The sequence below is a fragment of the Lepeophtheirus salmonis genome, chromosome 3 (genome assembly GCF_016086655.4).
Source record: "Lepeophtheirus salmonis chromosome 3, UVic_Lsal_1.4, whole genome shotgun sequence".
Classification (NCBI taxonomy): Eukaryota; Metazoa; Arthropoda; class Copepoda; order Siphonostomatoida; family Caligidae; genus Lepeophtheirus; species Lepeophtheirus salmonis.
In genome coordinates, this window is record NC_052133.2 from 37,407,964 (window position 1) to 37,696,321 (window position 288,358).

Consider the following 288,358-nt stretch of genomic DNA (forward strand, 5'->3'; position numbering starts at 1 on the left):
CAAAATGGATTTTGGCTATAAGGTTATTGGCAAAGTGTCTGCGTATGGTCATCTTTTTAATGCATGTCGGTAGGTTTATGGAATTAATTTGTAAATGAATTCAGAAAAATGAAAGCAGTATTATCGTGAACGCCATGTTAATTTGAGAAAGAAGTGGTATATGTTGTAACCCTAACAACTTTATAAATAATTAATGACAATCTAGTTAGTTAAAATATCTACATATTTGAACTAATGTTCCCATTTGATACAAGAATATTTGAAATAAGGAGGTTGTAAACAATCAAAAACTGGGATATGAAAGGTTTCATTCTATCAATTGATGTGTCATCGAATAGATAAAACAGGTATGTTCCAAATATATTTTTTGATGAGTACATATACTTGTGTATACATTTTTACCTATGTCCTTCGCATGATATGCATTACATTGTATCCTTAAAAAAATACATTAGATTGATTAATACACACACTATTTATTAAGAAATATAATAGGTTTGACTACTTTTATGACAAAGAGTATCACGTTATATATACTGTAGGTACATATATGTGTATATAAATACCATTTATAACTCAATAACAAACCTGCGACCGTTTGGACATCCAGGTATTGAATGATAGATCACTCTTGATACAAAAACAAAACCAAAAACAACACTAGTAAGTGACCAGTTCCATTAAGACTCTTTTCTCAGTAATTTTCATTTAGGATGTTCCGTCTCTCCATTAGACAGTTACTTCATTTTTATGAACCTCAATCAACTTCCTTCCTCACAGGAGGAAAACGACTAATAGGTTCATGTAGTATAGAAAAACAAAATGGATATTTTCATCTAACAGGGAAAGGTTTTGAATCTGATTTGAGCTATATTTGGCTACGGGATCATTGTAGGTAAGGATTTCAAAAATATATAGTTAAATAATAGTTTTATTATTGGGCAATAATTCAAGTCCACAGAAAATTAAGTCAATTGGTTTATTTGGCTATCAACAATCTATAATGAAAAAATATGTTTATTATTAAAGTTTAAAATTGGGGAATAGTTGTTACGGGCAATGTAGAAAATTGGGCATTTTATAAAATGCCCGTCAGGGCAAGCAATTTGCTGAATGCCCGGGGAATAAAATTACTCACAATCACTTTACATGAAAATATGAATGAAGTTAAAATAACCATTGACCACTCAATTGGAAATTTTATAGATTGTGCGGGCATTCTGCACATGCCCTCTCTAATATTTTCCACATTGCCCGTACCATAATCCCTAAATAATATATAATCATTGAAGTAATAATATAAGTCCATTTTGGTAACACATTTAAGAATTATGCATTAACGAACCTTTATATAAATTGATTTGATTTGGGCCATTTCACGTCAAAACGACCTCAAAAGTTATCGATAAATCATAAAACTATTTATTAAAGGTAGATATAATTGAGGTATGAAAGTTTTACATGAATTGGTTCATTAATTCCAGAGATAGTCATAAGTGTCTAATTGCGCATTATTCAAGCTTAAAGAAAAGTCATATATTTCTAACAAATGACTTAAGTTTTAGTATTTAACTAACTTTATTTGACACTTGATGTATATATATTTAATAACAAAGATAAATAAAAATAAGAATAATAAAGATCTAGAATATGTTTTAATCAACATTGCCAACTTTAAACGTCAATATCTCTAGACTCCAAAACGGATTTTCTTGCTATTCTAAATAACTTTGAAAATTTGTATTGGAAATTACTTTCAAATACTTTTTGTGTAATTACACCGAGTGGTCCATTAAAATCTGAACACTTTAAATTTTAAGCTTCAACAATATATAATTTATTGATTAACAATACAATTTCAACAAAACTACTACTATAGATAGATGTGTGTCTGAGTACTCTTAATCATTAATATAGCCACCATTAGCATCAATGATGGCTTCCAGGCGACGACAGAAGGTCTGGCACCTACTACAGATGTAGTCCTCTGTCATAGTGCCCCATTGCTGGCTGACTGTGGCTTTGATGAACTCTTTATTTGCATGACGGGCACTACACCTTTTGGATACATGTTCAGGAAGTGTCAAAAAAGAGTTTAAAAGAACTCAAAAGACTCTTGCAACAGAGGAGATGGGGTTCTTTCATTACTGGTGTCAAACATGGCCTCTTTCTCCTCACAAGGCTCTTTTCACCAACTTTTTAATAGCCCTCTGGATAGTTTGGTGTGAAACCCCGAGATATCTTGCATGGGCCCTCAGGGTCTTGAGGGGATTTGCCTGGGCTTTTTTCTTTAACGCATCCGTGTCCAATTTGACAGAGCCCTTCTTCCTCATCAACGTTTCAGACTTGCTGACAACGTAGACGGCGGTCCTGGAGACGCCCTAAAGCTTAGAGTGCGCTAATGGAAATATTATTTTAGTTATACATTATCGGAATTAAAATATTTTAATCAGTCTATGTACAAATTTTGAGTATAATTAAACGAAAATAGAGCAATTTATTGATTTTTAAGTGAAAGACAAGTCCAATTTAGGCCCTTATTAAGAAAATGTATTTGATTTTGCTAACTTTAGAAGCCTATATCTATGGAACTAATTGAACAATGGAACTCAAATGTGAATAACTTTTATAAATAAGGAGTATCTACATCCTGTAAAAATCCCTTTTGACGTCCACAACAAAACATTTCAAAAAAAAAAAAAGAGGAATATTAAAAAAACATTACAGGTTACCAACACAGACAAAACTTGTACGCTTAGAAATGCTTAGGATTTACAAACCTAATAAAACCATATATTACGTTTATTGATTTATTTGTTTGTTATATAATACGGATGTGAATATTGGCTAAATTACAGTTAGTGTAAAAACCACACCTGAGAAAATGTCATAAGCAATAACATATTGAGAGACGACATATTACCGGCTAACAGAGATCACAATAAACTATTGTGCTCCTTGCTCCCTGAAACGTTAGAAATTTCAAAATAGTGAAAAATTAGAGCATTTATATTTTTCTCTTATCAAAATATACTTTTCTTTTTAATTTATTATCACCACAATTTAGCCAATATTCATGTCAAGTGTAGAATCGTCATTTTAAAAAAAACATCAACAAACGCTCAACATGGTAACCCTGATAATTTGAAGAATGTTTTGGAGGAGAGAAAGAATAATGCTCATGACGTTTCATTCGATCAGTTACAATCAACTGTGACAAGGAAGGAAGGAGAAAAGGAAATAATCAAGTACATTTGCTAGAATTACTCCGATATCGATCCCTAATTCTACTCTGAGTACTTCAACAAGGACTTACAATTATAACTCCCTAACAAATTCTCAGGGTTACATTCCGTCTTTTATGAGCACACACGAATACTTCATCAGGTTTTGAATATAATTGAATCTATTTATGTGAGGATGCTCACTAATCAGGAATTATTTAATAATAATAACAGAAGAAAATTCATTCTTTAGATTACCAATTTTAAAAAAAAGCAGGCCAGCTAAAAAATACAATGGATTTGCATCACTGTTCATACACTTAAGTATATTAGTAGGACTTGTACATGACAGCACATTCGAAGCTTTATTGATAAGTATATTTATTTTAATTGTCTAATGCTGAAATTATAGGCCCAATAAATGAACCATTATTCTCCCCCCCCCTCCCTTCAAAAAAAAATTATATATATATGGATTTGATTCAAATTTGAGATGTGGTATCATTTGTAGTTGTCCTACTTATAAATGAAATATTGGATCCGTAACTCAATCCAACTCTGAGGTTTGAGGTCTTAAAGATGGAAAAATTAGCATGGGATGATTTTTTTATTAGTGATAGATTGTAAACCAAAGCATTGGTAGACAAGTAAATACATTACATTTACATAGCAATTAAAAAAAAAATTGTTATGAAAAAAAAAGTTAAGCATGACCTTAGTTTTTTCACTTTAAATATTTTTAGTTCGGTTGTCTTTCAATAGTGTAAAACATTTAAATATAGAAGACTTATAAACCCTTTTTTAAAAGTGTAGATTTGCAAAGTTATATAATTAGGAGAAATGAAAGTTTCTCCTGGAATTACACATATATACTATTTATAACAGGAAGCAAATTTTAGCAAGACTTATAAATAATTATAAATATTTATTAATTCATAAGTACCACGTCCAGTTTCACTTACACCTTCTCCTCACATTCTACAAAAGTCCATCAGTACTGATAATTCGATGAATGATTTATAAAGTACTTTTGTATTCAAGTTATAGTCATTCTTTTTTAATAATTACAATTTAGAAAGGCTCACCCGTTAGGACAATAATTTTAATCAATTGATTTGTTTTAATCACTGATTGTACATTTGACTCCACCTTATAAATTAGAATGTATAAAATCATTTATGAAATATTTAATGAGTTAGAAAATTATAAAATATTTTACATAATATTAAAACTTTTATACCCATGATTATATATGCATGATAAACCCATCAAATGTTACAAATTACTCAAATCAATTTATTTATTATGTAGTTTTTATTTTTAGTTGTTAAAAGCTTCTCAAATCAAATTAATTTTAAAATTATGACTTTGCAGAATAAAATGATGAAACTTAGAAGAAATATTATACATCAATGTTCTAAAGTTTTTTGCAAAAGTTATTAGTTTCTAGTTATACCTTTGAGCTCAAATATATATCTGCTCAAATGTATGTAGTATGTTGACTTATCTTTTTAAAAAATATATATGTTGAAACCGTCAAAACTATATATCTCACATAGATCTTAAATATGTATTCATATACTTGTTCAAAAAAAAAAAAATCCATGCTTTTGGGTAGCAGAGGTATAAATATTATTTTTTTATTTTGTGGTAACGGTGGCTCATGACCTATTTTTGAAGTCATTTCATAGTTTTTAAAACAAATCATAGTTACCTGACATATTTATGTCACAAAATAAAGCTAAAATTAAAACCGGAACCCATCTGAGTTTTTCAGGTGAATGCAGACCCTCTTTAACTACATCCTGAACAATAAGCAATGCAAGTAGAGGTTTGTAATTTTATTAACAAGTTCCCATAATACATAAAAAATGTCACCACGTTTTTAAAGCCAAGTTTCCGGCCAATATCATGACCCTTGTGGTCATTGGGAGCAACTACAGTGACATGCCCCCTATCTTCTTTGAGCCAAAAGAGAGGGTGGCTGTGATTTCCTGTCTGACCATGTGATACCTTGGATAAAAACTGAGGCCAAAGGTGTCGATTTCCTATTAAACAAGACGTTGCCCCATTTCACAATGCCTGTAATTATATTAATTAATTATCATTATATAAACACAAGATAGTAGCATGTGGCTCGAACTTTACCCTTGTAGTGCTTAAATAAATTGACCATTTTTAGAATTAACAAGATACTAAATCTTAGAACTTATATCTTATTTTCAAAATATACATATGCACAAAGGTATAAATCATAGAAAAAATTTGAAAATACAAATCAATATCATAAATCAGTTATCTTGTAGTATTGAAAGGCTGTATTTAAGTCATGTATGAGTATTTTTAGGTTTAAAAAAATAAATAGTGAGCATACTCTTTGTATCAATATGAAATACCTATAATTTTTAATAAAAAACCTATCAATATAATATCATAAACCAATATTATAATAAAAAGAATAACTTTGTATTAAGAAATAATAATGCAAAAAAATTGTATGTTGAAGCTTGATCACTCAATAAGCAAGAGTATTCTAGAGCTTCTACTAGTATCATTAGACCGGATGTAACACGTAAATTATAAAATGGGGCAGTATGTTGGGATCGGTTGATTGAATTTGGAATTATTCCGTAAGACATACATACATATATGTATAAATCCTCTGAACATGACATGCCTACTAATACTAGCTTAATTTGTAACTTGTCTTATAGTAGCAGAAGTACCCTGCTTAGCTCAGAGTTATTAGGCGTCCACAAACAGACACATTTTGATTTAATAATGTAGATAGGTACCCCTCATTTCTTTTGGAATATGACGCACTGATCTTTAGCTACACACGATCGTTGCTACAAGATCAAATAGTCACGCAATTCTAAGATATTAAGGACACACTTAAAAATACAAACAAACTTTACCTTATTAATATATATTATATTTCAAAATATCCTGACCAAACCTCACTTTTGTTTTCTAAATTCTAGTAGTATTATCTTAAAAATTATATTTTGAATTGAAACCTTTGAATGGTACATGCATTGACATAACTACGGGAGAGGATAGCACTAGAGGGTCGTTCCCCTCCAAAACTGAAGTGTAAAGATAAACAAAACTTCAATACTAGAACTGTAGAACTATGTCAACCTACCCAATTATTGTCCTTAACCATTATTTATTGTTATATTGGCGCCTTATACTTGTAACGATTTAGGGGTGTAATAACAACATAAGTGTTAAATAAATTTTATTATCTAAATAATAAAAAAAAAATTAAAGTTAGAAAATATATTAAAAAAAGTTAATCAGTAAAAATGTCATCTTAAGCTAGTAAACCTACAAATAAAAATCCCGGTCATAGCCCTGGCAATATTCTTGTAAATACCAAAAAATATACCTACCCACAAAAATTTGCAATTTCTTGAAAACCCCAAGACCTACAAGGTCAAGTTAGTATCATACTTCTGGTTAGCTATTGAGATCTGGATGCAGCTGATTTTGTATTATTAACATTAACAGATATTCAAAATTTAATTGAATACTGTCCATCTGAAAAAATAATAAAAATGAAGGTGTTAACACTCCCTCTGAAAAATAAGTTCCTTAAAACATGAAACAATTTGAGAAACCTCTGGGCAGATATTGAGACAATGGTGATTAGGGTAGGGTGGGATCAACTGCTTGTAATTTTGGGCTTAGAGGTTTGTTCCAAGAAATTGGATGAACATTTCACATGTTTCATGTTGCAATGTTAACATTACATATCTTAGCATTCTATTTCAGTATACAGTATTTGTAATTGAAAAAGAATCTAGAAAATTTCAATCCCAGAAAAAAAAATCAGGTACACCCATTTGACCCACCCCACAGGGTCAAATGGATGGGTTTCAGGAAAGCTCACCTTTGAGAAAATTTACCTAGGGAAAGTTTCCCAGGCGGAAAAATCGCCCTCCTCTATTTAATGTAAATAATAATCTCACTTATGTAATGACCAATGAGTTCGAACCAGAGACAAAATAACAGGTTTTCAGATTCAAGAAATATCTTAGTTATTTGTGTGTCTTTTTCTAAATCGGAGAAAATGTATTTTGCAAGTACAAAGAAATGATAAAAGAAACTTTTTTAAAACCTAATAAATTTCTAATTTTTGATCACAATGACATAAATTTTATTTTTCTTTAATGTGAAGACATACTTTTTCCTTTATACAAAAAGAGGACTTTAAAAATCCAATAGTTAGAAGCTATTTTAGATTCGTTGCTTGAAAAAATATTTTCTATATTTATTGATAATATAAAAAATGTTGCTCTTTTTATGTAATGAAAAAACAGAATTTTTAATATTTTTCATGTGTTTTGTGACAAAAGCAATACGGAACACACTTTTTAATCCTAGGGCATAAAAACTTGTTGACTAGTGTTATCCATAAATAATCATTGAAATTAATCTTGTTTATCAGTATAATTTAAACAAAAGTATGTCCTATTTGATTCGTAATTATAATCATTTAAGGTGCAAGTGCTCTTCTCTACACTCAACAAATTAGGAAAATAAATATTTTCCCATAGGAATACATACATATAGATATATGCAGATTTTTACTTCTCTAATAAAGTATCAAGTTGTTTTTTACTGGCGTGGGTTATCTTGTTCCTCGACTACTTTTCGACTTCAAATACTAAATTATCACTGAATACTTAACCCAGAGCTCTCAAGTTTTGAAATTAATTCTTCGTCAGATTTTTGTGTGACGTCATTCAGCTGGGTTCTTATGTTTGTTAAATGAGTTATGACAATTGAAGAATACAACAGTTTTTTTAAATTTATTGACTTCCGATAAAGCATTAAAACGGCAATTGGGGCTCACTTTAAGACCTATATGACGGAGTTGGTCGGTTCCCATTCAAGGCATTGTGATTCTAAATCAATCTTTTATACTTTCATAATTGAGAGTAGAGTTAAAAAGTGTGATAAATAGCATGTTTGTTGTAACAGAATGACATTAGGCGGAAATGTGCGAGTCACACAATAATTTCGTGTGATTTTAGAGTCCTGTTAACCCATTTACAACATTTAACCCTTAAATTAACCACCAATTGAATTATTTTCATAAAAATTGAAGGGTTTCTGAATTTAATCTAGTACTTGAGTTTCAGAAGAAAATTAATGAACATGAAAAAAAAAATCACAGAGGCTGTAAATTCAAAAAATGAGGGTAGAGTTCAGGATTGGGTGTAGTCGCCAACCTCAAAGAGCCGTAGATAACATGTGGTTACTTATTCGACGAAAGTGCTGAAGCATAACTTATAGAAATTAATAAGACCATATAAATGTTACCAAAAGGATATGCCACAAGGAGACGATAGGGAGGAATGAGTGCTCCAGAAAAGAACCATCATTCATGCGGACGCTTCAAGGACGCCCCTGATCTGGTTATCGGGGGTTATAGACTCACGGCAGTCATGTACATCAACGTTTACAATGTCAACCTACTCCTTGGGCTTAGGCAAATTTCTTCGTTGGCAGCATCCTCTTTCAGCAATATAGGGCCCCGCTCGAGCTGCAAAAATTACTCAGACATTTTTAGCTTACGACATCACTTTCTGGAACAAGTGAATATGGCCACCATACAGTCTGGATATCAATTCCCTCGACTTTCATTTCTGTTCGCACATCTAGAGGAGGGCCTATAGCATCCGTCCTCCGAGCGTTGAAGCCATGAAGACCTTAGTCGATGAGGAGTGGGCTCCCAAGAGCCTGAACTTCATTCACAATACTTGCAACTCTTTTCGCAAGGGCCTTGTCGCCATCTGTGAGGGCAATAGCGGTCAAACAGAATTAATCAATTTTACATTGTCTACTCGTATCTATCAGAAAAAGATTAATAAAGATTTTTGTTAAATGTATAATTAAAGAATGATTGACTATATTCTTTTGTCCTTCAAATTGTGTAAGTTTCAAGTTTCCATACACACAAAAAGTATAGGCTAAATTAGTAAATAATATGCATATATGTAATTGAATGTTTTCAGATCGCCGTTGATGTATAATAGTGCAACCCATCAAAGAAACACAAATATCCTTGATTTAAAATCCGATGTGGAACCCTTGAGTTTTCAAGAAAATGAAGATAATCTAACTATACAATGTGAGTATACATTTTTCTTAGTAATGATAATAAAGAAAAAATAATAGCTATTAGAATTTTTCATCTTAACTCATTAATTCAGTCTAATTTAACATGTGTGTACAACCATTCAATTACAGTAATTTGTTTTGATATATAATGTAGGTATACGTAAATACTAGATTTTTTCTTACTTCCCAAGAAATTTTGCTTTAAGAAGATCCCGGGAGAACAATAGGGAAATTCCACGTAAAGAGTACTCAGAATCAGGAATAGAGTCGTAAAAAATATGAGTAGCGGTATATAACCAAAAATTGGCGTGGTAACTTTCGATAACTTTGCTGTCATGTCACTTTATTAGATTAGCTTGAAGCAGCTATTAGAAGAAGAAGCTAAACACAAATTCCACTCGGTATCGAGCAGACAGAAATTACTTCGATGTCGATCTTCAATTCTACTCCGAGTCCAACAAGAACTTACAATTATAATCCACTCTCCGCCTTTTATAAGTACATGTACTTAATACTTAGATATAAAAAAAATTAAAGAAAGACGATAACAGCATTAAAAATAAAAACACTGCTCAGATTGCCAATTTAGAACAAGAGCTGCAAAAATATAAACCATTAATTTAAAAAAAAAAAAAAAAAAAAACTGAAAATTAATTTGGTGACTCTGAAAATTTCAAGAATATTTTGAAGGAGAGCAGCTTACCTGGCATGACATTTTATTAGATTAGTTGCGTGTAAGCAACTTTGAGAAGATTTAAATATACACAAATCCTTCTCAGTATACTCAATTGCCACTCCAAGTCCAGGAAGGGCATTACACTTATAACAATGGATGGGAATTGTGTATAATTTGTGAAGAGTGTAGGAACCACCGCTGAGAAAATTTCATAAAAAATGTAATAACTATGAGAGACGACACATCTGCTTACAGAGATCACTATAAACTCAATGGAACAAATTGGAATTATACTGCAATTTTAGGGAAATTTTATCACTCAATCTTTTGCAAACATTTCCAACCCTTAAGTTTTATCATGCAAAAGTATAAAAAACATTACAAAAGTGTATAATTTTTGTTGCAAAATGATTGGTTTTTTTTTTTGATTTTTATATGTAATGAAATTTTACATACATTATATCCGTCTTTTAATAGTGGAATTGTCTATTCCCATATTTTGAACACACTTGTGAAACATTCATGGAAATTGAACAAAACATTTTAGCTGTTTAAAGTTGAAAAGCACTGTTGCAAATAGATTGCAACAGTATAAAATGAACCCCAATTTTGATCAAATAAAAATAAAATCTTAAAAGTATTTTTATTTTTTCTTTGCGAAGATTAAACTGGGAGCTAAAATTGATTGACTTATGTGATTGAAGTGTAATATGTTTGCATAACTAAAAATTTAATAAGTACGCGTTCAAGATGGCTAGAACTTTGGTGAGTAACTGTCCACAAATGCTTGATAAATATGACTAGTTTTTTTACGAGTGCTGTCATCTTCACGTTGATGTTGGAAACTTTTCAGACACCTTCGTATTTGCGTCTTTGGTTACACAATATTATTCAATTAATACCAAGTGTATAGTCAATTATTTTTGTTAATGACAAGGCTAGTATTGAGGATACCATTATGTGCTATACTGGTATTTAAAAATAAACTTTTGTTTAATCTAAAAATGTGCAATGTTCATGCTTTCTATTCATTATTGAGTACCGGAACTGAAAAAATTACACAATTAATGGGAGGAGAATTTTGTTGTTCAATTTTTTGCTCCGTTTTTGTTCTTCTCTAAAGAAATCTCATTAAAACCGAGGACCGAATTCAAAAACAAATGGCAAAACAATGATTCCTTGATAAATTATTTCAAAATTTAATTAATTACACGAATGTTTTGAGACAATAGAGACGCTGAAGGTATCATAAATCACATTATAATTAACTACACCTTCTAAATTCTGTGAGGGGTAATTTTTTTGCATACATCATGAGGAGAAATGATAAAATGACGTCACGTACTTCAAAAGTGATATATTGCAGAAAAAACTCAACTCAATTTAGACAAAATTATTCATGTTGTACCAGTTGTGTTCAAAAAAATGAACGAATGAACGAAGAAAGTGTGAACTAGTTACACGTTTATGCCTATTTAAATGTGGCATAACTTTCAATACATAATATTTTTAAAACCTCATTTTGACAAACGTTTTTGTACATTACAGAGTGGGGACCGTACACTTGCAGTAGCATGATTAAATTAGAAAAAGCAGGATTTTTATAGAATCAAGAAAAGACAACCTTACAAACAATAACCACCTCGACACGCCGGAAAACAGATTGTCAACTCTGTTGTGTCCATGGTGACAACAAATTGGAGGAATCCAAATTTGGATGAAAGATGTTGCAGATATTCTTCTTTCAGACGTCCTAAACTACAAAGTCCAGAGGATTGAAGTCAGAGCTGGATGAGGGCCACATAGGAGTAGGGAAGAAGTTCGGTTCTTCGTGGCTGTTATGGACTTTAATGGAGCTATTGATGTTGCAGAAAATACAATTAAAAATAATGTACATAAATTTTTTTAGAACTCTCATCTATAATGACTGTCTTGATAAAAAGACTCAAATACAAAAACTGTTCAAAGAGAAATCAAATCTACTGTAAATTAATGCAATATATTAAATAATTTGACTTGCTGTTTGATACTGACTCATGATGAATCCTTTAACATTTATTAAATTTTGTATTTACTTTTATAGAAACATTTCTGAATCAAACATGCAAGAAATGATACCGAAACAGTAAAGTTATTTTATAAAATAAATTTGATTTTTATTAAGTTCTCATTTATTCAAAATTTAAAATATATAACATGTTAATTAATGATTTTGGAAATCCTATTATGATAATGTCACTAAGTGAAGCAATTTTGTTCGCAAAGATAACTTGTTTTATCAGAAAGGGCAGTCTAGGAAAATGTCATCTGCATGGACTGCTTCTACAAGCTAATAATACATACTTAAATATCAGCATTCCGAAATCTTCATTTTCTCTTCTACTTTTTGATTGTATTTGTATATGCTTGCTTTGTTTTTTTTAATTCAATGTTTTTGTCATATTTTGTATTTTATGTGCATTTAGGCATGAATTACTCATAGTCAGGGTAATTACTTTTTGACTTTTTTATAAAACTACACTTCTCTTTATTAAATGAACAAATTTTTGTCTTCAAGTGACAATGATTACCTTTATTTCACAAAAAAATCACGCATCAATTCATTTTAAAAATCATTAATATGTATACACGTATATTAATAAAATATAAGAGTAATGTAATATTTTAATGCGGATTATTTTATATTTGCGGGTCTCTGACCTATAAGTTTATTTGTTAATTTGGTCGTTTAAAAAAAATAGTTATCTGAACAAATATCTGGAAAGGTATTGATTAATACACACATTTAATCCCTACATCTAACTTTTTATAGATATAGAATACTATTACTCTGCCCAGGAGTTTATAAGATAAATATTTCTCAATAGCTGGCTCGTGACCCAGAAGTGGGTAACGCATCTCTTATAGGTAGGTCGTAGAGAGCCAATAGAAAATTGTAAATACAGCCTATTGCTTAGATTTCTTCTGTATTTGATGACTATATTGAGTATAACGACTAATATGGGTTCTTGAAGAGCCTATAGATTTGTATTTTAATTATATTAATATTTAATTATTCTTAAGTTTGTATTAAAATAACTATAATTTATCTTACATATGTATATTCAAAACTCTTGTGTATATGCTTTGAACATTACTTTGAAATATTTTTATGCGTGACGGTTTTTGCTTACTTAACTTCAAAAATTCAATTTTATTACAATTCTACATAACATTCATCCAAAAATAATTCAGAGACTTGAAGTTGTAAAAAAGTCATTATCCTAATGAAGAAATCTTAGACTATAATCTAATGCATGATTTTGCTCACGTCAAAGTAAGAAATGTATAAGTACAAAAGATCCATTAGGATAATGGAGAAACTATGATTTATCTATGAGTATAATTTATTGAGGTTATTTATGAAGGACATATGTATGTGGATGCTTTTTGATGTCTTTGTTAATCAATTTAATCTATTTCTTATAGGGAATGATGGTCATTGCTCCAAGTACTCCAAGGAATGGTTAATTCAAAATGCCCCAAATCTACAAGAGAAAGACGAATATGAAAAGTAAGACATTTTGAATATGAGTAGCAATTATAGATAAATATAGATTGCTCGAGGGCACTGTGATCGCATAACTTCATGTCAGTTTTTGCACCGAGGAACTTAATGATATAACATGGAATTCTATAAATTTAGAATAATGACACAGAATTTGTATTCCCACGTGAGGGGAATATAAAAGGACTCATGGTTTAAAAAAAGGAAAAGAAAAGAGTCAACGTCTTTTTTTACTTCATTCTTTCATGAAGGGAAAAAAAGAAAGACAATTCTCCATTTAACAATTGAAATCATAAAACAGCATCCCTCTCCAGTAAAACTTTGTTACTTTATAAAATATTTATGGTAGTGTTGAAACTTATCATATTAGTGATCTATTATATAAATTTAATTAGCTAACTATAATACATTGGAAGTTAAGAAGGTAATACCTTAAAAGGACTATTCTAATTTCACATTTAAACTTAACTGTAACTAACCATTGCAATCCTCCCTTTACAGTTGCAACACTTGAGAGATTGCATTCAAAAACAATTTGCCGAAATAAGGCATAAGTAAACTTGTTTTCCAAAAGATCCAAACCCTGAGCTGGCTTGGGGTACTCGAGCTTTTACGAGTCATAAAACAAAAACGGAAGGATTTTCCGGATCTTAAAAAGCTTAAAGTATTGCTTAATACTTAATCCTAGTTATAAAAAATTGATATAATCTAAAACGAATGAAGCATCTTTATACATCTTCATTAGTGCTTGGAGCCACATCTAAATAAACAGTTGTATCCCGTGGTTTTTCCACACGGCCTTACCTCGCTAATCCAAGAACGTATTTGATTGTTAGATATCGATGTTTTTTCTTATTTTCTTCTAATCAGTGTTCTTAACATTGATTGGTTAGATACAAATTAGTTCTAATAAAGTTTTGAACAAAATAAACTAATAACATTTTTATAGTTGGAAAATTGGCTAACTCCCAAGTGATTTCGGGCTTTTTTATGTTTCTTTTAGTATAACAGATTGCGAGATACAATCAAGGTAATGACGTTTCCTATGCTATTATAACAATAATTCAAATAATAGTTCGATTTTTGGTAGAATAAAAGGGCAAAGTAGAACTATGCCTCATTGGTCTATGTATCCTTCACTTTTATCCGTATCGTTGTTTGTGTATTTTGTGGAGTATGATTCCATCGATTTTTTTGCCCGATACTCCACCAAAAATTGGTAGTAATAACATTGAGTCATGCATTTTTTCGGCATGAGTAATCAGTAAAAATTTAACCTTAATCCGGATCTATTTTAATTGGTCCAAACTTTGGGTAACATGTTTATGAAATTCGAGACAAGTATCTGTCTAATTTTGGTTTCGGATCTAGATCCAAAAATTCGGGTACACAAAATTTACTTGAATATTTACGTCTAAAGATCTACACCGACCTGGATCCGAGAAAATGTGGATCCATCCTATCTTTATATTCTTTTAGTTTTTTATATATTTTGGGTGAGTATCAGTACATCAATTAACAGTAGATTAAGAGTTCAAAAACACAAAAATTAAAAATATTATTATTATACAGTATGGAATAAAATACTATGTAGGATTTCAATATTATGAAATATATATATATCAGGTCGTTACCTTTATTGTATGACGCAACCTTTCCTCCAAAAAGAAATAGAAAAAAGGGCCAAGATCATTTTGGTAGTTGGTAAATAAATCAATCACGCCAACTGTCATTTATATTGTATGTACTTCCAGACTATTACTCTTATATTATTTCTTTAGCATTTTTAAAGTAAATAATGGATTTGTGTATGATAGCCAAAATTTATTCTTAGAAATAATAAAATAGGCAAGATATATATTATATAAAGGACGGGGGACAAGAAATTGTATTCCTGTACTTTTAGAAACGGACCATAAGTATAGAATAACTTATTACTTTGTTTATTTGTGAAAAAAATATATTATGAAATAGCCATGACGTATCGAGCGAGATGAAGTAATCGACAGCTGACAACAAAATACAATGGGTATTTTGTTAGCGAGATAATGCCGTTATATATATGTAATGCATTTAAAAAATTGTGAAGTAATAAAATGACAATTATAGTATGCGAGTGGTTAAGAACTAAATAGCAGTTGGTATGATTGACTTACTTGGCTTACTACCAGATAATTTCGGACCTTTTTCTGTTTCTTTTTGGAGTAAAGGCTGCGTAATACAATAAAAGTAACGACGTGCTGAATGTTGATTTGTAAAATATAAATTAGTTGTTATTAGGTAGCTGAGAATAATTTATACTTCATATTATCGACGAATATGTCTATATTTGGAAATAATTGGCCTACTACCAACAAATTTTGACCATTTTTTTTATGGTAAAAGGTTGAAATATACCAGAAAGATAACACCCAGAAGACAATCAAAGAGAAGTAAAAATTAGACAATTTTTAAGCTTATAGCTTCAACAATTGTATCTTCGCACGATTAAAAATGTGCGTATTTCACTTATTTATTCGTTACATATGCTAAAATGAAAAATATTACATCAAATTGCCAGATTAATACTTTTTCAACACAATTTCCTACTAATTTGTAAAATATGTCTACAAAATAATATTATTAATTGTTTTATTTCATAAAATGCATTTAACGAAAATTAATTTTTGATGAATGACACTAACACTATTAAGATAAATAATTTTTTTTCCTTAAATTTAATGGACAGAATAAATGTATATAAAATAATAATAAAAAATATTTTTGAGCTAATGACAAATACAAAAGAATGGCTTTGTTCTACATACAAAGAAATTGACATGTAAGGAAAAATAAATAAATATTTTCTCTTGTTCCCATCCTTATCCAGTGTACACAGGCCACGTTGTGACCTTTATAGTATCTCACAACCTTTCTTACAGAGGGAGCAGATAAATGGCCCAAAATTAGTTTGATAATTGACCAATTCTTCCCAAGTGTGAAATTATTATTCAATAATTGGTGGGAATATTCGCAACTTAACAACAATCAAGAACTAATTCAAATTCAACCAATCAGCATTCAGAACACCGATAAAAGGAAAAGAAGTAGTCATATCGATAGCTGATTACAAAATTAAGGATATTCTTTTTTGTTAATGAGGTAACGTCTAATTAGTAGTGTTGATCCGGTCTAAAAAGACTGCCATCCTATCAGCGCGCTCCTAATTGATTTTTGTCAGTACTTGGACCGGTCCTCATCGGTATTTAATGGCAAATACGTCATTTCAGCTGTAGAAGTTTTATTATAACTAGTTTGATGTCAGTTATTATTTATTCGGTCCAGTCCAGGCCTATGACCGGCCCTATCAGTCCTTTCGACCGGTCCAACTGATTAAAAATAATAATAAATAAAGTTTAGCGACGTCATCGAGGACCGAACTTTATTTGTTTTAGGACAGAACTGGACCGGACCGACACTGAACTGGACGGGACCGACATAACACTAATTAACATCTTTCAATGAGATGAGATACCTGAATTTTAGAGTAGGAGGTTCCATTAGAACTGTTGAATTTCATGGTGAACATAATTGGACCGATAAAAAGAAATACTTAGGGGGGAGTAAAGAATGATAAGGAATCAACTTCTAGGACTGATCCAACACTAATAACTAGACATTGTATAATTCTAACTTTTTCATACATGAAATGCCAGACTCAGACAGTGCATGCAAAAGTATAGCATTGAAATAGGAGAGTCTGTTAGTCAAAGTTGTTCATAGTCATAGTTTACGAGTCCAAATCAAGTTACAAGTCTTTGAGCAGATCCCAAATTCAAGTTTTCAAGTCGAATCTGAAGTTGAATTTTCATAAGATTTCAGTGAGTGTGTTTAGTTGCATAGCTAAAATATAAAGATGCTATATTTTTGCAGGGACTTAAAAAACACTATTCCACAAAATATCATTTTCTTTTGTACTTGGATTAAGATTATTGAGAAAGACAAGTATTCGAACATTTTTTTGCTTTATTAAGATCTCTAATCTTAAGGCTAGTGTTCGAACTAATTGATTAAATTTTTAAAACTCAATTTCATAAAAATAATAATACTTTTCCATGATTTACAAGTATTTTGACAATTAATGAATCTTCAGCAAATAACATGTCAAAACTCGTGATACTTGAGGTTTTTCCAGAAACTTAAAATATTCTAGAAGCTAAAATTTTACATTACTATATATAACATTGTCTTGGGTATCTTTTATATTTAAGTTAAACCCCATAATACCAGAAAAATGAGACGAAAATTATAAAGAGGCCAATATACCATCTCTTTTTTTCTTCCATGACTGTTCATTTATTTACAAACTATGTGTAGTCTTTGATAATTTGACTAATTAGACTAAAAAAATGCATTGGCTCTAATTGAATATAAATTAACAATTAATTCCATCATCAATTCATTTTTAATTATGAGATAATTGTGACTACACTTATTTCCTTTATTTATTTGCTAATTGTAGACTAAAAAACAAAATTCAGCCTTGGAATCAAGACAGCGTCAAAAGAAGAGACGTCTCAGTCAAGTATGAATACTTTATGGAAAGGGATGATGGTATTCGTCAAGTTCTGGATTCTCTTATAATAAATGGATTTGCTATGGTTCATGGAATCAAAGACATGTCCCTTCAAGAAGGAACACTCGCAACTGTTGAGCGTATGGTTCGCATTCAATCTAATCTCTTTGGTCGAGGATTTCAATTTTCTTCAAAGCGGGTGGATGATGTCTCAGATTCATCCTATAGTCAAGACTTTCTTTTACCACATAATGACATGACTTACTTAACCCATGCTTCAGGGTAAATACATCTCAAATAGATTTGTATTAAATTTTAGTCTATCCATTTCAGGTTGCAAGTATTCCATCCATTAAAAGAATCAGAAATGGGAGGTGAGACAATTCTAGTGGATGGATTTGAAATAGCTCGTCAATTCAAAGAATTATGTGCTGAAGGTTATTCATACTTTTCCTACGAGAGGCCTGTTGAATCTGAATACATCCATAAAGGAGAAAAACCTCACGAGCACTCTTATAGCTCTGATTTTATTTTTAAGCACTATCCAAATTCCAGTGTTTTAAGACAAGTTAGATATAACGTTTATGATCGGGCCCCACACAAAGGTTGTATACATATTTTAATTATTATTTTTATTCAGAAATAAAACCGTCTCTCATTCTCCTTATAGGCCTCAGAACTGTTGAAGAACAAATGAAGTTTTACGAATTTTACAAACTACTATCAAGCGTATTTCAAAAACCATCAAACTCCTTCGAACTCAAACTTGTACCAGGAACGCTTATTTTTATAGATAACTTCAGAGTTTTACATGGGAGAAATGCTTTTAGAGGATCACGGATTATGTCAGGTTGTTATGTGGAAAGATCTGACTTTTTGAGTCAAGCCAAGGTTTTTGAATTAATCTAGTTCATTTTTTGTATATATAAACAAATATATTTTATAATTAATGACAATGAATTTTGTAAAAATAAAATCAATGACTTCAGCAAATCTCTTATTCAAAAATATATCAATTGACTTGACAACACAAGTTCCATGTGCTTTAATTGCATAATGCTTTGGTCTCTCTTCTAAATATGCACAACACACGATCCTTCTTTCGAGATGGACAATAATTGCATAACAACAATATACATATATTTTTATTTTTTTTTTGAAACGTAGGCTTTTTCTATAAAAAAATAAAACACATGAATCGAATCAGAGTAAAATGTTTACTACTAATTTTATCAAGATATTAGATTCAAATTAAACCGTCTATTTTGCCTCTTAAGAAACTCGTTTGTGATATGAATAATGTGGCACATGTGGAGGAGAAATTATTGAACGACAATAACTTACATTACAAAAAAGAGCGGGGGGCATTAAAATACTTCAATGGACAATGAGTATATATATAAATTAATTGTGAATTTATCTTTGAAGTTGTAGTATAGAGCTAATTCTGAACTTGAGAGGATTGGTTAATAGTTGATATGATTTTGAAGAGAATTTATTATCCATACATAATATACATTAATAAATATCAATAACTCTCGCCGACCTTTAAACCCCTGTTGATGCAGTCCCAGAAAGTTTATTCAAAACTAGTCTTAAATACATAGATAAATCTGGAGTCCATCTCGTAATTTAAAAAAGGAACAAGAATCCACTCTATTAAGAAGCATTCCCTTCTTTTTAATAAGCATTACATTATACAATATATTAACATATTTTATAAGTAAACAAACAGTATGAATAGATAGACTTATAAATCAAATTCTACTAGTATGGATCTCTTCTCATTTTCTTGTTTTCCTCCTTCTTCGGAGAGCTCACCCATGAGTATTGGCCTTGACATTGGTGAATTAGATTCCTACCTCAATAACACATTTACTTCAACACCTTTGGAGCTACAACATCATCAGAACAACCTACAGCATCATCAACCTCAACACATCTTTCCACCACCTTTCGATTTCCCTGAGTATCAAATACGAAATTATCATTACCAATTAAGCAGTACCGAAGGCCCAATTAACGGTATTGACTATGGCTATAATCTTGTAAACAATAATGAAATTGAGGATTTCACCATTCTAAATGCAGTCCCACTACCGGAAAGTCCTATTCCTTCCTTAATTGAGGTAAAAGAGGAACCCAAGAAAAGAAAACGACGGCCAGAGCCCATGACGGATGTTTGCAGGATATGTGGGGATATTGCGCCCCCTCATAATCACTACGGTGCAATTGCTTGTTTCTCATGTAGAGCTTTCTTCGGAAGAACAGTGCATAAAGGAACCCAGGAAAGATTTCGCTGTGTAAGAGGTAATCCAGATGAATCCGGACAGTGTATGATCACTAAAGCCACAAGAACACATTGTCAGTTTTGTCGTTATCGCGGATGTCTTTCTGCCGGAATGAAACCCTCCTATGTCACAACTGCCGAAGAGCGACTGCAAAAGAAGAAAAATTCGAAACGAGGTAAAAAACTTGTGATTAAGCTTGATATTAAGGAAGAGATAGACTATGGAGACTTCCCCACATTCCGTGTCATAGCAGACATAAATATTCCATTGACCTCATCAGGATCCTATCCAACTATGTGTTTTATGATAGAGCAAAACAGACGGGTTGAGCATAGAATACAATGTAGAAACTTTACATGGCATTCAATCGCTGTAGGAGTAAGTCTGATGATGGAACTCATTCGTGTAGGTTCAAAATGTCTTGCTCCTAGTAACGATATTGAAATCGAGGTGCAATTTAACGAAAATAACAAATCCATTATCAGTGGTGTTACCAACATTCCAAACACTGACCCCGTATTACGAGTTAATGTAAGCTCTGTGTTTTCAGCACGTGTGGGACTCAAAGAGCAGTTGTTGGAAACCATAGGATCAAAGGACTACATTGTGCAAAAGACACCATATCCTAATATGGCACAAGATACAATCCTTTCAATGAAACAAGTTTTTACTAATCCTTGGGGTGATGGAGGTCTGAGTCGAGACTGTGTTAATAAATTTGATAATATCCTAGAAAAAATGGAAAAATTGAATTTAGATCGTAAAATTGAGTGTCTTTTGTCAGTTATACCTTTTTTCGCGGGAACGGATAATCCTTACGAAACGGAACTTCTATCGAAGGTTCAAGAAGAAATTAACATGGTACTATTTCAGCATGTCTATGAATCCGCTGGACCTCGGGACGGGAAGACATTGTTTTCAAAAATTATGAGTATAATTGTTGACTTACAAGAAATAGTGACTCTTTGCAGAAAAAAAGCACTAGACTTTAAAATTGCCTCATGTGGAATTAGTTAAGACTGGATTAGTTTCGTTAATATTTATTTGATTATTTTTTTTTAATGAATAATATGTAACATAATCATCATTATATTAAATTACATTTGAACATTGAAAGAGGTACCTGTTTCTAGAATAGCATAAAGTATATACCTAAAAACTAAATAATTAATGTCACTATTTCGCCTGTCATTAAACAGAAACAAGCGGTGTATTTATAAATTGTTAGGAATACATATCCAAAAGTATGTAGTCACATATAATTATATAATTATTTTTAAATTAGATTAATATCTGCTATTGCAGTTTAATTTTTGTTTGCACGCATTTGACTGGTTCAATAGAACTTTATGAAAGGGTCAGATACAAAGTAGAAAAACACCATAGCAATTTAAAATATAAAAAGAAATAATGTGATGAATATAGATTAGATAAAGAACTGTCACCGTCTATAACGATCATAATCATTATGAGATCTTCTTTCATAACGGCGATCCCTTTTCTCCTTAGAATAGGGATTTCTGGAATAATGATGGTTGCTTCTGCTTGATGTCTCTCCTTGCCAAGGGTGCTCATCATAACTCTTAGGCTGCGCATAATTGTTGTAATTATTTTGGGGTGGATATCGAGGGGGATTGAAGTCATTATTATATCTTTGTCGGTGAGGTTGTTGTTGTTCAATATAGTTGGGCATGGTTTGCTGATTATGATGGTAAACTATTCTCTCCGTAATCATTCCAGGAGCAGAGATGGAGCGAGAGTGGTGCCTTCCTGATGGACGATTATGACTACTACCACCTCCTCCTGTAGCATGCTTCAGTATAAGGTCCTTTCCGAACAAGCGCATACGGTCAAATAAAGATATAGCATAAGGAACACTCTCTTCATGACGATAGGTTATAAATGCAAAGTTTTTATATTGGTTCCGCTCTCTATCAATGGGAATTCGGATGTCTTCAATTGGACCAGCCTAAAAAAGAAAGAAAATAATGAATGACAAATGAATATTAGATTTCATTTCGTTCCCTTACATTGTTGAACATTTCAAAAAGAAGTTCTTCGTCAACCTGTTGATTTATGGCACCCCCAATCCATAGAGTTCGATTTTTTATAGAGTCCCCGTCATTGCCATCACCATCATCGTTATTCTCAGTGGGCTTTCCAGACAAACTATTTCTCCCAAAATTACCCATAGAGAAAATCTAATATCTCGAAAAACTTATCCTTGACTTGAAGCTTAAATTATAAAACAAAATCCTTAATTAAATACATAGTTATGAATAGGAAATAAGAGAACCATGAGATAGTATTTATTTATATAAAATGAGGTCTAGAAAAAATACAAGTTCAAGACGACGGGGACAAAGAGAATGGATTATGTTGGTCTTTGATAGGGATGCACTTGAGAAGCAGCTTTAATGTTAGTTTTAATGGAGCTCGGAGCCTTGTTTTGAGGTAGATGAACAGAAGGGCGAACTTGAGAGAGGTGGTGATGCATAGGTGGAGGCTGAATTTGAGGTTTGAGACCTCTTCCAACTCCAATGGCTGCAACAAGGGAAAGGGTGTCATCGATGGAAACAGTTTTTTCGATTTCTGAGCGTGAGTGTGCCTTGGACTCCATTTCCTCTCTTTCCCTCGCAATGAACTTAAGAGTTCCATTCGTGATCTTTTCGATGACGGCAAGTTGCTTGGCTGCTTGATCCACAGCTATAGAATTAGCGCGTGACTCAAATCCAGAATGTTTGGACTCTACTTCAGGATCCGGTTTCGTCCGCAACAAATCTGGAACAAGATCATGGCTGAAGGAGGGAACGCGATTCTCTGTGAGTTTTAAGAGTTCTTCGTCTTTGTCCGGACTCAGGATGAGGGGCAGTGTGGCGTATTTCCGAAGAGGTGGAGTCCGCTCCTGCTTCACAAATTTCAGGAAGGAGTTGAGTTGTCCCGAAACAAGAGAGTAGGAGTCCAAAAAGCTCTCCCAATTAAGGTTGGGATCCGTTTCCAACTTACGGATCAAGGAACCTACGGAATTCTTAATTTCGTTGAGCTTGATTAAAAGTCCTTCGAGCGAGGCTTGGAGAAGCTTTTGCTCTCGATCTCCCATAGAAGCCGTCGCCATCTCGCTAATGATACTTAAACTAGTAGTAAATAATAATAGTCTTTCGGTACTTACTAGTTATTAATACTTCAATACTTGGAATTTTTCTAAATTAAAACTAAAAACTAATATAAAATATTGTGAAGAAGCTGCTGACAAAAGTAACTGCAGCACCTAGCTACAATGTGTGTTCTAGCTATAACTACTCTCTATCTCTGATTCTTCCTCTTTCTTCCTCTCTTTCCTTACTTCTCCTCAAATTTTTTTCTCCATCTCATTTCATTATATTTTTAAATAATTATTAGTAGAACTTCATCTTTGAATCATTTCATTCAATTAACTATTTGTTCGACTTTGATTTATGCATATTATTAGGGCTTTAAAGTATAAATATTTTTAGTGTTAGAGTTTTTGTTGTTGGTAACATTTAAGGGGTTTTTTGTATTTTCTAAAGCTGTTAAGGTTATTATTTCATTTCTGAGCAGAGAACATTTAAGTACTAAGTAACTACGTGTGAGTGTGCTAATGAAGTACGGAAAGTTATACCGATGATTTGTTGTGTAGTCCTAAGTGTAAGTCCTCGATAAAGCCAGAGTAGAATGAGGATCAATATTGGAGTAATTCCTGCCTATGTTCTTGCTAAATAAGGATTTGGATTGTAGGTTTTTTCCCATCATTTAATAAATGCTAGCTGCTAATTTAATGTAAAGTCATGACATCTAAGCTGATTTTCTCCTAAATATTCTTTAAATTGTTATTGTTAGGGATGTGAAAATTGTCAAAAACCTCGTGAGCATACATTTAAAAAAAGTATATGGTGGTAAGATATTAGTAATCTTATTTAATTATTTCCCACTATATGAAATTGCAAACGTCTTAGCGAGCAAGGAGCACTTGGTAACTCTGTCCGCAGAAACGTCATTCATCAAAGTTGTCAATATATGCTGTCCATTTTTATTTAAACTTACCAGAATTTTGACCATTTTCACATTCCTAGCAATTGTTGCCATACTAATTTTTGGTTTATTTCTTTTAAATACCAAAAATGCTTTCTATTCACTACCCTACACATTATTATTCTTTTGAGAGACGAATTATTTTTCGGATTGATATTTTGACTCGTAATAAGAATTATGCTGACTATCATTAAACTATATGCCCAATTAAATGTTGTAAATAAAAGAATTAAATGAAACTTTAAATAATAAATTTGCCACCCAGCATTAATGGGTTAAGACATGAGTATACACGTATCTTAATAGCGACGGCTTTTATTATAATAATACATTTTTGTTATATTCCAATATAAGAATTCTGAAACCATGATATTAAACTATATATTATAATATTTATTCCACTTTCAAATAAAATAAAAAATTATTCAGAAGGTATTTGTTGAACAATTTTAAGTAAGTATGTATGTATTACGCAAAGAGAACTAATCATAATGTTTTCGTGCAAGCTTTTCCAATGCCTTATTTCGAGATAATCCTCTAAGGATTTGAATTCCACACTCTGGACAATGAGACATTCCCTTATTTTCCTTGCACTCTTGACAAAGAATATCCCCTTCTTCACATTGAAATATCTTTGCAGGTGGAATACAGATTCGAGAACAGCCAACACACGTTATATCCTTTTCAATGCTGGGAGGACTAAAACATTGCGCTCTAAAATAAAGAATGAGTAAGATATTAAATTATCGGTTAAGTTTATTCACATGATAATAAAAACGTGAACAATTTTTAATTAAATAATTAAAATTCTTGATATAGCTTCTCATTTTTGTTACTAAATACTTTAGATGCTCTCTCATATATATGACTAATTTCTTTGTTTTAAAATTAGTAATAATTTACATCGTAAGTAAGTAATATTAGGGTTACCAAACGTCCGGACATGTTTCATTTTTACGTTACGTCGGATACTATTTTATAAGTACAGTAAATTTACGGTGTTTTGTGGAATGAATAGTAGAAGATTGACTTTAAAAAATTATTCATTAGTTTCAAAACATACATTAAAAAACTCTAAAACCGAACATTGATCCGACCAAGTATTCTATATTTTGAATATGACCCTAATATTATAAAGTCAGCTGAATGCTTAAACATACATTGCTACCGCAACTGGGAGGGGGGAGGGTGTAAATGCACCATAATCCCAACATTAATAGAAATATTAACATTACCCAATCCCAAATTACTTAAATTGGAATAAGAAACATTATTCTTATAATAAATCATTGATTAACCCCCATTTGTTTTGTATGGAATGGTGAATATATAGGTTGCGTGAAAAGGAATATTTCCATTCTGAAATTTGTTGCGGCAGACCGTTCGTTGATCGATTAATTGTATAGACTATAAGAGAAGGTGGGAAAAGCCCTTATTCTACAATTAAAGTCTCAAGTCTTTACACACAAGTCCTTATTATTTGCATTCTAGTTCATTTCAATTTTATAATTGTTATGGTTTCCGGTAAAATGATTATTTAAAAGGTTGCAGGCAAAATTGTAGGGGTGATATTGTAAAATTGGTAACATAGTGGCGTACATTATTTGTCATTGTGAGACAAAATTGTTGTTCCTAATAACATTGCGAAGAAAAGTCATTGTATGCAATATGATTGTGATTAATTTTATTACAATTATATTATATTTGGACAATCAAATTATTGAAAAAATTCCATCACAGCCGCTTACATGAGCATCATGGACCTCTCACGTTGTACAGGTGTGAAGTGCTGGGCACAAGGCAGTTTAAACTTCTGCCGCGTTTCTAAACATCAAGGAACCCTTCTAATATCCTAAAGTACAGCTCGGTACACAGGCAAACTGCTGTCAACTTAAATTATTATGTCGCTGCTTTTGTGAGCATAATTTATAGGATACTAAATGTGATTTTCATGGCATGTTTTTTTTTTTTGTATCTAGGTACAACTATATTTTCACTTATTATTTTATAAAAAACATTAGTTTTAATTTTTTAACATATTAAATACAATATTCTTAAATATTATAGTAAAATCCTTAGGCAATAGTGTTCTTGTGCATCTAAATTTATATACCTGAACTTGTACTTTTGCAGTTATTTAATTAATTTCCGCTTGATATGGCCCGGTTATGACATGTTTTTTTATCATTCAATAGTTTTATCCTCCGAATATAATATATATTGCAACGAAATTACAGGCGTTAATATTGTCTTGCAATAAAATTACTCACAGTCAAGATTTTAACCCACAAACTTTTTACCAGAATAATGTTACAGTGACCCGAAAAAAATGATATGAGTATGAAAAAATCTTCCTGTGGGGAATATATTATAACTTATAAATTCTTACAATTTCAATATATAGGGGGCTATGAAGAATACTTATTTTATAACTCTTAGCAAAAATTAAAAACTATTGGAAGAAAATTAGTCTAATCTGAAATCCATTTAAGTCCAAGTCAATTCGCTGGGTTTGGATTGTGAGATATAGTCGAGTCATAAGTATTGAGTCCAACTCCCCACCTCCGGCTATAACTAATTAGTAATTATATTTACCTAGTAAAAGCAGGAGGAATAACAAGATTTTCTAACTTTTCTGAGAGTAGGGATATTTCAAATTCAATCCTGTCTTCCTCTTCTCTGTGTCGACGTTTCGTTCGATCTAGTTCTTCAAACTTCTTGGACAAATCATTTTCTAATTGTCTTCTCTCTTCTTCAATGAGATAGTCTAATTTTTTAAGTAGATCTTCTTTAACTCTTGAAATACGAGCTAGATCTCCAAACCTAGTCTCATATTGAAAAATAGTTTTTGATTATGTACATCTAGGTTATAGATAATTATAGTTTTTTCAACTTATTCTAGTATATTATACTAAAATATATTAGGAGAAAGTGAAATAAAAATGGATTAATCATATAATATAATCATGGATGCGTGATATGTACTACAATGGTTCTATTTTAATAAAGAAGTCACTTACCGGCTTGTCATTGATATAATATCTGCTGCAGATCCTCTAAGATCACGAGAAAATGCTTTATCTTTGGATATATAGCGGAGTTGTTTGTCTATGTCGGGCACACTATCACTTGAATTCTTTCGTCTAACATTCGGAGATGAAGATGATTTCTTCTTTGAGCTCTTTTGAATTGCTCCATTCTCACAAATTGGCTCTAATTCATTGCTTTTGATTTTATTCTTACTACAATGTTGGTCAGGTTTATCATCTTTTACGGAATCCTCTGTTACCCTTTTTCTGCGCCTCTGTTTCGGGGCCTCTGATTGTGCAGTCGATGGAAGAGGGGGTGGTGGTGGAGGTAGAGGCGGAGATGGTGGCGAAGGCAAGAGAGGTTCAATCATATCTAATGGGGGTTCAGGTAGCTTTTCGGTGTCACTTTCTTTCTTATTCACTTTTTCTGGAGACAAAGAATTTTTTATTTGATCAACTATGCTAAGTTCTTTAGTTTTGTTGGCTTTACCATTAGAAGAAGTATTTTCATTTAATGTTTTGGAAGTGGTTGTAAGGAGTGGCGTGTCTTTAGAACTGTCTGTCGTTTGAGTGTGATGCTTGGGATTAGGATGATTAGAGTTGGAGTTTTCCGATAGTTTGTCATTTTTATTGGTACTATTTGATGAGTCAGCAGAGGTATTTGACGCAACATTTGAATTTGTTGGAGTTGAGTAGTGATTTTTATCTTTTTTATCAATATCCTCATTACTGTCCATATTATTTTGCATGGTAAGTTCCTTCATTTGAGGAATATTTGCCTTTGAAAGATCTTTGGGTATAACTGTGGGTAAGGGTAAAACCCAATGACTCATTTCTTCATCATCATCATCGTCTTCTTCATCCTCGCTACTACTGGGTGAGTCCAGAGGAGGTGTTTGCTTATCCTTCCATTTCTTAATAGCCTCAGATATGACCATTGCACATTTGTAGTTCTCCCATTCAAGAGCCCAAGTTTCAGGGGTATCCCCTTGGTTATCCTTAATATTTGGAATGGCTCTGGCCTCATTGACTAAAAATTTCACTAATTCTAAATGGCCTAAAACGTAGCATTTGTGGATGAGTATGGGTAATTGTTGTTACATAGCAAAATGTTGATATATTATGTCAGTGATTCCCAACCTCTTTGGGCTTACTTCGGAGCCCCATAGCATTTCTTAATGCTTTGTAGCATAAAATATACTCAGCATAATCTTTGCAGAGTCCTTGACGAACCACTGCGGATCACAAGGGTTCCAAAAAGCCTCGGTTAGGAAACACTGATATATCTAGATATACATACAAGTAACTCACCTTCGTAAGAAGCAAAATGTAAAGGAGTCCATCCAGGACTCTCATTTCTAATATTCACATCCGCACCACCTTCCACGAGTAGCTTGGCAACAGGGAGAATACCCTTTTCAGCAGCAAGATGCAATGCCGTATTTCCTCCAGAGTCCTTTGTATTTGCATTTTCCGTTTTCAAACAATTTTGAATGCCTTCAATATTATTCAAGCAGACTTGCTTGAGTAGCCCCATATTTTTGTTTGATCTCTTTCTTTAATATATATTATTATTTGTCATGTTGTAAGATGAATAAACTTCTGCTTTCTCATTATTTGACGTATTTTGAACGTAAAAAAAACTTACTGTTTTTTTCTTTTTTTGCTTGATTTGATGCAAAGCGAACTAATAACTGTCTTGCTCAATTTGTAATAACTCCGGGTAAAAAGTAAATAATACCTATATATGAATAGTTATTGCATAAAATATAAATAGAATTCGTAAGGCGTGATGATTAATTTCAGAATATAAATATTTTAAGACTACGAAACTTACCAATGTTTCCTTCTTTTAATTTATGTGTCAAGGGTGATAACTTAGTAATAATAAATAGTAGAATTGTGCCTAATCCACGCTTTCTCCACGAGTATGTTATAAAAAAGGATATTTTTTTAAAGAAAAGTTCTATGTCCTACTAACTTCACATATACTCATAATTTCTTGTGTCAACTGGCCAATTCGATAAATGAATTTATTTTATAGGAAAATGAAAATATGTAAAGGAACGCACATTCAAAATTCTTAGCCATTGATAAAAATAACGAATAGAAATCCGAGGAATACCTATACAAAACACATGAATTACTATGAATCTGTATGTATGTGCCTTTACAGATTATGTCTCTTGCAATATATAAATTCTACTAACCATTTAATCATGCAAAACTAAAATTAGCATCTTCTGCAATGAAATGAATTAATGAATATAATATATATGTTGTGTATAAGTTTTAACTTGTATAAGCAGATTGTCCAAGTCACAATTTTTACTTCTTATAATGTCTTATTTTATGGATGGTTGATTTACTAATGGTGCTATTTTGAGGAAAATTACTAGTTATTTTTAAGTATTGAGGTGGGCATTGGAGCATTATAATGTATTATAGAGTACTTGAAATTAACAAGTCATTTTCATCAAAAATAGCACCATGCATATGTCGACCATCTATAAAATATACAATTATTGCATTATCCTCTCATCACTAGTGTTTAAATTATTTATCTCTTTTTTTGGTTGTATAGTCTATAAGTTATACATTTCTAGATAATCGGAACATTTTGTTCAACGGAACAAAATGGAGTAAGAGGTTGCGTGACTACTACTTCAAATTTGTGTTGCTTCCCTACTTATTTATTAAGTCGAGGATCTTTGGACTGATCCTTAGGACTGTTGGTCCTTGGAATTTTCCATAAAAATGTTGATGGTTTATTAAGCCAAATAAGATATATCAAATATTTATTAAGAGCATTGCACACATCTTTCAAAAAATAGTCATGTTTTCATTATAATGCAACACAATACGAACATATGTATTATATTTTTACATAGTTCTATAATTCATTTAATTATATAATGGAATATTAAAAAAAAAAAAGGAAAAACACACTCAATTACGTCATGAGGGATCGATTTTACCTTTTGTTTGAACAGTGGACCTGACTGGACTAAATAAGAACCGTCACACCACTACTTAAAACGAATCTTCGTTCAATACAAGATATTTTGAATAATTTGAGGGTATTTCCATGACTTATCATGACTTGTGAGTGATAAGATGAGTGGATTTGTTTTCTTCTGTATGTTTTCAAACTGTAATATTTTCCACACTATTAATTATTATTATAGAACTGAGTATGCTGAACTAGTACAAAGTTCTATTTTTAAGTGCCTGACCTAAAAAAAAAATGACCCTTCCTCTCCCCCACCCCCCTCTTCAGTTGAAAAAGTAAGTAATCATTGAAATTGTCAAGCATACATATGCAGATATTAATTAACTTTAATGGGTATTCTTCATAGTCCCAACGGACTTAAAATATGTGTGTAAAGTTAATGATAAGTGTGTGAACCAGCGCCTTAAAATGCTTAATTACTTTCTTTAATGAAATGAAGACATTTTGTAACTAAAAAGGTAACGTTTCTTGTATATTGTAGGGGGGGTGAAGAATACCACAAGCAATCGTCATTGACAATTTATAATTTAAATAAACTATAATTTTGGAGTTCTTCTTGACATTTTCCTTTTCTAAAAAAATGTGTTCACAGAGACTCAGGATCATTTTTGAGGTTTGAAGGAGATCATTTTTTTGGGGGTTCTTGAGCTCTTATCCCTGGACAAATTCCCCCAATCGTTTTAACCCCAAGCAAGTATCCCCATCCTTTTACATCATAGGATTTCACTTTTCCAGCTATCTACTCCCAGTATTTACCGCCTATTACAATAAATAACAACCATGCAACCAAACATTCCATCTTTTAACAAATTAATAAACGTAATTATTAAGTAGCTCCGCAACGAAGTTGAACGAAATATATTTTTGCCTCTGCTTGTTAGTCACCAGGATTACGGCAAAAGTTACAGATTGATTTTCATCCAACTTGATACGAAGATTATATATGGTCACAGTACATGGCCATTAAAGTAACATAAAGGTTAAAAAATGCATAATCGACCATAACTTTGGAACAAATTGGTTTGCAAAATTCAATTTGATTTTAGGGGGAGATTTTGCACTATACCGAGTCCCCATTCTAGTTTAACTTAATGACGTAGGTATTAGTGATATAGCTGACTTCTCTCTACATCATCACTTGTCGAACCAATTTATTTAAACTTAACTATTATTTTATCTAGCAAAGAAACTCAAATAAATCAAACAGGAAAAGAAAAATCCAAAACAATCCGTATTTTCTTTCCTATATTTCTTATATCCCCAAATAATCATCCCAAGTGTATATTTATACTGGAATGAAATCGATGAAGATATCTAATTAATTCGGCAGCATAATTTGGATGTCTCCCAGTCAAATATACTACACTCGTTAGTTGTCTAAATTATTGTATTGTTTAAAAATTTGGTTATAAAAGTCAAAATATAAAATTACTTTCTAAAGAGTAACAAGAATTGCGGGATATTCATATAATTATTTAACGAATATATTTGAAAGCATTAACATAATATATCTTATATTAAATTTAGTCATCTTTAAAAAACTATAAAATTCAAGAAGAAAAACTTTAATTACTCGTTTCTTGAAAAAAGCTGTTTTTTTGTTAGCAGAACCAGTCAAAATAGGATTTTCGTAGTAATAGAATTGAGTGAAATATACTCTGTGTTCCTAATCTTCCATTCCGCACACGCTTCTACAATTTTGCTGCATCTTAATCCGTTTTCATGGTAATTGAAGAAGAGGTCACCTTTTTTAGGAAAAAATGGGAATTTACAAAACTTTGAGGCCGTTGAGCTACCTCTAAATATTTTTCAATTTCGCTGAAACTTTCCCAATTGTATTCTTTTATCAATAGAAACGGATTTTGACCCAACGATCCGGATATTTAAACAAAATGAAAAATAAGAAACACCTCAGGGGTAAAGTGGTGTATCTAGCTTCAGCCGGTATTAGGATAGTCCTTAGATTTCTTCGGTCAATCGCCCTATCTTCTGTGAGCTGTTGAGCAATAAAAATTTACCAATTACTGACAGCCACACTAATTGTTTTTGCCTCATCTGAACTCTGTTTCCTGTTAGAAGGAATACCATATAGCACAGATGTTTCCCAATATATTGACTCAAAATCTAAAAAATACTTGGAATCAAGTAATATAAAATCCTGCATAATTTTCAAAAGTGGACAGGAAAAAAAAAGCGTTTTTACCAGCCTTATATATTCTCCCACAGTATTTACAATATAGAGGAAAACTAATCAACGTAGTCAATACCTGAAATTGTTGAAATTGAATTGTTAGATACCAAGGAGAAAGGGAAAGGGGGTAGTAGAATCTTCCAGTATTTAGAATTGATTTGTGATCCATATCATGAAGTCTAAGAATGTCCTCGTTGATGGCAATCGTTTCCAGGCCTCTCGGTTGTTTTGGAGGTTCTTAAAGAATGCTGATTTTTGAAAATGATTTATAAAATTTAATTTTTGAAAATGAATTGTATGTGAAAAAACCTAATAATATGTACATATAATCTTTGGGACGCCCCAGGTAGTTGTCCAGGGGTGTAGGTGTTCTGTTCCCCTGCTGATAGAGATCACTATAAACTTTAGTGCTATTTTCTTGTCGATACCTTATAATTTTCAAGATAGGAAGGAATAATTAATAAGATCATTCCTATTTTTCTATTATGAACATTTATCTTCTTTTCTTTAAATCTACACTCACAGCAATTTAACAATATTCACATTCCTAGTCATAATATGCAGAGTTCTTAGAAATAAATAGTTCATTCCTGCACCATGTTTTGATACATGAATTGTGTTTTGAGTTAAAAAAACATATTATTTTACTAAATTATGGATAAGCAAGAAATGCACACCCAGAGGCGTACGAGCTGGGATGGAGGGACTGCACCCCCCCCATAACGTTACTAGAATCTTTTTTGGTCAGGATGAAAAAGTTTTACGCAAAAATAGAGGTACAATTTTTTTTTTTTTAAGAAGTATTTTACTAAAAAAATTACATTCAGCCAAATGATGCAGCAGAGAAAAAAATGTACATTTTTTGTGAATAGCTATGGATTTTGATTTTTTTTCCAAAAAATATAATATGTGAAGTTTAATTTTTGAAATTTTTTGCAAAAAATTTAAAATTTTGTGAACAGCTGTAGATTTAAAAAAAAATCGTTCCAAAAACCAAGCCCTCCAAAAAAAAATTCTATATAATCCTGCGGTCACCCCTGATTTTACATATATAATACATAGTCTGTACATGAGATGGGCACTAGGACTTGCAATATAAGGAATTTTTCCCACTAGACAGTGATGTAAATCCCCTGAATTTTTTAGTTGGCTTGGTAATAGAATTGGTAATCTGAAGAATGAACTTTCTTTTCCTTAGCCGTTGTCATTATTATTTTATTCCAGAGTAGTGAACATCCTCTCTTAAATAGATTCAATTATATTCAAAACCTTATTTAACATTCGTGCGTGTTCATAAAAGACGGAGAGTAACCTTGAGGATTAGTTTCGGAGTTATAACTGTAAGTCCTTGTTAGACTCAGAATAAAATTGAGGATCGACGTTGGGGGTAATTCTTACTAATGTTTATTTGCTTCTCTCCGTCCTCTCTTGTCACAGCTGATTTCAAATTAACAGGGTTACATGTTGTTTTTCGGTTACTTTTTTTTTATCATGCCCATTACATATAGAATTTTCATCATTAGTATCCAAGGTAAAACAATATGGAATTTGAATATTGCGCTGTTTTTATAATGGCTAAATGAAAATAATGTTTTATTTACCAAACCTTTCATCTCATTTTTAAAGAGGGAACAATAAGTATAGAATAATCACACAAGACAAAGAGTAACTTTGAGGATTTGCTGTGGTGTTATACATAAGTGTAAGTCCTAGTTAAACAAGTAGTAGAATGGAGGATCAAGATCAATGTAATTTCCACCTATATCATTGCTAGATATAATGAGGGGGCTTGTGTTTATTTCTTTAAGCTAATTTAATGAAACGTCATGACAGACAAGCTGCTCTCCTCCCAAACAATCTTCAAATTGTCAGTGTGACCACGTTAATTTCCGGTTTTCTTTTTTAAACATACCGGCGTTTCATATTATTTGATTCTCTAGAATGTATATACCATAGACGGTTGGACAATAAGAAGACAATAACTTTGAAAACAATCAATATTTGACATGTCGTTACCTTTATTGTATCACGCAACCTTTCGTAGGAAAATACGGTTGGCAGTTATCCAATTCTTCCCAACTATTAAACTATTAGTCTATAATTGTTTACTAGTTAACAAGATCCAAGGGCATTCGCAGGATTATATATATATATTTTTTTTACAAAAAAATCCAAAAATTAAATTAAATTTCCTATATTATATTTTTGTAAAAAATAATCAAGTGTTAAATTTTTTAGTAACAAGCAAATATTCCTTGACTATTGGAAATCAGCTCCAGCCCACCACATACGGGTCCCCCTGAGATCTTATTTTAATTTAATCATGCAACGTGAAGAACACTTATTAGGGAAAAGAAGAAGAAACATCGACAGCCGACAATCAAAGTACATAGTATATATTCTTGGGTTAGTGAGTCGCAAGTATGATGTTAAATTAACCAATCCTACCCAATAATAATAATAGGCAATTGATCATTGCTTAAAAAGAACTCATTCGAATTCAACCAATCAATTTTCAGAACAAGAATGCTAAGTGAAAGAGATTTAGAAAAATAGACGGCTGATAAAAAATAGGATCTTAACTTTTATACTTTGTGGGATAACATTGTGAGATTCATAAAAACTATTACAAATATTGATGTCACTAAAATAAACCCATAAAACTAACTATGTCACATCCTATTGGTACTACACATTTAATTGATATTTATATTGATGCGTATCACATTTTCTTTGTAAATTTCCTTAGTGAAAGAACCAGATGATATTATTGAGATTGATGAATTCCTGATATTATTTAGAGTATCCTTGATTTTCTACTAAATAGTAAATATGGACAGGGTGAAGCCTTGAAAATTTCCCATCTCAATTTTTAAGAAAAATTTACTATACCGGGTTGATCTTATGGAGTGGTACAGATTTTATTACATTCAATCCGGAATGACATTGTTGCAAAATCACGGAGGAGGACAACAGGACATCTTATATCTGAACGGAAGAAGCTGAGACAGTTGAAAAGAGCAAAGAAAATTAAAAACTGTTTAAAGTCCAACAAAAATTCGGCTGAATTTTTTTTCATCTTTGATGACACTGTGAATAAGCAAACCAGTCACTAAATCACAATTAAACTTCCAGACAATGTCTCAGAACAAAAAAATCCAGTGGACATCACAGGCAAAGTCTGCCCTCCCATTTTTGGGAAAAGGAAGGATCAGCTCCATGCAGATGCTTATATAGAAACTTCTGGATAAGATAGTGCTACCTTGGGCCAGAGCAAAGTTTGGGGACGTCTCTCAAGACATCGTGCCGCTAAGACTCAGGCCTTCCTGTGAGACAACTTTTCGGAATTTTGGGACCTCAACATGTGGCCGCCCTCATCTTCAGGCGCGAACCCCTAGAACTACTCTATCCAGACACATCTGGAAGAGAGGGTTTATGCTACTTCTCACAGGAGTGTCCACTGTCCAGTCTCTAGAGGTTTCTATCAAGAAGGAGTGGACCAAGTTCGAGTCTGACTACATATTCAAGGTTTGCAAGGGACTTAGACCTCGTATTGAAGCAATTATTAGAACTGAGGGGTAACATATTCAATTGAAATTGTGCGGAGTACCATGTTCAGACGATTATGTTAAATAAATTTCCTCACAAATTTTTTTTTGTAAATTATTTACTCTTGAAACTAATAAAAAATGCTCCACTAGATAAAATTAACCAAGTAATTAGGATATTTATGTATATATAATTATAATATCGAAAAATTGTATTAATAAAGTATATATGCTGTGTACAAGTTCCAGTTTCTTTGTTTTAAAGACCATTATTTAATTATACATTGATCATTCTAATTACCAATTATATATTGATACTATCAGTTCATTTTTTATCTATTAAAATTACATGGTTATTATGTACTTATTTATGAGCAATATAACTGTGGTCATTTGAACTTTATACTGTGCCATAGAATACTTATATTTTAGTAATTTGTATTAAAAGAGTTCAAAATGACACCATTAATACATCGAGTATTCCTGAAAGATTCAATTATTAAGCTATCCTCATCACAAGTTCGATAAACTCTTCATTCAAAATTATTTATCTCATTTTTTGGTTTCAACCTGTACAACTTGATTATACAAGTTACAACTCGTACAAAATTGCAAGTTGTACACAACATACACATATTATATTAATGAAGAGTAGTTACTCAAATTTTGAGCCTCTGAAAAAGACGCATTTCTTTATCCTGGAGCAGAAGCTCGAACATACCCGACTAATTTCTTCCTGATTACCTAAAGCTCGTCCATATTGGGATTGCAGCTTGACAAACCTTTCTCTAAATTACAAACTAAAAATATTAATCGATGGGATTGAGATCACTTAATGAGGCAATTTTTCAAAATTGTCGAACATAACTTTGGACTATTCTTGAAAGTGTGGGATGTCTTAATTAAAAAACAAAAACAAAACTCTATCATTATAATTTTCTTCGATCTAGTTTAAAACGATATTCTGGAGGATCTTATGTTCAAGTCGGATTTATGGCCCCCAGCGATTATCCCTATTTGCTTTTGCAAAATTGACAAATAGGCGTGGAGTAAGTCAATAATTATTTAATAATGCCGTTCTTACTTCTTCATCTCGTGGTGGAATAAAGAAACCTACATATGTATGAAAACCCCAAAGTTTCAGCTATCAAAAAGTATCATTTTTAGTTACATATGATTATTATAAAGAGTTTTAAAAAAACCAAAACCAAATGGGGAAATTCCAAGGGGATCACTCATTATTTGTATTTGATAATGAAATATTATAATTAATCAAACTTATAGAAATATGATGTATTTTTTTTTTAAAAAATAAATTATATTTTGAATATTCAGGTCTTGAGCTAGTGATATCAGGTAGCCCAATCTGGGCTATTGTCCAAAGCAGGGAAATTTTCTTTGAGCGAAAACTTCATAAAATTGGTTTTTTTGAATTGATTAGCCTCGACTTTGTTCGTCACCTCAAGTTTGAGGTTATTAAATTCAATATACTCTTCAAAAGAAGAGAGCTCTTCCTCTGAAATGGCATCGAAATAATAAAGATCTTTGATATACTCAAGAAGAGGACAGTTCTCTAAAAGAGCAGTAACTCCCTTCATTGATACTTTTTTGCACTTTTGAACGTTTACTCTTCTAAGTTTTTGTAAGCGATTTTTGGCAAGGGTATTAAAGATACAAGTGTCATCAATTTCGGTGTTAAGACCCAGATTAATTTGCTCCACGTTCAGACAGGGCTCTAAAATCCAGGAAATCATATCAGAACGGCAGGCACTAATGATTTTAATTGTTTTAAGCTCTAACAAGGGAGAAAGAAGTTCCTTTCGAAGATCGGCTTTATTGGTGAAGTAGAGGAAGCGGTCTGCTGAGCGAAATGATTCATCATTGTTAATGCCTTCTTCAATAAATTCACAGTTATGGAATCCCAAGGAACGAACTTTGGGACATAAACTCGTAATTAGTGCAACAGCCCTATAGTCCATTTCCTCTGCATGTACTAAACTTAGCTTCACTAATCGATGTCCGACTTCTGAAAGAAGCGTAAGGATATCATCATTATAAAATCGACCTCCCCAGAGATCAATGTTATTTAGATATTGAAATAGGCCTAATACGGACATTGGAGATGATTGGAGGGGTTGAAACATGTACAACATTTTTTCAATTTTTGGAAAGAATTTCACTACATTCATCATTTGTTCCTCAGAATGGAAATAGTACTCCTCTGATGCCCAAAAGTCTTTCACTTGTGATCGGAAACTATCATATTTATCACTTTCTGCAAGTTCGTCAGCAACGTCACCAACAAAATCCCCTCTGTGCAAATGCAGTAAATTGGGTAAGCCTACCAAGACCTCAAGTTGATCTTGAGTAGAGAAATCACATTGAAATATATTAATCTTTTCCAAGTTTCGTAATTTTATAATGTAGGGAATTGAATCCTGGCGGACTTGTCGGGAATGCTCAATATCTAGGATTTTAAGTGTCTTGACACAAGTCTCTGAGAGCACTTGTAGAATATTGACTGTGCAATCGTACTTTAGGGAAAAATGCACCAAGTTTTTAAGATGAGGTATTCCTGAAAAATAAGGATTCATTAGATTAATAATAATAGAACTAAACTAAACAAGTTTTACCTAGGAGAAATTTATCCGCATATGCCTCAGTTACCCAACCTCCAGAGCCGGATCCAAGTATAACAGTTTGACAGCCAGTAAATTCACCTAGACAGGCATACATCTTACTCCTGATCATTTTAGGGAAAAGGTCAAAGTCTATATAAGTTCGCTGAGGAATGGCAAGGAGACTAGACATTGACACAATGGCGTACATTTCTCGCGTAAAACGCGAAAATTTTGTAGTTGGTGTCCAAAGCATTTTTTTGGCATGGATGGCATCTTCTAACCCACCTAAAATAGCACCATATACATCGTCATTTCCTTGGAGCAAATGAAATGGAATGTGACTCAAAAAATGTTCCTTGAATGAAAGAATAGCTCCCTATAACAAATTAGACTATTTCAATTATAATTAGTTCATTAATTATTCATTTGGTTCAAAATGCCTTTAAATATCGTTCCCTTCTCCAATCGGATTTCCTTTCACCCTCGCCCCGAAGAAACTCTTCTTCAAATTCATCCTCAGCCTCAATTTCGTCCACAATGTAAGATTCTACAACATATCTTGCAATTTTAAGGGTTTCTTCTCTAACAAGGATTCGACAGCCATTGATACAGAGATTTAAAAATGAAGGCACTTGAAGGAGAGGAGGCATCTTTCAAAACTAAAAAAAAAAGTAAGTATTACTCAATGTACTATTTATATAAATTTGCAATAAATATTCCCTCAGGTATGAAAAAATGTGTCTGAGAAGGATTTCACTTTCTTATTATATATATATTTTATTTCTCGGCTCTTCATCCCTAAGAAAAGTACCTAAAATATATATATTCATGCTTGACTTTACCTATGAGAGCAAGTATGTACATATATTTTTTATATGCGAATATAATGAAAATATGCGAGTAAGAACATGCTACAACTAAAATGAGAAATGGTGCATGCCGTTACATACATAGGTCGCCATGAATGATGCTATTTTTAACTACCCGCTCATGGATTCTTTTCAACAATGGATTTAAAGTAGTGATGTATTCGAAATTTACTCAAACTCGAAAAAAAAAAACTCACCTGTACACATAAAGTCTACATTTTTTGTCTAATAACTCGAATTATAGTCATAATGAATCGAAAAATTCAAGTAATGATTTGTCATATTTATAGATAGTATCACTCAAAGGAACATGTAATAAACGATCACAGAGTGCAAACCATATTTTCTCATTAAATGAAGAGTTAATAAAAAAAATCACTAGAAATGATATGCAAACTGTCAAAGCTCGAACTCGATTGTACTCAAAAATTGGTATATATTTAATCTAGACTCGTCGCTGATCTCAACCGAACTCAAATTTTGTTAACTCAAATCCAGCACTAATTTAAAGCAATATATATTGCATATATCTAAATATGCAAAGTACATACAGTGTTAGATTTATGTTTGGAAATACTAGATTGGTTTGGTACTGTAATAATTTTCATTAAATTAGTTCAACTATTGTCTATATCGGTCTCTTAGTAAAATTCGGTTTACACAGAAAAAATGGTCTTAATCATTTTTATAAAGAAAAAATTATGAAAAATAATGACGTTTGTGACTTTTTGTTATAAAATAAATTTGGTCCTAGGTTTGCATTTTCGTTCTACGAAATTTTTGTCCGTGGTCTGGACTGAAATCATTTGAGAATGGACATATTTTTTTGGTCTCGAACCGAGTCCCATCACCAGTATGTACATATTAACTTTAAAGCTTAACATAGGTGGAGAATACATAAATTGACGAAATAAAGTGCTGAATACACATTACATACCAATTAATTAATTATAATTTACCTCTTATTTAGTTTTTACGTGATTTTCCTTGATTATAATTGTTATTAATCATGTAGAATGACGAAGTCCTACGTTGAGCACACATGATAATAATTACATAAGGAGTAGAACGCTCATAATAATATTGGGTAAAATCACATAGGTTGTGAAAGTTTTGTTATGATGGGATGGATAGTATGTTGTTATATAGGTACTTAGAGTAAGTCGAGTGCATGTGAAAAGTGTGTACGGTATGGGCAATACTACTGGCCATCATACATAGAAAAACGTGTGCTCTTGCCAAAAATAAAACAATATATATATAGACTTCTTTGCTTAAACGTTGCTAAAAGAAAGGATTTCTATCTACAATAGTACATGCCTCAAATATTACTCTTAAGAGAGTCTTTTATGGGGCCGATTTAATATTTTGTTACTCCGACGTGCGTTCTTACCACCTTACAGGCGTGAAACAGGGGGGGGGCTCCACCTTTTGACAATATACAATCATATGGGTTGTGTGTCTGTATTTTGATTTCCAATAGAAAGGACTTGTGGCCCAAATAGGGTTAGTTTTAGAGGTAAAAAGTAAATATTTTCATATTGCTAAAATTTAAGCATACATTTGGATTCAAATTTATTTTGATTTTTCGTTATTTATACATTCATTTATATTTTTTATTCTAACAGAAAATCCTTACTGTCTGTTATATTTGGGAGCCCAACTGTACTCTCCTGCACAAACATTTAATGAATTCATAAAAAAGTTCTGTGGACCCTATGGACAAGATGGTCAAATGAGCTCGATTGCTTATCCAACATAGGACATCAAAAAAAATTTTTTTTTTTTTTTTTTAATTATAGCTTCACCCCTTCACTTTCAAAAACTTAGCGTGGAACCTGCACTAATCGGTGCCGGCTTTATAGAAAACATTAAGAGGATTTACTTTAGTCGACGCAATTGAATTTTTACTATTATGGATTTTCGTATGAACTTAATATAATTTTCTTTAAATCAAAATTATTTTCTTAAAAAAAAACAAGATTCGAAATTTCTTCGACAAAAAAAGAACAAACTCAAATTTAAAAATAGAAAAAAAAGGAGCCCGCATATTTATCTTCTTTAATGTCCTATGCTCTGCCCCATTCACACTTTTTCTATTCATCCGTTAATTTCTTTACATTCATGCAGTTAATTTTTCTTAAACACAACGTCGAACAGACGATCAGTTTTTGCCCTCTTGAGTTGTTCATTTAGAAGTTCCATTTGACGTATACAATCTCCTCTTCCCTCCGCGGAATTAATCTTGAACAAATTCTTTCAGATTGCGTAGTTAGCTATATAAAAATTCATGCTACCTTAAGTGTCTCAATTTCAGAATTTTATTTATTAGTTTTTTAGGATAGATTTTGAAAGACTTTCTTTTTTAAATACAAAATGGGACATTTTATGCGACAATGGGCGGCCTCCAAGGATCAGAAAGACTTCTGTTTGTGAATAAAGTTATCAACTTATCACTACTCTACTTGCATGTATAATGCATATCAAACAACAACAATTAACGCCCACACACACAAAAAAAAATACTATACATAAAATATATAACTCTATTATTAGAAATGTTAAATTTTAACATTCAAAAATATTTAGATACATACATTTAAGCTTAAGTTGTACTAAAATAACCGAGAGAAGTTTTTTGATTTTTTTTTCTCCCAAAGCATAAATTCTTTGGAAAGGATGATTGTTTTTGAGAGACGAATAATATCTATTTAAAGTACAACAATAACAAGGTTAAATATAGGTATTCTTCTTGCTTCTATCTATTTGAACTCATTAGCTTCCAGGTCTTGATTTGTATCTACTCCACCTTCTATTAGCTGAATAAATATGAACCAAGCTTCAGAAGTTGTTTTATCTAAGCTTAAGTTTAAGATTGAATATATGTAGCTAAATATTATTATATATAATTTTAAAGATATTTTTCAAATCTTTAGGACTCATTTAATATTTTTTTTAATGACACACTCTAATCTGTAGTCTTTTGAATAAACGTCCGAGTCAAAAAGGAAAAAAAAGAACAACGTTGCATTCGATTTCGAGTCCCCAGAACTATTATATTTAGTGATGCTAATCTTAAGCATTTTTTAGCATTCCCATTTTGAGTTCACCAATTGAAGAGTGTTGTACTTAAGCTGTAAACATTAATATTCTATTTGTACACACGTACATCTATACATACTCATTTTGTTTTCCATGAAAGGTATGTCGTCGAAAATATCGATAAAATCAAGTTTCCATGATTTTACCGTCATGTTAACAGTTGTAACATCCCTCCGGAGCTGAACTTCGATCATAAAACCATTTTGAACTATTTGTAGAAGGCTGGACACAAAAAGAAACTGCATTAGGTGAAGAATCGTGTTTCATCAAGACAAGGCCGGGCCGCAGACATATTTAGAGCTAAATTTATAATTATGCTTATAAATGAGTTTAATTTACAACAAAAGTATGTGAGAAGTTATTTCATTTTTCCTCATGAGGGAAATCTCTCCACAACTTCAACAAAAATGAATATAATTTCAAAAAAGAACTGGAAGTAGTACCAAACGGTTTTTTTCTTTTCTAATGTTAAATACAAATTATTTCTCCCATCCACACTCATACCACAGTTTGAGAACCACTGTATCATATACATATAAAGATGTCCCATATATTTTTAATAGATAGTATTTCCATTTACGTGTAGCCTCAACTAGTACCAATATTATTTTTTTGGAACTAATTTTCGTTTGACGTGTCAATTTTCTACGGTAAAAGTTCCACGAAATTAAAATTTTAATATTTTAAAACAATTATAATTAAATATGTACATTTATGTAGTCAAAGAATCTAAGGAGATTTTAAGTTAATAGCAGAAGAATTGATTTTTCCAAAAACAACAACAATAACATTTAATTAATAAAATGTCGGTAAAGGATATAATGCGATACAAAATAATTAGTCAAATATAATCTTGCGAGATGAAGAAAATATTTCTTTAATGAAAAATTATACTCAGGTTTGCTGATGGATATTTTCAAAAAAAAAAAATGGACTCTAGCGATTTAATTTTAATTTGATATTGCAATTGAACATTTTAGCAAAAGTGTTAAAAATATAAAAAAGCTATATAAAATGGAGATATTTTGAAGAAAAAATGTTTTTGTATTGTATTTCGATAAATAATTAAATAATATAATCTGGCGCAAATATTAGTATTTACGTATTTTTTGGTAGTTTTTGAATTAATTTATGATTTAAAAAAAGTATTTGCTTACGTACATACATACATTTTTAATTTTATTGTATCTACCAACCTGTCCAAAAAAAAAACCCAGAATATAGGGCAAAAATCAAACCCAAGAGTGAAAAAACTATCAAAGTGAAGCCTAAACACGTCATGGAGGCCTTTAAGGTCAACCCAGCGATGAAAATGTCAGAGTACGCCAAGAAGAGGAAGGTGTATTTGTCTACTATGGACAAGCCCGTCCAAAAGGCTGGAGGAAGGTCACTTAGAAGAAATGAAAGGCCACTCCTGTGCCGATGTCAAGAAGAACTCCGTCTTCAGAGATGTCCACAACTCTTAAATGATCTGAAGCGCAACAGCAACCGGATAATTTTTTTCTCTGATGAAAAGACCTTTACCGTTGACACCGTCTACAACAAGTAAAATGATCGGGTGTTATACTTTGGCACCAGGGACAGTCACCAAGACCAAACATCCGTCCTCTGTGATGATGTTGGGAGTTGTCGTATCAACTGGAGAAAAAATGCCTCCAATTTGATTTCCTGTTGGATACCGGTTACGGCCGACTACCTGAGGGTGTGGAAGGAAAATGTGATCCTATAGATCACCAAGACCATGAAGAAGTCCAAGAAGGTCACGTACGTATTTTAGCAGGATGGGGCTCCGTTTCGTTCTGATAATATTGTACAAGACAAGGATTGGTAGCAACATGAACTCCTGATCCAAGAACCTTTGGCCCCCTCAGAGCCCAGATCTGAATCCACTGGATTACTCCATTTGGTGGTAACTTGAGGTGAAGGACTTCATTGTCCACAACCGGGATATTGATGACCTGAAGACCTCCGTTAACCAGCACTGGAGGATTATGAAAAAGGACTACGTTACCAATGTGTGTGGAAAGGGTTCCGGAGGCGGTTGGAGGCTGTCATTGAGGCTGATGGTGGGCAGATTCATAATTAATGTTCATTGTTATAGTAAAAAATATTATAAAATAAAATTTTCTATTTAGAAAATCATCCTGATCAACTATGAGTATTTTAATGACTACTTAGAGGCAGGTCTTAGTACTTTTTATACATCCAGTAAGTGGAGAAACTTGGAGAAAAATTATGTTAACTGTTTATATAGCTCTTTAATTGCTGAAATGTGCAATTTTTTATGAATTACTAGAAATTACCACTGCTTTAAATTTAGTTAAAATATAACGTATTATAATATTTTATATTTTTTCTCGATTTACCAAAAAAAATTTCGAAAGAATTATAACACTATATATATGACAGAAATGGAAATTCTCTTTTTTGCAGATTTAAATATCACATTATTTTTAAAATTAATTCATAAAACTCTGTCTACATGAGACTAACTACAACGCGTATGCCACATCTTTATACTTTAAAATAGTTAAGTACCAAATTTCAAGAGATAAGCTCTTTTGGATCCAAAAATATATAAGAAACAGTAGCGTACGATAATAAGACATTAAAGCGACTCAGAATTATGCGTTGAAATTTGGGACACTTGATTTACTCATGACTTTGAGCTTGAGTGCCAAAAATCTTCCAAATCTAAGAGAGTCATGCTTATATGCCCTAATGGATTTGACATGGAATAATTTGTGTGTGCCTTTTTTCATCTTTCTTCATTATTTACTGAGTCCTTGGTGTGCTAACATCTCCCTCTAAAAAAAGAATTATCGCCTATCTTTGGTGTAAATTGATTTAAAAATACATAATAAAACTAATTTATATGAATTTAAATATAATTATACTGTACTAATGATATTTTAAATGTAAAAGGTTCTCTTCTTTATAGTAGTAATTTATTTTATCCTCCCAAAGTCATATATTAGGCAGCTGATCTTAACAAGGCTCTTAATTCAGTAATACCATACGTAACACATTCTTCTTACGCTCTTACACAAATCCCATCTCTAGTAATTTGTCATTATAACATATTTATGCTTTATCCCTTTCCAAAAGGACAGGAGTACAATTTCTTGTCCCTATCACATAGATAAAAATGTACAGCTACACTTATAATAAAATATTACTAAGCAACATTATTATAGTATATCGAATAAAATACTATGTAGTAACTAGGGTATTAATATTATGGAGAAATAATATGAATATGATAGTCTGGGAGTACTTAAAAGATAAATAGCATTTGGTACGAATGACTTATTTGGCTAGTTATCAAATGATTTCTATGCTTTTTTCTGTTTCTATTTGAACACAAAAAAAAAACACATTGATGATTTCTAGATTAGTGTTGTGACTCGGTCCGAGACCATTTTTTTCGCTTCCCTCTTAACTAATTAATTCTTGACTGATTTGTACTGATATTGTGGTTCACACAGAAATATAGTCTATGGATCGAAATTCAAATCATGGATCGAAATTCAAACCATTGACCGAAATGTTAATTGTGGACAAGGAGATTTTTTTTTTTATAAAATTTTTGTAGATAAAAAACAAATTCCTCAAAGTGATTTTCTAAACACAAATACATTTTTAGATTTTAGATGAGACCGGTCTAGAGCCCAGTTAAACCAATTTAGTTAAAAGTTTAAAGGTATCAGACTGGCCTAGGATTTCCAGATCAATATCATTGTGAAAAATCAAGAGTTTTTATTTCTTAGATAAATGAGAGTATCAAAAAATGACGATTTCCTTAATTATGTCCTTTCAATTAAAAGTTTGCCAGTTTTCTCTTTAATCAACATTTAAATTCCTACTTCATTAGTGTTAAGTAAAAAGTGTAATCTTGAATCGAAACTGCAATTTATGATTGTTTTACAATAAGTAACAACATAATCATCTATTTACACAAAAAAATGGCCCTTCAATTAACAGAACCTGACACTTGATTACTTTAGTACATACATAAAATGTTACAAAAGCCTTCTACTTAGTGAAATTATTGTTAGCCTGTTAATTAGTTGGGGTGTGAAACTATAATTATTTATATTTTATTATAAATGGATATTGAATTTAACCAGAGTAATTTATAAATCGATAAACTTAATGGCTTCAATCAAGCAAATTAAAAATATGAAATGGTGCTACAAATTTTTTTCTAAGACTTAAAATGAACTTAATGACATTTTACATATTTAGTGTAAAGAGACTCTTAGAAAAGAGGAGACAAGACGGTTGAAATAATAATTAAACAAAAAAACATATATCAAAATAAGGTTCACTCATTCACAAAGTACCCCAATAAAAATAATTACAGGGATAAGACTTTTGTGAGCGCGAGGATATATAACTGTAATTTTTCTCTACAAAACGCCCATTCCGAATAATGACTTGACTCAAAAGATGAACATGTACATTTTTTAATAAAAAATGACGGGATGGGATTGACCTCTGTTTTCGTCTTGAGACTTCCCCTTTAGAACATCTATTGGAAATTTGCCGAGGGTTAGACAATATCTTGTGTTGGCACATTTGGATTAAACCTATTGTATTCTTTTCATTTTATTGGATAACATTGACAATACATATAATGTTTAACATAATTGAATCATTTTTATTTTCTTTCAATATAGGTTTTAATCCCATAGAGTTAGATATCATCTTTTATTATTATGCCATTGATTTATTCACTGGTTTGGAAAGCGAACATGACAGTTATCGACTACTTGTAAAAGGATTTGAAAGTTTTTCTACTTTTTGATGAATCAAAATAGTCATTGCAAAAACTTCATTCCCCTCTCTCCGATATCATTTACAACAGATAGGTTTTTCACCATTGATTTTATATTAATAAAGCTACTGTTTGATTTCCATTTAGACACATGTGTTTAAAAAAAATCAGAACTGATATTTTATATTCGAAATAACGCCCAACTATCTAGCCTAATGAATTTTGGCAAACTAGTTGTATTCTATTTAGGTACATGTGAAAATTTTGGTTTTCCAAATGTAGATCCATGTCCATTTAAGCGTTTGAAGGGAATTTTGCTCCTAATCCTCATATTCCTACTTTATCCATAGACTTACTTAGCAATGATAATTCTTCTGTAAAACATCACATATGCAACCCCATTACTTTGATAATGATTCTTGACAAAGAAAGTTGTGAATTTTTATTTTCGAGGATAGTATGAATTAGATTCAAATTATTTAGAGTGAGGCTATCATTTTTTTTTTTTGTATTTCAATTTCTCTTGTTATTGTAGGTATTCATAGAAAACCCATTTTTATGCAGTTCACTATTTGGAAACTTTATTAAAATCTTCAAAATAAATAAACTTCAGAACTTATTGATTATTATTATTATTAATTTTTTTGCATCCCTAGCATGTGAAAAATATTTCCCCAAAATAATTACTAGAAACAGGCCAAAGCCTCTTCAATAATTTTGGTATAGATATGCAAACTGCAAATAGTTTCCCAGTGTTCGATGTTATTGTGTCAAAAACCATTCCCCAAACATTTTCTGTTTATTTCCAATCACCCCGTGGGTTAAAAGTAGTTTTTTTTTAAATTTTCTGTACGAATAGATCGATGGCTTTGTGTGATAATGCAATAATTTCACTCTTCTAATTCTCAAAAAAAAAGTATGGGTAGTTTTTTTTCAAGAGTTTCCATTTTTTTTCCATCCCAGTGCACAGCCATAATATATAGAGGTTTCCATCAACATATCATTTGTTTAGCAATACTAGTAGCTGTTTCAAAACGATATTAACTGTGCATAACTTTAAACTAATCTTCTTTTCGTCAGCTTTGCTTTCTTTGATCAATGCTGACGTTATTTCTGTCAAGGCTGTGACTGAAACATTATTCTTAAGATCAGGTGTTGTTAAATGTTGGGATTTTTAAGAATTTCATGGTCTCCAGATTTAACCATTAGACGATTTCAATTATTCTGACTCCCCGTTTAATGTGGTAAATTCCCGTCCCATCGCGTTGTTTTAAATATTATAATAATAAATTATAAAAAACAATAAATATTGAGGTAGAAATAATTTTTGTAGTTGTTGATGACATTGTTCAAGTGTATAATTTTGTATAGGTGGGAGGGGAGAATGTCCTGTTAGTATTTGATTTGATACCTAGATTTAAAACTTTTGGTTGCAGGAAGATGGAGAATTGGGGATTGCTTTTAGTTTACACATACATAGTACACATGTTTCGTAGAAAGGGGGCCTCAGCTAATAATTTATTAGTGAAGGGAGCCTTGGCATATTAAAGTTTGGAAAACCCTTGCTTAAGAAATATAATAGTTATCATTTTTAGGGGCCCGAAAAGCTTAGTAGTGGACATGGATCCATAACCTACCCTACCCCATAACTCTTTTATTTACAGCGTCTGGTCCCTAAAACCGTTTTTCCAGATCCGTAAGAAACCCTTAGCTATTTGAACTAAGACACAACTATATCACACTGGTCAGGTAAAAAAATAATTAGAAAACGTTGAAATTAACACATGAGAAACTCATAAAATTGACTTGTTGATTAAAACTAATTCATTTTTTATAATCTTTGTATATTGTATTTTCTTATATATTCAATACAGGACCGATAAGCAATATATTGCAGTCTTGGTTCGACTTTTTTCGTTCCGGTTCAAGAGGTTCAAGAACCGGAACCGCTAGACCGATAATGACACAACCTTAGACTCATTACTTATTATACGAACTTGTTATTAAAAAGGTTGCTGAATAAATATTGGTTAATTTCAGATTATCTAAATTTTACAATATTGAAATGACCGGATTAAAAATCAAGTAAATACCCGATTATGATTAAATTTGACAAGTATTTTGTCTAACATACTTTTTATTAACAATATTTTTATTGTCCTAACCATTCTAAAAGTAAAAATAAAGGAAAAATTGTAAAAAATGGACTTTGAAAAATAATTTTTCCCATTTTAAGGATTTTAGTACTAAAAAAGTACCTGTTCAACGCAGTTTTCATATAAAGTGGATTATTTTCGTTCCCAAAACCACAATAAGCGGGGACCTTCTGTATCTTGCAAAACATAGTTATGTTTTTATTATAATGCAACATAACACAAATTTTGTACTTATTTTTATATAACAGAATATTTAAAACAAGGAAAAGCACCCTCAAAAATGTCACAAGTAATAGATTTGTGACATTTTTTAAGGACCTACAAGTCGGACTGGACTGGATTGAATAAAGACTGACTCGCCATTACATCAAACGAATCCTTGTTCAATACAGGATATTTAATATGAATAATTTTATAGTCTTTTCATGACTTATGTGTGTGTGACAGGATTAGTGGATTGGTTTTCTCTTGTTTTGTTTTCAAACTGTAATATTTTATTCACTATTAATTGTTATTATAGAACAAAGTAAGCTGAACTAGTGGATAGTTTTATTTTTAAGTGCCTTACCTAAAAGAATTAACCCTTCCTCTCAAAAAGTTAGTAATCATTTAAATTATTAGGCATACATATGCAATTATGAATTCCCTTAAATGGGTCTTTGTCATAGTCTCAGCAGACTGAAAATATATGCGTAAGGGTAATGATAAATAAAATGTTTTTATTATCTTAGCCATAGAAAAAACAACGGACAAATAGTAAAAAGTGGATTTAGAAAATAATTTGTTGAATTTTACGGGTTTTAATAGTAAAAAAGTCCCCGTACAATTTAACATATCCTGGATTTTTTGCTCCCAAAAATTGTTATAAGTGTATTTGAAATTTTCAAATTATTAAACAAAAATACTGATATTTTCTAAAAGAGAGTTAATTGAAAGAGATAGATGGAGGAGTAGAGGACAACAGCCCCTTCCGCAAATGAAGAAATTTGTGAAAAATCACCGTTTTGATAGATTTTTTTTTGAGGATTCCTTTTTTCTAAAAAAAATTGTAAAATAACTAGAAACATTGACAGCAAAATATATTATACGTTTGTGGGAATTCACCGTAATATACATATGTAGATATGATTAAATATTTAAATGAAAAAGTTTATTCTTTGGTATATTAATTGAGTAAAGAATAACATTTCGATTTGAAATTAGGCTCTGATTTAATAGATTCATAGACACTGTGAGGACTGCAAAGCCAGGGGTCGAAAGTCATCTTCTGCCATTGAACAAGTTTCTTTTTCAATTTCAAAAACTTTTCCTAGAATGAAGAAGATTACTCTAATTACTTTTCCAACGTAATAATGTTCCAAATGCACCTCACCTTGTAGTTTAATGTCGAAGCTTTATTTTCCAGTTCAAAGGGATCGTGTTTAAGATCATATAATTCCCATTCTGGTCGGTAATAATAACTTTTCAAGTCCTTGAACCAATGTAGATCTTGACGAAAACGGGTTCTATTTAAGATGTCCTTTATAAATGGGTATCAAAACGAGTTAGAATTGAAATCTACAAAAATGCAAGAAATACCTGAAATGACGGAGATAGATACAAGTCTTGATCGATAGGAAAAGGAGACGGGCTGTTCATATTATGGATCAATTTATATCGTTTTGTTCTCAAATATCTCATGGGATAGTACATAGTCACTTCATGTAAATTATGTGATCCAAATATGGAATTTCGCTTCATTTTCGAGTCATCTATGGAAATTGATCAATGTAAGTTAATCTGAATTACATGTAGGGACACTTTTAGTGTGAGTGGGGCCCAGGGGAATGAGGATCATTTTCTTTCTTTCCTATTTTAAACTTTAATTTTATTAATTATATTTTTACTTTTTACAAAATAAAATGTTCTTTTCTTTTTTTAATGATATTTTTTTAGTAAAAATAAGAGAAATAATTCTATATCTTTTTAAAAAAAGACCCTTTTTAAAGAAAATCCCAAGCCTTTTTGGCCTTCTTTAATAATTTATGTTGCTATATAATTCGTTGACGTTTTTATAAAACAATTTATTTCTTTATATTTTTAAAACTACCTTTTAAAAACTCGGTAATCTTAGCGCAAACATTTTCGCCGCTGGTAATAATGCCGCCTGTCTTATTTGCCGCCCTTTTTATCTTTTTATATGTTCGTTTCGAACTTTACTGGTTATTTCGATCAGATTAATTTTAAAGTTAGGAGAGGAAGAAAAAGGAGCAATAGTGATAAAATGATTTATACATAACTATCGAGCTCCCCCCTAGTATTAGAACTCATAGACTAATCCTTCCTTATTAATTATTTCATCAATTACATCTTTTCTTCTTCTTCTCCTAGTTTCATATAATTAATAGGATTGACATATAATAGTAAAGTTCGAACCGATTATATAAAAGACGGCAAATATTTCGTGTAACAAAATCTCATTGAGACAAAATTACGAGGTGCAAAATGGTTCGCTCTAAAATTAACTAGAAGCTTTTTCTATGTCTCCTTTTTTGTGTATATATTTACAAATGATTTCCAACACATACTCCAATGAAGTGATCTCATCCTAAAACTAGCCCTGATTGCATTATCAAAATCAGTAGTGAATACCTTCAAGTGCATGGAGAAGAGAACGCCCCGTTAGTTTCAACTCTTGTTTGGGTAATTTGATTTTTAGCCAGGAAAGGATCGTCGGAACAATATCTAATAGACTACTCAAGACTGAACTACGTTTTCCAATTATTCCTTTCTTCCTAAATTCGGGAGTGGAAATAAAAAGGGGCTCTTTAATTCCGGAATCATAAAAGTTGGTTCGTCCATTCGCAAAGGGTATACCATTATCTGAAGAGAATATAATTAGCGTATCCTTCCAAAAGTCATGATCCTTTAATAGTTTTATGATCAATCCAATACCTAAAAACAAATTCTGGAACTAATTCTAATATATGTTTGTTAAAATATTCACCCTGATCTAATCGTGAAATGGTAGTGTAAAGATCAGCAATATCCTTTCTAGCTTGGTAGGTGTCTTGAATATAGAAAGGCAAGACAATGTCGTTGGGATTATAATCGATTGGTGTCCAATCGGGGATACTCCCATTCCTTCCAAATTTCTCACAAAAAGATCCGTATTTTGGATGTGTGTGTCCACATCGATGTGGGTCATGGAATCCAAGATAGAGAAAGAAAGGCTTATCATCCGTTCTTCTCTTTTGTAAAAAATCACCAGCTAATTTCTTCATTAAGGTGATGTTCCGTCCAACTTGCATCATGGAGTGATTCTCTTCTGTGTGACTAAAATTAAAGGGATATACAAAATCTGGTCCCACGTGCTTCTTTCCAATTATCCCTTTAATAATTATAATCAAAGAAAAAATATTAATTTGTAGGCTCCACAATAAAAAAAAAGAAGGAATTACCTGTCGAGAAACCGTGTTCCGTGAGAAGCTTCGGAAGACTTAATACACTATCTAGAGAATTGAAGTGGTGAATTGAATTGTGTAGGCCATACATTCCATTTTGATGCGATGGATAGCCCGTAAGAATTGTTGAACGACTTATGTATATTTAAAAATGAGATAATTATAATAAAAAATTAATTGACATCCAGGCTTGGATATTGAACAAAAAGGCTTACTGTTCATACCTTATCGTTCATTTTTTCGCGCCTCAAATTGAAAAAAAATTGAACGATTAACATAATCTTTTTTTAAACGCCGTTCATTTCTTTACTCTAGGACTAAAGCTAAAATGAAAATGGTGAAACGATGACCACGTGATCATTTATTTTCATATTTAATGGGCCACAATAATATTTTACTCTCCACTAGGGGTGCTGAGGATATCATTTATTACTCTACAATTTCGGAGAAAGTAGAAAAATTACAAACATCGCGTGAAAAAGAATAAAATGACGACATCTGTTCTTCATTAAATGCAATTTTTCACTAGGGAAAAGTATGTTTTTGGTAACCAGCTAAATTAGGACAAAAATTGATCCCGTAGACGTTGTTGCGTTGATTAAAAATTGAAGGAAGGAGTACTTGAATGGAATTTTTCCAGAAATGAACGGATGAATGGGAAAATTGTGAAAGGGTCCAAGCCTGGTAGTAGTACCCAGTTTATTTATACCTAGGAGAACAGCTACTGACTGAAGTAAAGGCCTCGTCAAATACACAACTCTGTTTTCCTAAAGCGTCAATATTGGGAGTAACTATTTTGCCATTTCCATAGATCCCGGACTCCATTCCTAGGTCATCAGCTAACAAAACATACATATTGTATGTAAATCATTGAATATCCTATAAATATTAACAACCCCTTACCAATCATGAGAAGCACATTTTTCTTTAAGGACTCGACAGGTCTCCATATCAAACATACTAAAATAAACACGTATATTCGGAACATTTCATTTGACGGACTTCACGTTGAAAATATGACTGATTCTATTTTTGAGTAATGTATTTTGTATAGAAATGATCAATCTTAACAATTATTGTCGTTCAATTGTATGACACATGAGTGAGGAGGCTCAATTATTGTGAATATTATGAGCATATGACGATAAGTAGCACTATCAATATTAGTGTTGTATTCGAGTATTACTCGAACTGGGAGAAAATAAAACTCGGCTTTGCTCAAGAAGAACAATTTTTGGAAAACCTACCTCTCCACTGAACTTGAATGATCAAAACTTGAAATAAATTTCTGGAATACAAAGTGGGGATCCAAAACTTGCAGTATCATAACTGAAAAACGTGGAATCAAGAAAAGTCAACACAAAACCAATTTGTAATATGTTTAAATATTATATTTAGCTATATTTTTATGACTCTTCATATGCTGCTGAATAAATTGGCAACTTTTGATGATGAAGAACGTGTCCATGACAGACATTCTTCTAAAAAAAAAAAACTGCAAGGTACCAGGGTTTGGGCTCAGTGCTGGAGAAGGGCCACATGGAGGAATGCCAGAAGTTAGCGTTATTGTTGCTGCAAAAGTTATGGTTCATTTTGGCAGTATGGCTCCATTCCCATCCTTAATGGACTTCTTCATGTTGTAGGCAGTCCAGGAGGAGATGCCATCAGTCTTTGTAATCTTCTCGGCACTGACATCGGCGCAGAAGGGATTGAAAACGTGTTGTCTTTTTTGTTGTTCCTCTAAGATTTTTACACTTAGAAACATGGGTTAAGAACAAAATTTGTTTATGTGGGTTTCTGCTGTCGTATAGTTGCGTAATGAATCTTTGTAATTAAAAATAACGTGATAAAGTCGTAATAAAAGCTACTGCAAGTTTTGAGATACCACTCTGTAGATTAATCTCATTACCAGTTTTTTCTTAACTTTTATTTTTATCCTTACAAAGTTAATCGTCATATTTTTTTTAATCTCATTAACAATTTGTTAATTGTACAAACAAGAAATATTGCCACCGTTTTTAGCTCTCATAATAGAATGTTCTATATCAAGGGCCTCCAATGTGTTCAGTCTGACCCACATAAGCTAAAGGAATATAAAATGAACCTTACGCTGTAAAGCTTAATGGCAAGAAAAATAACAACAGTTCCAAGATTTGGAACTTACTGGGATAATCAGTATTAGGCCGAAGGCTTGAAAGGTTGGATATACCTAATGTAAACAATGCTTTTGAATAGTGGTTCTTTTAAATTTGGATAACATGAAAAAACATAAAACTCTCTTTCATGTGTTTATATTTTTGAAACAGGTAGAGAAAAATGAAAAATATACTTGTCTTTACCAGATGCTTTGTTCGAACTCAATAGTTATAACTCGAATCCAACACTAATGAAATATTTTCTGCTTCTTTTTTTTAAAACAAGGATTTTTATTTTAGTTATAGGTATATGCGCGATTCATAAATATTCAAGTCATCTCAATGTATCGAAAATAATAAGTTGATATATTTAATAAATAAAAAATTGATTAGTTGATTAATCTAACTTCATTTAAATTTACTTGATTCTAAGCTTTTTGGTAATAATCGAATATGCATAATTACAAATTTGAGTAATAGAAAATGACTTTAAGAACTCAAATCATATTCTTAACTTTTCTAAATACAAAACTTTCATTGAGTTTAGTATAATTATATATACATATAAACTATTTCAATTACATCATTTACAACTAAGTTGCAAAATTGAAAAATCTGGAATCTGTCATGCCGTAATATTTATTGTATCTCGCAACCTTTCCTCCAAAAAGAACCAGAATAAAAGACTTAAAATCAGTTGTTAGCAAGTTCAGTTTCAGAGAAAATTAAACGTAGACACAATTTATTAAAAAAAAGGAAAAGGAAGACATGGCCTTTTTTTTAAAGGTCAATCTTAAAATATTGTGCAAGTGGAAGCAAGTAGAGGTTGGGAATTTTATTTACATGTTCTAATAATACAAAACAAAAAATTCATTCAATGTCTCCCCCCAACTTCGCCAATCATTCGCTCGATACGATCCCTAAAGGATTTGCAGGCTTTGACCGACTACGTCTACGGGGGATACTTTGCCCCAGTACTTGATGCTGGAGGCCTTCAAGGAGTAAATTAGGTTTTTGTGAACCTTCCTCTCTAACTCCCCATAACAGAAATAATCCTTGGGATTCATATAGGGGGACCTAGAAGGTCAGGTCTAGGGGCCCCAAACTTTCTCTTCTTTCAACAAGTTTTAGGTCTTGCAGGCCTTGTGAGAGGGGTCAAGTCTTGTTGAAACAGGAACTTGACACCATTGGCCTCAGCTTTCATCCAAGTACCAAGTATTCACAGTACCTGTCTGTACCCATCCTCTCTGGATATTTTTGGATCTGTCGACAATTTATTGTTTTTCATCCGAATGAAAGATGATTCGGTTACAATGGGACTTCAAATCATTCAAATGTTTTCTAAAAGTGACAGCCCGTGTGCCTTCATTTTGTCTCTAAGGACATGTCTTTTGTAGAGGGGGTATTATTTTATCCTCAGGTCAGCATTAATGGCTCTGGAGACTGTTGCATGGCTTACTTTGCGCTTTTTGGCAAGAAGGAGTCCCAGAAGATGCCTTCACAGCTGGGCTGTTTCCTATGCAAGCAAATTCGATGATGGCGTTCTTCCTGATCTCCTACATCGTAAATAATTGTTTTGAATTAAAAGTTGGGCAACTAACTTAAAGCTAACACTCAATCTCTTACTTTAAAGATGAAATAATCGAGTTTAAGGCTTTTCCTTATTGTTCAAAATGTAGTTAAAGAGGGTACATGTTTACCTAAACGACCCTGTATATGACATATATATATATCATGTATTACCATTTTTTATTAATTTTTATCTATATGACGGTAATAAACAGTTAGGGAACCTCTGTCTTAGGGGATATGTAGTTAGAAGGTTTATTGTACTATCATCCAGTTAAGCCTGATAATTTGCTTTAACTTGAACAAAGGTTTCTCAAGTTTTTGAAATCATGCTTCTGTGATATTTTGAGATCTTATGTCAACTTAGAACATTCAAATATAAGCAAATTGTATTTCAGTTGGAAAAATTAGTTTACAAAAAATAAAGAATTCGGTATCTCCAGATAGGAAGGAGTTGGCGGTGTTTCTGAGGGAACCAATATTCCCTTTCTTCTTAGATTGGCCAGCTACATGAGAGGCCAACTCGTCAACTGAAACAGCAGATTGTCATAGATACACCACGGAAAAACTGATTCTAACTTTTGATGAGACATAACTTCAACAGTCTATTCTTGCAATCATTCAAATTTGTTGATGTTAGTTAAAAGGAGGTAGAAACAGAAAAAGAAATACAAATTTATATAAGTGAGTGAAAATTCGAGCATGTTTTTTCGCTCTTCGCTCGGAGCGGCGTTCAATTGAGCACCGCTCACTAATGCTTTGCTTTTCTGTAATCATTATTCATTAATTTAAAAATATAATGGTAACTATTATACATAGTAAAATATTGATGTGTTGATTATATAAACTGTTAATTTACGCTTATGACCACGATTCAAATAACTTGAAATATTTTGGAAGTTAATCTGTTTTTGAAAATCATAGGCCCTAAAAATAGGAAATAAATTCCGTCTCTAGCCTGAGAGACAACATATTAGAGTAAAATTTATTTAAATCCCCTGAAAAGGGTATTGTCCTTATAGAGAAAAAGATTTAATTATTAAATTTAATCAGAAAAAGAAGCAAAAAAAAAAAATTACAAAGTTAAAAAAATGTTGTCATGAACCAATGAATTTTCATTTTTTAAATTTATTTTACATGTTTCCTCTTAGTCTTTCAGAAGGTTTTCTTTTCATAATTACGGAGAAACAATTTATATGATAGGTTTCAATAATACTTTAAGTATGGGATTTTTTTATTAGGCAGACGAGAGTGTTTGGTCCAGTAACGAGTATAGCTCCTAATTCCTCGAGTTTGTTTTTTACTAGAAACTCAAAAATACTCAAGCAGCAAAATTCTGCTTGCGGAACATCACTAAAAATAAACCACGGTTGGGTATTATGTATTCTCCATGTTAAAGGCATATGTTTAGGAAATAAAATTGACATAGTTTCTTTTAAAAATATTAAGAAATCATCATTTAAAAAATATTTTATTTTATTTTAAAAATAGTCGTATAGAATATAATGTCAAAGAAAAACTATGATATAGGAAATAAATAAAATTAATGGAGGAGGAAAATATTGATAAAATAATTTGATTTTACATATAATTGTAAATAAATTGGGGCTAAAAAATGAGGATAATTGGATAATTTTTTATGTCAAACAACTCTAATTATGACACACAACAATAATTCAATATTTTCTTAATAAATTTCTGATACTATTTAGTTGTGAATGCTTATAGAAAGGCAAACTTTCACAACCATGATGTCACATGAAAATGTGAATGGAACACATTCAGAATTGATGTAATGATTCTATATTTTGTCTATTTTGGATCTGATGTTAGCAAATCTTAAAACCATGTTCCTATACATAGTTGTAATTTATTTATTGCCTAACGGTAGTGACTATGGATGACTCATCATTAATAATAATAAATTATTGGACATGGTTCCCCTGCCCTTCATGATTACAGGTATGGTATAGATGCAATAGTTTAGATTTATCACTTGTATACATAAGCACTATAAAATGAAATGTTATCTACATTTGTTCGAAATTTGTTCATTTTGTTTCATTAATATATCCACAAAAGTATTTTCAATATGATGTCTCTTATGGTTTGTTAAGTAATATTTTATGTTGTTCTATATTTTCGGCTTAAATCATGCTTAAATGCCTAGTAGAATTGTATCCTTCGGATGATGCTCCCAAACTAATTATTAGTTTGCCTTTCCCTAAAATATGAATATTAAGATATAATCAGGATCTGAAATAATTTTGGAACACTGTTAGGCTTTTTTGCATGACCAGAGTGTATTTTTAATGAAAATGGAATGTTGTTACAGTAAACACAAAAATATATTGAACCCAATTATATTTCATATTATAAGCAATACCAAACAAATTAAAAACTCAATTTTTAAGGAGCCTCCCCCCTAAAAAACCCCACTTTTTCATACACAATAAAAGCCAGAAGACCAAAAACGAACATCTACATCTAACAGCTTTATAAAAATATAAATAATGATTAAAACGAGTTCATCAAGTGTCGAGCTCGTTGTCTTGATTGAGTACCAAATAGTATTGTGTCTATATTTTTGTACCTTTAGATCGGTACATTTGAAGCCTTTTATAATAATAGTTTACCCCTAATAAAACTTTGATTTCGATTTGTTTTAACATTATAGAACGATGAAATTTCTTTTTGTAATCAGACACTCTTAAACATACATATGTGTTATGTATTTCTTCTCTTATTCGAATTACATGGTGAATTGATTCCACATCGTCTCTACTAGCTATATAATGTCAGATATAATTTAACTATTTTTGAGCTCTTTAAAACAACCATGATGATTAGAGTTGTAACAAATATGATCTGGCAGTATAAAGAAAGAGAAACTTAACTTGATCACCTTCATGATGTGAAGAATGTTTGGGAAAAAGCAGCTTAGCTGTCAGGACGTTTTATTAGATTAGCAATAAATAGTTATGAGATAAAGGAAATGCACACATATGCAGTGATGCAAATGGTGAGAATTTTAGGGATGTTAAAAAAAGAAACTGAAAATCAACAGGGTAACCCTGAAATTTGAAGAATGTTTTGGAGGAGAGCAGTTAGCTCTCATAATGTTTTATTATATCATTTACAATCAGCTGTGACAAGGGAGGAGTGGGATAAGGTAATAAACAAGGATAAAGGCAAGAATTACTCCGATATCGATCCTCAATTCTACTCTGAGTCCATAAAGAGCTTACAATTATAGCTCCGCAACGAATCCTAAAGTGTACTCTTCGTCTTTTATTAGCACACACGAATGTTCAATCAAGTTTTGAATATAATTGAATGTAGTAGGAAAGGGAGTTCACGAATCAGGAGTTAAATAATAATGACGACAGTGGAGGAAAAGAAAATTCATTCTTCTGATTGTCAATTCCAAAAAAAAAAAAACCGTCTAGCTAAAAAATATACACGATTTACATCACTATACAACTCCCCCTCTCTTTTATATTAAAGACATAAACGTTGATTACCCTAATGTCGATAGTGGACTCTACATAGATCCGTGATTATGGAGGGGAATGTTACACACATTTGACGAAAATAGTGTAGGCAAATTTGTCGAAAAGACAGCAGTTTTGTGCAGAAAAAAAGTATATTATCATTATTTTTTTGTCACAATTTAAAATACATAATATTTATTGTTATCAATTAAAAATTATAGGGTTAAAATTTTGTCAAACCAGATAAATAATGGTATTGATTTTACTCCAGGAGTCTAACAAGGACTTAAATACCCAACAACAAACTATTAGTGTTTAACCTCTATCATTCACGAGCACACGCTTTATACTTAAATGCCCCTGCCTCAAAAATTAAAGTATAAAACCAAGCTTTGGAAAAAAAAAGAGCTGTTCAGATAGCAAAAACAAAACGTATCGTCTAGGGACATATTTTTTACAACTCTAAATTTCATGTTATATGTTCATAATTAGATTATTATGAATCTGTCAAAATGTATTCTTTTTTCTAAAAATACATTTATATTTTCCTTTAAAAAAATAGCCATATGAATTCCCAAGAGGTTGCTAATGACCATCATCATTTGCTGACACACATATGTAACATTTTAGTTACTCTTAGTTAATAAGTTTATTATTTTATGGGAGTGTCAAAAAAGGGTCAAAACTTTACTTAGTATGTATATACAGTAAATAATAGTATAACAATAAATAAATTTGAGTGGATGTGAGGTTTTCCGAATTTTAAGTATGATTTTTTTATTAAAAAATCACAAATTGTGATTTGACTTTAGAGCAATTAATTATCAGGGCTGTAGAAACTAGGAACTACAAAAAATAAATTCTATTGTTTTTTTATTGCATATTATCATGATCAGGGTATTTACTAGGATTTTTTTAATGGAGGGGGGGGGGAGTGTTTTTTGACTATTTTGAGAAAACGTTTTTTTTACAATTTTTTATAATAGACAAATTGACCTTTTTTTATAGAAGAGACAAAATCAAAAGCAAAAGTTGACAAGACAGGGAAGTCCCCATTATTTTATTGTTGGAGGGGGGGGGGGGCTAAATTTTTTTGAAAAAATTTTGAAGTTAAAATTTATGGGCTAGGCCTGAATTTGATCAATTTTCCGTTAGAAAGATACTACCTTAAAGAATATTTATTATCCATTGCGCAATTTCAATTTTTTTTTCTTCAAAACAATTTTTCTTGAATGACTTTTTAATAAAAAATAATGTTTCTGTCTATTTTTAAAACGACATTTTTGATTAAAAAAGGCCAATCTTTTTTCTATTGATATAAAAATTTATTTTCAGTCTTTAAATTAACAAAATTTAAACAAATCCATCCTAGCGTGGAGACCCATTAAGCCAATTGCCTCTTAAACCAACCCTGGGGGAACACACGAGGTTTTAGCGTCCCCTTCCTCCTTAAAATTGCTTCTTACGGCTCTGAATATGATACGTGTCAATCGGATATAGTATATACTTATATTTTATTAATTCAAAAGTCACAAACAATTAAGAGTCTTCTTTATTTGGGCATTGGTACAATATATGTATGTGGCATATACTATAGAGGCACATCCATCAATAAAAACAATAAATCAATTCAGGAAGAGTCACTCATTCGTTGACAAAAATAGCTTTAAATTAATTATATAGATGGGAACTACTCTCCAATAAAACTCCGATTCATTTCCTGTAATAAATTCTGTTTCAAATTTAAATATAAAGTATAAATTATAATTGGGATGAGTCATAAGGATCGGACCGTTATAAAAATATATATATAAATCAAAGACTTTAAATGCAAATTGTTTTATTGATCTATACAATGTTAAGACATCGAGTGCTAATTGAATATTTGACCTGAAATGTGGATAGAAAATGATTTTTATTTCTTATGGATAATTATAGAAGGAAGATTTGATAGAAGAGATGTCTATTTGGGCTATATATTATTACAATCCAGAGCTGGGGACTTGTACTTACAACTAGCATTCGAGTCGACATTTAAAGTGTGTGAACTGAGTTGACTCAGTTTGGAAGTTAAATTATGACATTGTGGTAATTTCCCCTCGGTCCTGCACTTAATTTTTTAAAATAGGGGCCTGCAAAAAGTATATTTTTCATAAGTTAATTTATAACATATATATTTTTGAAAATCATTTGAAATCAAATTTGATATGTATTTTTCTAACAATATGGTCATTTGAAAAAAGTAAACATAAAATGGAAACTTTGTAATTTATTTTCTAAAAAAATTTATAGAATTTTTAAACTATTTTTTTAAAAAACAATTAATTTTTTTTAAATAAAATAAAATTCTAAATTAAATTACAATATAAAGAAAAGAAGATTTAAAAAAATCCTGCTTATGGTAAAGCCAGTCCTGCAAATACAACGTGAGGCTTAAGGCACATTATTAACGTCATTTTCCAAATAACTATTATTTAAGTACCAATTACTTAGATTCACAACTCTTACTCGTAATAAAAAAACTACCGACTCAACGGAGACTCATGTGACGTACGTATTGTTGATATCAGGCATTTTAGGGGCCTAAACAATCAAGTTTATAATAAAGAAAAATCTTATTTTATTAATATTTAGGAAAGTAGTAAACAAAGAAATGAAATGACTTAAATTTTACTGTCTATTAAGAATATTTCCTTCTATTACCTAAATATCAACTTTGAGTCCCAAGATGGCGTCTCCTTCAATTATGATACAATTTATGACGTCAGTGAAATGTTTTATATTTTCCTATAGAGTATGATCAATGGTTACTTGTTTGTATGTTAACTTGACTTAAGTTCTTTGCGCTATCTTGCGGTTATTAATGTCGTGTGAGTTTCCTCATGTTCTCTTGGTGTTGTATACATGTTGCAATGTCTGTATAAGTTTTAACTTGTATATGTAAACTGTACATGTTCCAATTTCTTCGTTTTAAAATGCATTATATAATTACAATATTGGTCATTCTAATATCAAAATATTAAAAGATACTCTAATTTCTCTTTGATCTATTCAAATTACATGGTTATAATGTATTAATGGAGTATATAACTATGGACATTTGAGCTTCATATTGTGCTACAGAATAGTCATATTTTAGTAATTTTTATTAAAATAGTTAAAAATGACACTATAATATGTCAATTATCCATGGAATTTTCAGTGATTCCATTATGATCACCCAAAAACCTGTAAATCCTTCATTTAAAGTTAATTAATATCATTTTTTGTTTGTAACTTGTACAATTTGCTTATGCATATTAGTACCTGTACATAAAAAAAAAAAAAAGTAAAAACATTATAGTAATGATTATTATTGCATTATGTGATTAAGTTAACGAGCCCTGCTAAAAATACTTAAGAACAATCTTGACTCATAAAAAGTAAGAATTACATTAATAGCCTAAATAATAATTATTTTTATGAATTATTACACATTCATGACTTGAAACTGATAAATAGTAATTATATTAACCAAGTAAAATTATATAATCACTGACAAAATCACAAATATCTATTCGTTATTAATATGTACGTTAATAAAAATGAGTCAATCTCTTTGCATGCCCTTTTAACCTCAATTTTTTATTCAGTGCACAAAATTAATTGAAGTGTTGAATAATATTTACTTGATACAAATACAAGGGAAAATGAATTATTTCCTTTAGATTTTAACTATGAATGTTAGTTTCATAATATATTTAATGTTAGTCAAAACAATAAAAAATCCTTTAAGTAACAATATTGTATACTTTACCTATTTAAGTACTGTCTGAACCCGTCGGCTTTGTTCGTCATACATTGGATGGATAAATTAAGTATATTTGTTCATTTATAATTAGACATAACATATTTACAGGGCATTGCAGATACATTGGGAATATATTCTCTGCAAGTTATAATATTTAATTCATGGTCATTTATTGATAAAATCTAATGACCATTCGTGAAGGTGTTATCAATAATACTTTGCTATGATTCATTTGATGCGACTTCCTACAGCTTCAATAACCTTTGTGATCCTTGGCCTGAATCGTGCTGCAGCATTAATTACATGATCAGCTAGAAGTATCCTTCATTTCATGGTTATGCTAGGATTTACAGATCTAAAACTACGTTTGTTGACCTGTTATAGGATGCCCCACAGATAATTATGGAGAATGTTCAAATCTGGATTAGTGGAATGCCAGATTTCAGCTTCATGAAAAACGGGAAACTCTCATATAAGTATGACTGAGTTGCCTTGGAGGCATTGCACGGGGCTGAGTCCTGCACAATTACCACATTTTCACAACCAAAGAAAACTTTAAACGTGAGCAAATTACAGTCTTATAGTTATAATAACATATGTATAAATAAAAATATTCATGTATAATTAACTTTTATCATATTTATATTATTCACTGTCTAATTAAAATTAAAGCCAATGTTTCATTAGAATGACCCGTAAAATGATTTCTTCATATAATTTTGGCTAACACACAAAAACTTGAGAACCCCTTGATCAAGGGTTTCTCATTTCCAAGGAAAATGTACTTGAGCAGAATACCCGGAAACAGATTTTTAAATAACCGCATACCAGAAAATATTGAAACAGTCTAAAACTGTAGTAATTATTTTTATATTTTATTAGAAATAATAAATTTTTGACTAATCTTATTATCAATCATATATTCTCAATTATCATTTTCTTTATTTTTATCATTATCTCTAATAGTGGACGGTTTGGTTTTTTAGAGCTCATGGATTTCACTTTTTGGAATGATCTAACCCGATCCAACCGGCAACAAAAAAGCTAAAGTAATAAGGGATGAACGACCTAATTTTTGGTGGAGCTGGGGGTTGTGTAATTTTAAAATACACAGCCCTCCAAAAAGCTGGTGCATCATTATAATAATTAAATGCAGGACTTCCTGCGGAAAATAAATATTTCTAGCAATTTTTCTGGGATCTTTAGAGAAAACCCCAAGTTTGTACATTCCATTGACTAGTGTTGGATTCGAGACAAAATTTTCAATTTCAATCGAGGTCAAGTTTTTGAGAATTTCCACATTATATGTCAAAGGGTTTCCGAAGTTGGATTAAAAATGCATGATCGACCATAACTTTGGAACATATCAAGGTAATGAGCTCAAATCAGTGTCATAAAGTAGGTTTAATTATGATACTTCATATAGCAAAATATTTAATTTTGGAAAAATAACTATAATCCCTACAGAGTGCTCATTCTCCATTAATAAGAAATAACACATGTACATAGTTATTAACTATTCTTATCAAAATTAATAACTATTCCATAAATAATAATAGTTGGCGACATGAAAATACTAAGGCAAGCAACCAATTGTTGTTGTTTTTAAATTTTTCCTATCCCTTTTGACAGTCGAGATTGAGAGTGGATAAAAAAGCTAGTCGAATCCTCACTTGCAAGTACATCCAGTGCCACTGGTTTATAAATTATAGTATAGGAGCATCTGCAGGATTATATATATATAATTTTTTTTTTTGGGGTGGGGGATGTTTTTTTGGAATTTTTTCGAAAAAAAAATCCAAAAAATTACAATTTTATAGAAAATAATTTGAAAAATTAAATTAAATTTCAAAACTTGAGTTTTTTGAAAAAAAATTGAAATATTTAATTTTTGCAAATACATTTCAAATATTAAATTTTCTACTAAAAAGTAAAAACTCCTTACAGCCCCTCCGGCCCACCCCTGTGGGCACCCCCGTAGTAACATACCCTCCTGCTTGGTAGTTGATTTGTAACTTAAAGGGAGGTTACAAAATCTATCGTGCGTGTAAATGTCTCAGTGTAAATATCAAAGACATATTTTACTTAAAAAGTAAAAGATGTCTTTCTGTATATATAGCTATACATTTGTGGAACCCGCCTTTACTGAAAAGCTCTACACGTAAACAGACAATGAGTTTATGTAAGATGTCTCATTGATGTAGCAGACCGACAATAGTCCACAAGTATATTATAAAATAAATGCCTAGTTATATAAATTTATAATTAACACTTTCAATGACCGGATATTTAAAGAAAACATCTTATGTAAAATGCATTATATATTTCAAATCGTGTGAACGCTTAACATTTTGGAAGTGCAATTTTGTCCTTGAAAAGAGATGCACGACACAAAATTAAGCAATTATGAGCCCGGAAAAGGTTATGATCGTTAAAAATATTCATTATTTTATCAGTTTGAGGAAGAAAAAAAAAGTTTAAGTAATGAAGAACAAAATATTTATTCAAACAATAGAAGAATCAAATCCTTAATATACATCTTAAAAAAATTACTCATATATTTAATTGCCTCATGTTCTAGAATTTATATTAGTGTTTTAGTTCCCACGGAGACAAAATACAGATTTTGAGTCAATTATTGATAGAGAATAGGTAAAATAACAATAATAATTTAGATAAGTCATACTTACATCTGAATATATATTCAAAACAGTATCATATTTTGTTTAATTTTTCAAATAGCCTCCTAATTACTTAGCAAAGAAAATATGAACGAGGTTCTGTTGATTTTCTTAAATGTTGCGTGATTTATTAAAGATGTATATAATTTTTATTAATCTATTGCCTGATTGCTAATTCACCGTCCTCGATATAAAATAATTCTCTGATCCTTTGCTAGCTATGATCTACTGAGAAAGTATTTTTGTTGCTAAGTTGTACAACTAAACCTAAGCTATATTATTGAATTGACTTACAAGAATGGAATGCTGAAGCGTATAATTTATCCTTAAAAACAACATTGAAGTTCACACAAAATAAGAACTATTCATAATAGTATTTTCTGTACATAAGAAAGTTTTGATGTGAACATGTAATGAAATACTCCATGAATTACTACAAATATGACTTCGTTTTCCCCCTTACGCAATATTTATTTTTATATAAAACTGAGAAATTGACAATTTAATACATATTTTTAGGAGAGGATGGAATATAAATTGTCAATAAAGGTCTTGTTTAATTATGTAGATTGGGGATTGTAGGTAAGTTATAATAAAGTTGGGCATCGTAATACGTTTAAAAAGGGCAACTCATTGTTGAGTGTACATTTTTTAACATTATGGTTTTATATAATAATTGATTGCTTTCTAAATTTCTTTGAATTCAACGTAATCGTATATCCCCCAAACATGATGTAATGTGAGTTATACGTCATAGTAGAGCAACGTCAAACTGGATTGTTATTATATCTACACACTTGAAATTTTTCTCTTTATATGACGTCATCATATAATTGAAAATCATCAGTTAGTGGAGGACGAAATCGCGGAGGTCTCAATCGACAATCTATTATGATGTTTGTTGGCGTGAATCAAACTCAGGTACCTATTATTACTATTAGTCGTGTTTAAATGATGTGTTTCTTATGTATTCTCTCCTTTGTAGGGACTCGTCATGTTCCCGAGGAGTATTTGGAGTGGGGGACGGAGGAATAAGATTTCTTCCAATGCCAACGTTCTGGATAGAAGTTTGGACGCCACTTCTCGTCGAGCTATGAGTTCACTCATGTATCAAGACTTGAAAAGAGTTCCTCTCAAAGAAATCACTCCTTCTGGCTGTGTTTTCCAATCTCGAAGAAAAGGGGATTTCTTGTCGGCCTACGTGTCTCAACCAACGTTTGAGGTGAATGAAATATATTCAACTACTCTTTACTTAATGTTATGTAATTTTATATACATTTTGGCATATCCATATCTGTACTCAACATCCATTTAATGCAGTTGTTCTTTGTTCTATAAATCATTAGGTTAACGTAATTACTTATTCTTACGATGTTAAAGTTTCTTATAGAGCATTTTCACTGACGTCATAAATTGCATCATAATTGAAGGAGACGCCATCTTGGGGGCTCAAAATTGATATTTTACTTTCTTTAAATGTACAAATTTCCAAGAAACCTTGGTGAAACTCCATCAAATGGCTTAAAGAATAATAAAAGACTTAACACTTGCATTGAATGCTACTTGATGACAATGATGAACACTAATATTTCAATTAAATCAAAGTAATTGCGCCGAAATCACTAAAAGTGGATAGATTTGTGTTGTTGTTTTTTTTGATTGATTAGGGACAAGAAAAGTTGGATTGGTTAAAGATGAATATCTTATTCTTTGCAATAAAATAGTTACTTTGTATTTACAGCACGAAAATAAGATTGTTTAACGATGTAATAACATATATTTTAAGGTCATATATATAATTATCAAACAAGGCAAGACTATTTGTTGGTTGCATTTTGACATCCTATAGTTCACTATTTTCCTTAATGTTAATGAAAAAAGGCTTTTCATTGTTAAAAACTTGGTTGTTTAGGCCCCCAAAATGGACGACATCAAAATTTTGACGTCACGTGAACATGCTCTATAGTGTAGAACATCAATCTTTTAATATTATAAAAGGAATCATTCATATTAAAATTTCTTACTTTAATGTATTTAAATACCACTACTTTAGTTTTCCAGTGATTCTTATTCAGACTTATATATATATAGTATACTAATTCTTTCTCTTGAGGTTTTCTGTTACGTACAACATCAATGCTAAAAATATTATAAAAGTGATCTAAAAGTTGAGCCCATTCATATTACTTACTTAAAAGGATTTCCAAGTTTTCAATTCAATTACTAACTGGGTTTCAAGTGAAAAAGCTACAATCATTGTTATTTATTAATATACAGACATATAAATTCTTCATACCTAAGTTACACCAGTTATGAGAGCTCATTCATTGCCTTGTGCCCCAGCTACATAAACTGAATCCAGACAATGATCTTGTTCCTCCAAAGTATTTCATTCCTATTGAAAATAAATATTTGAATATAGATACAAGTATGAGATTTATTCTTGTATTCTCATATTTCAAAATGATTTTTGTTTTTCTTTTGATTTCTTAATCAATAGAATCGATCAAACTTGGAAATTAATAAATTGAAATAGATTATAGGCTCTTTTTTATAAATACAATTCATGTTTTGATAATATATCTTTTTCATTATTACGCTTCGAAACTAAATGTACCTAAGTAATTATCTTTTTTCGTTCCTTAATATATGCAACATTGTAATATATTTATTACTTTTTTTCATGTTAAACACTATGAAGGTAGAATTCCATCATAATTAATGTTCAATCCAATTCTCAGAATGGGATTTTTGAATCATACTTTTACAAAGTGCAGCTATGTCTCATAATCTTCATGATTCATTTCGAACAATTAAAGTTTTAAATCTAATGTTATACTTTTCGGAAATGACTTTTTAACATCATTTTGCAGCATTTACTCCTTGAAAGACCAACAAATCTATGAGATCCGGTTACTTTTTATGGATGTCTTTGAAAGTTTTTACAAACTTTATGGCTCTAATTTATGCTTTGATTATAAATAAGAATAAATTGTGGGAAGGAACTTCAATGGAATTGTACTTTATGTATTTCTTATTATACTTGTACAATATCCAAATTGTTCAACCCATGTATAAATTTATTTTCAGTCGTTATCTTCCAAATACTAAGCTTGTGAAAAAGTTATCACAAGTGATATAAGGACTACTTTCTCGGTAACTATCAGAAAGTTGCATAACTAAAGTATACCCAAAGTATAAAAGGAACCTCTTTTTTTTCGATGTATTTTTGGCGTTTATATATATATATATATTTATCTTATTTCGGTGCAAAATTCGGAATATTCTTATAAAGTCCAATTTGAGTCCTTGAATATTTTTTTCGAGTCCTTCAATATTTTTAACGAGTCCAATTCGTGTCCTGAGATATATTTTAAGCTCATTTCAATTCCATAATTATAACATCCATAGTGTTGAAGCATTTATTGAGCTCAGTATAAAAATTGTGATTGTGAAATCAAGTGGAGTTGCAAATCTTCAAAATATGTACTTGAGTCCAAGTCCCCACCTCTGTCAGGAATGATATGTAGTTTTAAAACGAGTCTCTCATGCCTGTTCATCTTTCTAGAGTTAATTGAAATCAAATATATCTTTTATTTGATTTTCAAGGATGATTCATACTTTTTCAATCTTAAAATGATTATATTATTTTAGAAAAATGATTAGACTGTGCTCTACTAAGAGACATGTAATTTTTATATCTATAATAATTCGGTTATTAATAAGTATTTAATTTTACGCATAAAACAAAATATCAATGTAGCTTTTTTATTGGTAAAAACTTTTCAATAGCGAAACATATTTATAACATCCTTCTTCTTATATTATGTTTTCCATTAATTTTTGAATTTACCTCAAGAGCCAAATAATTTATGTTTATGATTTGTGTAGCTTTTGGAAAACAATAAATTTGAATTTTATTGTGTATGTTTAAATATATGTCATAATATAATTGCTTTTGAATCATGTTTGATGAGTATTAAACCTTATTAAGGTGTTAATTACATCCTTATTTTACTTACTCAGTATGATTATACATCGGTTTATTGCGCCTCAGAAATAATGTTTTTTGTCTCAATTAAACGAATTTTATGTCTATACAATACTTAAATTCATTACACATAATTGTCAATTTTTTGCTAAGCAATTTAGCCCTCCTCTCAAATTGAAACTAGTATCTACTAGTGTTATCAAGATACTATTTTTTTGTATCTTTTTCGTTATCAAAATACTTTTTCGACTAAAAATATATGACAACTAAATAGAATGGACACTTGGTAAAGTACAAACCACCGCTTAAAATCATTTTTATTACGTATCTCAATTTGTTCTAAAGTTATGCTCGATTATGCTGTTTAAACATTTTTTGTAATCTTGACCTCCCAAAATTTAATAGCATTTTCCTGTTAACATGCTTTATCTTTCTACAAAATTTTAGCAAAATCAGTCTGTAAATTTTTCCGTAATCCTCCAGACAATCGGATGCGATTACATAAACTCCTTTGACTTTTTTTTTTAGGGGAAGTAAAAATGTAATCAAGAGCACTAACTGGGGCGTCTAGTGTATTTTTGTTTGAGTGGCGGCTAGCTCAGAAGTTTGATTACTTTTTTTATGGAAAGAAAATATATTTTAAAGATATTACGGTCTGTTAAATAATAAAATTTGGCATTTGAGGGATATATTTTTGACAGCCAGTAACTAAGGTTTTAAAGCCTTTTATGTCTTGGACCATTTTGACATCCAATAGTTCATTATTTTCCTTAATATTAATGAAAAAGGGTTATTATTTTATTGAACTTGGTTTGTAGGCCTCCAAAATGACCGACATTCACAAAGTGGACGTCAAATGAACAAACTCTGTTCTGTCTTTTTGTGAAGGACAATTTTGTTTGGGGTGGAGAGGGGGGTTTACATCTTCGGTTGGTTAATTATTTTAATAACGCAGTGAAGCTTCAAGTACAGTTGTCATTACCAATGTAGTATATACCGTCTCAAATGCGTCAGTACCCCGGCACCCCTATATTACTGGTGTACAGAACAACACAATCTACACATAATTTCATTTTGCATTTGTTCATAGTCAATTGGTACATATGTACTTAGTAGCACTCAAGTTTTCATTAAGTACATTTATATAACTAATATGTTCATTTTTAAAAATTTGACAGAAATAATAAGGAATTAAATGATTAGTATAATTGACAATTGATTTGCTCTTTAAAGGAAATATATATTTTTTAATTATTTTAGAGACATGTTAATAGTACGGTTTGTAGTGCTTATGAACAGTGATAATTAATTATTATTAAACGTGTAAATTTACTAAAATGTTATTTTGTTAAGCTTAGGATCTAATTTTTTTTTTTGTTTTATAATGTGTCATATCACCGTTTCCCTTGAAGTTAAAATGAGTTTATGGCTTAGTTTTTATTGTAAAGGAAATGGCGGTAGAGTCAATAATTAATTATATATCCAAGACTCTTTAAAATAAAAGCTTGCTCTTGTTTTATTTGATGCATCAATAGTGCTTATTTTTCACTCATTGAACTTTAAAAGTATATACTTCTACATGCATATTTATTCAATATTAACGGATTTTTTTAATATATATTTTTTTCTTTTAGGAGACAAATCGACGAGGCTTTAAAACAAGGAGTAAGGAAGCAGAAAGTGGTAGCACTCCTTTCTTGAGGCAAAAGGACCCTTCATCTGTTGCAATTAATAATGAAAAAGCTCTCAAAGCTGCTTTATCCGGAGATTTGTCCGAGTCTTCCTACTTGTCCTCTATTATGAAAAAACTAGACCCTGGAGAGAAGGAAAAAATGGCAATGGCAGTTAATAGCTATGCTGCAGGATTTTCAGCTGGAAAGGCTCGAGAGCCCTTCTTGAAAACCTTTGTCTCTGATGGGAAGGACAAAGATGGCAAAACGGGTTTTTGGAGCAAGATCAATCACATTACATCAATTCTTGTAGGCCTTGTTTTCTTAGCACTTGCAGCTCCCATGCTGGGTATTAGAGTAAGAATTAAGTTTGGAGGAACGACGAATGAAATTTCTCCAGAGGATGTTGCTGTTAACTTTGACGATGTTAAAGGATGTGATGAAGCCAAAGAAGAATTGCAAGAAATTGTGGATTTTTTGAAAAATCCTGAGAAGTACTCCAACTTGGGTGGAAAACTCCCCAAGGGTTGTTTGCTTGTTGGACCTCCTGGAACTGGAAAAACTTTGCTAGCAAGAGCTGTCGCTGGTGAGGCTACAGTTCCATTTTTTCATTCGTCTGGATCCGAGTTTGACGAGGTTCTAGTTGGACAAGGAGCTAAACGTGTCAGAGAGCTTTTTGCTGCTGCAAAAGCCAAGGCTCCTTGTGTCATTTTTATTGACGAAATTGACTCTGTCGGAAGTACTCGAACAAGTTCAGCCTATCATCCATATGCAAATCAAACTGTCAATCAACTCCTCTCTGAAATGGATGGCTTTTTACCAAATGATGGAGTCATTGTTTTGGGAGCTACCAATAGGTCCACAGACTTGGACAAAGCCCTTCTTAGACCAGGTAGATTTGACTCCCAAGTTACCGTTGAAAAACCTGATATGAAGGGTCGAAAAGAAATACTGGAACTATACTTGGGTAAAATTAAACATGACTTTACGGTGGATGTGGATATTCTTGCTCGAAGGACCATGGGATTTTCGGGAGCGGATTTGGAAAATCTTGTAAATACTGCTGCCATTCGCGCTGCAGTTTTAGGGAAAGACGCTGTATCCATGGGTGAATTTGAGTATTCACATGATCGTCGTATAATGGGTAGTGACTGGAAAAGTCGGGTGAGACCCAAAGAAGATATGAAGATTACAGCTTATCATGAAGCTGGTCACACTTTAGTGGCATATTATACAGAGCAGGCAATGGCTCTTCACAAGGTAACCATTGTTGCAAAAGGAATGTCTGGTGGTCATACAGCGATGCTTCCAAAGAATGATCATACACATGAGACTAAAGCTGAATTGATCGCAAAATGTGATGTGAGCATGGGTGGGCGAGTTGCCGAAGAATTCATTTTCGGAAAGGATAAGGTAACAGGTGGTGCAAGTTCGGATTTGGCAGCAGCCTCAAGTATATCTGAGTATATGGTCACAAAGTTGGGAATGTCAGAGAAAGTTGGACTCCGCGTATTTCCTGAGCCTGGTCGATTCGATACTCCCAGCAAAATATCACCCGTTCTTACGGAAACCATTGATAACGAAGTGGAGCGTATCCTCAACGAATCCTATAAACGCGCAATGAACATCATTAAAACACATGCCAAAGAACTTCATGCCTTAGCTGACGCTCTTTTGAAATACGAAACTTTGGACGCGGAGCAAATCAAGAATGTAATTGAAGGCAAGGAATCATCCAGCTTGTTTCAGAAATCCCACAATAAGAATAATGCGGTCAACCCCATTCCCAAACCCAGTAGACCCTATGTCATCGATTCTTCGCCCGATGTGATTGTGACTGAGAAGAAGTTGTGATGTGTCTGAGATAATATTGTCACTACCGTCTGTGGTATTGCATTCATCAGTATAATATTGGAAAACAAAACGAAGCAAAAAAAAAAAAAAAACACTTGAATACTCTCATTTCAGTGCCCAAATGTGTTGGATTATATTATTTCGAATGATACATAAAAAAACATTTATATATTTGAGCTCGAAATTCGCCGAATCTTTTCCAGCAGGAATTAATTAAATTCATGTCATCATCATCCCTTATTATTATTTTTTTACCTCAACTTCGTCATGATCTTTCTTTTTTGTTTTCCCTTTCTTTGCATAGATTAAAGTCTTATTTTTTAAAAATAAATCAATGAATATATATATATATATCATATAGACATTAACTTAATCAAAACCGTGTATGTATGTATTACAGTCCATTCTCTGGGTAAATAGGCGATCTCATCACCTGCGGTCTAAGGATTTTGTAATACAAATTTTAATTTACGAGGGTAGTGTTGTCACAATACTTATATTTTATTACCGGTTCGAATGCCCAAATTATTATTGGTATTTGGGTAATTTTTGATACATGTATGTCTAAAAATATAAATGTCTTTCAGGGCATTTTACATGCATTACTTGTTTAGGGTGGGAGCTAGCTGAGGAGTTTGTAAACATTTCTATATAAAAACATTCTTGTTTTTTAGAAAAGACAACTTTGTTTTCGGGTCCCTGGGCACGTCGTTACTTTATTCGATCATGCAGCCATTCCTCCAAAAAGAAACAGAAGAAAAGGCCCAAAATCAATTGATAGTTTGCCAATTCTTCCCAGCCATGGAATTATTATTTTATAATTGTTGGGAATAGTTCACATCTTGACAAGTACTAATTCGAATTCAACCAATCCACGTTCAGGAGACGGGACTAGAAACATCGACAGCAGACAAAAAATGCACCGTGTTGATGTGGTCATCCCGTGAATTTATAAAGTTACGTTATCGTCCGGCCAATTTTTTATGTCGTAGTCAGGGGCCTCCAGGGGAGGGCTACTGCCCCCCCCCCAAAGAAAACTTTCTTGTGATCAAGAAAAAATTATCGTGTTAAAATTTTTTTTTTTAGAGTAAGGGATTTCTATTGTTCAATTGGTCAAATTCAGGGGCGATTAATTTTCATCTTTATAATTTTTCAAACTTCCCAACTTCTTTTTTTTTACAATAAATCTTCAAAATAGTAAAATAATTTTTATTTGTAATAATTTACTAAAATATTTATTAAATAAATAAGGAAAAATGCTAATAATAATTAGATTCGAATACGCCCATGGATCCCAAAATATCTTATATCGAAAAATTCATCAATTTTTGTATCAAAAAAGAACTGGAAATATTTCAAGCAACTTTAGTTTCCGTCAATATTTAATTCTAGGACTTTTATGCTCTGAAAATGAGTCAGAAATTTTTAATTTAATAGGTGTCTTGTTTAACTTTTAAAAAATCCTTTTGGTTTTGTTCATTTAGGTACTTTTTTCTTTTTACCGAGAAAGAAAGGCTAATGAGTATCTCCCTCTGACCACTAAAAATGCATATATGCATATTTGTCCAATAGTAGGGCGTAATTGGCATATTAACAATTAAGTTCGGCTACTTCGGCTTTTAGTATATTATATATATATATATTTTTTTTTTTCAAATTTTCCTCGAAGGTTTTTAACTAGCATTAAAAAAACATTTTCTTGACGTTGTTTGTAAGAATGTCATTCCTAAATGTTTGTTTTTTTAAAAAAAAAATAGGCTTTTTGTGGCCCTTTATATACCCCTCTTTCAACCTATTATGATAATGGAAACAGTGCACCCAGCCCCTGTCCTTTTTACCCCCGGACGAGAACCCCTATATTTTTACTCCTGGGATCCACATTGCAAAAGAGGCTCATGTAAAATATATAAAGGAACCTTTGGGGATCCCTTTTCTATTAATGCATATGCAAAGATACGTAGTAGGCATTACTAATAAATTAAGAAATCAAAAGCTGAGGGTTATGAGACCAATCAAATTTACAGTTGCCTCCACAGAGACGAGCTTTTCCATGTTCAAACATATTTAAGTTCATCAATGGCTAGGGAAAGACTTAGTGGACTTGCAGATATAATATTGATGACATACTTGGCCAATTTATACCATAAAATGATGTCATTAGTGACTTTGGCACTAGAAAAGCTAGGAAGGAATTTTTGGAGAATAGTGACAATGTATTGAGACAGTTTTCGACAATAATTGAGATACGGAATCTCCTCAATTGCTTGGGTGAAGGCGAGACTATATGGTGTATCTAAAGAGACCTAAAGGAGTGTTGAAGGACAGGACCTGTCTACTCTTTGTCTAAGATATATTGCTCGCTGCATGAATTGGATTAGAGGTTTTCTATATCCCAGTTGTAATAATAATTGATTTTGAATAAATTTTGTTGACAAGTGAGGACGTCAAGAAACGTGAGATACATAACTAATACCTACGCTATGAAGTCAAATTAATAATTACGTTTGTATGATTGTCAAAAAAAGTGAATGTTTGATTGTATGGGTGCTATATATTGTAATAAGGGGTAAAATGACTCGGGGTACTCGTCCGGGGGTAGAGTCCTAGAACTAATTATATAAATACTGACACAACACTACACATAATTTCGTGTCAGGAGGATTCGCCTTGAACATTTTTGCCTTGTAATATTTACGCCTTGGGAAGCTTTCGATTTGAGACGTTTCACCCATGAACTGTATTGCCTTGGGACGTTTTCACCTTGGATAATAATAGAGAGAATACTACTTCTTCTTAGTTATATATTTGTTAGTTGAATTTTTATCATTCTATTCCAGCTTTGAGAAATTAGGAACAAAAATGCAAACAAACTGGATAATCACATTTCTTCCAACCTTAATTATAATACGCAAGTTTCAAAGGATTGGGAATGAATCACGGAATGCCACTGCTACGTTTCGTTGTAAATAATCATTGGCATTCATATCCAGTACCTTTCTTCATCAAAATGCCATGAAGATATATTGAAATCTCAACTTATATCAAGGGTTGTACTGGAGTTATAGATCAAGATGGGGACCTCGTTCATGAAAGTATACATTGATTTGTGAATATGATATAATATATCAAAATACTTCTTTAACTGATCGGTTATCACAATCATAAATTTAGCTGTGATAAGTTTCGATCCTTCAGTACTGCTTCTCACCCTGTACCTTGGGAGTAAATTATCTTCCAATCTTGTGCGTATTTTGGGATTGTCATAATAATTATATTTATTGCTATATCACCATAAGATATTTCATTTGGTCTTTAGCTTTTGACACTTTTAGATGGATTGCGGATATACCACCAAAAACACTTTTTTAATTATTGATGCAATAAGTTAGATGTTTTGTTGTGTTAAAGTGCTCGAATCCAGTATTTATTTTTATAATTGTTTCAAATTATTTTTTTCTTCATGAAATGTACACATATATATAATTAGTGAATCAATTATATTTCCCTTTGGTATTTTTTATTTTAATACATCAATTGAAATTAGTCGACTACATAAAGTTATTAAAACGTCAACAATCTTACGATTTTTAAAGACTAATATTTTTTTTTAAAGGTATACAAGTCTATTTTCATGGCTTCTACTAAATTATATTTATGAGCATTTTTAAACTATTACCAAAAGTTTTCTTAGGTAAGGTCACGGAGTTTGATGTCACTTTATTTGATGCTAATCTTTTAATTTTATTTTTTGTCATAACTTAAGTATCAAATCAGGTGTTTGATGCACTTTTTCTTTTTGGTACAATTCTTTTAGATTATGTAGGGTACATATAAATATACTCTCTGCTAAGGTTTTTAAAAAGTTTCATTCAATTTTTTCAATATAAATTACATCTTCATTAATTTAACTTTTAAGATTGTTATATTCATTAATACTTGAAAAATCATTGACTACTCTTTCGTACGGAATGCAAGAATCAGTCTTTCAAGAAGATAATTACTTATCAGAGTCACCTTTTTCTTTCTAATTTCTCAAAGCTGGAATAGAACGATAAAAATTCAACTAATAAATATATAACTATGAAGAACTCAAGTATTAAGTATTCCCTCTACTATTATCCAAGGCAAAAACGTCCCAAGGTAAAACAGTGCAAGGCGAAAACCTCCCAAGGAGAGAACGGTACACGGTAAAAGTGGTACACGGCGAATATGTACAAGACAAATATGTACACGGCAAAAATGTTCTCGGCGAAACCTCCTAGAACCATATAATTTATAAGTAGTGTTATATCTGTCCCTAATTAGGACCGTGGTTCAGTCCCACATTTCGTCCTTAAAAAAGGTAAAATAGATTCCTTGTGACGTCATTGAGGGCGTATCTTCTTCTTTTAATTATTCAGTTATATAATAGATTAAAATATATGACTAAGTAAAAATAAAATCTGTTATAATTATTTAGCATTATAATGGAAAAAAGTGCATTTTTTATAAGATATGTGCAACGCTCTAAATACATGTCTGATGTATCTTATTTGACTAAATACTAGTGATGGGACGATTCCAAAAAATTATGGATGCCTATTCTTGTATATTTTAAATAATCGTTAAAAAAAAAAATGCAGTTTGCCTATAAATTTCCAAGAATTACAATTGATAAAATAAATCTCCTTCCTATTTTTAATGTAAATGATACTTACATTACTTAAAAGTAGGCAATTTCCCTTCCCGGCGAGCTTTTGCCAAGGCGAATTTTCCCAGGTGGGAGCAATCCCCCTGGGAAACTTTCCATAGATAAATTTTGGAATGCTAAACTTTCCTATATCCCTTTACAAAATGTATTCCCCTTAAATAACAATATCCCTACCTACTGCATGTGTTTAAAACCCTTTGGTTTACATCTAGTTTGTGTTCAATCTGTTCCTTCTCAGTTTTCGAGCATTTTTTATTAAAAATTAGAGTATTTATAAAATGATAAGACTATATTAACAGTTTTTTATATCTTGACGGATATATTTAATATTTTTTTGTCATAAATTCAAAAGTAATAAATAGTTAAATACCAGTAATGAATTATAATATATAAGAATCGCAAATTAAACATTATTTTCCCGTTGCCGAAACCAGAAAAAAACACCTGAGTCTCCGATTCAAATTAATCGTCCCATCACAAATAGGTACATTAACCAACCTCATTTTTGAGAAATATTGAAGAACTAAGGATCGGTCCCAAGACAGAACTGGAACAAATAAATAAGAGGGGCCTACTCAGAATTTTTTTTTGCATTAAAATTATCTGGAAAATAATTTAAAAAATATCAAGATTCCATAGTTATTCTCAAAAAATTAAATTTTTTATGTATAAAAATTTAAAAAATCTAAAACCTATTCACAGAAAATTAATTTTTGTATAAAAACAATTGAAAAATTAAATTAAATTTAAATATTCAACTTTATAAAAAAAAAAATATTAATTAAAGAGCAAAAAGTCCTTAATTTGCGGTGGGCTAGAGGGGCTAATAGCCTGCATGAATAAGGACCAACACACCACTATATACATATATGTACAGTAAATCTACGTATCAAAGCATTTTATTATCTATTTGGAGAGAAAAAAGTAACCTAACTGAAAAAAGAAGTACATAGAAGGCAACAATAAAAGATTTTATCCCACAAGGATTTTATTTTTGTTAGATTTAAAAAAGAATAGTTGCTCCCATGTTTGTTTCAACAACTAACAAGTTTTATGGCAAGGAAGGGGGGGGGGGAGGGCTGTGGTGAGAGTCTGGATCATCACGACCACCACCCGTAGTGTCCACTCCGCAAAAGAGGATGTGGGATAGCTCCTCATCAACATCTTATTCATTTTCTTCTTCTCCTCCTCCCACTATTCTGTCTTAGTCTTAACATATGGATTTATGATTCCAAAAAGTCATTATTATTAACAACTTCTTCTGTTTAAATGTCCAACAAAAAAATGAAAAATACATCATTTTGTGAGAGATTGTTCGTTCCTATTCTTTTTTTCTCCTGTCGTCGTCGCATTCTACATAATTTGAGTTTTCTCTTCCACCAGCTCCTCATCTGATATTAATTAACTCCTTGACTCTTGGATATGTTTAGAACGATCTACAATTATTATTACAAAGTACAACATGACGTGAATGATTAACGAATGGATGAGATTCATTAAGATGTAATAATAATAATGGCAGAAGCAATATAATGATGAGGAAAGAGAATCATAAACAGCCCTTGGGAAAAACGGTTATAAAAAGATTTAGTCTCTCTCTCTCTCTCTCTCCCCCTCTCTTTCACTGCCCCTTACCAGCTTTTACCCTTATGAAAAAGACAAGTCTCAAAATGATTTTTTATTGACCACGGTTCATTCTCAAGGATACAAATAAATCTAAAGCCACTTAGTTGAGGCAAAAAGGTCAATTCTCTCTTACTACATCATCGTGTAACTTTTTGTCATTCTCCAAGAGAAAAAAGAAGTGTCCCCCCTCATTATTTAGAAGGATAAAAGATCTTTATTAACTCTCTTACAACCTTTTCTCCTCCTAAAAGAGAGAAAGACTTAGTAAATTAACTGGTAGTTTGCCAATTACGCCGAACGACCATATACTCCCCAACGATTGCTCTATTTTTTATTAGATAGTAGACACCATGAAATCCTCATTGCATCACTCAACCTTTCCTCTCCCCCCCAGAAAAAGAGAAAGAAAATAGATTCAAAATTAACTCGTAGTTTGCCAATTACGCCCAACATACATAATTCCACATCTATTTGTCGATTTTGTATCATCTATTGGGCACAATGAGATCCTCCTAGGTTCACTCAACCTTTCCTCCCTCAGAAAAAGAGGAAGATAGAGCTCAGAAGTTGAGTTGCCAATATCGCCGTACTTTTAGACTATTTTATACATTTATTTATTTGTAGTGCTTAGAACGAAATCCTCATTGTTTCTCTCAACCTTTCCTCTACAAGAACAAGAGAAGGAATACATTCCCACAATTAATTGTTAATATGCCCATTACGCCTTACTATTGGACTAATAATGTATATATATCTGCATTTTTAGTGGTCAGAGTGTGATCCTCATTCCCTACTATCTCAACCTTTCTTTCTCCGTAGAAAGAGAGGGGGAAAAAGGACGTAAATGAAGAAATAGTTGGACATCTATTGGTCTATTCTTTATATGTATACTAGTAACAATCATAAATGGATCCGCATTGCATCTCTCAATTGGGATTTCTTTTAAAAATAAAATATAAGCAAAAGTAAGTAGTAGTAAGCCAATTACGCCTTAACAACATTTACTCTCAAACTATTGGACAGTTCCTTATTGACAAGATATAATTTGAATTAAACAAATTAGCGTTCGAGACACTTATATAATGGAATAATTGTTTTGTTTTTTTGTAGGATAGGGATTGAAAGAGTTCCTCTTAGGGCAGGGGACTCATACCCCTTATTAATGATTAAGTTTTAGAGAGGATGATGCGATGATAATACATATATTTATGTATTCTTTTTTTTATTGTGGATAAAAAGATCATTTTTCCGCAGTCTTCAGCAAAATATTGGATTTTGAAAACTTTTGCATTATTTTATTATATATTAATTATCCTATTTTTTTACTTTTTTTTTTTTAGAGGAATCATGACTTTTGTGAAGTGAACTCTCTACACACACTACCCGGAATACCCCCCTTGCTTCATCATTGTGTGGATCTACAAAATCGGTTCATCTTTTTTTGTTGATTCTGCTTCCGTGTTGTAGCCGTACGTCTTTCTGATTATCTTGCTCCTTCCAAGTGATTCTCTATTATAAGATACTTCTGCTTTTTTCCGTATTCTTTTTGAAATTTGATCGTACTGATCCTTGTTTTGTTCATATTATAATTAAGCAAAAAACTATCTTTGCTTCTTCAATAGTTCATTATTACTTTTCCTCTTGGAAAGAGGTGTTGCTCCGTTATGAGGCCTATTGGATATGGGCCTAGGGGGATGTTCCTTACTTAGGATGCTGCTTGCAGATACGGATGAGAGGAGGAGATTTCTATTGAAGGAACATTTAGTGATGTTGTATGTAGTATTAAAAATAAGAATCATCGTATTTTCTCCGCCGTTTTACAAAACTAGGAGGAGGGGAAAGTCTCTCTCCGTCCGTCGCTCTCGTCAAATGGGAGTGCGAGTAAAAATAAAAAAACTCTTTATTTGTGTATTTTTTCTGTTCATTATTTTCTTTCCAAAAAATAAAAAAATCCATGTTTTTCTTTCACTTGAAGAATCAGTAGTTTGGATTTAGCCCTCAAAACATCAGGAAGTAACTCCATTGATTGAATACTGAGTCTCCACTTATTTTATCTTGTTGGTGTTTGTGAATTCATTAATTGGTTATTGAGATATATATATATATATAGTGTGTGCTTTTTAAATAAATGATAGGCCTGGTGATCCTGAGTCAGAGAGCCGCCACCAGACACTACTTCTGTCCCTTGTTCTCGTCTTCTTCAAAATGATGTACTCAACCACTGCAGCATACGAACATCACACCACGGCTCTAAGTCCACTTAAATCCTCACCCACTAGCTCGCCCTCCAACCTCAACCATCACCATGGCCACGGCCTTCACCCCCACCACCACTTATATCCATCCAATCCATCAGCAGATGTATTCCAAGTCAGTATGGACTCCAGTGGCGGCGGTGGGTCAGGGGATTATTCCTCTCTCCTTCATTCACATTCCAATCTTCACCATCATCACCAGGCTCTCTTAAACAATAACAGCCACCCCCCACACCATCTTGGGCATCCACAACAACAGCTAGAGCTAGATCAGCCACCACCTCCCCACTCTCACTCCCATCATCCCCATCACCTCCTCAACCCACATGAGAGTCTACATCTTCATCACGGACTGGATGAATCAAATACAGCGAGGAGCAATCTCATTACCTTGGGCCCAAATAGCCATCCTGGAGAACTCCATCCCAATGTCGAATTTGTGGATTTTACACCTAGTCCCAGCAGTGACTCTACTCATCGCGAGTCCCCGCTTATTCCAGGTTCGGGAAGCTTTGTTCCAGAAGAAAACAATAATAACATTGCCTCCTGTACCACTCCGAGTAGCAGTGGAAGTTGTGCAGTGAGTTCCAGCAATCCCCTTCATTACACCGGCGGCCTTACACAACTTCATTCTTCATCTCAGCAGCATCTTCTCCATCCGCCGCTACCCCTCCAGTCACAAGATATTCTTGTGGTTCCCCCACTCTCATCCAGTGGAGCCCTCTCTCCTGAGACGGTGGGGCACCATCCCATCCATCAGAGCATTCATGTCGAGGATCTAGGAACAAGTATCAACACAAGTGGAACAAGTAGTAACAATAGTAGTTCAAACCTTCTGGGCCAATCCCTGAATCACACTCTGGAAGAGTCCCCATCCACAAGCAGCACAACATCCTCTAGTAGCAATAATAGTAGCAGCAGTCTCAACAACAATAACAACAACACCAAAGGCAGCATTGGCATCGGCAACAGACCCATGGACCCAGAGTTCACCTCTCACCAAATAGACTGTATCTGTGACTCCCTTATGCAAAGAGGGAAAATCAATTTACTCGAGGATTTCATTCACGACTGGTGCTCACACTCTTATCACGAATCCGGTAAGGAACACTCAGACTCTGTGATTCGGGCCATTGCCTATGTTGCATTTGAAAAAGGTGATTTCAAAAAAGTTTTACTCCATCATGGAAACAAAGGTCTTTGATAGCAAATATCATTCCAAGCTTCAGGAAATGTGGAATCTAGCACACTACAAGGAGGCTGAGAGCATTCGGGGTCGAAAACTGGGTAAGTGTGTTTCATCTATTTCTTTCCCTTTCAAATTGAAATATATATATATATATATATTGCTAAATAATTAGCAATTTGTAATAACAAAAAAATGCGTACAGTAGAATGGAGTGAAATTTCAGTCATCTCATGGATATAATAATATCTTGAGAGATCGAATATCTACAACTACTTCTTCCATTCAATCATTAGTAGAAAATGAATCAGGTGCTTGCTTGCACTCTTTTTTATTACTTATAGATCACGTTTTTGTAATGTGTGAGAACAACATTATTAGACATATCTGTATATATATATATATATATGTAAAGAGGTGATCCAAGATGTGTGGTTTTTTACCACGAAGAAGGACAAATACAATTTTTCACACTAACAAGTATTTTTGTAGAGACCCCCACTCTTCATCTTCCGAGACATTCCTCAATGAATTTTTTCACCATTTGATGAACAAAATTTAATGATAAATAAAAAAAGAACTTTTGAATGTATTTTGAAGAAACATTTTCTCATCTGCTGCCTGTTCTCAACCCACTATTGGATTAATATATATATATATATATGAACAAACGAACAAAATGAGTAGTTATTAGTGTTGGGGTTCGGTTTGAGACCGTTTATATTTTTAATAAGAGCGGTCCAAGTTCGGTCTGAACGTGTTTCGTTCAAAAAATCGGTCTTGATCAGTCCCATAAAGTAAGGTTGTTTTAATGTGGCCAAGAAGGAATTGGCTCCCACTTTTGCAATATTTTTGTAGTAATAACATTTAAAAAAAAAAAAATATTTTATTAAAAATATTAAATGTCATATTTTTTTGTAACTTATAAATATTGTATAGCAGTACTTTTATTTTAAATTTAAGTTATTACCCCCATTGGCCCCTCCACTTTTAAAACTGGTGTGCGAAGAGCCTGATGACCTTTTTATCAAAAAATAAATTTTCATATTCATTTTTATCGGCCCACGCTTTCAGACCATCCCATCATCGAAATAATTTTACCTATATTCGTTTAGAAAAAAAAACCCGGTTCGGTCTCATACTGAGACTTCACTTAACACTATTAGTACCTACATAGTTATGAGTTATATGAAATTATATATTCATTTTGATTGCTCCACGGTTTTTGAGCACTTCATGATCAAAATATAATTGTCCATATATCCGTTTAGAAAAAAAACAGCCACTTAGGATCGAACCGGGTTAAAAAAAGTTTGGTCACGTAGCGAGTCTTCCCTGAACACTAGGAGTACCTAGTTATGAGTTACTATTATTGTTTATTTGTTAATAATCACATGATGAGCAAGTATTATCCTCTATTATTTTTACCCCCAAAAACAAATACAAACCTCCCTTCATAAATATTTACCATTTTCACGCCAAATCCCTAAATTACTTCGTAGAAAATACCTATAACAATAACAATATCAATATTATAATCTCCCCCCTTACTTGGAGAAAAGTTTGAGCCTTCTAGAACCCCTCCAAAAAACGTGAATGCAAAACTTTGCCTCTCTAATACACTCTCTCAACTTTTAAAGGAAAATAAAATTTGTAAAACATAACATGATAATGATAAGAGTGAATAATTCGTCATAAGCGGATCAAGGGTTAAGAGGACGACTCCCGTAATTTATTTTTATATATTTTATAAATAACAACAATTGATAAGGAGGGAAGAAGACGGGAACAACTTACTTAGTGATTTTTTGTTGTTCTTTACAGATTTTATGTATGTAGTTAGTTTTTCAAATCCCTGTTTCACATCATAAACCCTTGGCATGTGGTCGTATATATATATATATATATATGTAATACGTTCATGTTATTTAGAAAAAGAAACAGAGAGAGAGAGAGAATTATATATATAAAAATCCTATGTTTGATTACATATATTATTATATAAATATATTAGTGTTGGATTCGAGTATTAATCGAAGTAAAAAAAAAACCCTCAACTTTACGCTAAAGTAGACCATTTTTGCAACATTACTATAATTTGTCCCGAAATATTGTTTCGTATACTACAATAAACTCAAGTGATCAAAAATTGAACTATTTGAGAATATGTGATGCATCAATATAAAAGCCATCTATTGTTTCACTTCATTTATACATATTTGAGTCTAAAAGAAACATTATTTACAAATTTCTGGGATGATTTAAAATACCCCAATTAGTTTACCTATATGTAAAACATTTTGTTTGATTTAAGTGACTGATATTCGCCCCAAAATGCCTCCTTTCAAATTAAACTATTCAATGTTAGGGGTAAGAATAATTATTTGAGATAAAAACGAATGATAATTCTTCTAAGTGTACAAATGTAATTCACACTTATTTTTGAGAATAATCGTTTGAGCTTTCTTTTATGTTGATACCCACGTATGAAGATATATCTCATCTCCAGTTGTTTGGACATTTTTATTGAGTATGTAATTCCAAATAAATTTCCGTATTATATTTTGGGGGCTAAATTTTTTCTCGGGTCTACTACGCGTTTCTTATTTTCTTACTTTGTTAATTTTTACGAAAAAATAAATCACTCTCATTTTTAATAATAGGCGGTTGTAGAGCAGGGGTCTCTAAACTTTTGTCTGAGAGACAAATAGGGTCCCAATGTGTTCAATGTACCCCACTGCAGCTAAAAGATTATGAAATAAACTTCACAAAGGAAAAATTTAACGTGTTGCATCCCTGGAACTTAGTGTAGTAATCAGTATTAACCTTAAGGATTGCTTGAAAGTTTGGAGATCCCTTTGAGTAGTAATTACTTTATATATCTCCTAAAATTACCTGTACATTAATTGTTTCAAAATAATAATTGAGTGACATACTGAGATCCAGTTAAACTCACTTGAGTGTTTTATGAAAAACTGATTTTCCTTTGACTAGATTTAACTCAAAAACTCTAACTTGACTCTATGTTGTTTCAATTAATCAAACTCGATAGTAATAACTCGAATCCAACACAAATAACCATGTTTTATCATCAAATATTTGTATGTTGAATATGTTATTAGGAAGAGTCGTTCTTGTTTTTGTATTGATAGTTTCATCATGATGATGATTTTGGCTCATTGATTGTCCAAATCAAGTCATGCATCCTCAAATTATCTTTAGTAATATTATTCTTACTATTATTTAAAGAAGAAACAGAAGAATGCCCCCATCTGCGGGATTCTGAGGAAGGGAGGCTAATCAAGCGGAACTAGTAACTATAAACAATGGTTGAGCATTCTCTTATCAAATATGCATAATATTTTTATTATTATTTTGTTTTGAGTCGAAGACGAAACTGAAATTGACTCTCTTTGTCTGTCATGCTTAAAATAGTTGGTTCTGCGTACAAATATGTAAATATTTTGAAGGATATTTAATTGTATTACAAGGTAGGTCAGTCTGTTTCAATATAGGCAAAGCTAACAAACAAGGGGAGAAACCATTACCACATGATCAATGTTTGTCTAAATGTAGATAGCTACAAGTTTATTTTTGTATTCGCTATGGCGACTAAGAGTGTCATACATAAAGACGACAAAGGGATTTTGATTGAACGTCCGTAGCGATTGTCATCAAGGGGCTGTAGCCTTCCCCCTAATTAATAATTTTTTGCTTTTTACTAGAATTTTTTTTTTGTCTGGATAAAAAAAATTTGAAAAAAAAAATCAAAAATCCGTAATTATTCACAAAACATTGATTTTTTAAAGAAAAAATGTTTGAAAATCCACAAAAAAAATTAATATATGAAATTTTACTCCAAAAATATTTAGTAAGCAGCTGTGGTTTTTGGATTTTTTTTTTTCCAAAAATGTAGTTTCTTTTTTAACAGCTGTTGATTTTGAACATTTTTTCTATAAAATATAATTTTTTGTGAATAGTTGCGGATTTTTTATTTTATTTTTTCAAAATTTCTTAATTTTTTAGTTAAGGTAGGACAAAAAATATTTAGTGATACTTTGAGATACGAGCTGGTCGAGATTTGGAGACGAATCCACTTCAAACTATATATTTTTAGTTATTTTTTTTATGATAAATTGCTATGACCTACGAACTCCGATTCAGAAACGAATTAAGCTCGTCTGTCAAGGTATTACTATATATTATTTTATCTCAGGGTATAAAGGTCAGCTAAAAGAAAGAAATTGATTGGTTAACTATTTATTACACCATCAGAGTCAATCTGACTGAAATATAATTTCTCTCGTAAATTGAATTGTATATTATTATGAGTGTAAGAAAAACAAACAAATGTGAGATCACACATTATCAGCTGATGTCCTTGCTCAATTATTCACGCTTCTTGTCGCTCCTATGTATTTATTTATTAACAGATCCCCCCCCCTTCGGTTCGGTGGTTTTTTTAGACTTTTTTTCTGGTCCATTTTATGAACTTTATTACTGAGAAATATGTAGTTTTTTGCGGGAGTGATCAAAGTTTAAAGATAGACAACACTTTTCTCTGAAACAGGTCTTAAACCGATATAGGATTTACATACCGAAATTCAATACTATTAACTATTTAATTAGCCTCTAAGTATTCACCCTTTTAATTGAGTATCAACAAAGGAAATGAATATATAAATACTAATAGACTACTGAATCAATATATTTTCTTGGTTCATAATTAGAGTGATTTCTGGCAATTTTTCGTTTATAAGATCAGGCATTTTTCTTTGTTGTTTGTCATTAGAGTTGTCAAGGGAGATGAAATGTTTGGAATTTATGTTGGGAGATATGATGTGAGTTTATAATGGGCAGTAGGAGAGATCAATTAATGGAAGGAATATTTTTCAAAAATTCCAGTTATATATGTGATTTTTTCTTCCATTTTTTTTTTTTGGAATTTATGTGTTTTTAGAATGTTAAAAACTGTTCTTATGAATTTTCATTGAGTAATGTTTCTTTTTTGAGCAAAATCTTTAATGAAATTTTCAGAAAAAAAAAGTTTTTGATAAACAGTTGATTTTGTTTGAAAGACAACGGATTCACAACACGGATTTGACTGTGAATATATAATTTTCCAGGATTTATATGTAAAATATCTAACATATTTTTTGTAAATTTCTTAAATCCATTTTCCAAAAATTTCTTCCCCATTCTTTTGTTTCAGTATTGGTCTTTGTTATAAATATTTTTTATGTTTGCATATGGCTTTTGCAAAACTATGGCTGTTCTGTAAAAAAAAAAAAGAAGAAGACTAAATAATTTATCAATAGGCAACTGCAAATATTTCAAACATTTTTAGCTATATAAATAAATATATATCTTCAAAATATGCAATAATACTTTTCCAAGTATGTGAATTTTTGCAAAATCCTTTTTTGCATTATTTGGCCCCTGGAAAATTACATACGCAATTTGGACTGAAATAATTTTTGCTTATTTTGAAATAGATCTATTTTAACAAAGCTGTCCGAATTAAAGAGTGTTTTGAAAAAAAAAATATAAATATATGAGAAAATTTATTCATTTTGAGAAGATTTTAACAATATTAGGATGAAATTAAGGCCACACAGCCCACATTAAGAAAATTCTGGCTAATATGCCCTCTTTTTAACTTTAATAATTAAATAAAACTTTTTATGTGATAAATATCTAAAGTCCCTTTTTAGTCATAAAATCTACCCAGGCTCCACTGTCTTAGACAATTTGTCACCAAAATCCTGTCTTGCTTGAAGTTTCAACAACAGTACTACACACTTTTTCATGTATGTGTATAATAACATTTGTTAATTCTTTATCTTTCAATAAGCCTTCAAATATATATAAGGCAATCTTTTTTTGACAAAGCGTTTTGAGTTCCAGAACATTAATTTGTAGTATTTTTAATGACGTGACCTTCAATAACGCACTACAGAGTTAATTTGGCCATCATATCCCAAAAGTTTGATATATTAGCCCCTAATTTTTTGTAGATATATACAACATAGAGCAGTGCCTCTCAACCTTTTTACAACGTGGCACACCTGAGAAAATATAAAGATCTATATCTATGACCAAACTTAACATAGAGTAGTATGCGGCTAAACATATCTATCAACGTGTACTACAGTTTGAGAACCACTCTACTAGAGCCTATTTTTGAATAGTCTCAAATTCAATAGTATTCAAAATAACCATAGACATATCTAAATTATGTAGACAAATGGCCATAAACCCATTATCATGTTCTCTGAATACTCAAAAATTATTTTTGAGTAGATGTTGAAACTACTGTTTTTATCAATTATAATGTATATTATAATTTCAGCAAATTTTCAACATGGTTTGAGTATTCTATAATAATTTTTACTGAGACTTAAGTATTCAAATCCCACATCCATCCTGAAAGTACTCATCTTTCAACACTTTTTCCCCCAAACTCCTTGTATTTCTAAAAACCTATTCGAGCCATGTATATAGTATGTACGCAAGTTTAGGGTTTTTTGCCCCCCATATTCGCATTTGGGGTTACATATTTCTGTAATTCCTTTTCCTTATTACTGTGTTCGCAAAAAAAACCTCTACCCCCTCCCACCTGAGTACGTCCGTACTTTGTACATGGTCCCATCCGATATTACATGCATAATATGGCTATTGAAAAAATAGAGAAAAAAACATTCACTAACCTATTTCCAAACAGTAGGCTAGTGACGACCCATCTATTACTTACATACGCCCCATGTATACCTCATACATGAATAAAAACAACAATACCAACAGGGGAATTTCCGTTGGCGACGAATAGAATCGTATTGAGAAGGATTTTCACACTTTTTTTTATTCTCATTTCTATTGTTAATTTTTGGGTAGTAGTAGTAGAGGATGATGGGGCTTTGAAAGGAAGGAGAGATTCATATAGAAGATAAACAAGGGGAGGGGGGTGACCGCATATTACAACATAGTACAGCATATTATGAATAATGCACAATACTATATTAGTTAACCATTGTTGTCGATACTTATCAACAAAATGAGTAGTAGCTACTGCTCATTTTTGTCCCTCTCTCTCTCTCTAGTGATTGTCTGCTCATTTTTTTTATTATAAGTAGATTTATTAGAATGAAGTAACAACCCCTCAGCTGAATAGATCTCCCCCCTCCCTTCCTACTCCCAACAGGTCACTTGTAACAACAACTACTATTAAAATATAAATAATAAGTGCATTGCACATACTTAATGCACCTGACCTAATTATGACTGACATGAGTGAGTTTGGAGTAGGGTTTCTCATTTCCCGGGAGGTATTCTTTGATCAGGATTCCGGAAAAGAAGTGTTTAAATAACGGGATAATGTTTAAATATCCCGTTATTTATTTTTCAAACTTAGAATTGTTACAAAATAGGAAACTTGGAAGTACGTACAAAGCACGATATCTTTGTCTGACTTCTTTATACAGGTTCGACTCATCTGTGAAATTTAAGTATTTCTTTTCATATTTTATGAAGAAATAATGCGATAGGCTAACCCATCACATATATATTCTCAATACCCATGTGTTCTAAATTTTTATCAGCATCACTTTAAAGCAGGTTACCAGATATATCGTGCCTGTTCACGTATAGGTTCATTGATTAAAGGAAGTCTCCTTGAGAATAATTCTTAACCCAATATCATGTGTATACTTGCATACTTATGCGTCCAGACGTACGATATATGTGCTATTGTGTTTTTTTAAAGCCATTGTGTCCTAATTTTAGAACTAAAAATACAGACCTTTTATACAAATATGGAATAGTTATCAAATCATTTACTTATTTTCTTTTTCCAAGTATCAAGCGTATGATGTACTTGTATATATGTATAGAGTATATTAGTCCCCGGATTTCCCGGTAATTTTCCATAGGTCTGAGAAATAACGGAACAATGGGATCCCCAGAGAGAAACTATAGTTTGGAACATTCCTCTTTTTATATACTTTTTTTTGTATCTTCATTCGATTCTATGTATTTTAATTTCCTTTCCGAATGATTTGCAATAGTTGGATATTGATGAGTAACACCCCCCTCCCCCCTCATCGCTATAATATCATTAGCAATAATATTTGAACTACATTTCATTTCAACAATAAAAACAACTGCTTATTAATATTAAAGATGACCTTATTCTAGTTCTACATATTTACTATCTAATATGCATTTTTGTAACATATTGATAATTATAGGTGCAGTGGATAAATATCGACTCCGAAGAAAGTTCCCCCTACCCAGAACCATTTGGGATGGAGAGGAAACTATCTATTGCTTTAAAGAAAAGTCGCGAAAGTACCTCAAAGATACCTACAAGGTAATTTATAATTAACTATATGTACATTTCCCTCAAATGTTTTCATGTGACATCTTGTCCAATGACTTTTTTTTAAATATAAATTTGTAAAATCTACGGTTTTATTGGACAAATGATACGTCGTATTAAAAATAAATTTTAAATTAGCGTTTTAAACCAAATTCCAGAATATTTTCTCTAACAAGTAAAAATGTTAAATCCAAAATCTCTTTTGTTAAATTACCAAGATTCAAAATATCAAAAGTAAAAAAACAAAACAAGCATCAACGATAGGAGAGACTGGGTACGGTTGCCATACTATCTTGTTTAATTACTTAAAGTTGGTTGGACTCAGACGCACAAAAAATTTGCCTCATCATACCAACACATAACATTAGAATCTATTCTAATGTTATGTGATCAGATTGTAGTTTTTCCACAAATTGTACTTGAATGCGACTTGTCAAATGTTGCAATTGTCCTTCTAGTCAAAAATCAAGTTTAAATTGATAAGATCCATCAAATCATGCTACTGTCCCAACAGATAGTAACGGAATCAGTAGTTCAAATGATATCCGTTATAGGAAAACTACTCAAAAGCCGTTTTGATCCAAAGTTGATCCAATATATTGATTTAAATTCACACAATAATCGTCATTATGTACATGTTGTGAATATAGCTTTTTTGATATTCGAAAACTGTCCTCAGACTTCCCTACTTTATTCATTTCAAAATATGCTAACCCCATTATATAAAGAATTGTATGCCATTGTTGCAAATATCCCACTTATATTAACGACTTCCCTATTCTAATGTACTCCAACATAGACCAATCGCTATCCCACTCCGGATGAGAAAAGGACTCTTTCCAAGAAAACGGGTCTATCTTTGACGCAAGTCTCGAATTGGTTCAAAAATCGAAGACAACGAGATAGAACGCCGAATAATCGTGGGTAGGTTCCTTTTTTATTTTTTTTCCTGTACATGTATTTGACTTCTTTTGTGGGAAGGAAAGAAAGAAAGAAAAAAGGTAGCGGAGGCGCTGAAGCAGACGAGAAGAGATGCTTTAAAAAAGGCTCCTCCTATTTTTTCTTCCTTTCTTTCCTTTTCTTAGAAAATAAAGAAAGAAAAAGAAGAAAGATCCTTTAAGATCCACTCTATCTCTTTTTTCTTTTTCTTCCCTTTTCCCTTTCCTCTCATTTACAAATTAGCCATTTAAAAAAGAAAAACAATTTTTCGTCAAATTTGCTTTCCTTCTCCCTTCCTCTTTTTGACAAACAAATAATTTACTTACATAAGTTTACAAGTAAAATCATTCATTGTTTCAATGATCCAATAGCTTTTAAAGCTAACGATAAATTGCCCTTACCAATGATGTCTTAGTAGATAGATAGGTAGGAAAAGAAACTACTAATTATTCAACGTCAATACCTTAGTTAGTCAGTCAATGACTTTCCTGCTTGCATATGACATAGATGGGTATTGTCTATGCATTGTACCGTGCGTCTCTTTTTCTCTTTGCACTTTTCATTGTTAAATGAAAATTGTTACCTATAACATCTTAGACCCCTTTATGTATTAAAAACAGGGTGTAGATATATTTATTACAAATAGACCAAGAACTAAGATGCTATTTTTGGACTCATAGCTTCAAATATACTTGGCAAAGTACAAAAGTTGCTTTAAAATGGTTGTTTTTAGCCCATAAATCCTAATTTTTATTTACAAATTAAAATGGTACAAGAAGCCTTAGCCAATTTCAGTGTTTGGGTTGTTCCCAACAACAGAAAGGTTTTTCTCCTTGTTTAAATATGGATGCCGCATCTAACATATGCCTATATTAGGGGTTGTCTAATGCCCCCACAAAATCTTAAATTTATACTTATATATGTGTGTCGTGTCATTTAATTATATTAATATTTATCTTGAGTACAAAGCTGATGCAATTTTTGGAGTCAAGCGACAAAAAATATAAACATCAAATTTTTGTCGTTTTTGAATCCGTCTAATATTTTTTTTTCTATATATATATATATTTTATATCAAAACTCAATGCTTATAACATATTAATATCATTTCCCCAAAATTTTTAATTAATTATTAATTATGTATACATTGCGCACAGCTAATAAAGTAAATATAGTCATTTTTTAAAATTATCTTCCCTTTTTTTGGGTAACGATTGGCATTTTTCGAAAAAGTAGTCAAAATACTTTATAACAGTTCTTTTTTAATCTAAAATATATATTAATAAAAAAAATTATCGTAGACTTTCCTAAACCCCAAAATGTGATTTATATAGTTTTTTTTTCACTTTTTCTAAAATTTGATTGTAAAAAGGTCTCCCTTGTTTGGACAAAAAGTTGGGCAATCAGCTTCACCCTAACCTATATGTGTATTGTATGTGTACCGTGTGTCTCTATTCCTCTTGGCTCTACTATAATCATTACATTAATATTTAGAACATATTTAGAACCTTAATATATTCAAATCAATCTGTACAAATATTTTTTTACAGATAAACCCCCAATACTAAATAATATCAAATGTACCATTTCGGACTTTTAAGATCGTATTGAGACGGGCTAATAGGCTTAAAAATCCTTATTTTTTAATCATCAATCCATTTTTTACTCATTTTAAAATGACTATTGCAAAAATGGCCTGAAAGGCCTCAAACTGAGATTTTTTTTATTGTCCCTAAAATTCCTGAAAATGTCTTTGTGCAAGAGGGGAGGGGGGCATAATAAGGCGAAAATGGAACAGACTAATGTGTATTGTGTATGTACCGTGTGTCTCTTTTCCTCTTTGCTCTCTATGTAGTCATTGTTTTTTATTGTTAAATGAATATATCACGGTACATTATTTTTATTTTCATTATAATATATTTGAATTATAAAATAAAAGGTAACTTGACACTTGCCCCGGTTTAACAGGTCGTTTAAAAATATAAAATATGAAAAAAAAAAAAAAAAAAATTCAAAGAAAATTGGCTATAGCTATATGTATGTATATACGTAGGGTCGAATAGAGTGCGCTTCTTTGCCTCTATCCCACTCTCCTGGTTATTGCTATTATTATAATTTTATATGTATATATGTAACTTGACACTTCTTTTTAACAATTACAACTTCTACTACTAACTCAAGACGAGGAGCATTACTCCTAAGGTACCTTTAGGCTACTACCTCTTTGGTCTATATTCATAAATAGTTGCTCTTAGGGATGTTGGACTCGAGTAATGAGTATCGAGTTTGAGTTAAAGCAATATTTTGGACTGAGGGTATATCAGTCCCTAATATGGCATTTATAATTATAGGCCTTGTCCCACGTCACGTATTATCCCATTTAATGTTATCAGTCCTTACAAAACGTGGCATATTCCAAAGCACTCTCTACAAGGCCTCACTTTCACTATAATTATATTAAAGTATCTCATTTTACTATTTGAATTGGCTGAGTAAAATTTTGAAGGGTCTTTCAAACAAGTGAATATTTTGCCGTTATTCTTAATTTAAGTCTTCAAATTATAGATGATCAATTTAGGATCACGTGACTGGTAGATGGACATCAGTTCCAAAAATAGACATCATAATCTATAATGACGTCATGTATCAAATACTGTTCTATTGGAGGGTTTTTAGTACAATATTGACAAAATTTATAAAAAATTTTGGGACCCATACATTCCTATTTTTCCCCCCTGATAAACCAAATAATAAAAAGCTAACAGAGTTTAACAAAAGCCTAATTATTTTATACTATGATGGGATTTTCTTGACCCTTCTCACAAATGTGACACATGGTTGAAGAAACAGGAATGAAAAATGGCCCATAGCATACAAATCCATAACTTTCTTATTTATCCTTTAAACTTATCATGTTTGATATTCTAGCATACTATGTTTAAATCTGTGTTTTACACATAAAGGCCTTTAGTTTGATAACAAACATGACCAGGTTCTTGGAAAAAGTAAGGAATTTAAAGATGTTTATGTTATGGACACCATTACATACCATATATGTATAATAGCGTATTGTGGCAACCCAGAACCATCCTTGATTTCATTGATTTTTGCAATCATGTTTCTATTAGCAAGTGTCACATTTGAAAGTATGGGTCAGACGTGTTTGATGCACCTTCAAAAGCTAATCAAGAAAAAATAAATTTATTTTGAGCAAAAATTAATTGGCATTGAATTCAATATTAGTAAATCAAATTTTATCATTTGATATCAGAGTCTCACAATTTAAACCGCCATTACTTTAGAATTTTTTATTTATTTATAAATATAAAATCTTATTATGTCAAGATAAAAATAAATGCACCATTTTTGGGCCTATAAAATCTGATTTGTATTCAAGCCGAGTTGGAATAAGGGCATTAAGCAAAAATAAATATCTTATCATTGAATTAATAAAATCCACATAAGTTCAACAGTTAAGTGTCTGTTTGAATAGACTTAAATAAGGCAGTCAATTTTATTAATCAAATAATGTATGTAAGTAATTTATGAAAATATTTATTTGCATAATAGGAAGTTATTTTAAGAAGTTGTCTATAATCACACAATTAAATTGACATATCATCTGCATCACGTACTGCCAATTATATTTAATCTTGTAAATGATGTTAAACATTACTCAAATATTTCAAACTTTGATCATTTGAGTTTAGCAGAGCTTTTCAGTTAATCCTTCGCACGAGTTCAAGTAACACTAATAGTTATACACTTATATTTATAAAAGCTTTACATTTTTGCATAAATCTTGACTACGTCTTCATTGTAACATGACTTGCATTCATCCGGTATTCAGGTGTTAGACGTTCTTATCAAGAGATTTTGAAAAACAAAAAAATATATAAACAATTCAACTGATTTCTTATCGTCATATCGTCCTAAAACACTGCATTGCAATTACTCCCTTTTTCAATTAAAAAGACAATTGAGTCGTTTTCTATATATTTTGTATTTTTCGTTTTTTTTTTACTTTTAACTTTGAACTTTAACCCTTTTTCTGAAGGAAAAATAAAAATTACCTTATCTTTCACGACTAACGCACCCTCATACATATCTTCATAAAATGTATATATATATATTACAATCAAAGTGTGCTAAAAAGTAAGCTTTATTAATTAGACAAGGAGACCGCATTCCAAAGTCATGTAACTCTCTCAAATAAGTCACCATTTTTGTATATAGTATTAGATATTATTGAAAAATGGCTCTCTCTTTTTTTTTTGTACAAGTACATGTTGAATGAATTTACAATATTATATGTAAATTCAATTAGATGGTCAATATGTATATCATAGAAGTAATATTTGTTGTGAGTAAACATGAAAACAATCTTGGACAAAAAATAAGAAAATGACATTTTTTTGAAATCATGTAGAAATACAGCTCAATATTTTATAGACATTTTTTGGTCAATTATAGACTTTATATTCAAATTTCTCGGTTTGGTTTAGATACCCAAGAGTGTAAAGTATACTTTATAAGCTATAATTCAATTATGAGACTTAAAACCACCCCGATATGGTCTTTCAAATGAAATACATCAATTTATAATTTTTATATTATGACGTTAAACTTTTGCTACTTTAACTACGATTTGCAGCACAGTCAAAGGATTAATCAAAATTAATTGAAGATAGAAATTGATGCTCATTATTAGTCGACGATTAAAAATGTAATACCAGCTCAGTTTTGAGAAAAAATATTCTAGCTTGTTTTTGAGTTGACGGGACACGAATGTGCTTACTATTACTAATGCTCTCTAACTTTAATTTGGCTTAAGAAACATATCTTATATACCCTTTAAAATCAAATCTAATGAAATATTTCTAAATTTGTCATTGTGACAATGAATTTCTTGCAACTGAAAGTGCAATTTGCAGAATCCTCAAAGGACTAATGAGAATAATTTGTTAATAGAAATTTATCACAATGATTATTCAAAGAATACAAATACTCAATTTTGAGAAATATCTTACTAGCTTGCTTATGTATTCACAAGTCAGATTGGCCCTTTTGTTGACTAATTGATAAGTGAAATGCGCTTTCTTCACGTGACTTTAATTTACTCCTAAATTTTGAGCTATCTTTTTAAAGTTCGTATCTATAATAGCTGTGCAATCCTCATTATCTGATTTAAGATCTCATGAGTGACTTGCACAACCATGTTGATCGAAACATTTCACAAAGACCCAATTGCTTTAGAATCTCAAATCCTGGTATTACTTCAATACAAAATTATTCAGTTTAAGGAGATGACTGAAACACGTTCTTCAATTCATCATTTGATTGCAGGTCAATCACCTCAAGTTGCAGTCCAGGAACGCTCCCATATTTTTATACAAATAAATGAACCTGCCCATTCCATAGCCCATTGGGCAGGGATAAAAACGGGTACTTCACCAGTTAAAAACCACAATCAAAGTTTTGAAATCTTTGATCTAATTTTCTGATCAGACCTTTGATAAATTATTTTATATTTTATCATTGCTATTAAATCCGCTTCATAGGCCGGATTTGACCCGTGGGTAGCTTGTTAAGAATCCCTGTTTTAATATATTGACACACCACATATATATGATGTTTAGTTATGGGTTTACAAACTCATAGTTGTGAGTTAGTTAGTGAATTAATTTTTATGGACTTCCATTTTCTATAGATTCATTTCATTTCCGGATGTCCTTTTCTATTAATATATTAATTGCCACAGGAGTATTTTGCCGTATTTTTATTACCATTACAATACAAACTAATAGTCATATTTATATTTATGTGTAATTTCCGTTACTTTTTGCCCATAAATAATGAGTATTTGTAGTAGTATTATTTTGGGGAGTGCAATAAATGGATTGTCTATGCATAAAATCCACTTTTTGTTTTGGATGTGTTTTTTGGGGAGGGGGCACTTTGTACTTGAATACTTAAAGAAGTTCTACAAGGAAGGAAAATGTACATTTTCTTAGGGTCATTAATTGTGTTTTCTAACTAGTACATATAGGCAGAAACAGAGTAGACTTTTGAACACATGCGGTACTCATATTACGTATTACATAGTACATTCACATACAAGTAGTTTTTGAAGGAACTTTTTTACTTAATAAAAAATAATATGTATATGTACACAAAGGTCACAACCAACAACTTGTAGTTTATTATTATTATTATGTAAAGAAGATGAAATAATAATAACAAAAAAAAAAAAAACAATTTATATATTCTTCTGATGAAGTTGCTCCAATGATGATTTTTCTTCATTTTTCTTTGAAAAATAAAAGAAGAAAGAAAATATTTAGATGTAATTCGAGTACTGACATAGAAATAGAAGGAAAAAAAATCTAGCAACAGATTTTTATATTTTTATCTCTCTTTCCCTCTCTATTGAAATACGAAGTGGCGTTTACTAAGGGTCATTAGGTATCCGATTTCTCTTTCTTTTCCTTTCTTTTTTTATTATTAGTATGATATTATTTATTATTATTCAATGTTTTTTAAATATATATATATATTTTTTTTTTTGATTTTTTAAATATCTTATCAGAAACGTCTTTCATCGACGTTTGATTAAAGGGAGTAAAGAAGAGTGGTGATTTGATTATATTAACTGTATATTATAAATATATAATTAATCAAACAAAAATTACAAAATCATGCTTTGTGTATACGTACTAGGGGTCAGACACGAGACTCGGTCCAAGACCAAAATTCGGTTATTTGAGTTGAGACAGAAATTTAATGGTTTTCTATCATGGTCTGATTTTTACAGTCTCAATCTGTAGATTGATTTTATTCCCTATATTGATTTATGCAAAACATTTAACTTGTTTGACGTGATTTTAATGAACTTTACAATTTTCCAAATCGCATGACGCCTTTCAATAATTCATTTATAGAATCGATCTAGACCGTTTTGGACTCAAAATAAGTTTCTACAGCAAATTTACACCATAGAGTGAAATTAAATCGTTTTCAAATTTTGGATTGGTGTTTTTAAGTCTCAATCTATGGATAGATTTTATTCGCTTGACTGATTTATGCAAGACAACAACTTGTTAAGACATCATTTTATCGATTTTTACCATTTTGAAGCATACATGACGCCATCTATATGTTGAATCGGTCTAAACTGATTCGGACCGATATTTTGTTCAAGACCGCGGTCCCTGACTATAGACTGAAATTTAACCACGTTCAAATCGTGGATCTATTTTTTTTATCTAGTCTATGGGTCAATTTCTGACCCTATGTACTAATTTATGCAACGTATTTTACTTCTTAAGATGTCATTTTAACAAATTTCACAATTTTGAATCACTCAACAATTTATCTATAGAATCGGATTAGACTAATTTGGAGTGATATTTTGGTTTCAACTACGATTTCCGACTATAGACCAACATTTCATAGTTTCCCAATCGTGGACCATTTCTTTTTGCGGTCTCCATCTATGTGCTGATTTTTTCCCCTATCCTGATTTATGCAACACATTTGACAATTTTGAAACAAATTTGATGTTATCAACAGTTCATATAGAGATTCGGTCTACACCAAATGTTAAACGAGACGGTTCTTGCCTGTTTTTTTGTAAGACGGATACACACCAATTTTTTCTTTGCGACTGATCTATAAAGCTTTCTACTTTGAAACAGGTCCGGACTGATTTTTTAAGGACTGAATCATAGCGGTCTAGAATTTTCGGATCAAAATACTTGTTAGTTTTTTTTTCTAATTTAATAACTCAACTGGGTTTGACTGAAGTCGAAACAACACTATTTTAAATGAAGAATTTACTGTACTTTGGGTGAGGACAAGGTAAAAATGTAATATTACATATATGGTTGATATAATTATGATGTAATTTTCGATTTTTTTAAATGAAAATAACAAATTTATAATAAGCAGACGGAGGCACATTCTAAAGTACAAGTGCATACTCTTACATTACTCATAAATACATAATAAATGCGTAATTACAATAGATCAAAATGAAATGATGGGGTCAATTAACCTAGTTGGTCATATTAAAATGACTGATGTTGTAATTTAATACAATGTAATGATACGTAGAAATTGTAACTTGTACAGTCTGTTTATACAAGTTACAACTTGAACAGAAATTGCAATTTGAACACAACATATATACAGACTTGTAGTGCCCATAATTAGTCCTGTATTTGTGGCCAAGAAGCCATTTGTTGATGTGTGCCATTTTTCAAAATATTTTATGTTAATACATAAACGATTAAATAAGTACACGCTATACAATATTTAATGTGTTTTTTTATATATAAAATTATCATTTTGGGAAAGAATCATTTACAACCTTTTGGAAGATTTTTAATTCATATAAAATAGTTATAAATTATATATTGCTTTATTTGGATTATTTATGACTATTTTAAGGTAACTGAATATTAATTAATTACAGAATGATTCCTCTTATTCAAATGAACTTATACATTGTTAACTATAGATTCAAACCATAATTTGATTTATTTGACTTAATTTGGCCCACCATTGTCAAAATAATGTTTACTACTTTAATTTGCAATTTACTATGACTCCAAAGTGTTAATAAGAAATAATGGGTTTATAGATTTTGATGATAATCAATTTCGTCGAAGAAGAATATAAACAGGGGCAGCAGTAGGGGTGGGCTGGAGGTGCTTTAGCCCCCTCCCTCAATTAAGGAATTTTTACTAGAAAATTTAATATTCGAAATTTTTTTTCGAATTCTTTTTATTTGAATTAAATTTTTCTAATTTTTTACCTTGAAAATTAAAAAAAATTTAATATGTCGTGAATATTTGTGGATTTTTGAAATTTTTTTTACAAATCAATATTTGGAATTTTATTAATTTTTGATTTGTTTTTTTTTTCTCGAAAAAGTGTGATATTTGATATTTAATGTTTGGAAATTTTTTTCAAAAATTTTAAATTTTTGTATATTTTGTTTTTTTACATTTTTTTCAAAAAAAAAATTAATCCAAAAGCCAAGGCCTCCCCAATATATAATCCTGCAAACACCCCTGACAAATATAATACAAACTCAGTCTGACAAAATATCAATCTAACTTGCTTGTGAATCGACGTTCCAGAGAATTAATCGACAAGACTTGACATTTAACAAATAAAAAAGCTCAATTGACAAAGTTTTGGATCAGTTAACCCTATATATATATATTACGTATGTCATATGTAATAAGTTAATACTTATAGTTGTTAAAAATATTAGCTACCGGTATGCTAAAAAAATGAAACAGAAAATCAACATGGTATGCCTGACAATTTGAATAATGTTTTGAAGAAGGGCAATTTATCTGTTATGACGTTCCATTAGATTAGCTGTGAGTACCTAAAAGATGAAGGAAATTAACAACAATCCCACTCTGTATTTTACAAGGACATTGGCAAGAATTACTCCCATGACGATCATCAAATCTAGGTACTTTGAGTCAAATAAGGAGTTACACATATGCCCTCTTCGTATTTTACATAAAAGCAATTACTTTATACTGAAATAATCTATAAAGATAAAATTATTAATAATAACAGGGTTGGAAAATAAATAACAAACATTGCTCAGGCAGCCAATACAAAAAACCTCGCGACTATCAAATATAATATATTTTACAACTCTTATAGTACTTGTATATACGAGTTTTTAAAGATGCAAACTGTATTCAGAGCTAAAATTTATGTTGACCTACGATTTTTTTATATTGAAACAAGCTGGTCGAGAGTTGACAAATGGACTTGTTTTATATTTTTTCATAGGAACCATTTCTTTGACTTACGAGCTCCGTCAAGGAACGAATTAAACTGGTATAGGGGTGTCCGTAGGGAGTGGGCTGGACCTCCCCCCCCCAAAAGAAAATAAAGGAATTTTTGCTGTGGATTTTTTTGAAAAACATTCCAAAAACCAACTCCCCCCACCCCAAAAAAATAAATATTTATATATATATATAAAGTCGAATATTCATCAAAAAACATTTGTCAAATATATATCTTGACATAGTTACATGGATTAACGGCTGACTTTTGAGTCCATTACTTATTTATAATGAATTTTGTGGTGGTGTAAGGGAACATTCAATTAGATGATTTTTTTAAAAAGTTTTTTCATTTTTTTCTTTAAAAAAAACAATAACAACAAGTGGATGAAATGAGTGACTTCTTAATTATTTTTTGTTCACTTCGTTTTTCTTTCCCCTTGAAGGTGACGGTAGATGTAGTGGCGGTGGTTCTTAAAAAACATATTCGTGGTGTTTTCTAACATCTGTTTCGTTAATAGTTTTTCTTTTTTTTTCAAAAATAATAACAACCTGATTTTGAAGGAAAGAAGAAAAGGTCAAGAGAGTTTTTTTTTTTTTTACTTTTCTTGAACATGTTGTTTTAAGATGTTGTATGTATATTTTATGCTCATACAAGAATAACTTTATTAGGAGGAATGACGTTTTTATGTCTCTACTAGGGTTTCTAATTTCCCGGGATTTTTTTTTAAATTTCGGAATCCCGTTAGTGAATAATAAATAATGGGTGATTGAAGTACTTCTTTTTCAGTAGAAATAATTCATTTTAAGACAGTCCTACAAATATATTCTCGATTATCATTTTGTTATTGTGCACAGTATGGTTTTTAGAGCTTGTAGGTCTCGCTTGATTGAATATTGTATCCCAATTTGTCAATAAGTGAGGAACACACTAATAATTGGTGAAACAACCAATTAGTGATTCAACCTATGCATCACTAAAATCAACCTATAAAAAATCTGAAATGTTACATTTCAGACTGGTTCAAAAACGCATATTATATTCCAAATACATAATTTTATTAAAGATATTTGTAGAAAAGGTGCACACTGTATTTTGGTCATTCTTCAATTTGTATTTAACGTTCAATTTATAGAATTACCTCTAATATATGTGTGACAAACATTGACAGGGTGCACCATATATAATGCTCCCTAATGTGTATTACAGACATATACTGATCTAAAAATAACATTCTTTCATATTTATGAAATGTCCCAGTCGTTTTGTATGTGGCATTGAGCGTGCATACATAGTGTACTGTATATAGTGCTCCCTAATGTATATCATATTTTTTATCGAAGAAAAAACAATTTAGTCGTATTAATAAAATAAAATTTAAGATTGGTATAAAATAAAAACGCGTGTATGTAAAAATGAATTAACTCTCACTGGCGTTTTGTATGTAGCATCGAGAGCAGTGTTTTTGTCAATATGCGCCCTAGAGACTAAAGTACTCATCAGTTACTACATTATATTTTTTTTTGTCAAACTCGGGTCATTATTCTATCATTCATAAATTAAAATAAGTATTTGGTAACACACAGAGGATTTCTTGAGGAGTAAACTTGTATATATTATTAAAGCAAAGGCTGCCTTTTAGCCCAACGCCAATTACTCCAGGCAAGGCCGGGTATGACCAATAATATACAATTAAATGGAGTTTATATTATGAAATAATCTAATGAAGATTACCCGTGTAAAACTCCGATTCATCCCGGGAAAACGGGATCCTGTTATCCCGAGAGAGACATCCTAATCTGTACATTGTACAAATTATGCAGTTAGTAGCAGTTAGTAGTTATATAATAATTGAAAGGTGAAGTTGGAAACTCGACACCAGTGAGCATTAATGTTGTGTATACTCGTACACATATATATATAGTAATAAAAATGAACATCACGTCCTATTGATGGTTTGTTTCATTATAGGCTAAATCCCCCTCTATTATTAAGTGGGATGTTCTCCCCTCAATAATATTCAAAACGAAAGAGTCTCTATTAACGAATTTGTCCTTAATTATAGAGTTAAATCAAAATCTTTCTAATCATTGGTGATGTTCTGCGTTCAACATATATATATTAGTGTTGAGAGTCGGTCTGATATCCCTTATTTTTCGCTTATTAACCGATTACGACCAATATTTTGGTCCACATACTATGATAGGAAATTTAATCGTTCTTAAACCACTGATTGTCAACTCACATCGAGATCATTGATGTAAATTTGCAGTATTATCTAAAAAAAACGATTTAGACCAATATTTCAATCCACATTGAACATAGCCTCATATTGTTGACCATTCTTTTATCGGTCAGTGACATTGAAATGAGTAACATATTTTGACGTCATCATTGAATTTTCGCTCTTATATGATTACTTCAAACTCCATTTAGAGCAATATTTCGGCCCACTTCGCAATTTCATACCGTGAACCAAAACTTAATTGCTCTCATACTGCTGACCGTTATTTTATAGGTAGACTCATATTGAAATGAGTCATTTATTTTCACTTTATTATTAAAGCAAATTTGTTCATTTGCAAGTTGATCATAGAACTCATCAATTGCAGTTAATTGTAAAATATTATCGGTCCAGAACGTGTTTTTATGGGACGGATCTCCAAATTTGTTCTCAAAACCGTTTCAAAGATGAAAAGTGATGGGTATCAAATAGTGATAAAAAATTACCAACGAAGTAAATCGAAACATTACATGTATATGTAGTTAGTTCTGTAGTTTGCACACTATTCAAAGACTTTTTGCATGGTGGTTTCCTTATTAAATTTGAGATAATTCGAGGATTCTTTATAGGGGATGAATAATATTTTTATATGAAGAATTCATGTAGAAAAAAACCTGAAAACCCTTTACGGTCCCCTTAGGATGTGTTTTTCAAAGTAGATTCATCTGTATACTTTCTGGGATTCCGTGCAAAACATTATCTGAGGAAAAGTTTTATCGAGCAAAGTTTTGAACTAAAGAAAGTTCTAAGTCCGATATACATAGTTTGGAAAACACTGTTCCAGAGCACCACTGACGCAAAGTTTCAGAACCCCCGAGTTAGTTATTTGAGTTATATTTAAAAAAATATCTATATTGCAATAATTTAAAAAATTGTGACCGTAACGGATATTTATAGATAAGGAATATATCTGGAGTAATAATGTCTACAACATTAATTCCTTTAAAAAATTCAAATACAAAGTAGGGAAAATAGAATCCTATTTAAAAGTTGGGAAACGTCTGTAGGGAAATCCTTGCAATGCAATTTCTTGTATTAATTATATATATATATTATATAAATGGATATATATTATATATTTAAAATATCCATTTAAGCTTCTTGAAAATAACAAAAACTAAAAAAAAAGTAAGGAAAAAACCGTCAAAATGCATAATTATTATTTCTTATGAGAAGTTAATTGATTTTCTGCCTCTATGTATATATTGTGTACATTATTCCTTTCCCCTTTATTTTTTTTCTCTTTTTAACCCCCTCTATTCCTTTCCTTTAAATCTTAACGTAAGTTATTCCCTGGGGGGTTTATCCACCCCAACATTAAAATGTACATTCCAGGAACATTAAAAGTATTTGTCCTTAGTAACTTTTACATATGATATAAACGCATGAATGAACATACTATTCTTTATTACAATTATGATCAATCCATCTATGGATTCATCATCTAAAATAGTAGTGTGACCCTTACAAATCAAATTTTTGCATTTTGTTTTCTGCATAATAAAATTTCACTGTGCAAAATAAATGTTGACTTTAGAAAATGTTGAGAAATTTACAATTTTAGTCAAAACTTTAAGAGCGGAGGGTTATCTCTTAATGTCGCTTAGATGTTAAAATTTTTGGACCAGGAATATATTTTCACAATTAAATGCGATTGAGAGTTTGGGAGAATGAATATTATAACATTTACAGGAAGATCCACACTACTTTAGAGGATTGATTATATCTAAATTAATAATATTATGAAACAAGACATGTTCTATATACAATAAGAAATCTCCCACACTTTTTCGTATATTTTGTTATTGGAGTTGTAGATTAATAATAAGACTAGATGAAAAATATTCTTTGTAACATCGATAATAAATGAAGTAAAAGTCCTCCGGACACAAAATGTACAGAGAATTTTCACTGATGTCATAAATTTCATCATATTTGAAGGAAAAGTCATTTTGGAGGCTCAAAGTTGATATTTTTTACTACATAAAATAAACTAATTTTGAGTAAATCAGAGTAAAAATTAAATAAATGGCTTCATGAATAAAAATAGACTTAACTTTTACACTTGAATACTACTTGATCCCAATGATAAACACTGATATATGAATTAAATCAAAGTCCTATATTAAAAAAAAAAAAAAAAAAACACATACACATGGCAAGGATTTGTTGAATTTTTATATATATTTTTTTTTGATCGATTAGGGAAAAATATCTAATTATTGGTAGCATTTTCTCACTATCCAATAACTCACTATTTTCCTTAATATTTATGAAAGAAGGGTTTTCATTTTTATAAAACTTGGTTGTTTAGGGCCCCAAAATGGTCCGTATCAACAATGCCTAAGTTACGTGTAAATGCTCTATATGATAAGTTAAGAATTTACATAGAGAATGTTATGAAAAATTGTTATACGCACAAGATATCCCAAAATAATATTTCAGTCTCTGGGGAGGATACACACTAGGGAAGCAACGATCAACAATTCCGTGTAAATATCCGTGTAATAATTCTGATATTGTAAAATCTCACTGGAACCACTACCCTAGCTAGTCTTGCTCAGCCTCTCACTTAGATACTTTTTAGGTCTTGAAAGAGGAGGATATATGCCATTGTACTCTTGGCCTTTGTTTGGCAACTTTGTCTGAAAAGTTTTTTTATCTCATTTATAAATGCGAAATTTGATCAAATAATTTTTTTCTAAGATATAAAAAACCTTTTTTAACAGCTTTTTTAAAGGTAAATTGAATTTTTTTTTCTTCTGAAAATTATATCATTTAAATTTTTTTAAACAAAAGATTTTTTTTATTTTGTTAAGTATAAAAATTCTGCAAAATGGTGTGAAGGGGCAATGTCCCCTTGTCCCCTACGGTTCAGTCGCCAGTGCCGCACATGCTGTCGTACCCATTGCTATGTGATATTAATGATTTTCGATCCAAAAATTTCGCTTAGATGATTGAATAAATGATTGTATTACAGAAGATGTGGGATTTCATAGATTAATATTTAAAATTGATCCTAATTGCAAAATCCCATATTTTTTGACCAAACATATTTCAAAAAGAGAAAAAAAAGTGTAAAATTCCGTTAATTACGCTAAATTAACAGCATTTTCTGGTTATCTAAATGACCTAACTATTAGTTGCCGGTACATCCCTAATAAACACCCCAGTGAAGTAATGGAGACTTAACCTTTTTTTAGCAAAATGCTTATTTTATTTCTTTTCAAAAATCGTTAAATAGTGATGAAGAATTCTTTCATTTTCTGCCTCATATTTGTCATCGTCGTTATTATATATATAGTATATGAATAATATGAACAATCCTTATAATATAGTATAATAATACACCCTCCCTCCTAATAATAAGAATAATCTATGTTTGAGAGGAGCACAATCACGGGGTGCTCCCCTCTGTCCTCCAACAATATAAAAGACACCCCATATTATTATTATTATTCCTTTATTATCGTTGTTGAAATTCGATATTATGTCGTTCTCTCTCTCTCTACTAAATGTTTAACCCCTCATATTATTATACAATAAAACGAGCAGGATTTTTCCTTCTTTTTTTGCTACTTACTTCTCCTCTGATTCTTCAAGAGGTCTCTTATAAGATTCTACATTACCATGTATTTCTTTCTGTCTTGTGATTACGTTTATTTAATGTTATATTATATAATATAAAAGTAAAATACAATTTTGTCAAAAAGTATTCTCCTTCCAGAGAGAAAAAGAAAGGGAAGAAAGGAAAGGGAAATAAATAAATCTTGACAGAAAATAAATAAAAATAAAAGAACAATTGAATTTCTTTCATATACATATGTACTGATATTATTTGTAAAATAAAAAAAAGAATTTATCAGAATCAAATTTCAAAAGCATTCTTGATTCTCTTTTTTTCTTACTTCTAATTTGTAAATATATATGCATTGTTTGTTTTTTCTGAGTAATCACTTATCACACTTATATGCAATAAATATTATAATATCAATCCCTCTTATTATTTCAGTGAATCGGGTCCTTTGGAGTCCCCTACTGGTCTAGACAGCGGGGAATTGAAATATCCCAATGACTGCTATTCTCCCAACAAACAATGCCTCATGGAGCAATCCCCTGTACTCAGAAGTAAGTGAATGATTGTATATAATTATGTATATTAGTTCTTCTCAAACTTTTTGATTTGTGATGGAATCAAAAATCTTTGGTTTCTTTTTTTTGTATATTAATAATGAGCAATTTGTTGATTTTGTATCATACAAATGCTTGTTTATGTTCAATTTTATGGTATTTTAGGAAAGAGACTGAAGTAAATTTATGGGATAACTTTATCTTACTTTCAAAATAGATGTGATTTTTGATTCTTTTTTTTATAAACATGAGTTCAATTTTTATTTAAAAACAATTTTTGAATCTTTTTTCTTCATCTTTAAGTTGAATAAAGTTTTGATTCTTTAAAAAAAATGATTTTGAATCTTTTTTTAAACATATCCATATGAGCTCAAGGTCCTTATAAGGACTGCGGTTCTTAACCGCACGGAACTAATATCCTTTCTATGAAATATTTGGGCGAAAATAAATAATCTTTAAAATAAAATCAATAAAATTGGGTTATAGAGTTTAAAGTGTACAGAACCATTGGTATAAGGCAATTTAGGCAGTGACTTTCTCGCAAAAACAAGTCTTGTAATGTTATACATATGGAGCTGACTCCACAGATTGAGAAGAACTAATAGGGATCCAAAAAGTTATTCATAAAAAAGAAGGGTTTAGTTTTATTAATATGACGTCATATATTGATTTAAATATAATAAAGAAATGTTTAAAACAGTTTTTTGGGAGGTACTCTGAGGCGTCCGCCGGATTAAATTGGGGAGGGGGTACATGGTTTTTGACTTTATTTGCTTTTTAAATTCCAAATGCTATTCACAAAGAAATCAAAAATCTATAGTTATACGCAGGAAATTACATTTTTTGAAAAAAATTCAAAAATTAAATTTCAAATATTAAATTTTTGGGAAAAAATTTAAAAAAATCTATGACTATTCACAAAACATCAATTTTTTTGGCAAAAATTTTAAAAATTAATTTTAAGTATTAAATTCTTTAGAAAACAATTTAAATATATAGATATTAGAGAAAATTAAACTTTGGGGAAAAAAATTTAAGCATTTAAAGTTTTTAGAGAAAAAATGTATAAATTAATTTTTTTGTAAAGAAATTTTGAGAGCTAAGTTAAATTTAGAATATTAAAATTTAAAGTAAAAAGCAAAAATTCCTTAATAGGGGGGTCAGCTCCTCCAGCCCTATCTCTGCGGACGCCCCTGGTAATAGCCAATTGTTCTACTCTGTTATGACGTCACTGATCGATTTACGTAGTTATTTTATAAATACTCTTTTTTTTTTTAGATTTTGGGATCGTTGGCTCTATCAAGAGCGAACATTGGGCAGGAATCCCCAATTATGGAGGCTATAGTAATAGTGGAACACCACCAGGACCTAACACAGGATTCGATCTAGCTTCACTTCAATCCCTTTCTCCATCTGGTCAGCAATAAACAGCCCTGCCACGCAACACGCAGGACGCGCCGCCACCTTCCAACGTTTTTAGACGCAATTTGACTTTTGTATTATTTTATTATTATTAAACCATAGAACACATATTTTATATTATTTTATTTCACTTTTATTTTAATTACAAAACGAACGACGATCATCTCTCACCGTTTGTTTTTGATTTTTTTTTGTTTTTTGGACCAAAGAATGTCGCACATTTATATATTAGTTATTATTATATCTCTGTTTTTCCCTTCTCGACGTCGTCGTTATTATAAAATGATTATTTTTTAGAAGAAAAGAAAAGATGAAGAAAATATTAAATTAATCTTCGCAAAGGATTTTAGTCGAGGTTGCGTCGATGCTATTCATTGTTTGTTCCGTGATTTTTATTATTAATACTCTATATTCTTTCTTCTTGTGTCGTGTGAACAAATTAATTAATAACAATACACGTATATTCATCGCAATAATTATTTTAATTCAATATATATTTTGTAAAAAAAAAATGACATTTAATGTTATTACAGAAATTATAATTATTATTTATATATTATATAAGATGCATACATACATAAATATATATTGTTTGAAAATGAAAAGAAACAAAGATTGATTAAAAGCACAGCCTTTTAGATTTATGTAGTTGATAATATCACAGATGATGAGCATGGGGTTAGCATAGAGAAAGAATACGATATATAGAGCATCAGGATGGGCGAATGATTGAGCAAGGATATTATTAGACTCAATGAGTACAATGTGACGTCACAGTTGTTTGTCTTTCTTATTGTTCGGCAATCCAATAGTATAATAATATTCAATTCTGATTGGCTCTGTTGGTGTATTATAAGAATCTAACCAATCAACTGGGGTTCCTTTGTTAAAATACACCTTTAAACCCTAGGATAAAATGCCGTAGAGTAACACCTCGAGGTACGAGTTTTTCATCGTTCATGTACAGAGCTCGCAATTCAAATAATTTATTGCCAAAAAAAAAAATAACTAGAAAATAAAAAAATAGTTTCAAGTGGCTCTCGTAATCTGTTGCCTTAAACTCTCGAACATGTTGTGACACTCGTATCTCAAGGTATTAGAATATATGTGTTTTTATCCTTTGTCTTAGCTGATGTTAATTGCTGCTAATAGAAGATTTTAATCTACCATAGCCTTAGAATGCCGAACTGTCAATCGAAATCCATTTGTTGTCACTATATATTTTCTCTCTCTATGGGGTGAAATCGTAGTATTATGGACTCATTTTCATATCATTCCTTTAACAAGAGTCGGGGGGCTCCACAATTTCCTCCCTCTCATTCATGGACGACGTGGAGTCACTTGAGAGGGATAAACGAATGTTGGTTAAACATCCATTCTGTCTCCTTGCAAGTCCTTTTATATTCCAATCAATAATATATGAAAAAAAAAAAATAAAGAAGCGTAATAAATGGACTTACATCCACACTGATGATAATCAAATGTTTAAATCTACTTTACCTTTGAACCCAAGGATATGAAAAGATTCATCTATATTCACAGCTGTGAATGCACTCATCCCATCCACATCCAAATCCAATTCTCCACGGTATATATTAAGTATGATATTATGAGGACGATTATCCGAGACAAAGAAGGGAGGTGACGTAATCCACTCCGTCAAGGCTCCTTGAGAGTCGGATAATTGCAGTTTTAAAAGACCTGTCTTTGTAGAAGATATTTTCAAACGACCGAGGGAGCCGGGGTCTTTCTTCAAAAATGATACTTCTAATTCCATTAGAGCCTCTTCTGTGAGTCCCAGACTCTTTTTAAGATCAAACGCAAGGGTGTTGTTAAAATGAGTCCTAAAAAAAAGTTAATTAAATATTGGCTAATACAGTATACAGTTGTGTGATTCTGGTCTGTTTTACGCCCTGGATGATAAATATGCCTACTGTATTATTTAGGGGAGGAAAATTGGGCGCTTGTGCGCGTCTTGGGCAGTAAATTACATTTCCACTTGCTAAATCTGGCCTTCCTTGCCCAAACGGTCGGTTTTAGAAAATACCGTATTTTTAAGCAATTTAGACAGATCAGGCACGAATTGTTATAATATATTTCAGAAACTATATTTGGGATCGTTTTTTTATTGGAGCTTTCTACTAAAATTCCGTCACAAGTAACAGTATTATTCTCATCTGTACATAATGACAATAAATCTCAACATATTTTGAATTTTAAAAGAAGGATTCGAGTATTTAGGAGATTATTTAAAAAGATGAGATGTCCGGACAAAAATTACCCGATTGTTCACTCAAGTATACAGCATAAAAAACATACTTAGGAGCCTTTGCAGACCCATATGCAGGTTGATCATTAGGAGTATCCGCAGTTTTAAGATCGCAATAAGTTCCATAGTATTCAGATCCAGAGCAAACACAGACGAATCCACGATCTTTTATATGACAAACTCCATTATTTTGACAGGGATTTGGATCGCACTGATCATTCCGTCGTCTTTGACAGCTCTTTCCTAAATATAAGAGTCTCATTAGAAGCCTTTACTTCATCATCCCTCCTTACCTGTAAAGTCCCTTTTGCAATGGCAGAGAAAGCCTTGCACCTGAGATATACAGAGTCCTTCATTTTTGCAGGGATTCCCACTGCAAGAATTCTCTTCACACTCCACCAAACCCCGTCTCCGGATCACCAAAGGCTCTCTCATGGATTGAAGGCTTATAGTCTTCTTGTTTATCTTGAGCTCCTTGATACAACCCACAAATCCAATGGAAGTACCAGCATTTTTACGAACTTTGTACATTAGTGGATAATCATTAGGATCCACGCCCCCGATCCACAAATGTCCCTGAAGGTTTAGAGTACGAAGAGAGCCCCTTGTGGAACCTATGACCTTGTCTGTTCTTTCTAATTCTAATAAACCATCTTGATGATAGCGCTTTGCAACCAAATGTGTCCATTTGCCCTTTTCAATTTTCCCATGGGATTTTAAAGTAACGGCGCCACTTCCTAAATCATAGCTGAATATGATATGCCTAAAATAATGAACATAAATTAGGCAAAACTGCATTAAATTAATATTAATTGCACATCAATTAAATGTAATTAATATAGCGTTACTTTATGTTCTTAAATACGTGACATTTATTATTCGAAGAAGAGAGAGGTATAAAGAAAGGAAATGTTCTGATCGTATTTTCATAATTTGAAACGTTAACACCTTAATGGTATGTATGTATGTATGAATTATTATGTCATTTAATGAACGCAACTATTTAGATTCAATCTCTCAACCTACGTACTAACAAAAGCCTAATTAAAGAGAAGTTCCGAGAAAAAATAATTACCCATCCATAATCCCAAGGGAAATAAAGTCATTTTCATTTTCACTTTGTCCATAGAGTAATAGCCCCTCTTGTACGTTAAACGTTCTAAACATGATTTCAATTTCCATTCTTTTTACTGAGTCAGTTGGTATTTTAATTTCTACATGCGAGTCTTGACCCGTGAAGGAGGCTGTGTTCATATCTGTCAGTGATAAGTCATGTTCGCATCGTGAGCCTGTCAATCCTGAACGACAATAACATGAAAATGTTCCATCATGTTCATCACATGTGCCCCCTCCTTGACAGGGATTGGGGTCGCAGAGTGAGCCTATCTTCATTATTTCACAAGATGTATTTGCACTATTCGGGCTCGTTCCCTCTGGACAAATACACCGATTATTTACGCATTCACTGTTTAGGGCCAAGCAATCAGACTCTTCATGTAGACAGTAATCTCCAATCCTTGTAGCTCCTCGTGTACAAGGTTTGAAATCGGCCACCACAATTTCCTTCTGCATCTTGCAAGCATGACGTCTTAGATCACACTCCGTTTCGTAGGTTCGTCCATCACTTCCACAAACGGCTCCAGCGTAGTATTTAGGGAATTGCTCTTCCTCCTTACAAGTAACAGAGCAGACACAATAACTGTCCTCCTCACACACTGCCCCAAAATCACAGGAACTCTTTCCACAAGGAATTGGTTTCTCATATTTGATGGTTCGACAGACCCCAGGGTATTTAACTCGTACGTCATTTCCTCGTTTCTTGCTACAGGTGCTTGCTCTCAGAGAACAAACAGAGTCATATGTAATATTGTCTGTTCCACAAACTGGATCTTCCTCTTCATTCCCAGCGGAGGGGCACTCGGGACAACTGCAAAGACTTTTACCACTTTTCTCTGAGTAGAGACAATCCTCATTCCATTTACATGTTTGACTGCATGAGTCTAAAGAGCGTGGGAGGATGGAAGTAAAAAGGAAAAAATAATAATGAATCAAAATGGTAAAGTGAAGGACAAAAAGATAGTTTAAAAAAGTAGAATAGAAATAAAACTTGATCTTACAGCAGTTATCATGGGAACTCATGGTCAAGTTTGTTAGCCGAGATTCACAGGCATCCAACTCCATATGACATTGACTCTTGTAAATTTTATTATTGTTTCCTAATTGGAGTAATAGAAAAAAGTTTTCAAAAAATTATTAACACAGTGGTTTTTTCTTAATAATTAATAGATTCTTGAAATTGGAGGGGCCTTAAATTAAAAACAAAGATCTTTTTTTTGCATGATAATTGTAAATTCTTAAAAAGTGAGGTAGCTTTGGGCCCCCTATTCCCCTCTTGTGCGCTCCCTGATAAATCAATGTTTGAAATCGGTCTCTTTACCACAAATTTTTTTATTTTCTTTATCATCGCAGTTGTGCGTACAAAGACAGCGATAAAAACCTCCAGTCCGAACACAACTTCCTCCAAAAGGACATCCCTTAGAACCACAAAGATGGGCTTCCTCACAAGGCAAATCCGAGATAACAGTTAAATTGATTCTTTTGGTACATCCTGCCTGTAGCAGGTCGCATTCATTCTTATACGTGATATGATCAGAGCCACAAACAGGTTTATTTATTCGTCCAGAGCAATCAATCCCTTTACAATCACAATAAGAATCTCCACTCTTGGCATCCACTATACACGAGGCTCCAAAACGACAATTAGAATGGCGACATCCCTCTACATTTGGACCACTTGATGCTGAAAAGAAAATATGAAAAAATTACTCAGAATAATAATATTTTACATCATCAATATCATTCATAAGGGATTTTAATGTCATGGATGTGATTTTAATATCCATGTCACGTTCCTACTTTCTCAGATGATATTATTAACAAACTTAATATTTATAAATAAGACGTTTATTTCTTCATTCTCCTACTCTCTTATCAGAAATCCATCTTTTGGACACCTACACAAGACAGAGAATGATTTAAACATACTCATTTCTCCTGAGGTCAGGAATACGATCTAGGTAGCTACGCATAAGCTAGGGGAGTTGTTACTACAATGTATTGAATTGTTATGTTTTGTGTGACATGAATATATGTCTTTTCTTTTCTCTTATTCAAAGGGGGTTGGAATTGAAATTCGAGATATTTTATAAACGTATACATATATATTGTGTGTGACCACGCCAGAAACTCAAATATTCACCTCATATGTATATTGTCCAAAAATACAACTGGAGATATGAACATTCATAGGTGGAGGACAGATTAAAAGACTTCTGCACAAGAAATTTCACCTATATACCATAGCAGTAGCGAAGAATAACAACAACTGATGATGTTGTGAGTGCTACCCTAACAACCATCTGCCCAAATAAGGGAGAGAAATAAAATAAAAAACCATTGGTCATACATCGTACATACAAAATATTATGTAGACGCACACCCCATTTTATAATTTTTTTAAATTATTATTCCATTTGATTGTAATCAGTGGGGGATTTCTACCCCAGTTTATGATTTTACAAATGATTATAATTAATTATATGTATGATCTAAATGTGCTTGTTCGTAGTATTATAATCAAACACAAATCGTTAAAATATACATTTTAAACTGTATTTGACATTAAAAAATTGTTATTTATAATCATGTATAAATAATAATATGAAACTTATGTACTACCGTAATTGGGAGATCATTATATATTATGGATATGGTGTGTACAAGTTGCTACCAAAAAGTGAGAATCAGCATTTTATATGAAGAATTTACAATATTTGTGACAAAAATAATGTAGAAATGGGATTATTCCTTAGATGATTTATATATATTAATGGTGTCATTTTTGACTATTTTGATGAAAATTACTGATTAGATATAAGTATTTTATGGGTCATTACAAAGGTCAAATGCTGACTGATTATTTACTAGTAAATACATATACTTAATTACAATCGTTTAAATATGAAAGGATGGTATAATTTAATAGTTGGTATGCATGTTATAATTAAAAAAAGTTAAATTAGAGTTAGAAACTAAAACTTGTGTAGAATATATATATTAATTAAAATGAAGCTTTATTTAATTACAACATTAGTACCATCTATTGAAATTAGGTCACACGACTGACAGTAGTTTCTTGTCAGATGTTGATTTTTCTGCTTGCTTTCTCCTAATCACGGTCTCAAAACGTTGATTCCTTGAATCAGAATTAACTTTTGTTAAGCTTTGAATAGTTTCCCCACACTTATTGAATCATAATTTATTTTCGGTGAAAGTAACGACGTGTCAACAGTCTTGTCAATTATTTCCTCAAAGTCTCTTTAGCCTCACTCATTAGTCCTTGAGACCGTGCGTTCCACTATTTTTGAATTCCGTAACCCAATTGGAACTACAACTAAAATAGTAAGTTCTGAACGATTTAGTTTTTTTGTGGAACTGAGGTTTGTATGATTGTAAAATATACAGCCCGCCCGTGGGCTAATAGTCAACTTGTGCATTGCTAAAATCCATGTTCCTCTTTTTATAACAAAAAAAATATATGAGACATCTTAACAGTGGCGTTGATAGGGGTTGCTATGGAATACTATGGGGATGCTTACTATAAGTGATATTTTTGCTAATCAACATTTAATATGTGTCACGTAAAACAACCATGAGAAAATATATAAACGTTTAAAGTTTATATATTTCAAGATGATATTGCTTTAATAAGTATACAACAACATCAAACAAATTTATTTAATTATCTTTTTAAAGTAAATATTTATTTACACAAATGAAATTCCTATATTATTGTGATTTAGAGCAAAGGGGTCTCTAATTTCGTCATTCTCTATACATTTATTGAAAGTATAGCTAAATCACTTGTACGATTATCCCCACTGTTATTTCTCAAATAGTTTTTTAGTCTCTTAAGGCATTACAAACTTCTTTCACAGCTTTCTGATGTTACAAGAAGGGTTAGAGAAATGCCAAAGGAAATGGAAAATATCTTTCAAACTGTAAATGCATTGTCCTTGAAGGGCTTTTTATTCTATTAGCCGTCGCACATTATTAAATTTCACCGACAAATGGTCTTTATTGATTCAATAATGCTTTACCATGAGTAAAATCACATTCCTGTCTAAGAAAATTGAATGCTTTGGTGAAAGTGCCTGAATTCATCATATTTTTGGTTTTGGAGGAAAAACGACGCCTTATCTCCATTATTAATCGGGAAGATTCAAGCCTCACAAATCCTTTATCTTGATTTGATATCTTCTTTTTAAATGTATATGAAAACAAATCCAGGTTTACTACTTGATTGCCCTTTTCAGTGAAGATATACTTATCTAGAGAGCCTATAATGAATTTGTCACTAGTTAAATGAATTGTCAATCAAAACGTTGAGTTATCGCTTCATAATGATATTTTATTCACTTTTTACGGGGGTTTTTTTGGGTGGGGGGTGGCCCCCTTATGGCCGTCACTGCGTCTCAAATATAATTCTTAGTATAGAATGATAAAAGTGTGTTTATATTTCTATTTGTCAAAGAGGTTGAAATATATTTAATAATGTTTAGGAAATGACATAATCATTACATTATATATTTTAAACATTATTTGACATATAAAAATAGTAGTTATTTAATCTTTATAAATAAGGGGAAATACTATGGAACGAACTCCTGTAATTGGGAGATCATTATTTATTATGTATATATATCTGATTATAAGGAGACGACGACTTTGTCCTTTTATTAAGGGTTCCAACATATGTGTTTTTGACTCTACAATCCATGTACATAATATGAAGATGATGTTCTCTACTTCAAAAGCGGTATATATGATTATTGTACAATTCAGTACTAGAACTACCCGTACTCGATCTAATGACGAAGAAACTTCTCTCGCCTTTTTCTTTCTTTTTGAAAATATCGAATTACAATTTTACCAACTAATTATAGTCGTTTTGAACTATACATAAATATATAATGTATTTTCTCCTACTACTAAGGACAAAGAGGAGGAAAAAGACGTCTTTACGGATTTAATTAAAAAATATATCAAAGCAAAGTACATGAAGATCAATTCATGAAATACATATACTGGAGCTTATACAAAAAAAAAGCTCTTGAACCAAAAGCAAGGGAAAGAAAAGGAAAAATGCCCAATTTATTTTTTCTACATTATATAACATACTATGGATTTTTATTTCTTTTACAAAAAATTAAATATTTGAAATTTCATTTTGGAAATTTTTTGAAGAAATAGTAATTTTCTGTGAATAAATATGGTTTTTTGTAATTTTTTCCAAAAAATTTTAAATTGAAATTTCATTTTTCAATTTTTTTTCTTCAAAATTTCACTTTTGTCGAATTTTTGAAATTTTTTCCCAAAAAAATAATATTTGAAATTTCATTTTGGAAATTTTTTGAAGAAATATTAATTTTCTGTGATATGGTTTTTTGTAATTTTTTTCCAAAAAATTTTATATTTGAAATTTCATTTTTCAATTTTTTTTCTTCAAAAATTTCACTTTTTGTAAATCGCTATGGATTTTTGAAATTTTTCCCCAAAAAAATAATATTTGAAATTTTTTTTTTTAAATTCAATTTTTTTATAACAGTTATAGATTTTAGATTTTTTTTTTTGTGAATTGCTATAGATTTATGAAATTTTTTCCAAAAAATTTAATATTTAATATTTTTTTGGAATTTTTTTATTTTCTTGTGAATGTTTTTGTAGATTTTTGGAATTATTTTTCCCAAAAATTCACTATTTGAAATTAAATTTTTGAGTTTTACTCTTCAAATAACAATCTTTATGTACATTTTTTGAATAACTAATTCTTTTCACATTTTTCTTACAATGTTAAAAATTTTCCTTGCTCTAAAGTAAAAATTCTTTAATTTGGGGTTCTAAACTGATATTTATGTATATTGTAAAAAAAGACAAAATTAATAATAAAATTAATTAATTGATAAAAATCTATTTTTCTTCTTTTCCGTTTATAATTTATTTTATGTTTACTCCTCACATAAAATATATAATGAAAAAAATTGATGGATGAGGCAGATTTCAATTACTCCTGTGGATCCCTTGGTCATACCAGGGAATACTATATACAATACATGTACTGCAAACTTATTTTTTCCCTTACAAAAATAGCAAAATAGTTATGAAATAAAATTGAAAATTGAATCAAAACAATTGTGTAAAGAATGTCATAAGGAATTTAAATACTATTATACATTTGCAGTGAGTTACCATAACTAAAATCTTGAATATAAATCCATTAAAGGAAAAAAATGTTCAATTCATTTGTTTAGAACAGCATACATACACCACAATATTTGATAGACATATTTAGGTCAGTTATAACCTTTGTATTTAAATTTCAGTATGAGCTGAGGTACCCAAGGATGTTATCTATAGTTAAGAACCTCCATTTAATTTATAAGATTTAATTTCGATCCAATATGGGCATTCAAACAAAATTTATCTATTTCGAATAATTTCATAGCGATAAGCAATTAAGGCTACTTCCAAATGGCACATCAGAATATTTTGTTAATAGAAATTGATAATAATCAACAGATTCAGAATATGTAATACAGACTAGTGTTGTGTCGGGGCTTATTTGTTCGGTACAGTCTGAAGACCGGTACGCAACAACTATCATCCATTGGATTTTTTCCAAAATATCGATGGCTTAATTAGCCAAATAAGATATATGCAATATTTATTAAAAATATTCTACATATCTTGCAAAAATATTCATGTTTTAATTATAATGCTATTAAATTCGAACATAAAATATTTTTACTTAATTCTATCATTTATTCTATAATATAATAATTAAAACAAGGAAACCACTCTCAATAACGTCACTAGGGATTTATTTTACCTTTTTTAAGGACCGACAAGTAGGATTGCATGTATTGTATGAGATCTGACTGGACAGGATTGCAGTCGTGAATAAGGACCTACACACAACACTAATCCAAACTCAATTTTAAGAAAACTCATTCTAGATTGTTTTATTATTGACAAAACACAACTTTAAATAATTATTAATTAATGTAAGTTCTTTTAATTTGCTTTACCTATGCATACATTTTCATCTGTAGTATTTAAGTAGAATCGAATGCATCTCTAAAAACTCATTGGATATGTTTAATATATATTACAAGTTAACATATAATAATTTGAGTGAAATTGAAAATGGCATGTTTCATTTTTTTTTCTCGTGACCAAATAGGCAAAAACTCATTTTGATGGTGTATAGAATAAAATACAAAAAAAGAGTAAAACAATTATCTATTATATGGTGTTTTAAAATAGATCGATATCTTCAAAAATATTCAAAATATATTGATTTAAAATAGGGTAGGTGATGTCGAGGGGAAACTTTAGAAGCCTCTAAATCCTGAACCGGAGAACAAAAAAGGCTGGAATTTTTGAGCTTTTAACTAATATTAAAAATATGTGCTAAGTTTAAAAAAAAAACAAAGATCGTGCTGTGAAAAATGTCCTTTTTTGATTGATTTCACTTGGAATGACTCCCTTGGAAGATAAGAAAAATAGCCTTTACTTGGTCAAAAAATAAAAAGGTATAAAAGGAGTGCGCATTCCATGTATAGACATCGAATATTAATTTTATATATAATACATCTTGAATGATTTGTTTTCATCAAAAAACATAAATAAAGTGGCTTAAAAGGGGTCCAACTGATAGGAATCTACTACATACCATTGTATGTAAAGAACTGAACAGTCTCACATAAGAAATTAAACAAATATTATGTATAAAGCGTCTTTGCTATTCATCAGGAGTCTAACAACCATCCCTAGTCATTAAAAGATTTAAATTCCTTAAATATGTAGATTCTTAACTAGGAAATTAATCCAGTGAATAAACAAAACCACTGATTGTTATAAATATTTTCGGAGTCCAACAGATTTATGTATAGTGTAACTTGAATATTTTGCTGCAAATCCACATAATATTATTATTATTATAAGCTTACTGCTAATAGTGATAATCATAATATTTAAAGAAGTTTAATTGGATTCAAAGACGTCATAGGGGTAAGAATTTTCTTTAAAAAATATTATTTTCCCCCTGTTTGAGTAAAAAGAAGAAGAGGCAGACTTCTAAGTAAGAGTAACGCCACCACCCTTGGAGCTTCTCAATTCATACTCATAGAATCAAACATCTTCCAAGACCATCTGTTCGGAAGAATAGAAATCTAAATAAATAATATCGGGATGGTTTTATGGGTTCTACTGAGAAGAAAAAATAAATAATAATATCATTTATTATTATTATAATTTTAATCATATGCAAAAATCATGCCGAGATAGGTTTTCTGATTCTAACTACCTATCCACCGTAGAAGAAGGAGGAACGAATTAGCATTTGGGCTCCAGGAAATGAATATTAATTATTACTAGAGATGCCAAAATGCGCGTCTTTTTAAGCCTGCAAAGATAAAATTGGACAAATGTAGCTTGTACAAGACAATGGCTATGTTTTACAATTTTGCCTGGACTTCTTTTATTTCTAATCTCGAAATTGGGGTCAGCGACAGCGGAAAGTTGAAATTCAATTATCGCAACCTTCTAATTATAATTAGGGAGGGCCCCGAATTATATATCCTTATTGAAATAGGAGGAGAGGATTATTTGGACAATTTGGAGGATCTTAAAAATAGATGGATGTAGCCGTGAGTTCGTCTAATATGGAGTATCAGGGGAAGGGACTCGGAGTCGATCCATGAACTGACGGCTCTTGTTTGTATCTATAATGAACCTTTTACAATATGATTATTTTTTTAGATATACCTCGTACAAGAGTTAGTATGTGCAAATACATCTCTTCTCAATCTCCAATAGGCAATAATTAGCTATTCTATAATCTGCTTCACTTAGTGAAGTTATTTATATACCATACCTAAAACAAATTGCTATTTTCAACTCGTACTAGTTAAAGCAATAAAACGTCCTTGCCTTTAATGTATGACGCAATCTTTCCTCCGAAAGAAAAAAATGCCAAAAATCATCTTGTAGTTAGCCAAATAAGTCAAAAACACCAACTGCCATATAAATCTTATGGACTCTAAGACAGTCACCGTCATATCATTTCTTCACCATTTTTAAAATGAATTACATATATTTATTTCATAATATTACAATCTACATAGTATTTTATTCGATACTGTGTGATAATATTGCTTACATAGTAATATTCTATTAAGAGCGTACCCATAAATTTGTATTTCTATATGATAGCCAAAATTTATTCATATATGTAATAAAATGGGCAATATATTATTATATAAACAACGAGGGATCAACAAGAAATTGTATTCCTGTTCTTTTGGAAACAGAGCATAAGTATATATAGCATAACTTATTTTATTTATCAAAAAGAATTCATTATGATTTAGCCATGGTGTATCAAGCGAGAGGAGGGAATCGACAGCTGACAATCAAAATACATATGGTATTTTTGTGTTGGAAAGGTAAAGCCGTGAAGCCAATTGGCAAAACGAAGACCACGTTATTCAAATTTGTAGAAAGTAGTGTTCTTAGCAATACTTTTTTGAAGTATGGGAATATATTACTTTATATTTAACTATGCAGCCTCAGTGAATTCACCCTTTTGACTGAATTATTCATTGACTGTTGTTGAGTATCCTGACTTACGGTGAAAAAACAAAACATCAATCATCATAATGATTCTATATATTACATAAAATAACTTCTAATGAAAATATCTTAGATTGAGAAAAAGGTCAGTTACGTCACTTTTGCAATATCCCCACGAAATATGCGTTTAGAGGTAATTAAGAAAAAACGAACATATTATTCTTTTCACCCATAAATCACTTTGACACGTCCTCAAATTACTTTATACCTTGTTATGGGTATACATTAACCTTTGCAGGTTAATATCCATGTCCATAGTCCACAAAGCTCTTAGCTGCTGAAGACATAAAAAAATCTTCTTTCGGAAAGTTTAAGGCCTTTCAGACCATGTTATTTTGAAAAAAATGGGAGGTTACTGTCGAACTGAATCATTTTTAGGCCTCCTTTACTGCTTCAAATATGATGAGGATATGAGTCAAAAGTTACTCTCTACATATTTTTCTATTTAGTTTTTCAGTACAAAGTATTCTGCACAATGCTTGCAATAATTTAATAGCTATACGATGTACTCGATAATTTTTAGTTTCCTTGTTTATTCAAACGAAGCCTAACAAAAAATAATCCTTCTTAAAGTGATAGGTGTTGAACAAAAAATAAACACACTATCTTTGATAGAACAGAGAAACTGCAAATAATAAAACACATCCAAAAACCCTTGGACTAAAACAAACAAGCTGAACAATATGTTTTACTTATAAATTAAATACTAAAAAAAAACTTCAATCTTTGAGACATTTCATGTAGGCGATACCTAAGGACTATAACACTGTGTGGTATTTTTAAAGATGTATAAATATGTCAAGGTTGGGTGATTTTTTAAATAAAATAAGTCACAAAACCTTTTATTTTTTTTAAAGGCAATCCTAGAAATTGTACCAAAAAATCATTAACATAAATAACCGTTTTGACATTTATGACGATGAGTATTTCTTTTTATGTATATATATACAAATACTATTTTCAAACTGTCAAAATATTTGTTACCTTTCAAAAAAGACAAAAAACAAAACTTCAAAATCTACACGTGTTTTACATGCGTTAAAAAAATTTTGTCTCTTTTTTTTTTTTTAAAAAAACCCATCAGATCTTAACCATAAATAAAGGATTTATCATTGACAAGATCTCTTTTTTCAATGGGTGAACCAGAGAACATCCAAAATCCTTCTTTTGAAATATTTTTGTTTTGAAATAACTATACATATCAAAGAGTAAGTAGAATTTTGATCGTGTCTTTATTAGGGCTAGAAGGGTGCGTAACATCCGTGATATTACCCAAGATTTGGTTCATTGTACGCTACATCTGACTAATTATTAGCAATACTTATGTATTCTGTTTTTTTTTCTTCTTCAATAAAACCTTTTAAAATATTATTTACATACCAACAAAAAAAAGCCCCATAAATCTAACTATTTGTGAAGTCCGTAATCTAAACGTTTTGACTATTCAAAATTCGATTTTTTTAAAAGTAAAAAGATTAGCGTATCTACAATTTTTGGCTATAGACATGATCTATTTGCTGTTACATATCGCCAGACACTCTTATAACTAGACCTATATACACGGAGGGACACTTCAAATCCTAGTGAGAAGTGCAGGAGATAATTTTGACAAATTTTCTTTTAAAAGTTCAAATTTTGAAAACAAATTTTTATCACTTTTTTTAGAAAATACAATTTATATAACATTTAAGTATGCTAAGATTAAACCTCTCTTTTGCCACATGTCTAGGGTAAATTTAGAAATATAAGATTGTCAAGCAGAAGTATCTAGGTAGTTACGTTACTGCCACAACCTTGTAGAAAATATTATTTGAATTGGTACATATATTTTATTACTGGGCATAATTATCAAAGAGTATTTGTTTGCCCTATTAGTGTTAAATCATCAATCGTCACTTCAATCAGCCCCACCCCCACGAAATAATTAAATTATGACTACAACACTGTCAGGCCTGTGAATACAGGAGAAGGGGGTGTTACACCCTTTCCTGAAGTGTGGTTGTCAAAAAATGAAAGTTTTTTGTCAAAATTAGAATTTATTTTTGTCACAATTAGAAATTTATATATAGTCAAAAAAAATTTCATCTGTTTTTCTTTATAAAATATTTTTGTATTAGTAAAACAGAAGTAATTTAAAAATTATGGCTGGAAATAATACACTCAAAGCTTTGTCAAAAATTGCAACACACTCGCCCAAAGAAAATTATAATTAATTGCAATGGGCACTCTATTATACAGTATACCTTATCTTACAGAAATAGTCGAACCAGACCGAATCCCAGTTTGATACTCTACCAACCCACCCCTACTAGTATTTATGTAATAAAGAACAAATGAACCACTAAAGATCATCTCATGACTGATTTGTTTATTTATTTTTTTGTTACACATTCCTCCTCTTCAAATCCTAGGGAACTTTTTTATTTTATTTTAAACAATGCTGCTTCCTCCCCATGGATGTAATCTATCTACACCCACCTATTCCATCTTCTCTCTTCACTCTTAACAACGATTTATGGCACGAGAAGTCGTTCCTTCTAAACAAAATACTTTGACCTTAATATATCAACCATCGGTAATAAAATTTGTCAAAATGATTAAATAAATTAAATTAAAAGAAAAACTACCCAACATCTGGTTCCCTTGATGTGTTTTATTATGACTATTCACTGAACTTTCTATTTCTTTTTTATTATGAATGTATTATTTGTAGTGTTAGGTGAGCATTATTCGAACTTGAAAAAACTGAAGTTTTTGAAATGAAGGACAGTAGAAAAAAAGAAGATTATTTCAGCTGCAATTTGATTATCATCTCAATCAGAGGGATGGCCATGACTCTCCTGCCCTGTATAGTGGGGCCTCTGCTAAAGTTGGAAATTTTCAGAAAATTACTTGAGCTCAACCGAAATATTAAAAGGGCCAAAAACAATTGGTAGCACTGAACCAATTTTTCTGAACTATGGAGTTGTTATTACAGAATAAATGTTGGGAATTGTTCACACCTTAAGGGATTTGGAAGATTAAGAGAAAAAAAAATGGAGACATGGACATGTGTCAATATAAAATAGTGTAAATTTGTGTATTAGGCAAGTAATGTTGAGTCAAACTGACGTAAATATTGTATTTATTTTTAGATTTCATCAATTTAATATAAAAATAGTTTTCTTTGTCTGATGTCTAAACTCGAACTCGGTAGTTATAACTGGAATCCAACACTAATTATTAGTATTGTAAAGCACCACAGGGGGAGTAGCGGTCCTCGTTTTTTAATAAAATATATAATTGGACTGGGATGGTTATTTATTATGTATTATACAGATTACACATATTATGTGATTACTCCGACCCCAACCCAGTAAATCAAAAAATTTAATTTTTTGAATAATCATTTCATTATTTTTTATAGGCAATATCTATAAAAAAAACCACATCTAAAAGGAACAGAGAAAAGATCTGAAATTCAATCATTGGAGTTTGCCAAATTCATTATTTGATATCTAAGACTTCTTTATCATCCAAACATTTTATTTTAAAAGTAGGTACGTGGATATTAAAAATTGGAAACAGCAGCAGTTATTTGATAAGAATCTTCCACGATTCCATCATTATTTTTTTTTTTTCTTGAAATGAATGAGTCAAAATATGCCACATGAAGATCTCAGAGACTTATGTATGTACTCACATCATCCTTTCAACAGGAATATGTACATATTACTATGCAGTCATGTTTGATTTATAAGATTGTTAGGTGCACAAAACCTCTCTAATTAAAAACAATCTTTTGCACAAATTAAGTATAGGAAAAATTTCCAATTGTTTTCTCTACATCAAATATTTGTTCTAGGGATGGGTCCTGCATGGTTGTTTTTTTGGAACCGATTAGTCTCGGATTATTGAAATTTGGTCTCAGGCAGAACCGGGTATTTAGATAGCCGCGAGTAATTTGAAGCTAAATTTAAAAAGAATGTTCTTACTCTTGAATTAATCTTTAACCAAATAACTTCTTCAATTAAAGTCTATAGTTTAGAATCTTTATTTGGTTTATGAGACTTACATAATTGGGCACCTATATACCCCTTTCTAATTATTTTATTGTGACACTAAACTTTTGTAACTTAAATTACTATTTTTTGCGGCGCCTCCAAAAAGCTAATCAGACTAACTTGTAAGTAAAAATTGATAATAATTTGTCAAAGATTACAAAATATGTAGTTCAGGCTCAATTGGTTCAAAAATTCTTGTAGCTTGCTTTTGTATGGACAAGCTACATATCAATTCTTCATCAAGATTTGAAACTTTGTGGAAAATGTTGATATAGAAGCTTTTATTCTTATATTAATCCATTATTTTTAATAGATTTTTCTGATTGATTTATTTTTTCCCATTAATGTTTATCTCATTGGCAATCAAAAAGTGCTTACATGCCGGTTGGACACTACAGTTTCCCTTATTTTATCCACATTTCCGAGAATTGGCCTTCCACTGTGTACTTCATCTTTGACATCAAAATTATTAGAATGGAATCGACGTAGCCAAAATTGGAATAATTGGTTGTTACAGTATCAAGAAAATAAACACTTTTCACAGCCGCTTGGGTTGCGTTTTTGCTTTTATAGAAGAAAAAAAAGGCAAATATGGTATAGTTTCTATTTTTTGGTGCCCATCTTTGACGCAGGCTCAAGGAATACTAGATCAAACAATCACAAAACTATTCAATAAGTTTTTTAAGCACAAAATCTTATCTTTCTAACTCTATCCAGTGTAAATCGAGCACACTTATAAAAAGTGGGATACACATTACTAAAGCCATACATCGGAAAAATAATAGATGTCTTTTAACTACATCTTTTTTATGTAAATTATTCTAACTTGAATATGTGAAGACAGAGGCCGTATTCTATAGAAACATAATGTTTTGAATCTTTTTCCTTGCCCATCTTTCATAACAATGATAATTTATTCGATTTGACTAATATGGACATGTTTCATTAATAAGACCAGTAAAACAAAGGGAGATAATATAACTTGTGGAAGGGACTTAAATTAAATAACTTTTCTATATACACAGCAAACATTAAACAAATAAAAAGGAACAACAATTCTTTGGGGATTTTTGCGCATCATATCATATTCTTGTTTGTATTAACATATTGTGTATATTTATTCGAATAATAATAATCCACTACTCATTAACATAAAGCAAAATAACTATGTATTATTATTTATTTATAGTATTGTCTGACGAATTAATTATTGCTTTTTTCCTCATAAAGCTCATGACGAGTACATACATTTCTATGTACATTATAGGTACTCTAAGGTGAGGTAGACTCTCGACTAGTGTTGTATCGACTTGAGTCGAGTCGTTGAGGATCTTCACTAACGAAAAAAAATTACGCTGTATTTTGTTGTCAGCTGTTAATTTTTTGCTTCTCTCCCCTCATTCAGTGTTATGAATAGTGATGAAAATCGTGTGTATAATGGGCATGTTAAAAAAAAAAAAGAAACCAAAATTAACAGGTAATCCAGACAATTTGAATTTTGGCATATAAATAATTAAAATTGTTATTGATTAGAAAATCACTTAAGCACATTTGTTGCAGTTCGGGGATAAAAATCAAGTCAATTCAATTGAAATATGAAATTGATTGATTCGTTTGTTTTTAAATTGTAAATTGACTCACCATTTGAGTTGAATTGAAAGTCTTCAATTCAAGTGTAATCAAACCAAATTGATAATTGTTTGAGTCGATACAACACTATTACAAACACTCTTGCCATTAAGAAAGGAGTAAAAAATTGTAAAATAGAAATAAAATTTTGGTTCACTGTTTGAAAAAAAAAAATGTCTCAGACAGAGTTTGAACACTAATCTGTACATTATAGGTACTCAAAGGAGAGGTCTACTCCAGACATTTAAGGCATTTCCTTATCTTTTCTATTTCTTTATGATATTTTTGTTATTTTCAAGGAGATAAGAAAGGGTTTGAGTTATGAATATTATAGACTTGATAATCGTTGCTTCATTACTTAGAGATTGTCAACAACGTTCTCGTTCTCATCCCTAGAGATGAAGAAAAGATTCATTACGTAATTAGAATGGTTTTGTTGTTGTAGTTGTTTCATTGGAAGAAGAAGATGATGATTCCAAGATATGGGTCGATTGTGAAGTAGTTTTAACCCTATTTTTTTTTTATCTCTCTCCTCGTTGAGTTAGAGAGTTTTTTTAGTACTACTCCACCCATTCAAAATATATTATGTTTTAAGTATTGGGGTCTCAACTCATAAATTTAACAGTGTCAGACTTATATATGTATACTTGCACTCACATACAACCATCTCAAAAAAAAAAAAATCTTATAATACAACATTTTGCACAAAGTTTCTAAAGTAGTAGCAATAATTTATGGTTTCAATTTATATAAATTAGAAGAAGATGTTTGGTATTTGAAAGGCCATATCGGGCTCAAATTAAGTTTTATAAATCAGATGAAGATTTTGAGCTATAGGAAATGTTGAAATGTACTTCCACTCATCTCATCAATTTGAATACAATGCTGATGATTAATTGAAAAATGTTAATGAAATATTGGACTGTATGTAGGTATATACATAATAGGAAATGAGTTATCTAAAAAACATAAATAACTGCAAAATGGCGCAAATGTACTAAATTTTCGTTATCAATAAATGAGTATAAACACAAGGTGGCAACACTACCATAGCCTATGTAAATAAATTATTAACAAGCTTCATACCCATAGAGATAAAAATATAGAGAGATGATGTGAAGAAAAAGTTCACGCCGTCTGAGGTTGACAAAAACATTCAAATTGCAGTAGTAATAAATAGCAATGTTAGCAGCATAAAGGGTGCTTTAAATCTTTTTATGTTTGATTCTCCCTGTATTTTACATTTGATTATTTTTTTATTTATGAAACTCTTCAGTTTTGATAGAAGTATTGGGAGATTGCATTCAAGATTTTGAGTGATTGATGTACCTATAAATAATTATACTCTTATTATTTTGGTCAATTAACTTTCGCCTTCAATAAATTATTTTGTCGGGGACTACGTCGAATCTAAAACAAATCGAACATATCATGTCATTAAGGACTCTCTGATTGTATCCATCAAGGAGACAATTGCCAACATACCAAGTAACTACCTCGTCAACGACTGTTCCTCCTTCCGGACCCGCATCCAGGCTGTGATTGATGCTGGAGAATTAATTCTTTTTCAACATTTAAATTTACAATTCAAGCCAATTTGCGAGTAAATACGCCAAAAAAATGTGGCCTCAGTGACAATTTAAAGATTTTTGAAAAATGATCCGATTTGATTTTAACACCATGTATTTTATTACTAACTTCATGCCCAATTGGACATTTCTCCCTTTCTTGATCTCTGTTCAGTATTGTTTTGTTTTAACGTCCCAAATATAAAGATAGATGGACAGAGAGACTCATAGATATTACGTAGTATACCTTTAATCGTTCTTATCAGAAACTATGGTACGATAATTACTAACATATTTAGCCTTGACTGGTTTATGGTGAAGAAGATCTGTCCCCATTAATATATATATATATATATTTTGCAAATTTGCTAACAAATATATTTATTTATATGTACATATATAATAGATAAGATGAATATCGGAGCAGCTCCATATTTTACATACAAACTCAACAACAAAATAAATATCTGATCTTGTCTCCATGAAATTCAATCATTTAACTGTTCCGTTAACTTCTTCTTTCTTGCCTCATCGACATTGAACAAATCACCGAGTCGTTTCTCACTTCGTTACTATGCTATATATAATAAATATAAAGCATATCGTCTATCGATGACAGTCGAAATTCATAAATCAAACTTAATTATGTATATGAATATCTTAGAATGATTATTATTTAAAAGGAGAGGGAGAAGAAAAATAAAAGATTTCAAGTTAATGGTGATGTCGTCTGTGTAATTTTGAATCACAGATGGTTGCCTATAGACTACTTTTATAAATGAATGCTGATGATGGATGTCTTCAAAATGTTATAATAATAGGCAAAATTTTACAATGTTTTAGTATTGAAAAAAAAAAGAAAAATAACTTAATTAAAAAGTAATAACACATATCGTTGTTCTATGTATTTTTGTAATTCAATACCGACTATAAATTAAAAAAATGAATTTTATTATGTGAATACAGCTCAAGTATATAATTCAAATATTATTTAATGATAAAAAAATCCGTAGGGATCCTTCATTACACTGTAAAAGTGTAGAACGTTATTAGCTTTATTCTACCTCGCAACCTTTTCTCTTATAAAAAGAAACAGAAAAATGGATCAAAATCAGTTGATATTTGTTGGACAATTCTTCATAACTTTAGAACCATAATTCAATAATTGTCGGCAACAATTGTCTAAAGCTAAACAATAGCAAAGTCAAATTTGATTAATTAATGTTCACACACTGATACGGAGAAAAAATAAAAGAAAAACCATTAACTGAACACAAAATACAGTGTAAGTTTTTATGTCACGTGTTTACCTTGATTGTAGCTAGCAACCTTTCACCTTAAAAGAAATGTAAAAATGCCCAAAAACAATTGGTAACTTGGTTAGCTGATCTTTCTTAAATATGGAATAATTCTTCAATGATAAATGGGGATTATTCATAACTAAGTAGCGGCTACTTTTTGGGTACTACCAATCAACTTTTAAAACAAAGCAACAAGGAGAAAAACAAAAATCGACAACGGGTCATTGAAATACAGTGTATATTTTTATATTTTATTGTTACCTTTATTTGACCTTGCAACCTTTCCTACTAAAAGAAATGGAAAAGCCCCAAAAATAATTGGTAAATACGTAGATAATTCTAAAATAAATTATTGTCGAATTTTTCTTTAATCAATATTGTTTAAAATTATTCAAAGCACCTCAAGAAGAGGTAAATGGAACTCTACTTATCAACATTCAGAAGACTGATAGGGATCATGAAATTGGTTTCAACGATATATTACATGCCTTTTGCATATTACAATGCTGTAAAAATTTGTCACTATTAACGTTAAAGGTTAGGAAAGTGGATCTTCAAATTTAATGAGAACATTTAAACTCTATGACATATCGAAAAGGAAAAAAAAAAAACAGTCTCCTCCAAAAAGGCAATTGATCTTACTCTATTAATTTCTTTAGTATTAATTGCAAGAAGTATGATTTTTAAGAGCCAATTTTCATGGACACTGCGATTAGACACACATCTCATTCTTTGAAAAATCCCAACGCTGATGACACCTCATGGATACTTATGAATATAGCTTATATCAAAGGATTTTAAGGTCAATTCTTAAAAACTTTACAAATTCTAATCTACATTGTTTAAAATTTTCTCTATTTTAAATGTCTTAATAGTAAAAAGTAAATGTATGTCTTAGGATAAATATATTATTTATCAAGTAACAATTTAGCTTTAATTTCAACCAAAAAATTAAGACTATAATGTATGATTACGTAATTACTTTGTACTTTATGGAACTGTGAATAAAAAAATCGACCGCTCATAGTATAATACTCTGTAAACTTTGATATTATTGAAGTAACGACGTGATTGATTCACAATTTCATTCTTTGTCCTGAACTGGATATTTTTTCTTCATTTTATACAGAATAGAATGAAATATCATAATATATGTATTATGACTCTTATTGGAATCAAAGGAACGTGTTTCGTTTACTCTTTATCTCTCATATTTTAGTGCTGTACTCAAAACCACTTTATCCGAGACCAAAAGTTTGGAGTATCGGGAATAAGGGTAAATATGGGTAGACACCATTGTAGGTCGAGATCAATAGATGTTTTTCTTCTCTATTTTTATTGATAGAAAAAGATGATTTTAATAGAGGGTTTACTTGTGGCATCAGAATCAATAGACAGTGCCACTGAAATGGATGTTCTTATCTTATAAAATTTAGTACATATCCTCCTCCTCGGTGGAGCTGTCTGTTCATTTGTGACCTCAGACAAAAAGCTTTGTATTTAATAGGGCATCAGTAAACTAAAAAATATATTATCTACAAGGTTCTGAGAGTCTGTAATTTGTTCTTTAAAATAGTTGTTATGCTGAAAAGAATTTTGCGCAGTGCCATCTATGTGTGTAATATACGCTTATATTTCTTATTATATAATATTTTATCTCAGGTAGTTATATTATTTGCCGTATAACGGCGCCACTCTTTGTTGTTTGTTTTAAAAACTAATATAAGCAAACAATACTCAAAACCTATTGCATTAGTCTTAATACAACAGGCAGTCATCTCACTGAAACAAAAAATTAATATGTATTTTTTGTTAGCTGTTTCTGCTTCTTTCACCTACCACTGGTCTGAACGTTGATTGGTTGCATTCGAATTCGCCCTTGTTAAGGCCCTGTGACCAAATCTGAACAATTATTGAATGATGATTCAATAGTTAGGAAAGAATTGGCCCGGAATTGACTCACTACTAACTGATTTTGAGCCTTTTCCCTATTTTTGTTTTGTCTGTGAAGGGTTATATGATAAATTACATTAATAACTTAACGAACATAGAGTTAAGGAAATTGTGAGAGGTGGAAGGGGGGGGGGGGGGTCGAGATCAAGACCAAACCTACAGCACTATTCTCTATCTCTCTCAATGAAACGAGTACAATCACCAATGCTTCAGACCAGACAACTGCTTGAATGATGATGAGTTTTTTGCAAATTATGTATAGATATATATCCATAACTTGTCCCAACACTTGAATGGACAAAAAAACACACACTATTTTTAAACGCCATAAAAATATATTTAATGAATAATAACTTATTTATGTAGAAAAATGCCTTTTTTGGAGTTTCCATCATTACAAAATGACAGAATAACAATGTCTTTAAATATAATAATTACAATCCAAAAAACAAATCAACAACAACATATGTCTGAACTTGATTATATCATATACGTATTGAGTCTCTTTTAACTACTTTTGGTGTGTGAATGGTGCTCCCTTCGATAAATTATAATATGTATTAAAAGTTAATGTACATAGATTTGAAAGTATAAAACGAAATAGCTACGAGTCAAAACATCCAATGAGATCTAATAAGAAGGAACGCCCAGTTTTATAATGAACAACACACATTACAAAACAAAAAATATATATAGCTAATACAATCATATAATATGACCTCTCAAAATAATAATTGTAAATATATATTCACTATTGTAGGGGCGTTTATGCAGGATTACATTTTGGGGGACTTGAATTTTGGACTTTTCAGGAAAAAAAATCCAAAAAATTTAAAAAAATTCACAGTTCTTAAGGGAAAATTAAATTCTTTGGAAAAAATTTCAAAAACTCACAAATTTACAAAAATTTTAATATATTTTTGTTTTATAAAAAAATTAAAAATCCAAATTTTTTGAAATAAATTTTTAAAATGCTCATATGGTCACAAAAACTAAATTTTTTGGAAAACAATTTCAAATATAAATTTAAGAAAAAAAAATCTAAATAGAAAATTTTCCGATAAAGTTTTATATAATTCATAACCATTTATAGAAAATTAATTTTTTTGAATTTTTTTTTTTTTGAAAAATTAAATAAAATTTCAAATATTAAATTTTCTTTTAAAGGAAAATTCCTTAATATACTTCAGCCCCTCAGATACCCCTTCACTTCTAAATTCAAAATGGATCAAAGGTAGGAGGCCTGAATGCATATAACAGTACAACAAAATAGCTTTTCTGTCAAACAATAGGCTGAAGAGTGAACATTGGAGAAATCGTGCGATCTCATTAAAATTACGTTTCTCATTAACAATGGGATAAATAAACTTCATACACGTATATAACTTTTCTATATATTTAACTTAACTATAAGATACTAACAATAGTACACCGCATTCCCCGAAATATTTTGGTGTCGACAAACAGACACATTTTGATTCAATAATATAAAAAATAACTCCCCAACAAACGTTTAGTGTTACACTCATTTTATAGTCTCACACTCACTGTAGTTACTCAATACTTGGATATATTCTTCTCAAGAATGAAAAAATAATCATAACAGCTTGATAAAATAAAAATATTGTTCAGCTGGTTAAAGACAACAAAACTTAAATTTACAACTCCCGTTGTAAAGAAAGTTTTTCCGACAACCAATTAACCAACAAAAAGATAAACAAAATTTGTTTCATTATAAGTGGAGATAGGATTTGCGTCAAAATCGCAAGGATAAGACTAGAGCGAGACATATGGTATTAATGAATTAAATATCAGTGGCTTGTTTTTTGATATTGTCGGGTGAAAATGATTTACTGGTATAAAGAGTTTCCTCTTTATTTAAAATAGCCTTTGTATATTGTAATTATATTTAGTTTTATTATGCATTTTGAAAACAATTTACACCCAAGATAGACGAAAATTCTTCCTTCAGAGGGAAAAAACCCCTCGTGACTTATTAAATAATGAACAAAAAGAAGACAAAGCACAAGCATGAACATATTTTTTTCTTTTCTACTCGGTGAAATTCGTTTTTTCTTTACACAGATCCTTTCTTCAATTACAAAATAAATTAATACAATTTTATATACGGTGAGCCATTAAGTATTCTATAGTATTGAAAGTGCACTGAAACTGTCTAAAATTTGAGAACAACTGCCCTAGAGTATAGTATTAGGGAGGGGTTTCACAGCTTTACAATCAAATAATTTGATGTATGACTTAAAATACACCGGAGTAGTTGATTTTTAGAATATACCATTGCAAATATATTCTTTTTATTTTATTATTTGTCTTAGTGATAAGGGCCATACATAATAACAATGTAATATGTACGGTAAAAATACTTGTATATTCATTTAAGAATCAATGAAATGACGGAAGTCCATTTAGAGTCAGTCACGAAGACCTCTTACAGAACTGATAAATAATATTTATATAGTCGAAAATTCCATTTATCTTAATGTAATCGAAGAAATGATAAGTTTTTTTTCTTTTTTGCAATTTTAGAAAAATAAAAATTAATTTTTTGATAATAATGGGCATTTTGATAAGATTTGCTATACTCATATATATATATATATTTTACTCACAGCTGTGACTTGTCAAATAGCAAACTCATACTCCTATGTATGTTACTTATAGCATGATACATATATTTATTATGTTAAATAAAAACCACTTGCGTGTTGTTTCAAATCTTTTATTTTTATTAATTACATATAGGAGTGCTTTATATATGAGATGAGTAGAGGTATTATATGCTTTTTAAAAGAGCAACTGACAACCATTTATTTGCTTAAGCAAAAGGATCACCAGGTGCGTCTGCAGGACTATACATATATATCGGCTTTTGGAATTTTTTGGAATAAAAAACCCAAAAATTATTATAATTCTTTTTAATTGGTAAAAAACTTCAAATATTCACAACTGTTTTCAAAAAATTAATATTTTTGGAAAAATCCAAGGCTAGTTGAACTATCCCGGCTTGAATGTAAACTTAGGCTTATGACGTAAAAATATCAGCTGTCGTAAACTTAAAACAGGCTTAAATTTGGTTGGTGAAACTGGGCATGGTTTCAGCATATTTTGGTGAAATAGTGGCAGGATAGTAAAAAATGCAAGGAAAAGATTAGGAAAAACTGTTCTTTGTTATTGACATCAAAAATACAATGAAATACGTTCAAATATGTATTTGTGTTCTAATAAAGGAATAACATCATTTATAATATTGTAACAAATAAAGTATTAAGCAACATATATAATGATAATCTCAAAGACTATTAACAAAGACAAATATGTAACATATATACCCCCTTATGATCAATCTAGTTTGAAATTATAATTATCGTGAGGGGACTTTAACAATGATTCATGTTGAGAGATCTTTCAGATATTATAATTAATAGCGAACATTAAAATACCTATTCAAATTTTGAATTATAAAGTAATGGAACATAATCTTTGTTATATACTCAACGTAACCTCTCAACTGACCCCTTTCTTAAATCATAGATTTATTTTGTACAAACACTAACTTGTACAACAAGCAACTTGTACCAGTTGCAATCAAAAATTGAAAGGATCTATAATGTATATTGTAGAGTAAGGTTGCATTTGATATAGTCCATTAAAATCGAACAATTCCTTGGAGAAACGTTCCAAATTTTAGAGTGTCCTCTACAGGACCTCATTTTTACCTATAGTATAGTAACGTATCTACATCAGTTTGATAATTGGGCAGGAACGTTGTTTACTTATATTAGGTTGTAAACAAAACCACAGTGAGCGGCACCGTCTTGCGGAGAAAATACTACAACTCCCCGAATGATAATGTTGCATAATAAAAACATACGTTTATGTTACTTACATAAATGGCACTGTGAATTTTTTTCTAAAAATGCATCATTTTTGAAAAACAACAAGTTACAGACGGTTAAATAACCTTGCATATAATATATATATTTTTTAGTTTGCACATACCCTATTGAATTAGTTTCGTACATATTTTAGTATCCTTCATGCAAGGGGCTTGTTTGCTATTACTCTTAACTTAGACCTAGTTACAGTATTTATTATTGAATCCAGATAGGGAAAGATTGATTGATGATGATGTCAATGGGGGAAATCTAAGATGATCTCATTAAGTAAAGATTGTATTATGGGACAGCCTTGGCCTCCGATTCAGACGCGTCTTTAAGATTTAGGACGAAGCCAATATATTCCATCTTTTTAGTTATATTTTCTCCAAACTTGTCTTCTTTTTACATTCTCTCCGGGGACTTTTAATAAAAGATAAATTATTGAAATTTTCAATGTCATGTCGGACAAATTATTAAAGGTTGACTTAAAATAAAAGTAAATTAGAATGAAAAAATACCAAAATCTAAACAAAAGTAATTAAAAATAAAGATTTTTACAAAATATATTTTGCAGAAAAAAAAAAGAAGAAAAATTAATTAATATTAGTTACACATATTTTATTAGTTTTAAATTATTTAAGAAAAATCCCAAAATTGACACTAATATGTCCACGTGTTTCTAGTTGTTGTTTTAAATACAGTCACACTAAATATTGTAACTAAAAAATTTACAATGACTAAATGCCCATTGGATGATTGAACATTAATCATTAATTGTGTATATAGTTTTTGACTTTTCGCATGAAAATATTTAATTTATAAACAGTTTTAGTACCTTTGCCTTCAGAGTAAAAATAATAACCCCATATTTTTAAGACTTAGAAGGCTAGACATTGTAAATTACACAGACAATAATACCCCGTATGCCTTTTTTGATCAGGTCCTGAATATTTTGAAATCGGCGTTGTAATTTAGCACATTGGACAATTCAAGTGTCCAAAGTACTATATATCGTATATATTTTAGTAATATTTATCAAATATAACTGAAATGATAATATAATGCTGTCATTGACATCAAAAATGAAGCCAACACCATATTGGCTGCTCATATTTGATGTTGATGACCCCTCATCAAATTGTTTTGAATATTGAAAAAGACTTACGATCTGTATTGAATACTACCTGATGCCAATGATAAGCAGTGATATTTGATTTTAATTAAATTAATTAGAGATGATAAAGGCTATTTAATGCTTTCATTCTGCTAATTATCTCTGTATCTGATAGATTACGAACGTATAAAGTAGGATAACTGAATACAAATATTTGACCCTTACGACTCTAATAGTTCGTTTTATTATCTACACAATGTAAATAAGAATGTAAAATAATGCTATAATAAAACTAGACGTTAGAGAGATATTTGTTGGATATATCAGTAAGGGATTAAGGCTTTTCGTTTTTTGTTGTTATTTTGACATCGAAGTACAAGTCAATCGATCAACATTTCTCTTAATTTTAATCAAAAAAGAGTTTTTATTCCTATAATACTGGATTGTTTAGACCTCTAAAAAGGCCAACATTCACAATGCTTACCTAACATGAAAACACTCAGTAAACCACCTTACGGGAGACCAAGTTAAGGGATCGTGACAATAAGAGGAAAAATTCTAGTTTTTTTAAAGGAAAAAAATATTTTAATCTTTTATTTGTGCCTTATTTGATCATTTGAGACATTCAAGAGGTGAAACCAAGACAAGACCGAGACGAGACCCAAGGCAGAAATCAAGAACCATATAACTAATAACACTATCACTATATATATATTTCGTATTAGAAAGGCTGATGAAATAAAATGAGACGTCCAACTCACTGCTTAAGTTATATTTTTGAAATATACAATTAAATTATAATATGTACACAACTGATACAAATGTCGTGAATTAACACAAAAAAATATTTTAACCAAAGTCAAGAAAAGGAGAAATTATGTCCACTTAATTGTTTTGAATTAAATATACTATTGTTGAGACTTGGTACAAGATCGAATTTTTCCCCCACTTCAGTCTTAAATGATTTTTCCTTCAATTGATTTGTACAAATATTTAGGTCCAGACTGTATACGAAAATTTAATCATTATCAAATCATGGACCAATTTAAGCAACTCATTTAACTTCATATTGCGTTATTGTCCTGATGTTCACAATTTGGAAAGGCACATGACTTTATCAACAATAAATCTGTAGAATCGGTCCATATAGATCGAATTTTGAATGGGGTGATTTTTTTGTAAGACCGATCCGGACTGATTTTTTGTTGGGACCGATATAAACCGATTTTTTTAAACCGGTTCCAGATCGAAATTCTTTGAAGGATTAAATTAGTTCGTTAAAAGTCATAACAGTCTCAGATCAGTCAAGGATTTTCAGACCCAAAACCAACCCGTATATTTATATGTGTACATCCCAATATTTTATGAATTTTTTCGTTCAATTATTTGCCTTGTATTCAAATTTCTGGGATGAGTTAAGATACCACTGACCGTTAGGTATGATTAAAAATCTTCATTTGATTTATGAAACTAACTTTGAGCCTGATATGGACCATTTCAAAACAAATCTATCAATTTCCTTTCATTTTTGGTCCATTAATTGCAATTTACTTTCAATCCTGATGAATTAATAAGATAATTTGTCAACCACTACAAAATATGTAATCCAGACTTTATTTTTTAGCTTAATTATTCTTTTTTACTTTTGTTCTGACGGGCCACATAAGTAGGTAAGCATTTTTCCATTTAGGTGATAACAATTATTTTGAGAGAGTGAAATTGTCTGCCATTCACAGCTCCTTATGAGTATGACATAGGTGCACACAAGAAATGAAGAATATATATTAATTTTACGGGGAACCATCTATGAATGAAGGGTTTATGGGTACATATATTCATAGGTACAACCACACATATTATAGGTACATACATACAAAAGTTTGTCGTCATTGAATGTGAATACTCCAGACGCCTAGTTTCTTTTTTTTCTTTCTTTATACCAAAAATAGTTATACAAATTACTTTTCATTGTTAAACACTTTTCATTCCGTTGCTTGTTTTGTATTTATTTCATTTTTTTACAACATACGGAATATCACTCTGTTTTTCTCGTTTCGTAAGCCACCTTCCCCTTTGGTAATTTCAAACTAAAGCAATGACGTTGCATAATTTGATATGTGGGGACTTGACCCTTTGACTTCTACTTACATATGTAGTAGGAGCCTCAAGAAGAAATGAGTTAAAGTTAGTCAGCTATTGTTGTAATGGGGATATTGGGTGTTTTTTTATATTTTGAAAGAGTCATTGGATGTACAATAATTTATGACATTGGCTTCTTATACAGTGTGTAAATGTCAATATGGCATGTCTTGTGCACAATTGTATAATTACATTGATTTATACAACGGGTACATAATTATGATGCCCAGACAAGTCCTTCTCTTCTTTTCTTTCATGAACAAATTTCATTTAAGTCCATCATATAGAGAAGAAGTCACTTATGCTTATATATAATATACAAAGACTACTATTAGAGTTGAGACTCGGTCCAAGACCGAGTTTTCAGCCTTATGTTACTTTTTGTAGACACATTTGAGCATATATTTCCAATCGCAATCCCAGAACTGACATCGAAATTTAATCCTTATAAATTGTTGACCGACTTTTTAAGTTTCACCCTCTTGGGCCATTTTTTTTATTTTACTCTATAACAGCATTACGTCACAAACACACAAAATTTATATTGTATTTGTTCTCCGTTGCCAATGTCTCAACTTATTTTCCCTTTATCAGAGTTTGCACTTTCATGGGCCGAATATGCAAAGGCCATTATTTTTGTTGAGACTCGGTCTAAAAACGACTTTTCCCCGATTCAATCTTATGTTATTTTTTCTAAACAAATTTGAACCTACATATATATATTTCCCTGAGATCGCAATCCTAGACCTGGGGTAGAAATGGAATATTTTAAATCGAAGACCGACTTTTTCAGTCTTACCATATGGACCGATTTTTTAAAAATCTAACTCTGTCACAGTAATACTTTACTAACACAAAACAATAACAATGGATTTTTTGTCAGCTGTCGATTTTTCCACTTCTTTTCTCCTTATCATTTTTCTGTATGTTAATTGCCTGAATTATAATACAGTTTTGTTAAAATGAGAACAATTTCCAAATATTATTATTAAATAATAATTCCACAGTTGATAAGAATTAAATAACTGCTACCAACTGAATATTGGCCTTTCTTTCTGTTTCTTTTAGTATAAGGTGTGATGAAATAAAGTTGAAGCCGTGCTGTTGACCGATTTTCTTCCCATCCCAGTTTTAAAAGTTCTACACATATAAACACTTTAAATTCCATATGACGTCATTATACCAATGCTCACAATTTAGAAACACTCATGACGTCACCAAATACTAATTTGTTTTCTTTCCTCTAAACAGTAATCTGAACGTTGATTGGTTGAATTAGAATTCACACTTATTAAGCTGTAACTAATTATCTTCTTTCATAAAATATGTAATTATTCAATATTTGGAACAAATAAGCTCAGAATTTATTAATGGCTACCAAATAATTTTTTGCCTTTTTTCTGTTTCCTTTTAGAGGAAAAATTACAAGATACAATAATTTTAAGAATGTGACCAGTCCAGATCGAATTTCTTTTAAAAAGTTTAATTAGTTTGTTCTAACAAAAAGTATAAAAAGTATCCCGAACCGAAGCCCAACACTAGTTCTTATCCTCATAAATTCTTTTGTATTTTTGCAAAAATTAAATTATATATACTTGAACATTACATATGAATATGGAGATGCAAATGGTTTTGGAGTCTCAGTACTACAGATTCATTGTTTCTTTAAAGAGACTTGAAGTGGCATGTCCAAGAAGAAATAATTTGCTTTTATTGTTGTACATATTATATAAATATATCTGTGTGGTCGCTCATGAATATTCATGAAGGAAATCAAATCCGTCATGGATATGAAAAAAGTAGCTTTTTGACATCAATTAACCACGGGATTACGTCAATAATTGTTATTATAATTTGAAAATATTTTTATAGCATTCTTTTAATTTGATCCTACTAGGTGCTCCTGCACATTTCCCCGAAATTGAAATTTCAGCATCGGTAAGATTTGATTACTGTGCACTCACTTTAAGCCCTATTCCCATAAATCTAAATATAGGAGTGAAAAAAGCAAATTTGGTCACTCACATAATCTATTTTCCTTTCACCTCTCAGATAATGCTAGAATCAAATAAAACTGTGTGAAAAAATTGCGTCCTGCTCTCTGTACATACTCTTTGTAAAATGATGTTATGATTTTTTTCTTGTGCTTTAAAAGATGAATAACTTATGCTGTAGGGCCAATTAATTCACTAAGAATTGATTCATAATTATGGGTGATCATGCCATTCATTAATAACAGGATTATTAAAACAAAGGAAAATGTCCGACAAAAACAAAAATATATAGACTTTTGGCTCCACAAGACGAGATTAAGTGATTTATAAGAATAATAAAAGAGATTACAGATTTGTTTGTAGTAAGAAAAAAAAGCAGTCATTGATTTAATCTTAACATCTTTTTGGATATATATTATAGTGATGTAACAGACGCTTCAATTGCAGTTCCAGGTTCTATTCGTTTGCTTCCTCGAACAGTTCCCAATTCTAAACGGATCATCATTTTAATTTTAGCAGTTCTGATCTGGTTCTTTCTTACCTCATTTTCTGTGGAAAAATTTGTTCTTATTTAACAACAGGAACAAGCAGGAAGGGGCTAGATGCAGGCTAGTCCCTATTGTTATAGGTGAGTTAGGCGATCACCTAGGGTGACATCCTAAGAGGGATGTCAAAAAATTAAGTAATCTGTTATTTTATCTCTAATGTTTAATGGGTAAATAGTAAATTTTGCCTAGGACGCCAAACAGCCACGGGTCGCCACGGAGTAAAGGGTACTTGACCTAATTTTCTCTTGTCTACAGGGTGACGCTTCATTCTCTTTGTTTGGTCAGTGCAAATTCACGATTAACTAACCAGTTAATTTTACACGAACCGGTTCTTTTATGAATTTTGAAGAACGGTTTAAGGGTAACTTGCTTTTCTCAGTTTCGCCGTTGCCAAACCAGTTGTGTCCCACTATACTTGATATAGGTAATATCTTGACTTATTATGAAGACCCGTATATCCTTGATGATCCAGTTCAATAAAGGTATCAAAGAACAGTAAGTCTTTCACAGTGGATGACAAAATAAAACACACACTAAAAAAGTTCTTAATCCCTAGAATTAAGGAATCCCTACAAAACTCTGAGCTGTGTCCCTCACATCAGGAGTGAGGATCTACAAATTAAACCCTTGAAACAAATAATAAAAATAATCGTAAGAAAAACAAGCAAGTAAACAAAATAACAGCTGATGGCATTAAAGAGGGGTTTGTAAGAACATATAAGTTGTTATTGTGTAAAGGTGTACATAGTCTATTAAGAAGTGGGTAGAATTTTTTCCATTCCTAACTTTACAGCAACCATATTATTCAAATATCTAAAAGATTTTCAGGAGGCGGTTCAAAAAGGGTTGGGAAGTATTTATCAGCTGTTCATATTATAAATATTAAAATTCAGGGGCCCTACCCCAACAAATTCCCCACACGATTTGTTAAAAGTCAGATTCAAGTCTCGTTTCTAAAGTATAGTCCCGAGTTTTTTCCCAAATTGTCCAATTCGAGTCTGAAATCGAAGTTACATTCGACTTATGTTGGACTCGAATCCTAATTGTAAATACGAGTACACTACAAGGATAGTATGCCCCGTATTTCCAATAGGCCCCGTGATAGCTAGTAAAGTATTATGTTTGCTAAAAAAGGTTATTTAAGAAAAGCGAAATGTCTTTCGTATTTTATATATATAAAAAAAGATTCTTAAATTCTAATATTATATAGAATGGAGCTTGGCATATTTATACATATTTCTTCCATGCTCTGCGTACACTAAAGTAGGCATCCACCTCATTTATTATCCTTAACAAATCTTATATTGAAATTTGGGCACCATAAAATTCGTTTTGCATATATTTCTGTAATTTTTAAGGTCGACCCTCACAACGACTCTCCAATTCTATTTTAATCATCATGAATAATTAAATTCAAAAATGGCGCTGAAATAGGGACCAATGTATGGTTCATAGACTCTAGCACTTTTTGAAAATAAAAACAAATAGAAAATTACGTGATTACAATGTTATAAATAGGTTAAGTCATTGATATAAAACTTCTATACAATGAATGTTTGTCATTCCCATTCAATTTTATGCAAGTTTAAAATTGTCGACTTCTTGTGTGCATGGAATTGCAAGTTGTTTTTCTCTATACTTTGAGTCCTGACTCTTGTGTTTTAAGCAGGGTCTGCTTCTAACACATGTAGTTGCGATCTACTTTTGTTGTCTAATTTTATTTAGGCAATATTTATATATTGACGTTATCATGCCATGTTTTTTTTATATAAAAAAAGGTCATGAAAAAAAAATAACAATGTATCACAAATTTGGCAAAAAGAAACAATTAAAAATCCATTTCACAGCCTTATGTATTGGATAATACTTCTATTAAATTTTTTGAAAAAAAAATTCACAACTTTTTTAGTAGATAATTGTATATAGTTAGAAAACTAGGCTAGAAGGATTTTTATCTTTTTCTAAGCAAACTCTGTTACTGGATGGCTTGATTATACTCTCTCTTTGTTGGAATGTGACGGACTTCATAAATTATAAGTTTATTTTTTTTGTCAATCAGATATTATTTTACTTTTCTTTTTTCAAAAGTAAAACGACAAAGAAATTCTGAAGAAATTTGTACAAAAAGTTTAAATGTCATTCCTTGGCTCTCTCACCAGTCAGCAAACAATATTTTTATATGACGTATACATAAATAATATATTATTGACAAAGCTCACACCCTCTATTTATTTATTTGAAAGGAAAAACCTGCATGTCATGTTCAATATGTCAGTTACTTATTTATTATGGATAGACATCCTTGGGCTGACCCCATTTTATAACCATCAGTGTAAATAAAACAAAGAAATGCAGTTTTCTTTGTGTTTAAGCCTATATACATGGGTGTGGAAATGTCTTTGAGTACAAATGCTTGTCCACTCTGCATATTCAATATATTGATAGGGTAGCCATTAGGGTGGGCCTTAAAAATCAATATTTTAATTTTGCTTGTCTCAACCTTCCATTTTGTTTCCGTAATATTTTGACTCTCAATATTTAATTATTTTTTTAATTAATTATATTACAAAGTACTTTATCTACAAAATAGACTCATTATTTGGTGAACTCTTCTCTTCTTGGTTTCAAATTCCGACTCCGCCACGTAATTTGACAAGATTGAAAAAAGAACTGATACATTATTTACAGAAGTAGACATATACAAAAAGAGTACCTTAATACATAATACCCAGATATAAATTATATCTATACATGAATACTATGCTGTAAATAAATGGTATAAAATTTAGCATTTTAGTTAAAAGTTTAAGAGCCATGAGCTCAATATCGATCAAATGTAACAACTTTTGACACGGATATATAATTTCACTATAAGAGCCGATTAAGAGGGTGAAAGAAAAAAACAATATGGTCATAGTATGATTATTAAAAAAGATTCCTGAATTCGTATTCTCCGACAAATTATTGTCAATTTTTATTGACAAATTATTCTAATTAATCTTTGTCAAATTTCAGAATATTTGATATAAAGCAAAACATTCCTCTCATAAAAATGAATTAATGTTCTCAAATTTGATCAAATGGTAGATATTTAATATAATCACACAATTCCAAAATGCTTATCAATTTCCGAAATAAGCTGTCGATAGGTGAAATTATGAATGATGTTCCTTACTCATTTTTATTTTATGTAACAAAAAAAATAATATTTATCATAATATTACTGATTCTAAATACTTTCTCAAAGAAATTAAGTCATTTAATAAAAAAAACCAACGTTAGATCTAAAAAATAATGAGGCAGTCAAACAACTCCTACTCCCCCTCCCTAAAGAAAACAATCCAAGCCACAACCTTGTTTTCACTTATTAATAATTGATGCTCCTATTTCATTTTTATCTATACATTTTATCATAATAATAATATAATTAATTATAAGTGATAGGACCTCTAAATACAGATCATGGGCTGTTAATTAATTAGTAATTTTTATCAAACAAAAAAAAAAAAAAAAAGAAGCATCCTTAATATATCCACTATTTTATAGAGGCTCAATCATTGCATAATCTTATCCAAAACTACTATAGTTTATTCCATACAAATAGTTAATCGTCTCCTTTCTTGATTGCAACTTGTACAAAATTCCAACTTGTACACAACATACCTACCTAATCAAATCACTTCTCTATACAGGAACAAAATTAAGTATTTCCCTATAATATAATGAATCTTTCTCCAAATTATTGTTATGTAGTATGTAATCATTTAACAAATCGTTATTTTGTTGAAAACACCCGTTCGACCCTGGAGTCAACCCACGAGAAGGCGTAGATATTATAAGGATTTTCTAGTTCCTTCATACATTCATCAATGTTTTAATATTCTTTACCTACCTATGCTGTGAGTCAAATGTTTTTTGTACAGATCTAATGTGGAATTGAAGGTGGTAGCTGAGTTCTACATAATATGGATTTATTAGTGTTGACACTTGGTCCGAGACCGTGGACCGAAATCTAAAGATTTTTATTCACTTTACCCCTCCTATGCGACTAAATACAAATGGAAATGCCTTTGAAGCAAGGGACGACAAGTATCTCTAATAGGGCTGTGGAGCAAAAAGTGGACTCGGGAGGTTGTTTAGAAACACTTCAATAATTGACATCTGTCAGAAGGTGGTGTGGTATCCTCTTGTATGAGAAAAATCCCAAGTCGCCCTTCACGGCTCTACTGATGGTCCTAGAATCCATGGAGATGTTGTTGGCGTAACAATTCATCGACTTGATTGGGTTCTTCTTTATCTCCTTCTCCAAGCTGGCCAGGAACTCCGGATCCATATTGAAATTGTGCACTTCACCTCCTGATTTCCTCGAAATATCTTCTCTATCAAACTTAATCTTGTTCACCTTGAAAACCAGGCACATGGAGTACTTTACAATGTGCATAATCCTCCCCACATCAACTTCAGCATGCCTTTTGCCTTTTTCCTCTTTCATGATGACGAAATTTTTATAATGATCTGCTTGAGAAAAAAAAATGGCTGAGCCAGAATGTCAAAAAATAATCACTAAACCTTCCTATATGAATGAGAAAATTAACCCTATACCCTGTAGTTGGAGGAAATTTTCTTGGCTACGTTTCTCAAGCAAAATATCGCTTTAGATATACAAAAATGACGTTATTGTATGATTTTCCGTCATGAAATATGTAATCTGTTCTTCCCTTTGCAAAAATCACTTTTTATTTTAAGTTAAAATGGCAAATTCAAGAAGGTTGAATGCTCAGATATAGAGTAATATATATTCAAGTATACTGGACGCCCGAATCGTTCAAAAAAGTAGGCAACTATAATTTGAGAAATATTGATAACATAGTCTTTGTTTCGCCAATATTTTCTATTATTGTATATTGGATCAGTCAATCAGAAATATTTATAGTGGTCGCAGACTAATCCTAGATCGGTCTCAGACCGAAATCCTCCATCACTAGTATTTATATTATTCATATTTTTTTTCCTATTCTCCTAGAGATTTTTTTTGCAAATGATGCTATTAAAAAAAAGATCATTCTTCCCACGTTAATACCGCAATGATGCTGACGACCTGATACTTTTCACATTGACATAATAAATTGGCACTAAATAACCACCAAACCCTCCCAATATTTAATATGTAAAAAACCCTCAAAAAGTAATTAGTGATGATACCTTTCCATTCTCAGTCATACATAATATGTTATGTAGGTACATTCAAAATACAGACTAATATAATACTGCTTTATTATTGAGGTTCTTTGGCGTGGGTTAAGAATACAAAAAGATGAAAATTTACTATGTTAATTTTTTTTATTCACTTTTTTTCTCTCTCTTTCTTAAAGAAAAAATGATTTTGAATAAGAATACAATTAATACATTATATTATTATGAAGGTATATATTTATGTATAATGTATCTATCTACGTGAGTGTACATGTATGCCTTTATTTGGGAAACTAATTTGATGTTTCTGCATTGCTTAGTTAGAGTCCTTGAATAAACAAATCTTTATTTGATAGTTCACCACATCAGTAATTCTGATACTGTGGTTTGTGTACCTTCAGGATTATTGGTACTAGGTACAGAACCAATCTATCTCTTGAGGAAAAAAACCAATGTAGATAAAAAAATGCTCATTGACAAAAAAACGGCCACAGTTATATGTTGCATATGGTAAAAATGCTTACACATAAACATAACATTGAACTATTATCAGAGATTCAAATGATATAAAACGCCGGTATGTGTTTTTTTTTTTTTTTGTGAAAATATTTTATGTATTATCTTAAAAATTTGATGATTCTGAACAAAAATTTAGAACAAAGATCCATTCAATTTTCTTACTACTTTTGTTGTTTTGGATAAAATATATATTTATTCTCTAATTTTTCATTTAATTTTGAAATTAAAGAAAAAAAAATAATTTTTTGAAGATTCCTTTGAATTTTTTTTCCATTTTTTTTTCCAAAAATTTTATATTTCAATTTTTTTTCTAAAAAAAATCCATAAACCAAGCCCTCCCCAAAAAATAATCTTGCAGACTCCCTTACAAACCCCACTAAGTTTATAGTAAGGACATATAGCTGAAATGACTCTGATGAATTCAATAATAAAAAAAGCCTGTTCAGATTGCCAATTAGAACAAACCGCTCCCGCTTTTCATGACATACTTTATACACCTCTGTCCATAGTCTACTTCCCACCTCTTTTGATCTCTCTTTGTTTCAATGCAATAAAGATGTGATTAGAATCTTTACAACTTGTTTAATTTGTTGGATTTTTTGTGGGGGATGAATGTACAGAGCCATTCGAAAAAGAAGGATTTTTTTAGTTCAAAAATTAATTTTTCTTTGGTTTAAGTTAAGATAGTTATAGTTTGTTTCCCTTATTGAGTCGATGTGACGGTTTGAAAGGCGTATGGAAGAGGGAGAGCTGTATGAATATTTTGACATTAATACAATTTAAGAATACCACGAAAAAAAGGAATTATAAAAATTTATATAAAAGTCCCCGGACGTTTTGGATAGAATGTAAAAAAGAGTTTTATTGGTTACTCCACTTAAAGTACCCGTTCTGCAATACAGCTTGCCACTACATTGTTTTTAGACTATCTTGATCAATGGCAGAGTGACACGATTTTCAATAGTGAGGTCACGTGTAAATGTGAGATACTCTGAGCACGGATTCACAAAAGTATGTCAATTTAAAAAGAAATAGCTCTTTGTAATTAGAATTTCGGATCCATCGGTTTGAGAGCTCTTTCAAAATACTTTTTGACGCACTGGGCTCGTTTTAGTGTATGTGAGGCTGGAGAAAATGTGTGTGGGATTTTTTTAACCTTTCTTTTTTGAAAAATTGAATCAAATTTCCTTCTTTTTTAATATAAGAAATTTCAGGAAAATTGTTTTTTTTTTTAAAGAAATATATATTTCCAATTTTTCTCAAATGTCATTGTATAAAAATATTTTGCAAGTTTATTAATTGTTTTCTTTTCTAAATTGGCACAATTTACTTTTGTCACCTTATCAAATATGCATCGCTGGGGTGTCATACACTCTGTGCCCTTGCCACTGGTCTTGATTATATTTCCCTGTATTCTAAATACCTTATGGCACATACCTCCCTAATTCCTTCATAATTATGATGATGATACCAAGTCCTTTCCAGGTTAATGATTAGGTAATTTTATTATTTTCCTGCGTTTGGGATCCCTTATTATTATTTTTTTTTTTTTTTTGAGTAAACATGCCCGCGTCATACTTAATGACGAAATTCATCAAGAACTCTAGGTAGGAATGAAATAAAGGAACTACGTAATTATGGAAATTGCTCGCAAAATCCACTTTTATGAGGGGATCAAAAGTGGTATCGCTGTAAAGAGGATCATTCCATGAATCTCCTACTCCATAAATCACGAAGCAAAGTAAGGTTCACCTATAGTGAAAATCTAATAAATATGGTCCAGATGTGTTTAAAAACTTTGTTATTATTTTTTTCTTTTTTTTTGTTGTTATTTTTGGGGTGGAAATGAAGAAAAAAAAAGAAGAAATACCTTGAACATATTTTTTTCCTTTAACAGACACTCTTAAATAAGTACTATGTATAATGTTTTTATAGTGGCGTATAGTGATATGTTCATAATTAAACTTTAAGCCTTTTTTATTTTATTTTGAGGAACTCATATAGAGTTGTTATTTCTTTGTAACTTTTGGTGTTTGGTTCATATATATATATTTACAATAAATGTACCTTGCTAACTATAAATAAGGAAGACCCTGGACAGTTGCAACCTCCCTTTTTTTTCAGCCAAAAAGAAGTAAGAGTTCTGCATTTTTTTTTTACAATGTATGAAAATGTAGAAAAAAAAATGTATAAGCGGTGGGTTCAAATAGTAAGGTTACTTTTCAAATTTTGCGGGCAACGTATATTTCTTCTACAAATAATTGAAGGACCAGAATCTCTGGGACTGAATATTCTAAAACAAGACATATTTAATGTTTTATTTAACGGTAAAATGTACTTTTCCCAATATCGGTTTAGGTGCAGATTAATAACCAATACTTTAACTTTTGTCAAAATATCCCTATGGTAAATATACCACTAAAAAAAATGTGTTTATTTTGTCAAATAGAAAGAGAAACTCCAATATACTTTTCAACAGAGTCTAATGTCACAAGAGTTATTAAGGACTCTTAAATATTTGAATAAATTTGTCAAAAGTATAGTTTTTTTATATTCTCGCAATTTTTCCTTTATATATGTGGATACATACACGTATTTTGATATCTTATACAAATTCAGATGTTCCAGAATTTCACTCTCAGAGTAGAGGATGGAATTTTCTGACAAACTGATCGTATACTGTCGAGAAATGTTTATGAGCCAACCAATATGTCAATATCCTCAGTAACTTCTCTGATAGTCAGTCGACTATTACAAAAACAATTTTCTTCACTACTTCAACGTACTTGGCCATCAAGAGGGAAGCTAGTCATTAGAATCTTTCCAGCCGTCTTGGAAGAGTTTGTACCACTTATAAGCATTATTTTTACTCAGAATAGTTTCACCGTATGCCACTGTTAACATTTCAAGTGTATTGGAGCACTTAATTTCATTTTTAGACTAAGTTTCAAGCAAACTCTTTTATCCATGTTTTTCAAAATCAAAAAATCGCCAAACACACAAAACACTTCTAACAATTATGCCTCTCACAAACAAACTAAATATATGTATAGCTTAAAAAATAAATATATGTGATTTTGCGAATGTACTTACAAAAACAAAAAAAAACAAAAAATACAGCCTACCAATTATATGCTGCCTTTTTATAATAATATCTGGTTATAAAATCTATTTTATACAGATTAGAGGCAATTTTATAAAATTTGGGATACACAAAATCCCAGTTCTGTAACAAAAGGTTTAACGGTTTGTTTTTTATTTGAATTTTAAAGTAATATTATTAATGAGATTTATGCACGAACTTTTTATTCAAATTAAATAACAGGTGAGTTGTCATTTTTTAAAGTAAAAGCTCAAACAGTGTCTACCAAGTCAAACCAGTTCCGCGTAGTTGACCTTAAAACAAAAAGTGATCTAATTGCCTTGGGTCTCCACTACATATTGAAGCTGTTTGATTTTCATTTTTTTTCGAATTTCGATTTTGAGTAGTCCGTAAATACGGCATGAAAATGACCTATGGAAAGTTGCATTGCCCTACAAGGGGATCTTTTAGAAAAGTCAAAAACTCAATACTGATTTTTTTAGTTATTCTACATAAAGTAATTTTGATAGACCTAGTTTACACTTATAAAAATGCGTTTAATGTTTTTTCATCTAAAATGGTACTATCGAACAGTAAAGTTAGGAAAATTTGACGATCCGCGTATAACGCGCATTCCTTGTTTACATTTTCAGAAAAGAACAATCAAAATGATCTTATTTCATTTTTTCTTTTTGCTCCATAGGGTAGCTTTAGAAAAAAAAAACTTTATAAATATTTTATTATAGGTTAGACTAATGTCTACCCTAATTAATAAATGCTGTATTTGAATCCTTATTGACGAATTAAAGAGCTTTTGTTACCTTTCAAACTCTGAACTAGATGTGCTACTTAATGATAACATCATATGAAAATGAAATTTTGTATTGGCTATTAATTTACCACATGACAATTTTTCCGTAATACTGTAATTGAAATTCGAAATAAGTTGAAAAAAATAAAATCTACTCTACGTCATATTATGTTGCAGGACATAAAAAAACGTTTCTTTAAAATAAGGGGGAAAAAAAAATTTACAATTCTTCCATAACTTGGATTTATTTTCTTATTGTATATCAAAGTGTACGAGGGTCTTATCAAGTGTTGAAATCTTTTTCGAGGGATTCTTCCATATATATATACTTATTTATATATATGCGTTTGACTATTTATGCTTCTCTAATATATATACCTATGAAGATAAACAAGAAAACAGCTACGAATTATTATTATTTTTTTACCTTACTTTGTAGGTATTTTGGTAGAAAAATAAATTTATATAGTTGTAACTTTTTTTTTTTTTTTATTAATTCCTTTAAAAGAAATAGATATATTATAAAGTTTTATTGTTAACTAAATATATATATATATATACACAATGTGTATTCAAAATCTGTTGGATCTTAAATGATTTATTATTGACCCATTTAGACCGGTAAAAAATAAATTTTAGATCATTGCCCGTTATTTTGTTTGTCCCCAATTGTTGAAAACTACAATTTACCCTTTAAAACCATACATGTCATATTTGATGCTTGAGTTTTGGAATTTTTCATTAGACGAGTATAATCATTTTTAACTGGGGCACTTGATGGTAGCAGTTTCAAATATACAACTAATCGGATTCTAAGGAAAGGGAATTCAACTATGTTACTTATATCCTTCCGGTGTTGCATACTTATTCCAGCTATCAAAAAGGGATATAATCCTATGTTTAAAACGAATACAAATCTAACTTATAAGATGTTATATGATTAAATAACCAAACCAAACCTCTCTTTAGAAAAATAAAGTCCATTTTTATTATTTTCTTGGAGTTGTAAAAAATATGAGTTCAGACAAGCGTGATACTTTTGTAGTTGCAACCAGAACGTTGTTTTTATTTTCCAATGCTGTTATCATTATTATTTACTTCCTAAATAGATAATGTCTATGCATAAAGTACCTGCGCGTGAAATACAGATATTCATAGTAGAATTGTGAATTGACATGGGGTTCATTCCTGCCTAAGTCCTTGCAAATAAGCAGAGTGGGATTTATGTTCATTTGCTCGCAGCTAATCTAATAAAACAGCATGACAGCTAAGTTACTCTTCTCCAAAATGTTCTTCAAATTGTCAGGATTAAAAATCCATTTTTCTACATCAAAGTAAATGTCGTCGGACACTGTTTTTTTCCCTAAAGAAGACCAATTCATTTTTTTGGACCAATCTCATTATGTCTATAAAAAACTCTGAAAAATAGGATGCCCCAATGACTATTTTTAAGGATAGACCCAATACATAGAGTAGAACTATTGCAATGAAATGAATCAAAGCCTTGAATAGCTTTTTATATATTTTATAATATACCTATCGGGAAAATAGCTGAATAACAAATAGATCATGATACACAGATTATACTTATCATGACATATGTCAAACTGTAAATTAAGCTAATCAACAAAAATAAATATTTTTTGAACCAAAATTAATTGGCTTTGAATTCACTGTTATTTTTTAGGGAACACGCATACTAGTAGGTCAACTATATCATTCGATATCAGGGTCTCACAATTCATAGTCTTTTTATTTATAATACCATTCATTGAGTGAAATATTTTTATTTATAAATATTAAATCGTATTTGGGCAGGATTAAATTAAATGCGTTATTTATGGGCTTTTAAATTCCGTTTTGTAGAATGGAAAAACACATTTAAAGAAATATACAGCCATAGAAGCTGTGTAGATATTTTATGCATCCTATCTAAAGAGGGTGGAAGTGCGTAAAGGAGCCATTTAGTTACTTAAAATAAAGTTATTAGTGTTCCAGTTATCTGAAGGTATTTCCGGACCCTTTGAGTTCATATTATGAGAGGTTCATACGTTTATGGCTGGAGTTATATAGATACATAATATATATATATTGTATACTTATAGGGTACGGGAGGGTACTAAAACGAGATAGCTTCAATATATTCACCTTATTTGACAAATCAAGGATCACTTTATTCTTCTTACGATAAGGGTTTATGTATTATTACTGTCTATTATCCAAAGGCTTCACCGCTCCTTAAAGTTTCTCCCCGAAAAATCATAAAATACACACACATTTGTCAAGAGCTTTCAACTCTTGATCAAATGTACAATGAATATGAAGCAATCAACTTTCAAAAATATTGCATTTCCTTTGTATATTATAAAGTATTTTAAAGATGTAGGTCAATGTAGGTGTTGCATGGGGGGAGGAGAGAGTCACACCAATGGATTATTTAGTCTGGAAAAATAAGATGTCACACAGAATTTTTGATTATTTAGGTAAAGACTTAAAAAAATAAAATGGAGATTATTTGAAAAAAATACATGTACATTTTTTTCAGAATAAGGGCATTTTAGAAAAAATAAAGTACTTTTTTCTGGAAAAAATGATCCATTGAAAAAGGGGACAAAAAGTAATCAAAAAAATTAATTCAAACATTATTTTTTCCAAAAAACAAAACAAAAAACTCATTTGATCGAAAACGAAGCAAATTACTCAGAAAGTCAATTAGCATTGGGAAAAAATTGAAAATCCAAATCTTATTTAAAAAAAACAAAAACAATTAAACATTTCAGTGAGAAAATTTGAAAAAAAAAATATTTACTCCTACCCAAAAGAAAAATACTATCACCGTCCTTGGCTTAATATTATTTCTTCCCAAATTTCACTGATCAGTTCATGTTGAGCTATAGAGTTACATGTACGTAGAAGAGTTACAACATCAGTGTTGCTTTGGTCTGATAATACTTGACAAAATATATTTGTCAACGATGGTTATTTTCATTACGAAGAGTAGACGAAACAAAACAGTTTTATTTTCCGACAAAAAGAAAATACCTTCTTGATAAAATAAGTGGAACGTAACGATGACGAAATTAATCAAAAAATAGGTGAAGCAACAGGACTGAGCCACATCTTAAAATACTCCACATGGCCTATACCTATATCATATTTTAAGGTTTATACAAGTTCATTTAGATAATTCCGGAGTATTTTAAACCTTATTTAAATTTAAATCAAAAGCAAGTATTTCTTTCTTTTTTTCGGGAAGTGTTAGATGTTTAAATTAAAGATCCTTTTAAAGATGAAAAAGTATACAATGACTCAATTAGCTCACGTGGGTTACTGTCCTAGTGCAATCAATAGCTTGCTTGATTACTTGAAAAGCACAGTTTATCATCCCTAAAATCGCTGAAAAATGATTAAAAGGATATTAGAAAAGTCAACTGTCTCCTCAACTATTCATTTAGACTTAAAGAAGAAAGTTCCCATAGGTTACAAAAGGTTACACATTATTCAACAAATGAAGTTCAATGGAGAAAAGATTCATTCTCTTCAGCGATAAAATGAACTGTATTTTGAAAAGTTGTTCAAAATTATAAGAATGAAAGTTGATAGCTGAAATGGGAAGTGATAGTTTTCACACATTTCAAACAAAGTTTCTATCCGATATCATGACCCCTGGGCTGTAATCTTAACTGGTATATAAATACATGTATGACTTTTTTATCCTGGTATTGAGTGAATTATTGCTGCAACTATTGGGGTTCGGTCTGCGAATCCTACCATTACAATTTTATATAATGCGGTGTTCATTCGGGTCCACATCGTTTTTAAAAAAGAAATTTGATTTAAAAAATGACTTTTTTAGAAATGATAATTTCGGTACACTATTAAAACTTGAGTACATAGTTCATATTTTAGTCAATGATTATAATTTCAATCAGGAGATGTCTAGAACTAATGCCTAAAGATCATAACGGAAAAAAAAATTGTTCTCGGACTGAGTATCAAAACTAATTGCTACTGAAGGCGGTCAAATAGAATATATGTATCTTTTAAGGTTTATATATATATCATTAATTGGACTATTTACTCTACTACTTGTTTTAAGTACGTGTATAAAATAGTATGTATGTATCTAAGTGTATAAGTATATAACACTGTATATTTAATTTACAAAGAATATACTTCTCATTAAACAATAAACACTTTTTAATTTTATTGCAAAAACATTTTATTTTGATGGGATCGTACTACCAACAAGTTGAGCTTTTACATTCATAAACAACCGCATGATGTAAAATAATACTACTAACAACACAAACTGATGTACATAAATCCAACATACCTGCATGAGCCCAGAAACTACTCTTATTATTTAATATCAAGAGAAAAACAAATTTAGACATCAAAATCTTTATTGTTTTATAGGTTGTAAGTCAGACGGCTTTTGTGAGGGCCCACATGGCGAGAGCTGTATGTGTTATAGAAAAAAATATACATATAGATTACAATATAAAGTAGCCTACTGCAGAAGGATGTAATTACATATTAAATGCTATGTAGTTGAAGATTCAAAGTTATTATTTTTCGAGGAAAAATATTAATATGCAAAAACAATATTGGGTGATTTATTGGATTTAAAACAATGTATACATATGACATTTATTGATATTAAGCTCGATAGTTTGTAAATCATACATATGCGACCTATCAACACAGAAGCAACCTATAATGTTTTTATCAAAATATATTCTTGATTTCATTTCTGTTCTTGAATGAATTTACCGTCAATTTCAATCAACAACCTATTATGTTAATATTTTGAAGGTGTCAAAAAGTAACAAAAAATTCATGATATCAATTTTAAATGATTATAATTTGATATATTTTTTGAAAGGCCATATTGGGGGGTCAAATTAAGTATCATACATCAAAAAAAGGATTGAAACTATAGTAAACCTTTTTGAATATATCAACACATCCCAGAAATTTGAATACAAAGTAAAAAATAGGAGAACAATATTTCAGATAGGAAGGATATTTTGAATAAAGTATAATTGATTCTTATATGTTCAGAAAATTTTTTTAGTCAAGATATTTTGGATTTTATTTGTTTGTTGAAAAAATATTTTTTTTTTTTAACATGTAAATTTAGAATGTATTTTCGATTTAAGTCAATTTTCAACATGCACCATTTCTCCTATATAAATCCAGACATTTTTACATAAACAAATTCTTGGAAAGAATGTAAAAAGATACGGTTAGTCACACTAATAAACACAAATATGGTCGATGCGAATCACAAAGTACTCATTTGTAAACGGTGTAAACAAAATAGTCTCCCTAAAATTGTTGTATTTTCAATATTGTTGTATGTACGTTGAACATATTATGTTTCTATAAGTGAAGCACGTTCTATTGTAAAGATCTAAGGACCTATTCATATAACTATTTATATATGAATGTAAGAAGAATCACCACCATTGGTACTATGTGGATATTGAGAGGGAAAGTATGCCATGCCATTCATAACAAATCCATACAAACATATAATATATAGATATAAGTTTTTTGCTATCCATTGTAACAATTATATAATATTGTGCTTTTTAAATAAAATAATATTTGCTGTTTACAAATATGTATTCAAATATATTAGGAAGGTTTGTTTTTCCAAGATGATTGGGATATCAATGTTGAAAAAAAGGGGGGGGGTCCCTATGGTTCTGGCGCCACTGAATGTTACAATACGAATATTTTCATTTATCACGAGTTCAGTGGATTTGGATAATTTTGCTACTAAAAATATATATCGATGTATGTGTGAATGAGAGGACGTAATTGATATATCTGATCTTTTGTTTTATTATTATTTCAATCTCCTCTTACTTTAGAGTCTCTTCAAAGGTGTTGTCATTAGGGGGTCGGCAAAAGGGGCTGTAGCCTCACCCCCAAAAAAAAAAAAAAAAAACATGGAATTTGACTTTTTACTAGATAATGAAATATTCAAATTTTAAATTTGTAATATTTTTTTCCGAAAAATTTAATTTTAACTGTCCGCTTTTGGATTTTTGAATTTTTTCTTGAAAAAATTTAATATTATAACTTTTTTTCAAAAATTTTATATATGAAATTTATTTTTTTAAATTTCATTTTTTTTGAATAGCTGTAGATTTTTTGATATTTTTTTCCAAATAATTAAAAATTTTTAATTTATTTTTGAAACTTTTTTCCAAAAAATTAATTTTATGTGAACACCTGTGGAGTTTTGAGTTTTTTTTCAAAAAATGTTTAATTTTTTTCATAATTCCAAAAACCAAGACACAAAAAAATATATATGATCCTGCAAACCTTTAGGTTAGACAATTGTCTGTCAAAATTGTTTTAAGCAGAACTCAAATAATGCTTTATTTTAATCTTTATTGACTAAATAAATACTCTTTGTCTATTTCAAACATCGATCGCGATGTGTGCTATGATATTAATGTAGAACAAGGACATTTTGTATAGAGAATTTTCCTTCTAAATGACTACAACTTTTCCACATTTCCTGTAATCGAAATTCGAAAAAAGTTGAGAAACAGTCCGACCTAATGTACCCACATAAAGAAGGTCACCCAGTAGCAAATTCTTCTTATTTTTTCCTTATATATACCTCTATGTTTGTAGTGTATAGGCATCATCAGTATCAATGGACGTATAATTTATACAGTATGAAGCTCTATTAAAATGTCTAATATATTTATGTATTTATCTATGAATATTTACATTTTATTTATCATTATGATTTTTTTCATTCATGGAAGAAAATCCTGTCATGTGAGTGACGTATTTTCACTATCAAATATCAATAGGATCCATGTTAAACACCATCACTTATGCTACAATACCATATATATTGGTAAATATTTAATTATCGCCTATGGACCCGTTAGTCGAATATTTAAATAAATAGTTTTAGTAAATACTACTTTGATAAAAAAGAAATCGTTATTTTAGAACTCCCAATTTCATTACATTTTTTTACCAGAGTAGTAATTTTAAATGATTCCTTGTATGCATCTAGTCAGCCAATTATAGAATTATTTTTCATTTATACAGATTGGGGACACAAAAATTGATGTAGCATTTAATAATGAGATTTCATTACACAAACAACGACAGCTATAAGTAAACAAATTTTATTTTATCCCATGTCTCTAAGTGTAAACATGTCGGAGCAACAACAACAAAGTCAATGGGTTTGTAATCTCTTCCGTGCAAGTGTCAGTGCCGAAAAGGCTAGGAAATGTTGGCAGTTCCAGTTTCACTCCCTACAACATCATAAAGTCAATTACAACCCCATACAGCCAAGAAGATCCAAAACTGTTGCAGCAACAATATAGCTAACTTTTGGCCTGCCTCCATATGACCCCTCCACTCAATCTTCTGTACTTTTGTAGTTTGGGGTGTTTTGGAAAATAATGTATGCTACGACTCTCATCCAAATTTGGATTCGCTCTGAGCTGCCATCGAGACAGTGTGGTACGCTATGGACATTTTTTCCTCAAGAGCAGCCAATCTGTTCGTCGGCGTGTCGAGGCTGTTATTGCATGTGAAGGAGGACATACAAAGTATAGTATATAATATTTAAACATATCACAAATTGGTTTTGAGTTGTCTTTTTTGAAGTCCATAAAAATAACGTCTTTAGTAATTTAGTCATGCAACTACAAGTTTTGTATTCCCACTCTGTACATAGCTGATAGCAGATAATTAACAGCAGCAAACTTTTTGAGTATAAAGGATCAAGGTTTAAAATACTGTGAAGTAGAAACATGGACGGCTGACAAAAAAATGAAGTCACTCAAAATGAATATTGAGTCTAGTGTATCCATGTTCTCTCGTAAGAAACTATTTGGCATAATTATTATTATTTACAGAAACAGTTCCTCTAATTGAAACCTACACTCATTCCAATACATAAATGGGCACTCATTTCGAATCAAATGGACACTATTTATGTCAATTTTGATGTAGATACCTATAATATGTACATAAATGTATGGTTTTAACTCCAGTTAATAAGTATCAAAATACAATGAAACAATTCAATTTTCATGCTTAAATAAGCAATAAACATTTCCTTTATTGGAGAGGATCCAATTCAAGGTATCAATTTGATGATACTTTTAGTAACTTCATGCCCATTTTAAACTCCTACATGCTTGTGAGCAAAGCCATAATAAACAGGCTATGTTATTTCAACCTCTTTATTAAATAATAGTTGTACAAAAATGTATGATTCGTAGTCTTCAAGTATCATTTGCACCAAGGGTGTATTAAACTTGATAAATTATGTACATTGTACATTATACAGTCCTGGGAGTTAATATTTTTGTCCAGCTGTGGAAAGATATTTACTGCTGGGTACAATAAAAAAAAACTGACCCTGATTAAGTTTGAGGCCCCTTTAATTAGTTTTGGCTTCGTCAAAACCACTTTAATTTGAAAAAAGGGTTATTTGAGTCAAAAACGGCCATCTTTAATGTGTCATCCCCAATATGATGCTATGAATCAAAAATTGTGGTTTTTATATCGGTTTTATCATTAACAAATATAAAATACCTCGTTTTTTATACTTTAAAAACACAAATCATTAAGCACATCTGAAGATGTGCTTAATGATTTGCGGTTTTTCTGTTTTATCAAAGATGAAAAGAAGTATTATAGCAAAATGTAACTTTAATTGAAGTGATAGTTGTTGAACAAAAAAGAAGAACATTATATTTGATAAAAGAGGAAAACACCAAATATTTGGAGCATATTTCGAACAGTACAAAAGACTTCAAAATGGTCAATTTTGAGCAAAAAAATCTTTTTTTCTGATGAGTACCCCAACAAAAATAACCTGAGATACTTAAAGCTTTATAAAATTCATTTTTGTATTGTGCCTACAAAAAGAATCTTTGTGGCTCGGAAAAATATTCAACGTTAAAAAATCCTTTGGACATTCCTAGTCACAAAACCTAGTAGTTCATGAATTTTTTAGTGAATAATTTATTCATTGGATTTTTTTATTACGACTTATTTTCCAATCCTTGTGAAAGAAATACAATATAATAAAAAAATACTCATAACATTTAAAGACTGCAAAAAGGCTCTGTGTTTCAAAGATGTTTAACTATCCTACAGACCATTTCAAAGGAAAGCCTCTAATGTCTACCTTATATTATCATTATGATAAAGTAATATTCATGTGTTTAATATAGGTATGGATTCGAGAATATGTTTTTTGGAGTTGGCAGCTGATGATTTATGCACTCTGTGTAATTATTATTCGTGTTCTGAATGTTGATTTATTTAAATCAAATTAAATTCTTAGAAAGTTTACATATTACCCATAATTCTATTAATTGTTCTAATTAATAACAGCCTGGCGGAGAAGGCCGTAGTCGTTCTGCAACTAATGTTTCAGGGAGTAATAAATAGTAAACTATCCCTGTGTATTGGGACAAACAAGGAAAAACACTTAAACTTACTGTCTATCAAAAATATATCCTCTATTGCGTAGTTTTTTTTTATAAATGACCTTAAATTTAAAATGTATTAAAAATACGTTATTACATCGTTATACGATCTTATTTCCATAATGTAGATAAAAATTAACTATTAAAATGAAAACAGTAAGATATTTTTATCTATCGTTCAAACTTTTCTTATCCTTCTTCGATCCAAAAAAAAATTTGTACAAATTTAGCCTTTTTAGGGATTTTCAGTACATAATACTTTTGATTCAATTGAAATATATGGGTTAATCATTGACATAATACATTATCCAATGCAGATGTTAAGTCTTTTTTATTCTGAAAGCTTCTTGATGGAGCTTAATCAAGATGTTAGATTAAATTTATCCATTTTATCTTGTAAAATATAAACTTTGAGCTTCCAAGAGGGTGTCTCCATCAATAATTATGCAATTTATGGCGTCAGTCAAAGTGCTCTATTGCCAATTATTATATCAAAAACGTTATTAATATGTCAATGTTAGTATTCAATCGGTCCTTCAACTGATTTCTTAATCAGTTTTTCCCCTCTTCATAATTTTTTTTATCCGTCAAATATTTTTTAGTATTCGACGGTCCTAGGACCGACACATTTTATTAGGACCGTAGTGATAGATCTACAATCTTTTTAGTTTTTGAGTTCCAACATAAGTTAATATAATAAAGTTAAAAAAAGTGACGTCGTATTATATCCTTTGTATCAGCGAAACTCGTTGCTCAATTATTCCATCATCATCGTTATGTATTTATTTATCTATGGGTTGATAGAATTAATGAAGATTGGTAATTATTTAAAGAAATGAGTTATTTATGACGAAGAAGAAAAGTGTTCCTTGAGGGTATTAGAGGTCATAAGTGTAGGTATATATGTAGATACTTTAATATTTTAATTGAAAGATGGGCCGTCCATTTTGTTTTTTATTTTAAGAAAAAAAAAACAGGGTGGGTTTTTTTTATTTTTAAAAGGTAAAAACAATATAATTCTAATATTCATAATTTATTCATCTTCTTCATATTTTTTTATTTTGTTGAAAGGGAAACTCTGGTCGCAAGATGGCGTTTTAATCATTATATTTTTCTTCTTTATAAATATACTTTAATAAAGCCATTAAGATTCTTATTTTTGACCCGACCTATATTTTATCTTTAATTTATTCATGAATATATGTATACCTACTTTGTATCTACATATTTCTCTTTCTATCTATCTTCTCTACTTTTTAATAATATAAGATACATATTTTATGTAAATAGTAGATAGGGAAGGCCGGGAACAGTTGCAACACTTTTGCATTCTTTGGCTCACTTACTCCGAGTTTGTTTGACTCAGGATTGTCAAATATTAATACAACATACTCACTTATATCTGCTATTGTTTGAGTATTTTTATAGATTATTTTAGTCAATAGTTTTCCCACAAACTGCATTTGAATGCCACTTGTCAAATGTTGCAACTGTCCTCATTCGACATGGACATTTGCAAATGTTAATGTATATCAAATTTGAGTAAGAAACTGAAAAAAAAAAATACTAAATAATATTTTTTGAAGAGTAAACAACAATAATTTTTTGGATGTTCAATAATTTTTAATTAGCAATGTATTATAGTAGATTGCACAAAAACAAGATTTATATTACAGATCAGAAATCAACATTATAGATCGGAAAATCTATTCAAAGTCCAGCTCTGGCTTACAGAGATACTTGCAAAGTGTAATTAAATTGAATAATGGAGAAGAAAAAACAATGCAAGGAAAGTTGAAGCACTTGTTGCAACTATGCCATTTGTAATGAGCGTTGAAATATCTCCTTGCTAAATGAATTAGCTTTGAATTTTGATAAAATCATATCAACTGATAGCAAACTAATCAATCATTGATATCAATTAAATATGAAACTAAGACAAACGTTCTGCATTAGCACAAAATATTACAAAAGCATTTGACACCTCAAAAAAGTTTATATCCAATTAATATCTCAAACCAAAAGTTGACAAAAATAAATGTACTTTTTTTTCATAATAATGCGTACAATTTTATACAAGTGTAATTACAATTTTATGGCTGAATCATTTTTTCCGTCCGAGAAAATAGTAATGTTGTGACAGTCCTTATTTATTCTGTCCAGTCCAGTATTTAGACCCAGGGGCATGGTCTGGAGGACTGTAGCCGCCCTCCAAATTAAAGAATTCTTGCTTTTACTATTTAATTTAATATTTGAAATTTTATTTGATTTCTTAAATTTTCTATTTGAAGATAGATATGACTTTTGAAATAGTTTGGGAAAAAATTTAATTTTCAAATTTTCCCCAGAAGATATTAATTTTTGGATTTTTTTTCAAAAAAAAATGAATAATAATATATAATCCTGCTGGTGCCCCTGGGACCAGTCCTATAAATCCTTGGAACTGATTAAATTTAAGGAGAAATAAAGTGGAGAGACGTCATCAAGGACCGAACTTTTTAAGTTGCAGTTCTGATATGCAGAACTGAACTGGGCCGGACTGAACTGGACGGGACTAGAGTCTGCAGTTCTAAATAAGGACTGACGTAACCGTCTCATGTTTCACTCTCCAGTCGTCCCTACAGTATATTTGTATACCTTTTTTTTATAGTGCCCTATGTAATAAAGGAAGACTACTCTTTTTTAAAGCTCTAACATTGATGAATTAGGCATCCGCTTTTATGAAGCATTAAAATTAATTTTCATAGGTACATATTTGGTAAATACAGATGGGTAATAATAATAACATATAATATATATAAAAAACAATATAAACCCTTGTAGGGGCCTCCAATAAATTTGGAAGAGCTAAACCCCCAAAAAATACATAAAAAAATAACTATCCACCTACGAGGACGACTCCACTTATTAAGTTGTTGTAATCTTCTTATTACCATATCCTTATTAGAAATCTTTACATATACCTATATACCCATTTTGTAAGTACATATAAAAATGGGTGAAAGGAACCTTTATGGTTATGAAAATGAACAACATATGTATGGTATGTAATAATGGAATTGCCTTGGATTATAAATCCTCAACACCGTCGATTGGGTATTTTTTATAATAATATGCAATTTCATTTGAAATTCTAATTTTATTATGTCAAATACTTATTTTCGTTAAATAAAAATGTAATAGTGATAATGAGAGTGATAAGAGGAAATTAAATGTCTTCTTTTATCAGAGTTTTTTCTACAGGGTGCGTATGACAAAATGTACAGTTTGATTACATAAATTTTTATATAATAGGCGTACCACAACAAATGTTAAAAGATAATACATTTTATGTTATATGTCCTCCACTGGACTTGATCACAACCTGGACTATGGGTATTAACATGGTAAAAGTCTTAAGGACAACATTCTCAGTATATATGATCTACTCTTTGGTGGTAATGATAGCCTTTTCGCAGACTCTCTCAGTTTCTAATCTAGCATTTTTGGTATGTTATAGTCACTGAACAAAGCAGGGGACATTCACTTCTCCAATTAATTATGGCAAAGCCATTTTGAGCAATTGCACGCCCAAAAGATTTGTTTATTTGTCTTTTTCTTTGCTGCTCACTAATTTTCATTCCTAACATTTTGATCAAACTTTCGAAAACAAAGCTTCTTTTTTTTTAAATTTAGAATTAAAAATATAAGTGGGATGGACACTAGAAATGATGTTTATACAAGGAAAAAGGAGAAATACGGACTTTTCCTTATTCTAGCAATTTTGGTTTCTTAAAAATAGACAAGGATATTCTTGTAACACAAAACTTCATCAGTCAAAAATTTCATTAACCAGCTACACGAAATTATTGCATAGTTTATTTCTTGTTTCACCTAATGCATTTTACTATTTTTGCTGACAAAAATAGTATACAATTTAGCAGGGCATTTTTCCGCATGCACACTGTATATTACATATATTCTTCAATATATATTCGTAGATAGCAATGAGAACTAATGGATTTCAGGATTCGTTTTTTATATTTCTATTTCTTTTATTTCAAAAAAGATCGTTTGCGTGACTCACTCATAATGGTATGTATCAGGTGATATAAACAAATTCCAATGAAACATTTACGGTATTCTTAGAATTATGGATGTTGAGGGCTAACGACTTTACATCTTGATTATATGGATTCCCTCTCTTCAGGGTGCTCCTGGAATTAGACTACAATTGTGCCATTGGCACAGTCATTTCTTTTGTAGAAAGGAAATCATCTTAACCCCCTTTACTTCTTGATTTCTTCTTCGAAAAATTGTACATTTTTATAGGGAGAAATAAAGTGCTATGAGTTTCCGTTGATTACTTCCAAGAAATCAAAGAATACCCATGGCTTTTTAAATTCATCACTGAAGCTTTTAAATTTAAATTCATGGTTAAGATAATGACCATTTGAATTTATTTTTAAAGATCTTTAAAAAAAAACAAGACACAAAGTGCAGAGAGAGAGAGAACATAATAAGAGGTCAAATATATGGGTTAGAAGACCTCTATGTAATTCAAATACGATTTTTTATTTATTAACTCCTATATATGATAATAAGATATATTACTAGAAAAAATAATCAGTTGTTAGTTGTGATGTTTGATATCCCTGTACCATGATGATATTTACTTGTAAATTTCAGTTAAATAGATCATAAAATCGGGGAGAAATGCAAGTGTCTTATTTATGACCTTCCGGAACTGCAAACGTATTGGTTAATGGAAAAATTAATAGAACAGAAAAACATGAAAAAAACGGTATCCTGAATTAATTTTTTTAAATCAGAAATTTCATTTAAAGTAATTTTTCAAAGATTTAAAAACTAGACTACAAATGATTTAGTAAGGAAAATCGATAAAAAATGATATTGTACACAACTTTTTCAAATTAATATTTACTTACAACTTCATCTTCTAAAACATATAGGAATCATATTAAATGTGGATCTTTTATTTCTATTTAAAAATTTATTTTTTCTTCAGGGGATATAAAGAATAATATATAATATAATAATAAGCCTGATATATCTGTAGAGGCGATATTTTGGAATACTTGGTGTACTGCTTTATTTATGGTTCATATGTAAATCAGTATTCAAGTTCTTTTTTTACAAGGAAAAATAAAATACAGAATATAATCTTAATGTACCAAAAATTACTTAAACGTTTATTTTTCGTTAGTATAATCAAACAAACATCATCAAAGGATTGAAAGAGGGAGATAGTGGGAAGCCATTCACTTTTCAACACGCATACATAATTGATTGTGGATAATTTAATTTAAAAAAATTATATAGGCCTTATATTTTAAAAACTATTAGGGATGAAAGAGGTTCTTTCATATATGGAATCGATGAATATGGATTTTGGTGGACCCATACAGATTATTTGAGCATTAAAAACTAATTATAAATTTATCAGCTGGTTTTTTGGCCATTTGGCATATCAAACCTTTTTTTCATCACAGTGGCCAAGAAAATAATAAAATTAGATCCTATAACTTTTCTTCAGATAATAATTACATTGTGGATTCAGTCATATTTTACTTATGGCACGTTTAGCCATAAAGAGGATTTGTTGTAAATTTGATAAGTTTTGAGCATAAAAACCAATTCAAGTTGATGTCGGATACTCTTATCCTAAATTATATTGTTTATCAGAGTCAAAATATTATTATTTACGGATGAAAGAACTTTCAGATTGGTTGAATTGGACACATTTGCTTTTTCAGGGGTTCAAAAATAAAATAAAACTTTTAATTCATTATTTGGGAGGGGGCAGGGGACGAAATTGTATCTTGTATTTAAGGAAAATAAAATATTTGTAATAATCAACAAATTAGGCTGAATATCGATTAATCTAAAGCTGTTTTCAATCAGCCAAGAGCCACACTCCATATTTAAACTCCAGTTATTAGTTTTAAAACTCTGTCTGATAACAAAGTTTTTTGAACTGTGATTTTTCTATATTGATTTGTACCAATATTTTTAAATTTGAAACCGTGGACACAAATTTACATTATAGACCAAAGTTGAAGCCGAGGATCGATATTTCAATCATTGAACAAAATTTTCATATAAAAAAATGTCAAATAATATTTTTCTCTTAAATAAATTTTTTCCTTTTATTTTTGGAATCGGATCAAGACTTATTTTTGTAGACCGAATTATACTATGATATTGATCCATATAGAAGTTGGACCAAATTAGTTAAAATAGTGTCTCAGAGCTTTCAAGGAATTCCAGACCGAAAACCAATACTATGTAGATGGGTCAAAGAGATGAACCAGTTTTAAACCATCTGGAAAAAGTCACTTACACACACCCAAAGAGGAGGCAAGATCCCCTCAATAAAGGCAGGGCACCTTTATTTTGTACTTTTTCAAATAGAAAGAGTTAAACAAACATCTCTCATATGAGAGATGAATTTGAATTGTTTCCTGCTGGGGTTCTGTCATAAAAGAAGAAAAATAATAAGAAGCATAAAAATGGTTGTACAATAATGAAGAAGAATAAAAAATCATTCTATGATATAATCATAATTGTTATTAGTGGAAGTCGTTTGGTAAAGAAAAGATGGAAAGAGAGAAAAAAGTGAAAATCCACTTAGTCGTCGTTTAATGAAAAATATTCAAATATTTATATACAATACCGACTCCTGCTAATACTACCACCACTTCATCAATCTATACCATAATCACTTGGGCACTGTGTAATACATATTAACTAGCGGAATATTTGTTGGATGAAGTTATGAGGGATATTTATTTAAACTAAAGATATGAAAATGAATAACTTTTAGAGTACTATTAGGATTTAAGGTCAATATTTTGGGCCTAAAGTTGCATTTTAAACAAACAGAAGCCTGAATGACTATTCAATGTAAACATTTGTAGCAAAGGATAAAATTTAACATGTACAAAATCATTAGGACACATATTTGAAGAATGCATCTTCTACACCAAATTACACATTTTAGTATTTCATCTTTTAACTTTTTCACAAAAAATCATTTGAGTTTGTTCATCTAAAAAAATCCTTATGTATTTTTTATGACTTAATTAATGCATAGAGGCCAATACCTTATCAACATATTTTGGTACATTAAGGTCATTATATTCAAATTTTGGGGATGAGATAAAATACTCAATAGTGTTACTATGCCTCAAAATATTTATTTGATTGATTGATTTTATATTATTTGATCCCAATTTGACCTTTTAACCATATAATCTATCATATTATTTTGTTCAGTTATGACAGGTATTTCTGCAGCCTTTAAGTATAATTTGCAGTAATTCGACTAATCAAAATATTATATTTGCAAAAATAGAATATTATCACTTGAAGAATATAAATATAATCCAGTAGTGATGTAACGGTCTCAAAAATTATGATTTCTTTGTCCTTAGTATTTAGGACGCGTCCAAATCGGACGAAAAAGTCGCCATTCGAACAACCTTTGATAAATGATGACATCATATATATGCACCAGTGACGTCATCATCCAACAATCTTGACCATCTAGGATCTAATATTTTTAAGGTTAATAAATACCTCAATTTGGCCTAAATTAAGAATAACGACATACTATTATCGTGGTTGAAAGTCACTTAAAGTTTAATTGAACATGTTTAATTGGTAAGCTGCGGTACTTTACTAAAATATTAATTACTAAAAAGTCTTTAGAGGGCACTTTAAGATTTTGTACATTTTTCAAGGACGATAAAAGAGACAAGACTAGAATGTACCCGACATTCAATATGGGCGATTTAAAGTTATATATTTAGAACTGATACAACCATATAATCCACACTCAGTTCAAAAAATGAACTACATAACATGCCAACTATATCAAACAAAAATAACCAAAGACGTATGCAAATATTTAAAACTCATTAAGGGATTAAACTTAGTATTAAAATATTCTTTCAATGAACTATTAAAGCCCATATAGGCCATGTACGCGATGAAATATTTCTTCTTTAATATACATACATACTTACATATGTACACAAAATATAAAACTATTTTTTAAATCGTCAAAATAAATATTTTCAAAAAAATAAAAATAAATATATGTATTTTGTTTTTTTCAAGGGACTACGTAGATACATTCTATTTTGTGTTTGCTTTGCCCATAGTCAAACAAACATTTAGTATGTAGATACATATTTTATACATATGTATGTACAATGTACATGTAGCTAGGACACTAGGTATGTACAAGCTTTGCCCACACTCACTTGATTTCTACTTCTCATCAAATACATTGTAGGGGAGCCCGGAACAGTTAACTTTTCACGAATATCAAAAAAGCAAAAAATATATACATATGACTTAAATAGGATAATAAATTACATATTACTTTAATATGTAGTGATGGAATGATTCAAAAAAAAAAAAAAAAAAAATCCCGATCCGATTCTAGTAAAAATTATCAATGCCGATTCCTATTCTTAAAATATTTTAAATAGTAGGTAATAATACAATTTTGATATCCGCGGCGTCCACGAGATTACATTTTAGGGGTAAGTGTTTGGTTTTTGTAATTATTTCCTAAAAATATCCTAAAATTGTAATTTTTTGGAAAATAATTTGAACAATTAAATTTCAAATATGCAATTTCTTCAAAAATCGACAGAATTTTCGGAAAAATATTTCAAAACCCGATGGCTATATTTAAAAAACTTTACTTTTCGGGAAAAATTTTCAAAATTCACAACTGTTAACAAATAAATATTTTTATTTGTAAAAAAGTTTCAAAAAATTCATTGCTGATCTCAAAAAACAAAAATTCAAAAATTAAATTTTTGAAATAAATTTTTTTCAAATATTACAATTTTTGGGAAAAAAATTTAAAAAATATATAGTTCTTTACAGGAAGTTTAATTTTTGGGAAAAAAAATTGAAAAAATTATTTTGGTTTCAAATACTAAAAAAAAATTTTGATTTTTTTTCTTTTCGAAATGTTAAATTTTCTTATAAAAAGCAAAAATTCCTTAATTTGGGAGGATTGATTTTTTCTTTTCATAGCCTAGAAAAATAATAAATAGTTAAATACTACTAATAAATAAGAATCTGAATCTCAAATTAAACATTATTTTCCCTCATGCCGATCCCAATTCCAGATAAAACACACAATTCTCCGATTCCGATTAATCGTTCCTTCACTAGCAATAAGGCTGTCACTTTTGATTTGTTTTTGTTGCAAAATTATAACATTTGAACTATTGACTATTTTGTATCAGTTGATATAGTCATAGCAAAGTTCATTGAGGATACTTTTGAGAAATAGTAACGATCTGGACAAAGGGGAGAGTTGCAACAATTGTTCCAATTTTCCTTTGATTGTTTATTATTCTAAATCTTATAAAACAATGATGATCCTGATTTGCTCAAAAGGGTTATAACTGGTGACGAAACATGCATATATGTTTATGATATCGAAGCCAAAGACCAATTTGTTCAAAAGGAAGAGCACAATGGAGATAAAAAAAATCGATGAACACCCAAAACACTTCTAACCGGTATGCCTCTCACAAACAAACTAAACAAATTATATAGCTGAAACAGTAAAGATATGTTCTTGGTGAGAGTACTTATGTACATAAAAATCGAGCATACCAAATTTGCATTGCCTGCAAATTTTATGAAAAGTAATCTTACTTTTTGAACACACCTTAGATATTTTTAAGTTAGTTAATTTGTTTGTTTATGTGTTATCACACATAAGCAGATCAGTCTAAAATTTAGCTAGTATAACAAGTATGTTTCATGATATGTTTTAAATGGCCTCTGAGGTGATTAAGAGACGATTTTTGACCGCAATAAAACCTCCTTAAGCGTCTCTGTTTCTACATCTCTCTGTCTCTTTTTGTCTACCTTCATTCTTTGTTTATATTACCTTCTATTCAATTCTGCAAGGTAGGAATCCTCTGCTAGTTTTTTAATATAATTACACTTCACATCAAACATGTATATTAGGCAGAGCAGGGTCCTGAAGAGTTTTGTAGATCAAATGTCTCTTATCTTTAATACTAATCACGGATGATTTATTCGATGTATCTTATTACATTTGAATCTGACAAAATACATCAAAATTTAATAAGTCAACATCATGAAAAGTCGAGTTATTTATTCATCTAAAATTATTACTATATCTAATTTTCTTAATTGATTACCCTAACTTGATTTTCCAACTGTTGCAAATGTATTCACTACGTAAAAAATATCATTTTGGATGGCCAGAAAGCAACTACATCAAATATTTGATCATAGCCGTGTCCGGAAATTTCAAAACCTATCGGTGTTTTACCAATAGACACCGATTTTTCCAGATTATAAGGGTGATATCATAGAATGTTTAAATAGGCTTAGTGACTCCAAAATGATAGGTTTTTGTTAATGACCGGGAAACTGGCCAGAAAAGCATCAGTATCAAGCTAAAACTCAAACTTTTGTCGTGAAATGGATAAGGAATTGGCTTAATAATTCTCAGCTTGAATGCCATTTAATTTAGTTGCAACTATTATTTACAATTATGATTTAAATTCAATTTTTGGAACAACTACTGACGGATATATCCTTTAAACATATTCAAACATTAGAAAATATATAAAGAAGTATTTTGTGTTAAATTTTAGCGAGTTTATGTTCAAACCAAGTTGGAGTTAAGAGCCATAAATAAAAAGTGTGCCAACTTCCCTCTGTCTCCCCTACTTATATTTAAACTAACAAATGACAACTGATCATTAGATTGAAGGAGAAAAATAACAATACCTACATTTACTTATTATGAAGTAGAAATAAACGAGGGACAAAGGACGAACATATATCTATATTTTGGAAAATATTCAGGAGTGAAGACACAAATAAGGGGATCCACTAATTCCATTAAGCCAAAAACAGAAACGCTACAAAAGATTATGCCAATTTTATATTTAAATAACTTACATGAATGAAACATTACTCAGAGCTTTAATATTAATGACATTGTGGGGGTCAAGAATGAGGAATTGTTCCTAAAGGTATAATTGGATAAAAAGGGCATTGCCTCACTATTTACTCACATATTAGACTTTACGAGTTGTTATACAACCTCCTCAAGATTCCTTATCGTAGTAGGTACCATATATGTGGACGGTCTGTTAACTAACAATCTAATTAGTGTTGTGTCGACTTGAGTCGAGTTGATAAATTAGAAAAGGGGGAAAAAACAGAAAAAGTAAAGTAGCCAGGCATGCCCCCAGTACTGCCTTTTTATTGATTTATATTCAATGAAATACTTTCAGGGTGTACTTTATGTATCACTGGATTTGACATTTTTGTAAGAAGAAAAAAAGAGTGCAAGGAGAAGGCACGAGCGATATGTATTGTACAACTGAATAAAGACATTTATTAATATTAGCTGTCTGTTATTCGAATTTTGGGGGAGAAAATGAATTACTGCTATGAAGAGGAGAATCTTTTCGATTTCAAATAGCATCAGTGCAGAGAAAATATTTAAATTATATTTAAATTCGAATATATTTATTTCATTATGCATTTTTAAAACAATTTACACTACAGATACGTAAAAATGCTGACTCTGGAGAAGAAGTGAACACCACGACGATCTCTTAAATAATGAACAAAAAAGAAAAAGAATAAGCATCAACCATATTTCCTTTTATAATTTTGAAGATAGTTTCTTACTTACAAAAATGTCAACTCTATCTATCATCTACTTTTCATCTAATAATGCAGATTTTTTTTTTTACTCTATGTGCAGTAATGAGCTAATATTATTTAGTAACTGAGAGATTCTGCAATTCGTAGCAAAATTGTGCTATATGTCTATTCTGTCTCCTAAGAGATTAGAAGAACGAAATTGTGATTGATTAGAAAACCACGTAGGGATATCAACACCATGAAACTCAAAGAATTGATAAGCTGTTGTAATCTGGTAGGAAGGAAATATATATTTATGATGTAGACTGACTTCAATATATTTCCTTGGTCAGGTGGATTAATTGTTGTACTACAATGTCTGTATATACCTAATCGGTGATGAAAATCAAGACTACTCAATAAAATGCTCAGTCGACTCGAATTTTTTTTTTAATTCGAAAATTGAGGGTGGTCTGTTGCAACACCAGTGCTATTAATAAGTCAGAAATATATTTTCAATAAAATATCATTTTTTTAACTGATGGAAACCATATTTTACAACAAAACCAGCCCATGGCGAAGTTGCAGCGAATGAGTTTGTTCTTAAAGAAATAATAACGGTCTGTGACTGGCCTAGGATTTTCGAACCCAAATCCAACACTATAAAATACTAATTTAATTATAAATAAAGTCATAAAATTCATTTATACATATTATGCTATCAACGCCATTTCCTTTTGACCCCTTAAAAGTTTGTCTGACTCATTCAGCACTCACATTGAACAACAATAACAACAATTATTACATCTTACTCTCCTTGATCACCCCAATTGATATTCCAGTCTCATCACAACCACATAAATATTACCAAAAGAATTTATGTACAAATTATTTTGTCTTTATTTAATAAACCTACTCAATTCAATACCTACCTAGTTGTGAGGGTCTAGTCCTCATATAAGTGTACTTAGTCGTCTTGAATAAGTAATTAAAACTTGGCAGAGACTCTTTTTTTGCTTATTAATATTCTTTTATAATACTCAATATCATTATTTTTGTATATAGCAAATGGGGTGCTCAAAAAATACTCGTATTAGATATATGTACATATAAAAAAAATCGATATAAATTGATTTTATGATGAAAAAAAATATTTTATTTATTTTCAAAAGACGAAGACACTGTGTTTTAAGGCACATCCATCAGTGTCTTGGCCATTTTTATATACCCTATTTATACCCGCTTTTATATGTATTTATAGGTATACATAATTAAAGTCAATCCTACCCATAAAAGAATGAGAATTTCCTTATCTATCAGAGAAATCGTTGTCCATGGGTGGATACTCTTAAATGAGTCTCCTATTTTTTTTTTCAAAAAATAATTCACCAAATAAAATAAATAAATAAAACTCTTCTACACCTTTAAACCAAATATTTTCTTTATCAGCAGAAATAATTACCCCTGGTACTGCGAAGTAGGGCTGTACTCCCAGCTTCATTATGAGTGTCTGTTAGGAATTCCACATACATAAATAGTGTGAAGTTACTCAACAACAGTATGTAGAGGTTTTTGATCCATTCAACCACAAGAAGAAAAAATCAAACATTAAAAAGCCATAAAAGGGGGTTATTCACCCCCACCCTTCGCCCCACCTCAACTTATTATGAGTATAACTCTTATATTATTAGGGATCCATTAACGGTTTTTTATATGTACATATTATGTAGTTTTAAATATTAAAAAAAAATAATTACTCGCTTTTTCTACCAAAAGAAAAAGATTGAGAGAGAAGTGAGGGAATCAGTTGAGTTGATAATAGAACCTGACTGATATGGTATTTTAATATAAGAAACTTAACTAATTGACTAATTTATTAAAAATTAGCCCTCTATGATATAGGTAAATTATATATTTGAGACATTTGTTTTATAAAATTAGAAAATATCATTTTTGATTTGATTTTTATGGGAGAAGTCTTAGCTATTTTTGAATTTTTTTAAGAAGAAAATTTTTTTATGAAAGCCATTTTGGATCTTGTTTTTTTTTTTTTTTTTTTTTTTTTCATAAAAGATGAATCTTGCTTCTCTCAATTTGCCTCTCCTAAAATATACCTCTCCGTGAAATATTTTTTATGTATTTCCGAACTAATGGGTGGAAACCCACTCAACAAATTTAAAAAAAAAAGAATCATAAATATGACAGATTACTGTCTTCAATTCATTGATACTTTATTTTAGTTTCTCTGTTCAGAGTGAGGACCCAAAATTATGACTACATTACGGAAAAGTGATCTGTATGGAATCCATAAAAGACAATAAATAAACCAATTTGTGAAATATTTTGATGCTGTAGTTATTAGCTTTATTTTTATTCAATATGTCTTCCTTCAAAAATAATAACAGCCTCGACATGCCAGCGAACAAATTGTTTGATCTTGACGATAAAGGTTGTGTCGAGGGTGTACTACGTTGTCATTATGGCAACTCGGAGCCTATCCAAATTTGGAAATGAGGTATTGTGGCAGACATTCATCTTCAAGATACCTTAAACTGCAAAGTCCAGTGGTTGAGTTTAGGGCTGATGAGGGCCAAATGAAGGCAGGCCAGATGTCAGCCGTATCGTTGTTGCTGAAGTTTTGGTTGTTCGGGGCCATATGGGGGTTTAATGGACTTATTGACATGGTAGGCAATATGGATGTAGATGCCAGCAGACTCTACAACATCACCTAAATTTGTTCAGAGGAGATCGCACACGTTAGCCTTTTCCCCGACATTTTTACACTTAGAGACATGAGATAAAAACAAACTAGTTTATTTGTATTTCAATACTCGTTTGGTTGTATAATGAAACCTTCTAACGAAAAATAACGGGTATGAAATTGTAATTAAATGCTTCTGCAAGTTTTAGATCTCCACTCTGTACTGAAGAAAAAAAAACAAGCAATTTTTAAATATCATTTTAGTATAATAGCATCAGAAAATATTTCAGATGGGAGAGATTTTGCATGGGGATATACAACCCCTTGCCCCTCTGCCATAAATTCCCTGGTCTACACACATGCCGAATTTTTACCCTATAAGGTTTTTTAATAGATGGAAATTTCATATATAATGAAATTGAATTATTTTTCATTCTCTAAAAAACAAAACAAGAGAAACATTCGCCCAGTTGAGTATTATCATCATCATAAATACATTATACATCCTAAATATGTAAATACGAACAACCCTAAATACATCTTATACAAAGAACTCCCCCCCCAACAATAGAAACAACAACCAAAAAAATAAAACATGTTTGAAGCACACCCCTTCATTTATTAGAAAAAGTTTCATGATATCAACAACTCCCTTTGAATAAAAAGAAGAAAATAAATTGTATTATACCCATTACCCATACAAATATACACATATAATTTGTGAAGGGGGAAAGCTATCATCATAGCTCGTATTCATGGAGCTAGGAGGTATGCCTTTTTAAGTGGCTCCATATATCTAACTAAATTATGCATGCATGTATTAGTGAAATTAGCTGAATTATGTAACCCAGCCCCCAACACTTTATCAAAATTGTGTTGTACAAAAAATCATCATATATTATTTCTTGCCACACATTTTTGACATGTTACAAAAAGAAAACATACAATCAACATGGTGACCTCAACAATTTGAAAAATATTTGTGGAAAGAGAAGCTTAGCTGACATGAGATTTCATAAAATTAGCTACAAGCAGCAGTGACGAGGGGGATAAGAAAATGAACAAGAATATAGGAAAGACTTACTCCGATGTCAATCCTCAATTCTACTCTGAGTTCGAAAAGGACTTACTATTTTAACTCTGAAATAAATCCCTAGGTTCTTTTATGAGCACACGCAAGTGTTTAATCCGGTTTCGTAAATATCAATGCATGGAATTCGAGACACATGGAATAATCACATATGCAGCGAGTTTGTATCTATTTCGATCCTTTCTTGAAGGAATGGAGTAAAAAGTAACTCTGACTGTTTCTTTTTCCTTTTTTTCAACCAATCACATCGTTGTATATTCCCCTCAAGCCGGAATAAAAATTATGCAAGTATAGAATTCCATGATACATCATAATATTGTATGTAGTAGAAAATGAAGTTCAATTTTCAGGAATCAAATAATAATGACAACAACTTAGGAAAAGAAAATCCCCTCTTCAGTTTGTCAAGTCAAAAAAATTTATATTCCACCGCAAGTTATATAATATCTTGTCTCATAAACAGGAAAACCTTCAACCATACTTTCAATGTTAGTTTCCAAATTCCGCAAAGCATGAATTTTCTTAAGTTTCTAGCCTTTTGATTGTGGCTTGATAGCCCTAGAAAAGGGACACTATTGTTGCATAATATTAACTAGGACATTTAATTGGTCAAGTAAAAAAAAACTACAAACTAATAAATAAACTGATTCTTGTTAAAATTGTTGGTTTAAAATACATAACACGCCTTGTCCCAATGGTTTAGCGTCCAACCGTGATTCACTAATATGTACTTATATATTTTTGAAGAAAAGCCTACATCATCACACATCTATTAATGTAGCTAAGAAATATGCCTTTTTAAGTGACTTCATCTATCTAAAGTGCTTTATGTATTTTTACCCAAAAAATGTATTTTTTTTTTTTGCCCACATACACTTTTCAATGCACTACTACTCAATATTTTATTAGTATTTATTTATTTATGAAGTGGTGGGCTGTGGTTGTTGGTTCGTGTGAGGTCCATTATATTAATATTATTATGTACCTATTGGTCTTCCATTATCTACTCATGTCAAGACTTATTCTATTTTTTCTCAATGTTATTTTTCTTTTCTTTTTCTTTTTGTTTCTAATATGAATAAATCTTTGACTTGTATATACAATGAAATCCGGCACGTTTGATCTATCTACTTTGAATTCAAATTAAATGGTCATTTTTATAGATATATTAAAAAAAGCTAAAACAATGCATCCGATACAATCATTAAGAATATATATAATTGTAGTCTCCAATATCCTCTACAACGGCCTCTATTGGTGCCCTGAATCGAGCACAGGCCCAGAAACAAAAGATTGAAACAAATTTTTGCATTCCAGGACAATTCTGTCTATCAGGTATTTTGCAGGGGCAACTATTTAACAACTATTTCTCGATATTATTTTCTTAAGTTACTTATTCATTCAATATTCACAAGACACATATGTAATAACTGAATGGCATTTGAACTTTTTTAGGGCAGTTTAAATTTTTAATGACGTTTTTATACATAGTATATTGAACGTATCTTTTGGAGGGAAAAGAATGTTTGTTTTTTGTTTTTCTTTCATATTAAAAACAATGAATTATCCCAGATTTGCCTAAATGCACCTCTCCTACGCCTTTTCAATCAAAATTACTTTAAATATTTATCTCATTTTTGGTTGGAACTTGTACAATCTAATTATACAAGTTACAACTTGTGTGGAGTATATTTATTATTCACATGCTTAAAAATGGTGAAGGAATGAATGACGAGAGAAGGGCATTTGCATTTAAAATATAGATCTGTAAAAAAATAAAGAAAAGAACAAATTGGTATTGCTGTTTGAATGACAAAAGTAAGAGAGAGAGAGACATTCACTCACTCACCCACGCCACCTCTTTATTTCTTTAATCTCAATGACACAAACCTTTTTCCTCTTTGGAGATGAATTATTCTTATTGTGAATAATTAACAATCATGGTTTGTATACTTATCAACTATGTTTATTTATAGTTATATTATGTATATACATTAGACTGTTCCGTTTTTTGGTAAATATTTTGTTTCCTCTGCAGAAAGACTTTTTCTGCTGAGGACTATAAAAAACTGATTTTAAGAAAGTTTGAAGCCTCTCACGTCATTTTTTAGCGAAGTACACGACAATTTAACTTTTAAATTAAAGTTATTTTTGTGGTCATTTTCAGGCATTTTGTACAATAATAAATATATGACTGAGTCAAACATTGTACTTTTTATATTTCGTAGTATTCGGTTAATCAATAAATATGTATATTGTACATTTTGTTTCAAATAATTTATGAGGTCTAAGATGTGCTCAACCATTGACAGTTTTCTTGTTTTATCACCAATAATATAGCAAAATTTAACGCTATTTAAACTTTAACTTTTCCTACTGTGGCTATCAAAAACTAACTTAAGCAAAGTAGGAGGCCTCTCATGTTATTGAAACTTGAAAAAAATAAGATTTTTGGGTAAAAATTAAACATAGTCTGCCCTCTTGTGTATTCCCAAATAAAAGTATGTGAGTTAAAAATGATACTTTACATGTTTTTTAGTATTTGACTAATCAGTAAAAATATTTTTCATTTTGTTTTGATAATATATTGACTCTAAAATGTGCTAAAAAATTTGCAGTTTCCCTATTCTATCTAATATTATAAATCATAATTTAAACAAATTTAAATTGATAGCTGTAAAAATATAACTCCTTTTTTTTACAGGGTGTTTATCAAAATACGGACTCATGTTATTTTTGGGTGGTATAGGGTATTTTAATTTTTTTAAATAAGAATTTTGAGTCATAATTGTCCATTTTTAGGCTTCTTGTAAAGTTTCAAATTGGATATTAGGAATCCTCATTGAGTAACACATCTTACACCCCTAAAATTATTGAAGAAAAGGTGCATAATATTTCCAATTTTATAAACTAATTAGAAAAAAATAGATAAAAGTACAATTTTTTACTTATATTTTCCATGTTTTGCCTGTAAACGGCCTAAAATACTTTTATTAATGATAAATCAAATACTAATATAAATAAAAACAAACATACCTTTTGACTCATAGCATCATATTTAGCACAAGAGGTACAAATGACCTGAAATGGCTAATTTTGACCTCAAGATATCCTATTTTTTTAAACTATATGTGTTAATAGGCCTCAATCTTTGAGGTAGTCATTTTTTTATTATTATTTCCAGCAGAAAAGTTACTTATGTGGGTGGGCGGATGTTAACCCAAAAAGGGTACATTCTAATATAAATACATGCATATAAAATCATTTCCCTCCTCCTTCCCTCAAATGGTTACTTATAAAGAGAAATTACAATTATTTTTTGTTTAATGTTGTTTCTTTTTTATTTGAATTATTATTAGGATGATATATCATTTTTGAAGAGATAGAGAGAAAAGAATGAATTTGTATCGCCTACACTTTTACATATATTCCATTCTACCTCTACAACCATCAAAAAAATTAGAAAAAGAAATATTATTATTATTTGTATATATACCTAGGTACGTATAAAAGCAACTCTCCAAAGTTAATTATAATTCTATTGTTAAATATCAAACGGATTTCAAATTTTGATTCGTTACAATCTGAATAAGGGTTGCACTTCATTCCATGGTTTTTGGGGATGTCTGAGTATTGAGTGCTTGGGCCTTACAAATTTTTTTTTTTGTTATGCACATATGTACAACCATTTGCACCAGAGGATCATAATAATTAATTAAGGATTTCACCCTCAATTCAGATTTGAAAGATAACTAGATGGGAGACCGGAGACAGTTGCAGTATTGGTTTTGAGTTTATCTCGACTTACTACTAAACCCGACTATTTTCTGAAAATTATTCGAAATCACGTTTTTTTATTTTATATTGTATAATCGACATTAATTAAACTCAAAACATTGAAGTAATGATGGGTCACATTTCTACTACTATCATTCAAAAGGACAGTAAAACATCATATTTGAACGATAATAAATAAAGTAGGGTAGACCAGGAGAGTTGTAACTAGTGTAAATTCAATGCTTTTGAGGTATGCATCATGTTGAGTTTGTGTTAGGACAATATATCAATTTTCAATTTGAGTGTAATTTTATTTTTTTTGAGAATTTTTGCACATTATGCAACATAGTTGTTTCTCCTTTTTTATGGGTCATCAATAGCTCCTCTTTCAATAATAAGAAAGAAGCGTCTGTAATATTTTTTTAATCGTCATTATTGCTTAAATGTTTTGAGCTTTGATTATTCTAGTAAAGTATAATTTTCCCTTAAAAAAAAAAAAAAAAAAAAAAAAATGAGCGAGTTGGATTAGTTTCAAAAATATTTGTTCAAATTAGTAAATCGAGTTTCTTTTCGAGTTTGATAAAAATTTGAACCCTACACTAAACTAATAATTATAAACATAATAAATTTTAAAGGTTGCATTCACTTATAATCTGTAGAAAAACTAATATATTTATAAAAAAAATAGCAAATATATGTAAAAATACTGTCTTAAATTTTGTCCTGTTTAGTAAAACTAACTTTGAGCCATTGTGTTGCAACTTACCCCATAAGTCTACCTTACATATTTACAAATATATATAAAACTTTTTTTAAATTTTAAAGTAGGAATGCAGGATTTGTAGGTGGGTAAGAACCACTTGTAATAATTGCTAATTACTCCATATATATGCATGTATATCGTAGATAAAACAAATAATCCCAAAGACATAATATATAGGGTCTAAAAACTTCTTCTACTGTCTATGACTACTATGAATATAACATGTACCTCTACTACTGCTATTAATTCTACCTGAAAGACATATGTGGGCGCTAAATCCTCTCAAAATTGGCAAAGGAGAGACAGCTCTAGAAATATTTTTTTTAAATAATTATGGTTTTTGTTTTATTTCAAGATGTAAACCTCAATATATGTATTTTAGAAAGAGTCTTCAGTTTTGCAGAGTTTTTTAGCGTTGTTTTTTCAGAGTTAATCAGTAAAGCCATGGTATAGAACAGTGGTTCTCAAATGGGGGAACGCGTACCCTTTGGGGTACTTGAAAAATATTTTTTTTTATAAATAAGTTTGTTTTAAAGATCTTAAGTTATTTTTTATATATTTTCATTTGCAAACCGTTGAGAAAAATGCAGTTTATTTTCAGTCGCAAAGTTTAATGATCTTACATGCCTTACAAAAAAAAGAAGTTGAGAATCCCTCCTATAAATTGAATTGTTAGAGTATTGCCACAATTAAAACAGTATTATACTAAATTAGTATTGAAACCGGTATGTTTTGTACCATTATCCTAAAAAATATCGGCCAACTGATGGCCCAACTCTTAACACACAAAATTATCAAATTGAGCTTGTTCCCTCTCCTAAAACCAAAATCATGCGAACACACCTGTAAATTGTTTGTAACAACATTGTTTGTTTTTTTAAATATTTTTAGTCGATGAAATAACAAAAATATTGCAATACCGATACTAATTTTGGTACCATGCTTTATACTAAAGTATTAGGATCGTGACAATACTAATTGGTATATATGCTTGTCACTGACGTCATGGATTGCATCATTAACTAAAGCAACCCCATGTATTTTATATATAATATGACAAGTTTTCCTAAAAATATTGAAAAATTGGCATTTAAAATGAAAAAATACTCATCTTTATTGAAATATTACTTCATGCCAAAAAAAAAAATAAAAAAAAAAAAAAAAGAATCAGTGAATCAAATCACATAATGGATAATAAAATCCCTATGAATTGGCTAGATTTGGAAAATTAATTATCTTTTATATGGATTACCGATGCTAAAAGTAATGTAATTGGGCGAAAATCAATATCCTTGCAAATGTAAAAGTTAATTTTATTGTCTACACAGTTTAAATAAGACAATATAACAACATAATTTTAATTCATATTACTATTAAGGTCATACATGTATATAATACAACTAGTCATTTGAAGGACATATTTATTTTTGAAAGACAGTAATGACTTAATTAATTTTATTTGTCGGTCCTATTTTGACATGCAAATACCCCATTTCCCTTAAAATCTCAGTGAAAAAGGATGTTTTTTTTTTTTATAAACTTGGTTTTTCATGCTTTCAAAATCCCTGCTCTCAAAAATGCTGATGTCACATGAATAACCTTATTGAGAATTTAATTGAACATATAAATCAATAGGTACCTATATAAGTCAAAAGCGTAATGAGTTCAATTGAGGTTTGGGAGTACTGTACACATATTCATGGAGGTTAAATAGATACGTACACCTGTTGTTGAATCCTTTTCTCCCCTGATGATTATTATTATTATTTATGGTTTGCAATTCTGCCCCTCCACCCTCTTTAACATCTAGTCCCTTTTCCTCTTCCCCCTGCCCCTATTTTGATGGTATCACACACAGATATACAAATAATAAAACCACATGTTTTCCCTCTGTGGTCTGAAGAAAAATATAGGAAAATGTTCCTTGGGTCATTTATTTATCTTATTAAGTGAAATTAGTCAGAACGGAAAGTGGGTGTCATAAAGGAAATGAAGTCTAGAGGATAGTCGAATGTTGTGTACATTTATATCTTGGATTGTGAACTTCCCTCTCACTGATAAAAAGATCCCCTATAGCATATGTATTTAGTGAATAACTATTTTTTTGGAACGAAATGAGTATGGGTGGAGTTTCGTCATTTATTTGAGCATACAGCCCAAGAGAGATATATATGAAAATACTTTTCATTTTTAGTTTGATATGTCTAAACATAAAAAAAATAACGTCCTTACCTTCCGTCTCCAAAAGTTTCCGAATCACTCGAATCAACTTATCTGATGCAAGCAAACTGGGAAATTTGAGCCGTAGACTCTCATCCACATGCTCCAAGAAAAATACACGTTTCCCTTCACTCAAACTCACGGCACATGGACCTCCGAATAGCTCACTCCTCATGAGAGAACCCTTTAAAACCCTCTCTGCTCGAAGACCTCCTTCGTCTTCTTCTCCTGATAAAAGTGGGCTCTTTGAGCCCACAAGAATGACATCTGATGCAGAGACACGATAGTCGAGAGATGATCCATCTTCATTTGGACATTCTTCAGAACGCATAAGTCCATACACTTCAGCAACTCCTCCATTGGAACTTAGTAGTACGTCGGGGAGTACAAAGTTAAGAGCCGCAACGGCTCCAATACATAAAAGTAGGAGTCCCAGTAGCCAAAGAGAGAGACAAAGACATTTTTTGCGAGGAAAGGGTCCTTGAGGTCCAGAGGCAAAGTCTTTGGAGAGGACATGGGGTGGAAGGTCCACGTTGCGTGGAGTGATGACTTTTGTTGACTTTGATGATTTCATAGCATAAGAAATATGGTGCACATGAAGCCTAAGCTATTCACTTGTTGAAGTTGCATGAAAAACTAAGATTTAAAGAAATAATATGGTTGTTACGCTCTCGGGCGCTCGGGATTCTTGAGAAAATGGGCGCTTCTTGAAAATTACGGCACAGGTGTTTGTAAATTTTTTATATGTTTTTTTTGTTGTTATTATTATGAAAGAGGGATGAAGGAAAAGAAGGAACAGAAGACGAAAAAGAAGAGTACCCATAATTTTTTTTGCCTTTTCCTTCAAATAATAAAAAATAACAATCAGAATAAAACTAAGACTCCCTATGAAACAATAAATTGTCTTAAAATAAAAGGAATTCTGGGAAAATATGAAAAATCATTAATTTATATGTATAATATTTAAATCCAGGTATGTATGAAAATGGGTATATAATATTTATATGGGGTATGCAAGTTGTACATATCTACATATTATATATACTTGGGTATGCTGAGAGTAATTTATCATATTGAGTTAAAGGTGTAATAAGCGCTTTGAGTTGCTTGATGATAGTTTGATTTATCGTAAGTTAAATTGTTTTTATTTAACACTGTTAGGTACGTATACAAATAGACTTTTGTACAATTTGAAACTGATACAACATGATTGTACAAATAGCAATTTCAATATTTTATTTAATTATCATGCTTGTCATTTTAATTGCCTATTAATGAGCTATGACTTGTCGAAATGAATTACTCATTGAATGTTTTTTTAGAAGACAATTATTGTACAAAAGTATCTTTTCTATAATGTACTGTCTCATTAAAATAAATATTTTATTTTCTTGGCAAAATAAACACGTAACTAAATGTAAAGAAAACGGGACTAAATTTAGTATAGTGAAATATGACGAAATAATAGAAAATAAACCCTGAGACATGTCTGGTTTTACCGTTGCTTGTAGCAGAGGCAAATAATGGAGGCTCTTTCAGGACCGTTACTAGAGCTTTTCATTGGCTCAGATTTTTTATTACTGAGGAAACATTTTCTTTTTTTATTGTCAAATTTATTTTAAATGACTTTTTTTTGTTTGAATGAAAAAAACAATGGGTTTGCTACATTTTTTTAATTTAAAAAAATATATATAAATGCCATATTTTTACAACATTAAAGCATATACAAAGTGCATGTCTCTAGTTTTTACGTTAATGCCCTGATCTTAAGACAAGTGCTCTCAATTCCTTCTCACTAAACCGGTACTGACTGCAGATTACTTATCAATTAATTATTACAATGTTACGATTGAAAAGGCTCCCAAGAAAGAGTGAAACATATTTTTTCATACTGAAAGAAATTGTGGTATTTTTCCTCCTCAGTCCAACTAGGAGAATTGTTGGTTGCCTTACTTCAAAATTAATCTTCAATTAATTATTTTCATGAAAAGATTCAACAATTATAAACTTAACCCTCTGATAATGAATATCTTTTTATAACGCCGTTAAAAAAAGTTATTAATTACATTATAAACAGATGAAAGACTATAAAAATTTACGCATTTAAATTTTTGTATCATTTTTTTACCTATTCCACCCATTTTACACTTTAAAAATATCAATTAAAATACTAAAAATACTTGTGTGAGACATCGAAGAATATATATTTTTTTGTAAAATAATCTTAACAGCATGTGTTTGGGGTCTCAACAAGAGATAATTTGTTATTCTTATAAGTAGTAAAAACAATAACAAAATCAAATATTCTGTAAAGTAACTAAGTTAATTTTTGAAGGAGTAGTCAGTTATCAGTAGTTGGACTACTTTTTCCAAGTAACTGTGGCAACTGTGATTCATTACAACATGTACATAATCAAAACTTTAACACCATATAGATACTAACATAAATTGTTCAACTTTTTCCGAAGAAAAAAAAAAAAAAATTTCTACATTTGATTAGAAAACCAATGCATTATTGAAAGCTGACAAACAGGACCCACATTAATAAGTAATATCGATCCATCTTCATGTCTCTTCTTTCATCATCGTGACAACCTTCGGACACATTGAAGGATGGACGCGCACACAAGATTAGTTATTATTAATTATTTATAGATTTATGGATGTGTCTATGTTGGGAGGAAATACCAACTGAACAGAAAAAGAAATTATATATTAAACCTTATATTTATACACCTGTGATTCAAGATGGGTTTGGCAAGTTGATGTTCCAAGTAAATAGATATTAATTTACCGCTGACTCATTGCAAATACTTTTATAAATTGTTTATTTATTAGGGTGTCAATTTATATGTGTTGAATATTCAGTTTTGAATTTTTGTTGACCTTACCCATTATTTGTTTGCCTTTTTCTGTAAATCAGTGTCAGTGTCAGTTGCGAGATAATGTTCTGCCGACTTTCGGCAAAAACAATCAATCAGTTACATTAAAGAAAAAATGTATCAGCTTCAAACGCAAAAAACTTCGATTTTGAATCAAAGTAACAACGTTTTAAATGCTCAATATTTATTTACTTTAAATAAAAAACTGATTTGCCGAAAAGAATGATTTTTTTAATACAAATAATATGTAATGTAATGTTCGCTACATATGAATTGGCACCCTAATATTTAATATGAACATAGTTAGATACAAATTGGTGTTTGTGCAATGATCATATGAAAATTCATATGGAGTCTTGATGGAGCCCTCCCATGTTTTAACAATGCTTATCTCTCGCAAATAATAATAATTAGATCGTTATGTTTTATGGTGAAGTGCTTTAACTAAGAGCATTCAACTTAATGTTCTGTCGTTAAAGAACAATGAGATAAAAGTAAGCAAAGTGTGGCGAAAAGTCAAAAAAAAAAAAAAAAAAAAAAAATGATGAACAAATATGTGTCCATTGTAGGGGAGATTGGGACAATTTCAACACACCGGGACAAAATATTAATTGCCTTTCTTAATATAATTTCTTGTATAAGAAATGTTTTATTTCATTTTTAAAATGGTATATATATATTTTTTTTTTTTTTAAATAAACGATCAAGCTTTCTTATTAGCTAATAAATTATGTACATATTTCATTTCATGACAGTTATTTTTAGAAAGTCGTAATTATCTCTATTTCGAAAATGACCTTTCCTTTGAAAAAAATAATTTATTTTTTCAATGTATGGGGAAAGTCTATCATTTTTTTTCTTTTACCATTTTTCCTGACTCAATTATGAAATAACTTTTCGAAAGACTTTTTTTTCAATCAAAACATATAATCGCTGACGTTTTGGAAAAGAAAGAAACCGAAAATCACTATGGTCATCCTGACAATTTGAAGTATGTTTTTGGGTAGAGCAGCTTTGCTGTAATGATATTTTATTAGATATGCAACAAGCAGCTGTGATGAGAGGGGGGTGGAGAAGGAAATAGACACGTACAAAGGTAAGAAATACTCCGATGTCGATCCTCAATTATACTCCGAGTCCTCCGCAACAAATTTTCAGGGCTACTCTCCGTCTTATATGAGCAGCACACGCAAATGTTCAATCCAGTAACGTATACAATTATAGCTTGTATCTAGTAGAAAAATAAGTTCACTCATCAAGTTATAAAAATAATGATAACAGCCTAGGAACAAAAAATTTATTCTTCACGTTACCAACTCCAAAACAACGAGCATTCATCACTTTATTGAATACAAATTTTCCAATAAATATCCAATTCATCGCTCTCATCCCCCCACTCCCACACACACTCGTGACCACAGACCTACCAACAGTTTATTTTTTTTTTTTTAAATAAAAAAAAAACGATATAACCCCAAAATTTTATATCACAATTGTATAATGGGTATTGGAAAAAAAAGTCGATAGTTTTTGTCATCTTTTCTTCCAGATATTATATTAAAACTGTTTTTGAAGAATACGTGTATGTTTCTTTCCATAATCCAATATTTTTGTGATAAGGCTGTTTGTGTTTCATCGTGTTTTTTTTCTAAAGTATATCATTTGAATTATTAATTATTTTGCTATCAGTTGATATATATTTTATTTTTATCAAAGTTCAAATCTCCCTCAATGAGGAAGAATGCTGTAACCCTTAGAACAAAGGGGACAAGTTTTACAATTTGGCAAAATAAAATTGCAACACGTTCTGCAAATTTCCCCGCATTTTTTATTCTTTTTATTACAATTTATAGTAAACGTAAGTTTTTTTATCTAGGCAAGGCCTTAGATGAGAGTTTTTATAGTTGATTTCTCCGATCTTCAATCAAGGGATTGTTTTTTGAGGGGAAACGGGGACAACAAACTTTTTTAACAATATTAGGGTTAATTTTTCTTAAAGATACTTGAACATTTCAACGAACATCCTTTTTTCGGAAAAGATAAATCGAGTTTTTTTGAGAAAATGATAATTTTATCTATATTAATAAAGCAAAGTTGTTGTTTTTTCTGTGTATTAATAAATGAAAACGAGTCACCGGGTGCACTGTACCGGGCCTCCAAAAAGTTTTGAAAAATAACTTTCATTGTGTTTTGAGAGGTTTTGGTTAATTTCATGCAAAAGTTGTGTTTATAAAAAAGAACAACTGATTGTTTACCTTTTGAAGGCATTATTTACTAAGTTTCGATGATCAATATTAGAAAATGGAGCAAAAAAGGCAAGAAGTGGCTCGTTTAGTCCACGCTGGATTTAGCCATTCTGATATTGTGAAGACCGATCAAATTAAAGCCTGAAAAGGCAAAAAAAAAGCTTTTAGGAAAAGTTGGAAAATGACGATGATAGATTTGGCAAAGAATTTGTCGATGCGCCGTTCCATGGTGTACAATGCCATAAAAAAGCTGGTGGCAAGTCTCTCCAACATATGGAACGATCATTTCTCACTCAACAACAACAATAATTACGATTTTATTGGTGCAAATAGCTTTACAATGACCTGAGGTATCACAGAAAGTGAATTTTGTTCTTTTCAGACGAAAAGACATTGTGTACAATAGACAAAATCATTGGGTTGTATGTTTTGGAGAAGTCAACTGTAACCCCCGTGAAGTGTCCACCATCAAACATCCGGCTTCAATAATGATCTTCGGCATTGTTTGATTTGAAGGTTACCAAATAAAGCCAATTTTGTTCCACGTTGGATACAGATGGTATAGCAAGGATTACTTGATGATTTTGTGAACAAAAATGCTTCCCTATGTTCGTAAGATCACAAAGTAATGTAAGAAGGCCAAGTATTAATTTCAACAGGACGGAGATCCTGGACATACGGCAAAAAATCGTGCAGGGTTGGTTGGAAAAAAATGAAGTTCTGGCGAGGGACTTCTGCCCCCCCCAGAGCACCGACCTGAGTCCCCTTGATTACAGTATCTGGTAGCAAATTGAAAACAAGGCCTGTAGACAGTGTCACAGGATTATTGACTCCCTAAATCAGTCTTTTGAGAAAGTGTGGCGATCAATGTCGAAGCAATACGCTGTCAACTTGTGCAAAGTGTCGCTTGGAACGTGTGATTGAGGCTGAAAGTGCTCAAATTCATAAATAACGTTCTCTAATGAATAATAAACAAGTTCTAATTAAAAAATCACTAGAACTTCATTAAAAACCTTTAAGTGTAATTAATTGTTCAACATTCATTGTGTTCCAAGACTTTCTGACGACTGGTATACTGTATATAGTGTTCCATGATGTATATCCTAAGCATATTTTGAACAAATAAATAACAATGTTGTCGTATTAATGAAAAATTGAAGGCTTGTGTTTATATAAAATGATAACTGTTTTGTTTGTTTTTATTATTGGTATTTTATGTATATCATAATTCATACGCATTTTCAGTATATCACTATATGTTAAGATTTGAAATAAATATAAAGGCTAGTATGTTAAAAAGCGCTCTAAAAACTTAAGTACTCATCAATCATCCATTACATCTTTTTTTTCTAATACTGTTATTATTATTCTTTTAAACTTGAGAATAGAATACATATGAATTAATAAACTATTTATTAGTTGGGTAGGAGATTGCTAAAAAAACGCAGGGTAACACTGAGGATTTCTTGGTGAGTTATCTTCTAAATTATTAGGACAAAATTTAATTTTAGACGACGCCTAATTACTCATTTGGGCAATGCAGGGAACAGCGGTTAGTATTTTGCATGATCAATAGAAATACTAGGTAAGACCATCTTGTTATCAGGCTTGCTAGAAATGCCAATATATCTGATGTATTGTTCCAATGGCTGTGCAAGATAGGCAGATTTTGACAAAATACGCAACCACTCATAGTCCATGACGTTACTATTGCTTGAATTTTCAATTTAATGTATCGTACCGGCTGCTGGCAAGAAAAATGGATTTTGAGAAAACACGTATCCAAATATCACTATGATGTCAACATTAAAAATCGTGATGGAAGTCAAACATTAGTTTATGATGTTTATGAGTAATCTATAATATGAATCTTATTAGATACCTTCTCCCATTGTCATAACTGATCTAATGACTATAATACTCGTATTAGCTACGTGTGGAGCAGAACCATTTGACGAGTTGCAATCAAATCCAATTAGTGGAAAACTATTGGCAGTTATAACCCTTGAATATAAATATTAAAATTCAAACAAAATGTGTTGCAATTGATCCAGGTCTCCCCTACATTATACACTAGTGGAAGTGAATTAAGAATTAATCACAAAATACCTCTCCTTATACTCAAAAATACAAACCAATGCTTCAATTGTAAATAGCAGAACAAGTTATTACTCTACATATGAACAAAAATAATCCATTAGAATAAATAAAACGTATTAAAAATAGTCTTGTATTTTAAAATGATTTAATGGTACTTATAGTTGATAATTATTTGATAAAGTGTACACCATTTTGGTCTTACAAAGTGATTTAGATAAACTTGGTTGCTATATATACAAAAAAAAACCTCATATTATACATACATACATTGTAGAGCAATTAAGCTTTAATATCTAAGGTACAAACACAAAAAAATTGAGACATCATGAAATAATTCCAAATTTTTGACGATAATATATTTGTATTTTATATATGTAATATATACCTTTTGTTGTATGGGTTCAAAGGAATAAGATAATGGCTTGTTTGTAGTTCTAACTAGGTTGATATGGTCTTTTTTGTATCTCAAAATCTTTTTTGCTATAAAAAAAGAGGGAGGGAAAGGCCCTTATCAGTTTATGGTAGTCAAAAGAGAGGGAGGAAAAGCCCTTATACACAAATCATGTATCATGTCTTTGCTGACTATTCCAAGTCCTTGAATATTTTAATCAAGTTAAGTCCAAGTCTTTGAATATTGTCATGATGTCCAATTCAAGTCCTAAAAAAATAAACAATAAATAACAAATGAACTTCAAGTCAAGTCTAGAGCCTTTATTGTTTCTAGCCACCTATCCTTCAAAAAGAGACACAAATAGGCCCAAAAAAACTTTAATAGAGTTAATTAATTATTTCCTCAAGTGAAAAGTTATTATTTATTTAAAATAAAAGGGTATTGTACACAGCTTAACAACATTTACCGAATGGGACTAGAGATTTTGATGCCGGAATTCGATTTTTAAAATAGTTTTACTCTTGATTCATATCAAAAACGGCTCATGTTATGTTCTCTAACGGATTGCAGAGATTCTCCGCACCCATCACTCTGTAAAGAAGGATAGAGGTCACTGTGAATTGTTCTGCTGGGCTTGTCTGTAAGGTCAGGTGTCTCATTATCAGTAGCGAGAGCCTCTCCAGGAAGATAGAAAATAGAGAACACAACAAGCAAACATGGAAATTTCACCACCCATTTATAGCTTCAAAACTTGTGGCTCCTTCATCGCCGGACTGTTCGTCACTGGACTATGAAATATGGGGTTTCGTAGAAAGCAAGGCTTGGAAAGTCCCCTAATGCGACGTTGATTCTCTAAAGTCATATGTTAAGAAGGAATTGGCTGATATATCCAATGACTATGTCAGCAAGGTCTGCAAGCCCTTCATGCCCAGGCTGAAGCCGTGGTGGACACAAAAGGAGAACATTTTGAGGAATAATGTTTGATATTATTAGTTATAATTATATTTTAAAAACTCCTGATACTATGAACATGTTGTTTTGGATCCAGTTGATTTCTAACGATTGTTGAACTACTCTTCATAAAACCAGCTCCAACACGATTCTTAAAGATAGCCAATGAAAAGTTAAAAAGATTTTATTTATATTTAGTTTGTTTATGTTAAAATTCTAAGCTAAAACGATTTACTATAAACTATAATTATATTATAGGTAAATTTCTAATCTAAAACTTCCTTGTATTTAATATCTTTTGTTGTTTCTGTCCATTTGGAGTAAATATAATCAAACCTGCACCCTCTTTAGACACTCTTGAATATGCAAGATATAATTGACCATGTGAAAATACTATTTTGGTAAATAAAAAAAAGCATTTTTTTCAAATGTTTGACCTTGTGATTTATTTATAGTCATTGCAATTGCTAGCTTGCCATGTTCCTTCTTCAACCATAATGAAGATTAAAGATACATACTAAGATTAACTCGCTCATCCTTTTCCTAATTCCTTTTTTTAATATACGTTCTGTAAGTACAATAATTCGTTCTTTTGAATTTTGAATTTTTGGATGCATTTTCGAACCGACAGCACCTACCTTAAAAAAAACTTTGAGACACAGAGAATCAATCTTGTTTCATGAAAAAATAAATCAACTTAGTAGAGAAAACTCAAACTTGCCCTCCAAAGCTCAGGGATCTGATGTGATCAGAATTAACCATAACCTTAAATACGTAACTCAAAATTCTGAACAACTTTTATTTTGTATCTAAAGTCGGTATCTGTCTCTGTTTTTTTGTTTTTTTTAAATAAATAAATGAGTTTTTATCATTGTTTTTCTAAGCGGACGTACATCAGACACACACACACCTAAAAAAAATAATTTAATACTATGTAGGACACTTGTTATCGTGTTATGAAAATGGTGTGTATTTTGGGCATCTTAAAAAAGTGAAAATCAACAAGATTTATTTTTAAATTTATGGCCAGACATTTTGAAGAATTTTTAAGAAGAGAGCAATTATGCGGTCAGAGCGTTCCATTCAAACAACTACAGTCAGCTGTGACATGGGAGGAGGGAGAGAAGGAAATAAATAAAGGCAATGGCAAGAATTACTACGATATCGATCCTCAATTATACTACGAGTCCAACGGGGACGAACAATTATTACTCAGCAAGAAGTTTTGGAGGCCACTACCATCCTTTATGAGCAGACCCCAATGTTCAATCAGGCTTAGACAATATTTGAATGTATTAGAAAATGAAGTTTACTACTCCAGAGTTAAATAATAATGACAAGAGCTCAGGAAAAGAAAATTAATTCTTCAGATTACCAATTCCCAAAAAAAAACTAGGCGAGCTAAAAAATACAATAGATATCCAACAATAGTAAGAGGTACTTCAGCTGACTTTAGAGTGATTTTTTTACACTTGCATTCCCACTACATGACAACTTCAAAGCTATCAATCAAATGGTGAAATGAAGAACATGTCATCAATACTTGTCTAAATACAGTTGACTACATATCAACTGTTTATGTTCGCTAGGGACGTCCAGTATACCTGAATACGCATTTCTTTATACCGAACAATGTAATCTCCATGCATTTACCCGTTTAGTAATTGAATTAAGAATGTGATTTTTGCAAAGGGAATACAAAGTTGTATACGTCAAGAGGGAAAATGAAAAAGTAACAACGTAATCTGTGATATCATAAAAGGATACATTTTGCGTAGGGAAAAAGATTTAACGTAGACTATGAATTTATTTAAGCTAACAGGCGTGTTTTCTCATTTGGTTTATAATTTTGGAGCATTCTAAAAGTTATTTATGGTTAGTATGATATGATGTTTTATTTTTGAAAATGGAGACATTATTAAATAATTCAAACTTTTGATGATAATTTATTTGTATTTTATACAAATAATAATGTAAAAGTTGTTTTGTCTCAAAGGAATGAAATAACATTTTGTTAATATTCTTGCATAAAGAACCAAATTATTTTGGGGACTTTTATTTCTCTTTTTTTCTTTTTTAAAAAAATACAAAAACAAGAAATGTAATCATCGTCAAAACAAAACAAAAATCCATCAAGATGCTCTTACTCAACCCACACCATTCATTCTAGTATGACTCAGAGAAGTATTTTTTAAAAGAATCCCTGGTAGAATAATTTTCCAAGAATTGTATGTTAATTAATATGTCAATATTGACATCATATTCTTATTGAATAATTACATAAACACTGGGTGTAAACTAAAAATTTAAACAATTCAAAGTTATGTAGCTGTAAGTGAACGATTTTAAAAATACAGTTGACACAGTATATATGAAATACCAGCTCTCAGCAAACATTCATTTATTTTATAAAATGGTAGCCAAGACTCAAGGTCACAACTTTAATTCATAAAAATCAGACACCAATTGAGATTTCAATGCTAATATGAGTGCCCAGGAGGTGCCCCGTACTTTTGACTTTAAATATTTTGACTCATTACAATCATTTTGCTTCTAGGACATTTTTCTTTAATATATAAATAGATGCAGTTTGTACATCGTTGTTTTTTTTTTGTTGTTTTGGTTGAGATTGAGGTTCCCTTTGAAACTTTTCATAAAAAAATATAATATTTATTTCTGTAAAATGGATGAAATCTTCGTCTTCTCTTGGAATATTGATACTTATTCGTCAATTGATGAATATTTTCTAGTATGAATAATTTATCATGTCTAGTAGTAATTGGTAACGGGGAAACAAGCAATTGAACGACGTAGCTCAGTGAACAACTCCCTCGAAAGAAAATATTATCTTGAACTCAATGTGCGTAAATTGTGCCCCGGTCATTCCTAGAGAAAAAAATATATAAAATCTAAATGTATATGGACTTTAAAGTAGATTCCTTGGCCAAATGGAGAAAATGTAATACTATAATGTTTAATTATGCTTAATCTGTGTAATTCCATTTTACGAATTAAAGGAACGTAAAAAAAGTGATTCGTGCTTCTTTGGTTCAAATTCATCAAATAGTTAAATCTTGTTGGTGGATGCTTTAAAAATTTGGGGCATTATTCTATATTTCTTCCAACAAAAAACAACCAATGAATTTGTTTTATAGTAATACAAATGACATATTTTGATTCAGAAATTCAAAAATAACATCAATTTGAACCACAAAAAATATAACAATGTATAAACCCGATGTATTAATATATTAAAGAAACCATATCTTTGAGGCAAAATGGTTTTAAGGCAAAATATCGTAAGGTAAAATTTTCATAGGCAAAATAGTTTAAGTCAAAAGTGCCTAGTGCTGACTAAGAAGATTGTGTAGCAATGAAAAATAACTTCCTTTGATCATAATGCAATTTATAGTAAGATCAATTACTGAGATATGTTAAAGTGATCATTCATTAGCCCAAATCCTCTTGATTCTTAATCCTTTTGGTCGCATGTTGAAATGAACGCATGTGTGTAGAGAATATGATGGAAGACTTGAGTCAATGAAAGAAAATATCAAAAATCTATATTTGTTAATAAAAAATGGAATTTTTTTGGAAATAAAATTCGAAAATTTACAACTGTTCACAAAAAATTATTTTTTTTTTTGGAAAAAATTTTAATTATTTAATTTTTTGAAAAAAAATCATTTATTCATGAAACATTACATTTGGCAAATTTTGATACTTTAGGGTAGGGCTACAGCTCCTCCAGCACACCCCTTACGGATGCACCTGGATAGTTTTATCTAGATGATATTCATATATTTATATTATCAGAAATATATAAAGCATTCAAGAATAATATTCAAACTGGTCAAAGTTTTGTTTATACCTGGTACATTAACAACAAAATTGATTTTATGTGAGAGGTAACCCACGTGAAATTTTTGTCCATCCCACTCCCATCTGATGGATCATTTCCTCTGATAAGTCCAAAGATCCTTCTGTTCGGTATATAAGAAATGAAACCTCATTTCTAATGATCATTTGAAAATAAATATTCACATATATGGATAATTTATTGAGGTAGGGCCTTGAACTTGAGACTGCAAGTCGACTTGGACTCGAAAGTCCATTTAATTTTTGGTGTGGATATATAGTAGGATGTATTTAAAGTATTTTTTTTTCTAAGGGCTTGAACTGAACTCGATGAAAATATTCAATTACCTGGACTTGTGGACAAAGTCTTGAGAAGTTAGACTTGAACTTGCAATAATATAAGGTCTGGAGGTAAACCAAATAGTAGTTTTTCCATCCCAATTCCATTTGATGGATCATATCCCCTGATAGTAAGGTTAAAAAAAACATCTTCTTATGTAGACTCATAAGAAAAGGAACTTCATTTCTAATTAACCTGTAAAAAAAAAAGCTCCACATATTTTAGGTGACTAATGAGTTTTAATGATATTATTTCACATAATAAAACTATTTATTTAAGTAGACTAATATACCTATGACCTTGTATGATCAGGGTCGTCTGATTTATTATTTGACATTATACTTTAATGATGCCCAATCATTATTATGACATGTCTTTATTTTAATGCTCTTTCAATCCCACGTTGTAAAATTATATATATTTTTTATTACTTTAGATTTTGCAAAATCAGTGGCTTAGATAGAAAAAATCAATCATTCTCCTGTGGGCCATTAGACACATAATTATTGTTATTCATAATTAAAACAGTTTTTTGATGGAGCCATAAAAGTCCTTACCAACATCGGTTTGTAGATATATCCAAATTACTTTATTATTTTTAGCGAATTTAATAAAACAATTTTTGGAGAATCACAGATTTTATGAACCTCAAACATATTTTTATTATCATGGATTAAAATCAATTATAACTACTTACTACCTACATCAAATCAAAACACAACCAGGACTTGAAAAAATGGATCATGTTGGTCTTGACATACAAAACAATACTTTAAGGGATGGAGTTCAATACAAGACCAAATGACTATAACATTAAACCTGAGAACTGATACTTTTTTAATAAACCTGTGTCAATTTTAATGTAGTATTCAATTTTTTGATAGGTTTAATTTACAAATGGGTTTTAATCAATTTTGTAAGTTTTACAACACTCCAAAGTAAAGCTAATAGTATGTAAAGTTGTCATAATTGCAATATTTTCGTCCCAGTTCCGTTACCAATATAGTTATTGATATTTTGGTACTTTCTCGACCAAAAATAGGAAACAAAAATCTCGTTAAGGTGGTACTTAAAGGGAAATCAGCATAATTTTTGTTTGGAGGGGGGAAGCTTGTTCAGAAATTTGAGGACTCTCTTTTAACAGAAGAAAATCTTTATTCAAGTTTGGGGTGGGTTAACAGTTATAGATTTGAGGGGTTACGTCATCGGTGGACATTTTTTATGCCATAAGGGAGACTGTTCTTATGTCATTTAGGTATAGAACCTTTTTAAATGAGTCAGAACTCAGGTACTACTATAGTTACGGTATACTAAACTACAAATTAAGTAAATTAATTATTTGATATTTCCTAATCAACTGCACCAAAGAATTTCAATCTTTCTAATCCTGCATTAGTGAACATCCTATATTTGACGGGTTTTTTTAGCTGGAATTCAATGTTAACTATAATATTAAGCGAAGTTTATTTATTGATACACAGTTGACATAGACTGAAAATTACACTATTTAATCATAACAACATTAAATTAAGGTATCAATAAAATATAATTTAGGAATATTATAGTTGACAAATTATAATTTCATTTTTCGATAAAAGCTTCTATGAAATATGTATTACTTTTAACGAACAATTGGTACTAAAAATGTAGTTATTAACTTTGATGACGTATGGGATAACAGATGATATTACATTTGTAGCAAGGAGTATGTACATATACCTTAAATTGAAAAAAAGGAAATAGACAAAGCAAAAGAACGACTTAAAAGTAAACCAATGAACTAAATTCACCAAACCTTGATTAAAAATCGTAAAAATTCCCAATAGTTCCAAACAAACAGTTCCAACAAAATACATTTTTGCATCACCAAAAAGTTGCATATTCAGAAAGATACTTAAGGAGCATATCAATGATGTTTCCACGAATGATAAAGTCTATCTAAAAATTAACTTAAAATATTTTGAAAGAAATGAGTGCAAAATACACGATTTTCGAAAAAGTATGGTTTTGCCTCGACAAATATTGCTAGGATCCAACATTTAGTAGCAGTTCATGTACCAAAATTGGTATCTGCATTTCGATAATTTTGGGTAAATTTTCGATTAAAAAAGTCGTTCAGTTTTAGTCACATACAATTACAGGGTCGTCAGTAGGATATTTGGTTTGGACTGAGGGAAAAGGTTAAGTTACAAAGGATATTTTTTTGTAACTTGTTTGTAAACATGAAGTTACGTCATCGGCAGGAGAATATTTTATGATAAAATAACGTTGGAAGTGCAGGGTTCCATGAACAATTTAGTATAGTATAAATCAAATATAATTCTGCAGACGCCCCTGCAGCCATAGGCATTGATAGGTCTGATCGTTGCGTTCCTTTTTAATAACCTATATTTTTTAATTGTTTTTATATTAACAATAAAAAAATTAAAATCACAACAGTTTTGCATAATTAATAAGATTCATTTGCTTCCCACCCACATTGAAAAATTAATTTATTTTGACACGACAACTCTCTCTCTCTTAAATTAGATCAAATATGTTATATATATAAATAGACTTGGATTGTTAAACCAGTGAAAGAAAAAACCTCATCTATCAAAAAAATCAAAAATTAATTAAGAGATAATCTTTTCCTTGTTGAAATAACCCGAATCATTGTTGGTAATTAGGCATATATCATAAAATATTTAATTGGATCACATATAATGATCAAAATACGTTTGTTTTTCAATAGTTACATACATTTATTCACTAAATATTGTAAAATGTGTGATTTACAAGTTGTAAACCAAATATGAGATGAAGAATTTATACTCCTTGTGATGAAGATATTGAATAATTGGAATATTTCATGGACGGTCGATACGACCGTCCATAATGGAATTTTTCACTTTTTTAATGAAGTTATTGATTAATAATTATGATTTGGCATTTTAGGTATAAGGCTCAAATGCTCACATATATTATATAATTTCTAAACTAGGATGTAATCGTACTATGTATTTTATTTCGAATTATTTTATTGATGCTTCAAATAACTCCGAAACTTAGTAAAACTTGTCGATTGACAAAATTTGAAGTTATTTATTCCCTTTGGCTATTATAATTAGAATAATTAGAAATATGTTCCTCCTTCGACAAATTCAATTTTATTTCTAAAGTCTGTATCTCCCTCCATTCTTAAAAAAATACCCTACCGGGTGCGTTTTTATGAGGGGAAATACCATACATACATAGAATCATCCAAATATAATATTATATTATAGTAGATAAATATTAATAAAGCAATGTTTGTCTCTCAGTCGACACTTCATTTTGAGTATGAACTTATTATTTTTTAACTATGTGACTCCTTGATATAAGAAATAATTAGAGGTCTGTAAATATTTCCCAGGAAGAGGGACAAACATTTAGTAGTTGCAACCTGAACAGTATTTTATACTTTCTAAAGCTGTGTTCAGTAATATTTGAATATGGTATGGTATGGAAAGTATAAAATACTGTTCAGGTTGCAACTATTATTTTAAATATTATTATAATATTTTTCCTGCACTAATACTGTTTTAAATGTAGAAGGTTCTTCTCTTTATAGTAATAATTCATTTGTACAATGATCTGAAATAAGTATTTTGCTAAACTCTGTATATCCTAAAGAATATTTGAAAGATAGAACTTAGTTGAAAGAAAAGTTATTTGTTTAAATACATATATGTAGTGCGTTAATACAAAAACCATCTTGAACAAAAATCAAGGAAAGATATAATGTTATTTATGTTAACAGAAACTTTATTATCTATGAACCTTAATTTGACCCCAATATGGTGTAGTAAAAATAAATCAATTGAAATAAAGTCAAAATCAAGTAAAATAAATCATCCAATGGATGGATTTAGTAATGTGTATCACAAGTTATATATGTGCAATGGGTGTTCGCTACATGGTCTTAGAAAGATAAGATTTTGTACTCAAAAAACTTTTTAATTATTTATGTGATTGTTTGAGCGATGAAGGAAAAACAAACTTCGTGTATAGCAAGGACATTTAGCCTGGAATTACTTTGATATCGATCCCCAATTCCACCTTTTCTGAGTCTAAAAAGGAGTTACACTTGAAACTTATTACATTGTTACTCTCCGTTTTTCACGAGCGCATAAACTAATTAGTACTTCGATGTTCGGTCTTCAATATTGAAATATTACTGACAACAGCTATTGAATTTCGTTTAAGATGGTTTTTGTATTAACAGACTACATATATTTAAACAAATAACTTTTTTTTTTAACTAAGTTGTATCTTTCAAATATTCTTTAGGATATACAGAGTTTAGCAAAATACTTATTTCAGATCATTGTAAAAATGAATTACTACTATAAAGAGAAAAATCTTCTACATTTAAAACAGTATTAGTGCAGGAAAAATATTATATTAATATTTAAAATAATATATATTTATTTTATTATGTCATTTGAAAAACAATTTACACCAATGATAAATATTTTCAATTCAACTTAGTTTTTTCTTTACACAGATCCCCTCTTTCAAATAATATCCTTCCCCCCCAACCATTTCACCACCACCAATAAACTTTTCAAAGAAGACTAAGTTGATTCAAGTACCTCTTGACTGCCCCATGCTGGATTACAATAATTCACAGCATATTGCCTAAAGAAGGGAGCAGTATAAAGAAAAAACTAAGTATAGCAATTAAAAATGTTAAAACGTTTGATGGGTGCCCTCATTTTTGTTTTTTGTTCATTATTTAATAAGTTATAGGGATTCTAATGTCGCTCTCCAAAAAGAAGAATTCTCACCAATCTCTGGTGTAAATTAATTTAAAAATACATCATAAAAAATAATCAATCATACTAATTAAATATAATTATAGTACTTTCCCTAGACGAATTCTATTCTAAAAATGTAGAAGTTTCTCCTCTTTATAGGAGTAATTCATTTTTTCCCACTCAAAATCATAATAATAGGCAACTGATATTAACAATTGTCACAATTCAGTAGTACCATTTGTATCGCTCCCGCCTTCTCCTTGCACTCTTCCACAAATATCATCTCTATCAATAACACAATTGTTAGTTATAAAGCAAATAATCTAGCGAATAAAAAAGTAAACTCTTAGCAAACTTAATCTTGCCAAAATTAATCACGTGATCTATGTTTTTTCACTTAGTTTATACCATAGCTTTGGCCTGATTAGTTTACAAAGTGTTACGAAATGAGTGTTATTAATGTCATTGTAAATATCATGCTGCTAAAAGGTTGTTTTTTAGAGTTCATCATATGTATATAGCTATGCGTTAGAGTAAATAAAAAATATGTAAGGTTCAATGGGTCAAATTTTAACACTCCGTTTTGTAATGATGGTGAAAAATTCATGCATTTTTTGGCATCACTTTCAGGGATTTATTATTATTTTAAAACTGAATAACATAAAGTTATGGAGTGATAGTGACATCGACAAAGATCAAAAATAATACATGTACATAAATCCATGTAAATCTGCTTGTTTCTAGTATTTCTCATTTTATCGAGGATCCATCAACAAAGATTCAAATGTTTTGCAAATCATTTTTTAACCAGCCATATATGTATATAGGGTTTCTTATTTCCCTAGAAACTGTCATTCAGCAGGATCCTGGGAATTTTTTATTTTACAAAAAATAAGTAGAAACAAAGAGATAGAAAAAGAAAAAGGATTTGCTCCGAGGACACCCTTAAATGTCTTTTTTTTTGGAATATCTCACTCAATACTGGTATACAACGATTCATCTTGTATCCATGGAGCTTGAACTAATTTAATGTTATAAAAATGTTTATAATATATATTTTCTTTTTCTCCATTTTCTTTTCACTAACTTTGTTTCTATCTCTTTTAGCTGGGGCATACGAATATATATGGACTTTTATTATAAGATCAATTCAAAAATGAGTTTTATTTTCGAAATATTTTTGTGGCTTTATCTCGAATTGACAACGAAATAGAGTGTTTTGGGGGATAATTTTTTTAATCAAAGTTCAAACTTTCAGCTATCCATTGAAATGCTTGTAAAAATTTTGAATTTATTCGTCTTGAAGCTATGAGCTTTGTAAAGTAATAATTTTAAAATCCAGACTTAATTCAGTGTAAGACAACACAAATTAAGTAAATACATATAATTAAAATTCATTTATTGTACAAAATGGTAAACTTAGGACGATTCAAAAAGTATAAAGAACAAAAATATTTAACTTATAATGATATTAATATCTATAAAAGTAAATCCTTTCCAAGACTAGAAACTTGAAGATATTCTAGCTTTCGAATACGTTTGGTGGTATCCCGAAAATTCCAACCTGGAGAATTACCTTCCTGTGCCTATATTAATTAACCAATTTCAAATAAAAAGACAAAAAATAAAGTAAGTCGATTTTTTTGCTTATCTATTTTCTATTAACATTTTATTTTCTATATATTTTCTAAATTAACAGCCAATATAAACATGTATCAATAAAATTAAAAAAATATTCAAAATGCAATATTATGAACAATAACTCGCAGATAATCAAAACTTTCACGATTATCATAATCATTAAAATAGTCACAATAAGTTGGTTAAAATCTTCTTTGAGCAGGCGGAGAATGACGTGCAACCTGTTGAATGATCTCTATGCAGATCCTTTAAAAGTTCGATAAACTTCTATAAAACTGGATTGCATGAAATAACTTTCGAGGAAAACCGACTGTGCCATCCTTCCACATTGTCGTTTGTCCGTGGTAATCCTTCGTCTGTTTGATTGAACATATTCCACAATTTGATGGAAAAATCTAGGACTACCACTATATACCTATGTCTACAAAGAAGGATTTGACTTCTGGTTTGAATATATATTGCGACGAAAAGGCTACCAATATAAGGCAACAATCAAGATCAATGAAAACGATGAATTTATTGAACAAATCAACGATGATACACACGCTCCATCACAAATTGAGGCACAAGTGACTATTATGACAGCCAATATTAAAAGAAAGGCTCAAGGTACAATGGATACTTCACAGCAAATTATATCCACAGAATTAAGAAACGTAAATGATGATGTTGCAGCTAATATTCCTAAAATTGAAACGATGAGAAGAAATATCCGAAAAGTTAGGAAAAGAAATTACCTACCCCCAAAACCATTGAAAAGGCAAGATGTACTAGTTGAAATTGGTTTATTAAAATAGGTGGCAAATCACAAAGGGGGAATTTACCGGAGGGGAATTCTCGAGGTGGGAATTTTCCGGGAATCTACCTTTGGGGTTTTGTCAATTGTGTCTTCATGGTTACAATGAAAAGCAATTAAATGTTTTTCCAGACAATGACAAAGTTTTAAAAACTCATACGAGGGGACGACCCTAAGACCTCCCTTACAGACCAATTTAATCCAAGGGTTAGACTTTTCTTCATAAAAACCGAAGTCACATGTCTTTTTCCCTAGATTTGGATACAGTTCTATAAATTTTTTTCCCAAAAATCCTGCAATATAAGCCAGACCCTGATCTGAAGAATCATTTGAACCTTGAGATGATTCTTCTGTATCTGCTGTAATTACTTTTTCGACTTCAAGAGCTTCAAGAATTCCAGAACCTTCTAAAGTTTCCTTCGATTTGTATCTTCTTTATGCTCATTTTCTTGTATATTTGACGTAAAGAAGTGACTGTTTATTGATTTAGTACCTATTTCGCAATCATCCTCATCATTTAAGTCCTCTTCAACAGCTGGATTTATGAAGACAAGTTCATGATTTTGTCCAATTAAAATTACTTTTAGTCTTCTGAGGGCTTCGACTGGGAATGAATAAGTATTGTTTCCTGTGATGACACGAATCCGTGAGAATACAATCTCCACACCTTTTGAACGTCGAGATGATGCCATTTTTGCTTAACATATCCAAATTAGGGTACTTCACTTCAATGCAATTATCTGAACTGCCGCAACAGTGACGTCATTACGTCGGCTAAGTCAGCTAACGCCAACCAGACTGCCTTAGAAGATTATTGTTGCCACACCTATATATATAGTCACCTTGATAAAAACACCTATTTTCCACTTTAAACAAAGATAACTCGAATAAGTATGATGTAAAGATTTTAAAAATGGTTTTCTTATTTCATAACACTTGAGTTTAAAATATATTAACGTAATTTATCCCTATTTTCAGCAACGGGAGCTTAAAACAGCTTAGAATCTTTAAAATATAACCAACAGTAATAAAAAATAAATCGCCTTTTTCTGAAGGTGACGAGGCCCTGAAAGAAAAAATAAGGTCTTATTTGTAATCAGGGATCAAACTCTAAAAGATTGAACATATATTGTTTTTGTGCATAAAAATATGTGGGATTTTTTTGGATAGTGTAATCTATTATATAAAAAAAAAAAAACTGAAGTCAAAAGTAAGTAATTTCAAAATAATAACTCCCTACGCCTCCACACCCTCCTTTCTAAAATCGACACTGATCGGGCCATGTACCCTCTTTCTTGGAAATGAAAATATGATAACTGTAAGCTAATCTATTAATTAATTATTACATTTACAAATATTTTGATACTTTATTTTAAGTTATCGTCTACAATATACGTTGTAAATTGTAAGCATCTTTGATATGTGGAAAAAAAAGATGAACCAGAAAATTTTTATGGTAACCAAAAAGTATAAATAATGTCTTGGAAAGAGAGGAAAGTATATTACAAAGCAAGTTCACTAAGAGGAAAGTTCATCCCGAAGAAAGTTCATCTCAAGGAACTAATACATGGTTAAGGGTTAAATAATTTTTCTCTTAAGCTTAAGAAATTTAAGTTTTTATTTCAGTTAGAAACTTCTTTACTAAATGATTAAATCTTTGTTTTGAAAATATAATAAAATAGATATTACATCAAAGTTTACTTTTTTCTTTAGAATATATATATTGTTGGGGATGAATTTTCCTTGGAATAAAGTTGCCTTGGGATTGTTTTTCCTCGCGATGAACTTGTTTCAGGATGAACTTCCTTTGTTATGAACTTTCTTTGGGATAAACTTACCTTGGGGTGAAAAGAGGGGGGGTGAACTTTCTGTGGTGAAAAGAATGCGGTGAACTTTCCGTCCAGAGGTTGGCTGACATGACATTTTATTAGATTAGCCACATACACGCAACTATGAGAGGAAGTAAATGAACACAAATACCAATCCATATTGAATAAGGATATCAAATATAAATACTCCGATATCGATCTTCGATTCTACTTCGAGTCCAAAAATTACTTAGCCATATAACTGCCCCACATATCTTTAGTGTTACTCTCCGTCTTTCAAAAGAACATGAACACTTTTTACTTGGGTGTGCTCACCTTTATAAATAAAGAATAATGAAAGCAGCTTAGGAAATAATAAAAAAATGATCAGATCTCCAATTAGAAAAATATCTTGCCACGTTTTAGGTCATATTGTCTCCAGCTCAAAGTATTATTCTATGGAGTAGGTTTTTCATTTTAATTTCTAAGCTCTCATGTTCCATACAGTTAAGAACCACGCAATACTCTATCCATAATAGGAATATAATTTTGGATAAATTCCTATTTTTTAACTTTTATATTCAGAGTCCGACAAATCTTTTGGTTTATTATTTGTCTTTCATGATCACACACAAAAGTAGCTACTTTTTGTCCACAGGGTCGAAATTTATTTAAAAGGAGGAGAAAGTAGGGCTGTTACTGATTTTTCCAATTTTGACAAAATATCTTTTTAGAATTGCAAATTTTAAAAATAACTTTTTTGAAAGAAATAAGAGTTTAAATTTTTTAAAAGAGAAATTTGAAGAAATATCTTTTTTATAAGAGACAAATTCTTTTTCTTATGTTTTAGGGAAAAGGAACATAATTTATAGACATACCTATAAAAATTTCTCAAGAGTAGAGAGGCAATAGCCCGTTGGCCCATTTTGGTCCAGTGTCACTGCTTTATACTTAGATGTTATCTCCTCCATAATGATAACAGCTTTAGAAAATAAAAAAGACAGTAAAGATTCTCAACAACAAAAAAAAACTTGTTTAGAATTTACAAATTTATTTAGGACTATCTCTTGTCAATCGACTTAGACTCAATTATTTCAAGAAATACAACAACTTGAATTGAAACTTCAGCCAATTTCGTCAAAATAACTAGGGCACGACTGTACAAGAATATAATAATTGCTGCTGACACACTAAAATATTGAAGATATGTAGAAATGGAAAAAGTGCAAAGTATATTCTTCGTTACATTGATAAAATTATGTACACGTCATGTCAGTGTATCCATATATATGAATGGGGGATTTCTCCCTTAAAAGTAGCTTCGTTTGACATTTCTTGACCGTTTTGGGGTACATTAAAAATGTAAACGATATTTTTATATTTTTATTTTGCTTCGTAAAAGGATCAAATTTTATACGTTGATAGGCTTATGTGGAAAAATAGCCACATTATTGATTTATTTCCTTGGTTTTTTGCAAAGTGTTATAATAACGATCTATATATTATGTAGGGGAGACAAGGAACAGTTGCAAAATATACAAAATATTAACCTAAAAGTAGGGATGTTGTGGGCTTAAAACTTTTGAAGATAATCCGCAAAGAGGTACTGGTGGATCTCCGGCTGAAAGTACACGAGAGCAGACATTCCAAAATGGCAGTCGAACTTATATTATCTGAAAATTTGGACATCAGAAAGCTGTGAAGAAGATAGGTGCAGCGTTTGCTAACACTCGAGCAAAAACAATGCGGTGAAGAAGTTTAACTTGAGTGGTTGGTGAAGTTTCACAGCAACAAAGCAGAATTTTTGAAAAAAAAAATTAAAAAATTCAATATTTTATTATATAGAGCTGAAAAATAAATTTTTTTCCCCCAAAGTTTTTGAATTTTCCTTTTTAGATCGGGTTTTTATGGGATCGCCCTGGAAGCTTTTTTGATGTTAGAGGAAAGGGCTTGTCACTACTGACTCATGTTACAAATATTCCTTGCCTTCCCTACTAAAGACAAGAATGACTTATGTATCCACCTATTAGCAAACCATTTTTTTTTTTAAATTTACACTAGGATATACCTACCAACCTCAATCGCAAAAAATAATGATATCTAGAAAGGGAGTAAAGTATAATGGTTTATTGTAATATGTTTTCATTTGAAATTAGCATATTTATAGTGTCATTAGACTATAAAGTACCCTCATTTCAATTTTTCACTCTTTTTTATCTTCAAATACGTTCATACGTACATTTTTTTTCTATCCACATCAAAATATGGTCAAAGCCTCCCTATAGGTACATACCGGGTGAAACCCAAAAACTATTTCCTTAGTATATATACTACAAAACAAAATTATATGCAATAATGTTTAAGTATTTATCTATTCCATAATGTCACCAGGGGCTACAGTTGTAGTCTGGATCCATTTCAATCTCAGCTTGGTTAACAGTTGCGTTCACACTTCCAGGACGTTTTCTAAATGCCTACATCTCAACATAAGGCTAGAAGGAATAATCAAGAGGATCTGAATCAGGTATATATATATTCTTTTTTTGTTATTTCACAACTATGGAGCAATTGAATGGCGTTAAAGTTGTCATAAGTGAGTTGCAAAAAAGGACATTGTCAAGCAGACTAGTGTGTACCCCAAGACTGTATACAACGTCAAAAAACATATATAAGATGAAAAGTTCTAGATTGGAAGCCTGTAGGTGTTCTCCCCATAAAGTTGTTGTATTAAATGGCCTCAAGATGACCATGATTTAGTTTCCAGCCGAGTACATACTCGCAGAGGTTGACTACATCAACCAGTTTGGGTCGAAGTTGATCTCATAGATCAAGGCCAGCTTCCGCAACAATAATGGGGTTCTTTAATAGGATAAGCACCTGCACATACTACCAAAGAGACCCAGTTCTTTCTCCAAAAGAACAAGACAATTTGGCCATCATACTCGCAAGAAGAGAACTCGTTGTGCATTGCCTTTTGGGTGTACGTGGAGAACAAGGCCTGTAGCAAACACCACCCCAACACTGAGGCCCTGAAAACCTCTGTCAATGAAGTTTGGGATAATTTGTTAAATTGTTAAAATTAGTCACGTTACAAAAGCCTCAGAATTAGGAATTGTAAAGTGTACATTTTTCTAGTTCCCACCCGGTATAATATGTACAACTTCAAGTGAGGGAATTATATAGCTATTTATGTACGCTAATTTAATTTTTTCATTTATCAGCATAAATTGGCTTCAAAATGTACAGATATACATTTCCACAACCATACTTTTCAACACAACCCAAAAATTAACCATGTTTTGATACACACTAAATGAAAAATTATTCAAAAAAACACCGTGGGTTGCATGCAAAGTTAACCATTTGGCGTGAGGTATTTTTATTATTATTCATGGTTGGGTTGAATTTGTTGAATATGAAAAAATAAAATATCTGCATATCTAAGAGTGTGAACAATATAATATAACTGACATTTGTAGCTTTTTGTAGCAAATATCACATTGCTGTTTAGCAAATAGTATTTTATACGTTCCATTCATTGAAAGAATTAAATAGCATCAAAATAAAACCTTTTGATATGTATAACTATGTAATGGTGTGCATTCATTTGAGGAACATTAATTTCAGCAAGTGTCACCTCAGCAGTATGAATTTGAGTATATATTTATTTTGGGTGAGCTATTTTCAGTGTGGTTCATTTCAGCGACATTTTCATATAGAAAACCAATAGCTGTTTTTGACTATAGGGACTATCTACATTTTGTTTTGTTTGTTAAGAATACTGAATATTTCTTCCTTCCAGGAAGCTAATAGAGTAGTAAAGGAGCAGCCAAAAATAACTGTCCCAACTCCCTTGAAGCCTTTTCCCTAAAAAGAAAAAAATACATATAGTTTTGAACAAAGTCAAAAATGTCTGATGAATCAAAGGTTTACTATCATAATATTTGACAACAAAAAGGATTAGAGAGTGCACATTCTTAGATCCTACTCCACAAGTACCTTGATGATATCCCACTCACTAAGTTTTGTAAATTCATCCCTCCACAGAGGTGTGCGGAGTTGAGACAAAATCCGATAAGAGCCTCAGTTACTCCTCCTAAATTTCTTCTTTTTGTTTTGAAACATCTTTGTTGTGAGTGATGACTTTTTATAATGAACTCATTCATCTTGTATTATTTACTATATGAAAATGTCCCTGAAATGGACGCCGTTGAAAAAAAGCTCTGCTAATAAATAAATGCTCAAAGATGACACTCGCTGAAATTGACGTTGCTCAAATAAGCAGAGGCACACAATGTAAAATGCATTTTAATGCATTCATACTAAATATTGAACAAAAGTATTAAGTTACAATCAATATCAATATGTTTGTACACTGACTGATCCGGCCGGAATCAGTGTGCCACAAGATTAACAAAAATTATCTACAAGGAGGAAAATCTATGTATGTAATTGTCAACGCATTAACCTCAATAAGGGGGGTGGGGTATAAATTAAATCAGTAATGACTATATTTGTATCGGTCGTTAACTCTTAAACGGATTTTACACGATATATCTTGTTTACAATGACTACTTTTCTTGCGGTAAACGCGTCTTAAAAGGAAAAATTGGATAAAATATAAGAGGAATAAATTTAGTTAGCTTTGACTGGGATTCGAGTACTCCGAAAGATAACCAGTTGGAATAGATTGAATCGAAAATAATGAGTATTTTTTATATGAAGATGACAAATCATATTAGACTACGAAGCAGAAGAGAGATCATGAACTTCAAGGACCCTTTGATCGATCTGAATCCATAGTCCTGATTACTTTAACGGGGATGAACGAAAGGATTCATAGCTTGTTTTAAAGATGAAGTCTTCCGAAAATATAGAGGCATTGGCGAATCCAATATCTATTGGTCTTAAATTTCCTTAATATTTTTGTTTCTCAGATTTGTTGACTCCAACCTCATTTCCAAAAATTCAAAAATGGACCGGGAATATGCTGTATCTCAGGAATCAAGGGTACCATATTTCTTAAATATATTATCAGGTGTGATTATTTCAAAAAACTAAATTTTATTTTTTTAAAGTTATTTCCACAAGAAGTGGACATGGATTTGAATAAAAGATCAATCCGTTAAGGGGTTATGGGTCTTAAAATTGTTTCGCTGAGTGTGGTACTGTCGCACCCTGTCATCAGTTCTTAAAAAAAGTCCCACATCTTAAAGCGTCCCCCACTAAGCATCATTTTCATTCATGTTATTGTTAAGTATCTCTGTTTACCATTTGAATTGCATAATTTAGTAAAATATTATATATATCTTTCATTTCATGAAAATAGTTTTGTCGTTATTCTCAATTTAGTAAGGGACATCTACAAGGAGAAGGCTGGAGAGTGTGAGCCCCCGGAAAAAAAATTATGTCTAAATTAGGCCTATTTAAATTTTAGAAGAATGACTTATAATGAAATTACTGGTAGATATTTATTATGACGACATTTATCAAAGATTGTTATATGGGATGCCTTTTGCGTCCAATTTTTACAGGACTTTATAGTTTTGGAGTTTATATATCATTTTACAAATTTATTAAAATTGTTGAGATTTAGGTGTATCACTCGTTCAAAGCAATATGAAATATAACTAACTAGGAAAATTGATTATCTTGGGATATAATAAATGTTTTTGTGTGAGATCCTTTTACAATTTTAAGAAATTCAAATCTTTTAGTCCGAAATAGTAATTTGTATGTTTTTGTTGTTGTTTTTTTAACGTTATCCTAGTCATTTTTGTTAATTTTATAGTTGCTTTTTGAACTTTCAAAAAAATTGTTCTTGGTTTATTGGTTAGTCATCGTTTTAAACGCGTGTATTGGAGTTCATTGATGTATTTTGTGTTTTGTTGTTCTTTTTTTCTAGGAAAGTAGTTTTATACTAAAATGTTTATTTATATCTGTATGATGCAACTTTTCTAGATGAATAAAGAGATTTTAAGAAAAAAACAATATGAAATATAACTAACTAGAAAAACTGATAATATTTGGATATAATAAATGTTATTTGGCTTGTAGAATTAGTTTTTTTGTCCTTTTAAATATATCCCTTCATTTTTGTTTTGTTTTGTCATTTTCAAAATATCAATTATATTATAACATTGTAGACAAGTCTACATAGTCTGTAACCAATACATCGGTAAGCCGGGACTAAGACAATAACAAGACATTAAGGAATAGAGAATAAGTTGAGACAGAGTGACAAAATATATTTTGTTAAGGTTTTTTAAGAGATAAATAACATCTTAATACAGTTGATTTGATATTAAATATATGATCAGGACCTTGATGAATTGAGACAAAGACGAGACTATTTGAATATAAGAATAACTTTTGATTTGTTGTTATTGTACATGTCGTCTTTTTCATATATTGTCCTGGGACTGTTCTTTGATCAATTTGTGAAATAAATCGGTGTCCGTTGTACAAAAAATTGAGTGCAAAAACTCCACCTAAAATCAAATTAACTTATTTATCTGTCAATTTGCTCCAAAGTTGTGGTTGATTATCCATTTTGTTTTTGTACTACCTTGAACTCTCAAAATTTAATGGTTTTTACTGTGCTCATATATAATCTTCGTACCAAGTATGATCAACATAGATTTGTAACTTTTGGCGTAATCCTGGTGACTAACAAAGAAACAAAAACTAACAAACAAAGGAAAAAAACGTAACCTCCGTTCAACAGTCTTGGCGGAGTTAATAGCTAAAAGGAGTGTAGTCTACTTATATGGAAGTCACTCTGAAAATTATTCACCGTACGTGCCATTTTTTTAAAACAACTAATATTAATTGTTTAGCTCGACCAACCCCATTAATATAGATATACGACAATTCAAAAACTAGCATACATTAATTTATAAAAAAAATTTTTAGGACAATTTTAAGATATGGTAGATCAGGATGGAAATTAAAAGTGACATTTTCGTATACTACATATACTCATCTACACTATGGCATGCAATTCTAGATACTTGGAATAATCACACAGAATTTTTATTACCATACGAGAAGGATATAAAAGGAGTTATTGGTTGAAAAAAATGAAAAAAAGTGAACGTCATTTTTGTACTCCATTCCTTCAAGAGGAGAAATAAAGAAAAAAAATCTAAGCTGTATGTGTGATTATTCCATGTTTCTAGAATTCCATGGCAATTGTAAAAAAAAAATCAGCTTTGGAATCCAGCAGGTTGGACGTTGTGCCGTGGAATAACCCACTAGTAAAATAAACAAGACCCTTTAAAAACGTAGCGTTGAGCCATTTTTCATTTTTCCCTATTGTGTAGATCCATATCAGGGGTGTTTGTAGCGGGTAGGCTGAAGTGGAGTAGCCCTGCCCCAAAATAAATTTTTTTTTTATCTATTATGAATGTTTTTTCGAGAAATTTAATATTCGAAATTTAATTTAATTTTTCAAATTTTTGTCTAAAAAGTTTAATTTTCTGTGAATGATTATCAATTTTTTAATTTTTTTGTTAACAGCGGTGGAATTTTGAAATTTCTTTGGAAAAATTTAATTTTTTTAAAGAAAACATTAAATTTTATGCAAAAAAATGTAATTTTTCAAATGTTTGTTACAAAAAAAAACATTTGGACTTATGTTTAAAAAAATCCCAAACAGAGCCCTTCCCCCCCCCCCCTCCCTTTAGAACCTTAGAAACATTCCTGTGGACACCTTCCATAATTTATGAAATGAGTCGCATTTTTGTTTAAATAAAAGGGGCCTTATAATACCCAAAAACTTGTTGTCAATAGTTAATGAGCATATTCATACCTATAGTTTATAAGTAAACCTATTGGTACATATAACTACATAAAAAAATAATATTGCATGTATATACATATATAAAAAAACCCGTCTGTTGGCTTCTTGTTAAAAATAAACGCCTATAAATAATTATATCATTGAGCCAAGCACATGCAAACGATGTATTTAGACAAATGCAAGTATGAATCTTCATTAGACTGTCCAGTTTTTGGATTAATATATGCTCTTTCGCAAAACAAAGACCTTTTCTGTTAAGGACACAGGGGAGTCTGAGGGTGTGGTTTGTGAATCACTATGGAATTTTGATTTTTTTCCAAAACATTTATTAATTTAAGTAATTTTGGAGAAAAATTAATTTTTTTTGATTTACTACCAAAAATTTGCTTTTGGGATTTTTATTGAAAAAAAAATTCAAAAACCAAGACCTCCCCTAAGAAAATAATAATCGTGTAGACGTCCATTGAACAATCTAAAAACGGAATTTGGCAAAGATTGAGTCCTTGCAGGCCCAATTCCTACGGCAACATTTTCAAAATGATGCTGTATTTCATTTATTCGTCCACATGAAAAAAAAATCTACTTAATTTAGAATGTTGATGTATCAAATGGAATTTTTTTTATAATGTATGTGAATATTGTTTAATTTGCGGTGAGTGTAAATATAAAATAAATGTCGAAGTTGTTAACGCGTCAGATATTGGTTATTTTTATGATTTAATCCTCACTATTTTGAAAATTATATAATGTCTGCCATCATAAAGCGTTTTAGGTTATAGTGATCTTGTTCAGCAAATATGGCGTATCTTACAGTAAGAATATTTTTTCAAGCGGTTGTACACGACATTGCCCGGAGTTATTAGGTGTCGATGAAACTACAATTATTTTTTTATAATATAGAAGATAACTCCACAACAAATCCTTGCTATTCTCTCCATTAAACATTAGCACACACACACTTATCTACAAACTCAATACTTAAACGTTCTTTCCTCAAGAATAAAAAATAATAATAGCAGCTTGAAAAAATAAATATATGACTTGATGTGCCAGGGAGTATTGTAGCTCGTTCCTAAACCTCATCCAAATCCAAATAAAATTTTTTTAAATTTTATATGAAGTACTTCCTTTTTTTCTTCTTTTTAATGAGTTATATTAAGCGCCTGCAAGATTTAAATCATTTTATACAGTTCTCCCTTTATGTTATATTCCCTTCTTTTCTTTATACTGTAATGGTAATGATATACTTCAGAAAACACTATATAAAGTGCACCCTGTGACGGTTTTTCACACATTATTTTTATTAGCTAGATACCTCTGAACTAGAATCAAAGTTACTTTTAGACTTTTTCACAAAAATTAGCAAGATTTTAAATAAAAAAGCCCTCCACTCAGTCAAATTGCATCAACTTAATGAATACTCAAATTGTACATCATGGTCACATAATAAAATGCCCTAATTTCCGTAATGGAACATCGTTTTAGATTGAAAAAAACAAGATATGATGTTATTATAAATACCCAAGAGTGCAAAATATTGTGTTAAAAATAAAGACAATATTATCTCTCTGGCTTGGTTTTTATACTCACAGCAATTTAGACAATATTTTCCATACCTCTTTATTTAGAAAAGGGAAAATTATTGCATTTGGAAGGTAAATATTAAGTTTGCTCTGAATTTGTACAATTTGCTTGGTACAAATTTTTTTTCACGTAAAGGCTTTTTCAATATTATCCAATCTATAATAATTTCCAAAAAAATTCGTTATATGTTAAATAGAGCACATATTGCCCAAAAACAGGGCAGTCTAATTTACATATATGTGTATAAAAATAGGTTTTATATTTTGTTTAAAACAATGGTACTCATTTAGCATTACATAATAATAATAATAATAAAACCTAATGATGCAGTATTTTTATTGCTCTGATTGCGTGCAGAAATATTTTACACATTGGATTCATATTTTGTGTATAGGTTCATAACTATGAGCCTATGTATGTAAATGTATCATTTCAATAAAATATAATTTATTATGTTCCTACGTAATTACGTTAGTGATATGGCACTCCAAATTAAACTGGATCTCGTCTCTGTTTGGACTCCTCAATGCAGTGGTGCTAATGGGGAGCCTTTTGTACATGTTAAAAAAAGAACCCAAAAAGCGATATAATAGCCGAAGCTTAGCTATGATGACGTTTCACTAGATCAGCTACAAACAGCTGTAACGAGGGGGGAGAAAATAAAGAAGGGCATTGGCAGGAATTACTCCAATGTCGATCCTCAATTCTACTCTGAGTCCGCCATGGACTTCTTATTATAACAACGCAACAAATCCTCCAGGTTACTCTTCCATTGAATGTAATAGAAAAGGAAGTTCACTTCTCATAAATTAAATAATAATAATGACAACAGCCTTTAACTCCTCATGTGGTTTACTCCAAAAAACAGGCGAAGCTAACAAATACACCAGATTTACATTACTTCATCTAATTCTTGGTTTCGTTGACCACCAGGGCTGGTTTAGTGTGACTGGGATCTAAGACAAAGATAAATGTGGGAGTCCATTTTCTTTCTTTCCTTTAAGAAAGTTTGAATTTCATTTCGAATCTTATTTTATAAGAAAATATCATGAAAGACCCTTTGGTATTGTATTTTTATTTATTTTTTTCATTTTTCAGTTATAATATTGATTAATAACAAAAATCTACTCTTTGCAGGGCTTAAGGCAAATGTGCCCATAGTTCTTTCCCCTAAAACAGGCACAGTTGACAACTCATGCCAGTATCCTGATTGTATATTGATTTTCCTCCAAAATGAAACAAAGAGAAAACAGGCTCAAAATCAGATGGTCTGTAGTTAGCCAATTCTTCCAAACTTTGGACCAATCAGCGTTTAGAACATCGATAAGAGGGATATAATCAGATAAACTCTCAGTTGGCAGTCATAGATATTATTATACAATATGTGTTGGGAGTTGGGTGTTTTACAAAAGTTATTTGGGATTAAAGCAATCAAGAACATTGACAAAGAGAAACGAAACAGAAAAATCGACAGCTGACATAAAATACGTCGTACATTTTTTATATTGAGTTAACACCGTGTAGTAAATTTATTTTCTTAAAAAACTGTTTTCATTTGGTTTGTATCTCTTAAAATATGTAATTTGTCATAGTCCCAATGACGATTTTTTTGGTGACAAAAATAGAACAAAAACTGATTCAGTAACTACTATTTATTTTTATGTTTTTACTTTAAAATAAACCTTGAAAATCTATCAATAAAAATAATTGCACAAAAGGTCACGCATGGACATTTTGAACAATCCATAATTTTCATCATCCTCATATTTGCAAAAGCATTTATTTATCTGTCATTATTTAGAAACAGTTTATGACTAATATCCATAGAAATCTACAGTTTTGGAGTCATAACTGTATAAAGCGCTAAGGTGTTTGATTATATTGATTACCAGTGAGTTCATCCCAAGGATTCTAGACAAGTTTGGTTTTGATATAAAATGAAGGATCAAATAAGGTTAAAAATACCATGAAATTTATGAAAACTAAAAATGTTGTCAAATATTTTAAATTATATGAATTATAATTAGAATTTTTTTTAAAGAAAAAAAATATATGATTAATAATAATAATATTTTCAAATTGTCTATAAATAGGGAGATTTAACCTTTTTTCCAATACATGGGTCGGGCTCTAGACTTTCAACCACAACACAAACTAATCTACAGATATATATTGCATTATACATTATAACCCATACCTTCATATATATGCAATGATTGATTTTGATTGATTTAGATGAATATAAGCATACACTCAATGGGTAGGTGTGGCTTAAATGATTTTTTTTTACATGATTAACATATTTATAGATTTTTCTGCAATATTTTTTCTACTACAACCGCATTACATTAAACAGAAAAAAACCACACTTTTTTTTCTACTACAACCGCATATAACATAAGTATATACTAAATACACATGTATTGTAAAAAAAAACAGTGTATTTTTTTAACCATACATTATATTTGTTTCTCATCAACAAAATGCTTTCAAATTCGTGTTTAATATGTACAATATGTATTAAATGTTATAAAAACTTTTAACTTATATCTGGGAAAGAGCGGTTATGAAGTTGACACGGAGTGCCATAGTAGAAGTGATACTGAGAGGTGATATTTTTTTTTGCAATGTTTAAAACAATGTTCAACTTTTGCCATTCATTTTTTATCATACTTTTTTGTTTTTTGTCTTTTTTGACACGGAGTTTATTTTTGGGCATATTACTAAGATAGTAGAAGTGATTTTTGACTGAGAATCAATCTCTGAATTGTGATTTTTTTTTACGGGGTTTTTTTGAAACATTACAATTACTTTCTGGAATTTAAAACAATGTTCAATTTTTGCCATTCATTTTTTGATCATACTTTTTTTGTTTTTTGTCTTTTTTTGTACATAGAAGTTCAATGGTTTGATTTTTCATCCAGTGAAAATACAGTAATGATTCATTTAGATACAAGGAAAACATAGTCAACTTAAAATCCTTCAGTCCACTGATCGACTTTCTGTGTGTGTCTGTGGACCATTTTGAGCTTATGTTTTTATAAATGCCAAATAGGACAAATAACTTTTTTTTAGGGGAAGAGACAAAAAACTTTTTCGATAAATTTTTATTTTACCCAATGACTAAACTATCCAGAATTTTCCATTTGATGTACCGTACCGACTGCTGGGCAAGAGAGACAGATTTTGACGTCATAGAGTATAACAGTGGCACTCTAATAGTCAAGGAAGACAATATATGTATAGCTACTTTTGGTAACATTTATACTTTTTGATGTCATTAATAAAAAGCGTGGTGGAAGTCAAACATTAGTTGAAAAAGCGTTATGGTATAACCTTATATTTCTATTAAGCTTGATCCATACTACGTACTTAATGTTTAAGATTTATTTTGCATCTGTACGTCAATGACAGTGCTATAAATATTACATAAATAGTGTTTATCACTGTAGAATACATTTATTTAAGATCCACCTTAATAAATATTCATAATTTTGTAACACAAAATATACCAATAATTTAATTTGATTTATTATATTTGGTATTGTTTTTTTTTCGCATTGATTCAATAATTCGTATTATATTTATGTGCAAAAGACAATTATGTAGCAAATTTGTATATTCTCATTTTTACCATTAAATCGATTTATTATTAATTGTCATAGACATTTAATAATGATTCTAATGATGTGGGATTTATGTACGGAGATGTCATGGTGGTAAGTTTAAATAAGGCATACAATTCTTGTAGGTAGATATTTTGTTAGGTGGATGACAGAGATGTATTCCAATCAGAAGTGAGATAAAGTCCTTATATCTCAAGTCCCAATAGAGTTTCAAATCTTTGCTCGAAATCCCAAGTTCTTAAATAGGTTCATTAAGTCCTCAGAAAATAAAAGATACTTAACATAGCACTTTATATCTAGTGAAAAAATAAAATGACTTACGAGTCCAAGTCAAGTCTCGAGTATGTGATTGTTTAATCAAGTCGATGGATATTGGAGTCATTCTTGCTTATGTCTTTGCTAAATCCGGCAGGGGTCCCCTGGGGATGGGCTGAAGGATTGTAAAAAAAAAAAAATATATATATATTTTTTTTTTTATAGAAAATTTAATATTTGAAATTTTGTTATTTGTTATAGATTCTTGAAATTTTTCTTGAGAAAAACTATGGCTTTTTAATTTTTTTGTTAGTAATTGTCGGTTTTTGAAATTTTTTACAAAGGTATTAATTAATGTAAATTTTTTTCCAAAACAAGCGGAGGACTTTTAAATTTTTTTCAGAATGGCTTTGCATTTTTGACATTTTTTTTCGAAGAATTTAATATTTGAATTTTGTCCAAAATTTAAATATTTAATATTTTTATCCAAAAACCAAGCCCCCCCCCTAAAAAAATATATTTAGATAATCCAACGGACGTCCCTGTTCGGAGTGGGATTTGTATTTACTTCCATTTATGTGTTGGTTAATTTTATGAATCTTCATGAAAGCTAAGCTACTCTCCTAACAAAAATACTTCGAATTGTCAGAGATACCACTTGATTTTTTTTTTTTTTTTTTTTTTTTTTTTTTTTTACATACTGAGATTTAATATTTTTTACAACTCTATCTCTGTCATTGACTCTATCATTTATAGGTAGAAATATAGGTAACTTAATAATAAATAATTATAGTAAGATAATAAGATTTTAAATTAGATTGTACTCACTAAGGACAAATGTAGCATACATACAGCATCAATCATAATCAAAATTTCCCCTACTAACATAAAAAGAAACAGTATTTGAAATTCAAAAATTATAGGACCTTTTCAGGGACATTCCATCTTTAGCCTCTCCGGTTTCATAATGAATTCTGATATCGGGCACTGACTGAACAATGCACCATCCCTAGAACACGTTCAAGACGGACTGCAGTAGGCTCCCTAATCTGGCAACCACAAGTTAAAGTTAATTTATCAAGGACCCGTACTAATTGTATGTTTTTATATGATGTGTAGTAATAAATGTTTTAAAAATAATAATGGGCTATATTTATGTTTTGACACTATTTATTGTTAGAAATAGGATTATTCTGCAGAAATATTACAATTTTAAACTCTTTACACTCTAAAAAAGTCCCATCCCAAGACATTTTTTTGATCAAGGGTCTATGAATGAGGGAAAATAATTTACTTAAATATTTTTTTGATTCATCATTATTTCAACTCTTTTGTGTCCTTTTTTGGTTAAGTCTCTTTACAGCTACCTACTTGAAAGCACTTCTGATGACAATTGAAAGAAAGAAAACATATTTATTTGGCTTTATATTTCACAATTATTAATATAAATGCTCAAGTGAAATTAAATATTATGCCGAGTTTTTTTTTTTCAATTTAAATATTAATTATAAGAGTGTTCAAAGTATAAAAGAAAAAAATACTCATTTTGCAAAAACAACTGCTATAAATTGTTTTAATATTGAATATCTTTAATATATTCTAAAAACTTAATTAAAAATTAACATAATATTAAATATTTACTTGATACATTGTACATGTTTTAAATCATATGAATTTACTTGCTAAACCTATCGACATCGATCGTCAAATGTTAGGTAAAAACTTTATATATAGCGATGATTAATTACTTCTTCATAATCTGTATACCTATATATAAAATAGAGTTTGTTGTGCCTCTGTGTATTTCTTTTATGGATCGCACACTGTTTAACGTAGGGGTCTAAAATTTTGCATGGTTGCCTCTTTTGAATCTAGGTAGTATAGAACGGGGGTGCTGATTTTTGGGAGGGTCATATAAGGGAAGCTTATTTTATACCCAAAACATAAAAACTGTTTTTGGTATTCAAGGAGAATAGACAGAGGGTTCATTATAATACGAAAAGTCACTGACGTCTCAAAAAACAAGATTTCCAATGGAATATTGGAATCGCAGATAAATAAAGTTTGTAGAATTATGTCTGGAAATTCATTCGCATAAAAATATGACAAACAAGATTTTTTTTAAACTGAGATATCTTTTATTTTCTGAATAATTTTTCTCATTTTTTCATCAAACGTCAATTTTTAAAAAGAAATACAACAAAACGATGCATTTTTTACATAAAATTTTAGAGTCTAACCTTTTATTAAAGTATTTCTAATTTTCGGAACAGTTCATTACATAATTTTTGCAATATTCGCAAAAATGAACAGTCATCGAGGATTATTTTTTTACAATTTTTTGTTTTGTTATTGCAAGTCCAAAAAAAATCTTGGTGGTTTTGTTTCTCTTTACAATTCTAATAATTGCTATTTTTGCAAAATTATAGAAAAAAAAATTATCCAATTTTTTTCACAAATTTCGATTATGCAATTTTTTGACAAAAAAATAAAACATGAACTTCTCTTCTAGACAAATTTTTTCAGTGCAAATATTTTGCTATGTCATTTGAAATTTATATTACAAGTTTTTTTGTTCATAATATTACATATATTATAATGTACCGAAGAGGTCTCAACATTAAGAAAGAATAATAATGACCATTGTTAATTTGATTTCCCGCTTCCTCTTTGGCCCTAACCAAATTGGATGGGTAACCCATTGATAGTATATTTAGTATAAGATAAAAAATATAAAAACAATTTTCTATTCCTTTTATTAATAAAGCAAGGTTTTTCTGTATATGTGTACACTCTCTGGTATTTATAATAATATCAACTCTTGCTTCCTTCAATCTAAAAGAATGTTTCATTAGGGAAATGAGGCCATTTCATTAAGTAGCTATAAGATACAATTTGAGTTTTCTTGAGATGATACAATTTGACTGAATAGATCATGTTACTTTGACGTTATGCAATTTGTTTTTGACACCTTGGTGCCAAAAAAACAAACATTTGAAGCCTAATGTTGTTATGAATTAATCAACTTCATAACTTTTTTTTATGGAATCCTAAACATCCAGATTGGATCACAGGATTTTTTATCATAAAATAACAGCTCTAGGTAATCATTCTAATGAAAAGTATTAAAAATCTTTATTGGTATTCTAAAGATGATTTAAAGATTTTTAATACTTTTCTGTCTGGCCTCATAACTCTGAGCAATGCCGGGAACTCATGCTCAGAGTTATAAGGCGTCGACAAAAAGCCAAAAGGCCAGACAGACTTTGTTTCAATAAAATAGATAAGTACTTCCCTTTTTCTTTTCTTTTTGAATATGACGCACTGATCTTTAGCTACACTCTACACTCGTTACTGCATTGTATTTTCTAATATTCAAATATCAAAAATATTTATACCAGGGATCACTATTTACAGTGCACCCTGTATACATGTTCAATACTATATGTACAGGGTAGGGCAGCAAAACGTGGACTGTTAATTGATGTTTATTTTCTCATCAATATGAAAAGGTTGAGTGATTATTTTTTATATTCTGTTTCTGCCGTTCTTTTTAAACAACAAACTTTGCTAATCTCTTTTTCATTACATCATCATGAGCGAGTAACAGGTAAAAAGGCAGCACATCTCAGATTTTCAAGATGATGGAGTTAAGTGATGAAGATTACCGACATTTTATGTGTTGTAGGAGCCTGGTTTTTAAGTTTGACCAAGATGAAAACAAATAAAGGGGACCTCTCCACGATATCAGGAAGTGGAGGGCATAATTTAAAGAGGGATACATAGTTCTTGTTAAGTTTTGAGAAAAATATAAAGGAGGACTCCACTAAATCGATAAATCTCCTCGCCAACGACTTCTCTGTGGCTCCTAGGACCATTAGGAGGCATCTTAAGTACAACTTGGATTAGTTTCCTTCACACGGACTCCACACCAAATATCCGGCCCAAGCAATAGTCCTTGGCGGCGTGGCCTCTAATGGAAAGAAGTGCCTCTGTTCTTCTTCAAGGATGGAGAGAAAATCGGGCAGGAGGCCGACTATAAGATGCTTAGTACAGCACCTTACCAGGTTAACTACGTGGGACTCTGTGCATATAACATGACTCGATTCTGGTCCAAAGAGATATGGCCCCCTTCCTCACCAGATTTGGACACGCTTTCTTTTCTAAATAAGGCACTTTGGAAAGGAAAACCAACAGTACCTAACACCTTAATGTGGACACACTGAAGTCTTCCATAGAGGCTGTATGGGAAATCGTGTAAAAAGAGTGTGTCTTCAACTCCTGCATGCGCTTTAGGTGACGTTTAAAAGCTTGATTTATAATGAAGGTTGCCATATTGAGGGATAAAGGCTTTGCAAATCCTTGTCTACATGTCTTGTGAACATTATTTTTTGTTCCCATTATTGAAAATATAAAATTTTTTATGTATTTCTAAATCCATCTCTTGAGTCCACGTTTTACTGTCCTACTATGTAGACGCCAGCAATATTTCATTACAGCTTTAAATATTTCATTACTTACAGTTAAATTTCTTTAATCAATATAGTTCATAAAATTTCAATTAAAGTACGGGCTTTTACTGAATTTTTTTGGTAAACATTTTTGAAATAAGTCAACCCTTGGAGGATTTATGTCCCACTGAAGTTTGATAATCCTTCAAAAAATGTCAAACTTTGATGCACTTTCAAACGGGCTCCCGGGCGCCCATAAGTATAAAATTTCAAAAATAGTGTTTTTGTTTTATTTTGGGGCAAGAGGCTGCAGGTTGACCAAATAATGGCAATGTGGCAAAGAGAATTGTTTGACTAACCATGACCCCCTCCTCATGATTTGAACATTTGACAGCTGTTTGCCACTAATGCCCCTCCGATCGGTGCAAGTTCAGAGTTATTCCGTTTTCACACACGTATCGAAGGGTTTTTGGAAAGTGGTTTCATTGAATAAATGTCTACTCTATAACCTAATAAACATGTGTGTTTCTTGATTTTAGTGAATATCTAAATATAAAGCTGTAGTTTCATTTTTTCGGTGTGGCAGATTTAATCGTTCTACCCTTTATAGATTGTTAATACATAAATATTGTAAAATCTTGGGGACGCGTCTTATCGCCCCTTCTCTAACGACTGCCAGTGTGAATGATTGATGAAAACGTTTAAATTTTTGCCTTTTAGTCAACCTATGTAATACATTCTTACATTTTATCTGCACAAATAAGATCTTTGTCCTATTTGTTATATTTCGATGTTTAACTCGTTTAACTTATTGCAAACAATTATATAAAGAAACTGTAAAAAAAAAATGTCAAGTCAACCGAGAAATAAGAACGTCATAACCAAAAACATAGAGAAAAACAAAGCTGTTATTCTGGAGCTGTTCGCTCGCAGAAAATCACCATCGAATATCTCTAAAGTGCTGGACTGTAATTGCTCTACTGCGTACCGGGTGATAGCCAGAGGCAAACCAAAATCTTCCACGGGTTCCAGATCAAGCCCAAAGAGGCAAAAAGAATTGTTTGAGGCAGTTAAAGGCACCATTGAAGGTAAAAGAGGCAAGGTGGCATTCAATAGCCTTGCACGTGAATTTGAGAGCAGCTAGACCAACATGCACCGCTTGGTGTAGCAAAACTTAAACATCAGTGTCTTCATGAGAACTCCTTGTCTGGTTTTGAAGCCTTTCGATAGAGTAGAGCGTGTGACTTGGTGCAAAATCCTACTCAACAAGCGTGAAGAGCAACAGTCTTGACCTCCCAAGAGCGCTGACTGTTCTCCCTTGGACTTTGATATTTTTAACGATCTCAAGGGGAGGCTTTTGGAATATGACCAACTGAAGGCCACCATCATCACTGTTTGAGGCAACCTAGTGGCGAGCTTTTAAAAGAATTGCTGTGCAAAAATTGATTAAGAATATAAATAAGATGTCCCTTGATTGTATTTATGAATTAATTTTTTCAAATTTGATGATATTGTTTTAAATACAACATTGTTTGTAATTTAAAAAAGTGGTATAACAAAACCCTATTTTAACTAACCGTAAACTATTGGTCATTTCTTTGTTTTAAAACATTTTTGAGCGTTGTTATCATTTGATAAAATGTATTTAATTGTTTAATTATGACGTTTATAAAATTGTCCAGCAAAACTTAAAGTAGTCAATAATTTATTGAAATACACTTATCTAAAATTATCTTACTCAACTTTGTCTTTACATGCAAATATTAATCAGTCATCACGAGTGTTTTATAATAAAAAAAAATCCTCCTGTACCAAAGCCGATATCGGTATTTCGGTACTTTTTCGATATTTTTTTTCAATAAAAATCTAAAACAAAAGTTTCGTCAAAAGCAATTCGCATACACTTCTATGGCTGTTCGCAGGCTTTTTGTTTGTGTAGAAGCTATTCCATAAATTTGATTACTTTTTTTGTTAAGAACAATTATCATTCTTGCACGTTTTATTATTTTTTTTAACGTAGTTGTGCTGTAAGTACAGATTCAAATATCAATTTACTATAGTACATTTTAAATGCGTCAGTAACCCGGTACTACTGAGGTTCCGCTAAATCAAACAACACTAGTCGTCATGAAAAAAAATAGTGATTTGGGAGTCTTTCACCTCGCAAAACATTGCAGAGATACATTAAACATTCTTTAGATAAAAGCACTACCGTCATTAATTGAAGAATCTAACAATCATCAACTTAATATTATTATTTTTATTACTATAAAAATATTTGGTAAAACACTTAACACTTTTGCAACTACTTGATGGAGTAATGACCGAAAAATTCAAAATGGAGTCAATTATTATATTATAATTTGATAACATATATTTATATCTATATAAGATTAAGTCAATTGCTTATTCATTGAGATACTTAATTAAAGGTGTATAAATGAAAGATAAAGTTGGGTAGTTCCGAGTCTAGACTATTTTTTAACCCATTTCCATGATAAGCCGCTCTTAGTTTGGAGAATCTATCTGTTGAGTAAATAAATAAACAAAATAGAAGTTATAATAATAACAATAAAGAACTCGAAAAGTTCAAAGACATTTGAATGAGAGATCCCAATATATAAACGGATCCATAAAGACTTTATTTTGAAACTTATCAAGAAATAAATTCAAAGATAGATATTAAAGTCCCCTACCTACCGTACACACATAATAAAAGTATATAAGTAAGCTTGTGCGCCTTAAAAAACCATGTATATCCATATGTTGTGTACAAGTTAAGATTTTTACAAGCAGTTTGTGCATTAGAGCAGTTTCATTTTCATCTTTTTTTTAATTTTGATTACGCGTAATGCGGAAAAGTTGCATTGGGTTATGTAAATAAGGCTCAGTATAACTCTTAAAAACTGGTATTATGAACTTTACATATACAATTTAGATATGTTTTTGTTTAATATTTATAATAATATGCAATAGGAATAACTTATTTGTCATGAGTTATTGTAATGAACTCATTTTTTAAGGTTATTGAAGATATGTGGATAAAAACTCAATATCAAATTTATTACATGTTCGATGCAAGTCATTAATATTTATCAAAATTATATACTTTTATATTGCAATTGATTGAATATATTTTATTAAATTAACTTTTGAATGTATTAGCAATTAAACTATTCATTGGAATGCATTCAAACAGGTGCGCATTATACACAAATCATCAAAATTGAAATTAATTTTCTTCCTTTTGCAGAATAAATAACCGTTTTAGAAAAAAATGGATTAAATATTATTTGTAGACTTTTATAACTTTAATAACTTTTTTGTTTTGGGCTTATTATTCGGAGTTGGTTTAACTAAGACTTGTCAAATTTTAACAAGACATATTAACTTATATCTGCCCTTGTTTGAGATTATACTATTAAAAAAAATCTCCATAATTTGTATTTGATCCGACTGGCGAAATACTGCAACTATTTTATATTAAAGATCACTAATCACTATTAAAGATCGGATAAAATAAATCTCAAAAGCCCCTTCAGAGCCCTATTCTGGCTAATAAAATGTACTTGATGTAAAGAGTAGTTGTATAAAATAATGAAGAAGAATCAGCAGAACGAAGAAAATTGTAACACTCTTTGTGACTGTCCCTTACGTACAATATCTTAAATTTCACCTCAATAAGTGAGTTTTGAAATTATATCAATGAATACCAAAATAATCCTTAAATCAAATGATATAATCTACAATAAAAAAAAGTAAAAAACTGACTACATTATTGTACAAATAATGATAATACAAAAAGTCAATTCCTCAAAATTAGTTATTTTTAAATTGTACCATAAAGGTTGGCAAAAATTAGCCATTTTTTGCCAATCATTTGCATTATATTATCTTATTGTGATATAATTTTTAAGAATGTAGCTTTTTCGATGTTTTTGACATGTAAAAAAAGACTCATGTAACCACTTTGTTGATAAGGATGGTTGTTATTGATGTATTTATTTTTATTTTTGTTAAAATTACTAATAAAGAACTATTCTATAGCAAACTATAAAGTAAAAAGACGACCGTTACATTCATCGTAAATACATACAATATAAATATTTTTAGAAAATTGAAATAAAGTTTTAGCATCAATTAGTTATCTGTAATTAAATTTTGTCAACTTTAACACGAATGTTAGGAATTTTATCATCACTGAATTTATAGACTTTTCTCGTCAGTCCAAAAATTGAAACGCGCGTACAAGAATTGAAACACTTCAGAAGCACCTTCACACCATTCTGGCCTCCCTGGGAATCTGTCACTATTATAGACGATACAGCTATTTCCTCAGGTGTTCCTTGAACACAGTACACTTGGTTTCTTGAGACAAGCCAGCCTCGTGTGCCATCGTTATCATGTAGCGCTTCCTTTTTTTTGTGCTTGATCTACGACCTTTTTACCTCGATCAACCTGGGTGTCCTCATGGACCTCAAGCGACGACTCCTTAGCTGCCATCAGTACTCCCAGTCTCCTTGTACCACTTTATCGTGTAATGGACATATTGAGGCCTTTAAGGGTATTGGTAATGGGCCTACTGCTCTTCACTTCCAAATGAAGCGAAATGATGGCGGTTCGTGTTCATGATGTTGTTGTTAGAAGCTCAAGAACAGGTTTAAGAAAAGGTTTGATTGACAACTTACAAAGAAGTTGCTGTTCTAAGACTTGTAGATACGTCCTATCTTTAATCTGTACTAAGTCCTGCGTTTCTTTAGTAGGAGGACTACTTTCATTGCAACAGGCAATGATGATATAATTAAATAGGGAAATAGCTTATCACATTTAGAGATGGTTTTTTATGAAATAATATTTTTGTAACAGCATTCAGGGGCGTCCGCAGGATTAAATATACTTTTTTTTGGGGGGGGGGGTAATTTTTCAAAAAAAAAATTAAATTAAATTTAAAATATTAAATTTTTAGTAAAAAAATTTCAAAAAAATTATAATTTTTTGTGAAAAAAAAATTGGAAAATTAATTTTTTTAAATAAGCAAAAATTTCCTGATCTCCACCTCATATCCTACGGACGTCCCTGGCATTCAAGAATAATATGATAGCTGTATAAATTTTTAGTTCCCACCCAGTAAAAATAGATATACAGTATATACCTACTATACCCGTTTGTGATTCTACATGGAATCATGTATGCATATTACATAAAGTATAATATATATAAGGTTATACAAACAAAGGTTTCATTAAATGATTGAATGCCAGATTAAGACTTACATATTTGTGATAGTATGTAACGATATCAAATGGAATAAAGCCATAAAGCACGTGATATATTGACGTAATTAAGGCTTATATTTTATACTAATAAGAATAATATAAAGATGACAATACTTGTACATTGTACATGTGTATTTATGGTGACTTCTTCTGCTTGGTATATGGTGTGTCAATGATGATGTTGTTGTTGATAGGGTCAAGGTCAAAAGTGTTTAAGGATAGTTCTACTGATATGATCCTAAATCAACAACGCCACCAATTGCATAAGGGAGAGTCAGCAGAAAGGGGTTTATACATAAAGAAAAGGGATAATTTACGAAAAACCTGTGACATACATTTATAAAAAAGTATATGTTCCTGTTGGTAATCCGCAAGATATTAGTTTTTTTTACAAATTAACTATCCATTTTTTGAAAATTCAGACGTATTAGCAAGTAAGGAGCAGATATATTGTTTCTCAAAGCTACCAATCAGGGGCGTACACAGGGGTGGACTAGAAGGGCTGTACCCCAACCCAAAAAAAAAAAAAAAAGTTAAGAAATTTTTATGGTCAGGATGAAAAAAAAAGGGTGGGAAAAATATTTTTTTTTAGATAGATTTCTTTAAAAAAGGTAATTTGGCAAGTTATGCAGTAGAGCAAAAAAAATACAAATTTGAAATTTTTTCGATTTTTTTTTTTTTGTAAAAAACTTTGTTTTTTTGAAATTATTTTTCCAGAAATTTAATATTTGTAATTTTATTTTCAATTTTTTTTTCCCAAAATATTTATTTTCTATGAATATCTATGGATTTTTGATTTTTTTTTTTAATATTTTATATTTGAAATCTTCTTCCCAAATAATCATTTACACACCAAAACCGCTGTACCATTAATAGTTTAATAGTATTATATACATCCTCGGGACTTGGTTAATTTTGCAAATATACTCCAGATTGTCAGTTACGCCACAATAGACAAATATACTAGTGTTAGCACATCGATCTGAGACAATTATGATTTGTAGTGAACCAAACCAGTTTGGTCTGGATCCGTGTCATTTAGAATTCAGCTTAGATAAATTCTATAGATGATATGTTGATGACGGCTTGTGTGTTTAAAAATTGTGATATTCGGAACAATAAAGTCATAAATGTAAGTTAAGTGTGTTACATACATTATATTTGTACAACTCATAAAACTGTATCAGGGATAAATTCGGTCCAGAATTTGAAAACAATTAAATTTGAGTCTACTATCTGAGATTGCGCTCTGCATCAAAATATTGAGTCAAATCGGCGAACCAAAAAAACAAATTCGGTCCTGTACCAAGTCTCAACGCTAGCATATACCCAAGTAAAACTTTTAAAAGCTAATTAATGATTACATTCAACTTAACAAATATATCTAGTACATGTTCAGAGCGAGGACCCAAGACTTGTAGTAGCATTGAATTACGGTTTTATTCCTGTTATTTTTAATTATGAGGTTTTTTACGAAACCCAACGACAACTAAAACAAAAATAAACAAGTTTTTTTTCATCCCGTCTCTCGAAGTGTAGAAATGTTCGAGAAAAGACAAAAAGTGCAACACGTGTACGATCTCCCTACGCCGATTTTAGTGCCGAGAAGGTTGCAAAGACCGTTTTCATCTCCATCCAGACTACGTACAACATCAAGACGTCTATTAAACTCCCATACCGCCAAGAAGAAAAAAAAACTTATCTATCAACAATATATCTTACTTATGGCCTGCCTCCGTGTGGCCCTCCTCCAAGCGGTCAATATAACAGCGTGGTACATCATGGACAAATATACCTTTGGCATCTACATCAAGAAGTGCATTGAAGCACTATTCAATCAAGAAGGGGGAAAACATCTGCAGTAACAATATGTCTGACTTCTGGCCTCCTTTTATGTGGCTCGAATCCAGCCCTAACCTCAAAGCCCTGTACTTTGATGTTTAGAGTGTCTTAGTGAAGAATGTCTACTGCACTATTCATCCAAATATGGATTATCTCCGAGCCGTCGTCATCACAACGTGCGACACACGGACTCGACCTTCATCGTGCAGAGCTGCCAATCTATTTGCCTGAGTGTCGAGGCTGCTATTGCTGTAAATGAGGACATATAGAATTAAAAATATAGCTAAATATAGTATTTAAACATATCAGAAATTGGTTTTGAGCTGTCTTTTCTTGATTACATAAAAATCACATTTTTCCTAATTTAATCAATTTACTGCAAATTTTGGGTACCCAGTCTGTATGCACTTTTTTAAGAGTCCAAACAAACCCGTTTTCCTTTTTTGGACCATCACCTCAAAATATAATAATCAACATCAATTGATAAATAGAGTCATAATTTCATCGTTCAGTAAAAGCATTGTGTGTGCCCATTCAACTTGCATCTCACTCGCATTAATTAAGCCTATGTTTATGAATGTATCTTTGTACATGAAGCGTTATATGCATATTTTGCCTAAAAAAGTCCAATATCCATTACTATCAGTCTCGAATCATTCGTGCACTTTGAATTTTAATAAAAAATATCCAACATCGTCCATGTAACAAACTATAGGAGATCAAACTAATGTGGTTAATTATGATGATCATTTCATCGTTTTGAAGGATTTTTGGCAATCCAAAAATATACTTTCCCCCCTACTTCTTTTAATTGCTACTTTGAACCTCCATTTGAGTTAATTATTATGGTTTTTGCATTTCATTTTGAGAATATAATCTTTTAATAAATTATCGTTACTCTTTTGAATTGTTTATCCCTTATGAGCCATGACTAATAAGTATGCTCTTATATTCATAGGTAAAAATATCTCATAAGAGAGATAAAAATGGTACAAAATAATTTGGTTATTGTTAGCTCAATTATTACCAACTACTGGATACATTGTTCATTCCATTTTATCTCAGAACTATAACTACAAAAAGAAACAGAAATAAGGCCCAAAATCAGTTGGTAATTGTTAACCAATTTTTCCCAACTATTGAATAATTAGCATTCAATAATTGTTGGGAATTGATTCAATCAACCAGTATATGAACCACGGATAAAGAGAAAAGAAGTAGAAAAATTGACAACTGCCTTGTATTTTTTTATGTTAGTGAAGTTACTCCGCGTTGATTATTTATTCATAAAGATAGATTGCCAAATGGCGTTGTTTGTGTGTGATTTTATGTCCACTGTTTTATGGAGAACTTTTTGATATACTTATATAACTTGAAAATCCTATAATATTACAAAAGGCAAATATATATATATATATATGTAAGATAAATTCATCCTGCAACAGCAGGTATGAAACCGTGCAATTTACAGTGGCCTGAAGTAAAAATTATTCACTTTATATATTTTGTATGAAACGAATCTTCATTTAATAGAAGAAAATGGTTAACAGCTTATAAGAAAACTAAAATGTGGCAAGAATTCAATCTTTATTTACAAATTCAAATTTATAACGTCAAATTTTACTTTGTACAGTTCAAGAGAATAATTTCTCCTGAGCGAGTTGTCCATTTAATTGAGTTATTGGGCCAAAGAAGTAATTAAAAAGTTGTTTGCTTGTATTTTTAGAAATACAATTTGGAACAAATCAAAAATATTATGATATAGTAATATAGCCCAATTTATGATTTTGCTGGATATAAGACATATTCATAAAGAATATAATCATTTGATTATTCATTATAACAAGTTTGCATTGACTTTATAATCGGGAGAATGTATTTCAATGCAGTCAATCTTAATATATACCTAGATGGTATGAGATATTGAAGGAGTTAGAGTAAAAATGGGTTTAGCTTTTTTGGTTTTTGTCGAGTGGGATTGCACAAAGGATTAATGGATCTGGGAAAAGGTTGGAGTATGATCAATAAGTTTACTAGAGAAGGGTCATCCTTCACTTTATTAATATGTGGTTTATACTTAGTATGCTTATATGTTAATACGAATACACAACAGGAACCGAGTAGAAAAAGTTAATTAAACTTTGGACTCTGGTAGAACTGGTTTTTTATCCGGTATCTTAATACCTTCCAGTAAATGGTAGCTATATTTTAATCTTAATTACAAATAACTTTCAAAAGTACATCATACTAATAGAACTAAGTTACTGATGAAGGATGCACCAGAACAGGCCGCTACTTTTTGCAAGACAAGTTGTGTGATTATGTTACCATGAATATATGGCATAATTTTTATGACATTGGCCTTCCACTTTTTGAATTAGTAACAGCGCCCATGAAGAGTGCACGAACCAAGGAATATATCATTCCGAAGTAAGAAAAGGTTTTTAAATTTTATTTACTCACCAACAACAGAGTAAATGTCTTTGCAGGTATTTTTTATATTGATTTCCGGTAGGAGAATGACTCCGAACAATCCCAAATTTGGAGCAAGTACATTCAAGTTATTTGTTACACAAATATACTATTCGGTCGTTTAGTCTTGATGAATTGATTATGGAGAATAAAAACATATGTCCATAGTAACATATTACTCCACCAAGACCAATGTTCTTTATTCCATATAAAAGTTACCAATCTTAATTGCTCAAACCTTCTAATTAATATTGAGTTCCCCAATAAACATTTGAGGTGGTTAAATAAGTAATTATATAGGTATGTGTAATGTATTATGTAATTTACCTTCCTAATCATTGATAAATCTTTAAAATACCATATGATTAAGTGCTCACTTAATACCATCTGGATCAAATGAAATAATACTTGTGGGAAAAAAGAAATATATTATTTAAATTCATATTTTTTTATGAATGTTCATCTTTTTGCGAATCAAATCTGTAATAACATGAAGATCCGACTCGAAAATTCTTTGTAATATTTTACAATTTCGATAATTGGCGTGGTGTATCTTTGATATCAAAATTACCAGAACGGAATAATTAAGCCACAATTGCGCGTTGTTGGCTGTTGCAGTATCAAAGTCATTAATACTGTTCACTTTTTTAGCCTCCTGGCTTTTATTTTCGCCTTGTTCCAAGAAAAACAGTAAAAATGGCGTATTTTCTATTTGCAGCTGTCCATCTTTGACGCTCACTCAAACAATACAGAGTCAAAAGTATAAGAAGTTTTTTAGTACGAAACTTATCCTTTAACACCATCTAGTGTAAACTGATTGCACTTATCCAAACCTATACACATTACTAAAGCCATCTAATCAAAATTATGAATTTTTTAAATATAGCTAATAATTATCTTATTTGGCAAGTTTTATGAGCTAGATACGGTCAATAATAGAGGCGTTGCTAGCTTTTACAACAAGAGGAGAGACATAGCTCCAAAAATTAGCTACCCTTTTATATAATTACTTATATAAATAAGTTTATTAGTATTATATATATACTAGCAGAGGGTGCCTGTGTTGCAGGGGTAAGTAGGGAGAATCAAAACAAAGAATGAAGGTAGAAAAAAAGAGACAAAGAGAGGGATGAAGAATGACACAAAGAAAGAAGAGACAGAGAGAAGGATAGAGATATAGAGAGAGGTAAGTAAAATGCAGCTCTTATTTCGGTCAAAATAGGCGCTTAATTACCTTGGAGGTCCGAAAAAATAACTTAGAAAGATGGTTGGTTATTTTATACGTCTACTTGCTGAATTTTAGACTGATCAATCCAGCCATTTTGGATTCCATGTGAAAACACATAAAACAGACTTTTAAATATAAATAAGATATGATTTAAAAAATTGGGGCTTCAGAATGTTTTAGGAGTGGGTCTAGGCCCCACTCCCCAAAAAAGGGGGGCTAGAAACACTACTGGGCAATAGTTATTTTTCTTGTAGTCATTTTCGTTGCTTTAAAAAGTAAATTAATTAATAGCTAATATTGAAAAGATCATAAAACCTTTAGACATCTCTGGGGCATTTTACGTACAATGAAACCCACAAGTATTGAACTAAAAAAGTGTGGTAATACCTCATAAAATTGAGATATAATCTATCTGATATTGCTAGATGTCTTCTGAAACCAGTATTCCAAAGCGTAAATAACTCCATAAATTATTTTGACTGATAAAAATTATATACATTTTCATTCTAATCATTAATTGTATGAAATTTGCATAATATAATTTCAACATAAAGTGTATTCTAACTTATCTTTAAAAAAAAAATACTTTTTTAAATATATGTATTAAGTACATCCATTTCTTGCTATTTTTTAAGAATTTTTTATCATGAATTTGCTGAGGCTACTGAATTAGAAAAAGTATTCTTAATAAACTTATTTTTCAATTATTGTAGGTAATCTATCTAACTTTACATGTATAAAATACATAATAATTTATTTTCCTATTTATTTTTTTTACTTTAAAGAATTAAAGACTTTTTAGAATCGATATTAAGAATTTAATCTATTTTAGTGTGGATACTAAGATTTTCGATATTTTAACATCCTTAATATATATATAGCACATCCAAACATAAGCAAGCTAAAATCATTTTTATCAAACTTGAGTGTTTAATACATTTGTATTTTTGACAAATTATGGTACATTTCTATAACCAAATTATTCTTATTAGCCATTTGGGTGTGCCTCAAATCACATTTAAAGTAGTCAAAATTGATTGTCACAATAAAATAATGATAAATTGATAGATTTTAATTGAAAAGGGCAATATTGGGCCCAATATCAAAGTCGTTTAAATCAAATAAAGGTTTTAAAATTTATTCAAATACTTGAGTATCTTATCTCATACAACTAATTTGAAGACAAATCCTATAATTGACTCAAATAGGTGTGTCCATTAAAATTTGAACACTTTAAATTTTAAACTTCATTAAGATATAATTTATTAATTAACAATAGAATTTCAACAAAAGTAATATTTCATACTACAAATAAATATGTGCCTGAGCTCTCTTAATCATTAATGTAGCCTCCCTTAGCAGCAATGATTGATTCCAGGTGGCGGCTGAATCCCTGGAACCCGTTAAGGATATAGTCGTGACGTCCCAGTGCTAGATGACAGTGGCTTTAAATCCCTCAATTTTTGGATGAAGGCACTCAAAAGGTGTACTCGCGAAGGTTGACATTAGGTCTGTAAAAAAGTGTTAAAAAAGTATTCAAAAGAACTCAAAATATTCGTGCAAAGGAGGATAAGGATTTTTTTCATTGCTCTTGTGAAAAGTGGCCTCTCCACCTTCACAATACTTTTTCCACACGTTTTTTATATATCTCTGGACAGTCTCGTGTGAGCCCCCGAGATCTCTTCTATGGGCCCTCATGGACTTGAGGGGATTGCCCTTGCTATTTTTTTAACTCCTCCGGGTCCAGTTTGGCATTTTTGACAGAGTCAATCTGCCTTTGCAATGTTTCAAATTTGCTGAAGGCGTAAACGGGGGTCCTGGATACACCCAACAGCTTGCAGTGCACGGATAGAAAATTGTCGATCAAGTCACGTTCAAGTGTCATTTTCTCGAATTGTACGTAAGCTACAGAGCTCAGGTTAATTTTTGTTTTGTAACTAATTGATTAGGCTTTAATATATAAATTAATTTCAATCACTCAACCTTCATTAATTATTTAATTAGTCAGTGTTCAGATTTCAATAAACCCAATAAATATTAGGCTGTATGTGTATATGAAATAAACTTAATAAAATAAGATTTTATCCTTTTATTCATTTATTTCAAGATTTAATTTATGTTGGCACACCACATATTCTATAGAGGGTACAGCAACATAACTTTCGTTTTATAATAATTGACAATCAGGCAGTAGAAGTAGAAGGCTGGAAGCGTTGTTTCAGTCTAGGGCCGAGATTTTTTATTTCCTTTTTTAGTCGATACCTTTGGTTTAACATAATATTTTATAAAATTAAATTAATTTTCATTTAGATTCTGAGATTTTATTTGTGTAATTTATGAAAATCAGTTAATTGCTTTTATTTCTAATATAAAAAAAACAACTTTTCCCAATTTATTTTCATAATTTGAATTTTGCAAAATTATTAAAATTATTGGAACGCAAATAACTGCAAGAGAGTTAAAATTGGTGAAATAAGATTTGATATCATGCAACGATTCTAAATTAGTTTTTTATTCTTTTTAAATAAAGTAATTAAAACGAGATGTATGCCAGAAAAACCAAAAACTTCAAGATCTTTGCTAAATTACCAAACCATAATAATTTAATTAATTAATCAAATACAGTTATAAAATGAGATATGTTTTTTATTGAAATTGACATCATTTTGTAAAAAAACTTTTATCACTCTGAAATGTTTTAATGAAAAGTTATTCAGAGAAAAACCAAAACAGACAAAATCACCGTAAATTAAATACCAAAGTTCCGTATATGGAAAATGGGGGGCATGACCTCTCTTATTTGATTTTTGAAACAATGTAAAAAAAAAAAATTAAATGTATACTCAAAGGCATATGCAGGGAGTTGGCTTGAGGGGCTGTACACATAATTCTTTAATTGGAGGTGTCCCCAATTAAGTAATTTTCGTTTCTTTCCAAAAAAAATAGATATTTTTAGTTAATAGCCGTGGATTTTTGAAATTTTTTTTCAAAAAATTATATATTTTGTGAGTAACTATGGATTTTTGAAATTTTTTTCGCGAAAGAATTCAATATAGGATTTTTATTTTCGAAAAAACTAATATTTCAAAAAAAAAAGTTCTAATTTTTTTTTTTTTCTATGAATAGCTTTAGTTTTTTTTTCCAAAATTATATTTTTTCTGAATAGCTATAGTTTTTTTTTTAAAAGTTATATTTTTGGTAAATAGCTCTAGATTTATGGATTTTTTTTTTCTAAAAAAAATAATTTTTTTGAGAAATTGTAGATTTTCCACATTTTTTCCAAAAAACTTAATTTTATGTGAAAAGCTGTAGATTTTTGTATTTTTTTTCCAAAAAGACATAATATTTTGAATTTAATTTATTATGAATAGCTATGGATTTTTGAAATTTGATTCAAAAAGCAAGCTCCCTCCAAAAAAAATAATATATATATATATAATCCTGGAAACGTTCCTGGTACTATCATTATGATCCAAAAATAAAACTTTCTGATTAACAAAAATGGTTTATTGCCTATTAAAAACTGGAGTTATGTTGCAGCACCCTATAAATATATATTGAGAGCAACGTAGTTTTGAAGAACTGTTTGTTCACAGGGACTTAAAGTTAAGGTAATGGAGAGATCCTCATAAATTCTAAAAACAACAAAATGTTATCGGTATATCATAAAGAACCTCAAAAGTGTGAGAATCAAACTACTTTTATATTATTATTCGTTTATTTGTTTGTTTGAAGATGTGAAATATCGATTGTTTATTATCACTTTTTATGAATGAGCTCTTCGTATGGAGATAGATAATATATGGATGTACATACTCATCGATTCATCAGATAGATAAAAAACAAAGATTATAATAAAAATTATCTTAAGCAAGAGTGTTTGACTGACGCTTAATCCAGTCTAATCCATCTTGATAAATAAATAACAAATAAAAGTTTTATTATTGCTATTAAGATTTCCTCCTTTATAAATATATATATACTAACTGTGAAAAGTGGGTATTACCTATTTTTATACTATTCAAATGACGTTGTTTTCCTTTGCTCCGTACTCATCTTTTCTTCTCTACATACAATTAGCATCATCGGATGTGAAATATCTACTGATGAGTGCGTCTGATAGTGTCATTGTTTGTGTTTAGACCTTTGGTTAATCAGGGAATCTATCTATGGTCATGCTAGTAGTGTTATTCAGTACCCCGGTTCTATAATGGTACCATCGACGTATTTAAACCAATAATATTCAGGCCTGGGTCTACGAGTGTCTTGTCGTCAAAATAGTTGAAAATATAACGTTTTTTGTCAATTATTAATTCTGTCACTATCAGAGGGGTGTATTCCGCAAACAACTTCCACTAATTAGTGGACTTAAAAAAATTAACAGATTGACAAATACTGGATTAGTGATTAGTGGAATTCCAAAGTTGTAGGAACGTTAATCCCATCATTAAGATTCTTACTTACTAAAAAATCAACTAGTTTTCGATATTTGGCCTAGAGCTTTAGGAACACTTTGAGTTTGTTCTTAATGGGCATAGATTTATAAACTTTTTGCCTTGGTCGAATGGCCCTCTTAGTGCTACTTCCATGAGGTCAAGACGGAAGAAGTCTGAAGGATTAACACTCTTAGACAGAAAAACAGCCCACCCGACCAAGACAATTTCCCCCCGATCTTTTTTTTATCCAAACTAACTTTGGATGTGTATAAGACACACATCCCTGTCCCGTCCTTTGAATATCCATAACTAATCTCTTGTTATAAACCTCTAACCTAGACATTTTCCTTTCTGATCCTCAGATTATTTGACTGATGTTTACATTAAAATAATTGAATGAGTGAATTAACTTTAGCGAATTAGTTTAAGGGGACCCATAAACCGACAAAATTAGTGGATTAGCGTTTATTAGACGAAAAAAGAATTATAATTTTTTTTTAAATAAATCTGTCAAATTTAGAAAATATAGGTTTTATGTCAAATGTATCATTTTAAAAAAAAGCTTTTTTGTACGATCCTGATACTATACTAAATTGATACTGAAGCCGTAGCTCCAAATGAATTGACCCATTCATGACAAAATCCCTAAAATTTCTGATCCCTTCAAAAAATTGTCCTTAATAATAAAAAAAAGTAAGATAAAAATGATATCTCATTTTGAAAAAAGTCAACATCAAGCCTCAACTCTAAACAAAAACCCTCCAAACAGTGTATATAAATTGCCGTTGACATATTTTTTTTATTTTTAGTCCAAAAATTTCGATAATATTAATATCTGTATTTCGATACTTTTCAAGGAAAATATAACCATAAACGTCGTTAAAGACTATTAGCACTTATACTTACAGAGATGCAGTGTCACCGGAACTTTGGGCCCAATAGGCCTTTTGGTCCACTTTTTTTTAATAAGTGGCATAGTCAAAACAATAAAATTGTAAGGTTGAGTGCCTCTGACGGCACTATTATATATATGGAGGGCTATGAAGCCAAACATAGGATTAATTTCTTTGACAAATACCCCACCCGACCTTCTAGCAGAGGGTATGAACGCCAGGAGGCTCGTGAGGTACAATAAAATTCTCACATGGATCAAGGCAAATGAGTCAAATATAAAAATTTTCTTGAGAATATGATTTTCCCAGTTGATCAATTTTACAACTGCCGGAAAGACTGCTGGCTTGTGGAAACAAAAGAAAAGGTCCAATGGGTTTATTACACCGAATATACGGCCCAAGCAATAGTCCTCGGTGTTGTGGCCTCTAATGGAAAGAATTGTCTCTGTTCTTTTTCAAGGCTGGACAGAAAATCGGTCAGGAGGCCTACTATAAGATGCTTAGTACAGCACCTTACCATGGCTGATGACCAACTACCCGGAGGGTAATTATGTGGGACTCAGGACCGCTTCCCCTCTCACAAGTATGTGAAGTGCCAAAATTTATGCACAGATAACATGGCTCGATTCTGGTCCAAAGAAATATGGCTTTCTTTCTCACAAGATTGGAACCTACTTGACTTTTCTATTTAGGGATCTTTGGAGAGGGAATCCAACTGGACCTCACACCCAAATATGGACTCACTGAAGTCCTTTATAGTGATTGCATGGGACAAATTTGTCAGAAAAGTTTGATATCAACTCCTGCATAGCCTTCAGGTGACGTGTAAGGACTGTGATTGATAATGAAGGTGGCAATATTGAGTGAAAAAGTTTTGCAAAAACATTGTCTACATTTCCTGTTAATATTAAGGCAGACAAGTGGGCTTGCACCGCCGTCCTAAATAAGGACTGGCACAACACTATTCATCAGTAGCTTAGTTTTATAAGTATATTATAATGTACTTCTGAAAATTATTTTTAATTTAGGTTAAAATATACCTACAATTCACTTGAGGGTACTAAAATACCAGATAAAACCCCAATTCTACCGGAGCCCAAAGTTTAGCTACCTTTGTCTACTTGGTTCCTGTTGTGTATTCGTATTAACATGTCAACATAGTAGGTATAAATCATATTTTAATAAAGTGCGTGTAGAGCCTTCCACTAGTAAGCTTATTGACCATACTCCAACCTTGGCCCAGATTCATTAACCCTTTTTGCAATCCTACTCGACAAGAATGATAATATTTAATATAACTCTCTATATATAATTAGGTATACAATTGAGCTCCAAAAACCGAAAAACATAATCCCATCTTTACTCTAACTACTTCAATATCTCCTGCCATCTATATACTGACGGCTTTGAAATACATACTCCCGATTTTAAGATCAATGCAAACTTGTATGACTGAATAATCACATGATTATATTCTATTATGAGCTCCAATAGCAAATACATTAAAGAGAAGATGAAGGGGTGTCTGCAGGATTATTGGCTAACTCAGAAATTTGATTACTTTTTTTTTATAAAGAATACTATTTTTATTTTTTCATCTAGCTCAGAAATTCGGTGGGTTTTTTATATATTTTTACATCTTAATGGCGCTGCAAGTACCTGTTCTAATATCAATTTAGTATGGTACAGTTTGAAATGCATTTGTGCCCCGTATCACTATGGTACCGGGACACCGAACAACAACAGTTCCTACTCACATTTAAAGATGAAGGATTATCAATGCTTTAGAGTTTTTTTAAAAGAGACATTATAGGATTCCCTTTTCATATTCATACGTTATACATGATTTAAAGCCCAATTGCAGCTTATTATGACGTAAAATATTCATAACCTTGAGCTAAGCTTCTTTTTCGGACATTTCCGTCTTAGGAACTCACATCTTGTGAGTTCCTAAAAATCCCCTTTTAAGTCACATTGAAAAGAGAGGTTTTTAATCCTCTCATGAACGTATAAATGAGGTGAAAGAATTTTAATGTCATCATCACTATCAAAACATTACATAATTGTAGTACGTCAACAAAAAAGCAAGCTAGAATGATTTTTCACAAAATTGAATCTGGATTACTTCATTTCTACCATCAAATTTATTTGTTAATAAATCGACAATTGGCTTAGAATTTTTTAGAGTGTCTATACTTTGTAATACATTAAAAATACAAATAATATATCAAAATTATTATAGTAAAGCAAAAGCACAAATAGCAACCCTAAAACCCTTAAGATAGTGTACAATAAAATAAAATTTTAATCTAAAGTGAGACACAATCAAAAAGCATTAAAGCAGATTCAGGTGCATTTTTAAAAATTTCTAAAAACTGTAAAAAAAATGAAACTATCTTATGTAATCTGCTTTTTTTAAATTATTTTTCTCAACAAATATATTATTTTGAAATTGATAGATTTTATTTCAAAGGTTATATCAGAGACTATTTTTAAGTCTTATATACCAAAAGAAGGCTCCACATTATATTTAACAATCTAAATATATCAACTGATCCCATAAGTTTCAATACAGAACTTGTTATTGAATCAAATATTCCTATGAATTATATATCTCCATATATTATGAACTAAAAAAATTAAATGGTTTTTTTTTTTTTCTCAATTTTGGATCTAGGACACTTTTCCGATAACTTTAATTGCGAAAGCCACATTACAGAGTACCATTTACCGAACGGACACTTTGCCAAATGACCATTTTGTCGGACAGAAATGTTGCCGAAAAAAATAATAAATATATTTGATGGTGATCTATGCTGGAATACAGTTTAATTATCTATGACACTGCTCGAATGACAAGCACATCTTAATAATTATAAGTAAGGACACCATTTTGGATAGATGTGTGCCATTCAGTACAAATATATCCAACAGATTCGGTATAAATGGTTGATTTATTCGCATTGCCCATTGAATCTCAATCATTGATTGATTTCTGACTTTTTCTCTTCTTTAAACATTTTTCTCTTTCTTGTTTAATTAATTATTGGAGAGTTGACATGACTTTATCCTGTTGTAGTTTGAGGAAATCGTTGAATTATCATTATTTAGAAATGAATCACTATTAATTGATCAATACTTAATCATTGCAATTTGTGGTAGATACCTAAATATCTCATCTCTTAAAATTACTGTAACATAAATGGGAGTTATAACTACACAGTACTACAACATCAATAATTATTAAATATATTTATTATTATTTTCGGAAATGTGTCCATTCGGCAATGTGTCTGCTGTTTTTGTTCAAGATTGTTTTTATGTTGGCGTACCAAATATGTGATTAGTTTTTTATGTACCATCTCTTTTATGCAAGCCTCAAATCCAGATGTTCTTATCTACATATTTTGTCATGGAACTTAGCCATAGAATTTATTATTGATAAATATCAAATAATTGAGTTCAAACGTCCGAAAATGGAATTTGATATTGTTGTAATAATAATAAATATATTAAATATGTAGCATATCTGAAGTAGGGATGGGTTCGTGGAAAACTCGTGGACTTGTAGCCAGGGCATCATTGTAAAAAGGGGCCGTATATTAAAGGAGGAGAAACGGAAATCCTGTGGGTAATTACTCATCGTTGGGTAAAATTTAATAAAATTATTCGGATCAATTTATTGGCGGGTATTTGCTTTACTTGCTCTTTCTGATCTCCAGGGTCGCAGGAACTAATTCAATGTGTGAAGGAGGGGAGATTTGCAAAAAAGACGTCATATATCTCATAACCATACAATTTGTTATTCTAATAGTCTTTCATTAAAGGGGGCTCAAAACTCCCTTTCTTTGTAATCAATACGCTATATAGCTACAAAATCCTTGCAGGTATTAAAATACTCAGCTCTACCCGAATCCAAAGTTCAATTACTCGTGCCTCCCAGTTGCAAATTAAATACCCAAGACCCATCCCTAACCTGAAGTGATCCCCAAAATTGTCAAGACCAACACTAAAGCAACTCTAGATTTAAATGTTTCTTTTCAATCATAACAAATTTTGGCATCTTTTACTTGAAGAGTGCATAATTTGTGATGAAAAAAGACAAATTAGAAAGATAAATCTTCCCCATAACTTGGGAATTGAGCATCCTACAAAAATATCAATGAACACAATATATGGCAATGAGGTACTAAGTTGTCCTAATAAGAAATAAGGATAGAAACGCACGAATAAACTATTTTAAATCCAAGATGGCGCCACTATCCTTGGGAATGTAAAAAGACTATTTAAATAACCTTTATTATTTACGATGGGGAATACTCAGCATTGCTCGGAGTTAGTAGGCATCGACAGAAGGATAGGCATACTTTGCTCTAATAATTCAGATACATTTTCATTTTATTTTTTAATATGATGCGCTGAAATTGAGTTACACACGCTCGTTGCTACATTTTTATTTTTAGATCAAGTCAAAGAACACTGAAATGAATCAAGTAGTTATGCAGCTCTAAAAGTAGGATCACTAATGTGACGTACGCATTTTTACTATTTTGCAATTATGAAATATTCTATAAAATGATTTAGAATAATTATAACAAAAAAGGATCAAATATGTGTGCACAAAAAGTTGAGTGAACCCACTTTAAGTTATTAAGTACATTTGCAAAAATGAGTATATGGCAGACTTTCAAACTTATATATATTAATATAATTTTAATTTATTTCATTAGATAAATTCGGTCAATTATACCTTGTCTTGTTCGGTCTTGTATATAAAATTATGGGATATGTTGAGATACTCAAGAATGTTACTTATACAGTAAAACCTTCTTTTGATTTTTGAAACTTAATTTGACCCCGACATGGCCTTTCAAATATATTTAATTATCAATTTTGAATTTTCTATTTCAACAAACAATGTTCGATACTTTAAAAATAGTTTGGAGTGCCTATAATAAATTAATCAGAATAATTTGACGAAATAAATTGACGATCATTTGTCAAGGAATGCAAATGTAATCAAGTTTTTATTTAAAGAAAAATGATTCAAGCTTGTTTTTGTGTTGTCAGGCTACATATTACCCTCATTTGGTAATATACCCTTGAGAGAGGTGTATCATATATATCACGGTTCCATTCAATTCAACGAACAGCCATTTTTATTTATTTTTTGCAGTCAAAAAGTGCTATGATCAAGACCAGCCTATTCCAGACAAAGATTCTATAGCATAGAGACCGAGACAATACCAAATTTAGAAAGAATATTTATTTTTGGAAAGTCAAATTTTAACATATGTAGTGGCTAATTGGTATTTGCAACGAATTCAAGATAAGACCAAAGCCAATCTTATTATCAGACCTATATCCAAAGAGGGTCAAATTTTAAATTATTATAATTTATTTTTATTTTTTCAGCTTGACAGCCATCGTAGAATAAAATTTCCATCATTTCAGTTTAGGTTAGGGGTTCCTAGGACTCCCACATCGTAGTTTATACCACGTACCAAGACTTTGAGGGTTGAAGACTCAAAAGAGGCAAAAATCCTTAACTCGACTTGAGAACAACATCCTTAATCTTATCGTATAGGTCTTGGCGAAGGTATTCTTGAACACGACACTATTACATACATACGTAGAGTACATCTTCTTATCAATGATTCTTTGGCATCAATTAGCAATTACTTCAAACGCCAACATTATACAAACACACAATGATATGTAATAAGCAAACAAAAAATCCCAATATCTTAACATGGAGTTGAAACATGATTATATATTATGTGAGAACAAAATATATTTTATTATGAGTGTGGGAGAGACAAGAGAGATTTACTTTTTTCAAAAAATAATCATCATTATTAAAAAGACCTCATACTATGCATATGAACTATTGTTGTAACTTTATTCTTGTCTAATTATAATTAATTAATCAATGGTAATAATGTAATATAATGATCTTTTAACTAGTTTGTATTAAAATGTTGATTTAATGAAACGTTTAATTAGGATATCAAATAATTTTGAGGGGCATCAATAACAACTTTGTGGGAAGTATATATATATATTAATGTTGAGGGCCTATAAATATAAAATAGGATTCCTTAATCATTTTAATTAGATTGCAAATATCAATAAATATTTTTATTTATTTTTAAATATATAGGAACATCATATCAAAATGACACAATTCATCATTCTAAAACAAGTTAATTTAGCTATTTTAAATCCTTGACAACTAGTCCATTTTCATTCTGCATGGACTAAGTTTTCATTACAATACGTTTTGTAAATACAATTATGGGTTCTCCATAATATTATTCAAATAAAGCAATATCCCTAGAAGTTTGGGGATTTGGTTCTTTGTTAATACCAAACTGTGTGAATCAGGAGCCCTGAACTCATTCTAAAGTGAGTCAGCTTTATGTCAATGATATCACATATGATCACTGTAATTATTCACTTTTCTACTACTGTTGATTTTCTAAAAATCGTAGTACCAATTACCTCTTGACCCCCTCTTTTGTCCTGACACCATGTTTTGAATCCTGACTGATTGAGACAATCAGTGCTATGAACTAAGATTTTACTTTTTCACAAGTAAATGGTGGATTACAAAAAATGTCTCGACATGAATACCTCGACTGTAAAAATCTGAAAGAAATTGAGTATTGCTGGAGAACTGGGGATTTGTAATCAGGCTCGATTTGTAATTAAGTCTTATTAAACTGCAACTCCGACTCCAATAAAAAAGATTTAGACTTTTTTGTGACTCATGGCTTAAGAGTGGGAAAATATTTCATATTATTTCAAAATAGTGAATATATTTATATATTCATTTTATATGATTGAATGAATTTTAAAATTGATATTGGAACTTCATCACTGGGAAGCGTAGGATTCACCAATAATTGATTTATAAGTAGTATCCACCGGTCTATTAATTGAAAGTCATCCATAATCAATACAACCAGTCCCCTTCCTATTAACAAAACAGTGATTATGACACTGTGACGAATATGAAATAGATATGAATAATAGGTTGTGTAAAAGGGAATAAGTCTAACATTGGACTACACTCTAAAAAATTCTCGAGAGCTGCACCGCAGTTGTTACTGGATTGCAATCCTGGAAACAGGATCACGCTAGTATCACGTAAGCTCACGTCAACTGTTGTATGCATGCGCTGTATGGTATGCATACTTATACTTATATTAGGTTGGGGAAATAAATTTCGTATTTCCCGCCCTTTTTTAAATAAGTATGTCTTGTTCATTATTGGTCACATGAGATCATACGATAAAATATTGTAAAGGTATGAATGTAAACAATGAACACTTTTTGGACAGTATTGTCCTTGGCCCGTTCAGTCGTGAATTATCAGAGCAATAAAGTTTAAAGTGTATACGAGACTGATACTCTTTTGGTTCGTGTTTCTGATAGATTGAATGGAGTGATGGCAATCTGGGGAATTTATCTAAGTGAATAAGCTACGATTAAGTACAACTTGCAACTTGTATTAGCAAGTTGTACAAGTTGCAATTTCTTTGTCTTAAAGCGTCTTATTTTATTACAACATGAGTCTACTAATTGATGTTATCAATTCATTTTGGTCTATTCAAATTGCACGATTATTATGTATTATTTATAACTCTGGACATTTGAACTTTATATGTAATATTCCACATAATAGCTACATATCAACTAGTAATTTCTAAATTTAAAAAGTCAAAATATTCAAAATGAATATATCGACAATACAGATTGAGGACCCAAAACTTGGACTGAACTACGAGAAATGTGATTTTCATCAAATCAATAAAATACATCTGAAAAGCAATTTTATGATATGTTTAAATACTATCTTTATCTATATTTTGTATTTAATATGTCCTCCTTAACATGCAATAACAGCGTCGACAAGCCGTAAAACAGATTGACAGCTTTTGACGATAAAAGCTGTGTACATGGTTTACTACGCTATTATATCAAAACGAATCCAAATTTGGATAATTTGTGTGGCAGACATTTTTTTTTCAAGACACCTCAAACTGAAAAGTCCAGGTGACTAAGCTGAAGGGCCACATTGAAGCAGGCCAGAAGTTGTAAGCAGTCCAGATGGAGATGCCAATGTTCTCTGCAGCATTCTTGATACTGTCAGAAGCACAGAGGAGATCGCACACACGTTATCTTTTTGGTTGTTGCTCCCACAATTTTACACTTAGAGACATAGGGCAAAAACAAAACTAGTTTATTTTTGTTTTAGCTGTCGTTTAGTTGCTTAATGAAACCTCAGAATTAAAAATAAGGGTGATAAAAAGTTTTGGATTCCCACTCTTTAAATAATCAAATATTCAATTACTGTATGATCCTCATCACAAGTAGAGCTCTACATGATTCATTTAAAATTATCAATCTCAGTCCTTCGTTGTAACTTGTACCGTTTGCTTATACAAGAAAAAACGTTCAACCAACAGCAGGATTACTACCTATTTATGTAGGTAGAATTATACAGGAAATCCATGTTGATAATACCTTTGAAGCAATTTATCAAGTTAGCATTATTTAAAATGCATTGGTATATAAGTATTACTCAATAACTCAACAGGGCATCATTCCATATTGAAAATCAATTTGTCAAGTTCTACAATATAAGTAGAGAGTTTAAAGAAAACACGATAGGTAAATACAACTTAAATAATAATTGATACTATGTAGTGAAGAGCACTTTTTTAAAAGGAATTAATTGATAAAAGGGTTTTTGAATAGCAAATGGTGTTATAATCTTATCGTTTTTACTAATTTTGAGTCATTAAATCTTTTTTCTTTGTTTATATTTATCATTGATAAAATATTTATTCAATTCGCTTAAATGTATTGGATGGATTTTTTAAATCTTATACAGAGGATTTTATTATGTTAAAAGACACTGGTGCATATAATAATATTCAACCTAACAGGACTATTAATAGTAATAGCCAGAGTTGTAAATTATATGACATACTGGTATGTAAAAAAAAAAAAAAAAAAATAGAAGATTGACACTGTAGCCCTGACAATTTAAGGAATATTTAGAAGGGGAGGAGCTAAGCTATCATTACGTTTCATTAGATTAGTTGCAAGATCTAGCAAGGGCATATGTTGTCAAGAATTACTCCGATCTCGATCCTCAATTATACTCTAGGTCCAAAACTTACACCCAGTGTTGTGTTGTCCTTATTTAGGACCGATAGTTCAGTCCTACTTGTCCGTCCATAAAAAAAGGTCAAATCTATCCCTTGTGACGTCATTGAATGTGTTTTCTTTTAATATAGTAAGTAGAATAAATTATATAACTGAGTAAAACATAAAATCTTCGTATTATATTATATTATAATGATAACAGTAAGATTTGCAAGATATGTTTAATGGTCAAAATACATATTGCATATATATTATTGGGCTTAATCGACATTCTAAGGAAAAATTCCAAGGACCAACAGTTAATCATCGATCATAAGGATCAATAGTCCTAAAGACGGATGGAAGCGGTCCTAATACTGGATTGGAGAATAAATAAGGACCAACATAAGACTACTTTTAACTCCCGAACAAATTATAATTAGTGTTACTCTCACAAGTAGTTAATTTTACTCCAATGTTCTATCCTCAAAACATAAAGAACATTTAAAAAATATAAATATATATTATACGGATTACTAACGACGAAATGTCTTGCATGCTTTTTCTGTCATATTTTGTATACAATTCAAGTAAAGACAAAAAATAGTTAATTGCTCAAAAAAACAGGAAAAGGTTTTACTAAATACAAAAAACTAAATTAAAATTAGCAGTTTTAATTTTAAACCCAAAGATTTAATTTATTAAATCCTTTGTATTTTGTATCAGTTGTTATAATTTTATCCAAAGTCAAAACATTGGAATTGAGGATAAATCTGAGATATTGTAACACATATAAAACAAATGAAAATATTAAAATAATATTTTAATGAATGTTTTTTCCAGCTCATTTGCTACAAATTCCCAACATAGTACATTACAAAAAAGTCTATATACCCATTTTCTCCCGTATTCCAATTTGTGAGTTGTACAAATATGATTTATTCAACACATTTAACTTAATATGACATCATTGTAGGTCGATGTTTACAATTTGCAACTATACATGACGTCATCAACCGTTCAACTATATAGTGGGCATCAAGAACTTGTAGTAGCAAGACTAAATTACTGATCAATTAATATTTATTAATAAAAAATCAAAGTTAAAATATCGACCATACGAAGTGGGGACCTGAAACTTGCAGTATCATGACTTAATTAGGAAAAGCGTCCTCCTTCACAAACAATAAGAGTTTTCACTCCTTGCTAAATAGATTGGTAACTCTTGAAAATGAAGGCCGTTTCCATGGCGTACCATGCTTTCATGATGGCAGCTCGGAGCGAATCTAAATTTTGATTTGAGGTGCGGCAGACATTATTTTCCAATTCAACCCAAACTGCAAAGACCAAAGAGTTGAGGTGAGGGCGGGAGTAAGGACACATGAAGGCTGGACAGATGTTGTTGTTCCAGATTTTTTGGTAATCTTCTTGGCTGTATGTGAGGGAGCGCTCCTTAGTGGACTCCTTGATGTTGTAAGCAGTCCGGAAGGAGATGTAAACTGTCTCTGCAGCCTTCTCGGCACTGACACCTGAGTGGAGGTATCGCACAAGGGTTACCTTTTTTTGCTGTTGCTCCCACATTTTAACACTTAGAGGCATGATATAAAACCAAATCTCATCTATTTTTGCTTAATCTCCAGTTTGGTTACGTAATTAAAAATTACGGAGATAAAATCGTAAGTAAGTTTTGGGTCCCACTCTGTATAGAATCGGGGTTGACCGAATATAAAATGAGTCCGATTTTTTTATGACCGACCTAGACCGAATTTTTCTTGAAAGTGGTTCAAGCCAAACTTCTGTAAAGGACCAAAAACCAACACTACTTTATAGATATAAGTAAAAGTCGATGCCTCGACGCCTACTTCATTTTTATAAATATTTACAACGTGAACGTATGCATCAGAAGACTAATTTATGGGCTTCATTACTGCTTTATTAAAACTTACTAAAAGTATTTGCTAAAGATAATATAGCTCATATCTCATAAATAAACGACTTTTTAATATATATATAATAATATTAAAAAAAAAGTGACATTCTGTCAGAATGTTTATATCAATGGACAATGAATCGGTTCATTTATTTAAATACATAATAATGGAATTGAGCCAAGATTTTGAAAGGATTAAAATTTAATTAGTGAATGTTTATTATTGTTCCTTCTTTGATTGTAATCTTATGTACCGTGTGTACTGTGAGGGATGCAGATTCTCAACTGTCGCTGACTTTACGTACTAACAAAAATAACATACATCATTTTTTTTACATATATTTATTTCAAACAATTTTTTTGGTTGGATGTTTTGTGACTTCTATAACAGCCTAATAAACGCAATCAACCCATAATTTAAGAACATAGGTATGGCTGGGATGAAGAACACATGTAGCAGATTTTATAGTCGGATTGAGGCCGTCATTGCCACTTAGGATAATAACATCGCATAGATAGTTACGAACGGCCCATAACAACTATGGATTTTGAATCATCCTGTGTTAATTTAAATCTACATAGCCTTTCCTAAATTGCTTCTATGATAGTCAAAATTATTTTTAGGCAAGGAAATAACCTCCTAGAACTTTAGAACAATCCAAACTAGTTTACAATTTAGTCATTTCGAGATATGAATATTGAAGTTGAGAATCTGCACCATTCACATTATACAGTCGTCCATTTCTTCAACAGATTAAAAACATATTTTTAACTTAATACATAATTAACAAAAGCATAAAATAATATATATAATTAATTACTAACAAAATACAGTTAAATTTAGATCAGAGCAACACCTATGTGTTAGAAGAAAGGTTGTTCTTATCCAAAGTGCATCATAAACTAGATCTTAAGAAACACATACATAATTATATGTGTATGTTATAGATATTTATTTATTAACATGGTTCATAATTAAATTTAGACTTAAATTAGTCTATAGCATCAGTCATTCTTCTTTGTTTTTGATAACAAAGTTTATTGTAAGGTTGTATTGTAACAGTTTTTGTTGCACAAATGTTACATATCAAAAAACATATTTTTATTCAATATTTAATTAAAATGTGTCAAATTGTAACTTTTTTTAAAACTGAAAAAAACCTGTTGGTTATTGTCAGTAGATTTTAATATAATTTTGAATAAGAAAATACTCTTAGAAGGTAATTATTAATTTTAAAAGAAAAGTTCCAAAAATATTTTTTTTCTTCATACTAATTTATTGAAACTTTTTCACATGATGAAAATTATCTTCAGACAAAATAAAATAAATATTTCAGGGTTGAAATAGCATTAGTAAAAGAGAAATATTATAGTTATATTTAAATACACACATATATGTATATATATATATAATATTAAGAGTTTTTGCACTACAGATGGGGCATAATTTTTCTAACATTGGGGTATGTTAACACTACCACGACCTATTAAAGAATGAGAAAAAAAGGAAAAAAGTAAGCGTTTTACAAATATTTGATTTCTAAGCTAAGCTTTTTCTCTTCAAAAATCTCTTCTCTAGTAATCAGTGAGACCATGGAAAGCAAACAAATTATAATTTTATCGGTAGTAATCGTAAGTACTTCTTGTCGTGTTTTCAAAACATATGATGACGTCACAAAAACTAAGAACTCTTTTGTTTGTACAGTCATCACTTGTATATATATATAGATACAACTCATACAAAAAATCAAAATTACCCGTCATTAGTGAGTATTAATATGACTAATATTAATATTTTTGAAATTTATATCACTTGTTAAATTAAAAGTTGATTTAATGCAAAATAGTTGAGAGAGGTTAAAGTTAATCTTATCCCAGTTTTTATTCCATCCAGATTTGACTGTATGTACCATTTCAAAAATACAAAGGATTTAATAAATTAAATTTTTGGGGTTTAAAATTAAAATTGCTAATTTTAATTTAGTTTTTTGTATTTAGTAGAACCTTTTTCCTGTTTTTTTGAGCAATTAACTATTTTTTGTCTTTACTTGAATTGTATACAAAATATGAGTTTTTGTTGTAATCCCAAAAGAATCGATAATTCTCGTAATATATGTTGCAGCAAAAACAATGACAAACTGATTGTATTATAAAAAAATATTTATTATCAAAAAAAAAAACTACATAAACCCCTCAAAATCCGTTTGACAATTTTTTTTCCACATTAATTTACCTTAAATTATGCAATTGTAAAGTAAGTTTGATAGATTTAACTTTTTTTATGCTTGAGAAAAAGGATATATTGAAATGTGTAATTTTTGAGTATTTCGATCAAAATTATTATGGATGTAACTGTTCCCAAATTGAATCCCCTTTTCGCTTAGGGATAAATTAAGAATGATCATAAACTATTATATTGTATGAAAGATACTATATTAAACTAATTCAAAATTCGTAGGAAGATTATATTCAATCACAGTAAGATGCATTACATTTTGAGATGTCAGGGTAGCAAAAAACCTGAAAAATACATAATCGACCATATCTTTACAAATATATTGAGGTATATTGATACCTCAAATTAGTATCTTTATGTATGCTTAATTAAATGCTTCATATACAAAAAAAAATCCAATTCAGCAAAAATGACCATAGGCAAGGTTTGCACACTACCGATTTCCAACTCAGGAAGTTAATTAAAATAACTTAGTTTGTAATTAAATGAGGCGTTATGGGACTCCCAAATTATAATTTGAACTTTTACAAAAATTATAAATAGTTCTTGACATATTTTACATTATTGTATCACACAACCAGTAATAATATTTCAATAATTGTTGGAGATACCTCACAGCTTGTTTGAATTCAACCAATCAATGTTCAGAAAATTGATTAGGAGAAAAGAAGACGAAACATCGACAGCTTACAACAATATACCTTGTGTATTTTTGTGCTAGAGGGTTAACACTATATTACATAGATCTTATTAGGATATTGAGAGCCTCTTATGGAGTTTAGGTATTTATGCAATTTATGGAATGGGATATATAGTAATTAGGTAATAGTTTTGATGTTGTAAGTCTTTTTTTTTTTAAACATTGCTTTTTTTCATATCTATTAGGGTGTGTTACACCGATGAAACAAGTCATAGTACTCTTTTTCTAGAATGCCATGATTAATAGTGTCCGCAGCAGAATAAATATATTCAGACCTTCTCTCCCAAATAATTATTCAAATTAAATTAGTTATCTTCATTTGGAAAATAAATAAACAAACATCATTGAGACCAGGATCAATTTTGCCGTATGCAAGGGCCAAAGAAAATTTATTTGGCTACACTTACATACAGTGGAGAAAATAAGTATCTTATCCCTTGCCGATTTTGTAGTCTATGACTTTAATAGTAGGTATATTTTAACAGTGAGGGGTATTACATGGACAAAAAAAGTGTTTGGAGGAAGAAAAAGGTTTAGTATCAGCCCAATAACAACATCCCCACTGTCAAGTATGAGAGTAGAAAACTTATTTTTTGGGGTTGTTACTTTGCTAACAACTTTACTGCATCATAGGGTGCATGGACGAGCCCATAAGTGAAAATAATATCATCCGCCGATATGTTAAACAAAGAAACCCAAAATTAATGTGGTCATCCTAATAGCTTGAAGAATGTTTCGGAGAAGTGGTGCTGAGCCATATGATTTAGGCAGGAATTACATCTATGTCAATCCTCAACTCTACCCTGAGTCCAAAAAGGACTTACACAAATAGCACCGCAACAAATCTTCAGCTTTACTTTTCGTCCTTCAAGCACTAGTGATTACTGGATACGTATTGTTCTCTCTTCAAGTCTAAAGTTATAATGAGAACAGCTTTGGAAAATATAAAACATATACACTGGTGACCACTATAAAGAGGCTTTTTATTATTATTTTCATCTATGAACAGGGCCATGTACTGGGAAATCTGGGGTGACAACCTTCTTTCCTGCAGGGCAGGGCCCTGAAAATGGGTCGTCGTGGACGGGTCTTTTAGCACGACAATGACCCAAAACTTACGGTCAAAGCAACAAAGAAGTTGCTCAAGAAGAAGCACATTAAGGGCATGGAGTGACATAGTCATTTCCCGGATCTCAATCTTATAGAAAATCTTTATCAGTGGGCAAACTTACAAAATCGGCAAGGGATCAAATATTTATTTCATCCACTGTAAATAGATACAAGAGATATTTTATTGCTTTATGCTACACACATTTGAATAAAAATATTATCATTTTCTTCTTTGTAAGAGAATCAACAGTCTATTAAAGAAATTGGCAGTATTACACATCATGATATTTAGCACTTTGTATTTTGCAAATACTTGTCAAATACCTACATAATATAAATATATTCTACATACATATGTTTGTAAGTATGTATGTTTGTACCAACCATGTTGTAAATGATTTGATATTTTAAAAAAGAGAGGGGTAGACGACCATAAAACATATCATTTATCAACGTTGCTCCGTTACCTACATAAATAGTGATATCACAGATCCTTAAATTACGGTTCCGAGCTATATGCAGTTCTTTAGCCTAACGGTTCTCTTCTCTTAACTTATCATCATCTACATTTTTGAGGTTATAATCTACCGTTCATCGATCAAGCTTGGAGATCCGATTCTTTCTTATTTCTATTTTCTGATAAAACAGCAGGGGCGTCTGGAGGGGTTTGATCCCCCTTCTCAAATCAAGAATTTTTTGTTCGCAACAACAAAAAAATCTCGTTTTGGGTGAAAAAAATTAAAAGTTGTAAATCGTAAATATTAAGGGCCGGTCAAAAAATTTGAACTGTAAAAATAAAATAATATTGTTTTTTCGTCTCTTAAAAGAAATTATAATCCCCTCGGAAAAAAAATCTACAGATGCCCCTAAACAATACCGTATATAAGCATTAGGTTAGAGGAATATGAATCAGGTGAGGGGGGGGGGAATCCCCCGATTCAAATTCTTACCGAATATTTGTAAATAGGATTTTTTTTTTTTGAAAACATTTCTTAATCCCGTTTCTTTCCTTTTTTTTATACGACATTTATTGATGCAGTTTTTTTTAATAGTATATATTTTCAGCCAACCTTTTTTAATAAAATCATTGCATCGGAATCTCCTCACCAAATTCAGGGTTATTAGACCAGTTATTTTACGTATTTCGTATGTAACCAGTTTTTCTCAAACCAGTTCGGACCTACAAACCGTAACATCACTAATAGGTAATAAGTATCCTGATTTTAATTTAATTATAATCCAAAACAGAATAATAATTATTTATTTACGCTCCACCTGAAGTAATAAATTGATGTCCATATATTTATTTATCTTTTCAATTTGAATCGTATTTTTATTAACACAGAGTGGTTTGTTGTGATGTGCTATTCATCTTTTTGTTAATGAAGTCAACCTAATGTGCCCTTATAATGTGTTGGGGTTTTTTTATAAGTAAATTTTTTCTTTTACTCCTAAATTTAGATGTTATTGCAAGATCATCCAAAGAGGTTAAGGGGACCTTCAGAACAAAGCATGCAGCTCCTCAGATCATGTATCTGGTCATCAGATGACTAGAAGATGGACTCTTTGAAGACAGGGAAAATGTTGATAATGAGGCCTACTACAAGGTTTTGAGCTGGACTATTTTGCCGAGGTTGAAGGCCAATAATTTGGTGGGAAATTGTGTATGCATTGGGGATGGGCCTCAATTTCATACATCTCCCAATACCCAAAAGTTTTGCTTGGATATATATGTATCTTTCTAAAACAAGTCTTATCTCAATCCTTTAGAACATAGTTGAAGGAGATGTCAAGACATGGGAGATAATTACCCCTCACCCTAGAATATTGCAATTGCTTATATACCTAGCAATATTCAAGCAATTGATTTGCTATAATCGGTCATTATTCGGCCCTTTATATTGTCTCCTAAAAGTTTTCCTCTACTGTTGTGAGTTTGAAGCATTTTGGAGGCCATGACTGTTTTGAGTTCTTGTGAAATGTAGACGAGTTGAAAGCTGTTATCATAGAGTAATTGAGCAATTTTTCCAAGGAATACATCCAGAAAACCAGCATTAGGGTAGTGTTGAGAATGTGATTGCTTTCAAGGGTGGTCATTGGTCACGTTGAGTGACACTAGTCAATGACATTTTTTCTCAAGAGTTTTTTCAATAAAAAATACAAATAGATTTATAAATTACACACTGTTATCAAAATTATTACATGTAAAAAAAATACAACAGCACCCCGTAAATACAATCACATCTACAGAATAAATATGGACAGACAGTAAGCCATCAGGACCAAAAACGAGTAATTAACAACTTTTTTCTGAGTTAGTGATATCAGCAATAAACTTCATCAATAACTCTAATTGGCTATTTATATATATACATATATAAGTATAATGATACTGATGTAATTTAATTTCAGATTTATGATCTTTTTTTTTCCTTATATACTCCCTGATATTACGGTTTTTTATTAATGTTCTTTGTGTGCATTTTGTTACCTTTATGGTATCTTGCAACCTTCACATAAAAGGAAGCAGAAAAAATGCCTCGAATCAAGGTAATTTTTTGCTTTAGTGAGGTAACAGCGTGACAAAAAGTATATTAGGTATTCGAGACTGGGGTGTGTCCGAATCAAACGAGCATTCATTTTGATGACTTTATATAAAGGATGTCAAATATTGACGACATCAACATTACTTTTTACTCATATTTGAAAAGTGGGTGATCCGGTTCCACTGATTATCTTAGTGTTTCTCAAACTGTGGGACGCGCACCAAGGAGGATACAAAAATATATATAAATCAATATTTTTATTTGAAAAAAGTATAAATAAGTCTTCATTAAAAAACACAAAAATATTTCTTATTTAAAAAAAAAACAAGATTCTACTAGATTTGCTTTTTTCGAATGATACTCAAATGGTATCTGAAGTGCAGATCCACGCAGCATCAACAATTTCTTTGTATTTCGGTAAGTTTCTTACGCATTTTATTATTATTATAACTGTTGATCAACAGAACTCAAACTACCGGATTGTCCAATTTAAATCCGAACACTTGATAATTCAATAATTAATTAAGGTTGAGTCATTGAAATCGATTCATATTTCTATTTATTAAAGCATAAGCAATTACTTACAATGCAAACCTGAGCTCTCTGCCTTACGTACAAGTCGAGAAAATGATACTTGAACGTGATCAACGAATTTCCATTCTCTCACTTTAAACTGTTGGGTGTCTCCAGGGCCGCCGTCAACGCGTCAGCAAGTCCGAAACTTTGAAAACGAAAAAGGGTTCTTTAAAAAGGCCAAACTGGACTAAGAGGAGTTAAATAAAACAACCCCTGTCAATCCCCTTAAGCCCATGAGGGTCCATACAAGAGATCTCGGGGTTTCACATCAGACTGTCTAGAGAGCTATGAAAAAGTTGGGTAGAACAAGGCATGTGAGGGTGGAGAGGCCACTTTCGACACCAGGAATTAAAAAAACCCATATCCTGATATGCCAGAATCTTTTGAGTTCTTTTGAACTCTTTTTTAAGACTCCCCCATCCCTACATCCCTGATGCCATCCTGCAGTGTCCGTCATCCATACACTGAGGCCCTCTAAGCCACTGTCAGTCAATAATGGGACTCCATGACGGAAAAATACATCCACAATGGGTGCCAGACCTTACATCGCCGCCTGGAACCCATTATTGCTGCTAAGAGTGGCTACATTAATTAATCAGTGAGCTCAGACACACATCTATTTAAAGTATTTTATTATTTATTTATTTGAAATTCTACTGTTAATTAATAAATTATATCTTGTTCAAGTTTAAAATTCAAATTGTTCAAATGTTTTTGGGCCATTCGGTATATCTTTGTTATACTCTGATCATATCCCTTCTATCAAATAAAACATATAGTTGGGATGAACAAAGTAATTTTGCTAACTACAATTATTGCCAGTTTTTGAACTGAAACTTGGATAGAAAGAGTAACAGAGCTTTTTTAAGAGCTTAAAGCAGGGATTGTAATAGGCAATTTTTCCACTCTAAAAAAATTATCATTATTTGTAAATACATTTTGAAACTTTATTTTGCACTAGCAAAACATAAGTAGAAAACATAAGTGGTTTATTGTTACAATTCAACATAGGGCTTGGATCATTTGTCTTCAATGTCCCCCAAAAAACTACTTTCAGGGCTATCCATATAGTTTTTCTTGGAAGAGGAGGGAATCAAAACTTTTAAATTTCAAGGTATCTATCCATTTAGAATGAATACAACAACTAACTTTTTAATATTATTTTGTGTACCCAACGTAAACCCTAATTTGCAAATAGTAAGGAAAAGATGTGATAAGTTTTCTGTGCTTGGATGGAATACCAATGTATCAATAGAATCCCTTACATAATCTACGTCTTCAAACATATACATTATATATACACATAATGAATACAATGGTTAGGCCCCTTCGTAAAACACACATTGACAAATTGATAATGAAATAAAAAGAAACATCTAATGTATACCTTGACATAATGCCATTTGAATAATGGTACGACAACTTGTCATTTTTTAAATTAGTTCATATAAATTAAATATATATTTTTTTAGGAGAATACATTTACCTAAAAAAACTCTAAGGAAAGAGGCGACAAGCCGGGATAAAATAATAATGAATCAAAAACATGTACCTCAAATATGTTCACTCATTTACACACCCTCGAGCAAAAAAATGACTAGGGATAGTACATTTGTAAAATCCGGGGAGAATCAAACTGTAATATTTATCTACAAAAATACCATACCTAATAATGACGCCGATAAAAGAATGAACATAGCACATTTTAAATATTTTAAACCAATCAAAATTCATTTAGATTTTTTTTTCTTTTTTTTTGCAAACTGATATGTATGTCGCCTCTTTTCTAAAATTTACCCATTTGTATAGCTGTAAAAAAATATGACATTGGATGAGAGCGATACTTTTTGTAGTTGCATCCTGAAAAATGTTTTTTTTTTTCAAAATTGTTATCATTATTATTTAATTCTTGAGTAGGGAACTTAAAAGTATAAAGTAATCACTATTGCATGAATGACGGAAAGTAACCCTGAGGATTTGATGGAGAGTTATAAGTATAAATCCTTGTTGGACTTGGAGTAGAATTAAGAATCGATATCGTAGTAGTTCCTGCGTATATCCTTGCTAAAAACGGAGTGGAGTTTGTGTGGATATTCTTCATCTCGTAGCTACTCGTAGTGACACTTCAGATTAGCTAAGCTACTCTTTTTTAAAACATTTTACAAATTATCCGGGTTAGCACATACATTTTAAGCTCTTTTTTCAAAAGTACCTATGTGTATTAATAGTTGATTGATATGCGACAAAGGTGATGAAAGATCTTAGTTCCACCATTACATCTGTTCGACACCCTTAATACGAAGTGGCAGTACACACCTGCTGGTTGAATTAATTATCTGTCTTTATAGTACTTTTTTTTCCACGCGTAAGATGTTGCTTTTTGTGATATCACAGATTTAGTCACTTTCATTAACCTAAAATTTATACAAAACGGTTGTAAAAAAAATGTAAATATTGTAACCATAATTTTTTACAATGCAATTATTTCGTCCCCTTGCAGAATTCCCCTTGTTAATTCAGTTGTTTAATTGAAGCAGACAAAAAAATAGTGTTGAAGCAAACAATATTTGATCTTGTGGTCAACGTTTTGCCACTTATTTTATAGCTTTAAGAAAGACATGACCTCCACAAATTCACCTTTTTAACTGGATTAACAAGGTGAATACTATGAAGGTAAGAAAAAGCTACATACATTATAAGTAAAGATTATAAAGTGACGTCATATCATAAAAAGCGACATCTTGTGGCAGGAGAAAAGTTTTCAATAAGGGAATCTACTCAAGCTAACAAGGGGGGGGCTTTAATAATATATAATCCAATTCATCATTTACTCTATTATGAATGAATTTTTTAGTGAATACGAAAATAAATAAAGAAATTATATAAAATATGAATGAAACTTGTTTTTCATCTAAAATGAACTCAAATTATTTTTAACAAATCAGGTATTTGTTATTTTTTAAAGATGATAAACAAATCCTTTTAATAAATGCATTGCTGTTATGAGTAATTATAATGTAACTCAATTCAAATATTATGTAGGAGAGACCGGGAATATTTGGAACCAAGGGTGTAAGAAAATGGAAGGGCAGATATGGTAACAAAGGATGGAAAACTATCAATAATCAGCTATTAGTAAGGTACTTTAGGGCAATATTTGATCTTTCTTTTTTTTAAATGTGAGCAAGAAATGTATTTCCTAAGAAAATGGTGAAAAGAAGGCTAGTCTCAAATATTAAGCAAAATTACTATCCCCTTTTTACTGAGCACTACAATATCTCAAATTTCTACCCAATCAGTGAGTTTTGAATAAGTTTATATAAGTTATATAAGCCAATAGCATGGTAATTATTAATTCAAATGATATAATTTACATCGAAAACATAGAAAAACTGATTGTACTATGTCAAAAATAATGTTTTTCGAAACAATTAATTTTACCCATCACATTGTATTACCTCACCAACATAAATAGTTAGCCTATATTTGGTTGTTAGCTGTCAATTTTATTACTATTTTCCCTTATCAGTATTTTTAACGAGGTCTGGTTAAATTCGAATTGTCTATGGTTAAGCTGTGAACAATTCCCATCAATTATATTTGCTAATAAATACAAACTGATTTTAGAATTTTTTTTTCGCTTATTTTTTTTAAAGAAAGATTTTTAGATACAATTAAGATAAAGACATACTTCAAATCATTTTTTATACAATATTGAAATAAAAATTTGACCAAAATTAATTATGAATTCTTTTTCACAATAACCTACATAATATTATACGGTTTTAGATATAGACGATAAAAAATAGGAAAATTGAAGATTGTACTGAAAATATATCATTATACAATCACAATTCCATTTTGTAGATAAGTATTACTTTCCATTGATTCATCAAGATTGATTAGAAATTTGTACATTTTGTTTGGTGAAAATATCAACTTTGAGCATTCAAGATAATGCAATTTATGACGACAATGAAAATGAGATGCCACATGTCATATGTCATGGTGAAAAATCGTTAAGAAGCGAATTACCAGAGGGAAAAATGTACCTGGTAAAATAATCAGTCACGATAATATGCAGTTTTATAATAGATTAAATGGCAGGAGCTTTTTTGATTCTCAAGAAAAGGGGATATAGCAACATTTCCCGGTCTCCCCTATAAATTACATAATAGATGTACAGTATACCCATTATACATAACTTGATGCCACCATGTCTTTATGAATGATATATGTCTAATTTATTCATTGGTCCATGCAAATTTGTTGAACAACACAACAATAAATATAATTTAATTAAGAATACCAAAGACTTGTCTCTACAAACGCTATCACATTTCAAACTGTGCATTAAAGAAAATTCATAAAGAAGACAAACCTGACTGAGTTATGATTTAGCAAATATATAAAGGAGTGACGTAACATAGTCGGATAAAAAGGGTTTTAATTAATCATTAAGGTAGCAATTGAAGTAGAAGAAGAAAAAAATGAAAGATTAATTATGTTGATTTCCCTTTTGATATATATACCTAAGAAAATAAATCAACATAATGTAATGAACTTCTGACAAATGCATTTATGTAGGAATTGAAAAGGTATGTAATTGCTCTAAAACATTTATTTTTAATGAATTGTATACATATAAAGAATAATGCCTAATAACTGGGGTTCTGCAAGATTTTATATATACAGGGAGCGGGGATCAAATTGTCGCCAAAATATTTTTCTGCAAAAAACAACACAAAATATACATTTTTTAACATTTTTATTGAAAATCAAAACTATGACGAGCATATAGGTATAGAGTAGCCATTCATTCGATATAATCACCGTTGGCATCAATAACGGCCTCAATACGGCCTCTGAACCGGCCGCAGGCTCTTCTAACCATCTCATTGTCCATGTTGCCGAATACCTCCTTGATGGAGTCCATCAGGCTGGCCTTGGTGCTATGGGGATGTCTGTTGGTATGTCTCTCGACATAACCCCAGACAAAATAGTCCAAAGGATTAAGGTCAGGAGAGTTAGGAGGCCACAAATCCTTGGTTACGACGTCATAACAGTTCTCGGTTAACCACTGCATGGAGATTTTGGACACATGGCAGGGTGCTGAGTCCTGTTGCCACACCCAGGGCCTGTCTCCGGCCACCCCTTGGATCCAGGGTGGAACCACCTTCTCCATAACATCCAGATAGACCTCTGTATTGACCTTTAGACCCATTTCAAACATGTGGGGAGGCATAACATGACCTTCACTGCTGACCAACCCGAACACCATGACCATTGCAGGGAACTTGGTCTTCATTACCTTCCTCACATGGCTGGTGCAGGTGGCTATCCACCTGTTGTTCTGCTTGTTGACCTTCTGATCTTGACAGAAATTCTTTTCATCAGAGAAAAACCACAGCGTGCCGGGCTGCTTTGGGTGCTTGAGCTTGTTGAGCAATTTTGTTGATTTCATCAGCCTGTTGTCCTTTGCCTTCTGGGTCAAGATCTGGCCCACCTTCATCTTGTAGCTCCTGCACCTTAAATCCTCAGATACACAGTCCCTTATTGTTTTCTCATGGCAGCCCAGATCCCTCGCCATGGCCTTCATGGACCTGGTAGGGTAATCCTCAACCATCTTCTTCGCCTTGTCGACAAAGTCGTTGTCCCTGACCTTCCTGTCGGCGCCCTCCTCCTTGGGTGCCCTCTTTATGGTGGCATCAACATCCCAGGTGTCCTCTAGCTTCTTACTGATACGCTGAACAGTTCGTAAATTCACTCCTAAAGTTGAAGCAATTGATTTCACCTCCATTATTAGCCAATGCCATGACTACGGCGGACCTATAAAGCTCCTCGTTCCACTTATAGCTCTTTATCTCCTCATATGATGAGGGCATGATGCTAACTGAACTACGTATCGTCAGCTGACGAGAATAGCTTTCCTATTTGGTAACCGGTTTTTTATTTGATAATGTCGTCTTCAAGATATCAAGGTTTAAAGTAGGCGATAATTTGATCCCCGCTCCCTGTATATATATATTTTTTTAAATTAAATTACGATAAATTTAGAAAAATTAAATTTTTCTGAAAAAAAATTTAAAAAAATCAATTTTCGGATAAAAATTTCAAATATTAAACTTTTCTTTTTTAAATTACAAAAAACCACAGCTATTCACAAAAAAATTTAAAAATCAAGATTTGTTCAGAAAAACTGATTTTTGTAGAAATGTTTTTTTAAATAATACGTTTTTTGGGAAGAAATCAGAGCTATTTACATAAAATTAATTTTTTTGAAAAAAAATTGAACAAGTAATTAAATTTCCAATATTAAATTTATATTTAAAAAATTTCAAATATTACATTTTCCAGTAAGACTAAAAAGTTCCTGATTTTTTTTTTTTTTTTTTTTTTTTGGGGGAGGGCTACAGCTCCTTTCCTGTGGACACCCCTGAATACGTAATGTGTATGAGGAGTGGGGGAAGAAGTACTAAAGAAAAGATAAGGGCTTAGTGAGTATACAAACTCAGGCCTATACGGGGTGAGGATTTTAAATCCGGAACAAGTTTAGAGCTTAATATCTTGGCAACCCTGAAAGCTATGTATATAAAAAGTCTACTCATCAGATTTAGCAGACAAACAGTATAGGAAAAAATACAAAGTCGATGAGATGTCCTCCGAATACGAACACCGTGCAGCCATTATTGTTTGCCTCTGTTCCGGGCACATGCTCAAGGATACAAATATCTCCATAGATAATAATGTTAGAAAGCTTAAATTGATGTTAGCAGATTCGTTGTCATGCTAGAATTTTAAACTGGTGCGGTTTGTCCAAATCGAGTTTATGGAATCGGATTTATTCCGTAAAACCAACATTGGAAACCTTTATTCTTTTAGGCAAGGGAAATGTGGCCTCCTAGCTCGCTGGATCTGACACCTTGGACTACTAGATTAGGGAGTCTTGGAAATATAATCCAATGAACGGGAGCATAACACTGTTAACTCCTTGCAGTCTTTCATTCTTGAGGTAGTGGCCAACATGGACAAAGAGGTCCTTCATCAATGCCTGTGTCATGTTCTGGGCCAGGTTTTAGGCGGTAAGTTTGAGTGTTTGGTTTCACTATATACCTCTACAATTTGCAGAGCAAAAGATTCCTGAATTGCTGAACTACTATTTTGAAATAAATTGTACCATACATTATCCTCCAATTTTCCGGATTTAAAATCTGGACCCTCTATATAAAAAAAAGAGGGGGAGAAGACAAAAAGCAGCATAGAAATTTACTAAAGATAAACTATAAAAAATATATCATTTTTTATAACATACATACTTTTAAATTGAAGCTGTTTCATGTACTAATATTGGCTGCCTGGCCCACGTTATTTCATACGCATGTAAAAAGTAAATAAAAAGGTAAATTTCAAATGTATAAATATTTGTATTACAATTTGGAGCCAACATAAAACTCAAACCTTGTTTTTACCGAAGTTATATACCCACATATTTATATAAAATTATTAAATCACGTGTCTCCCAGAAAAGTCTACTAATTTAACAGTTATAACAAATGGATATATTATAATTGGCAGTATTATGCCATGCCCCTCTAAGACGAAATGTCTGCCGTCAGCAGAACAAAGGGAAAGGTGTAAACTTTATATATTTAAGCATTCTTTACAGTGATTATTCTGAAATGGTTCCCATCGTCCATCGACTCATGGAAAAAAAAATCATGCTTTTTTTCCCGTACAATCCCAATATTGACCCTTAGAAGTCTATGAAATATAATGGATTCGAATTCTACCTTGATCATCCAGAGTGGGGCTATCTTCCAATTTTGCAACACATATTCTTGAATGATGAAAACTGTGCAGTTCCCAACGCAATCAATCAAACATAATAATAAACAAATAAACAAAAATACCTATGGACAATAATGTACTTTAGGCCTGAGTTTGTAGAAATGAAAAGAAAACTGGAAGAACTGCCCTGTCCTCCTTTCAGATTTTCATAGATGGGAGACTGGAGACAGTTCAAATATTTTTGACTTTTGCTGAAATTGCTCAGAGTTGGTTTGACTTGGACGCACTAAAAGTTAACACCACGTACATACATATGCTTGCTATTGTTTGAACTTATTTATAAATGATTCCAGTTATTATTTTTTCCACAAATTACAGGTACATTGCATAAGTTGACCCGGACACAAGACATCTTATAGATGGGATTAACGTTCATACAACTTTGGTATTCCGGTAATCACTAATCCGTTATTTGCCAATCCACTAGTTTTTTCTTTTTGTCTACTAATCAGCGGAATATATGGATACATTGTATAAATTTGACCGCACGTCATACTTTCTCTTTCTATCTCGAAATTGTAGACAGCGACATCGGATAGGTGAAATTCAATCCTCGCAACCTTTTAAGGATAAGTATATAACTTCGTAAAGTGAAGAATATATTATGGGAGTTGGAGGAAAGGGGATCTCGACTCAATCAATTGCAATTGCTCGAATATGTTTCCACGTAAGTTAAGAGGATTGAATTTCAAGTATCCACTGTCACTGCCTCCAATTTCGGGATAGAAAGACAAAGTATGAAGTGCAGACGAACTTATTAAATGTTTGATCATTAAGAAATGAACAGGGTTGATTTGAATTTAATAAGAACATATAGTAGTTCTAAAGGTGTCCAATATAAACCATCATAGTGGAACAATACATTAGAAAAAACATGAATTTTGTCATTTCTGTGTGTATTTTTATGAAAACTCATCGTGAAGATTGATTTTTCTTTCTTGTTTTTTTAAATTTGAACAAACACCTTTATTTAAGGTAAAATTTAGAAATCAATACTTATCCCTTTTAGAGATATTAGTATTGAATTTAAGTGTAAACCTTAACCATTCATTATATAAGTGTATTAAAAAGGTCTGGAATTCACCAAAAAAACAATATGTAATAGCTCCTTTTAAATTAATTATAAATTGTGCTGAAAGATTATTCATCTTGACTATCTATATAATCCTCGATGTCGAGATTCTTTTTGAGAGCCCAGATTATCAACTCATTAAAAAGAATTTGATCTCCTGTATTAGCATCAATGCTATCAAATTCAGCTTCCATGTCCTCAATTTTCCCCAACCTTGTTTTAACGGAGGGCTTTATCTTCTCACTGCAAAAATTATTTTATGGAGACTCGATTATCATCTCTAGTGTCAATTCTATCAAAAGCCTGATAATATTCAAAGAAGTGTCTCAAGTTTTGGAGAAACAATCTGAATTCACGAAATTCCATTTACTCGGGACCATATTTATTTTTGTGAAGCATTTTTGTCAGAGTGAAAGGTTCTATTGACAGCTTTTTAGCAATCAAAAAGTTCGTCAATATTTAATACATCAGGCATTTCCTTATCAACCTCAGCCAAGCACAAGTATTTATTTCCATTGGGATCAAATTTCTTGAAAAGTGCACGTCTTTTAGCCTTATCTTCAAGATTCCTTTGAAATGGAAGTTTAGAGTTGATAATTACCAGTCGATTTTGGATGCTATTTTCTTAGAATTTTAGCCAATATTGTCTTGCTCTGGCTGAAAAAGATTGTGAAAGAATTTTTTCTCTCTTCTTTAATATTTTTGTGAAATATTTTTTAATCATAATTTATTATTTTTATATCTATTTCAAGATATTTTTAATATTCAAGGTTGAAACTTTAGTAAAATTTAGAATGTGTTTAATTATAATGTCACAATGAAATATTTTTTTCATTTTACTCAAAAAAAAAATATATGTATTATCAATTAACTTAAAATTTATATTTTTTTCCTTGAAATACATAATAAATTACTTAAATTTTGCAGTATTTATCGTTTACTATCACATCCTAGAATTTCCCAGGATCTTGCTGAAGGACAAATTCTCTGTAAATGGAAAACACTAATACGTATTTCTCAGAATAAAGTATTCATTCATCATGACATACATAGATATTGACTTCAAATAAAAACAAGTCCCAATAAAGACCTTCGCGTCGTGTTAATTACAGATTTTGGACTTAACAATTAAGCTTTAAATGTATTTTTGAGATGTGTAAAGAGTTTCAATAATAAAGATGCGCAAATTTACAAAAAGCTGTTGTGTTATCTTCTAAAAGAGATATTGCAAACAGAAATATATCTCACTTCTGGACAAAGATGGATACAAAAAGGTTGGAGATTCCAACTTAAACTCACACCGGCCATGACACCTCAGACATCGTCAAGCAGTGAAGAATAAACCGCTACAACATCCATCGTGCTTGCAAGCACCTGGATAGAGGGTCCAGCTTCAAGGATTGTGCTTGAAGCGATAGTCAAGCTAACGCCTGGAGATGGACAAATACTATCTTTATGGGATACTCGGCTATATCCACTATCGAATTCACAAAAAAGAAGTCCCTAGACCGGTATACCGTGCCAAAGGTGTTCAAGATAGAAAGAAGTTAAAAAGGCTTGAGAAGATACCCTTCTAGACTCAATAGCATCAACAATTCCGTGAGGAGCGTTGAAGGAGGAGTATTCTTAAACTCTCACCTCCCTCATCACCAATGGACCTCGGTCTGAAGGACTACAACCTCTGGTAATAATTAGAGTCCAATGCATTTCCAGTCCGCTACAGCAACATTTCCGATCTAAAGTTATCAGTGAATAAGAGGTGTAAGAATATGAGCCACAGCTATATCTCACTTGTGTGCACTGCCTTCTGGCCCTCTGAGAGGCTGTCATTTCCGCCAATCGCGGCAAATTTCACAAATATGTTCCTGCTTATAAATTGAATAAATCTTTCTTAAATGTATTCTATGTCCGATCTCATTTGATCTCATCCAGATTAAAATAAAGTACAGTATGCAAGGTGGTGTAAGACTTATTCAATACCGGGTATACCCAGTGCTAGTTTTAGAGAAAGCATTGAGGGCATTTGCTCTATACTTTACCACAAAATAGAGATCCTGCACGAAATTATTAATTTAAAAATATTCGAAACTCATATTCTAAAAAAAAAAAAAATTAAATTCGAATTTGAAAATAGAAATGACCCCGCATATTTATCATAAATCCCACTCATTGTAAAATGACCCTGATTGTTCCTAACTAAATGCATTTATGCACTAACGTGTCAAATTATTGTTTTAAACATGCAAACAATAAATAAAACACTTGATGCAAATGAAAAAAAGCTTAAATGATACGGTTCAGTGATAAAAACTATTCATTTGTTTAATAATGGAGATAGTTTTAATTATGCTCAATGCATTATATAGTTGTATTGTGTTTAAGACCATCTTACTTAAGAGCAATACTTTGAGGAGCTAAAAAAAGGAAAGACCAATATTCTGGGAGTGAGGGATCGATATCAAAACTAAACTGAAATTATGAGTGACTTGGGGATCATTAAAAATACTTCTTGTTATTTGAGAAACCAAATTTAAGCATTTTTAGATTAGAATTGATTTTTTCTTGGTGTTAGGGAATGTTACCTAAATCCTATGAAAGTTTTATATAGAGGGTACATTTTTTTTTTTACTTCTTTTTTAAATGCTAAATGTTACACTTTTTGACAAAATGTTTTTAGAAAATTTGATAACGTAGTCTCACTTATTGAAAACTTATTATGCAATCTATTTTGAAAACGTTTTTTTATTAATTTCAAATATACAAAAAAAAAAATTGAATTTTTTTTATGGTTTTTATGTTGAAACTTGACAAAGATACTAAATTTCATTTTTGGAACATTTTTATAACTTTTTTTTTTAAATTTCTCAAAATATAATTAAATTCGGGATTAAATTTTTATGAAAGATTAAAGTTATCTACCATTAAATACAAAAAAAAGTTATACCATAATTTCATATTTTTACACATTTTATTATCAGTTACATTACAGCCGTAGTCTTTCACTCAAAATATTAAGAAATTTGAGAGCAAGAATTTTAGTCAAGAGCCTGATTGTGTCTCTTAAAAAACCAAGATCTCCCCCCCTCCCTCTTCCAAATTCAATTTATATGTACATAAAATACAATGCATAAATGAAAAATAAAGTTTTTTTGTTATCAACTTCATTGGAATGCATGAGAATGAAGGGTCCCCATAGGATTTTTCGTTCTTTATAGGTACAAATCGTAAGCTAGCACCAACATCTTTTTACTGTACATTTTTATTCTTAAATTCATTACCATTGTTCTAAAAATAGAACTTCTTTTTATTTGTGTTTGACTGTAATTGAAAATTAATATTTGTTTCGAAAACTACATCATTTAAATGTTAAAAGTAAAAAAAAAAACCAGTCTAATATTATATAATCATAATTATCCTTTAAAAACATTTATCAATGTTTTTCCCATGTGGCTTAAGTACTTTTTTTTAAAGGACTCAAAATTGTATTTGCAATTAATTTACATAGCAAAAGACCTTGAACTGTCGAATATGTATAATGTATGTACATAATCCTGGATTTTAAACAAGGCTCAACGATATGTGTATTAGGATGAGGCCCGTGTTTTCAAGTTATTAAATTTGAGAGATAACATCTTTTTTTGTATTGCATATGTACCTAAATAACATATTTGTGCAATTTTATAAAAACTATAAAAATCACATTTTTTGATTTATTAAAGTTTCTTATAATTTTTTAATTCTATTTAGGATGCAAGTTTAAAAATCCTTCCCATAAATAGTGCATATATATATTTTTTTTTTTTTTTTTTTAATTACCGGGCTTAATTAAAAAGTAGACTCTTTACATCTGAAATTTTAAGCTAGCTTTATTTTGGAAACTAGAACGGAGATACATTTACAAAAACTTTCTAAAGATGTTGGACATGTTTTTCCATTTATTACTCTCAATATAACTTTCATCGACTTTGATAATGGCCACGATGAACTGCCAGAAGCTCTGACAGGTGGTCATTACGTTATTGGTGCTCATGGAGTTTCAATGTTCGTCAAGGCAAGACTTGAGAGCTTCGAAATTCGATGCCCTTTTGTGGCAGGATCTAGCCTCGAGATCCTGCTAAAAGGAAAAGTCGAGCGTGTTTGCATCTGGCAAGTATAGACACCATATTGTTTTCGACCAGAATTGAGTATTGAGTCTCAAAAAAGTACTGTGTAACCCTTGATGTTTGTGCCGATTTACGATTTTGTTGAATTACCACATTCACTTCCCGATTCCTTTGTCTCTTTGTTAGGCGATTTTTCGTTTGATTGTGTTATTTTTTTTTTTGGAAGGAGGTGTCAATTTACACAACTTTTCAGCTGATGCGAGAAATTATAAACTCCTCTTATGTGTTTTTATTCCTCTCTTTTATAATTGTCCAAATTTCAATTAGATTCCCATTTTTGTATCTTTTTTCCATTTTTTAATGACTAATGGTGTTGAAAAACATCAAAGAAAATTATAAGTCATATTTAAAAATCCAAAAATGTGATGGTTTCATTTTTGGTGAAGTTTTCCAAAATTTCATTGGCTTTGTACTCAAAGTAAATAATTCTGTAGTGAAAAAAACTTTTTTTTTTTTTTGTTCGAATAAATATGTATCTTGAAATATATTAGTGCGATCGGTTTACACAAGATGGTGTTAGAAAGAAAAGATTTTGTACAAAAGATTTTTTTAAGGCAGTTTTCTGATTGTGACTAGGTATTGTTTGAGCGCGCGTCGAAGATAGATAGTAGCGAAGATAAAATACCCCATATTTTACAATTTTTCTTCGATAAAGGCGAGAACGCTAGCCAAGCAGCTGAAAATGTGAATAGCGTGTATGGCCTTCATACTATATTAGTCAATCACGTCCAATTTTGGTATCGTCGATTCCGTCCCGATAACTTTGATGTCACAGATGTACCATGTTCTGGAAATCCAATAGTTGGATAAAATAATGAAAATCGTCTTGTCCATCCTTCATATAAGCACTGTTTTGATTGCCAATGAGACAAACATTAATTTTAATAAAAATCCACTACCAATAATACATTTCTTTTTACTAAAACTATAACTAATCTTCTTTAATAAAATTTCACAGATATGTTCACTAGGAGCATACACAGTACTAAAAAAAGTTATTGTCGTTCCGAAAAAGTTTGAGCATCAGCTTCATCCACGTATATTATGTATGTATATTGCTAAAATGAGTTATTTGCTCTTAGGGGATTAGTATCATTGAACAAAATAATCAAATATGTTCGACAAAAGAAAGAAATGAAATGGATTGCAATCATTTATATAAGTACATACATACATGCCTAGATGATTAATGAGCCATGCAAACGATCTTCCAGGAGTGCAAAAGTATTAATAAAGAATATTAATGATATATGCATGTAATCCCATTCCATAATTGATATAATCGATACAATTTTTTTAGGTTTTCAAATATAATCAAAACATTATTATCTGCGTCTAATATTATGACACGGATGTTTTTATACATAATAAGTTTATACAAGTAGGGAAGACGGGGGACACAGTTGTAACAGTTTTTCTTTGTAGCTCAATTAAAATTAAGTTGGTTTGACTTAAGGTGGGCTACCACATCTGTCAAGCGTGTGTAGACAATTTATTTCAAATAACTTTGTAAATTATACTCTCCAACCATCAACAACTCCTCCTTTTTAAATGTAGAGGATATGTGATCAAAACCAATTATTGTTTGGGAAGAGAAAATACTCCATTAATTATTTTCTTGCATCAAAAATTTCATTTATCATGAGATTTTCACTCCTACCAACAAGGCAAATTTTTAATCGGGCAGTCTCTTTACTTTGAAAAGGAGTATTGTTGAGGATTTGAAGATTATAATATGCAAAATTCTTAGAAATAAATTATTATGTCACATATAAACATGTGCACACACTCACCCTTAAATCCGCCAAATTTTAAACCAACAAGCTTATATGTGGCTACTATTTCTTGAATCTATTTAAAGGATGTATTAGTCAATATTTTCCCCACAAATTGTAATTGAAAGCAATTCTTCATTTGTTGCAAAGAAATCTCGAATTTGAGTTAGAAATTGAAAAAAATCACCAAATAATAGTTTTTGATTAATAAATGAATGACTTTTTATGATGTTGAGTTATTTAACTTAGATATATTATAGTAGAGTAAGATATTATAAGATATATATAGATAAAGAGAGTACCAGTGATTCGTGAATGAAGCTTTGGAAAGGTTTCAATGACTTATTAAATAATTTGTCGATTTTTTCCCGTAATATCAACTGGTAACACAATAAAAAGAAATAATTCTTGTAAAACAAGATCCTTCATAAAAACCCATGGATAACTGACGAAGAGGCAAGGAGAAATCTTGTGTCAGCACTTCGTCCCGCGGGAATGAGGTATGACCAGATATGTCGCATCGTCCCCTGCTCCAAGGGTATCATTACCAAAATTCAAAAGATAAAGAACGTCAACAAGAGCCTTCAGCCCTTGGACACAAGGTCAAAAAAGTGGAGTGAAGAGAACTTGTAGAATTTCTGGCCCTGGTCAATGTGGCCTACGTTCTCACCAGAATACAGCCTTCTTGACGACAGTATCTGGGCACCATCGTGAGAAGGCCTGTGTCACCTCCCATGTGAATATAGATACCCTAAACGTTGCCGTGGAGAAGGAGTGGACATACATGTCTGATGAATAAGTGAAGAAGAAATACAAGGCCTTCAGATTAGGATTAAGGCCACGATGGATGGACCCCAAGGTTGGCCACAATGAGATTTAATTGTTTATATAAAGTATTATTGTCGTAATACTTTTACTTTTTGAAAATTTTGATAAGGTTGACCTTGCGAAAAGTCATTCACGATTTTTAGGAGCACACTGAAGATCACTGATCAGTATAACAGATCAGAGAAATTCACTCTCAAAAATCTCTGTAGAAATATGACCTGCCTAAGAAATATGCTTGATTTGAGGTGTAAATATGTTAATTAATTTATAATAGGTATAGAAGAAGGGGATGTAACTTGAAACGGCTATTGCAACTGACACCTTTTTACTTAGAATTACAATATCTCAAAAAAATTCTCACTGGGGAGTTTTGAACTTTGATAAAGTTATATCACCTGATATAAAGATAATTAATAATTCAAATATAAGATATAACTTATAACAAAAAGGATGAAAAAATGACTATAAATATTGTTAAAAATCTGCATTATATTATATAACTGTGATATAAATTTTATAGCTCTAGCTTTTTGATCTTCGAGTAAAAGATACTGTTGCAACTGTACCTTGTCTCCCCTAATAGAAAAAAAACCGATTTTCATTATTAGTTGGGGTATTAGCATTCATTTTGCAAAATACATTCGAGTGACTCAAATGAAGTATAATAATAATTCCATGTGGAATATTAAAGATGCTGATATACCTAATAATATGCAGATTAACTCTTAAAACAATCAATATTCTTAAAGTATAATACCAAATATTATAAAGACTTATTGCCAACTTAGAAGAATTATAATTCAAAATGATAAATCATCCATTCAAAGAAAATGAAAGGCTATTCTTAAAACACTGTAACATAGAATAAATACATATTTTCTTTCATCACTAATATTCAGGATTGAAACTGTTCATTTCTAACTATAAAATCGGAATCAAAATTTATAAATATGTTATTTCTAAATTTTTTATTTATTAAAGCTCCCCCCCCCCTACTTTTTTTAAACTGATAAAACCAATTGTTCTTTCTTTTGTTAATCTAAATATGGTTCCTTTAGTATTCAAAAACAATAAAAAAGGAGCAAAATATATTTTTCTCTGTGTCAAAAGCTCAAAAATGACCGGAAAACATAAAGTGCATTCATTTTTCACCTAATCTAAAGCCTTCTTGTATTTAAGTGGCATTTATTCATTGTAAAGTCTCACATTTAGAGCTTTTACGTTAGTGCATTACATTTACATATACTGGACAATAACTCATCTCCTTGGATAAATCGAATGACCTGTTTAGCTAGTCCATATTTAGTTGTTTTAGAGTTATATATTAAGTATAAAAGGATGAAGTCTTATTATTATAGTCTCATATTCAGCTGAAATTATAGAAATTAGCAAAGAATTTGCAAAAATATATTGAATATGTAGAGTAGAGTCCCAATAGCTCGATACATATCTTGGATTTAAGACTTGAAAGAAAGAAAATTTAATTTAAGTAATGTTGGTTTCCAATATTGAAGAAAAAACATTTTTGGTGCAGTTATTTTTGAGCATTTAGCGAGTTTGGAATTACCAGTGAAGTAGTTTGTATTTATTAGAGATTTGAACTTGGCATCTTTAAGAACCTCTCATCAACTAAAAGTTTCGCAAAATAATGGTAAAGTTATTTTTTATTCGAAGGTGTAGTACCAATTTCTAGAAGTATGTTATCTTTGCAAGTTAAAAATGATTTATTACAATTTTTAATAAATTAAAAAAATATAATACCGCTTGCCTATAAGAATGCTGGACACTCCCCGAGAAGGCCTCTTTTTTTAAATACCTTTTAGTGTTGTTGGTAGAAGAGTACTGACGCTTTTAAAACGGTATTATACTAAATTGTTATTATAATCGGTTCTTGCAGCGCTAATACATCATTAAAAAAAATTCTGCCAATGACAAAACCCCCAAAAACTATGAACTAGAAATGTATAGTTTATAAAACAAATTAAGAATGAACATAAGTGTCCTTTATGATGTCTTCAAACTTCTCTACCCCCCCCCCACCCCTCCCAAAAAAAAAAAAAAAAGATGTGGATTCCCATATAAGTCCAATAAGAGCATATTTGTAGAGACGTCACAAAAAATAAGAAATTCCTGTTTTTTCTAGAAAATTTAATTTTGAAATTTAATTTTTCGATTTTTTTTTCTATAAACTTAATTTTCTTATAATAGCTATGAATTTTTCAAATCTATCTACAAAAATTGAATATTTAAAATTTTTCTTCAAATAATTTTTTTTAAATAGCTGTGGATTTTTGATTTTTTTTTTTTTTAAATTTAATTTTTCAAATTTTTTTCAAAAAAATTCTAATTTTACGATTTTTTAGAAAAAAAATTCAAAAATCCATGCCCCCCCCCCTTAAAATATATAAATATGTATAATCCTACAAATGCCATTAATTTTGTTATAAATTTTTAAAATCGAATAAGAATCAACAAGTATTAAAATACCGATACTCACTTTAGTACTGGAATGACAACACTAATCTCTTTATATCATCCTTTTTTTAACTCAACTTCCTTTTTCTTTCAAAATGTTTTCTCTTTTAGCTGTTGGGGTTGCAATGGCTTGTTTAAACACACAAAAAATATTATTATACTTTTATAATGCAAATCAATGATTAAAAATACGACTATTACTATTTTTGGGCAATCATAATACACCATACAAAAAAAAATCAACACTCTGGAAGCTACCAATTTGAAGTTTAGTCGCGATGAAAAAACTGTGACGAACGAAATAGCTAACATTCTGTTTATCATATTTGGTTAATTCCAAAGTTCAAAACCTTTTTCGCTAGATGCCTCAGGTGAGCAATATCTCACTATGAATATATTACATCAAAAGAAAAGGCTTAAAGTATGCTAAAAGGTTAAAAGGTATACTTAAGGAAAGTTCATCTACAGTTTTGTGTTTCAGAAAGCCAGTTGTGTGTTACAGCGTTCCAAAATGGAAGTAAAAAAAAATCGATACATTCTTCAGTATCACTACAACCAAGGTAAAAAGGTGGAGCAGACGGCCAAAAAAAGTTGTACTTCTTATGGACCCAATGCAGTATCAAATGCAACAGCAAAGTGATGGTTCCAAAGATTCTGTTTTGTTAATATGGACGTCAAAAATGTCGACGAAATAATGGAAATCGTCGAGTTGGACCGGTATGTGAGCACTTACCCGTCCTTGTAAAGGAATAGAGACTCTTTGAGGACAAATAATAAAACACATATAGTTTTTTCTGAATTCTATTGGAACACAAAGTGACTTAATAAATTATTTTCTATATAATTATCGCCATCATCTTCCAATACGTCCTCTAGACGGTGCCTGAAGCATTAGCATACTCTGATGAGGTAGTCCTTGGGCATTGCTACCCAGGTCTGGTAGACGTAGGCCTAAAGATCCACAATATTTGGATGGCGCACTTGACAGGCCTGACTCTTGATGCACCATCATATAGAGTAATCAAGAGTATTGAGATCTGGGCTTTATGGTGGCCATAAGCTCTGGTCCTGGAATTGCATACTGCATTTTTCAGGTAGGCATCTATGATTAAAGTACAACTCACGATCTTGTAGAGATGTCCTACCCTCATTCTTGATGGCCTTGGACACTTTAGAGCAGCTGACAGCCTTGTCCCTGCCAAAGTTAGATATGGACATCTTGGGATTGGAAGGAAAAGCTTACTTGACCTTATTTGAGTCTAATTTTTTGGCCTACCACTCTTGGGCTTTGTAGTCATATCGTGGTCATTTTGTAGGCGCTTATGGACTCGAAAAACAGTTGGCCGGAATGCTTAGAAGCCTTGATGACATCAACAAAGGGAGTCCGGCGCGCTGTAGTGAAGCTACCTCAATCCTCTTACGCTCATCATCCATGGTCGTTGACTTTATTTAAAAAAGAAGATTTTATCACAAATAAATACTGACAGTTTGAGCTATCTGGAACCGTCGCAATTTTTTCTCTACAATAACCCAACTCCGAGCTATAAGTCATTAAATTTGAGTCTCAATTCATTTGCACGGACCCGTATTCTATTGCTGAGGAACTGAAGACTAGCCAGAAACCCGTTTGGAACCATCTAAATCGGATAAACCTTACTTTTATTGTCCAAATAGAGCGAACAAACGCTCAGAACTTTTTACTTCATCTATTATATCGCCGTATTACCACACTAACACAAAAATTTCAATGTATTCTGCTGTCTACTTTTTATGTTTCCGCTTCTTTTCGAATAAGGGTGTATTGAGCGTTGATGGGTTCAAATAATTCTTGTTAGCTAAGGCCTCAATATAATCGCGAGTACAGGGACAAATTATATAATTTTAACGTCATTAGGGCGGCCCATATGATTATTTATTTTAAAGGGGGATCATCCGTTGGGCTTTTGTGACAACTTTTACACAATCATTTTCTGTTTTTTTCTATAAATCCCAAATTTGACAAATAACTTACTTAGAAGAGAAAAAAATGTTTGTTTTAAAGTTTAGAGTTCAAACTTTGAAGAAGAAACTAAATTTAAAGGAATAACATTTTTTTTAACGAAATTGTTTTTCTTTAAATTAAGACGTTTAAACTTTTTAAGGGAAGATGAAATTTTTTTATGCTGATAATTATTAAAACTACCACCAAATTGGGTGGGGCCAGTGGCCCTATGGTTCCAGTGCTACTGCAACTGGGGTTACTAGGGGATTTGTGTTCCAACTATTGTTTGTCATTATTTGAATCTTTTTTGTCACCATTGGAAATTGATAATATTCATTGCTGTAAGTTGTTGTTTTTTTAATCATAGTAACGCCTATGGTTCAGCTGTTAACAACTCCACACAATAATTGAATAATGATAATTACACAAGAAGAGGAATTGGTTAACTACCAACTGATTTTCTGCCTTTTTTCTGTTTCATTTAGAGGAAACGTTGTGATATATAATAAAGTGAACGACGTGATATAGGGAAGAAAATCCTGAATAGTAATATATAATTATTAATAGATGAGACTAAATCTATTGGCAAGCTGGTAAAGTAGTGGGAGTTGATAATAAATGCAAAGCCTTTCTTATTAAAAAGAAGCCAGAACCCCTAAATAAATGATTAAATATAAAAAAGAAATTGTTTGTCTATAAATATATAGAATTTTACCTTCAGTCAATTAGAAGATATAAAAAAACATAGGGACTTACTCATTAATTCAACCCCAAACTAACTTTTAATCAATTATTATAAATCAATGCCCACACAAAAGGTAAACGAATTTAATCATTGATAATTATTATTATAACTATGAAGGTACTAATCCTGTCGAGAAATCTATTGCCGGTTATAATTTATGCTGATACGAATTTATTTGGTATTTTTAAGAAGTTTGGTCGGGATAGGTATCGTATAATAAGTCGATCTAGATCTCAATAAAAAATCTGCAAGGGTGGGTTGGAGAAGTTTCCCCCCCCCCCCAAAAAAAAAAAAAAAAGAATTTTTATTTTTTACTTGAAAATTGAATATTTCCATTTTTTCCAAAAAACAATAATATTTAAAGTTTGATTTTTTTTTCAATTAATTATTTTTTTTAACTTTCTACAAAAAATCCAAAATCCTTGTTTTTTGGTAAAAATTCGTATTTTAATCAGAAGCTAAATGCGTTTCTCACTCCAAAAATGAAAATATAACCTTAAAAACAAATAATTTTCTGTGAATGCCGATAGATTTTTGAAATTTTTCTCCAAAAAAATTTAAAATTTTTTTTTTTTAAATCTAATATTTGAAATTTAATTTAATTTTTTTTTTTTTTTTGTGCACAGCGGTACATTTTTTAATTTTTTCATAATTTATGGATTTTTGAATTTTTTTTTTTTAATTATTTTTTTCTCAATAGCTGTGAATTTTGAATTTTTTTTTCCAAAAAACATAATATTTCAAATTTTCTTCAATTTTTTTTTAAATCCAAAAACCAAGCTCCTCCAAAATATAATCCTGCAGAGCCCTTGGTAAGGCCTGAAAAATAATCGATCTACAATTGCAAAATGATTAAATTTCGCTCCATGGTCTGAGTACAAGATATCTAACGGAACATCAAGTATTTCTCGAATAAAGCAAGAATTTACCCCTATTTTGTCGTCAGCTGTCGATTTTTCTCCTTCTTTTCTTATTATTAGTGTTTTCAACGTTGATTGGTTGAGTATGAATTAGCCTTTGTCTTGAAAGATTACAAACAATTATGTATATTAATAAAGCAAAGTCCATCTTTATGTATGTATAAACTCATCTACAGTTTACAATCATCTTGGAAGTATCGAGCATTCTGTCATTCTAAAAAAGGAAAAGGAGTATATGCAGTATAAAATATGAGTTGACTTAAACACTTGTGTGACTTAAATTCATTTGTACATACCAGCAGTTGATATTTTATACAACTTTTAACATTAAATTGTATAATAGGAGGATGCTTGTGTTACATGGCTGAATAGAGGGGAAGAGAAACAAAGAATCATGGTTTTTTTCATTGTTAAGAGAAGAAAGAAAATGTAATGACGTCACTGTTGATCCACATAGCAATCTGTCCTATATAATTGCAAAGTAATAATTTTAAAATCCAAACTTAATTCATTGTAAGACAGCACAAATTAAGTGAATAAATTAAATAAATATAATTAAAATTCATTTATAATACACAATGGTAAACGTAGGACCATGCCAAAAAGTAGACAAGAAAAAAAATTAATCATATTGATAATAATAATAATTCCATATAAAAGTAAATCCTTTCCAATACTTATTTCGATTGTTATGATACTGGACGATATCCTTGCTTGATACTTTATGGAATAATGAAATCAATAAAACCCAGAAGAAAGTTTTATTTTTGTTTTTGTTTTTTGCTGTATAATCTACTAACATTCAAACAGTCAAACCAATCATTAACTATTTGAATGATTTTAAACTGAGATTCCTTCTTTTACCCATAGACGAATAATAATGCTTTGGACATTGTGTTAGATAAAAGCTGTACCGCAGTTCTAACTCGTTGTTTTGCATTTCCATTACATTCAAGATAGGATTCGTTAGTCACTTTGAAGGTTATCTTCAACCCACCAAAATCTTTTTCATGAAGGCCTTGGAAGTCTTCTTTAGTCAAACTTTCAGAATTACAATCCAAATCATTCAAATTGTATTCATGATCTAATAAATGATTTCGAAATAGTTTGAGCAAATGAGGATAGTCAAGGAAGGCATAAATTTGGGGTTTTTTATCCACAGGATTTTCAAATAAAAAGTTGTCCGGAGAGAGTTGTAGCTGGGAGATTAATTATTTGTTACTTAAATCAAAAGCAATGGGTTTAATTAAAAATTCCATCTTGTTCAAGCCTCCCAAAGATGAAGAACAACAATTTATTTTTCATATGTGTGTCGAATTTCATATATATTGATTGCTTCTACACATGGAAAAACCCTCCCATCATTGCAACCTTTTTTACAAGGTCCTAATATTTGCTTAAGTTTAGAGAAAAAAATTTACCGACACAATTCCCTTTTCGTCAAAGAAAATTACTTTTGCAATTTGTGGATTAGAGCTCCCAAAACAAAGGCATATTTGCTTCCTCACAATTGACTCTTTTTTTGAATTTGTCAACATGAATCTGAGTGCTTTGCGTCTTGGTCAAGGGCTCTTGTTAGGACTCAGTTATCCTGCTACAAATTTTCATGAGCCCTTCATTATTAGTCTCTTTTTCCGAGTCCGTACTGTTTTTCTGGACCTTACTTACTTCCAATAGTTGTTTCACAAGCTCTTTCCTTTCGCGATTTTTCTTATTAATATCTCAGGAGGATTTGGGTTAATCTGAATGGGAGAAACAAAGGGAATGTGGAGTGAGGGTGATACATCACTTTTTAATTTATTCCTTGCCTTTAAGTAAAGAAGCTCAGCCGGGAGATTCCGCTCATAACCATTGGATGTAAAATGCCTATCACAAATCTTGGCATTCTTAATATTATTTGGTTTTTTTTCTCCAGCAGACTGAGATCCAAAGACGCTAGAGCATCACATTTTTCTGAGAAAATGCCAAGTAGTGAGTATCTTATGGATTTGGACAGCAGGTTATGGCACAAACACGTTTTGAACCTTTAGATGATGTTATTCTAGCTAAACAGATCCAAATTAGTGACCTTCCCTTCAATACCGTTATCTGAACTGCCGCAACAGTGACGTCACTACGTCAGCTGAGTCACCTAACACCAACCAGACTACCATAGAGGATCCTTGTTAACTGACATTTATACCATGTATAGTTACCTTGCCAGGATTGAAGGTAGAAAAAGAGGGAGAAAGAAAGAAATAGAAGGAAGAGAATAGGTGAGAGACATAGAGATGGGAAATGAACATTAAAAGAACAAGAAAAAATGAAGTAAATATGTATAGAATAATTTAGTCAAGAGACTAAAGTACTCCCTGGCTCATCATGTCATTCAAAATTATTAAATTAAAAAAACTGTTATTATTATTTTTTGATATTTGAGCAGAGAACATCAAAGTATTGAGTAACTACGTATGAGTGTACTCATAAAAACGGAGAGTAACACCCAGGATTTGTTGGGAAGTTATTTTCCTTATTATTGAATCAAAGTTTGTCTGTTTGTCGACGCATAATAACTCTGGGCAATGCGGACTACTATCGCTAGTTAAATAATAATTTCATTTCTGTAAGGAATTGGATTAACTACCAACAGATTTTGGACCTGTTTCTTTTTGTTGGAAATGTTCTCATATACAATAGAGATAACGAAATGTCCATAGTTTGACCAAGGTACCAAGAAACAAGCTACATGAAAGACACTGTTTTCATGAAAAAAAGATTGAAAAGCATGCCCAATTTTGTGACATAATAAGTTTAAATCTTACGAATAAAAGAGAAGGACTACATACATCGGACATTCAACACTAGGATGAAGATAAATTATGACTGATATACTTTGTCTGTAAGTGTCTTGAGTTTCCAAAACCGAGACAATTTGTCATATTTGCAAAATAAAACTACCAAATGTTTTTGAGCCTTATACTTTATTTCTTTTTATAGGAAAGGTTGCGAGATTTAATAAAGGTAACGACGTGATTAACAAAGAAAGAGGATTCGATCTCTGCATCATCCTTTACAAGTTTTTCCTTGAATTGTTGGCACGCATTAACTATTTATAAATGGACTAAAGATGTGACACGTACGTTCAGACAACATTGCTCTGATATTGAATACATACAATCAACTTAAAAACTCGCATTTATAATATTAATAATGAAAAATCAAGATTAGGATCTGCCAAATATTTTTGTACTATAATTTAAGTTCATCATTTCTTTAATAGACCAACAACCAAATCCATTAAATAACTCTTTGGTATGTTGATCAAAGATACGAACCTGATGCTACCTATTACATAAGTATATGGAGCCTTTATAGTAGATACTAGTGTTAGATTATAGTATTACTCGAACTTGAAAAAACTCGACTTCCTCAAAGTCAACAATTTTCTAAAAATTATCCTAATAACAAAATATTATTTTAAAAAAATCCACTACACTCGAATTTAAATGATCAAAACTCAAAATTTAATCCATCTCCAGTTTTTTATACATTTTTGTAAAGTAATTCCTTATGAGTTTGGTCGTCATATTTATGTCGGGTATTTTTTTAGTATAATTGTAGCCTAGTTTTGTTTGTTTTACAAAATAAAAAATAATCAACTTAATTTTTAGCTCTGATAACATGATGTTGTAGATTAGCGGTCTTGTGACCCAAATATGGCTCCCAATGTGCTCAATAACAACGACCACGACAGCTATGGGATTATAAAATGAACATTATACAGGGAAGCTAAACGACAGAAGAAATATGAAGCGACGTAGCTCAGTGGACAAAGTACTCGGTAGAAGTTATTATCTTGAACTCAATGAGAGTACGTTAACATAATTTATTACTTCATTCCTTCAGGAGGATAAACAAAAAACACAGGCTAAGCTGCATGCGTGATTATTCCATGTGTCTATAATTCCATGGAGCAATTATCGGTGGTACAGAGATTTTTTAAATGTAGGTATATTGACTTCAAAGACCATTCTTAGGTAAGAAGGAGTAATTTTTATTATAATTTACTTAAACTGAATCCGTACAACTCCAACTGACCAATTAAAGGAAAATTTTTAAAAAAGTGTCCCCCCTTAGAATTTTCTAGCAAGAAGGCCTACACATTTGAAAATTCCTGTTGTAGAAGAAGAATTTTTAAATAATTTCCTGTTATGTTAGCAAATATTTTCTAAAATTATTTGATTAATATTCAGGCATGAGCGTGTTAACTTATATTAGTTTGTAAATAAACAATATAGAGTCTTACGGTAAAATAATACAACTCTTTGAATAATAATATTATTTAATAAAAAATATGATACACAAGCTTCTCACATAGAGAATACAAAATTCTTCTGAGCATTCTCCACTTTTTTAACAACAAGCTTCAGACTGTCACATTAGCTTGTGGATAATATATATATATATTTAGTTTTTTAATGCCCTTTTGACTGACTTAATTGTTAAACTTATGAAGATTATTTTCTTTGTTGATGTCTTGACTCGAATACGACCAAACTCAGTACTCAAAAACTTAAACTTGACAAAGATTCCTAGGTTAGATGGAGTAATTGTAATACTATAATGTTTACTTATATTTAATCAGTGCAACTCCATCTAACCAATTAAAGGAACATTTAAAAAAAATTGACAATACTCAATATTTAATTACTCAAACTCGACTCAACTCGATAGTTATAACTCGAATCCAACACGGGTAGATACCAAATTGATCATATTTCTTTGTTTACATACTAGTACATTGTATATATCAACATAATATCCGAAAATGAAACAATTAAATCATTTAAAAGGAATCTTGTTTCTCATCATATAAATTAATTACTGGTTGTGAGACCAAAAATGAAATTGTGAATGGATTCTATATGTCCATATTTACCTACATACAAACTGGTTTGAAGTTCAATTTCTAATTTATTTTCTTTGTTTATGAGAAGTTGTTGATCTTTTATACGTATGTATATAACCATCATTCATCAGTTTATATACATATTATCTCGTCATGATTGACAAGTCATGAAAGACTCTTTAATCAATTAAAGACACTGCAAGACAAGTTGACATATAATTATTACTGTTTATATAATAATTTATCATGGAAGGAAGTTTTACTGAAGAAGAATTCTTGTAGATTTTTAATTTCTCGTTTTGCCATTTCAAGTTTTTTCTATAAAGCAATAAGTCTTGGATGATAGTGACAAATATATTTCTTGATTTAAGGGGACTCAGCCCCTCCGCAGAAGCCCTAAAGTCCTTGTTGACTGTGAGTTTAATTGAGGATCGACAAGAGAGTAATTCTTGTTTATATGTACTTCCAATTTAAGGAGTAGGATATTTTTTGTTCCACTCACGGCTGCTTGTAGCTAATTTAACGATACGTCAAAACAACAATGCTACTCTTTTCCCGAATATTCTTCAAATCGTCAGTGTGACTGCGTTAGTTTTGGGTTTATTTTTCCTTAGAATACTGGCAGATCATATTATTATGTTATAAAAAAACGCTTTATTTCATGTAAATATTTTTATCATTCTTTTAAACACGTAAAAAATGATTTATCATACAGGTTTATAAATAACTTTGGAAAGAAGTGTAAATTAACTAAATTTGTTAATTTTACTAACAATCTGTAGTGTGTAGTATACGGTTGATATTAAAACAAAATCACATTTTCCCTTCAAAATATGTAAAAATTTCAAAAATTTAGGGGCATTGAGCTACCTCTAAATATTCATAGAAATAGTTCAATCTTTGTTAATCGTATTTTTCTTTTTTTTCCAAAAGAATATAATGTCTAAAAAAGGGGAGACAATATAGTGAAGGTTGTAAATCCTAAATATTTTTAACCTAGAAGTTTTTTTATCTTTGGCGACCTAAACAATATTTCTTTATTTTATCGAGCTGTTGCCATTACTCTTTCATTCTTGACGAGAGAACATCAAAGTACTAAGTAACTACGTAAAAACGGAGATTACTTGTAGGAGATTTATGTGTTATATTATTAAAGTAATGTTTGTCTGTTCTTCGGCTCATAATAACTCCGATAAATGAATATCCGAGCAAATATTACCACTATTAAGTAAAGGAAATTATTTTCAAAAGAGGTTTTAAAAAAATACTCCTACCTAATAAGAGGTTGAGTGTTTTTTAAATTGTTGCGGTGACGTTTGAAATACTTAAAATAAAATAATATTTCATGTTATTTTATAATATCATATAAATCCAAAGTTTTACGTGGTCCATAAATTATAATTAAAATATTATAAATATAAATTTTTCTTACTTCCTTGAGGAATTTTAAGTTCATTAGAAAAGGTGATTTAATTATTATCTTTAGAAGTTTCCTCACTTTTTCTTTAAAAATTCCCAAATATTTGTATAGTCATAATATATTTTAGTTAAATTTCTAAAGACAGCAAATTATTAGTTTTGATTCGAAGGACGAGTAAAGATTAATATTGGTAAAACTAAACTCTGAATAGGATTAATTTATTTTTTAATTATTTAGTTTACTCTTCTCCACGATACTTTATGACATTGGTACAAAATCACGGAGGAGTACATTAAGACATCTTATATCTGAATAGAGCAAGTTGAGATGATTGGAAAGAGTAAAAAGGAGTTTAAATTTTCAACGGCCAACAAAAATTCTGGCAAAGTTATGATCTTTTCTGATAAAAAAATTTCACTGTTGATGCCACTGTGAATAAGCAGAACAGTCATTACATCGTAACGAACATCTGGATAATGTCTCAGCTTCAGTGAGACATTTCTTCAGAACAAAAAATCCTACAGAACCATAGTCTTACGCGTCCCCTCCCATTTTTGTGGAAAGGAAGGAACAGCTCAATGCAGATGTTTACTTCGAAATTTTGGATGAGAAAGTGCTACCTTGGGCCAGAGAAA

General features: G+C 30.8%; 9 protein-coding genes, 1 long non-coding RNA gene and 1 pseudogene across 12 annotated transcripts; 4 read left to right on the forward strand and 7 right to left on the reverse strand.

The window, feature by feature from the left end:
* Positions 1 to 530: 530 nt before the first annotated feature.
* On the forward strand, positions 531 to 19,130 carry LOC121115036 (trimethyllysine dioxygenase, mitochondrial). 2 transcript variants are annotated; one of them, XM_040709185.2, is made up of 7 exons: positions 531 to 663; positions 713 to 895; positions 9,254 to 9,369; positions 13,504 to 13,588; positions 18,084 to 18,419; positions 18,471 to 18,742; positions 18,808 to 19,130. In XM_040709185.2, the coding sequence occupies exons 2-7, from the start codon at positions 714 to 716 to the stop codon at positions 19,044 to 19,046; spliced, it is 1,230 nt and encodes a 409-aa protein (XP_040565119.1). In that variant the 5' UTR covers positions 531 to 663; position 713; the 3' UTR covers positions 19,047 to 19,130. The 2 variants fall into 2 exon arrangements, with proteins under 2 accessions (XP_040565119.1, XP_040565117.1); XM_040709183.2 differs by having other exon boundaries at positions 663 to 895.
* Positions 19,131 to 19,549: 419 nt separating this feature from the next.
* LOC121115035 (retinoic acid receptor RXR-alpha) lies at positions 19,550 to 21,680 on the forward strand. The gene has a single exon (XM_040709182.2). The coding sequence runs from the start codon at positions 19,910 to 19,912 to the stop codon at positions 21,443 to 21,445; it is 1,536 nt and encodes a 511-aa protein (XP_040565116.1). The 5' UTR covers positions 19,550 to 19,909; the 3' UTR covers positions 21,446 to 21,680.
* On the reverse strand, positions 21,596 to 23,591 carry LOC121115363 (uncharacterized). The gene is made up of 3 exons (XM_040709584.2): positions 22,806 to 23,591; positions 22,459 to 22,629; positions 21,596 to 22,397 (listed from the first exon to the last, which is right to left on the reverse strand). Exons 1-3 carry the CDS (start codon positions 23,541 to 23,543, stop codon positions 21,870 to 21,872), a joined length of 1,437 nt encoding a protein of 478 aa, XP_040565518.1. The 5' UTR covers positions 23,544 to 23,591; the 3' UTR covers positions 21,596 to 21,869.
* A 1,186-nt stretch (positions 23,592 to 24,777) lies between these two features.
* LOC121115034 (uncharacterized) lies at positions 24,778 to 29,533 on the reverse strand. 2 transcript variants are annotated; one of them, XM_040709181.2, is made up of 6 exons: positions 29,345 to 29,533; positions 28,819 to 29,248; positions 27,998 to 28,564; positions 27,499 to 27,934; positions 27,074 to 27,301; positions 24,778 to 25,192 (listed from the first exon to the last, which is right to left on the reverse strand). In XM_040709181.2, exons 2-6 carry the CDS (start codon positions 29,042 to 29,044, stop codon positions 24,961 to 24,963), a joined length of 1,689 nt encoding a protein of 562 aa, XP_040565115.1. In that variant the 5' UTR covers positions 29,045 to 29,248; positions 29,345 to 29,533; the 3' UTR covers positions 24,778 to 24,960. The 2 variants fall into 2 exon arrangements, with proteins under 2 accessions (XP_040565115.1, XP_040565114.1); XM_040709180.2 differs by having other exon boundaries at positions 27,499 to 28,564.
* A 7,949-nt stretch (positions 29,534 to 37,482) lies between these two features.
* Positions 37,483 to 41,040, reverse strand: LOC121115033 (uncharacterized). Its single transcript, XM_040709179.2, has 4 exons — positions 40,709 to 41,040; positions 39,321 to 39,539; positions 38,893 to 39,256; positions 37,483 to 38,834 (listed from the first exon to the last, which is right to left on the reverse strand). Exons 2-4 carry the CDS (start codon positions 39,528 to 39,530, stop codon positions 37,612 to 37,614), a joined length of 1,797 nt encoding a protein of 598 aa, XP_040565113.1. The 5' UTR covers positions 39,531 to 39,539; positions 40,709 to 41,040; the 3' UTR covers positions 37,483 to 37,611.
* A 9,809-nt stretch (positions 41,041 to 50,849) lies between these two features.
* Positions 50,850 to 54,332, reverse strand: Sgsh (N-sulfoglucosamine sulfohydrolase). The gene is made up of 8 exons (XM_040709178.2): positions 54,134 to 54,332; positions 53,940 to 54,069; positions 53,228 to 53,364; positions 52,774 to 53,157; positions 52,419 to 52,721; positions 51,366 to 51,538; positions 51,160 to 51,306; positions 50,850 to 51,096 (listed from the first exon to the last, which is right to left on the reverse strand). The coding sequence occupies exons 1-8, from the start codon at positions 54,216 to 54,218 to the stop codon at positions 50,953 to 50,955; spliced, it is 1,503 nt and encodes a 500-aa protein (XP_040565112.1). The 5' UTR covers positions 54,219 to 54,332; the 3' UTR covers positions 50,850 to 50,952.
* A 12,954-nt stretch (positions 54,333 to 67,286) lies between these two features.
* On the forward strand, positions 67,287 to 74,787 carry YME1L (ATP-dependent zinc metalloprotease YME1L). The gene is made up of 3 exons (XM_040709177.2): positions 67,287 to 67,820; positions 67,885 to 68,121; positions 72,525 to 74,787. The coding sequence occupies exons 1-3, from the start codon at positions 67,791 to 67,793 to the stop codon at positions 74,412 to 74,414; spliced, it is 2,157 nt and encodes a 718-aa protein (XP_040565111.1). The 5' UTR covers positions 67,287 to 67,790; the 3' UTR covers positions 74,415 to 74,787.
* Positions 68,098 to 69,308, reverse strand: LOC139905006 (uncharacterized). Its single transcript, XR_011779410.1, has 4 exons — positions 69,196 to 69,308; positions 69,091 to 69,146; positions 68,924 to 69,038; positions 68,098 to 68,231 (listed from the first exon to the last, which is right to left on the reverse strand). It is a non-coding gene; the product is annotated as an uncharacterized lncRNA (long non-coding RNA).
* A 7,996-nt stretch (positions 74,788 to 82,783) lies between the features above and the next one.
* Positions 82,784 to 111,316, forward strand: LOC121115030 (uncharacterized). Its single transcript, XM_040709175.2, is given in 6 exon segments — positions 82,784 to 84,159; positions 84,161 to 84,272; positions 92,418 to 92,539; positions 93,348 to 93,472; positions 109,606 to 109,721; positions 111,003 to 111,316. Coding segments are annotated over 6 exon segments (1,848 nt in total). The 5' UTR covers positions 82,784 to 82,935; the 3' UTR covers positions 111,152 to 111,316.
* A 296-nt stretch (positions 111,317 to 111,612) lies between these two features.
* LOC121115029 (uncharacterized) lies at positions 111,613 to 186,328 on the reverse strand. Its single transcript, XM_040709174.2, has 8 exons — positions 185,703 to 186,328; positions 115,853 to 116,215; positions 115,533 to 115,631; positions 114,491 to 115,415; positions 113,709 to 114,178; positions 113,466 to 113,658; positions 112,647 to 112,990; positions 111,613 to 112,541 (listed from the first exon to the last, which is right to left on the reverse strand). The coding sequence occupies exons 1-8, from the start codon at positions 186,262 to 186,264 to the stop codon at positions 112,426 to 112,428; spliced, it is 3,072 nt and encodes a 1,023-aa protein (XP_040565108.1). The 5' UTR covers positions 186,265 to 186,328; the 3' UTR covers positions 111,613 to 112,425.
* An 82,268-nt stretch (positions 186,329 to 268,596) lies between these two features.
* LOC121115362 (flagellar calcium-binding protein-like) lies at positions 268,597 to 270,175 on the reverse strand (annotated as a pseudogene).
* Positions 270,176 to 288,358: the final 18,183 nt, after the last annotated feature.

Excerpts from the sequence above, each read along its gene's own strand:
- LOC121115036 (XM_040709185.2), top strand. The coding sequence starts at position 714 with ATGTTCCGTCTCTCCATTAGACAGTTACTTCATTTTTATGAACCTCAA. Across the intron at positions 9,370-13,503 it reads AGATAATCTAACTATACAAT|GGAATGATGGTCATTGCTCC; the intron begins GTGAGTATACAT and ends TATTTCTTATAG. Across the intron at positions 18,743-18,807 it reads TGATCGGGCCCCACACAAAG|GCCTCAGAACTGTTGAAGAA; the intron begins GTTGTATACATA and ends TTCTCCTTATAG.
- LOC121115035 (XM_040709182.2), top strand. The coding sequence starts at position 19,910 with ATGGATCTCTTCTCATTTTCTTGTTTTCCTCCTTCTTCGGAGAGCTCA.
- LOC121115363 (XM_040709584.2), bottom strand. The coding sequence starts at position 23,543 with ATGGCGACGGCTTCTATGGGAGATCGAGAGCAAAAGCTTCTCCAAGCC. Across the intron at positions 22,630-22,805 it reads ATCCCTATCAAAGACCAACA|ATTTTCTCTATGGGTAATTT; the intron begins TAATCCATTCTC and ends TCGAGATATTAG. Across the intron at positions 22,398-22,458 it reads TTTTTGAAATGTTCAACAAT|GCTGGTCCAATTGAAGACAT; the intron begins GTAAGGGAACGA and ends TTTCTTTTTTAG.
- LOC121115034 (XM_040709180.2), bottom strand. The coding sequence starts at position 29,044 with ATGGGGCTACTCAAGCAAGTCTGCTTGAATAATATTGAAGGCATTCAA. Across the intron at positions 28,565-28,818 it reads ACATTTTGCTTCTTACGAAG|GCCATTTAGAATTAGTGAAA; the intron begins GTGAGTTACTTG and ends GCTACGTTTTAG. Across the intron at positions 27,302-27,498 it reads ATTATATCAATGACAAGCCG|GTTTGGAGATCTAGCTCGTA; the intron begins GTAAGTGACTTC and ends ATATGAGACTAG.
- LOC121115033 (XM_040709179.2), bottom strand. The coding sequence starts at position 39,530 with ATGCCTCCTCTCCTTCAAGTGCCTTCATTTTTAAATCTCTGTATCAAT. Across the intron at positions 39,257-39,320 it reads GAAGGGAACGATATTTAAAG|GGAGCTATTCTTTCATTCAA; the intron begins GCATTTTGAACC and ends AATTTGTTATAG. Across the intron at positions 38,835-38,892 it reads TGCGGATAAATTTCTCCTAG|GAATACCTCATCTTAAAAAC; the intron begins GTAAAACTTGTT and ends CTTATTTTTCAG.
- Sgsh (XM_040709178.2), bottom strand. The coding sequence starts at position 54,218 with ATGTTCCGAATATACGTGTTTATTTTAGTATGTTTGATATGGAGACCT. Across the intron at positions 52,722-52,773 it reads CATTTCACGATTAGATCAGG|GTATTGGATTGATCATAAAA; the intron begins GTGAATATTTTA and ends ATTTGTTTTTAG. Across the intron at positions 51,539-52,418 it reads TCTTCTCCATGCACTTGAAG|ATGACTCGAAAATGAAGCGA; the intron begins GTATTCACTACT and ends CAATTTCCATAG.
- YME1L (XM_040709177.2), top strand. The coding sequence starts at position 67,791 with ATGATGTTTGTTGGCGTGAATCAAACTCAG. Across the intron at positions 67,821-67,884 it reads TTGGCGTGAATCAAACTCAG|GGACTCGTCATGTTCCCGAG; the intron begins GTACCTATTATT and ends TCTCCTTTGTAG. Across the intron at positions 68,122-72,524 it reads TGTCTCAACCAACGTTTGAG|GAGACAAATCGACGAGGCTT; the intron begins GTGAATGAAATA and ends TTTTTCTTTTAG.
- LOC121115029 (XM_040709174.2), bottom strand. The coding sequence starts at position 186,264 with ATGAAATCATCAAAGTCAACAAAAGTCATCACTCCACGCAACGTGGAC. Across the intron at positions 115,632-115,852 it reads AGAAAATAAAAAAATTTGTG|GAAACAATAATAAAATTTAC; the intron begins GTAAAGAGACCG and ends TACTCCAATTAG. Across the intron at positions 112,542-112,646 it reads TCATATCCTTGGGTTCAAAG|GACTTGCAAGGAGACAGAAT; the intron begins GTAAAGTAGATT and ends GGAATATAAAAG.